This window comes from Dendrobates tinctorius, unplaced genomic scaffold, assembly GCF_039654945.1.
Source record: "Dendrobates tinctorius isolate UK_male_01 unplaced genomic scaffold, ASM3965494v1 ptg000216l, whole genome shotgun sequence".
In the NCBI taxonomy this organism is placed as follows: Eukaryota; Metazoa; Chordata; class Amphibia; order Anura; family Dendrobatidae; genus Dendrobates; species Dendrobates tinctorius.
The window spans coordinates 5302503-5585060 of record NW_027361883.1 but is presented as its reverse complement, the minus strand read 5'-3'; the positions used below and the strand labels follow the sequence as shown (position 1 = coordinate 5585060).

Below are 282558 nucleotides of genomic sequence, written 5' to 3'. Positions count from 1 at the left end.
TACTACTGTGTTATACTATACCATCTGCTATCTCCTATTGTTGTCCATAATATCCCAATAAATATGGACTTAAGCACCCATACAGTCTTGTTTCTGGGAGCGGATGAAAGGTTAAGCTGTATGCTGGAATCCACACAGTCATATGTGGAAGAAGGCAGAACAGTACAAATGGAACCGCCAGTCATAAGCGGTAGTTACCCAGGCTATACGGCACCACTACCACCCAAACTGCTCCGCAAACGTGTACTACAGCAGCCGCCACACAACCGCAGAGACAAGAGCACAGGGCTCAGTAAAAACGGACCGCTGGTCGCACGCGGTGGTTACACAGGCCGTACGGAGCCGCTATCACCCAAACTGCTCTGCATACAGGAAGTACAGCAGCCGCTATACAGCTGCCGGGAATAAGAGCCCAGGGCTCAGTAAAGGACCGCCAGTCACACGCGGTGATTGCATAGACTGTATGGGACCGCTAACACCCACGCTGCTCCACATACGGGTATCACAGCAGCCGCCATACATCCGCAGAATGCTACTGCAGCCTGCGAAGAAGTGCTACATCTTTTCCGCCAAACGGAAGTCCACTATACATAGACTGTTTCCCTCCAATATACTCTGCATTACTCTGCTAAGCGCATAATGTCTCAGAAAAGCACATCCTCACTCAAAACGAGGTCACGAACAAACTCCAGCAGATCGTCATTAGCAGAGATAGCTGCTGTTGCTCACGCCGAGGCCGAAGCAGCCAAAGCAAGATCCTCCTTCGCTGAATGAGAGATGCATTTAAAGCTGAGACAAGCAGATCAAGAAGCAGAAAACGCACGTTTGCAGGCAGTGAGAGAGATGGAAGCCGCACGTCTGTAAGCAGAGACCGCATGTCTGCAAGCAGAAAAAGAGGCCGAAACCGCACATCTGCAAGCCGAAACCGCATGTCTGCAAGCAGAGAGAGAGGCCGAAACTGCACGCCTGCAGGCAGAACTAGAAAGACTTGCGCCAGACAAAGAGACAGCAGCTGCAATAGCTAAAGCAGAGTATTTGGAAGCTAGGAAAGATCCTGATTATGAGAGACACAGAAACATTCTCGGACCAGATCTAGAGCAGCAAGATCCAGTGCAACGCGTCGCAGAATACGTCCATCAACATTCTAGCGTGGAGGACAGTCCTAGAGCATCATATCGATCAGCCTATGCTGATTACCAGCGATCCAACACCGAGCTTCATTACCATAGGCAGGAGACGTCCAGCACAGAGATGTCGACCACAGCTACCATTCCACTAAAAAGAAGGTGCAGCTCCCATCCCGCCTTAAAGAGCAACCATCTTAACAGACAAGGTACCGCACAGACTATCCGGAGTCAGAAGCATCTCACAGGTATGGTGATACATCATACACTAGACATGACTATAACACACCGGCTCATGCCAGCACTGACCGAGCCACCATGGACTTTGCAAAGTTCTTTGCCTGCTGAGAACTGGTTACAAAGGGACTTGTAAAGTTCACTGACAAACCCGAGAACTATCGGTCATGGCGAACCTCCTTACGGAACGCCATTCATGGTCTGGACCTTTCTTGAAGTGAAGAGTTAGATCTCCTGGTAAAGTGGCTCAGAAGTGAGACAATCGAGCATGCCAAAAGACTGAGAGACATTAATGTAAAGCATCCTCGCACAGCCCTACATAAAGTGTGGGAAAGACTTGATGAATGCTATGGGACAGTAGAAGTTATAGAGAATGCTTTATATAAAAGCATTGATGATTTTCCTAAGATAGGACCTAAAGGTTATCTAAAGCTTAGAGAACTGAGTGATTAATTGAATGAGTTACAGGTTGCCCAGGAGGAAGAAGACTTGCCCGGATTGGCATTTTTAGACACCGCTAAGGGTGTCAATCCGATAGTACAGAAACTTCCTTACAACCTACAAGAAAAGTGAATTACATGTGGTTTGCAATATAAACAAAATCGTAATGTATCATTCCTTCCTTTCACTGTATTTGTTGATTTTGTCACCAAATAATCTAGGATCAGAAACAACCCTCGTTTTGACTTTACTCTGTCATGTTCCACTGCCCCTGGTGTCAAACCCAGTTAGACACCCATGGCAGTCCACAAAACTAACATTGATTCCACAGGCCCTCCTCACAAGGTGAATAAACCCCCTCTAGACAAGAGCAAGCCTCAGGATGTCAGTAAATATTGTCCTCTACACGAGGAACCACATCCTCTACTAAAATGCAGAGCCTTCAGGGAGAAGACTTTGGAGGATCGCAAAGGTTTCCTCTAGGAGAACAACATCTGCTTCAAATGTTGTGCCACAACCTCTCACTTCGCCAGGAACTGTGAAGCTAGCATGAAATATGCAGAATACAGCAGCACGGATCACAATACAGCCTTGCACCCTGGATCACCTCCACGAGTGATGTCGCAAGCAGAGGAGCAAGATGGGAAGCAGGAGGACACTGACGAAGACACCACTGTGGTCAGCTCTCACTGTACGGAGATCTGTAATGGACTCACAGGAGGAGGTCCTGTTCAAAAATCTGCCTTGTCCGAGTCTATCCTGCAGGCCACAAGGACAAAGCTTTCAAGATTTATGCAATCCTGAATGACCAAAGTAACAGGTCCCTAGCCAGGTCCATCTTCTTTGACAACTTCAACATTGTAGGCCCTGGTTCTCCCTACACCCTGAGGACGTGTTCAGGTACAGTTGAGATGGCGGGGAGAAAAGAAACCAGATACAAATTGGAGTACATAGATGGCCAAACCTGCCTATCGTTTCCGACCATCCTGGAGTGCAACCAGATTCCTGACAATAGGTCAGAGATACCTTCACGGGAGGTGGCGACACATCACCCCCATCTGAAGCATATAGCCCACCTGATACCTGAGATGGATCCAGGAACCCCAATAGCTCTACTCCTGGGAAGAGATATACTACGAGTCCACAAGTCTAGAGAATGTATAAACGGCTCTGGGAATGCTCAGTATGCACAGAGGCTGGACCTTGGATGGGTCATCATAGGAGACGTCTGTCTAGGAGGAGCAGTCTCAGTCAACAGTATGCTTACAAGCACACTAGAAAATGGATGCCCATCTCCCCTCTTGGCCATATCCCAATAGTCTGCTGATAAAGGAATTGCCAAACAGCACTCTACTACCTTGCTCTTCCTCAGCACCTACCAATGAAGACCATGCCTGTGAAGGTGAACAAGACCACATGGGTTGTACGGTCTTCCACAGGACAAAGGAGGACGACAAGGTAGCGATGTCCATAGAACATAGTATGTTCCTGGACATAATGGATACGCAAATAGTCAAAGACAACCTCAACAAGGGACAACCTATTCCTGGAGACAGCGTGCTAAAGAAGCTCGATCCAATTGTTGACCAAGACAGGCTGCTGAGAGTAGGTGGCCGTCTTCAAGAAGCCGAGGTAGAAGTTTCAGAGAAACACCCGGTAATAATCCCTAGCCGTCATGACGTCACAACCCTGCTCATTCAGCATCATCATGACTTGGTGAGACACCAAGGCCGTTTGTTCAATAAGGGGATCTGCGGGCGGCTGGTCTATGGATAGTCAGCGCAAAGACAGCGTTAGCAAACTCATCTTCAACTGTGTTACGTGTCGCAAACTCCGTGGCTCGTTCCAAAATCCGAAGATGGCCATCTTCCATCCAACAGACTCAGTACCGAACCTCCTTTCACCAATGTTGGATTAGATGTATTCGGTCCTTGGTCCATGGCTACTCGACTCACTAGGAAGACCAATACTGAAGCAAAGTGTTGGGCAGTTCTATTCACTTGTCTGGCCATCAGAGCTGTTCATATCGAAGTAATCAAGTCTATGGACACTTCAAGTTTCATAAATGCATTTCAACGCTTCACCGCAATCAGAGGCCCTGTGAAGCATAGTTGCTCCGACAGAGGTACGAATTTCATTGGAGCAGCAAGAGAACTCCAAATCCCTTCCAATTTGAACATCGCTAACATTGAAAGGTACCTAGGAATCATAGATTAGAATCATAGAATCGTAGAGTTAGAAGGGACCTCCTGGGCCATCTGGTCCAACCCCCTGCTCAAAGCAGGATTCGCTAAATCATCCCAGTCAGATGTCTGTCCAGCCTCTGTTTGAAGACTTCCATTGAAGGAGAACTCACCACTTCTCGTGGCAGCCTGTTCCACTCATTGATCACTCTAACTGTCAAAAAGTTTTTTCTAATATCTAATCTGTGTCTCCTCCCATTCAGTTTCATCCCATTGCTTCTAGTCTTTCCTTGTGCAAATGAGAATAAAGTTGAGCCTTCTACAATGTGACAGCCCTTTAGATATTTGTAGACAGCAATTAAGTCTCCTCTCAGTCTTCTCTTTTGCAAACTAAACATTCCCAAATCCTGCAACCTTTCCTCATAAGACAGGGTTTGCAGACCGGTCACCATTCTGGTCGCTCTTTTCTGAACTTGCTCCAGTTTGTTGATGTCTTTTTTAAAATGTGGTGCCCAAAACTGGACACAATATTCCAGATGAGGTCTGACCAAAGAGGAGTAGAGGGAAATAATGACTTCACGTGATCTAGACTGTATGCTTCTGTTAATACATCCTAGAACTGCATTTGCCTTTTTTGCTGCTGCATCACACTGTTGACTCATATTCAGTCTGTGATCTATTAGTATACCCAAGTCTTTTTCACATGTGCTGTCACTTAGCCCTATTCCTCCCATTCTATATATGCTTTTTTCATTTTTATTGCCCAGATGTAGTACTTTGCATTTCTCCCTGTTAAAAACCATTCTGTTAGTTACTGCCCACTTCTCCAGTTTATTTAAATCTTTTTGAATCCTCTCTCTCTCTTCTCTAGTATTAGCTATCCCTCCTAGCTTTGTGTCATCAGCAAATTTAATCAGTTTACCCTCAATTCCTTCATCTAAATCGTTGATAAAGATGTTGAACAATACAGGGCCCAGGACAGAGCCCTGTGGTACCCCACTTGAGACATTCTTCCAACTGGATGTGCAGCCATTTACGACCACTCTTTGGGTCCGATCACTAAGCCAGTTATGAATCCACCTAACAGTTGCCTTGTCCATTCCATACTTAGTCATTTTTTCAATAAGGATTGTATGAGAGACTTTGTCAAATGCTTTGCTGAAGTCAAGATATACTATATCTACAGCATTTCCTTGATCCACCCAATCAGTGATACCGTCATAGAAGGAAATTAAGTTAGTCTGACATGACTTATTAGTTACAAACCCATGCTGACTTAATCACTTCATTCTTATCCAGGTACTGACATACATGATGTTTAATAATTTGTTCAAAAATCTTTCCTGGTATAGAAGTCAGACTCACCGGCCTATAGTTGCCTGGGTCCACCTTCTTCCCCTTTTTGAAGATAGGAACAACATTTGCTCTTCTCCAGTCTTCTGGCACTTCTCCTGTTCTCCAAGAATTTTCAAAGATTATGGAGAGTGGTTCAGAAATTTCTTCTGCTATCTCCTTCAGTACTCTGGGGTGTAATTCATCTGGACCTGGAGACTTGAATTCATTTAGGTTAGCTAAGTGTTTCCTCACTATCTTTCTGTTTATAGATATCCTGGATTCTTCTATTCCCTTAATAGGACAGTGAATAACAGTTGGTGTTACATTTCCTTTCTGAGAGAAAACAGATGCAAAATAGGAATTTAAAAGTTCAGCCTTCTCAACATCCTGTCTTACCATTTCATCATTTTCATCCTGTAAAAATCCTATAGCATCTTTGACTTTTCTTTTACTTTTGACATATCCCCAAAATCCTTTATTATTGCTTTTGACATCTCTTGCAAGCCTCAATTCATTTTCAGCTTTAGATAATCTGATTTGTGCCCTGCAGATTCTGCAGACAGCATTATATTCTTCTTTAGATATGCCTCCCTCTTTCCATTTTATAAACATTTTTTTCTTCCTTTTTAGCATGTGCTTAAGTTCTGTGTTCACCCATCCTGGTTTCCTTAAATGCTTCCTATTCTTCCCTCTTTTCGGAATTGTTAACAACTGTGCTTTGAGAATTTCATTTTTCAAGATTTCCCATCCTTCCTGGACATTTTTGTCTTTAAGGATATCCAGCCATTGGATTCCTCCAATTATCTTTCTGAATCCCTTAAAATCTGCCTTTCTGAAATCTAACCTTGACGTCTGAGTCTTCACAGGTCTTCCGCCTCTAGTTATCCAAAATTCTGAAATAGCATGGTCGCTACCTCCTAGGGTTCCAGCCACTTTTACCTCCTCAACCATTTCCTCCCTGTTTATAAGGATTAGATCCAAGGTAGTAGTTCCCCTTGTTTTCTCCCCTACCTTTTGGAAGATAAAGTTGTCAGCAAGAGAGGATAAGAATTTCCTTGACCTGTTAGTTTTGCCTGAGAGAGATTCCCAACAAATGTCTGGATAGTTGAAATCTCCCATGACAACTATGTCATATTTTTTGGAGAACTTGGCCATTTGATGCATAAAGAGTTCATCCATATCTTCAGCTTGCACAGGCGGCCTGTAGTAAATGCCTACAATGGTGTCCTTTCCATTGTTCTGTCCTTGTATTCTTACCCAAACAGTTTCCACAGAACTCCCAGTCTCTGAAGCTTCAATCTCTGTGCAGATATATGCGTTTCTAACATACAATGCGACACCTCCTCCTCGTTTATCAAGTCTGTTTCTTGCAAATAAGTTGTATCCTTCTAGTCTTGTATTCCAATCATGTGTATCGTCCCACCAAATTTCAGTGATTCCAATGACATCATATTTCTTTTCCTGTGTTAGTAGTTCCAATTCTCCTTGTTTGTTGCCCATGCTTTGTGCATTAGTATAGAAACATTTTAGTTTGTGATTGGTTTCTCTTTCTCCAATATTTTTATTAATTAGATTCTTTCGTCTTTGTTCTTCCTTTCCACTTCTATTAGCAGAGTTCTCAATAGCATTTGTCAGGTGTATGGCTTTTTCTGGTCTTTTGCTTCCCTTCCCATGTTGTTCTAGTTTAAAGCTCTCCTTACAAGTGTAGCAAGGCGATTTCCAAATACATGCTTTCCAGTCTTCGTAAGGTGCACCCCATCTCTAGCAAGTAGTCCATCGTATAAGTAGTTCACTCCGTGATCCACAAATCGTTGCTGACGGCACCATCGACGTAGCCAGTTGTTCACCTGCAGAATCTTATTCCACCTCCTTGTTCCATGGCCATCCACTGGGAGGATGGAAGAGAAGACCACCTGCGCTCCCAGTTCTTTCACTTTCTTGCCTAAGTCTTCAAAGTCTCTGCAGATGGTTTCCAGGTCGTTTCTTGCGGTGTCATTTGTCCCCACATGTAGTAGCAGGAATGGGTAGTCATCTGTAGGTCTGAAGAGTCCTGATATCCTGTCAGACACATCTTTAATTTTTGCACCTGGAAGACAGCACATTTCTCTTGAAGTTATATCCGGTCTGCAGATAGCGGCCTCTGTTCCTCTCAACAGGGAATCCCCCATGACCACCACTCTCCGTTTCTTCTTCACAACATTTTTCTTTCTCCATCCAGGAGGACTCTGAAGGCGTACAAGGTTGCTGTTTGTTGGCAAAGTCTTATCCTGATGTATTTCTTCATCATTTTCCTGCGTGAGAGCCTGGTACTGGTTCCTGAGCAGTATGGGTGCTGACTGCCTCCTGATCCTCCTGCTTCTCTGGGTCACATGTCTCCATTCCTCTGTTTCTTCAGGTGCACTTCGAATTTCTTCTCTTTCTGGAGAGCAAGGATGCACCTGGACTTTCAATCCACCACACTCTTCGCACATGGAAGGTGCCTGGGAGAGAATGATAGGCATAGCATGCAAGATACTAGACTCTATCTTCTTGCAAACACCAGACTCACACTGGAGAGTTTAACTAATTTCTTGGCCAAGGTATCGGCTATCATGAACGCCAGGCCACTGTCAGCACTTTCCAGCAAGTCCGGTGACCCAACAGTCCTTACTCCGGCAGTGCTATCACACAGAAAACCTCTGTCCCGAGAGCTCCACTTGGCGAATTCAACAATAAAGATCTCTTCAGACGCCAGTGGAGGCAAGTGCAAAGCATGTCAAATGTCTTCTGGGACAGATGAAACAAACAATATCTCTCCACTCTACAAACCAGGACAAAGTGGAAAAACGACTGCCCAAACATACAACCAGGCGATGTGGTACTTCAAAAACACTCAGTCACATTGCAATGAGTGGCCACTCGGCCTAGTCACCAAGCCTCTTCCCAGCAAGGAAGGACTTGGGGAGAAAAAGCTGTTCCTCAGGCCAGTTACTGAACTTATACTGTTATTATCCCCTAAAAAGCCAAATTGTGGCATCTGTTGATGCCAAGCGGGGAGTGTACTGCTCATTCTGTGCAGCTAGATATTTTAAGCGCTGTTCAAGCTATCGCCAGTAGTTGTCATAAGTTGCCCTCCTTCTTTTTTATTCATGTGTTTGGAATCTTCTGTTCCCCAAATGGTTAACTGTTCAGAACCGCCCTTCTTCCTGCCCAGGTTTTGCAGCACGTAACCATTTCTGCCAAACTCCTGAGCAGCCAACATGTGCTCAGCTCAGCTCTCTGCAAACCATTGCTTATAACAAGTGGATTCCGATAAGGTTTAATGCATTTATGAATATATGTTATGCAACTCTGTTAACTGGCCATAATGCATTCCTCATGATGTTTGCAATGCATGTTCAGCTCCTTTAATGCTAGTACACTGCATGATAGTTATGCATCCGCCGTTCAGTGAGTGTAAAGCTGGCAGTCATTAGTTGTCAGATATTTTTTTCTCCTTTGCTGCTGTGTATGTTATATTGCTTAGCTCTTATATAATGCATGACAACAGCATCCTGTATTAATGCTACTGTTGTGATGGTACTTTTTATTGCTGTGATCATCTGCCAGTATTTGTGTATTGTATATTACCTACCAGTACTGACATGCTGCATTATATCTGGCTGTAAAGGGGTCTACCCAAGCTGGGGTACCTCTTTCAGTACCACCCCATGTTTTCGGAGGTCCGCTCTGCGTTGGCTGGAGTCTGAATGAATGACGCTTGCTGGAATTCCTTGGTTACATGGACGCATATAAAAGATCACTGCTTCTCCACGTATTTCCAGTCTGACAACACTTTACTCACAGGACACAGAATATATCACACAGATACAGAGGGCAGGCCAATAGAAAAGCGGCAGGCCAGACATGCATTACAAAAGCCGCAGGTGGCCAGAGCCTGCCGATGTTTACTGTGTGAATTACAAAGGTGGGGGGAGGGCGGACAAAAGGAGAATATCGTGTCCCCTCTGCCCAGGGGTGCAGCCTGTGGGCTGATGCATTAGGGATATGCATCTCACATGGAACCTATTATACATACATATAACTGCACAACATATTCTGGGTGCTCAGTGGCTCTGTAACACGTAACACTGGCTCTTATAGTTTTTACCAGAATCATCCACATTGTGTTCATCAATCTCTGATACTATCTTCAACTTTGTACAACAACCCCTGATCTCATCTACTACTGTGTTCTACTATACCATCTGCTATCTCCTATTGTTGTCCATATCATCCCAATAAATATAGACTTAAGAACCAATACAGTCTTGTTTCTGGGAGCGGATGAAAGGTTAAACCATATGCTGGAATCCACACAGTGTCATACATGGAAGAAGGCAGAACAATTTACATGGCTGTGATTGTGCCAGGGCACATTGTGTTATAAAAAACGATGTGTGGTCTGCTCCACCTGTGCACCCAAGTAAAGCTGACAGCTGCGTGTTGCAGCCCCCAGCTGTCAGCTTTATATTATCTGGTAATCAAAATTAGAGGGATCCCTTTTCTGCTTTTTAAAATTATTTCACTAAATACTTAAAATAAGAGGTGTGAGGTCCCCCATTTTATGACAAGCAGCCAAGCTAAAGCTGACAACTGGGGGCTGGTATTCACAGACTGGAAATAGGCCATGTGTATTTGGATCACCTGCCAGGGCAGTGGGGATATTTGGTACCGGGCCACTTCTTAAAGGGGAAGTTTCACAGCAGCAGTGACCCAGTCCGTGGCCCTGGCCGTCCAATAAAAGGGATAGTGAAAAAGGATAATAAAGTTTGTAATAAACTGTTCGTGACGCCAGCCGTGGTATTTGGTCAGGGGACCGACGCTGCAATGCAGATCTTCTGGGGTGATGATAGGGCAGCAAAGATGGTTAAGCTTTGCATGGGTAGAGCTCTGTCCCAGGGAAGATGATAAAGGTGATGTTGGTGGTGAGTGTGGTGCAGGGCAGGTGACGCAGGAATGATTCAGAAGACACAGCAGGGTGCAGTTTCCTTTACCTTTTACTGAGCAGTGCAGGTACAGTCCAGGGCTCAGGTTACCAATGGTTATAGAGCCGGACAGCCTGGAAGCAATTTCTGAATCTCCTTAGTCAGGTGGGTTGTGAGGCCTACTTTCTAGTGCTATTCTCTGAGGTACATGCTGCTGTAAACTCTATTCATGTCCCTCTTTCTGTCTGATGCTTAGGCAGCTGGCGCCTGCTTATGGGGTTGCTCCTGTCTGGCATCTCTGGCTCACACAAGCTGCTGTGTCATCAAGTATTAGTAGGGGACAGAGGATCTGCTGTCTTCTGCCCTCTGGATTCTGCTGCTGGGGCTTTAGTACCTACAGAGCCTTGGGCTCCGGTGCCCGGTCACTGGCGCTCAAGCCTGGAGTGAGCTCAGATGGAGCTCCTATCCCCAGCTCCTCTCCACACATCCTCTCTCAGCCATGTTCAGGCTCTAATTCTCTCCACTAACTTTCTCCTCCTGAACTGAGAGAGCAGATCCCCTGAAGTTGGGTTTAGGGCTTCCTCTGCTGGCCTGGAGCAGGAACTGTGTTGTATGCTGGAACTACCTGGTAAGGGGATTCTTTATTTGCTTCCAGGCATGACATCACTCCCCCTGGAGAGAGGCAAGGCCATTGTGGCAACCAAACTCCTGGGGTGCCACATATTGGCCCACCTGGGCCTAAATATAGCAGCCTGAAGCCACCCAGAAAAGGTACATATATTAGATGTGCCAATTCTGGCACATTGCACATCTTTTCCCACTTGTCCTGGTGCAGTTGTAAGTGGGGTAATATTTGTGAGGTTGATATTAGCTTTGTAATGTCAGCTGACATCAAGCCAATATGTTAGTAAAGGAGAGGTATCTATAAGATGCCACCATTACAAACCACATAGTCAAATGTAAGAAAAGACACACAGAGTAAAGATCTTTAATTGAAATAAACACTTACCACCCTCTTCCACCTATTTATTACTGTAAAATAAAAAATAATAAAACCATACCCTCACCAGTCCAACGATAATCCATATGTCCCACAATGTGCTCCAGTGGCTGAGCAATATCATGATGCAAACGCTAAGCTTTAAATCCAGGAGACACAGAGCTGTGCCTGAGAGAGCAGCTTGAGCGCTGACCGCTGACATCAAAAGGTGAGTGGAGTTCATAGCCGATGAATTTCATTCACCAGTCTGATGTCAGTGCTCAGTACTGAAGCTGCCACTGCACCAGGGGAGGTAGGAAGAGAAAGGCTAAGCTCCAGAATTAGCGCATCTTTTGGATGCACCATTTCTGGTGCAACTGAGGGATGATGTTATTAGTCTGGTATATCTGTGGCCCCTTCCTAGGCTATTAATATCAACTCACAGCTGTCTGCATAACCCTTGCTGGTTAGTAAATTAAGTAAATATAGTGGGGACCCCATATTATTTTTTTGGATGGTCTACCATATGATAACCAGTAAAGATTAAGCAAACAGCTGTGAGCTGATATTAATAGCCTGTGATCCTTTGTGGCTATTGGCCCCTTCCGAGAATATTAACTTTACTCCCAGACGTCAGCATTCCATCAGCTGGTTATGAAAATCACAGGGGACCCTGCACCGTTTTTTAACTATTTATTTATTAAGTTATTTAAGAAATACAGAAAAATACACACCAAATATAACTTTAGTTCACAGCCTTCAGGTGTTGCAGCAGCTGGAAACACAAGTAAACTTAAAGCGTCCCTCAAGGTTTCCCATGAGGTTTCCAGGCCTCGCAGCTGCTGGGAGAACTGGTGGCTGAGAACTCTGAAAGACTTGAGTTGTCAACCATCGGGTTTCACGTTAGTTTGAGTGCCAGAGTGATCAATGCTGGAGTACCTGACTCGCAGTCGTTCATCAGTCGGGCACTGGCGCTACACAGTATGAGAACCAGCTGACCTTACAGTAGGGATATTTCATTTTCGGATGGTTTTTAGAGATGTCATATCAGTGATGCAACCTCTCTGTCTTATTTATTCACAACTAGCTGAAGAGCCCGGCGCTGCCCGGGCATAGTAACTAACTATGGTTAGTTATAACAAATTATTAAGATTATATCTATATGTATAAAGCTGAGTGTAGAGCCCCGCCCACTCCACGTAGCCACATTCACTATAATATCCCACATCATCCCGTCAGCCAGAGCTACCGGACTACTACCAATAATATCCCACATCATTCCATGACAGTCACCAGACTACTACCTCTAATATCCCACATCATCCTGTCAGCCAGAGCCACCGGACTACTACCCCTAATATCCCACATCGTCCCATCAGCCAGAGCCACTTGACTGCTACCCCTAATATCCTACATCATCCTGTCAAAGCCACGGGACTACTACCCCTAATATCCCACATCAACCCATCAGCCAGGGCCACCAGACAACTACCACTAGTATCCCACATCATCCCATCACAGATGCCGGACTACTACCCTTAATATCCCACATCATCCCATCAGCCAGAGCCACCGAACTACTACCACTAATATCCCACATAATCCCATCAGCCAGAGCCACCGAACTACTCCCCCTAATATCCCACATCATCCCGTCAGCCAGAGCCACCGGTCTACTACCACTAATATCCCACATCATCCCATCAGCCAGAGCCACCGGACTACTACCACTAATATCCCACATCATCCTGTCAGCCAGAGCCTCCGGATTACTCGCCCTAATATCCCACATCATCCCGTCAGCCAGAGCTACCGGACTACTACCCCTAATATCCCACATCATCCCATCAGCCAGAGTGGATTGCAGACCCCTAATCTTAACAACACAACTAGCAGTAGCCGTGGAGTGTACCTACGATGCCCTAGACGCCTCGGCACAGCTGGAGAGATAACTAAGCCTAGAGCAAGAAAGGTGAAATCTAAACTGCCCCAGAGCAAAACCCCTAAAGACTAGATAGCTTCCAACATATATTGTCGGTGAGACAAAATGAGGCACAAACACAGACAGAAAATAGAGTGAGCAAATGATGGGGCCCAAACTGTCTAGACAGGATAGGACAGGAAAGACACTGTCTGCAATCATGCAAAAACCCTAAAAAATCCAACAAGTCTGATGTACAAAAAACACTGAGGTCACACAACCTCGCCCCCACTGTATCAGTGCTCTGGTGTTAACTGGCAGCAAGCAAAAAGGCTAATACAGCAGAAGACTGAGCAAACAAACACAAGCTGTAACGTGCAGAGCAGGAGCCAGAACAGCCCCAGGGGGAGCAGGCAGACCCCTGACAGCAAGGTAAAATTAGATGCAAAGGATTAGCAAATGAAACTTAGCTGAAGAATGCAGGATCAGGCAGGAGACAGATATCCTCAAAAATGCACAGGAAGAAACCAAATCACCGGCAGTCACTCTGAGAAACTTGCTCGCTTATATCCTCCCAGTCTGCACACCCACTCCTCCAATCATCCTCTACAGCTGTTGGACTACCATCAGCCAGACCAGCTCCACTACCAGCAGTATCCACCAGAGGGAGCCGTGCCTCAAAAGTCAGATTAAGAGAGTTCACAACAGTACCCTCCCCTTGAGGAGGGGTCACCAAACCCTCATCCACGCTACAGGATGGGCCCGGTGAAAAGCACGAACCAATCTCTCGGCATGAATACCAGAAGCAGAGACCCAAGAATTATCCTCCTGGCCATAACCTTTCCACTTGACCAAGTACTGGAGTCTCCGTCTAGCCAGATGAGAATCCAATATCTTCTCTACCTCATACTCCAAATTACCCTCAACCAATACAGGGTCAGGGGGCACCACCACGGGAACTACTGGCTTCACAAACCTTTTCAACAATGATTTGTGAAAAACGTTATGAATCTTGAACGTACCTGGAAGGGCCAAACGGAAAGAAATGGGATTAAGGATTTCCAAAATCTTATAAGGTCCAATGAACCTTGGCTTGAATTTTCATCAGAATATTTTTTGAGGACAACCAAACCATATCACCCACTTTAACCGGAGACCAAAGGTCCTATATCGGTTGGAAAACCGTTGGGCCTTTTCCTGAGAGTGGGACAACTTGTCCACTACTTGGTCCCAAATCTGCTGCATTCTGTCCACTACAGAATCCACACTTGGGCAAGCAGAAACTTCCACATGCCCTGAAGGAAATCGAGGATGAAAACCAAAATTACAGAAAAAAGGAGACATCAAAGTGGCAGAACTAGCTCTATTGTTTAGAGCGAATTCGGCCAAGGGCAAAAATGAGACCCAGTCATCCTGATCAGCAGATATGAAACATCTCAAATAGGATTCCAAAGTCTGGTTTCGTCTCTCAGCTTGTCCATTGGTCTGAGGATGAAATGCAGAAGAGAAAGATAACTGAATTCCCAGTTTAGAATGAAAAGCTCTCCAAAATCTGGAAACAAACTTGACTTCTCTGTCTGACACAAAGTTCTCAGGAATCCCGTGCAAATGAACCACCTGTTGTAAAAACAGGGGCACCAACTCAGAAGAAGATGACAACTTTGGGAGTGGTACAAGATGGACCATCCTAGAAAATCTATCACAGATCTCCCCGATAACAGTCATTCTCTGAAAGACAGGGAGATCAGAAATAAAATCCATTGAACTATGGGTCCATGGCCTGCTGGGCACTGGCAGGGGCATCAACAAACAACTAGAGCGAGAACAGGACTTGGACCTGGAACAAGTCCCACAGGACTGCACAAAATTCCTGACATCACGATGACCAAATCTCTGGCACCAAAAATACCTGGATGACCAGAAAATGCGGAGCAATGAATTTCAGCCATTACGCTTTTCCTCCACTGGTCCGGGTTCATACAATTTCCCCACAGGGCATCGTTCAGGTTTATCCTCCTGAAATTCCTCAAGTCTCAAATCGAGTGAGATGGCGGAAAGAATCACACCCTCATTTAGAATGGTAGTAGGCTCGGTCACATCAAGAGAATCCACAAAGAAACTACTAGAAAGGGCGTCCACCTTAACAATCTTAGTGCCCGGAAGAAAGGTGACCACAAAATTAAAACACGTGAAGAACAAGGCCCACCTAGTCTGTCTAGGATTCAAGCGTTTGGCTGATTCAAGATAAATCAAATTCTTGTGGTCGGTGAAGACCACAACTTGATGTCTAGCTCCCTCCAACCAATGTCTCCACTCTTCAAATGCCCACTTCATGGCCAACAACTCCTGATTCCCCACGTCAAAGTTACGTTCAGATGGGGAAAATTTTTGAGAAAAGAAGGCACAGGGATTTATCTTAGAGGTTACCGAATCTCTTTGAGACAAAACGGCTCCTGCACCAATCTTAGAAGCATCTATCTCCACCTGAAATGGAAGTGAAACATCAGGTTGCCGTAGAACCGGAGCAGAAGTGAGTCTCCGGTTAAGCTCCTGAAATGCCGAGACAGCCTCTGGAGAACAATTCACCACATTAGCACCCTTTGTGGTCAAATCCGTCAGTGGTTTAACAATACCAGTAAAATCACTTATAAATTTACGATTAGAGTTGAGCGATACCGTCTGATACTTCAAAGTATCGGATCGGAATGGATCGGCCGATCTTAAAAAAAAGTATCGGTATCGCCGATTCCGATACCGGAAGTCCCATTCAAGTCTATGGGACTTCCGGTATCGGAATAAGAAAAATCCTGTTTTTCCCTTGTACAGCCTCTCTGGGGTCTGTACGGGCCTTTCGGGGGGCTGTGCCGGCCTGCCAGGGGGTCTGTGCAGGCTCCGGTGGTCTGTGCCGGCCTGCCGGGGGGGCTGTGCCGGCCTGCCAGGGGGGCTGTGCAGGCTCCGGTGGGCTGTGCCGGCCTGCCGGGGGGCTGTGCCGGCCTGCCGGGGGGCTGTGCAGGCTCTGGGGGGCTGTGCCGGCCTGCCGGGGGGCTGTGCAGGCTTCGGGGGTCTGTGCAGGCATCGTCCGATGGGACTACAAGTCCCATCGGGCGATGCCTGCTACCATGACAGTGATTGACACATTAGCCAATGATGGGACAGTAGTAGTCCCATCATCCGGCTAATGTGTTGAATGTAAAAAAAAAAAAAAAAATTACATGCTACATACATACAACATGCATACTACATACATGCTACATTCATACTACATACTACATACATGCTACATTCATACTACATATATACTACATGCAACATACATACTACATATATACTACATGCAACATACATACTACATATATACTACATGCATGCAACATGCATACTACATATATACTACATGCAACATACATACTACATATATACTACATGCAACATACATACTACATATATACTACATGCATGCAACATGCATACTACATATATACTACATGCATGCAACATGCATACTACATATATACTACATGCTACATACATACTACATATATGCTACATACATACTACATATATACTACATGCATGCTACATACATACTACATACATACTACATATATGCTACATACATACTACATATATACTACATGCATGCTACATACATACTGCATGCTACATACATACTACATATATACTACATGCATGCTACATACATACTGCATGCTACATGCATGCTACATACATACTACATACATACTACATGCTACATACATACTACATATATACTACATGCATGCTACATACATACTACATGCTACATACATACTACATATATACTACATGCATGCTACATACATACTGCATGCTACATGCATGCTACATACATACTACATACATACTACATGCTACATACATACCACATATATACTACATACATACTACATACAATACATTCATACAATACATACATAGACATACAGTACATATAACATAGAGTAACATACTTACCAATACTTGTCACATTGTTCCCCGAAGCCATTGTCTTTTACGGAATAAATATTAACATAACAAACCACAAAAATACTCACCCACGATCCGAAGCAGTCCACGAGTGTGTCCCACGACGATCTTGGGTAGAGAACTGCAGCATCAGCTGTTGCTGCCGTTCTCTACGGGCTGCAGGAATCCAATGACGGAAGGTAGGTATCCTTCCGCACTGTATTCCTCCGCCACTTAAAAAAAAAAAAGTCCCTAGTCTCACTTTATGCCATTGCTGTGTGGGAAATTCCCACGCAGCAATGGCATAAAGTGAGACTAGGGACTTTTTTTTTTTAAGTGGCGGAGGAATACAGTGCGGAAGGATACCTACCTTCCGTCATTGGATTCCTGCAGCCCGTAGAGAACGGCAGCAACAGCTGATGCTGCAGTTCTCTACCCAAGATCGTCGTGGGACACACTCGTGGACTGCTTCGGATCGTGGGTGAGTATTTTTGTGGTTTGTTATGTTAATATTTATTCCGTAAAAGACAATGGCTTCGGGGAACAATGTGACAAGTATTGGTAAGTATGTTACTCTATGTTATATGTACTGTATGTCTATGTATGTATTGTATGAATGTATTGTATGTAGTATGTATGTAGTATATATGTGGTATGTATGTAGCATGTATGTAGCATGCATGTAGCATGCAGTATGTATGTAGCATGCATGTAGTATATATGTAGTATGTATGTAGCATGTAGTATGTATGTAGCATGCATGTAGTATATATGTAGTATGTATGTAGCATGTAGTATGTATGTAGTATGTATGTAGTATGTATGTGGTATGTATGTAGCATGTAGCATGCATGTAGTATGTATGTAGTATATATGTGGTATGTATGTAGCATGTAGCATGTATGTAGCATGCAGTATGTATGTAGCATGCATGTAGTATATATGTAGTATGTATGTAGCATATATGTAGTATGTATGTAGCATGTAGTATGTATGTAGCATGCAGTATGTATGTAGCATGCATGTAGTATATATGTAGTATGTATGTAGCATATATGTAGTATGTATGTAGTATATATGTAGTATGTATGTAGCATGTAGTATGTATGTAGCATGCATGTAGTATATATGTGGTATGTATGTAGCATGTATGTAGCATGCATGTAGCATGCAGTATGTATGTAGCATGCATGTAGTATATATGTAGTATGTATGTAGCATGTAGTATGTATGTAGCATGCATGTAGTATATATGTAGTATGTATGTAGCATGTAGTATGTATGTAGTATGTATGTGGTATGTATGTAGCATGTAGCATGCATGTAGTATGTATGTAGTATATATGTGGTATGTATGTAGCATGTAGCATGTATGTAGCATGCAGTATGTATGTAGCATGCATGTAGTATATATGTAGTATGTATGTAGCATATATGTAGTATGTATGTAGCATGTAGTATGTATGTAGCATGCAGTATGTATGTAGCATGCATGTAGTATATATGTAGTATGTATGTAGCATATATGTAGTATGTATGTAGTATATATGTAGTATGTATGTAGCATGTAGTATGTATGTAGCATGCATGTAGTATATATGTAGTATGTATGTAGCATGTAGTATGTATGTAGCATGCATGTAGTATGTACTGTATGTAGTATGTATGTAGTATATATGTAGTATGTATGTAGCATGTAGTATGTATGTAGCATGCATGTAGTATATATGTAGTATGTATGTAGCATGTAGTATGTATGTAGCATGCATGTAGTATGTATGTAGTATGTATGTAGTATGTATGTAGTATATATGTAGTATGTATGTAGCATGTAATATGTATGTAGCATGCATGTAGTATATATGTAGTATGTATGTAGTATGTATGTAGTATGTATGTAGTATATATGTGTTATGTATGTAGTATGTATGTAGTATGTATGTAGTATATATGTGGTATGTATGTAGTATGTATGTAGTATGTATGTAGTATGTATGTAGCATGTAGTATGTATGTAGCATGCATGTAGTATGTATGTAGTATTTTTTTTTTTTTTTTTTTAACATTTAACACATTAGCCGGATGATGGGACTACTACTGTCCCATCATTGGCTAATGTGTCAATCACTGTCATGGTAGCAGGCATCGCCAGATGGGACTTGTAGTCCCATCGGACGATGCTTGCACAGACCCCCGGACATCAGCACAGCCCCCCGGCAGGCCGGCACAGCCCCCCGGCAGGCCGGCACAGCCCCCCACAGGGTGCACAGACCACCGGCAGGCCGGCACAGCTCCCCGGCAGGCCGGTACAGACCCCCACAGGGTGCACAGACCACCGGCAGGCCGGCACAGCCCCCCGGCAGGCCGGTACAGACCCCCACAGGGTGCACAGACCACCGGCAGTCCGGCACAGCCCCCCGGCAGGCCGGCACAGCCCCCCGGCAGGCCGGCAGAGACCCCCGGAAGGCCCGAAATGACGGCGCATCATGATGCGCACACACCGCGCATCATGATGACGTCAGGCTGTCAATCAACTTTGAACTTCCGATTCCGATGCCGACTTCCGATATTGAAAAAATATCGGAAGTCGGTATCGGAATTCCGATACAGCAAGTATCGGCCGATACCCGATACTTGCGGTATCGGAATGCTCAACACTATTTACGATAGAAAATAGAAAAACCCACAAACTTCTGGAGAGCCTTCAGAGAAGTGGACTGAACCCAATCATAGATGGCCTGTACTTTGGCTGGGTCCATTTCAATAGCAGACGGGGACAAAATGAATCCCAAAAACGAAATCCTCTGTACACCAAAGAGACATTTCGTTCCCTTAATATACAGAGTATTTTCTCTCAAAATCCGGAACACAGTCCGAATATGTTCCACATGAGAATCTCAATCACTGGGAAAAATCAAAATATCATCCAGATAAATGATCAAAAACTTCTCCACAAAGTCCCGGAAAATATTGTTCATAAAAAACTGGAAGACAGAAGGGGCATTAGTGAGCCCAAAAGGCATCACCAGGAACTCAAAATGTCCCTCCGGAGTATTAAAAGCCGTCTTCCATTCATCCTCATGCTTGATGCGAATAAGATTATACGCCCCCCTAAGGTCAAGTTTGGTAAACCGACAAGCACTTTTAACTCTGGAAAATAAATCAGAAAACAGGGGTAACGGGTACTGATATTTAACAGTGATATTGTTAAGGGAACGATAGTCAATACATGGCCTTAATGAACCATCTTTCTTGGCCACAAAAAAACCCACAACCTAAAGGTGAAGAGGATGGTCTGATATGACCCTTCTCTAAAGACTCCTTGATATAAGATCGCATAGCATCATGTTCAGGTACCGATAAGTTGAAAAGCCGACCTTTGGGAAATTTACACCCAGGCATCAACTCAATTGCACAATCATAACTCCTATGAGGAGGCAAAGACGCGGACTTACTTTCACTAAATACATCAGAAAAATCAGCCACATAGTCAGGAACATCATGAGACTGGGGAGAGGTGGAGAAAACAGGAGTGTCACCAAGAACACACTGACAACCCCAACTCACCACAGACACAGATTTCCAATCCAACACAGGATTATGGGTCTGCAACCAAGAAAAACCCAGAACAATAATATCATGTAAATTGTGCAACACCAAAAATGTACATTCTCTTGGCGGTCCGGGGCGACCCCCCGCATTACCACCTGGGTCCAAAACTGGGGTTTATTCTCCGCCAAAGGGGTAGCATCAATACACAGGGGCACCATGGGAAAACCACAATGCTTGGCGAAGTTAAAATTCATCAGATTCAAAGCTGCTCCTGAATCCACAAATGCTTTCACCAAAAATGTAGACAAGGAGAAGATCAAGGTAACCGCCAAAACGAACTTAGGCTGCACACTGCCCACTGCAAATGAGTGAGCAAAACGTTTCTCTCGTTTAGGGCAGACAGAAATAGTATGAGAGGCATCCCCACAGAAAAAACACAGCTTATTACGCCTTCTAAACTCCTGACGTTGTGCCCTAGACAAAACCCTATCACATTGTATGGGTTCAGATGGTTGTTCGAAAGGCAGCACTGCCTCTCGCGTAGTTTTACGTTCTCATAAACGTCTATCAACTTGAATAGCCAACGACATAGAGTCGTCAAGACCAGAGGAGACAGGAAATCCCACCATAATATCCTTTACGGATTCTGCCAGACCTTTCCGAAAGAGAGCTGCTAGGGCATCATCGTTCCATCTAGTAAGGACTTTCGGAATTTTTGACAATATAACTCAGCAGCATTCTGACCCTGTTTCAATGCAAATAAGGTTTTCTCAGCTTGATCAATAGCATTAGGTTCATCATACAATAACTCCAGGGTTTGAAAAAACGCATCTACATTAGTCAGAATAGGATCTCCAGGTGTCAGAGAAAAGGCCCCATCCTGGGGATCGCTGCGCAGCAGGGAGATCACAATTTTAACCTGCTGCGCAGAGCTCCCCGATGAGTTAGGCTTCAAAGCAAAAAATAGTTTACAATTATTCTTAAAGTTCAGAAATTTAGGCCGATCCCCAGAAAATACATCAGAAGTAGGGATCTTTGGTTCTACAGCAGATGATTGAGCTAGAAAGGCAGAAATTCTACGCACTTCAGCAGCGAGCTGCTCTTCTTTCTTCTTTATTTTTTTTATATAGCGCTAACATATTCCGCAGCGCTTTACAGTTTGCACACATTATCATCACTGTCCCCGATGGGGCTCACAATCTAAAAGCTGCTCAACACGATCGGACAATTGCTTAGTCTCCATTAGAGTTGAGCGAAACGGGTCGGTCATATTCAAAAGTCGCCGACTTTCGCTGAAGTCGGGTTTCATGAAATGAAACCCGACCATAGCGTGAGGTCGGCCACGAGGTCGGCGACCAGAGCGCCAAAGTCGCATTTCAAAAGATGCTTCCAGCGCCTATTTTCAGCCAATGATGGAGGACGCACACTGTGGGCAACGCGATGACATAGGCAGCGGTCACCACCATCTTTGAGAAGGGCATGCAAGTGATTGGCTGGCTTTGTGTGGTGTCACAGGGGCCATAAAAGGGCTTGAACGCCGACCGCCATCTTACTTCTGCCGTTCTTAGCATACGGAGAGCTGCTGCTGATGATGATGATTCTGTAGGGAGAGCGTTAGGCAGGGAAGAAGAACCCAAAACTGCTTCTGCTGTTAGCGATTTCCACTTACAACACAACACTTTGTGTGCAGTGACAGGGGAGGCTCTATTTTTGTGCATCATCTCTGTTGGTGATTAGGCTGCCATATAAGGCTCCCTGATAGCTGCATTGCTGTTTGCACACTGCTGTGCAAACTGATTTTTTAAAAGCAAAAATACTTTTCTTCCTCTTTTCTGCACAGTTACCAAGCGTTCATTTTTCCACCCTTTTGTGTGTGCAGCAGTCCTGCTTATTAGGCTGCCTGCGTCCATACTTGGACTGAGAGCATCATTGTCAGCGTCCTCAAATCTCTAGGGAGCTTCCAATTCTCCCCAGTGCTATATACACCCTCCACCTTGTCATACACCTGCCAACTTCAGCCTGTTACATTGAGGTGTAATCTCTCCTGGACCTGAGACAATAGTTCTGCGTCCTCAAATCTATAGTGAGATTCAAATTCTCACCAATCCTATAGACACCCTACACCTTGGCATACACCATCCAATTTCAACCTGGTACATTGAGGTTTAATGTGACGACTCCTGGAGTGGACCCTCTGGGTCGTGACACCAACCCTCACAGGGCGAGCAGACCTAGTGAAGACCACCCTCTATACAGGGAGTGTCAGGGGCAAGCCCCAGGGGGTGAGGCACCATGACTGCTGGCACCAGGCGGCCGGCTCATTGGAGACACGAGTGGGTGAGTGTGTCTGCAGGAACGTGTAAAGCGTGGACACGGGAACACGTGGTATACAGAGACTTCGTACGTCTGGGTGTGAGTGAAGCAGGATGCGTGCAAGGAGCACATCAGAGCACTGAGTCAGGCAGCAGGTGTGCCAGGAGGTGTAACAGAGTACAGGAGCAGGGTGTGTGCCAGAGGGCACAACTGAGCATAAGACAGAGTGCAGGATTGGTACGTGTGCCAGGAGGCACAACAGAGTAAGAAACTGAGTACAGGATCAGAGCTTGTGCCAGGAGGCACAACTGAGTATGAGACAAAGCACAGGGTCCGAGTGTGTGCCAGGTGGCACAACTGAGTATAAGACAGAGCACGGAATCAGAATGTGTGCCAGGAGGCACAACTGAGTATAAGACAGAGCACGGAATCAGATTGTGTGCCAAGAGGCACAACTGAGTATGAGACAGAGTACAGGATCAGAGCATGTGCCAGGAGGCACAACTGAGTATTAGACAGAGTACAAGATCAGAGCGTGTGCCAGGAGGCACAACCAAGTACAAGGCAGAGTGCAGGTTCTGAGCATGTGCCAAGAGGCACAACAGAGTGCAAGGCAGGGGACCTGAATACAGCGCATGGCCAGGCAGGGACACGGCAGACCAAGCCAGGAAGCACAACAATAATCAGGCACCTCCCCTAGGAAGAGGTAGCCTGATGTAGCACATGATCACGAGAGCTTCCTGGGTCAAGTCCTCCAGTACCATAGAGAGGACTGACCTGGAGACCGAACTGAGAAAAGCGCGCAAGCGCATACATAACATGGAGGAGACAGGGACCTAGGTACGAGAGATACGCGTGCACACCCAGCGGGACCCCCGGAGTGACCGCGGCTCCGGAAGAGATGACGTCGGGACCGAGGTCCCGCCCCCAGGTGAGCGCGGCGTGACAGTACCCCCCCTTTACGCCCCCTCTTTCTAAAACTGGAGAGGAACTTAGACAAAATCTGGGGTGCGTGGATATTCTCCCTGGGTTCCCATGACCTCTCCTCGGGGCCAAAACCCTTCCAATTGACCAAGAACATGGTTCTCCCTCTTACCTTCTTCATGGCCAAAATGTCATTCACCTCAAACTCATCGCCCAAGCCAACAGGCTGGGGTGTGTGGCCTGGAGAAGGATGAAATCGGTTTAGAACCACAGGTTTAAGTAGAGACACATGGAAGGAATTGGGAATACGGAGTGAAGGAGGCAGCTTCAATTTGTAAGCAACATCATTATCCGCCTGAGGACCTCAAAAGGACCAATGTAACGGGGACCCAGTTTGTAAGATGGTACCTTAAGGCGGACGTATTTGGTGGAGAGCCACACCTTGTCACCAGGGAGAAATGGAGGAACGTCCAGGCGCCTCTTGTCAGCGTGTAATTTCATTCTGTCCCGTGCTTTCTCGAGAGCGGTTTTGGTCTCCTGCCATACCCTGGAGAACTCCACAGACAGAGAATCGGCAGCAGGTACCCCCGAGACAGGAAGTACCAGTAGAGGCACATTGGGATGCTGTCCAAAGACGATGAAGAAAGGAGACTTGGTAGACAATTCACTGAAGTGATTATTGTAGACGAGCTCAGCCCAAGGAAGTAGACCGACCCAGTCATTCTGATGAGCATTAGAAAAATGCCGGAGGTAGGATGTAAGGATCTGGTTGGTACGTTCCACCTGCCCATTGGTTTGGGGTTGATAGGCGGAAGAGAAATCCAATGACACTTTCAAGAGTCCGCATAGAGCTCTCCAGAACCGGGAGGTGAATTGGACCCCTCTGTCTGACACGGTGTGCTGGGGGAAGCCGTGAATCCTGAAGATATGAGAAATGAAGATCTTCGCCAAATCAGGAGCAGAGGGTAGTCCGGGAAGAGGAATGAAGTGGGCCATCTTTGAAAATCGGTCTACAACCACCAAGACCACAGTACAATCGGAATAACAAGGCAGATCAGTAATGAAATCCATGGCTATATGCTGCCATGGAGCCGACGGAATGGGAAGTGGGAGCAGAAGACCGGAGGGTGGTTGTCTGGGTATCTTGTTCTGGGCACAGGACAGGCAAGATGCTACAAAGTCTTTAACATCCTGGGAGAGTGAAGGCCACCAATAATGGCGAGAGATTAAGTCCAAAGTCTTTTTGACACCAACGTGGCCGGCAATCTTGGACGAATGTCCCCAATTTAGCACTCGTTTTCGGTTATTCTCAGCCACAAAGGTTCTTCCCGGAGGTAACGTGGTTAACTTGACAGGAGCCACAGTAATTACTTTGGATATATCAGTAATATGAGAGGGTTCTTCCTCTGCATCAGACGACAGGAATGATCTTGACAACGCATCCGCTCTAACGTTTTTATCGCTGGGCCAAAAATGTAGCTCAAAGTCAAAGCGGGCAAAGAATAGGTGATCACAGGTGATCAGGTGAACACAGGTGATCACAGGTGAACAGGTGATCACCTGGCTTGGCGAGGATTGAGCCTCTGTGCGGACTGGATGTACGCCAGGTTCTTATGGTCCGTGAAGATCTTGAATGGATGTATGGCGCCTTCCAGTAAGTACCTCCACTCCTCCAAGGCCAATTTAATGGCCAATAGCTCTTTGTCGCCAATGGAGTAGTTCTGCTCAGTGGAGGAAAATACTTTAGAAAAGAAAGCACAGGTGACAAAACATCCAGAAGATGATTTCTGCACAAGGACTGCGCCAGCCCCGGTAGAGGATGCGTCCACTTCGAGAGTGAAAGGTCTACTAACCTCAGGTCGGTGAAGCGCCGGAGCAGCGGCGAAGGCTTGTTTCAACTACTGGAAGGCCTCTTCAGCCTCAGAGGGCCAAGCCTTTGGGTTAGCTCCCTTGCAGATAAGGGACGAGATGGGGCGAACCAATGAGGAGAAATGAGGAATGAACTGTTGATAGTTGTTCGCAAAACCAAGGAAGCGTTGGATTGCCTTCACCCCATGGGGCTGTGGCCAATCGAGGACAGCGGACACCTTTGCCGGATCCATGCGTAGACCTGATTCTGAGATAATGTACCCCAAGAATGACAGGGACGTTTGCTCGAAGGCACATTTCTCGAGCTTGGCATAAAGGCGGTTCTCCCTCAGGCGCTGGAGGACTTGACGCACGTTCTTTCTGTGGGCGGAGAGGTCTGGAGAAAAAACGAGGATGTCATCCAGATAGACTACCACGCAGGAGTACAGCATATCCTGGAAGACGTCATTCACGAACTCCTGGAACACCGCTGGGGCATTGCAGAGGCCGAAGGGCATGACCAAGTACTCATAGTGACCGTCTCTGGTGTTAAAGGCGGTCTTCCACTCATCCCCGGAACGAATGCGGATCAAGTTGTAGGCCCCACGAAGATCCAGTTTGGTGAAAATTCGAGCTCCTCTAAGTCGGTCAAAGATCTCCGGGATCAATGGCAATGGGTACTTGTTCTTGACCGTGATATCGTTCAGGCCTCGGTAGTCTATGCAAGGACGAAGGGAGCCGTCCTTCTTTTTGACAAAGAAAAATCCCGCTCCCGCGGGCGAGGAGGACTTACGGATAAAACCTCTCGCAAGGTTCTCCTGGATATACTCAGACATAGCTTGGGTTTCAGCAGGGGATAGAGGGTATATCCTACCACTGGGTGGCGTAGAACCAGGAATGAGGTCAATCGGACAGTCATATGGCCGATGGAGGGGCAGAGTCTCGGCCTCCTTCTTGTTGAAGACATCTGCAAAGGACCAGTAAGCCGACGGCAAACCTGTAGGTTCCGGGGATGGACCGGCAGAGTTCATCGGACGGACGGGTAACAGGCACTTCTCCTGACAGAACGGCCCCCACCGGAGTATCTCGCCCGACTGCCAGTCCAGGGTTATCTCATGAGTCTGTAGCCAAGGGAGACCTAGAGGAAGTGTGTGAGACATGGTAGACAAGACGAGGAAGGAGATCTTCTCCAGGTGCAGGGCTCCGATCTGCAGCTCGATCTCTTCGGTGGCCTGGGTAACGGTCTCCTGCATGGACGTACCGCTGACCGAAACAATCGACCGAGGAGTCTCCAGGGATCTGACAGGAATCGGGTATTTTTTAACCGCCTCGAGTGTGATAAAATTCCCCTCCGCGCCAGAATCCAGAAAAGCCTCCTCAGAATAATGCTTGGCACCGAGATTCAATAATACGGACACGAGCAGGGGAGGAGAGGAATCACGTACACCTAGGAAGGCCTCTCCTATCAACCCTAGGCGGAGAAGTTTCCCGGCTTCTTGGAGCAGGAACGGAGGAGGTGAGAGGAGCTCCTCTCTCTGGCTAATTCACGTGCACGTTCCTGAAACCGCAGGTCAATGCGTGTCACCAGAGAGATCAGATCCTCTAAAGAGGTGGGAGTATCCCGACCTGCCAGTTCGTCTTTGATCCGACCGGACAGGCCACGCCAAAAGATCCCTACGAGAGCCTCGTTGTTCCAACCGAGTTCGGAGGACAAGGTACGAAAACGGATGGCATACTGTCCCACCGGTAGCGTACCCTGATGGAGGTTGAAGAGAGACTCGGTGATAGAGGCCAGCCGACCCGGCTCATCGAACACCTTGCGGAAGGTGTCCAAAAAGGTGGAAAGCTGAGAGACGAGTGGGTCATTGCGCTCCCAGAGGGGGTTCACCCATGCTAACGCCTCCCCCTCTAAGTGTGAAACAATAAAGGCAATTTGGGCGCGCTCAGTGGGATAGTGCTGCGGCAAAAGCTCAAAATGTAACCGGCATTGGTTCAGAAATCCTCAACAAAACTTAGGGTCCCCGCTATATCGGGGTGGCTTGCCGAGGCGCGGCATCGGGTGCGGGGCCGAGGACTGGGCAGAAACGGATTGTATGGAAAGAAGCCGACTGTCTACCGATGCCATATAGTTGAGGATATGGACCTGGGTGTCGCGTTGCTGTGTGAGTTCTTGCTGGAGGCTGGCCAGCTGGGAAGCATTCCCAGGGTCAGAGGACTGCATGACCGACAAACGGGACTCCATGGATTTCAAAAAGGCCATAATCCTGGTCTGACTCTCCCGTAGGAACACCAGTTCCTTTTGGATGGAGTTGGTGGTACCAGCGGGGTCCATGGCCTGATTATACTGTGACGACTCCTGGAGTGGACCCTCTGGGTCGTGACACCAACCCTCCCAGGGCGAGCTGACCTAGTGAAGACCACCCCGTATACAGGGAGTGTCAGGGGCAAGCCCCAGGGGGTGAGGCACCACGACTGCTGGCACCAGGCGGCCGCCTCAAAGGAGACACGAGTGGGTGAGTGTGTCTGCAGGAACGTGTAAAGCGTGGACACGGGAACACGTGGTATACAGAGACTTCATACGTCCGGGTGTGAGTGAAGCAGGATGCATACAAGGAGCACGTCAGAGCACTGAGTCAGGCAACAGGTGTGCCAGGAGGTGTAACAGAGTACAGGAGCAGGGTGTGTGCCAGAGGGCACAACTGAGCATAAGACAGAGTGCAGGATTGGTACGTGTGCCAGGAGGCACAACAGAGTAAGAGACTGAGTACAGGATCAGAGCATGTGCCAGAAGGCACAACTGAATATGAGACAAAGTACTGGGTCTGAGTGTGTGCCAGGAGGCACAACTGAGTATAAGACAGAGCACAGAATCAGAGTGTGTGCCAGAGGGCACAACTGAGCATAAGACAGAGCACGGAATCAGAGTGTGTGTCAGGAGGCACAACTGAGTATGAGAAAGAGTACAGGATCAGAGCATGTGCCAGGAGGCACAACTGAGTAAGAGACAGAGTACAGGATCAGAGCGTGTGCCAGGAGGCACAACCAAGTACAAGGCAGAGTGCAGGTTCAGAGCGTGTGCCAAGAGGCACAACAGAGTGCAAGGCAGGGGACCTGAACACAGCGCACGGCCAGGCAGGGACAAGGCAGACCAAGCCAGGAAGCACAGCAATAATCAGGCACCTCCCCTAGGAAGTGGTAGCCTGATAGAGCACATGATCACGAGAGCTTCCTGGGTCAAGTCCTCCAGTACCATAGAGAAGACTGACCTGGAGACCGAACTGAGAAAAGCACGCAAGCGCAGACATTACATGAAGGAGGAAGGGACCTAGGTACGAGAGGTGCGCGTGCACACCCGGCGGGACCCCCCGGAATGACCGCGGCTCTGGAAGAGATGACGTCGGGAACAAGGTCCCGCCCCCAGGTGAGCGAGGCGTGACATGTAATCTCTACTGGGCCAGAGACAATAGTTCTGCGTCCTCAAATCTATAGTGAGATTCAAAATCTCACCAATCCTATAGACACCCTACACCTTGTCGTACACCATCCAATTTCAGCCTGTTACATTGAGGTGTAATCTCTAGTGGGCCTGAAACAATAGTTCAGCGTCCTCAAATCTATAGTGAGATTCAAATTCTCACCAATCCTATAGACACCCTACACCTTGTCGTACACCATCCAATTTCAGCCTGTTACATTGAGGTGTAATCTCTAGTGGGCCTGAAACAATAGTTCTGCGTCCTCAAATCTATAGTGAGATACAAAATCTCACCAATCCTATAGACACCCTCCACCTTGTCATACACCAACCAATTTCAGCCTGTTACATTGAGGTGTAATCTCTCCTGGGCCTGAGACAATAGTTCTGCGTCCTCAAATCTATAGTGAGATTCAAATTCTCACCAATCCTATAGACACCCTCCACCTTGTTTTCACCATCCAATTTCAGCCTGGTACATTGAGGTTTAATCTCTACTGGGCCAGAGACAATAGTTCTGCGTCCTCAAATCTATAGTGAGATTCAAATTCTCACCAATCCTATAGACACCCTACACCTTGGCATACACCATCCAATTTCAGTCTGTTACATTGAGGGGTCATCTCTCCTGGGCCTGAGACAATAGTTCAGAGTCCTCAAATCTCTAGTGATATTCAAATTCTCACCAATAGTAGAAACACCTTCTACCTTGTTTTACAGTACCATATAGCTGGTGGTATTTTGGATACATTTTCACAAAAATGAGCAAGTATGGTGGAAGACGCCATGGAAGTGGGCGGGGGTTGCCAGCTGGTCCTGATAGTGGTGGTGTTGCATCTGTTGGTAGTGGCAAAAGCACAATAGCACCTAAGGCAGGAGGTGTTGAGCCTGTGTCATCGTCTGGCTCCACAAGGCCTTGAAGGCTCTCTTTTCTCGGAGTAGGTTAACCACTTTTAAAGCCAGAGCTTCAGGAACAAGTTTTGGATTCCATTGCTGACACAGCCTTCTGAAGTTTCAAAAAATAAAAGCACTGAGTCATCATTGGAGGTTCCTGGTCAGTAACAACACCTTTCCTTGTGTCCTTCACCCCTACCAAAAGTGAAGGATGTGGCAGGCCACACTACAGATTACTCCATGGAGCTCTTTTCACATACCATGCCTGGGTTATCAAGTCAAATCATGAATTCCCCAGTCCAAGATGAATCTGACATGGAGTGCACTGATGCACAGCCACTGCTAGATTTCTCTGCTGGTACATTCACTCAGAGCACTACATTGTCCTCGCAGTGTACTGAGACAGAATCAGACCCTGATTAAACTCAGGTGCCCCTTCCCGCATACTATACCACCTTACACAGTGACTCAGAGGAAGGTGCACATGCAATTGAAGAGGAGGTGATGGATGACCCAGTTGTTGACCCAGATTGGCATCCATTGTGTGAAGAGGGTGCCGCTGCCAATAGCTCAGAAGAGGAGGAGGAGGATCCGCAGCAGGCAACGACATAGCAACAGCTGTTATCCGGCAGGACCGTAGCAGTCCAAAAACGTGTTACAAAAACCGAAAGAGCTGCAGGACAGCTTGGCCAGACGGTCAAATTAGCACAGCGTGCAAGGTCTCAAAATGTCTTCCATAGTAGGAAGAGTGCAGTGTGGCACTTTTTTGAACAAAATCCTAATGATCAGGCAAAAGTTATCTGTAAGTAGTGCGCAAAGACCTTTAGCCAAGGGAAAAATCTGAGAAATTTGAATACCAGTTGCATGCTAAGACATTTAAGCACCATTCACTTGCAAGCGTGGACGGACTACCAAACCTCACGTACCACATGTGCACCTGAAGGTAGTCAGCAACGCTACATCGCTTCCCCGACTGTAAGCCCACCGATTAGCACACCACCAGCAGCAAATGTCGAGGTGTCATCGCAAGGGCAAAGCATTCATGGAATCACAAGGTTATTGCTACGAAAGACTGAATCTAGGTCATCAGCAACACCACCAACACCATCACCATCACCAACCCTCTCTCAGTCCTCCATGTCCACCGCTAGTTCCACCATATGCAGCTCTCAAGTCCAGCTCACCCTACCAGAGACTCTGATGAGTAGGACAAGAAAGTACTCATCCTCTCATCCGCGTACACTGGCTTTGAATGCCCACATTGCCAAACTAATCTCGTTAGAGATGATGCCCTGACGGTTGGTTGGAAGCAAAGCTTTCTGCGAGCTCATGGCCTACGCAGTACCACGCTATGACCTACCCAGTGGGCACTTCTTTTCGCGAAAAACCATCCCAGCCCTCCACGTGCATGTGAAAGACCGCATTGTCCATGCACTCAAGCAATCAGTGAGTGGAAAGGTGCACCTCACAACAGATGCATGGTCCAGTAGGCATGGCCAGGGCCGTTACGTGTCCATCATTGCACACTGAGTTAATGTGGTGGATGCAGGGTCCACAGGGGACAGTGGCAGTGGGACAGTGCTGCCTAGCCCACGGTATAGGAAACAGTTGGCTGTAGGCGTTCGACCCGCCTCCTCCAGAAGCGAAAGCTCGTCCACAGAGCGCAGTCGCACGAGCACTCCATCTGCAGCTGCCAGTGTTGCACACGACGTGTCCCACTATCGAACAGCTAGTGGTAAGCGTCAGCAGGCTGTGTTGAAGATGATGTGTTTGGGAGACAACAGCCACACCGCGGAGGTACTGGCCGACTACTTGCAGCGACAAACTGAGTCATGGCTGGGCAGTCTACATCTTGAGGCAGGCAAGGTAGTTAGTGATAGCGGCGGGAATTTTGTGGCAGCCATAGCCCTTTCAAAACTCAGACACATACCTTGCCTGGCTCACACCTTGAACCTGGTGGTGCAGTGCTTCCTTAATAATTATCCGGAGTTAACACCCCTGCTCCATAAGGTGTGAAGACTGTGCTTGCACATCCGCCGGTCGCCCGTACACTCCAGTCGTATGCAGAAGCTGCAGTGATTACTCCACCTTCCCAAGCACCACCTAATTATCGACATTGCAACAAGGTGGAACTCCACCCTGCACAGAGGCAGGCTGTAATTCATTTGTGGGAGGATACACGGGCAGGCAGTTTGCAGGCAGACATGGAGTTGTCTTGTGTGCAGTGGTCGAAGCTGAAATACCTCTGTAAAGTCCTTCAGTGTTTTGAGGAATGCACACGGCTGGTAAGCGCAGACGACGCCATCATAAGCATGAGCATCCCACTTATGCGTCTGCTCATGCAAACTTTGACACACATTAAGGAGCAGGCATCTGCAGCCAAGGAGAAAGAAGAGGAGAGAAGCCTTGATGACAGTCAGCCATTGTCTGCTCAGGGAAGTCTCGTGGACGAGGTGGAGGAAGACGAGGAAGAGGAGGAGGAGGAGGATGATGGGGATGATTATTTTGGGAAGGAGGATGCTTCTCAGGGGGCAAGAAAAAATGTTGGCGTGGCAAGGTCAGGTACAGGGTTTGTGCGTGACTGGAGGGATGTGGATTTGCCAGAAAGTCCTCTTCCAGCCAGCACTCGCAGTGCATCATTGACACCTGGAACATTGGCCCACATGTCAGATTATGCCTTGCAGATCCTAAAAAGGTACCCCCGCATTGCCAAAATGATGAACGATGACAACTACTGGTTGGCCAGCATCCTGGATCCATGATATAAGGGCAAATTCCAAAACATCATGCCACAGGAGAACCTAGAGCTAATATTGGCTAACAAACAAGCAACTCTGGTAAACTGTTTGTTTGAGGCATTCCCAGCACACAGCGGCGGTGATGTTTTTCCAGCAAGCCTAGGGGGCAACATGAAAGAGGTGTTCGTGGTGCACACAGCCGAAGTGGCGTTCGACACAGGGGTTTCATGACCATGTTGTGGACTGATTTTTCAAGTACTGCTCACACGACTGGTAATACTGCATCGATCGAAAGTGACAGGAGACAGCAGTTGTCAACTATGGTAACAAACTACTTCTCCTCCCATACCGATGTTCTCCCTCACCGGGCATTCCCCTTTGACTATTGGGCCAGTAAACTTGACACCTGGCCTGAAATGGCACAATATGCCTTACAGGAGCTCGCTTGCCCAGCTGCTAGTGTGTTATCTGAAGGAGTCTTCAGTGCTGCTGGATCAATCCTGACAGAAAAAAGGACCCGTCTGTCGACCCAAAATGTTGATGTTCTAACCTTCATTAAAATGAACCATGCATGGGTTTCAAAGGATTTTGTCCCACCCTCCCCTGCTGACACGTAGGTTGCCAGAAAAATGGCTTGCTTTTGTCCTCCTCTTCCATTTGCAGCTGCTGAATGTCCAACATCAACATATGCCAATTTTTCCACCTCCCTAACTGGGCTGCCTCCCCCCACAGGGCCGGGGTCACCACCTGGCACACGCACCCGTGCGAATGCAGTTGCCCTGGACAGGTGGGTGGGCACACTGTTTGGCAACGGCACTGGCACAAGGTCCCTCATAGCACAATCAAGTGTTTCTGATGGTGGGGGTGCACAGCCGCCGTCAGACACAACGGCGTATTATGAGAAGCCCTGTGCCAGTGCCGTCGCCAACGAGTGGTCCCCCCACTTGCTCAGGATCACGGCACTTGCAAAGTTGAAATACTTACCTCTTCCTGCTCCACCGCCGTGACGTCTTCTGAGCTTCCTGACAGTGACATTCTGGTCAGAGAGCGTGATGACATCACATCTGTACGCCCTCTGCCTAGATAGTCCAAGTGCAGTGAGATGGAAGAAGGGGACAATGAGGAGTCCAGACTAGTACAGGGATTCCCTAACAAGGAGAGTTATTTAATTGTTTTCAATGTTGGGACAGCTATTTTTGGGGAGCACTGTACTCTTGAGAATGATATATGAGGCCCACCATACACTGGAGCATTCCAAAGGTGGACATCAGACACTAGAGCAGCATTTACAGGGCCCATTATGCACTGGAGCATTAGAAATGGGGCCCATTATGTTTGGAGCATTATTTGGACCCAGAACACAGTGGAGCTTCATCCATGGGGACCAACATATACTGTAGCATTATGTGGAGCTCATCATATACTGTTTCAAACATTATATGGGACCAATGATTCTGTATGGAGAAATAGATGGGCCTCATTACTCTGTATAGTGCACTATGCGGTGGCCATAATACTGTATGGAGTAATATACAGTCCGTTTTTGGAGCTATTGGAAAATTTAAAATGGATATCAGTCATGTGATGTAAGAAGTGAAGTATTTTTCATTGTACTATACCGCTATTTCTCTGCCGTATCAAAGGATCATGAATTGTGGCATGTGTTAAAGGAGCCCAGGGACACTCTTTCGCCCAGTGCCCACGAAAATTCTAAGCCAGCCCTACCCCCCCCACAACTTTAGACAAATAACCCCCAGTTTTCAATGCGTAACTATTATTATAAAGTAAATTAAGGCTGACAAGCTTAAGTAATAAGAATTGATGTTTTTGGCATTAAAATGGGCACTGTAGGTGTGTTTCCTGTCCTTCACTCACTGCCGACTTTTCTTCCCCATTGACTTGCATTGGGTTTCGTGTTTCAGTCGGCCTTTGACTTTTCATGATAATCGGCCGATTTCGTTCGACCCGACTTTTGAGAAAGTCGGGTTTCATGAAACCCGACTCGACCCGTAAAAAGGCAAAGTCGCTCATCTCTGGTCTCCATTAAAGAAAAAATACTCCTACGGCCCCAGAGAAAAAAGAGGAAAAGATATATAAAAAATTCTGACACTTTTTTTTTCTCTCTTTTTTTTTTGCAATTCTTTCCTTCTTTAGAGTACCCTAGAGTCTACAGTTAGGCCGGTGATTCTGTTATGAATAGGTCACCGAGAAGGATGGCAGCAATAGGCTAGGCCACCAGAAAACCAGAGAGGTTGGTCACTCAGCGGATTGCAGACCCCAAATCTTAACAACACAACTAGCAGTAGCCGTGGGGCATAACTACGATGCCCTAAATGCCTCGGCACAGCCGGAGCGATAACTAAGCCTAGAGCAAGAAAGGTGAAATCTAAACTGCCCCAGAGCAGAACCCCCAAAGAATAGATAGCCCCCAACATATATTGTCGGTGAGACAAGATGAGGCACAAACACAGACAGAAAATAGAGTGAGCAAATGATGGGGCCCAAACTGTCTAGACAGGATAGGACAGGAAAGACACTGTCTGCAATCACACAAAAACCCTAAAAAATCCAACACGTCTGATGTACAAAAAACACTGAGGTCACACAACCTCGCCCCCACTGTATCAGCGCTCTGGTGTTAACTGGCAGCAAGCAAAAAGGCTAATACAGCAGGAGACTGAGCAAACAAACACAAGCTGTAACGTATAGAGCAGGAGCCAGCACAGCCCCAGGGGGAACAGGCTGACCCCTGACATCAAGGCAAAATCAGATGCAAAGGATTAGCAAATGAAACTTAGCTGAAGAATGCAGGATCAGGCAGGAGACAGATATCCTCAAAAATTCACAGGAAGAAACCAAATCACCGGCAGTCACTGAGAGAAGCTTGCTCGCTTATATCCTCCCAGTCTGCACACCCACTCCTCCAATCATTCTCTACAGCTGTTGGACTACCATCAGCATGACCAGCTCCACTACCAGAAGTATCCACCAGAGGGAGTCATGCCTCAAAAGTCAGATTAAGAGAGCTCACAACACAGAGCGCTGAGTGGAATGGTCCTAACTTCAATGCCGGAGATCCCTTTACAAGAGGCCTGGTGTCAGAACCAGAGCACAGAGTGGATTTGTCCTGACTTCCATACCAATGATCTCTTTAAAAGAAGCCTGGGGGGAGAATCAGAGTGCTGAGGGATTTACTGTTATGAACAGGTCACCGAGGAGGATGGCAGGAATAGGCTAAGCAACCAGGAAGCCAGAGAGGTTGGTAACTTAGCGGATTGCAGACCCCTGATCCTAACAACACAACTAACAGTAGCCATGAAGCGTTCCTATGATGCCCTAGACGCCTCGGCACAGCCAGAGAGCTAACTAAGACTAAAGCCAGAAAAGTGAAATCTAAACTACCCCAGAGCAGATCCCCAAAGGAATAGATAGCCCCCAAACATATATTGTCGGTGAGACAAGATGAGACACAGACACAGGCAGAAAATAAGAAAACACAGAATGACAGATTTGCAAAAATACTCTGTGTTTTTAACAGGCAGAAAATAGACTGAGCAAAAGATGGGGCCTAAACTGTCTACATAGGACAAAAAAAAATACTGTCTGCAACCATGCAAAAACCCTAAAAAATCCATCACATCTGATATACAAAAACACAGGCCACACAACCTCTCCCCCGCTAGATCAGCACTCTGGTGTGAACTGGAAGCAAAGCAAAAGATACCAGTACAACAGGGGACTGAACAACTGACACAAAGTGAAACACATGGAGCGGGGCCCATCTCTGCCCCCAGCAGGGAGCACGCTGAGCCCTCGCAACAAAGCAGAAAGCAGAAAAAGGCACAGCCAGATTAGATGCAAAGGATTAGCAAAAGAATCACTTAACTGAACTATGCAGATCAGGCAGGAGACAGAAGAACTTAAAATGCACCAGGAGAAAATCACCAGCAACCACTAAGGGAAGCCTGCTCACTTATATGCTCCCAGCCAGTAATCCCAGATTCCCAATCATCATCATCAGGTAGCAAACTTCCATCAAACTGGCCAGCTCCACTACCCCCAGTAACCACCAGAGGGAGCTCCGGCTCAGAAGTGCGATCAAGGGAATTCACAACAATTTACCCTGACTTCCATACTGGAGATTCCTTTTAAAGGGAATCTGTCACCTTTTTTTGGCCTTTCACCTGCCGGCATAGACATCGGGGGCTTATCTACAGCATTCTGTAATGCTGTAGATAAGCCTCCGATGTAACCTGAAAGAGAAGAAAAGCACGTTATATTATACTCACGGAGGTGGGCGGTCCGGTCCGATGGGTGTCGCGTCCCGTCTGGCGCCTCCCTTCTTCATGCGATGACGTCCTCTTCTCCCATCCTGAAATGGCTCCGGCGCAGGCGCATTGCTCTGCCCTGTTGAGGGCAGAGCAGAATTCTGCAGTGCGCTGGCGCCAGACCTCTCCCAACGCCTGTACACTACAGGACTCTGCTCTGCCCTCAACAGGGCAGAGCAATGCACCTGCGCCGGAGCCATTGCAGGACGGGAGAAGAGGACTTCATCACATGAAGAAGGGAGGTGCCGGACGGGATGGCGACACCCATCGGACGGGACAACCCACTTCCATGAGTATAATATAACGTGTTTTTCTTCTCTTTCAGGTTACATCGGAGGCTTATCTACAGCATTACAGAATGCATTACAGAATGCTGTAGATAAGCCCCCGATGTCTATGCCGGCAGGTGAAAGACCAAAAAAAGGGTGACAGATTCCCTTTAAGAGAGGCCTGGGGTCACTACCAAAGCGCAGAGTGGATTTTCCCTCACTTGCATACCGGGGATCCCTTTAAGAGGGGCCTTGAGTCAGAACCCGAGCGCTGAGTGGATTTGCCCTCACTTCCATACCGGGGATCCCTTTAAGTGAGACGGGGATCAGAACCAGAGCGCTAAGTGGATTTGCAGTGACTTGCATACCAATGATCCCTTTAATAGAACCCTGGTGTCAGAATCAGAGTGCTGAGGGATTTGCCCTAACTTCCATACAGGAGATCCCTTTAAGAGAGCCTGGGGTCAGAACCAAAGCGCTGGATGGATTTGCCCTGTCTTCCATACCGGAGATCCCTTTAAGATAGGCCTGGGGTTAGTACAAAAGCACAGAGTGGATTTGCCCTAACTTCCATACCAGAGGTGTAGCTAGGGCTTTGGTTCAGGGTGGTGAAACTTCTGAGTGGGCCCCTAAACAGAGAACCTCAGCAGATGATCGCGCTGTTGCCAAAAATAATAACAATAATAATAATAATAATAATCTTTATTTAGGGCTAACATATTCCGCAGCACTTTACAATTTGCACACATTATCATCACTGTTCCTGATAGGGCTCACAATCTAAATTCCCTATCAGTATGTCTTTGGAATGTGGGAGGAAACCGGAGTACCCGGAGGAAACCCACGCAAACACGGGGAGAACATACAAACTCCTTGCAGATGTTGTCCTTGGTGGGATTCGATCCCAGGACTCCAGCGCTGCAAGGCTGCAGCGCTAACCACTGAGCCACCGTGCTGCCCATATATATATACTGTATATTCTATTATTGCGGTGTCAGCGTGCCCCCCCAGTGCACGCCGCAATAATGGAAGAGAGCGCGTCACATGACGCTCCCTCTCCCATCATTACCCTCTTCCTCTGACACACAGCGGGTGCGCGATGATGTCACTTCATCACGTCCCCACTGCATGCCGGTCTGAGTCTGAGTGCAGCACAGCTCCTGACATCAGAGCAGAGCCGCTGCCTAAATCAGCGAGGGAGCGAGGAGGAGAGGCGAGTATAGTTTTTTTTTCATTTATATTGTGAGTCCTGGTTGCATGACTATGATACCCCATATGGGGGGGCGGCAGCATGATACCCATATGAGGGGGCAGCATGATATACCCTGCATTTGGAAGGGGCAGCATGATACCCCATATGATGGTGGGCAGCATGATGCCCCGTATGACGGGGTACTATGATACCTCATATGAGGGGGGGCAGCATGATACCCCGTATGATGGGGGGTAGTATGATACCCTTCATGAGGGGCGGCAGCAGGATACCCCGTATAAGGGGGCAGCATGATACCCCATATAAGGGAGGGCAGCATGATACCCCATGATGGGTGCAGCACGATGCCCTATGAGGGGGGCTGCATTATATTCTGAAGGGCAACATTATATTCTTTTGGGGGCTGTATTATACCATATGAAGGGGGCTACATTATAGAGAAAGAAAAAACAGAGAGAGAAAAAACAGAGAAAAAGAACAGAGAGAGAGGAAAGAAAGAACAGAGAGAGAGGAAGAAAGAACAGAGAGAAAGAACAGAGAGAGAAAGAAATAACAGAGAGAGAGAAAGAAAGAACAAAGAGAGAGAAAGAAAGATTAGAGAGAGAAAGAAAGAAAGATTAGAGAGAAAGAAAGAACAGAGCGAAATAAAGAACAGAGAGAGAGAGAAAGGAAGAGGGGAAAGAAAGAAAGAACAGAGAGAAAGAAAGAAGAGAGAGAAAGAAAAAACAGAGAGAAAGAAAGAAAAAAAGATTAGAGAGAAGAAGAAAGAACAGAGCGAGAAAGAAAGAAAAAACAGAGAGAGAAAGAAAGAACAGAGAGAGAGAAACAGAAAGAGAAAGAAAGATTCTATAAAGATGCTAGAGCAGCCCAGCTCCCATTGTAGTGCCCACCTGAGCCTGCCGGTGCAGGACATATCATGATATGCACACATGGCCGACATCCCAGAGTTCAAGGTGATTCCGCTGTTCGCGCTGTTAGAGGAGACGGTGATGGATCTGAAGCATTCCTTGAAGTGCCTCCATGGTTCCGTCACAGTCTCCTCCTGAAATTACCTCATTTCTGGTCAGCTTCCAGCACTTCACTTCCGGTGGAAAGTCACGTGTGAATTTTAAAGTGCTCCTCGGGGCTCTGCCGTGTACTCCTGTGTCCGCAGGAAAAGTAAGCTCCCGACCGGGGCAGACTTTCTCTCAAAATCAAGACAGTTGGGAGGTATGAATGCTCCCCATCATACACCTTGTGCACGCATAGTTCTGCACACCTCTGCAGAATCCTGACCCTGGTTCAATGCCAATAGGGCTTTCTCAGCTTGATCAATAGCATTAGGTTCATCATACAACAACCCCAAGGCTTGAAAAAATGCGTTCACATCAGTCAGAATAGGATCTCCAGGTGTCAAACAAAACGCCCAATCCTGGGGATCGCCGCGCAGCAAAGAGATGACAATTTTAACCTGCTGCTCCCCGATGAATTAGGCTTCAAGGCAAGAAATAATTTACAATTATTCTTAAAATTCAAAAATTTAGACCGATCCTCCAAAAACACATCAGGAGTAGGGATCCTTGGTTCAGCAGCATGTGAATGAGCGAGATAGGTGGAAATTCCCCGCACTTCAGCAGTGAGCTGCTCCACATGATCAGACAATTGCTTAATCTCCATTTAAAAAAAAAATCCTCCTACGGCCCCAGAGAAAAAGAGGAAAAAATATACATATAACAAAAAAAATGTTTTTACAATTCTCTCCTGCTTTTGAGTACCCTAGAATCTGCAGTATGGCTGGTGATTCTGTTATGAATGGGTCACCGAGGAGAAAAAAAGCAAAACAAGCTAAGCCACAGAAAACCAGAGAAGTTGGTAACTATGCAGATTGCAGATCCCTGATCTTACCACACAACTAGCAGTAGCCGTGGAGCGTGCCTATGATGTTCCTAGATGCCTCGTCACAGCCGGAGGACTACATAAGCCTAAAGCAAGAAAAGGGAAAACTAACTGCCCCAGAGCAGACCCCAAAGGAATAGATAGCCCCCACACATGTATTGACGGTGAAACAAGATGAAGGCACAAACACAGGCAGGAAAATAGGCTGAGCAAATGATGGGGCCCAAACTAACTAGACAGGAAAGGAAAGGCAAGTCTCTGTCTGCAACCTGCAAAAAAAACCTTACAAAAATAATGTCCAACACTTCTGATAGCAAAATTAATCCTGAAGTCACTAGACTTCTCCCACTATATCAGCACTCTGGAATATTCTGAGACAGAGCAAAAAGAGACCGAACTAGTAAGGGACAAAAAGCCAATTGGCAAAATACTGATAAATAAGAGTGGAAATTCAGCTCAGCCCCCAGCCGAGGCTGGCAGACCACACAAAAAGCTGAATAGACCAACAAAATCAAGTGTGAACATTAGCAGAAAAACTTAGCTTTAGATGACTGGAACAGAGCTGAAAACCAAGAGCTGACATGCCAGAAGGAATCACCAGCAATTGAATAGGGCGTCGACTGTCTTAAATCCAATCTGAGAATCCTGAGATCCAATCGTCATCCTCATTCTCAGGTGGCAGATCTCCACTGATCAAACCAGCTGCACCACCTCCCGTCACCACCAGAGGGAGTCCAGAAGGGGAACTTACAACTGGTGAGAATGAACTCACAACAAGACCCCCTAGGAACCGAGATGACGGTCCCCTTGGTTCGGGCCCAGACACTCGGCGGGGGCCCTTCCTCCTACACTCCCCCATCCTGTATGCTCGCCAGTCCTTGGGTGAGGGCCTTAGTAGGCTCGGGTTGGCCTTTGGAGATGAAAGTTCTCGTTGCCATACGAACTGGTCCTGTTCGTAACGTTTGGGGGTTTTCCAGCTGTTGACCGCTCGGAGCGTCTCAGTTCGACTGGGGTGGAGCTTTCTGGGGTGGTGGTAGGTGGTGGGTTGGTCGATTCTGGCAGGCTGACTGGCCTACTGAGATGTCTTTCCTTGGAGGGCCCGCTGGTACTGCTGGGAAGTCTTCCTCGTCATCCTTGTCCCAGACTGTTGGCAGTGGTTCGGGGACCTGAGGAGTAGGAGTCGGTGGATGTACAGGGCCGCAACATATTACGGTTCACAGTAAGAGTGGGAAGTGCCCCGTCAGGTTGTATCTCGTACACAGGCCCGTTGGAGTTTATTCGACGCAATACTCGGTAAGGACTTTCTTCCCGCCGAGGTTCTAACTTTTCCCACCGAGGTTCTAACTTTTTCTGGGTACGCTGGTCTAGTACGAGTACTCGATCCCCAGTCTGGAGGTTGGTGGGTGGAGGCAGAGTCCCCCCTGGGTGTTCTAGGTCCTGGAGTTTTGTATGGACGATTCGGTGGAGGGTTTGTATCCGGTGTCGGTGGTTTTGGACCCATGATGACACCCCGGTCCAGGGTTGGGGTTCCTCCGGGTTCAATTCTACCTCCGTGATCCCTTTGCCTTCTCACCTGAATAGCAGTGAGTAGGGGGTATAGCTGGTAACCCGGTACACCCGGTTGTTATAGACCCACACTAGTTCAGGGACATACTCAGGCCAGCGGGCCTTCCGGTCACTCTCCAGGGTACGCAACATTTGAATTAGTGTCCTATTAAATCATTCGCAGGCCCCGTTTCCCTGCAGGTGGTATGGCGTGGTCTGGGATTTATTGATACGATAGAGACGATGTAACTCTTCCATGACTTTCCCAAGGAAGCACGCTCCCTGGTCTGAATGTATCCGCTGAGGGCAGCCATACACTTGGATAAAGATTGCATAGGCGTCCGACTCCACAGTTTGATCTCGGGTGGGGGTTACCATGGCAAATTTGGTGAAATGATCCACCATGACGAGACAATGTTCATACCCCTGGTATGCGGGACCAATGGTCAAATAGTCCACTGTCAAGAGCTCAAGGGGTGCTGATGTCACTATTGTTTGCCCGTTGTGCGGGTGGTTTAGCTAGCTCGCACTGGCGGCAGGCCCGGCAAGTTTCTTCCACTGTAGTATGCAAGCGCAGATGGTAAACTGTCTGCTGCAACCATTGCAAGGTCTTTTGAGCTCCGAAGTGGGCCTCCTTTTCATGGGCTTCCCGAGCCAGTTCATTGAGTTGGGCTCCAAGCATGATTACTTGCCAAGTTGTTGCAGATGTCGCCTGTGATACTGACTTCTGGTACAATAGTAATTTCTTGATGACTAGTTTATCCCATTGGCGTAGCATCAGCAACATATCCTGAGTCAAGGTCTGTCCCTGGGAGTCGGTGGGTAGTCTGCCGGTCGTCTCCCATCGGCGTAGGAGCCCAATTTCTTCATCTTCTTGTTGCTGTTGGATCCATCTGTCATGTGATTGTTCCATACCCCTTGGGGGTCCCAGATGGGATTCTTCTTGTGTGGCAGCCATGAGCACGACAGTGGTGAGGGCGAACAGCATCTGTTCCCCTTCCAATTTGTCGTCTCGACTTTTCCCTGGGGTTATATGCCGGATCCTGGAGAGAGCGTCAGCATGTACATTTTCTGCTCCTCTTTTACAGATGATTTTATAGTTGAACATGGCCATCCGGGCCACCCATCGCTGCTCCAGAGCCCCTAGTTTGGCATTTTCCAGGGGGGCAGCGGGTTGTTGTCGGTCCGCACCACCACTTCGGAGCCCGCCAGGTACTCTGCGAACCGCTCTGTCATGGCACACACTACTGCGAGAAGCTCGAGCTTAAAGGAGCTGTAATTGTCAGGGTTACGATCGGAGTCATGAAGTGATCGGCTACCATAAGCGATCACTCTCTCCCGGCCATCTTGAACTTGTGACAATACAGCCCCTAGCCCGTGGAGGCTCCCGTCGGTGTGCAGTATGAACGGTTGCGAAAAATCCACATAAGCTAACACCGGGGTACCCGAGAGTGCAGCCTTAAGGTCTTGAAAGGCTTTCCCTTGCGGTTGTTGCCACTGGATTTTCCGCCCATTCGCCCCAGTCGGAGCCCCCTTTAGCAGGTCCGGCTTGGGCTCGGCGTGCAAAATTCTTTACGAACCAACGGTAGTATCCGGCCAACCCCAGGAAGGCCCGCACGCCTTTTACCATCTTGGGGGTAGGCCATCCCTGGATGACGGCAACCTTTTCCTCGGATGGTCTAACGTCCTCGGCAGAGACGATATGCCCCAGGTATTCGATCTGAGTGCGAAACAGGTGGCATTTCTGGGGTTTTACCTTTAACCCGTATCTCTGCAGCCGACTGAGCACCTGCCCCACCTGCCGCAGGTGGTCCTCAAACGTGGCAGCATAGATGATGATATCGTCCAGATATATCAGCGTGGCCTCGAAGTTGAGATCTCCTAGACACCGTTCCATTAGCCGCTGAAAGGTCCCTGGGGCGTTGGCCAGCCCGGATGGCATCCCATTGAACTCAAACAGTCCCATGGGAAGAATGAACGCCATCTTGACCCTGTCTTCTTCCGACATCGGCACTTGCCAGTACCCGCTGGCCAAATCTAAAGTTGAGAAGTACGTCACCTTCCCCAAGGCGGACAAGGAATTTTCTTTGCGGGGCAGCAGGTACGAGTCTTTGATGTACAGGCGTTCAGTTTCCGATAGTCCACACAGAACCGCAGGGTACCGTCCTTTTTGTGAACCAACACGATGGGAGCCGCCCAGGGGCTCTGGCTTTCTCGTGTGACCCCCTTCCGTAGCATTTGGCCCAATAAAGTTTTCACCTCCTGGTATAGCTGTGGAGGGATTTGCCGTTCCCGGATGGGGGCCGTTCCTGCCGTGGGAATTCCATGAGTGATGGCTGTGGTGCATGCAAAATCATCCTCGTGGCTGGCGAACACCTCGTGGTACTGCCCGAGTAGTGTTTCTACCTGGAGAAGTTGGGCTGGAGTCAGGCCGGAGAGTTCGGCCGACATTCTTTCCAGGATGTTTCGGCCCTTTTACTGGGTCGAGGACTCAGCACGACAGTCTGCTGAGTTCAAATAGTCACTGCTCAAGGGTCCTTGTGTTGTACCTTTAATTGGACCGTAGGGGCTGGCAGCACCTCTTCCAAAGGCATTACCAGCTTGGCCATTTCGGCCCGGGGCTTTAAGACGATGTTGTGGTCTTCTAGGTTGACGCAGCGCACCAGGACAGTACCTTTCCGCACTGTCATGGTTAGGACATGGTTAATGTCCTGTTCACGCAGGGTTAACTTTTGCTGGCCTCTCTTTGGATCTGGGAGGGTTATTTATACTCACTCCACACTAGGATTCCCTGTCAGCTATACTGTCTGGCTGTGTGTCTGACCCCTGGTGTGTGTGTATACTGCATTGCTTGTTTGCTTCCCGTGTATGACCCGGTCTGTCCCCTCACTCTGTTCTCTCTCTCACGTTTTGGTACTATCGTCTTCTCCGGTTCTGACCTCCTTGCTTGGCTATCGTTACTCCGTTACAGTTTGTCCCTACTGTACCGTCTATTGCCCGTTCTGGTTTTCTGATCTATTGCTACGTCCTGATTATCCGCTCTGTCTAACCCTTTGATATTGTTGTGCTATCTTGTGCTTTGACCCCGGCTTGATCTGGTTTACGTCTCTGTCTATGCCCCTTGGTAACTTGTCCCGTAGTTACCTTTCTAGGAGTTTTCTTTCAGCTCCTAGCTCTGTGGATCTTAGGCCACGCCCCCCAGCAGTCACGTGCTTCAGGTCCTGTTAGTCTGAAGCACGCATCTTCACCACTGCTGCCCCGCTCCACAGGTATCTTTTGTACTCAGGACACACGCACTGGCTCAGTGAGCAAGTGCAGTGTTTCTGACATTATAGCTGAACGTTTTAGTTTTTTTTTTCTCTCTGAGGAGAAAAAAAAGGTTATCTTCATGGATTCCATGCATTTGGCTGATCAGGTCTAGCACCTGACCCAAATGTTCCATAAACTCAATGTGGAACAGCGCACGATGGCCCATGCCCAGCAGCATTTGGTGGATACTGTGCAGGGGGCTGTCGCTGCAGGGGTCCTGGTGCTGGGGATAGAGATGTGTCATTGGCATCCCCCGAATCTCCGGTCAAATTGCCAGACCCTTTCTCAGGGGATAAAACGGAGTTCAGGTCGCTCAGAGAAGGATGCAAGCTTTTTTTTTCTCTGAGGCCCCGCTCCTCCGGGGACGAGTTCCAGAGGGTGGGAGTCATCATTTTCCTACTTCGGGGGGCTTCACAGGCATGGGCTTTCTCTCTCTCTTCCTCTGCTCCTGAACATATGTCTGTGTGGCGCCCCTGAGGCTTCAGTTGCCACAGAGGTACTGCACCTTCTAAGGTGTAGTGCCCCACCATCCAGGTAAGGTGGGAACTCCTGACCACGCTCCACACCTGCATTCCACACACAGGATAGTTCAGTGGGGTCACCTAACAGCTTCAGGCTGGGGGTTAGCAGAGCACCCCTCGTGGAACCCTGCTTCGTAACACGAGAGGTGCTGGGAGGTGGGTGGAGTGAGATGATACAAAAGAGTGGGAAGAGTGAGAGTTAGTTGGTTAGTTGGAGAGAGAGAGAGAAGAGTGAAGATGGGTGTCTGAAGGACGTGCTGCAGCAGGTCCCAGTGATCTGGGCTGCTGGCACGAGAAAGACCAGAGAAAGAGACTGATAAGATTGATAACCTAACCTTCCAAAAGAGAGAGAGAACAGATCAGAACGAAGGAGAATAGAAGGACGGTGGGAAGCTGGTTGAAGAAAGATATAGAACCCTTCCAGTCCAGAGCGCAAACGCCGGGGCCCGGTCCCTGAGGTTCATTGGATCTTTATGTTCGGCAACAGAGACCGGAGGAGTAGTGAGCCATTGACGCCTTGCTCCCATCATAGACTTGGGACACAACAGCAACTGAATGGAGATCCGGGACACAGTGAGGAGTCCCCGAAGCAGGCTACAGCTGTCTGTCATACAAGTAGAGACTAGGAACACCTAGAGAGAGGCATTCCAGGGTGACTAAGTACTGGAGTGCTTCGCACCTAAAGGCGCATTGGAGGAGTCGTTCAGTGAAGGTACATACTGGCGGAGTGTGGAAGAGAGAATCCTATGTGGCCTGGTGGTTGGCTGGAGCCCTGACCTGGAGAACACAGTACGGAGGCAGGCGTGTGTGTGAACTGCAAACAGTGAGTAAAGCCTTGAAACCGCACACCCTGGTGTCCTCCAGTTATTCCAGCACCGCTACACCTGGGTAACATCTATACTATTCTGCGCCTCTCCTCATCCATTGCACCTACACTGCCCTGGGACTACAGCTTCACCTGTGGGGAGCTACACCATCTTTGCTGCACCACACCATCAGTCCCAGCGGATCTGCATGCAGCGTTGGCTCAACATCTTACTTGCCAAACACCACGGGTGTCGTCACGAACTATTCTAATAAACTTTAACACCATTAACATCACCGCCATTGATATTGGGTGCCCAGGGCCATGGACCGGGTCACTGCTGCTGTGACACATTCCCACCTTCACATCGGCCCGGTACCGAGTACCCCGCTGCCCTGGGTGTGAGAGGGCGACCCATCTGCGAATTTGTTCTTTGATGCTCTGGGGCACATTTATGATGAGCCTGATAGAGTGCGTCTGGCAGAGGATATGTGATGAGTAGAAATGAGCGACTTTGCCTTTTTTCAGGTCAAGTCGGGTTTCATGAAACCCGTGAAAAGTGGAAGGCCAACTGAAACATGAAACCCAATGCAAGTCAATGGGGAAGAAAAGTCGGCAGTGAGTGGAGGACAGGAAACACACCTACAGTGCCCATTTTAATGCCAAAAGCATCAATTCTTATTACTTAAGCTTGTCAACCTTAATTTACTTTATAATAATAGTTAGGCATTGAAAACTGGGGGTTATTTGGCTAAAGTTGTGGGGGGGGGGGTAAGGCTGGCTCCAGATTTTCGTGGGCCCAGGGCCAAAGAGTGTCACTGGACTCCTTTAACACATGCCACAATTCATGATCCTCTGATACGGCAGAGAAATAGCGGTATAGTACAATGAAAAATACTTCACTTCTTACATCACATGACTGATATCCATTTTAAATTCTCCAATAGCTTCAAAAACGGACAGTATATTACTCCATACAGTATTATGGCCACCACATAATGCGCCATACAGAGCAATGAGGCCCATATCTTTCTCCATACAGAATCATTGGTCCCATATAATGTTCGATACAGTATATGATGAGCTCCTTCATAATGCTACAGTATATGTTGGTCCCCATGGATGAAGCGCCACTGTCTTATGGGCCCAAATAATGCTCCATATATAATGGGCCCCATTTCTAATGCTCCAGTGTATAATGGGCCCTGTAAATGCTGCTCCAGTGTCTGATGTCCACCTTTGGAATGCTCCAGTGTATGGTGGGTCCCATATATCATTCTCCAGAGTATAGTGCTCCCCAAAAATTGCACCCAACCTTTAAAACAATTAAATAAGTCTCCTTGCTAGGGAATCCCTGTTCTCTGGACTCCTCGTCATCCCCATCTTCCATCTCTCTGCACTTGGACTGTTTAGGCAGAGGGCGTACAGACGTGATGTCATCGCGCTCTCTGACCAGAATGTCACTGTCAGGAAACGTGGAAGACGTTACGGCGGTGGAGCAGGGAGAGGTAAGTATTTCAACTTTGCAAGTGCTGTGATCCTGAGCAAGCAGGGGGGGCCCACTCGTTGGGGATGGCACTGGAACAGGGCCCTCTCATAGTATGGTGGTGTGCCTGACGGCGGGTGGAGGGCCCTCCCACCGGCAGAGACATTTTTGCATACTATTAGGGGCCCTGTGCCAGTGCCGTCGGCCATGAGTATGCCCCCCCACCCGCTCAAGGAACCTGCACTTTCATCTGCACCTTCCTTTGTGTCACCATGTAAGGTGGTATAGTATGCGGGAAGGGGCACCTGAGTTTCATCAGGGTCAGATTCTGGCTCAGTAGACTGCGAGGACAATGTAGTGCTCTGAGTGAATGTACCAGCAAAAAAATCTAGCAGTGGCTGTGTATCAGTGCACTCCATGTCAGATTCATCTCGGACTGGGGAATTCACAATTTGACTTGACAACTCAGGCATGGTATGTGAAAAGAGCTCCATGGAGTAATTTGTAGTGTGGCCTGCCGCATCCTTCACTTTTGGTAGGGGTGAAGGACACAAGGAAAGGTGTTGTTCCTGACCAGGAGCCTCCACTGACGATTCAGTGCTTTTATTTTTTTAAATTTCAGAAGAGAAGGCGATAGAGCTGGAGGCTGTGTCAGCAATGTAAGCCAAAACTTGTTCCTGAAGCTCCGGCTTTAAAAGCGGTGTACCTACTCCCAGAAAAGGGAGCCTTCGAGGTCTTGTGGAGCCGACGATGACGCAGGCTCAACACCTCCTGCCTTAGGTGCTATTGTGCTTTTGCCACTACCAGCAGATGCACCACCACCATCAGTACCAGCTGGCAACCCCCGCCCACGTTCATGTCCTCTTCCACCATACTTCCTCATTTTTGGGAAAATGTACCCAAAATACCACCAGCTAAATGGTACTGTAAAACAAGGTACAAGGTGTATATAGTATTGGGGACAATTTGAATCTCCCTAGAGATTTTAGGAGGCAGAACTATTATCTCAGGCCCACTATAGATTACACCTCAATTTAACAGGCTGAAATTGGCTGGTGTATGACAAAGTACAAGGTGTGTATATAGTATTGTGGAGAATTTGAATCTCCCTAGAGATTTTAGGAGGCTGACAATGATGCTTTCAGTCCAAGTATGGCAGCAGGCAGCCTAATAAGCAGGACTGCTGCACACAAAAATGAGGAAAAATGACAGCTTGGTAACTGCAGAAAAGAGGAAGAAAAGTATTTTTGCTTTTAAAAAAGCAGTTTGCACAGCAGTGTGCAAACAGCAATGCAGCTATCAGGGAGCCTTATAAGGCAGCCTAATAACCAACAGAGCTGATGCACAAAAATATAGCCTCCTCTGTCACTGCACACAAACTGTTATGTTGTACAGTGAAAATCGCTACCAGCAGAAGCAGTTTTATTTTTCTTCTTCCCTGCCTAACGCTCTCCCTTATTCAGAATCAGCAGAAGCAACCTCTCCCTATGCTAAGATCGGCAGAAGTAAGATGGCGGTCGGCGTGCACGCCCTTTTATAGCCCCTGTGATGCCACACAAAGTCAGCCAATCACTTGCATGCCCTTCTCAAAGTGGTGATCGCTGCCCAAGTCATCGCGTTGCCCACAGTGTGCATCCTCCATCATTGGCTGAAAAAAGGTGCTGGAAGCATCATTTGAAAAGTGATTTTGGCGCTCTGGTCGCCGACCTCGTGGCCGACCTCACGCTATGGTCGGGTTTTGTTTCATGAAACCCGACTTTAGCGAAAGTCGGCGACTTATGAATTTGACCGACCCATTTCGCTCAACTCTAGTGATGAGTGTAACACAGGGGAGGCACTCTGCTGAATGGTTCCACTCAGAGTTTAGACGTTAGACCGCTGAAGTATCCTGGAACGACGCCGCTCTGAGGGGGTTGTTCCGCAGGGGCCTGTCTGACCGTTTGCAGGATGCTTTGGCATTACATCCTCCTCCTGATACTCTGGAGGATGCCATGATGCAGGCGGTCCGTATGGACCAGAGACTCCGTGCTAGACGAATGATGCAACAAGAGTCTCCCTTGTACTCCAAAATGTGTGACACTACACCTGTATCTGAGCCCATGGAAGTTGGGTCAGTCTCGGTTAAGGAGAAAGAGAGAAGGCACCGTAGAGAAAATCTACTATGCTTTCACTGTGGAGCCTCTGGACATTGTAAAAGGAATTGCCCCTCCTGCCCTTCTTCAGAGAAACCATCAGAGAGACGACTGAGTCTGGGCAACAATCGAGGAGGTTGTCCAGACACCCAGGTACATTTTTTCTCACGTACAAAGATGGTGCTCCAGGTTGAATTGGAACTTGCTGGCGGTCCTGTTATGACCACCGCCTTAGTTGACTGTGGTTCCTTCATTAATCTGATTGATGCCCAAGTTGTGACTCTTAAGAAGATAGGGATAGTCAGGTTAAAAGACCCTGTTAAAATTGTGGCTATGGATTCATCCCCTCTTACCTGGGATGGAATTTGCTTTATGTCCAAAGATTTTTCTAGGAAAGTGGGTTCCACTCATGTGGAAACGTTAAGCTGTTACATTATGAATAATCTGCCTGCTGGACTGGTATTGGGGATGCCCTGGTTGCAACGCCACAATCCTCTCAATTATTGGGTGCAGGGGGAGATCACCCGATGGGGATGTAATGATAATGGTCTGTGTGGTAACCCGATTCCTTTTGTGAATCCAATAAAATCTGTATCTGTGTCGTCTGTCGGTCTGGAGGGTACTCCGGAGTACCTGAGAGACTTTGAAGACGTGTTTTCTGAAAGCGAGGCTGAGGCGCTCTCACCACATAGACCATATGATTGTGCTATCGATTTAGTACCTGGAGCCAAATTACCCAAGGCTTGTTTGTTTAATTTGTCCGGGCCTGATCGCAAAGCTATGAAAGAGTACATCAAAGAGAGCCTTCGCAAGGGGCATATTTGGCCCTCGGTCTCACCCATGGCAGCAGGGTTTTTCTTTGTAAAGAAAAAAGATGGTGGGTTGCGACCGTGCCTCGACTTTCGGGAACTGAGCAAAATTACTGTTAAAAATACGTAGCCTCTCCCGTTGATTCCTGATCTTTGCAATCAACTCACGGGGGCCAAATGGTTCTCTAAGCTCGATCTACGAGGGGCTTATAACCTTATAAGGATCCGGGAGGGGGATGAATGGAAAACAGCGTTCCTGACAACTGAGGGGCTGTTTGAAAACCTGGTTATGCCCTTCGGCCTCACTAACGCTCCTGCTGTTTTTCAGAACTTCATTAATGTTGTTTTTTCTGACTTGATCAGACGTTATGTAGTCATTTACCTGGATAACATCTTGATATACTCTGAGGACAGTCAGTCACACTTACACCATCTATGTACTGTTCTTTTGAGACTCCGGGAGAACCATTTGTATGCTAAGCTGGAGAACTGCACATTTTTTATGCAAGATCTCTCTTTTCAGGGTGTAATTGTATCCGGGGAGGGTTTTCGCATGGATCCAGGGAAGGTTCAGGCCATTACAGATTGGGTGCAGCCTCATGACCTGAAGGGGTTGCAGCGATTTCTGGGCTTCGCTAATTATTATAGGAAGTTCATTAAAGGGTTCTCGCAGGTGGTGAAACCCTTGACGGACTTCACTCTTAAAGGAGCAGAAGTAAAAAATTGGTCTGTGGCCGCAAAAATTTCTTCCTTACATTAAAGAAGTGTTTTACTACAGCCCCTGTGTTGGTACAACCCGATTCGTCAAGACCTTTTATCGTCGAGGTCGACGCTTCGGAGGTGGGGGTGGGGGCAGTATTGTCACAGGGACCCTCTACCCTGACGAACCTCAAACCCTGTGCCTTTTTCTCTAAGAAATTCTCTACGGCCGACAGGAACTATGATGTCGGTAACAGGGAATTGTTAGCGGTTAAATTGGCCTTCGAAGAATGGAAGCATTTTTTGGAGGGGGCCGCTCATCCCATTATGGTCGTCACTGATCATAAAAACCTGGCCTATATCGAGTCTGCTAAGAGGTTGACCCCCAGACAGGCTCGGTGGGCACTTTTTTTTTCTCGATTTCATTTTACCATCACGTTCCGACCAGGGTCAAAAATTGTAAAGGCGGATGCCTTATCCCAAAGTTTTGATTTTGTGTCCCCTCCAGAACCTCCTTCCTCCATTCTTCAACCGGGAGTGGTTGTAGCCGTAATCTCCCCTGAGTTACAGAGAGAGATTCTGGAAGCACAAGCACAAGCTCCCAGGAACAAACCCCCAGGTAAATTGTTTGTACCCGAACAATTCCGCCTCACACTCCTTCAAGAATTTCATGATTCTGTGTTAAGTGCACACCCTGGTATTGCAGCTACCCGGAGGCAGTAGCTAGGGGTTTTTGGTGGCCCTCTATGGGTATTGATATAAAAAGGTTTGTAAATAGTTGTGGGGTGTGCGCTCGTTCTAAAAGCTCTCAGGTCCGGCCAACTGGGGAATTGGTGCCTTTGCCAATTCCGGATAAAACCATGGACACACCTGTCCATGTACTTTATCACTAATCTTCCATCTTCCAAGGGCAACTCGGTGGTATGGGTAGTGGTTGATAGATTTTCTAAGCAAGCCCACTTTGTGCCATTACCTGCGTTACCATCTGCTGAAACCTTGGCCCGCTTGTTTATACAGCACATTGTTCGGTTGCATGGAGTGCCTGTGAATGTGGTGTCAGACAGGGGTGTGCAATTTGTGGCCAGGTTTTGGAGAGCGTTTTGTATGAAGTTGGGGGTCATGTTGTCATTCTCCTCTGCCTATCACCCGGAATCCAACGGACAGACTGAACGCACCAACCAGTCATTGGAGCAGATTCTGAGATGCCTGGCCTCCTCCAGACAGGAAGACTGGTGTGAGGCATTACCCATGATAGAATTTGCATTCAACTGTCGTATTAATCAGTCTACCGGAAAGTCTCCCTTTCAGGTCAATTATGGGTTTTTTCCGCATGGATTCAGATTGCCCTGGTGCCGAGGAGATGGTACAACAGTTAAAAACCCTCTGGAGGGAGCTGCAGGGGAACATCTCCAAAGCCCAGAAGAAGTACAAACATTTTGCGGACAGGAGGATGGGGTTGGGTCCTGCGTTAACAGTGGGGGAAAAAGTCTGGTTGTCCACCCATAACATCAAACTTAAAATACCCTCTATGAAGTTAGGCCCCAAATTTATTGGCCCATACAAGATTGTAGAGGTGATCAACCCGGTGGCATACAGATTACAGTTGCCCATCTCCTTCAAAATATCTAGCGTCTTCCACAGGTCCCTATTAAAACCTGTGTGGACAGTTAGAGACGATCCCTCATCCGTGGCTCCACCAGTGTTGGTAGAGGGTCAACTGGAGTACGAGGTAGGGCGAATCATTGATTTACGGTGGGTGCGCTGGAGACTTCAGTACCTTATTCATTGGAAGGGATATTCCTTTGAGGATCGGTCATGGGTTTCAGCCAGTTTGGTGCACGCTGATCGACTGGTGCGGGCTTTTCATGCCAGATACCCTGAGAAACCTGGGGGTCCAGTGGCCCCCCATTAAGAGGTGGTACTGCCATGGTTAGGACATGGTTAATGTCCTGTTCTCGCAGGGTTAACTTTTGCTGGCCTGTCTTTGGATCTGGGAGGGGTATTTGTACTCACTCCAGACTAGGATTCCCTGTCAGCTATACTGTTATTCTGAGTGTGTGTTTGACCCCTGGTGTGTGTGTATATTGCATTACTTGTTTGCTTCCCGTGTATGACCCGGTCTGTCCCCTCACTCTGTTCTCTGTCTCATGTTTTGGTACTGTTGTCTTCTCCGGTTCTGACCTCCTGGCTTGGCTATCATTACTCCGTTACAGTTTGCCCCTATTGTACCGTCTATTGCCCGTTCTGGTTTTCTGATCTATTGCTACGTCCTTTTTATCCGCCCTGTCTAACCCTTTGGTATTGTCGTGCTATCTCGTGCTTTGACCCCGGCTTGATCTCGTTTACGTCTATGTCTATGCCCCTTGGTAACTTGTCCCATAGTTACCTTTCTATGAGTTTTCTTTCAGCTCCTAGCTCTGTGGAGCGTAGACCACGCCCCCAGCAGTCACGTGCTTCAGGTCCTGTTAGTCTGAAGCACGCATCTTCACCACTGCTGCCCCACTCCACAGGTATCTTTTGTACTCAGGACACGCGCACTGGCTCAGTGAGCAAGTGCAGTGCGGTGTTCCTGACACGCACCGTGGTCAGGGAGCGGGCCACCAGTATGCCGGGATGCAGGCGTTCCAAGTAGCATGGCTCCACCTGCATCTCCATGCCTTCCAAAGGCACTGGAGCCCAGATAGGCAGGGCCACCACTGTTTGTCTGCCCGGGGGGCAGCATAAGCGGGGGAGCTGCTGGCGTGATGACTTTTCCCAGTGCCTCGCCCTCCTGGCAATCCTGGAGAACTCGCGCCTCCTGCACCAACTGCTGGAAAACCTGCCCTTGGGTCGTGCGGGAACCCCACTGGTTCAGGGTCTCTTGCGTGGGGTCATTGAGGAGTAAATTGCCAAACTCCCGCAGTATGTTCATACCCAGGATGACTGGATGTTTGTTATTGGTTTCTCCTTGGGTCAGGACCACTCCCCGGCAGCCGAGGGATTTTCACACAGCGTCATCTGCATCCAAACCACTCTGGCCACAGGGACCGGTAGTTGATTGGCAGCTACCCATCTTATCATGGACCCCCACTGGGGTCTCGCTGCCTCGGGAAAATGCTGCCAAAAATAAGTTGCAGGCATGGTCGTTACTTGCGACCCCGTGTCCACTAGGCACTGCATGGCCCTCGACCTCGGCCCATATCATTGGACACTGCGACGAGATTTTCAGGACTTCCACCACCCCTTGTCATGGCTGTTGGCTCTGAGCAGCGTCCCCCCAGCCTGGAGCCCTCTAGTTTAATGGCCACTGGGTGGGAATCTCCCACGCCATGGACACTCTTGTGCCAAGTGGCCCAGCTCCCCGCACTCATAGCACCGGGGCTGCGAGGGCCAGCTGCTCCAGGCATTGCGGGGCCCCCAGGGCCTGGGATTGAAACTAGGCCGACCAGTCGTGAACTCGGTCCTTCTTTTCACTTCAGCCAACTCACCCCTGATGTTCTTCAGCTCTTGTTTCATCTCTTCTATCCATTGGGGCTCCCCGACAGCATTCACAGAGGCCTCCACACTCCGGACCTTCCCCACGGGAACCGTCATTCCCTGCTCTTGCTCTCTAGCACGCGCCTGACTCCCCACCTCAGAGAAAGCCATACGTGGGTTCACTCGGACCTGCTCCTGTAATGCCTGCTTTATCAACGGGTCTCGGAGTCCAGTCACTAACAGGTCGCGTAGGGTAATGTCGATGGGTCCTACCCCTACGCCGTCCTTCCACTCGATGGCCGTGTATAACTCCTGGAGGACATTCATATACTGGGTGATGGTCTCCCCCTCTCCCTGAATTCGACTGAGCAACCGGGTCCTCAACTCCCCCACATTTGTTGTATCCCCATGGGTCTCTTCCAGAATCTGCAAAGGTGTTGCAGTGTCCCGAGGGCCTCAGCATTACTGAATCCCAGGCCTCCCCATCTAGTGCCATAAGAGCTACCTTGGCTTCCAGGTCAGGGGTCATCGGATGTATTCGGAAGAGCCCTCGCATTCGCTCTGTCCAGCTCCACAGCATGGTGCTGGAGCCGGAGAACCTAGGCAGGTTGCTTAGTATAGCCACCAAAGAAATGCTGGACCGGGGGCCCTCGTGATTTGCTGAAACCAGGGCCCCACTCTGGTTTGGGGTGCCATTGTCCGTGCTCGGAGACTGCATCCTGCCGACTACGCCAAATGTGGTAATGGCAGGTACACTGGATGCAGTGACGAGACGCAAGACGGATTGAAGTTTAGGTAATAACTTTTATAGATTGATGCCGGTAGGGCTATCCTAAGCAACCAAACAAAATAACAGTAATTGTCCTCGCAGGGACCAAATACAAGCAAACACTGGTTAGGAGAACACGACTACTCCGGCAAAGGCCGGTCAGTATAGGGCCGCGGTATGGCCGACTATGGGTCCTTAGTTATGTGTGTATCCGTCTTGACGTCCCAAGGCATCCTGGACGATGGTGCTTCGGCGTCGCAGCCACTGAGCCCAGCTGCTGAGGATCTGGCGTGGTCTTCGGGAGTTCTGACACCCAGGCAAAGCAGGGGTGTCATGATCTCAGTGCGGGTTTGACTCGCACATGTGGGGTTAATGTCTTGAACCAGTGCTGATGACTGGCATTTCTGGGGTTAAAGGTTGTAATCCCAGTGCAGGCTTACCTGCACACCTGGGGCTTATGATTGTGGCCTCTCCCTGGTTCTGGGAAAGGCTTCTTATAGCCTCAGGAAGCTTCTATCCCTGTCAGTTATACTTTCGCCCTTGGCATAGTGTGGTGACCCCTGAGTGTGTTTGTGCTGTGTTCTTGTTTATCTGATACTCTGTGTACAACTCGGTCTGTTCTCTGGATACTGCTTGTTGGATTCTGCTTGGTACCTTCTATGTCTGTTTGGCTTTGACCACTGCCTGGCCCCGACTCTCCTTTCTGTCTCATCCCTGGTACTTTACTGTTATCTCTGTGTATGACCCTTTTTGTCTGACTTTGAGAATTCCTGTATTAATGTTCTGCCTATCTCTGACAGCAGGGCGCTAAGCCCCGCCCCCTTGTGGTCACATGACCGTAGGTTTTTCACTGCTCACTGACTTTAGCTTCTCCAGGTCCTGTTTGCCTGAACTATCCAGCCGTGTCTGACCCCGGGCCCCTCTGTAGTGAGGGTGAGTCCTTGCTCAGCGATAGCTGCACGCCGACCTTAACAGGACCGTGACAAGGGGCATAACAGGCCCTAGGAGAGTCCTTTGCTGGAATTCCCCCCGACGGAGGCAGGGGGATACCGCCTGGTAGGGGTAGAGTGAAGGCTGCGGCCCCCAGACAAGGGCGGACAGCGGCGGTGCTGAGTGGCGGTTGGTAGGCCACCGGCGCAGCCAGTGGCTGCACTAGGGGAGCCGCGGCGGGCGACGGCCTGGCCCATATCACGGTCTGGAGCGGGGCGGCTGCGGGCGGCAAAGGACAAGCCACAGCCACGGTCGGGAGTGGAGCAGCAGTGGCTGCAGACAGCAGCGGGCAGGCCGCAGCTGAGAGCTGGAGTGAGGCGGCAATGACCGCGGGTGGCTGCGGGCAGGCCGCTGCCACAGGCTGGAGCGAGGCGGCAACGGCCGCGGGCTGAAGTGAAGCGGCGGTTCTACGTTGGTCGACTCGGCGCCATCTTGCGGCGGTTCACCGAGAGTCTCCCTCCTGTCGCTGTCCTCCTCTCTGGTTACTGCCCAGGGCTCTGGCTCCCAGACGCTCCCGTGGTCTCCTGCTCATTCTCTCCCGTTCTGCTGACTCACACTAACTGGCGCGCTCCGCCTCTTTTATATAGGCTCCTCCCCAACCATTCTGTCAGTCTCAGCGGTCCATCCCCTAACTCTGCTCCCCGGAAACAGACCCCTAGAAACCTAGATGACGGTCCCCTTGGTTCCGGCCCAGACACTCGGAGGGGGCCCTTCCTCCTACACTTCCATAGCAGAGATCCCTTTAAGAGAGGCCTGGGGTCAAAACCAAAGCACTGGATGGATTTGCTCTGACTTCCATACCAATGATCCCTTTAAGAGGGAAGATGTGCCTATGGGATGCAGGATGTGTGATGGGGATATGGGCAGGGAAGGAGCATTCATTTCTGTCATGTGCTCTGTGCTCCTGTCTGGGGGCAGACAATGGCAGGGAGCTTATGTTCCCGGGGATGCTAGATTTCTCCCACCATGTCAGTGTCTGCTGAGGTGTTGTCAAGTCGGAAAACTTGCTCATAGCAACCAATCACAGCTTAGCTACTTTTAACCAGCTCTGGTGAAATGAGAGATGCTTAGTGATTGGTTGCAAGGAAAACTGTTGCTCATAGCAACCAATCACAGCTCACCTTCTTTTGAACAGCTCTGGTGAAATGAAAGATGCTTCGTGATTGGTTGGTGATACACACACACATACTTGCATACATACATTCACTATAGAGATGGTTACTTTTTATTCCAGGACATTTCATTACCAGAGTGTATGAGTTTTCTACATGACTCTAGTAGGATATCCTTAAAAATGCCACGTCTACTGTATGTACTGTATGTTTGGTAACCACAGGTACCATGATATGGTCCGAGTCTACAGGATTAAGCTCTTACCTTAATTTATTATCAGCTTTCTTGAATTTCCAGGTTTTTGCATGACTCTCCTTTGATATGTTTTATTGATTATTACATTAAACTTTAACATATTATAGGTCAAAAAGATTAAGAGTTTGCACTATAATTTACCAAAAATGATTACTCTAGAACTTAGGCACTGCATTGCTCACATAGAAAATGGGATAAAAAATTGACCAAAGTGCTATATATTGTATATATGTGTGATGGTGTGATAGGGTATGTGGATATTATTTTGTGTATATTTCTATTTCACTTATTTTCATAGTGTTTTTCTTGCATGTCTATAGCCTGACTGTATCTGTCTCTTGATGACCCCCTGTAGTTCTTTAATCCCCAAGGCTCCTTTGTTCTCCTCTGGGAGGCCTGGAAACCGCCCCAACCTATTTGACTACCCCTGGACACAAGGAAGGGGGTGGGGAGAACAGGAGCTGGTCAAGTCAGTTCCTGTGTGGAGTGGATCGTGTAAAGACTGCACTTCAGAGAGAAGGACCCATTTTATCCTCTGGTGCTAGAATTTTAGAATCTCGCCTCCCTTGACATTTTATCCTGTTACTGGACTACATTCTTGTTCTAGACTATTGTATCCTCAGTGTGTTGGATTGATTATGGACCTTCTAATTTTGCCTGTAATAAAGGTCTTGGGACTGTTCACCCTTCCCTCGCTCTGTTGATTGTGTGGTATCGGAGAAGGACACCGTGACAATATGAAATATGCATCTGCAAAAATTGCTATGGTGAAAAAAGAAAAGTGCTTAGTGCATAGATTGGCCAATAGTGGAGAGTGGCTGCTTATCTAGTATTTTGCACCTGTGTTGCTGACATCTTGCTTTACAGGCTGGCTGCACCTTGTAGTGCATTTGTTTCAAGATCTGAGCAGGTAAGTGGTGCTGCCTTTTTGTGTGCTGTATAAAAATGAATTTTTGGAGACTTTGAGTCTTCTTTAGTGGCTTTGCTATTTAGTTTAGTGTAGGGACCCGTAAGCGTGAGGACCTTTGGCGCAGGCTCACATATTTTGGCCGAAATATCAACTAATACCTCACTAATTTTGTATTTTTTGCACCATTTTTTTAGGGTGCAGCCAAGCCCAGACACGTTTGGTCTCTCATGAGGGGTGTTCCCATAGCTTTGCACTGAGAGTGTGCTTGCCAGCCCACCTAATCGAAAAGTAAGGGCGTGACTAATAGGCTGTGAACCAGACACTGTTTGGTACTTTTGCGTGAACAACGCTCTATGCGGGCCTTTATTGTGCAATTGTATACTGGGCAGTCAACCCCTCCAGGAATGGGTAGGTGGAGATTGGCTGCTTATCTAGTATTTTGCACCTGTGTTGCTGACATCTTGCTTTATGGGCTGGCTGCACCCTGTAGTGCTTTTGTTTCAAGATCTGGGCAGGTAAGTGTTGCTGCCTTTTTGTCCTCAAACTCAATGTGAACAAATCTGAACTCATCATCTTTCCTCCATCTCAAAGATCTTCCTTATCTGATCTATTAGTGGTGAGCGAACGTGCTCGCCACTACTCGTTACTCGCCCGAGTATCACGGTACTCTGTGTACTCGGCGAGCACCGAGCATTTCTGGGATTACTCAGCGGGAACTCGGGTCTCCACCCAGCATTTTTGGTGGACTTTAGAGACCGAATCACGCTGCAGGGATTGTCTGCCGGGCAATGAAATGCAGCTGCCATCTTTGTTGTGGTCGTGCAGTGATTGGCTGGCCACACAGCATCATCAGGGGTATAAGAGACCAGACGCCGCCCTGCTTGCCGCATTCAGCTCCGGATTGAGATAGTGTAGGGAGAGCTGCTGCCAAGATAGGGTCAGAATTGGGGATTTATTAGTTTGTGTGGGGTCTACCATCGTAAACTACTCAAATGCAGCTAAACTAACAGTCATTCTAAGGACTAATTCCGGAGTATATAGGTTCCAGTGTTAGGCAGGCAGGGTAGTGTACGTCGCTCTATACACATCAGTGAAAGGCCTGCAGGCACTGTATGTGTGTATAAAGAGCATTGCATACATCAAGAGGGGTACATTCCCTTCCTGTGTTTTCGTGCTGCTGCTACCTGTAGGATATATTTGCCGTATATTCCGATCCCCAGGTGTAATTGGCTTTGAAAATTTTTTTGGCCAGGCTGAATAGAGCTTTTTTTATTGCAAAGCAATCCCGAGCCCTTTTTTTTTTTCTCTATTTGCTTTTTGACAGCGCACAATACAGCCGGATCCTTTTCCTAGCACAGCGTGAAAATCCAGCCATTTTAAAGGGGTCCCAAACATCCAATTAAGAGTGCACAGAGAAATTTTTAATTTTTATGTGGTTTGGTTGAGTAGATTTTTTTTTAGTGTCTTACACAATTTCTTGGCACTATTTTGCTGAACCTCCCAAAAAATACATACAGGCCACAAATTTTACAGTGTGGCATATCTGTGACACGCTGTTAGGGCTGGCGGAACGCACCAAATAAAATAAAGATGGTAGTAAGGTGCGTTTGCAGCCCGGGGTCCACCGTGCAGAGATAGAAGGTAATATTATTGATAGAACTAAGCACTTTTACTGCTCTATGAGATATATTCAAGATGTATTCAAGAGCAGTTATAGCTCAATAGCACTTTATTAGTATTTTTTGTGATTTATGAGCATATTTTTACCAATATTCCTTTTTGTGATTCCACTTTAAGATAAACTTCAAAAATATAAGTTGGATAAATATGTCACTCAAGTAGTCATCCGTGGACTTTCAATAGCTTCTGTTTTTCCAGTAACTTTTTCCTGCAACTTTTTTAACTATGTACTAATAAATGTATTAATTTTAATTGAATCTTTTTTGTCACTTCAAATTATTTTTTTGCTTTTCCTTATTTATGGGGTACATACACAAAAAAAATATGGTTAGATTTCAAGTGAAGTAAGTGCAGCCCGTGATATATGGGCATTGGTAGTTTAAGGACTTTTGTATAGACACAACATGACAATGTGGGATACGGCGGGCTGTGTCACACTCAGCAACACATATTATAATTTTTTTCAATGCGCGTTAGGTCTGCAGACAGGTTCATGTCACCACCATAAAATGACAACGTGAGATACAGCAGGCTATTTCACATTTAGCAACAGAAAATATATATATATTTTTTTTTTTAATGTGCCTTATGTCAGCAGTTTCATTTCACCACAGCACTAAATGACAAGGTGGGATACAGCAGCCTGCTTCACATTTAGCTAGTGAAAAAATATTTATTAGAATGTCATACACATGCATGGAGCCCAAAGAAGCAGAGCACAACACACTTGTAGGACATCAGTTTTATCCATTATAAATTTATTTTAAGAATCTATAACGCTGCCCTTCACCTCGCTAAACAGACCTACTTCACCACCCTGATCTCCTTACTATCAAACTACCCAAAAAACTCTTCGACACCTTTCACTTCCTCCTCAGTCTGAAAGCACTGGCCCCTATTACAGACATTTGTTCTGATGATCGGGCCTCCCACTTTACAGAGAAAATAGAAAATATCCATCAGGAAATCATCTCCTATCCGCCAAGTGCAGTGATTCCCATCCCTCCCAACCCTCCCAGCATCTCCCCTGGCTCACTCTCCACATTTGACCCCGTCACTGAAGAAGTAGTCTCCAGGCTCCAATCTTCTTGTCCTTCTACATGTACTACCGACTCCATTCCCTCACATCTCCTCCAGTCTGTCTCTCCAGTCATCACTACTCACTTATCTAAAATCTTCAATCTCTCCCTCTCCTCTGGTATCTTTCCCTCCTTTCAAACACTCTATCATCACACCATTATTAAAAAAAACATATCTGAACCCATCCTGCACAAATAACAACAGACCAGTCTCCAACCTCCCCTTCATCTGTAAACTCTTCGAGTGCCTGGTCTACTCCCGCCTTACCCATTACCTCTCCACTCACTCTCTCCTAGATCCATCACAGTCCGGCTTCTGCCCCTATATTCAACATAAACTGCACTCATCAAATTGACCAAGTACCTTTTTACAGCAAAACGTAACGGTGACCACTCTCTGCTCACTTTTCTCGACCTCTCTGCAGCTTTCGACACTGTGGACCACCATTTCCTACTCTTTATGATCCAATCAATAGTCATAAAGGACCCTGCGCTCTCCTGGTTCTCATCCTATCATTCTGACTGCTTTGTCAAGGTATTGTTCACTGGCTCCACTTTTACTTCTCTTCCTCTCACTATTGGGGTCCCTCAGGGTTCAGTCCTTGGCCCCCTTCTCTTCTCTCTCTACGCGGCCCTAATTGGACAGACCATCAGCAGATTTGGCTTTCAGGGCCATCTTTATGCTGATGACACACAACTATACACGTCATCCCCCGACCTTACCCCCTCTGTACTACAGAACGCCAGTGACTGTCTGTCCGCAGTCTCCAATATCATGTGTGCTCTCTATCTGAAACTCAACCTCTCTAAAACTGAACTTCTTCTGCTCCCGCCATCTACTAACCTCCCTAAATCTGACATTTCCCTCTCCGTGGGTGGCACCATAATAACACCCCGGCAGCAGGCGTGCTGTCTCGGTGTTATGTTTGACACCAATCTTTCCTTCACATCCCATATACAATCTCTTGCCCGATCTTGCTGCTTACACCTAAGGAACATCTCTTGAATTTGCCCTTTTCTCACCATGGAAACAGCAAAAACTCTCACTGTTGCACTGTTCCACTCCCGCCTGGATTACTGTAATGCTCTATTAATTGGCTTCCCCTCTTTCGACTTTCCTCTACCCAGTCCATCCTTAATGCAGCAGCCGGGGTCATGTATCTGGCTAATCACTATTTGGATGTGTCCGCTCTGTGACAGTCATTGCACTGGTTCTCCATACATAATAGGATGTAATTTACTTGTTCTCACCCGCCAAGCTCTCCACAATGCGGTACCCCCTTACATCTCCTCCCTCATTTCTGTTTATCCTCTTACCTACTTGTTGCGCTCCTCAAGCGACTTTCAACTAACATCCACACTAATCCATACCTCCCACTCCTGTCTCCAAGACTTCTCCTGAGTTGCACCAATCCTCTGGAATGCTCTACCTCAAGATAGTAGAACTAGCCACAGCTTTTACAGATTTAGGCGCTCCCAAAAAACACATCTCTTTAGTGAAGACTATCACGTTCCTTTTTATATATAGCCTATTATCTACTTCTCTGATCATAATCCTCCATCAAATTCCATCGCTCCCAAAAGCACTACAAATAATGGCTGGTAACTAACTCTTATTTACCCTCCATTCCCTCAAGATGGCTTGACTATGACTGTAAATAAGCCCCTGTACTTTGTATCTCCCTCCACCTCATTGTAGATTGTAAGCTCTGAAGAGCAGGGTCGTTTTATTTTGCTTTAATTATTGTATTATCTTTAACGTTGTTACTTATGACTGTTGTGTGTGATCTGTTGAAACTTAAAGTGCTGTAGAATATGTGGCACTCTATAAATAAAGAATATTATTATTACTACATAAAGCACCAACTACATCTGAGCACCCAGATACTCAAGTGATAACCGAGTAATTTTCCAATGTATTTTTGGGGTCCTGTGCACCTTGTAGATCAAGAATAACTGAGATGAATTGTTCTTTATGCATTCAGGGAAAAATTAATTGATTCTTCCCAGGCTTCCCTATCTGTTCTTCCTACATTCACTTCCCATTTCTCTTCAATCGACTCTTTTATGTTGCAAATGGCTTTAGACAATATGTTATAGAAGTTATCCCATTTGTAAATTTAGACTTGACGATTTCTCAGGCTATAGGTCGAAATCGATGAGACTTACAGTGGGGAAAATAAGTATTTGATACCCTGCCAATTTTGCAAGTTTTCCCACCTACAGAGAATGGAGAATCTGTAATTGTTATCGTAGGTACATGTCAACTTTGAGAGACAGAATCTAAAAATAAAATCCAGAAAATCACATTGTATGATTTTTACATAATGAACTTGCATTTTATTGCATGAAATACGTATTGGATACAATATAAAAACAGAACTTAGTATTTGGTCCAGAAACCTTTGCAATTACAGAGGTCAGACATTTCCTGTAGTTCTTGACCAGGTTTGCACACACTGCAGCAGGGATTTTGGTTGAATCCTCCATACAGATCTCCAGATATTTCAGGTTTTGGGGCTATCGCTGTGCGACATCGAGTTTTAGCTCCCTCAAAAGCCTTTCTATTGGGTTCAGGTCTGGAGACTGTCTGTGCCACTCCAGGACCATAAAATGCTACTTAAGGAGTCACTTCTTAGTTGCTCTGGCTGTGTGTTTCTAGTCATTGAAATGCTGGAAGTCCCAATCACCACCCATCTTTAACGCTGTTACTGAGGGAAGGAGGTTGTTGGCTAAAATTTAATGATACATGACCCCTTCCATCCTCCCTTCAATACTGTTCAGTCATTCTGTTCCCTTTGTAAAAAAGCACCCCCAAAGTACGATCTTTCACCACCATGCTTCATGGTTGGGACGTTGTTCTAGGGGCTTTACTCATCTTTCTCCTTCCTCCAAACACGGCGAGTGGAGTTCACACAAAAAAGTTCTCCTTCTCTACTTCTCCCATGCCTCCTCTGGATCATGCAGATGGTCATAGGTGAACTTCAACAGGCCTGGACATGTGCTGGCGTGAGCAGGGGAACCTTGCCTGCCCTGCAGGATTTTAAGCCATGAAGGCGTAGTGTGTTACTGACTGTAATACTTGAAACTCTCATGTAGTTCTGGGCTGATTCCTGAACTTTCTCAGAATCATCCTTACCCTATGAGGTGAAATCTTGCATAGAGCCCCAGATCAAGAAAGAATGACAGTCATCTTGTGTTTCTTCCATTTTTTAATAATTTTGCCAACAGTTGTTGCTTTCTCACCAAACTGCTTGCCTGTTGTCCTGTAGCTCACCCCAGCCTTGTGCAGGTCTACAATTTGGTCCCTGGTGTCTTTAGACAGCTCTTTGTTCTTGGCCATGGTGGAGAAATTGGAGTGTCATTGTTTCTTTTATACGGGTAACGAGTAGTGTTGAGCGATACCATCCGATACCCTAAAATATCGGATCGGATGGGACTTCCGGTATCGGAATAAGAAAAACCCTTTTCTCTCCTTGTACAGCCTCTCGGGGGGGGGGGTGTACGGACCTTCCGGAGGTCTGTACCGACTACCCGGGGGTCTGTGCGGACTGCCGGTGGTCTGTACCGACTGCCCGGGTGTCTGTGCGGACTGCCGGTGGTCTGTACTGACTGCCCGGGTGTCTGTGCGGACTGCCGGGGGGCTGTGCCGGCCTGCGGGTGCTCTGTACCGACTGCCCGGGTGTCTGTGCGGACTGCCGGGGGGCTGTGCCGGCCTGCGGGTGGTCCGTACCGACTGCCCGGGTGTCTGTGCAGGCTGCGGGGGGCTGTGCCGGCCTGCCGGTGGTCCGTACCGACTGCCCGGGTGTCTGTGCGGACTGCCGGGGGGCTGTGCCGGCCTGCGGGTGCTCTGTACCGACTGCCCGGGTGTCTGTGCGGACTGCCGGGGGGCTGTGCCGGCCTGCGGGTGGTCTGTACCGACTGTCCGGGGGTCTGTGCAGGATCGTCCGATGGGACTACAAGTCCCATCAGGCGATGCCTGCTACCTTGACGGTGATTGACACATTAGCCAATGATGGGACAGTAGTAGTCCCATCATCCGGCTAATGTGTTGAATATACAAAAAAAAAAAAAAAAATACATACTACATACATACTACATGCTACATACATACTACATACATACTACATGCTACATACATACTACATACATGCGAACATACATGCAACATATATATTACATGCATGCAAAATACATACATACTGCATATATACCACATATACCGGGGGTCTGTGCCGACTGCCCAGGGGTCTGTACCGGCCTGCCGGGGGTCTGTGCCGGCCTGCCGGTGGTCTGTACCGACTGTCCGGGGGTCTGTGCAGGCTGCGGGGGTCTGTACCGGCCTGCCGGGGGGCTGTGCCGGCCTGCCGGTGGTCTGTACCGACTGTCCGGGGGTCTGGGCGGACTGCCGGGGGTCTGTACCGGCCTGCCGGGGGGCTGTGCCGGCCTGCCGGGGGTCTGTGCGGACTGCCCGGGGGTCTGTACCGGCCTGCCGGGGGTCTGTGCCGGCCTGCCGGTGGTCTGTACCGACTGCCCGGGTGTCTGTGCAGGCTGCGGGGGGCTGTGCCGGCCTGCTGGTGGTCTGTACCAACTGCCCGGGGGTCTGTGCGGACTGCGGGGGTCTGAGCAGACTGCGGGGGTCTGTGCAGGATCGTCCGATGGGACTACAAGTCCCATCGGGCGATGCCTGCTACCTTGACGGTGATTGACACATTAGCCAATGATGGGACATTAGTAGTCCCATCATCCAGCTAATGTGTTGAATGTACAAAAAAAAAAAAAATACATACTACATACATACTACATACATACTACATACATACTACATACATGCGAACATACATGCAACATATATACTACATGCATGCAACATACATACTACATATATACCACATATATACTACATGCAAAATGCATACTACACAGTGGCGTATCCATGGGGGGGAGCCGGGGCAGTTGCCCCGGGCGCAGGCAGCAGGGGGGCGCAGTCGAGCTGCCCGGCCGCCTAATGCAGCGGTCCGCAGTATGCCAGTATCTCCCTCCCTCCCCTCCCCACGGCGGCTGCGTTCTGCTGCTACCAGTCCTGGGAGCCGACGCAGAGGAGGCCGCGCCGACTCCAAGGCAGCAATTGTACTTGGCGTCTATAGACGCCAGTACAATTGAAGCTCTGACCGCCGGGTCAGAGCGACGTCAGCAGCGTGATCAGGTCATGTGATCACGCTGCTGACGTCACTCCCGGCGCCCAGAGCGAACGCTGGTGGTAAGTGTGCTCCTCTGTGGAGCTGAAGAACCACCGAAGATGGGGATGGGGGTTAATGAGCGGAGATGGGGGTTAATGAGTGGAGAGGGGGGTTAATGTGGGGGTGGGGGTTAATGAGTAGAGATGGGGGTTAATGAGTGGAGAGGAGGGTTAATGAGTGGAGATGGGGGTTAATGAGTGGAGATGGGGATTAATGTGCGGAGGTTAATGAGTGGAGATGGGATTAATGTGGGGATGGGGGTTAATGAGTGGGGGGGTTAATGAGTGGAGATGGGGGTTAATGTGTGGGGGTTAATGAGTGGAGATGGGGGTTAATGAGTGGAGATGGGATTAATGTGGGGATGGGGGTTAATGAGTGGGGGGGTTAATGAGTGGAGATGGGGGTTAATGTGTGGGGGTTAATGAGTGGAGATGGGGGTTAATGAGTGGAGATGGGATTAATGTGGGGATGGGGGTTAATGTGTGGAGATGGGGGTTAATGTGTGGAGATGGGGGTTAATGAGTGGAGATGGGATTAATGTGGGGGGTTAATGTGGGGATTGGGGTTAATGAGTGGAGATGGGGGTTAATGAGTGGAGATGGGGGTTAATGAGTGGAGATGGGGGATTAATGAGTGGAGATGGGGGTTATTGTGTGGAGGGGTTAATGAGTGGGGATGGGGGTTAATGTGTGGGGGGGATTTGGAGTGGGGGTACATAATGTGTGGGGGGATTTGGAGTGGGGGTACATAATGTGTGGGGGGATTTGGAGTGGGGGTACATAATGTGTGGGGGGATTTGGAGTGGGGGTACATAATGTGTGGGGGGATTTGGAGTGGGGGTACATAATGTGTGGGGGGATTTGGAGTGGGGGTACATAATGTGTGGGGGGATTTGGAGTGGGGGTACATAATGTGTGGGGGGATTTGGGAGTAGGGACGAGGGGTTATTGAGTGGGGATGGGGGTACTTAATGTGTGTGGGGGATTGGGGATGGGGGGATTTGGAGTGGGGATGGTATTTAATGTATGTGGGGAGATTTGAGGACACAAAATGAAGAGTATGTATGAGGGCATGTATGAGGAAACAGTATGGGGGATGGGTGCAGACAGTAAGGGGTGCGAACGGGTGAATGCATGTGGACACAGTATGGGGAGTCGGGGATATGTGTGAGCAGACAGTATAGAGAGTGAGGGGGTAAATATATGAGGAGACAGTATGAGGAGGGAGGGGAATAGTGTGAGGAGACAGTATATTGCAGATATTTGTATTTAGGGGCATTATAATGACACTTCTATCTTTAAGGGCGTCGTGTGGAGATTTGCTGCAGAAGACCGTTAAAGATGGAAGTCTGCAGAGGCCGCTGTGGATGAGAAAACTCATCATGGGGTCTGGACAAGAAGAAGAAAAGGAGAACGACTGCAGAGACGACGTCATCTATAAGGTACCTGGATGTAAATATTATTTGTGATATTGACTAATTCTCATGTTTTTTATTTATGTCAGGAGCATTACAGGGGTTGTCCAGGTCTGTGCTGAGTCTGCAGACATTCTATGTGACTGCAGACTTCTGAATTCTCACAGTGCTCACTGAACGCTGTCAGGATTCTCTCATGCCGGTAATTTATATACATACGGTCACATGCTGACTAGACGTGTGTGGCCTCACTCAATGAAAGTGAACAGAGCGAGGCCGGGCACGTCTAGTTGGAATGTGGCCAGAAGTATATAAATCACATACTTGTGTTGACATGACTGTATATCGGCAAGGGAGAATCCTAAATGTGTGCAGTGCATTCGTTGTGAGAATTCAGAAGCTGCAATGTCAGGATTCAGCTCTGCAGGTTCCAGTGTCATCACATGGACACTTCACTCATGTGCGATTTTCATAGTTATGGTCCTGTGACAACGAGCTTCTCTTCCTGCTTCTCTCAGTTTTTTACTGAACATTGAGACCATTAGGGAGAGCAGCTCGTGGGTACATGGCTAAGTGTGCAAGTCGCATATGTACTTGGGGGGGGGGGGGGGGCGCCGAACCAAATTCTTGCCCCGGGTGCCAGAAAGCCTAGATACGCCTCTGATACTACATATATACTACATGCATGCAACATACATACAACATATATACCACATATATACTACATGCATGCAACATACATACAACATATATACCACATATATACTACATGCATGCAACATACATATATACTACATATATACTACATGCATGCAACATACATACAACATATATACCACATACATACTACATGCATGCAACATACATATATACTACATGTATACTACATGCATGCAACATACATATATACTACATATATACTACATGCATGCAACATACATACTACTCAATCACCGTCATGGTAGCAGGCATCGCCCGATGGGACTTGTAGTCCCATCGGACGATCCTGCACAGACCCCCGCAGCCTGCTCAGACCCCCGGACAGTCGGTATAGACCACCGGCAGGCCAGCACATCCCCCCGGCAGGCCGGTACAGACCCACGGCAGTCCGCTCAGACCCCCGGACAGTCGGTACAGACCACCGGCAGGCCGGTACAGCCCCCCGGCAGGCCGGTACAGACCCCCGCAGCCTGCACAGACCCCCGGACAGTCGGTACAGACCACCGGCAGGCCGGTACAGACCCCCGGGCAGTCGGCACAGACCCCCGGACAGTCGGTACACACCACCGGCAGGCCGGCACAGCCCCCCGGCAGGCCGGTACAGACCCCCGGCAGTCCACACAGACCCCCGGGCAGTCGGCACAGACCACCGGGCAGTCGGCACAGACCACCGGCAGGCCGGCACAGCCCCCCGGAGGGCCCGTACAGACCCCCGGGCAGTCGGCACAGCCCCCTGGCAGGCCGGCACAGCCCCCCGGCAGGCCGGTACAGCCCCCCGGCAGGCCGGTACAGACCCACGGCAGTCCGCACAGACCCACGGGCAGTCGGCACAAATCCCCGGGCAGTTGGCACAGACCACAAGCAGGCCGGTACAGACCCCCGCAGCCTGCACAGACCCCTGGACAGTCGGTACAGACCACCGGCAGGCCGGCACAGCCCCCCGGCAGGCCGGTACAGACCCCCGGGCAGTCGGCACAGACCCCCGGACAGTCGGCACAGCCCCCGGTATATGTGGTATATATGTAGTATGTATGTAGTATATATGTGGTATATATGTAGTATGTATGTAGTATATATGTGGTATATATGTAGTATGCATGTTGCATGCATGTGGTATATATGCAGTATGTAGGTATGTTGCATGCATGTAGTATATATGTTGCATGTATGTAGCATGCATGTATGTAGCATGTAGTATGTATGTAGTATGTATGTAGCATGTAGTATGTATGTAGTATGTATGTAGCATGTAGTATGTATTTTTTTTTTTTTTTACATTCAACACATAGGCCGGATGATGGGACTACTACTGTCCCATCATTGGCTAATGTGTCAATCACCGTCATGGTAGCAGGCATCGCCCGATGGGACTTGTAGTCCCATCGGACGATGCCTGCACAGACCCCCGCAACCTGCACAGACCCCCGGACAGTCGGCACAGCCCCCCGGCAGGCCGGTACAGACCACCAGCAGGCCGGTACAGACCCCCGGCAGGCCGCTCAGGCACACGGACAGTCGGCACAGACCCCCGGACAGTCGGCACAGCCCCCCAGCAGGCCGGTACAGACCCACGGCAGTCCGCACAGACCCCCGGGCAGTCGGCACAGACCCCCGGTATATATGTAGCATACATGTTGCATGCATGTGGTATATATGCAGTATGTATGTATGTTGCATGTATGTAGTATGTATGTAGCATGCATGTAGCATGTATGTAGTATGTATGTAGCATGTATGTAGTATGTATGTAGCATGTATGTAGCATGTAGTATGTATGTAGCATGTAGCATGTATGTAGTATGTATGTAGCATGTATGTAGTATGTATGTAGTATGTATGTAGCATGTATGTAGTATGTATGTAGCATGTATGTAGCATGTATGTAGTATATATGTAGTATGTATGTAGCATGTATGTAGTATGTATGTAGCATGTATGTAGCATGTAGTATGTATGTAGTATATATGTAGTATGTATGTAGCATGTATGTAGTATGTATGTAGCATGTATGTAGCATGTAGTATGTATGTAGCATGTAGCATGTATGTAGTATGTATGTAGCATGTAGTATGTATGTAGTATGTATGTAGCATGTATGTAGTATGTATGTAGCATGTATGTAGCATGTATGTAGTATGTATGTAGTATGTATGTAGCATGTATGTAGTATGTATGTAGCATGTATGTAGCATGTAGTATGTATGTAGCATGTAGTATGTATGTAGTATATATGTTGCATGTATGTAGCATGTATGTAGTATGTATGTAGTATGTATGTAGCATGTATGTAGTATGTATGTAGCATGTATGTAGCATGTAGTATGTATGTAGCATGTAGTATGTATGTAGTATATATGTTGCATGTATGTAGCATGTATGTAGTATGTATGTAGCATGTAGTATGTATGTAGTATGTATGCAGCATGTATGTAGTATGTATTTTTTTTTTTTTTTGTACATTCAACACATTAGCCGGATGATGGGACTACTACTGTTCCATCATTGGCTAATGTGTCAATCACCGTCATGGTAGCAGGCATCGCCCGATGGGACTTGTAGTCCCATCGGACGATGCCTGCACAGACCCCCGCAACCTGCACAGACCCCCGGACAGTCGGCACAGCCCCCCGGCAGGCCGGTACAGACCACCAGCAGGCCGGTACAGACCCCCGGCAGGCCGCTCAGGCACACGGACAGTCGGCACAGACCCCCGGACAGTCGGCACAGCCCCCCAGCAGGCCGGTACAGACCCACGGCAGTCCGCACAGACCCCCGGGCAGTCGGCACAGACCCCCGGTATATATGTAGCATACATGTTGCATGCATGTGGTATATATGCAGTATGTATGTATGTTGCATGTATGTAGTATGTATGTAGCATGTATGTAGCATGTAGTATGTATGTAGTATGTATGTAGCATGTATGTAGCATGTATGTAGCATGTAGTATGTATGTAGCATGTAGTATGTATGTAGTATATATGTTGCATGTATGTAGCATGTATGTAGTATGTATGTAGCATGTATGCAGCATGTATGTAGCATGTATGTAGCATGTAGTATGTATGTAGCATGTAGTATGTATGTAGTATATATGTTGCATGTATGTAGTATGTATTTTTTTTTTTTTTTGTACATTCAACACATTAGCCGGATGATGGGACTACTACTGTTCCATCATTGGCTAATGTGTCAATCACCGTCATGGTAGCAGGCATCGCCCGATGGGACTTGTAGTCCCATCGGACGATCCTGCACAGACCCCCGGACAGTCGGTACAGCCCCCCGGGCAGTCGGTACAGCCCCCCGGCAGGCCGGTACAGACCCACGGCAGTCCGCACAGACCCCCGGGCAGTCGGCACAGACCCCCGGGCTGTCGGCACAGACCACCGGCAGGCCGGCACAGCCCCTCGGAAGGCCGGTACAGACCCCCGGGCAGTCGGCACAGACCACCGGGAGGCCGGCACGGACCACCGGGAGGCCGGTACGGACCCCCGGAAGTCCGCACAGACCCCCGGGCAGTCGGCACAGACCACTGGCAGGCCGGTACAGAACCCCGGGCAGTCGGCATAGACCCCCCCTCCGGAAGGCCCGAACTGATGGCGCATCATGATGCGCACAGACTGCGCATCATGATGACGTCATTTCGGCAGCCAATCAGAGCCACAGCAGTGGCTCTTTGCATTATGGGAACTTCCAATTCCGATATCCGATATTGAAAAAATATCTGTACTCGGTATCGGAATTCGGATACAGCGAATATCGGCCGATACCCGATATTTGCAGTATTGGAATGCTCAACACTAGTAACGAGTTTAAACAGGTGAAATTAATACAAGTAATGAGAGCAGAATAGGAGGCTTCTTGCTGGTCGGTCGGTGATCAGCTACTTATTTCATGCAATAAAATGCAAATTAATTATGTAAAAACCATACAATGGGATTTACTGGATTTTATGTTTAGATTCTGTTTCTCACAATTGAAGTGTACCTACGCTAAAAATTACACACCTCTCCATTCTTTATAGGTGGGAAAACTTGCAAAATCGTCAGTGTATCAAATACTTATTTTCCCCACTGTGCACAACTACGATAAACCTTAAAAACTGAGACTCCTGTGTCTAAAACTCCTGCTCTAATTTGAGTCTTAAGGCCCCGATACACACAACGATATTGTCAACGATATCGTTGCAACGTCACCAGTTTGGTGACGTTGCAGCGATGTCGAAATGACATCGTTGTGTGTGACATGTAGCAACGATCAACGATCAGTTGGCTGATCATTAATCGTTGCTTAATGCTCTGGGCCATAAATCTGCCGTTGATCTCCCACTGGGTAGCACATGTCACTGCGTGTGACAGCGAGAGACCAACGATCAGCGACGCTGGAAGCTGATATCCAGGGTAAACAGCGGGTATCTAAGAGCCGCGCGGCTCTTAGTTACCACCGTTTACCTTGGATACCAGCTTGCTCGCTGGTCCTGATCGCTGTAGGGGCTGTCTATGTGACAGCTCACCGGCGATCAGCTAACTATGTCCCAACGATCCCATCCACGTCGGATCGGTGGTGGGATCGCTGGGCCCTTAGCAGCACACTGAAGTTGAAGAAACTGATAAAACCTGTTATTAGAGAACGTAAACTCCTCTTTGAGTCTTTGAAAACTCTTCAAAGCTTCTCCAGACACCAAACTTAGACTTTTAGTTCCAACTCTTCCAAACCTTCCAGATGATGAAGCTTTGTTCGTCTGATGGCGGATTATTATCACTACTGTTTTTTGCTTAAGCAATGAAAAAAATGGCAATTTGCTGTGGAATAATATAATCCGTAAAATGATGAGGACATTTTTTTTTTTTCTTCTCTCAACCATATCACTTTCTTCCTCTTTTAGGAGCAAGAGAAAAAAATTGCTGACATTACTTCAAAAAGAGGAACATATAGAAAGAGAGAATATATAAAAGCCTCGAATATCCAGCACAAGACATCAGGCCGGATGAGAGAAACTTGGATATCCCTAAAGGTAATGCAGATATCTACACTCTAATATTTCTTGATTTTTGGACTGGATGATAAAACAAACACAAATTCAGACGGAAGAAAAAGACAGAATCACCTTTAGGCCGGGGGCACACTTGCGAGAAACTCACAGGAGTCTCGCATCTCAATACCCGGCACTCGGGATCGGAATGTGCGGCTCCAAAGAAATACATGCAGCCGCACACTCCAGTCCCCGGTATTAAGGTGCGAGACTCGTGCGAGTTTCTCACAAGTGTGACCGCGGCCTTATATGTAGAAGCATTTCAGTAGTTGGGAATATTGGTGCAGCCTTAAAATTGGTCTTAAATTCAAGAGATAATAACTCTGCACAGATGTAGGTGGGTTAGAAATTACGTTCACTATTTGAGTAGCAATTAGGGAACTTTATCCACATTTCTTGTATAGGTTTTTTTTTCACTATCTGTTTGGTTTTATGCTACCTCTCCTGAGTGACTAAGTGGCAATGGTTTTTTTTTTTTGTGGATGGTAACATGCCAGCGTAAGGAGACTTATAGGCCATACAATGCTCCTTTAGGAATGAAAATATGCAAATAATCTCTAAAAAGAGGAAGTACTCAAACTCTTGCACCACCTATTGGGGGTAAAGTCCAATAAGTCAATATTGACCCTTTAGCGAGCCTCAGCTTTGCATTTTTAAATTCCCGGAAAAGCAGTGCATGGCCTGTAAGTCTCCTTTCACTGGCTTGGTATGCTTCATAAGAAGAAAAGTTACTTTTTAAACCCACAGTCAAAGTCTAATCTAGCCCAATCAGACTGTCACAGTCCAATTCTTGGATCTGTGTCAGATTCTGGATTCCCTCATTTAAACCTTTTTTTTCCCTTTCTGGCCTTTGGGGTTTAATATGGGTTTTTGCCCCCGGTGGCCACAGGGTTATTACATGTCTGTTTTGGTTTCCCTGCTGATGTGACCACTCCCTTTGCTATATAAGGTCACATGGTGTATCAGCAGGTGTTGGTGATAACAGGTCCTTTTTGGATTCCAACCACGGTGAAGTTAGCAGCTGGCTCTGAGGTGTTTAGCCACTGCTGAAACTTGAATGGTGCTGAACTCTGCTTGCCCGGTGTCTGCGGCAGAGAAAGATGGTGAAGGTAGCAGCTGGCTCAGAGGTGTCGAGCCACTGCTGAAAGCTGATCTGGTGCTGCACTCTGCGCCCAGTGACTGCAGCAGAGAAAGATAAGTGTTTTGTTGTTTTCCCCATTTGGTGTATTTTTCCTTGGTGTTTATTAGTGCAGCGGTGGGACCAGTGTCTGCACTATCCAGTTCCCTAGTAAGGGATAGGTGCAGGGATAGTAAGAGATCCAGGTATCCTGGACGGCGACAGGTGAAGAGCCTGTATAGGGAACGTTAGGAGTGTTCAGGGACACTGCCTCAGGGGAGTGCAGGAGATCTCCACGTCCCCATTCCCTATTGCAGGGCCCACCGTTGTAACTGTTTCCCCGGTGTTCCCCTTTTGTCTTGTTGTTTTAGTTACCGACCAGCGGGTCATGTCACACAGGACAGGCACACGTGACAGTTTATGACCAACCATACATTTTCTCTGGTGAGCCATGGGCCAAGTACAGACCTGTGATCAATTGCTTCTGGTCCTCACTGAGTAGAGTGAGGAGCTGCATGGTGTGTTGGAGCAGCAGCAGCAGTTATCAGGGTCTGGGGCCTCTCCTCTTGCTCAACCAGAACCCCAATTTGCGGCTTTGGTGAATATGCCCCCTGGAGTCCCTGCTGGTGAGCAGGACTTGCTCATACACGTGGATGCACCCAGGCAGGTGGGAGGAGTTGGTGTCCCCATGGTGGTGCCTGATGTTCCCCGAGGTGAGGGGGTACATCCCTGTAGTGAGCAGACTGGTGATTTGGTCCGTGGGGCTCACACCGAAACTTCTATACCATCTAAGAAGCTGCCCCCTCCTGTTCGTGTGGAGGAAGACAACCAGGGAGTGTATATTTCCACCATATCCCCGTCGCCTTCTCCTCCAGTAGTGGCAGCAGGGGTACTGCCAGGGAGTAGGGGCAAGTCGCCACCCTCACCACAAGCTACCACTCAGAGTCGGTGTCCTCGTAGGAGGAGGGGGCAGAGAGGAGTGGTTACCTCTGAGCCTTGTGGGGGTGTGAGTGTTATGTTGTTGGTTCTATTAGGAGTTCATCATCTAGTGGCAAGAGAGTGAATGACAATAAACCTGCAGGTCTGGACCTTGGTGTGTACATGTTTGTATGGGTGTCTGCCATTATCGCGCCAGCGAGTTATCAACTGGAGTTACCCTTTGTTATACCCAGGCCTATCTCATTCCCCAGGTCAACACTCTAGAGATTTGTGGTACCTCTGGAGTATACGTTGTCACTTCCAGCTGCCCTCTCTTTCCATGAACCGCAGTGTCAGATGATTGCTGTGTTGAACTATGGTGGAACATGGCGTCCTCACTGTTGGTGCTTCGGTGAAGTGTGGTGTTGATGGTCCGGAGGCCCCTCATTGAGGGTGTGGTACTGTCACATTCCAATTCTTGCATCTGTGTCAGATTCTAGATTCTCTCATTTAAATCTTTTTTTTCCCTTTCAGGCCTTTGGGGCTTAATATGGGTTTTTGCCCCGGTGGCCATAGGGGTTATTACATGCCTATTTTGGTTTCCCTGCTGATGTGACCACTCCCTTTGCTATATAAGGTCACATGGTGTATCAGCAGGTGTTGGTGATAACTGGTCCTTTTTGGATTCCAACCACGGTGAAGTTAGCAGCTGGCTCTAAGGTGTTTAGCCACTGCTGAAACTTGAATGGTGCTGAACTTTGCCTGCTCGATGTCTGCGGTAGAGAAAGATGATGAAGGTAGCAGCTGGCTCTGAGTAATCCGGTGATGAACTCTGCTGCCTGGTGACTACAGCAGAAAAAGATAGTGAAAGTAGCAGCTGGCTCTGAGGTGTCGAGCCGCTGCTGAAAGCTGATCTGGTGCTGCACTCTGCTGCTTGGTGACTGCAGCAGAGAAAGATAAGTGTTTTGTTGTTTTCCCCGTTTGGTGTATTTTTCCTTTGTGTACATTAGTGCAGCGGTGGGACCAGTGTCCGCACTATTCAGTTCCCTAGTAAGGGATAGGTGCAGGGATAGTGAGGGATCCAGGTATCCTGGTTGGCGACAGGTGAAGAGCCTGTATAGGGAATGTTAGGAGTGTTCAGGGACACTGCCTCAGGGGGGTGCAGAAGGTTTCCACGTCCCCGTTCCCTAAGGCAGGGCCCACCGTTGTAACTGTTTCCCCGGTGTTCCCTTTTTGTCTTGTTGTTTCAGTTACCGACCTGCGGGTCGTGTCACACAGGACAGGTACACGTGACACAGACCTGCTGCTTTGCACTGCCGAGAGGCAAGCACCCCAAAAGGTGTGTCTGCAAATGCCGTGTGTGGTTTGGCTTTTTAAGCTAAGTCATATAGCAAAGCTCATTAAAGGGTTGATATTGAATTTTAGGATTACTAAATCCAATAGATGGCATTGGAGATCAAGATCTTTTCCTCTCTGCAGAGGATATTGGCATATATAACCTCTCCAAAAGCCACCACTACCATTCTCTTCTATTCTAGCACTTTCTTCAGCATTATTAGCTTATGCAGTGGTCTAATTTTTTAAGAAAATGTTAAGATGTCAAACCATATGCAAATTGCCTTTCTGAAGACAGGTCTTTAGAACTCCCAAAATAAGATTACATCATCCCAAGACTTTCGGAAATCCTGTGTATGTTCTGTTGAGGTCTAATCCTCGTGGGTGGCATCTCTCTATTGAAGGCGTATCTTCAAGTCCTGCTCTTCATCAACTCTTACAACATAGCTACAGATATTAGCTAAACTCGTGTCTCCTACTGATTAGTGCTTCTCATTTTGTAGGAGACTTCAATTTAGCTAATATCCTTAGTCATGTGTGCCATGGACAGGCTACAGGTCTACCTGCCTGAAGTCACCAGCCTCCTAAGCATATATGAGGCTGTCAAGTCAATGCAATAGTACTTAGACCTGAACACAAGGATGTGTGAATACGACGACGTAAGGGTTGGACATTGACTCTTAACCTCTTAGTGACAGAGCCAATTTGGTACTTAATGACCAGGCTAATTTTTACCATTCTGACCACTGTCATTTTATGAGGCTACAGCTCTGGAACGCTTCAATGGATCCCACTGATTCTGAGACTGTTTTTAGTGACATATTGTACTTTACGTTAGTGGTAAAATTTATTCTATATAACTTTATTTATGAAAAAAAATTGGAAATTTGGCAAAAGTTTTGAAAATTTAGCAATTTTCAAACTTTTAATTTTATGCCCTTAAATCATAGAGATATGTCACACAAAATAGTTAATAAATACATTTGCCACATGTCTACCCTATATCAGCACAATTTTGGAAACATAAGTACTTTTTGTTAGGAAATTAGAAGGGTTAAAAGTTGACCAGCGATTTCTCATTTTTACCACAAAATTTGCAAATCCATTTTTTTTTAGGGACCACATCACATTTGAAGTGACTTTGAGGGGCCAGAATGACAGAAAATACCCACAAATAACACCATTCTAAAAAATGCACCCCTCAAGGTACTCAAAATCACATTCAAGAAGTTTATTAGCCCTTCAGGTGCTTCACAGGAATTTTTGGAATGTGGAAGGAAAAAAATAAACATTTACTTGTCTTTCACAAAAAATTTCCTTTAGACGTAATTTTTTTTTACATTCTCAAGGGTAACAGCAGAAAATAGATCATACGTTTTGTTGTGCAATTTCTTCTGAGCATGCAGATACCCCTTATGTAGGGGAAATCTACAATTTGGGTGCACAGTAGGGCCCGGAAGGGAAGGAGCGCCATTTCACTTTTTGAATGGAAAATATGCTGGAATAATCAGCGGACACCATGTCATGTTTGAAGAGCCCCTGATATGCCTAAACAGTGGAAACCCCCCACAAGTGACAGCATTTGGGAAACTACACCCCTTTGGGACCTTATCTAGATGTGTATTGAGCACCTTGAACACCCAGGGGCTTCACAGAAGTTTATAACGTTAAGCCGTGAAAATTACAAAAAAAATCGAATTTTTCCCACAAAAATCTTTTTTAGCTACAAGTTTTGTATTTCCACAAGGACAAAAGGAGAAAATGGACCCCAAAGTTTGCTGTGCAATTTTCCTGAGTTCACCAATACCCCATATGTGGTCAAAAACTACTTTTGAGGCACAGTGCAAAACTCAGAAGGTAAGACGCGCCATATTACAGGGCAGATTTTGTTGCACTTGTTTGAGGGTGTCATGTTACAATGACAGAGCCCCTGAGGAGCCAGAAGAGCAGAACCCCCCAATAAGTGACCCCATTTTACCTATTAAACCTATCAATGAATTCATCTAGGGGTGCAGTGATTATATTGACAGGTGTGTTTCCAGACTTTGGAAATTATAACCCTTTGGGAATTTACCTACAGATGTCGTCACAATTTTGACTCCATGAATGTTTTCCTGAAACACACAGCAATGGATGTTGCTGAGTGATAATTTCAAACTGCCATTGTAATGACCAGTACATTGTAGTGACCATTATGCTGTAGTGATCAATACGCTGTAGTGACCAGTAAGTTGTAGTGACCAGTACATTATGCCCAGTCTGTGTTTCTGGAGACACGTACCTGTAAATTAGGCGGGCTCTCATCACTTCAGAAATGCCAAACATGTGGGTGCTAATTGTTGTTTAGGCACACCGAGGCTCAGAAAGGAAGGGGGGCATTTGGATATGGGAATGGAGAACTTGCTGAATTTCTTTTGGCCGGTAAGGAGTCATTTCACTTTTCCAGAGCCTTTGTGCTCCCAGTAACATGGAAGCCTCCTATATTTCTATTAACAGATGATGGACCTGAGTGAGGACTTGCTTTTTTTTGTGAATTGAGTTGAAGCTTTTATTGGGAACATTTTACATAACGTTTGGGATCATATTTATCTGGCACTCTACACTGAGCACTTACTTTGGGGTTTCCATCTAAATCTCTGAGTGACGTGATTGAGATGAAACCCCCGAGGAATCCATTCACAATAATGAGGCAGCAGAGTTCTTCTGGACTTCATCTGGCCTTTGTTCAGCGGTGTCCTTCTTTTCAGAAGTGCACAAAACTTCTGCCAGGGGTTCTATCTGAATCACATATTTCACAGATTTATATGGAAATCCCAGTGTAAGTGCTCAGCGCAGCGTGCAGGACAAGTGTGCGCTGAGCCTTACTGCAATCTTTGGGAAGCAGAATGAAAAAATCAACAGCATGTGAAGAATTGGTTTTATTTGTTTTTTATGCCATTCCTCCTGCGGTATAAGTGATTAGGCGACTTTATTCTTCGGGTCAGTGAGATTATAGCAATGCCAGATTTATATCAGTTTTTTATGTTTGGCTGTTATCACACACTAACAGATGCTTTTTATTGCAAAAACTAGTTTTTGCGTCACCATATTTTGAGAGCTATAATTTTTTTCATATTTCGGCTGACAGAGTCATGTGAAGGCATGTTCTTTGTGGGACGAGCTGCCATTTCTATTGGTTCCATTTTCGTGCACATGATATTTTTTGATCGCTTTCTGTTCCGATTTTTGGGAGACAGAATGAACAAAGACCAGCAATTCAGGAATTGCTTTTTTTTTTATACCGTTCCACGTTTGGTAAAATTGATAAAGCAGTTTTATTCTTCGGGTCAGTACGATTACCGCAATACATCATTTATATCTTTTTTATGTTTTGGCGCTTTTACACAATACAAACTACCATATATACTCGCGTATAAGCCGAGATTTTCAGCCCATTTTTGGGGCTGAAAGCCCCCTCTCGGCTTATACGTGAGTCATATACAGGGGGTTGGAGGGGGAGCAGGGATGTCAGAGATCATACTTACCCCCCTGGCATGTCTCTGCAGCCCCCTGCTTCTCCCACGCCTTCCTTCAGTGGTCATGTGGTACTGCTCATTAAAGTCATGAATATGGGCGTATTCATGACTTTAAAGATCGGTACCACATGACCGTTGAAGGAAGGAAGAGCTGCCGGAGACGCAGGGGCTGCAGAGACCGCGCCTGAAGGGGGTAAGTATATGCAATATTCACCTGTCCCCGGTCCATCGCTGCATCCGCTCTGTCCTCCGTGTCCTCTGTCATTGATGTTCAGGCAGCAGAGGGCGCGATGACATAGCTAGTGCACGCCACGCCCTCTGCTGTCTGAACGTCACTGAAAGAGGACCCGGAAGACAGAGCGGACGCAGCGATGGACCAGGGACAGGTGAATATCGCATATACTTACCCCCTTCTGGTGCGGTCTCTGCAGCCCCTGCATCTCCGTCAGCTCTTCCTTCCTTCAACGGTCACGTGGTACCGATCTTTAAAGTCATGAATACGCGCATATTCATGACTTTAATGAGCGGTACCACATGACCACTGAAGGAAGGCGTGGGAGAAGCAGGGGGCTGCAGAGACATGCCAGGGGGGGTAAGTATGATCTCTGACCTCCCTGCTCCCCCTCCAACCCCCTGTATGTGACTCGCATATAAGCCGAGGGGGGTCTTTCAGCCCCAAAAATGGGCTGAAAATCTCGGCTTATACGAGAGTATATATGGTAGTTTGTATTGTGTAAAAGCGCCAAAACATAAAAAAGATATAAATGATGTATTGCGGTAATCGTACTGACCCGAAGAATAAAACTGCTTTATCAATTTTACCACACGTGGAATGGTATAAAAAAAAGCAATTCTTGAATTGCTGGTCTTTGTTCATTCTGTCTTATGGAGCATCTTATGGGGGCATAATCTATGGAGCATTTTATGGGGGTATAATCTATGGAGCATCTTATGGGGCATAATCTATGGAGAATCTTATGGAGCATCTTATGGGGCATAATCTATGGAGCATCTTATGGGGGCATAATCTATGGAGCATCTTATGAGGGCTTAATCTATGGAGCATCTCATGGGGGTATAATCTATGGAGCATCTCATGGGGGCATAACCTAAGGAGCATCTTATGGAGCATCTTATGGGCGCATAATCTATGGACTATCTTCTGGGGCCTAATCTATGGAGCATTCTATGGGGCCATAACCTGTATGAAGCAGCATATGGGGCATATTATTCTATGGAGCATCTTATGGAGCCATTTTTAACCTTTGTACAGCATTATATGGGGTATATTTTGTATGGAGCATCTTATGGGGCCATCATGAACTGTATGAAGCATTATATGGGGCTCCTGATTCAATATGGATATTAAAAAGTATTTAACCTACTGAAATTAAATTAAATGAGAAATCTGACTTTTTTTTTGCAGCCACAAAAAATCATGTTCTCCAGGGTCTCAGTTACCCCTAGTAGCTGAGACCCTGGAGAATTTCCAATGCTGAGGGGTGCTATAACCTTATCTCTCAGCTCTGTTAAAATGCAGCGCTGAGGAATAAGTATCCTTAACTGCTGCCATTAAAAGGCGTATCGGCGGTCATTAAGGGGTTATGGTAGCTCAGGGGCGGTACTAAACAGAATGTTTTCTTCATTCTAGTGGAAAGCTTATTGACGTAACAGTAGAGTGACCCATTTATTGATGATATTAATTTTTATCAAAAGTTAAGTAAATATTATATTAAAAAATGTTGTTCATTAATTTTTATGTCATTTTGTTACAGGCTCTAAAGGGGGAAAATGTTGCTTCTGAAGTTGCACTTTCTGATCCTTCTAAGTGTCAAAGGTATATCATCGATAAAATGAAAGTTTTCTGACAACTCAGCACTCAGTGATAATATAATGATAATCTCTCGGTTCCCTCAGGATGAGATTTGCCTTTTTCTCAGAATAAAAATTAGAAGCACTGATGTGACCGGTCCAATGGCCCCTGCTGCTACGCCGGAGTCACACTAGTGATTTATCTTTATTCTTTTTTTACTTTTTTATTTGTTTTTAAATTTAGATTAAAGCCCACACAAGTTATCTGACATAAATGAGAATTTATCTTCCTAGGCGCTGACTGCGACTGGAATGTGTTTTACCCCAATACGGTGAAGAGCGTCCCAGGATCCTGTGCCGTAATGCCATGTTCTTATGACTACCCCAGTGATATTCAGGCCCTGGATGGCATTGTCAAAATCTGGTACAAAGACTATGACGGTGCCCGAAAGCTGGTGTACCATTCCACCGACCAAGCAGATGAGGCCTTTCGAAATAGATTAGAATTTTTGGGTGAGCCGATGCCTAAAAACTGCACCATCCTAATCAAAAACCTTCAGACATCAGACTCCGGGAAATATGTTTTCAGATTTGAGGTTATTAATGACAATAAATGGATGGACAAGATTGGTGTTGATCTGAAAGTTACAGGTGAGTCTCCAGAATATAATCATGACTGATCTAGAGAGACCCTGGAGGGAACATGGTGCAGACATACGTTATAATATCGATCAAATCTTGAAGACACCATGAGGCAACTTTCATGGAGACTTTTTGAACTTAGATTTTACTTTGGTTCCACTTCTAAATCTGTGGAAAGAAAAATCAGAGTGAATATAGCCAGATATTTTCATGTGGAATTTCTCCAGGGCTTCTGAAGACGTCGGTGAAACTTGGTCCAAACGTGGACCACAAAGCACAGACGGTCCACAGGTCTCCTGACCTAAGCTCGACAGTCTCATAGGACACCTGCATTGTGGTCCTGGCTGGGACCAAGCGTCAAGGATAGAACAGCAATATGTGGGGCAATACCGGTATATGGGATAGAGTAAAGGGGGTATAGACTGCAGAGACAGAAGTGGTAATCAATCATATATGTATTCAATAGATACAATACATCACAAACATTAGTATCAAAGTGTGGTTTATTCCATGAAGAGAAACAGTGCAAAAAAAAAAAAAATAGAAAATGAAAATAAAAATTCCTGAATAAAATAATGGATTAATAAACGGTTAAATAAGCAAGCACATGTACTGTATCAGATGCTAAGGCTGCACCTGGTGGTTATGGAGAAAAGTAGCATGCCATAAAAGAGATCCTGAAATGAGCCCTAATAGATCAATATCTATTTATTTATTTATTTTGCTCATTTCATATAATCTAGATATATATAGTATGCACCACAACTAGTACAATATATTCATGGATGATGACGGGTGCTGAATGGAGTGCTCAATGAATACTGGTTGTGTATTCAATGAAAAGACACAGCAGAAAAAGCAAATATAAACTCCTATTCAAAATAATGGATAAGGGCCACGGTTACTAGAAAGGCACATATACCAGATGCTATTGTTCCACCTGGTGGATGTGGACAGAAGTAGCATGCTAATAAAGGGGATATCCCAAAATATGCTCTAGAGTTTCAATATCATCTAAATATATATATATACACACAAGACAACCTGCTCACCGTATACATGGAAGACAAGGTAAGTGGAGTAATGGTTAATGAAGGACGTATGGTGTATGGAGTATTCAATGTATTACTGTGCGACTGGTGGGGCGATAAAGAGCAAACAATTCAATTAAGTTATAAACTAAGTATAAGGGTACATACTCATTTGTGGCAGAAGTGGACGAGTGCGATCCGATAAAAGATCTGATTGCACTCTGACAAATGTTATTCAATGGGTGACATCTCATCTGCAATTTTTTTTTTCTCTGCTGAAGTCGGACTGAGAAAAAAATTGCAGCATGCCATGATTTGCTGCGTATTCCTCACAAGTCAATGGATGCGAGAAAAAAACCTCACAGCACTCGGACCATGCGAGTCCTGTCCAATTTTTATGCACCGGTGTCCTTTGAAAAGCCGGCAATTCATGTGCCACATACAGTAATATCACAGTGTGTCAGGTTAGAATAGGTATATACACATAGAATACACATATATATATACATAGTGTATATGACACACATATATATGTATATACATTACATAAATAGAAGAAAAGCCGGCAATTCGCGTGCCGTGTACTATAAAATCACTGCCCCCCCCAGGCTAAAAACATCTGCTCTCAACCGCCCCAATTCTGGCACTTTGCCTCACTTAGTCCCCCGATGCCCTCATCATCTACAATAGAGGTAAAAAAAAACCAAACAACAGTATTCCTCACCTTTCCACTGAGATGCTTTTAATCCATTTGTCCCACGACGGGTCTAACTCTGCTACATCTAGATAGCAGGCAGCAGGGTTACATGATGTGACCATCCAGCCTGTCATCATGGTGTGCTCAGTGTCTGCCTGTGAACTATCTATCTATCTAAAATTTCCCACCGTGTGAGTGCTGACGTCAGAAAGGTGAAGTGAGTTCATTGGCTGTGAACTCGTAGGACCTGTCAGACGGCACCACGAGCAGGAGAACTTTCTCATGCTCGCAGTGCCCTCAGGCAGAGAACAGCAGTTCATAGGCAGACACTGAGCACACGGTTCTCAGTGTCTGCTGGATGACAGGCTGTATGGTCGCATCATACATCCATGCAGCCTGGCATCTAGATGTAGCAGAGCTAGACCCGTTGTGGGACAAATGGATTAGCAGCATCTCTGCAGAGAGGTGAGGAATATTGTTGCTTTTTTAACTCTTTTACAGATGATGAGGTCTTCGTGGGAAAGGGCGAGGTCATAAGTATGGTTTATTTAAGATTATTAAAGGAGTCTGTGTCTTTCTTTCAAATTGACTTTTTTTCTGGATGTCTGTGTTTTCTTATAATGTGACTAGGGGGTTACTAATGGGGGCGTCTTTTTGATGCCTCTCCATTACTAACCTCGGGGCTTCATGTCAGCTGACAATACAAAGGTGACATCAACACCCCCAGCTATCACCCCACTTGCCACCGCTACAGGGCAATTGGGAAGAGCAAAGCTAAGTGCCCGAATTGCCACATCTTAGAGATGTGCCTTTTCTGGGGCAGCTGAGAGCTGATGTTTTTAGCCCAGTAGGGCAGTATCCATGGCCCCTTCCTTGGCTATTAATATCCGCCCGCAGCTGTCTGCATTGCTTTTGCTGGTTATTAATTACCCTACGTCATTTATTTATGCGGGACCTCAATTTTCATAGCAAGCAAACGCCAATAATACAGCTGCGAGCTGATATTAATAGCCTGGGAAGCTCCATGGGTATTTCCCCCTTCCCAAGCTATAAATATCAGCCCCCAGCCGTCGGATTTCCCTCCACTGGTTGCGAAAATTGTGCAGGAGTCCACGCCATTTTTTTTTTCAGAAAAATAATCTTTCATTAATTAAGTACATGTCCAGTAATTTGCACACACACTCTACTAATTGTATTTGTCACTGACATCTATATATCTATGTATTGTATGTGTATATATCTATCAGTTCTATTCTAACCTGTCACCTTGTGATTTTACTGTACATGACACATGAATTGCCGGCATTTATTCTAATATTTCCTTTGAAAACGATGTGTACATGACATATAGAATTGCTGTATGTAAAAGCTCATGTTAAAATCGCATTGCTATTGGATAGCAATTGCACTGCATTTGGATGTAAATCGGATGCTATGTGTGAAAAATCGGATTGAACTCGCATGACGCTCGAATTACACTCTTGCGACTCTCAGCATGGAGACCCGGACCGATTTTCCTTATGTTTAGTGTGACGCCGGCCTAATGCTAACACACTTAGATGCTATAGATTGGAAACAGATAGTTACCAGGATTCCCTCCATTTCGCCAAATGGCTTCTTGAATGTAGTGGTGGTCTTGCTGAGCATACGCTCTCCCGCTGCAATCTAAAGCGGGATAACGGCAATAGAAGTTCCCTGTTCTACCGATCGGTGCAGGTCCCCAACTAATCTTTATTTCACTTATACTATGGATAGATGGTAACTTTTCCTCATTGGACATGCCTTTAAGAAAAACTGCAATGCAAGTTGTCAAAAGCATAACCTAAAGAAGCACTGCTCCTCCTTCTCCTCTTTGTCCTCCTCCTCCCCCTCCTCTTCCTCCTCCCATCAATATTTGTATCCTCTATTGCACTCATCATTTTGTGTAGCACTGTGTACTTACAATTACTCAATTTGCCTTTCTACCCTGCTAGTCCTTCTGTAATTCTTTATGGGTCTGCTGGAATCAAATGATTGCTGCTTTCTACAGCCCCATCAGGAATGACTGGAGCAGTGGACGGGCATAATACGCACTGTCAATCCATTTTAATGGAGACTAAAGATTTCTGTTCTGTTGATCGATGCAGATCCCAGCGATTGGACCCACACCAATCTATAAGTTTTCACCTACCCTGCAGATAACTTATTTTCACTATACATCTCCTTTACATTAATGGATACTTCAGACCTTTCCTGATGAGAAGGCCTATGATGGACTCCCAGTTTGAGAAGCTTAATCATTGTCTTAGAATCTTATCACACTGAGTCCTTGAATTTGTCGCCTTCATTTTAACCTACTGTACATAATGTGTGATCTTTCCTCAGATGATCCGCTTGTTCCGGAGGTTGTGGCTCCACCAAACATTAGTGAAGGCTCTTCGGTAACATTTCAGTGCTCCACACCATACTTCTGTCCGGATGGTTCGGTGTCATTAGAATGGAAGGGCCACTCTTCAGAGAGATCGTACATTTCCTACTCAGTACAAATGGACACAAAAACTGTTCTTTATACCAAGAATCTGACTACAAGCCTCTCCTGGATGGACAACCAGAAAAAAATTAGCTGTGAGGTTTCTATTGGACTGAAAAACAGAAGCAAAGAAATTATTCTCAATGTGGCACGTAAGTGGGAAAGCGAGCTCTGTCAGGCTGGAAGACCTCGAAATATAATACCAAGTTTCTGGAAACTTTCAGGATTATTTTTAGGATTAAATTACTTTACTATTTGTGTTCTTTTTGGAGTCCATTAATTAGAAGAATTTGTTATCCAACTGCACATTTTTTATTTTTCCCTTAGTTATCCAGAGCTGACCATCTGGCTTCTGCCCAGTTTTTGCTTATAAGCTGCCATCACGTGAGCGGTGGCTCCAGCAGTCATGTGCAAGCTCCTGGCGTCACCACCAAGTTATGAAAGCGCCATACCGGCGTAACAGCACATGATCACTGAGGACACTGATTGCACTGACGGACACTTGTAACCAAGGACTACAGGGACCTTCAGAGCATCAGCGCTGGATCTCCAGGATCAGAGAAACCAACAATATATATTGTTACTTTACATTACAACATTTGCAGCTGATTCTAAAAATAATTCTAAAATTAGATAATCTTTTTACAGTATATACTCTATATATACTTGTTATATATCTGTAATATCTACAGTGGGTACAGAAAGTATTCAGACCTTAAAATTTTTCACTCTTTGTTTCATTGCAGCCATTTGGCAAATTCGAAAAGTTCATGTTTTTCTCATTAATGTTCACTCTGCACCCCATCTTAACTGAAAAAAAACAGAAATGTAGAAATTTTAGCAAATTTATTAAAAAAGAAAAACTGAAATCTCACATGGTCATAAGTATTCAGCCCCTTTGCTCAGTATTGAGTAGACGCACCTTCTGAGCTGGTACAGCCATGAGTCTTCTTGGGAATGATTCCACAAGTTTTTCACCCCTGGATTTGGGGATCCTCTGCCATTCTTCCTTGCAGATCCTCTCCAGTTCCGTCAGGCTGGATGGTGAACATTGGTGGACAGCCATTTCCAGGTCTCTCCGGAGATGCTCCATTGGGTTTAGATCAGGGCTCTGGCTGGGCCGGTCAAGAATGGTCACAGAGTTGTACCGAAGCCACTCCTTTTTTTAGCTGTGTGCTTAAGCTGGAGTCACACATAGCGACTCACCAGCATTCCCGACAACGATATCAACGTGTCAGGATCGCTGGTGAGTCGCAATGTGATCGCTGGTGAGCTGTCACACAGCTTCACCAGCGATCAGCACAGCGACGCTGAGCGCGCGGTGTCACTGTGTTCGTTAGTTACCAGCGCGCTGATGCAGGAGCTGGTAACTAACGTACACATCGGGTATCTAAGGGATGCACGTCCCTTGGCTACCCGATGTGTACGTTAGTTACCAGCAGATCGCTGATCTCCCGCCTGTCACACGCAGAGATGGGTGCTGGCCAGTGGGAGACCAGCGACAAAAGAAATGTCCAGCGGTTTCCTACAGTGATCAGCGATATCGGCAGGGGGGCCGGTCGCTGATCGCTGTCTCTCACACTAAACTTGTGAATCAGCAGCGATCTCGCTAGCGAGATCGCTATATTTGACGGGGCCCTTAGGGTCAATGTCTTGTTGGAAGATGAACCTTTGGCCAAGTCTGAGGTCCAGAGCACTCTGGAAGAGGTTTTCATCCAGGATTTCTCTGTACTTGGCCGCATTCATGTTTCCTTATATTGCAAACAGTCGTCCTGTCTCTGCAGCTGAAAAACACCCCCATAGCATGATGCTGCCTCCACCATGTTTCAATTTTGGGATTGTATTGAGCAGGTGATGAGCAGTGCCTGGTTTTCTCCACACATACTGCTTAGAATTATCACCAAAAAGTTCTATCTTTGTCTCATCAGACCAGAAAATCTTATTTCTCTTACTCTGGGAGTCCTTCATGTGGTTTTTAGCAAACTCTATGCAGGCTTTCATATGTCTGGCACTGATGAGAGGCTTCTATCGGGCCACTCTGCCATAAAGGCCTGACTGGTGGAGGGCTGCAGTGATAGTTGACTTTGTGGAACTTTCTCCCATCTCCCTACTGCATCTGTGGAGCTCAGCCACAGTGATCTTGGGGTTCTTCTTTACCTCTCTTCTCACCAAGGCGATTCTCCCACGATTACTTAGTTTGGCAGGACGGCTAGGTCTAGGAAGACTTCTGGTGGTCCCAAACTTCTTCCATTTAAGGATTATGGAGACCACTGTGCTCTTAGGAACCTTGAGTTCTGCAGAAATTCTTTTGTAACCTTGGCCGGATCTGTGCCTTGCCACAATTCTGTCTCTGAGCACCTTGGCCAGTTCCTTTGACCTCATGATTCTCATTTGGTCTGACATGCACTCTGAGCTGTGAGGTCTTATATAGACAGGTGTGCATCTTTACAAATCAGGTCCTATCAGTGTAATTACACACATCTGAACTCCAATGAAGGAGTAGAACCATCTCAAGGAGGATCGCAAGGAAATGGACAGAGTGTGACTTACATATGAGTGTCTGAGCAAAGGGGCTGAATACTTATGACCATGGGATATTTCAGTTTTTCTTTTTTAATAAATTTGCAAAAAATTCTACATTTCTGGGTATTTTTTAGTTAAGATGGGGTGCAGAGTGTACATTAATGAGAAAAAAATGAACTTTTTTGAATTCACCAAATGGCTGCAATGAAGAGACCTGCGTAGTCTCGAAAGCTTGCAATGTGTTACTATCTTTTCAGTTAGAGATTAAAAGGTATCAACCACTGAGTACTCTCAATTCTAAATATTCTGCAATGAAACAAAGAGTTAAAATTTAAAGGGGTCTTTATACTTTCCGCACCCACTGTATATATATACAGTATAATATATAATCTCTTGCTCATTATGTCTTCTGGAATAATATTGGTCACACTTAAAAGTGTTGGCCACTGCTTATTTATCGAATCCCTAGCCTTAGAATAGACCATCAATATCTGATCAGTGAGAGTGCGACCAGTGTCGGACTGCGGTGCCAAGGGCCCACCAGTAACCAACTCCAGGACCCCACTTTTCAGCTACATGCAAATGTGACATTATCATCATTCATAAACATATATAACAATGATCTGGACAGATTGTTAGATGAATATGGTGCTCACATAGTGATTCAGGTATATAGTCCCAAGTGCTGCTCATATATGAGGATGGTGACCCAAAGGCCTATTCTCTGCTGTCAATCTGTGTCAAAGACATTTACCGAGCGCGTGTCAGGGGGTGCACTGTTCTAACCGTCCATTGGTATGCTTGTAATGCAATCATGAGGTGCCGATGGCTTGCAATGACGTCCGGAGGTCTGCTAAAGACCCTTATGACTGTCAGGACATTACTCCTGTGAAAGCCAGCATATGACTGGAGTACATAGGAGACTGTGATTTTTGCTACGGGCAGCAATTCTGAGGATCAGTCCTCTAAAAAGACTACAAAATACAGAGAAAAGTAAACAAAAAAATCTTAAATATGAAAATTTGCAAAAAAATACAAAAAACAAATTACCCATCCTTTCCCTCATTTAAAATTAAGAATTAAAAATTTTTACAAAATTCACTATCTGGTATCTACGTCCGTAAAAGTCCGATCTTTCAAAATATAAATAAACTAATCCAATCATTAAATGCTTTTTATGAGAAGAAAAATCAAAATGCCAGAATTGCTGTTTTTTAGTCACCGCAGCGCTGCAAAAAAAAAAAACCTCTAAAAATTGAAAACACCATGGGTCTCGAGAAACAGAGACACAAGCAAAAAGGTTTTTTTTCCAAATTTTAGATTTTTTTTTTTTCACCACCTAAATAAAGCAAAAACTATTCATGTGTGGTATCACCATAATCGTAATCACCCAGAGAATCACATTGCCAGGAGATTTTCATCATCTATTGAACGCTATAAATAAAATTTAAAAAAGCTGTTTTCCCACTTTCCAGTACATCACATGATGGCTCTTGGAAGAAGGAGAGGAAAAAGCTAAAGTGGAAAAATAGAAAATTGGGAAGGGGTTAATTTTACACTTTATGTAAATGTAATGACCATTTTCTGCACTCATGGTTTTTTGGTCTTTAATGCACCTACAGATTCTCCCAAGGGAGTGAAAATGATCGTACAACCTTCTGACCGAAATCTCAAACAGGGGGATTCTGTGACCCTGTCCTGTCAGGTTAATAGCAGCAACCCCGCAATTACCAGTTACACCTGGTACAAGGACGGACTACGAGTTTCCGAAGAAAGGATGATTACGTTCCACAGCCTAACCAGGAATGACCACGGGGAATATCGATGTGAAGTGCAGAATTCTGTGGGTCATGCATCATCAAATGCAGGTCAACTATCTGTCTTCTGTAAGTAATGTCCTCCGAATACCAACGTGATCGTCCTATTAGCAACATATAATCAATTCTCAACAGGATGGGAGACAAATGTATGATCATTGTAGCTCTAAATGCAATTCGTTCTGGACAAGGGCCCCAAAGACCCAGTACTGAGCATGTGTGACCACTTCTGGTCTGTAGGATTGGTGGTCACACATGCACACAACTGCGCTTTTCACGCAAGGAACTTTGACCCTTTTATTCTCTGGGTTGGTGGAGGTATTATAAACCTAACCCCTGGCAATTGCATTCTGCATTTTTACAAGTTTTCTCCTGTGCAAGCTCTTTAATTTGCAATTGTCTCTGAGCTAGTGGGAAGAGACTGGCTGCTGCGATGTTTTCCATGCACAGCACAACACTCAGGGATGGATTCCTGCTTATAATCCCTTTTTTAGCACACAGCGGTTTGGAGGAAATTTCACAGCTGTACTGAGCCATGTAGATGTGAATACAGTTCCGGGGTTTGGTAAAGACTTAGTAAAAAGCTCAGCACCTTCTTTCTGTGTCTCCCTCTGCCTGTCGTCTCTCTCTGCTCCTCCCATCCCTTCCCTTCTCCTTCACCGTGCTGACAGTTTGTCTTGCCATCCTGTATTGAGCAGGACAGCGTTGAGCTGTTTTTTTTAGAGTGTTTGATATATTCAGGAGGCCAAGTCAGGGGGAAAGTGGCTCATAAATGTGAAGCAAAGAAGATTTCTCTGATAAGATATATTACAAAGTTTCTTATATCAACTTGTATTATTGACTTATGCAGTTTTGTTAAAAGTCCCCATTAATGATACTATTTCTATAGGGCCAACATATTCCACAGCACTTTACATTTTAGAGGGGACTTGTACAGACGATAGACATTACAACATAACAATAATCACATAGATCATAACAGATACCAGGAGGAGTGAGGGCCCTGCTCACAAGCTTACAATCTATGAGGAAAGAGGTAGACACGAAAGGTGGATGGTAACAATTGAATGGGCAACACAGGGATAGTTAGATTAATGTGTTGACGCATTAGGCCAATCTGAAGAAATGTGTTTTTAGGGCACGCTTAAAACCTTGGATATTGTGGATTAATCGAATTAACCTGGGTAGTGCATTCCAGAAAAACTGCGCAGCACCTGAGAAGTCTTAGAGATGGGAGTGGGAGGTTCTGAATATTGAGGATGTTAACCTCAGGTGATTAGCAGAATGGAGGGCACGGGTAGGGTGGTAGACTGAGATGAGGGAGGAGATGTAGGGTGGTGCTGAGCCATGGAGGGCTTTGTGGGTGAGGGTAATTAGTTTATACTGAATTTTGTAGTGGATGGGTAACCAGTGCAATGACTGGCACAAGGTAGAGGCATTGGTGTAACGGTTGGTGAGGAATATGATCCTGGCTGCAGCATTCAGGACAGATTGGAGAGGGGAGATTTTGGTAAGAGGGAAGCCAATTAGTAGAGTTACAATAGTCGAGTTGAGATTGAATAAGAGAAACAGTAAGAAAAGGTCAAATTCTAGAAATGTTTTTGAGGTGCAGATAACAAGAGCGAGCCAGTGATCGGATGTGGGGGACAAAGGAAAGCTCGGAGTCAAGTTTGACCCCAAGACAGCGGGCATATTGCTGGGGAGTTATGGTGGAACTACACACAGAAATGGCAATGTCGGGCATAGATAGGTTAGTAGAGGGAGGAAACACAAGGAGTTCATTTTTTGACAGGTTCAGTTTCAGATAGAGGGAGGACATGATGTTAAGGACAGTGGTAAGACAACCACTGATGTTTTCTAAAAAGGCAGGCGTGATAATGGGAGAAGAAGCGTATAATTGGGTGTCATCAGCATAGAGATGGTACTTGAAATCAAATCTACTGATTGTTTGACCAATAGGGGCAGTATACAAAGAGAAGAGGAGGGGGCCTAGGACTGATCCTTGAGGAACCCCAACAGTAAGGGGAAGATGAAAGAAGGAGGAGCCAGGAAAAGATACAGTAAAGGAGCGGTCGGAGAGATAGGAGGAAAGCCAGGAGAGAACGGTGTCCTTGATGCCGATGGAGCAGAGCATAGTGAGGAGGAGCTGATGATCCAGTGTCGAATGCTGCAGAGATATCCAAGAGAATTAGCATGGTCTAGTGACCATTAGATTTAGCTGTTCCTAGATCATAGAGACTTTAGTGAAGGCAGTTTCAGTAGAGTGTAAAGAGTGGAAACTGGATTTAAGAGGGTCGAGAAGAGAGTTATCTGAGAGATAGCAGATAAGAAGGGAGTGGACCAAGTGTTTGAGGAGTTTAGACATGAAGGGAAGATAAGAGACAGGTCTATGGTTAGCGGCACAGTTTTGGTGAAGGGTAATGGCTGTATGGTGGCATGCTTAAATGAGAAGGAAATGATACCGGAAGAGAGAGACAGGTTGAATATTTTTGTTAGGTGAGTGGTGACAGCAGGGGAAAAGGACTGGAGGAGATGTGATGGAATAGGGTCACTGGTGCAAGTAATAGGGTGAGAAGATGCCAGGAGCCTGATCACTTCTTCTTTCATGACTGGTTCAAAATCAGTGACTGAGCTAGATAAAACTGGAGGAGGGAGGACAGTGCATGGTATGAAGGAATTGGGAGAAAATTTCCTGTCGGATATGGTCAATTTTTTCTTTGAAGTGATTGGCCAGATCGTCAGCTTGGAGATCCGTGGTTTGGGCCTGCACTCTTGGGTTGAGTAGGGAATGAAAAGAGTCAAAAAGACATTTAGGGTTATTGGACAGTGAAGTGATGAGGGTGTTGAAATAGGTTTGTTTGGCGAGGTGAAGGGCAGAGTTGTATGTTTTAAGCATAAACTTATAATGGATGAAATCTTCGGGTAGATTGGATTTTCTCCACATACTTTCGGCGCACCTGGAGCACCGCTGCATGAAACATGTTTGCAGCTTGTGCCAGGGTTGTTGCCATCTGTGCACAGTTGTTGTATGTATAAGAGGTGCAGTTTCATCCAGGGCACTTTGAAGTGTTTCATTGTAATGCTTCAGTGCAGAGTCAGGACATGAGAGGGAGGAGATAGGGGCCAATGGTGACTGCAAGTTCTTCATAAGTTTCTGGGTGTTTCTAAGTTTCTGGGTGTTAATGGCCTGTATGTTTCTATAAGTGTGAAAAGTGGGGGTGACCTGAGCAGGATGGCAGTTCTTAACCGAGAATGAAAGAAGGTTGTGGTCAGAGAGTGGGAGAGGGGAGTTTGTAAAATCATACACTGAGCAAAGTCGGGAGAAGACCAAGTCGAGGGAGTTTCCATCTTCATGCGTAGGAGAGTTAGTAAGCTGTGAAAGGCTGAAGGAGGAGGTTAACCCCTTACAGGAAACCAACTTAAGGATGTTTTTTTTAACTCCATTGTATCAGTGAAGTTTTGGTTTGGGATTTTTTTTTGTTTTTTCTTTAATGAGATTATTCTTAATTTTCTCCAATATTTCCTAGAAAAATGAATTCACATTTTTGAAATACTATGTAGCTTTTTTTTCCCCAATTTATAGCTATCCTTAATCATTTCATGAAAAGGGGATAGATTGGTCGCTAATATTCAGACATTGTTCAGCTGAGAAATGTTTTGGCTTTACTGTATTTTTTTAATGGGGATTTAACATATTATTTTGCTAGTATCCTCAGATGGTGAAAATGAAGGGGATTCAGTACTGGTGTATCAGACCAGCTGCTAATCCACGCACAGCCGGGTGCTCGCAGTGTCGCTGCACAGGGAAAAGTTAAACAACAATGCAACGCTTTCATTTTTTGGATCTGCAGGTGTCCCTGAGGTCCGACCAATCCAAATGTCTTAGCATACCTTATACCTACTGCACCATTTTATGAGATGGGAAACTTCTGAGTATGATCTAGGCTAAATAAAAGGATTCGTAACAATCTATGATCTGGTCGCACCATTAAAGAGAAAACATTAAAAGCTTTAGCATGAAGCAAATGATTTTTTTTTGCACATATTTGTGGTTACTTTTAAGTAATTCACATTAGGATTACTTTAGCTTATAAAAAATGCCCTGTTCCAGTCCACAATCTCCATTAATTCATTTATTTACCCCCGATGTGCAAGTTGTAGTCTGATCAAAGTTTCAGATGTTTTTTTTGTGTCTATTCCAGTAACACAGGCTGGATGTGAGCTTGCTTTGCCCTTTCCAGTAATATTGTTTGGATGAGAGGTCTATGTTGTTCTCTCAGTAATATAGGCTGGATTTAAGATCCCCAGGAAGTTGGGTTGGATGAGCTCTGTCTCTCACAGGAATATAGGCTGGATGTGAATTTTATATGTCTTTCAGGGTATAGAGTCTAGATGTTATGTCTGTGTGGTTCTTCCAGTAATGTCGGCTGGATGTGAGATATTTGTGTCTCTCCCAGTAAGCAGATAAGTCAGAAGTGAGTTGCACTAATTATAAAGTTTCTGTACTTTGCATTTTGGAAGCTAATAAACAAAAAAAAAAATGTAATTAAACTCATTTTACAGAATTAATTGGTAAAATAATTTTTGGCTTTTCCCTTCCTGTTGCAAATCTTGACTTCCTATAGCACCCAGTGATGGATTACACATCGCTTCTTGCACAACAAGTGAAAGTTTCATTTTCGTGGAATATAAGACAATAACTCCATGAGTCAAAATGTTACATAGCAAGAAAAAAAATGTATGAATGATAGGTGAATTTTGAGAAATGAAACATACATTTTAAACGCTGTGCATGTGCTGACTTTATGCATTTATTCTATTTGCAGAAGTTATAAATCTAAAGTGGGAAAAAAAAAACATCTAACTTCAAGTAAACTATAAAATATTTATCTCACAAAAGTATCACAAGATAATAAAAATTCTGTAACTGAAAGTAGCTGTCAGAGGAACGAGGGGCCCACCAATATGGAGAGGGAGCTGAGAAGACTCCCACCGTCACTCATAGTGGCGGTATTATTAGTGCACACCATGGTGGTACTGTTAGAGTGCTATTTATCTGTCATGTGGCTCAATAAAGTTACATAGCTACTCAATGGTGTTCAAATGTGAATATACATTAGCGAATTATCTGTAATATAAGGATCCTGTCACATTGATCATGCATCGAGAGGCTTGCCATTTCTATACTTATGAGTCCAGTGGGCGGTCCTATTCGTTGACTGAAAGACCGATACGAAAGTGACCCATTGAACTCAAATGAAACTTTTCTCGCAACTCTACAATGTATATTAATCTTTTCTGCTTCTTCTGTGATGTCTGATGACCATGTACAGACTTGGAAGACCTCTAGTACATTTGGCGTGGCCATGTACTTAATTAAACTGTATTGTACTGTATTAAACGGGTTTACCCAAAATTGCAATTTTTCCAATAACTAACTTGTAACTTGGCGTCTGAACATGAGAAGACCTGGTGATTCCAAAATATGGGGTTCTGGAACCCGGGGAATGGGGCTCTCAAGAATGGAGGTGAACATTTTCACTCTTTGTTCCCTTCCTTGTTAATGGGAGGACTGGAAATAGCCAAGCTCTTCACCTGATTTTCTCTGGCAAGTCAACTTCCACTTATTTCAAAATAGGGTTCTGAAGAGCTTCGTTCTCGGGGTTCCAGAGCTACAGTCTGGGGGGGGTCCAGGGATGCAGCGATTGGACATCCAGAGATCAGTAAGTTATCTCCTATCCTATGGATAATGGATTATTATTATTATTTATTGTTATAGCGCCATTTATTCCATGGCGCTTTACATGTAAGGAGGGGTATACATAATAAAAACAAGTACAATAATGTTAAACAATACAAGTCATAACTGGTATAGGAGGAGAGAGGACCCTGCCCGCGAAGGCTCACAATCTACAAGGGATGGGTGAGAATACAGTAGGCGAGGGTAGAGCTGGTCATGCAGCGGTTTGGTCGGTCAGTGGTTACTGCAGGTTATAGGCTTGTCGGAAGAGGCGGGTCTTCAGGCTCTTTTTGAAGGTTTCGATGGTAGGTGAGAGTCTGATATGTTGTGGTAGAGAGTTCCAGAGTAGGGGTGATGCGCGAGAGAAATCTTGTATGCGATTGTGGGAAGAGGAGTAAGAGGGGAGTAGAGAAGGAGATCTTGTGAGGATCGGAGGTTGCGTGCAGGAAAGTACCGGGAGATGAGGTCACAGATGTATGGAGGAGACAGGTTGTGGATGGCTTTGTATGTCATGGTTAGGGTTTTGTACTGGAGTCTCTGGGCAATGGGGAGCCAGTGAAGGGATTGACAAAGGGGAGAAGCTGGGGAATAGCGGGGGGACAGTAGGATTAGTCGGGCAGCAGAGTTTAGAATAGATTGGAGGGGTGCGAGAGTGTTCGAGGGGAGGCCACAGAGCAGGAGGTTGCAGTAGTCAAGGCGAGAGATGATGAGGGCATGTACTATGGTTTTTGCAGATTTTTGGTTGAGGAATGAACGGATTCGTGAAATATTTTTGAGTTGAAGTCGGCAGGAAGTGGAAAGGGCTTGGATATGTGGTTTGAAGGAGAGATCAGCGTCAAGGATTACCCCGAGGCAGCGAGCTTGTGGGACTGAGGAGAGTGGGCAGCCATTTACTGTAATGGATAGGTTCGTTGGGAGGGTCACGTGAGATGGGGGAAAGATGATGAATTCTGTTTTGTCCATGTTAAGTTTCAGAAATCAAGCGGAGAAGAAGGATGAAATAGTGGACAGACATTGAGGGATTCTGGTTAGTAGGGAGGTGATATCTGGTCCAGAGATGTAGATCTGTGTGTCATCAGCATAGAGATGATACTGAAAGCCATGAGATTCTATGAGCTGTCCCAGGCCAAAGGTGTAAATGGAGAAGAGCAGGAGTCCTAGGACTGAACCTTGTGGGACTACGACAGATAGAGGGCGAGGTGAGGAGGTGGTGTGTGAGTGGGAGACGCTGAATGTCCGGTCTGTTAGGTATGATGAGATCCAGGATAGGGCCAAGTCTGTGATGCCAAGGGATGAGAGGGTCTGTAATAATAGGGAATGGTCCACTGCGTCAAAGGCAGCCGACATGTCCAGGAGGAGGTGGACACAGTAGTGTCACTTGCTCTTGGCGGTTAAGAGGTCATTGGTGACCTTAGTAAGGGCAGTTTCAGTGGAGTGGTGTGACCGGAAGCAAGATTGTAAGTGGTCGAAGAGGGAGCAAGAAAAGAGATGGGAGGACAGTTCAAGGTAGACGTGTTGTTCCAGGAGCTTGGAGGCATAGGGGAGAAGTGATATAGGGCGATAGCTAGATACAGAGGATGGGTCAAGAGAGGGCTTTTTGAGGATAGGTGTGATGGAGGCTTGTTTAAGGCTTGACAGGAAAACATCAGTTGTTAGTGATAGGTTGAAGAGATGGGTTAGGGTTGGGATGAAGACTGTGGTGAGGTTTGGGATGAAGTGGGAAGGGATCGGATCAAGTGCACAGGTGGTGAGATGTGATCTTGAGAGTAGAGTGGAGAGTCGATCTTCTGTAATGGTGGAGAAGTTGGTTTTGGAGGTGGAGGGCTGGGAAGTCGGGAGGAGGGGCTCTGGGGGTTGTTGACCAAAACTGTCTCTGATGTTATCAATCTTCTGCTTGAAAAATGAGGCAAAGTCTTCAGCTGAGATGAGTGGGGAGGCAGGAGGTGCTGGGGGACGGAAGAGAGAATTGAAGGTGTTGAATAACTGTTTAGGGTTGTGAGACAGGGAGGATATGAGAGATGAAAAGTAGGTTTGTTTAGCTGTGGTGAGTGCGGTCTTGAAAGTAGTGAGGGACTGTTTGAATGCAATGAAGTGCTTGTTGGAGAGGGATCATTTCCATCTGCGCTCAGCAGCCCTGGAAGCTCGCCTCAGTTCTTTGGTCAGGCTGGTGTGCCAGGGCTGTCTGTTGATTTTAAGAAGCTTTGGTATGTGTAAATGGGGCAGCAGATTCCAAAGCTACAGCTATTGTGGTGTTATATAGAGCAGCAGCATCATCCGCATTGTGTAAGGAACTTATATCTGTGAGAGGGAGGAGGGATTCAGAGAATGAGTGTAGGTCAAGGTGTTTAAGATTTCTGCGAGGGTGTGAAAGTTTGTGGGGTGGAGATGACTTGTGTGTTACAATCTATAGCCTCCTATAGCTTCAGTGTTGATGGAGGCAGTGATCACAAGGGATATGGATGATGAATGATGTTTTACTGGAGTATGAACTGTTCCCCAATAACCTAATTAGTAAATTACTGTTGTTTCATGTTCGTAGCTGCTAGAATCATTGTATCTCCTTCTCAAGACATCAAAGAAGGAGAGGCTGTGACCCTGACATGTGAGGTTCCTGGCGCCAGACCTGAAGACGTGATCTACAGCTGGTTTAAGAATAATATCTTGATCAAAGACAGTTCTGTGAAATCTCTCAACTTCCCAGCGGTATCCACCAATGTTGCCGGTTATTACTACTGCAAGGTGGAAAACGAGAAAGGAAGCGATTCCTCCCCACCTATCATAGTAAATGTCAAGTGTAAGTCACTCCTATCCTATCCTATAAAAAATAGCAAAATGTAATAGAAAAGCACAATAAGACAAAGAAATGACAAGTGATGATTAGTTAGGCTAGTTTCACATTAGCGTTTTTTTGCGCAGCGCATCGTGCGCATAAAAAACGCAAAGAAAAACGCAAAACAAACGCGCATTTTTTTAACATCATGCGCACGCTGATGCTTCAAAAAAACGCAGAGTTGCTTGCGTTTTACATGCGTTTTTGCATGCGCTTGCGTTTTTTTATGCACATGCGTTTTTAGGTGTGACATTTTTTCCATTGTCTAGAGAACATTCTAGACTTGTTTCACTCAAAAGCGCATGCGCAAAAAAACGCAACCGTGCGCAAGACCATGCACACGCATGCGTTCCCATAGACTTCAATGTGTTGTTTTTGCGCATTCCGTGCGCAAGCGTGCGCATGCGTTTTTTTGCCGAGACAGGGCGCACCAAAAAATCCAACATGTTGCGTCTGGCGTGCCTGGCGCAAAAGACAAAAAAACGCATGCGCACGAAAACGCAAGTGTGCGCAAGACCATGCGCACGTCATGTTAAACATAGGTGCGCAGTGCGCATGCGCACGGGTGCGCACGATGCGCAGCGCACAAAAGCGCAAATGTGAAACCAGCCTTATACAGTATGTAATGCAAGCCTTTATTGTCACTGCAGATCCTCCAAGAATCCCAGCACTCTCCTCGTTCCTAGAGAGTCAACATGGCACCTTGGCGATAATTCACTGCACCGTGGACAGCAATCCATTCTCTGAGCTAACGATGTTCAAGGATGGAAACCTAGTTGGAACCTCCAGTTCTCATGGAACTCCCAGCGAGAGAGTGCAGGTCGTACCAACTGTGAATTCTCTAAGTCTGAAGATCCAGGACGTGACGTTAGCCGATGAAGGGTTGTACAGCTGTATCGCTAAGAATCCGTTGGGAAACTCATCGACAAGCCTTCAGCTCGCAGTGGAAAGTTAGTATCTAAAGTTGGAAAAATATGCTCAGATGAGCTCCAAACTGGGCGAAAGGGGCTACTGAGTGTCAAGAGTTCTCAGTGCATGTGATCTAGTGTCCTATTGGGTTACATTCGGGAATCCCATCAGTTGTATTGGGGAAAGTGGTTTGTTCAGTCTTTCCCAACGTGTGGTAATTTGGCCATGGCATTTGGTAAATGTGGATATTCTTACACATCCATAGCCATCTCACTGACTGTACCCAATGGGGTACGGACCAGATCTCATTATATTATGGCCGACTGACCGATAAAACTTTTTTGGAATTTGGGAGGAAACAGAGGCAGAAACTTAAAAAGAAAATGCGAACATTGGGTTCGATACCCTAAGTTACTGTAATTCTAGCATTGCCTTTTTCAATATTTGGAATGTTATTTCTCATAAAAGTTGAATTTCCGTTGATTGACAGCACAGATTTACAGATTTCGGGGGGGTTTTTTACAGCTGCTAGGGTGGTAATCACACCATCACCTGAGACAGAAGAAGGCAAAGAGGTCACCTTGGCGTGTATAGCAACCCGGGTATCCGAGAAAGGAACCACATATTCCTGGTATAAAGACCACAAAAGGTTAAAAGAAGATATGAGAGAGAAAGAACTTGTGTTCTACAGATTGTCCAAAACGGACTCAGGTTCCTATTTCTGCAAAGCTCAAAACAGTCATGGAGGCAGCACCTCCCCCCCGGTGGCTCTGCGCGTTCTCTGTAAGTTTCATTTCTCTTACACAAAGATAGAACTTGAGAATTCACATTATTAACATCCTGAGTGTAGAAATCCCGTTATAATATTTTATTAGGGAGTTATTAAGGGGGGAGGGGTTGCTCTGTTTGGATCCTCTTTTCTTGGCCGGACGAGAGAATGGTTAGGAATGGTGAACTGTGATCTGTTGACCCGTAAATCCACATAAATCCACTGATCAGAATGGACACTGCGCAATGCTTCACTTCCCCTGTGGGGGTGCTGCTGGGAAACTGAACACTTAAGGTCAGGTTTACCCATGGATAACAACTGATTTCTAGGGTCCATTGGGCAGATGTTTTCGGATTTGCTTATTGTAAAGGTAAGAGGTGTATCTAGGTTTTCTGGCACCCGGGGCAAGAATTCAGTTTGTCCCCCCAATCACATATGTGAATTACACGTCATGTGCCAATGAGCTATTCTCCCTAATTCTCTCATTCTCAATGTGCAGTGAAAAACTGAGAGAAGGAGGAAGAGAAGCTCGTTGTCACGTGACCGTAAGTATGAAAATTGCATATGAGTGAAGCGGCCTTGTGATGACTCCTGGAACCTGCAGAGCTGAATCCTGATATTGAGGATATTACACACAAACTCAGGTCTGAGATAAAAGTCTGCAGTCACTATAGGTGACTGCAGCTTCTGAACTCTCGCAACGCCTGCACTGCATGCTTTTAGGAATCTCCTGTGCACAAGTATGTGATTTGTATACTTCTGGACGCATTCTGACTAGACTTGTCTGGCCTCACTCAATTCATTTTCATTGAGTGAGGCCATGCATGTCTAGTCAGCATGTGACCGCTTGTATGTAAATCGCCGATATGAGAGAATCCTGACAACTTCTGGGGGCTGATCCATCTGCCGTATATGTAGTAGACTCAGCTTCTGGGGCCGATCCATCTGCTGTATTTGTAGTAGACTCAGTTCCTGGAGCCGATCCATCTGCCCTTAGGTAGTAGACTCAGCTCCTGGAGCCAATTCATCTGCCATATGTGAAGTAGACTCAGCTCCTGGGGCCGATCCATCTGCCCATACGTAGTAGACTCAGCTGCTGGAGCCAATCCATCTGCCCATATGTAGTAGATTCAGCTCCTGGAGCCAATCCATCTGCCATATGAGAAGTAGACTCAGCTCCTGGGGCCGATCCATCTGCCCACAGGTAGTAGATTCAGCTCCTGGAGCCAATCCATCTGCCATATGTGACGTAGACTCAGCTCCTGGGGCCAATCCATCTGCCCATACGTAGTAGACTCAGCTCCTGGAGCCAATCCATCTGCCATATGTGAAGTAGACTCAGCTCCTGGGGCCGAGCCATCTGCTGTTACATAGTAGACTCAGTTCCTGGAGCCAATCCATCTGCCATATGTGACGTAGACTCAGCTCCTGGGGCCAATCCATCTGCCCATACGTAGTAGACTCAGCTCCTGGAGCTAATCCATCTGCCATGTGTGAAGTAGATTCAGCTCCTGGGGCCGAGCCATCTGCCGTTACATAGTAGACTCAGTTCCTGGAGCCAATCCATCTGCCATATGTGACGTAGACTCAGCTCCTGGGGCCAATCCATCTGCCCATACGTAGTAGACTCAGCTCCTGGAGCTAATCCATCTGCCATGTGTGAAGTAGATTCAGCTCCTGGGGCCGAGCCATCTGCCGTTACATAGTAGACTCAGTTCCTGGAGCCAATCCATCTGCCATATGTGACGTAGACTCAGCTCCTGGGGCCAATCCATCTGCCCATACGTAGTAGACTCAGCTGCTGGAGCCAATCCATCTGCCCTTACGTAGTAGACTCAGCTCCTGGAGCTAATCCATCTGCCATGTGTGAAGTAGATTCAGCTCCTGGGGCCGATCCATCTTCCGTATTTGTAGTAGACTCAGATTCAGGGGCCGATCCATACACCAGCACCAGACATACGATGTGCCAACACTTCCTGTTCATCAGAGTAACCTGTAGCCTCTGCTTAACAGAGTGGCAAGTGAAAGTCTGACTGTGGATGCAGGGTTGGAGCTGACGGTTTCATCACAGAACTTCTCTAACAAATCAGAATCTTACCCGGAGCAAAAAATATTAGGCAGTAGCTGAATAAAAAACATTAATCTTGACTTGATGTTTTATGCAACATGAGATTCTGTAAAAAATGTCCAAAAACAGTGTTATAATTGAAGACCGAAGACATTGTGAATGTCGTTGATGTAACATAACTTGTTTCAGTTCCACCCAGGGACCTCTCAGTGAATTCACTCATATCAGGTCAGGGTATTTTACAAGCTGTCATCCAGTGCACCGTGGAAAGCGATCCTCCATCACAGATGTTCCTCTATCATGACACGACCTTGGTGGCTTCGAGTACAAAAATCCTTTCCAACAAGAGATATGAAGTTTCTCTTTCAACAAATTCTTTACAACTAGAAATCCAGAACGTTGTGTTGGAGGATGAAGGGGAATACGTCTGTGTAGCGAACACTTCATATGGACAGATGACGGGTGCACTAGAATTTACTGCTGAGAGTGAGTATGGATGCAGCACTTAACTTTCTTCTTTGTTCATGTGGATAAGTTATGTATTTGGTACTAGATATGAGTAATCTACTTAACAATTATGGCCCAGAAGAAATATGAACCTACAAATTACTGGACCGTATAAAAGCTTGCTCTACTTTGGGTGCCAGCGATCCTGCGAATGTGTGGTAATTAGTGTTGTTTCTCCTCCATAGTTATTCCAAGCCCCTGGTTGTGCAGGAGATCACAGAATAGCTCCAGTGCTTGTATGTGAGAGTCTAAGCAGGGAAAATATACAGCCAACTTTTCTCTTGGCTAAATCAGATGTTTGCAGAAAGTCAGATCGTTTTTTAGCCCATGGTCAGTGGTCATAGATCTGGCTTCTAATGCCAGGCTAACATCCCATCTTACTCTAACGTCACTGGCTCCATCAGAGGTTACACACGAAGCTTTGGAACACAGGATGTGGACAAAGCACTGACAAGGACATTGACTATAATAATGTAGGCAGAGTCACAATGTACCTCTATTGGGCAAAATTTTTGGACGCATACCTCTGTTGTGGTGGACTCCAAGAAGCAGTTTTGGTGTCCACCTCAAACAGAAAGAGATGAAAATTATGTCTAAAAGAGAACACTGTGGATCCGTCCACATCATTACATTCAACTCATACGCCCAAATCCTGTTTTCCAGGGCTTCAGATGTAACCTCTGATGGAGCCAGTGACTTAGAATCATAGAATCATAGAATCGTAGAGTTGGAAGGGACCTCCTGGGCTATCTGGTCCAACCCCCTGCTCAAAGCAGGATTTGCTAAATCATCCCAGTCAGATTTAAGATTTTTAGCAGCCCATTTGCCCTATTTAGGTTTGTAACACAGCCCTCACCTAAAATCATTAGTAGTTATGTCCTCCTGGCTGTGATCTTCCATTTAATCTTGTATGGTTTGGTCGTACAGTAACAAAATATTTTTTTTTTCCGCAAATTTTTATTTTGTTTTTTTAAAATATAGCGGCAAAAATAATTGTGTCTCCATCTGGCAACATCCAAGAAGGAAACGGAGTGAATCTAACCTGTGTTCTCAAGACTGCGATGGAGAACGGAAACTACTCCTACAGCTGGTATAAGAACAATGTCCGGCTCACGGAAGAATCGAGCGGACGCTTGGAAATTCCACAAATCTACAGTTTAGATTCTGGGTTTTATTATTGCAAAGCTTGGAACAGCGAGAACAGCAAGAGCTCAGCGGTGGTCAGCGTGAATGTGGAGTGTGAGTACTAGATGGCTCCTTGATTTGCATGATCCTGGGTATCAATGTCATTCGTGGAAGTGTACATGTATCAGATCAAATGGCATAAATCAAATTACAATGCAAACATCAACTAGTTGAAAACATGGTCGAGTTTCCATTGCGCCAATAGAAACCACCACCAAAAATAACAAATAAATTGAAAAGAATTTATTGCATGTGTTACACAGCCAATACCAATGCTGTTCTTGACTAGGTCAACATGATGACTTTAACCTGAGCACAGATTGCATGGCCAAGGATGGTGGTGTAATACATGTGGATGGCATCGCATCCAAGATATTGTGTTCAAGGCGAACAAGTCACAATAAATTCAACTGGTTCTGACTTTTTGTGACTTGTTTGTCCTTTGTGGGTCACAATGCAGCCCCATTCACCTACTGTGATGTAGCAGTAGGACATAGCAATCTTCTGCCGCGCCATGTGGGTCGCAGCCAAGTAGCCTTGTTGCCTAAACCTAATATACCTGACAAATCCTATAATTAAGTCTTTCCAACTCGGCATCTTGGAAATCAAATTTGTATTATTTGCCATGTAGTTCAGTAGTAATGACAATGCACGGAATAATGAAAGATTATTATGAAAGAGCATGGAGTTGTAATGCACCTTCTCTCACATTGCACAGATGCACCAAGGCATCTCCGGGTGTTGTCCTTCCAGGACACGGCAGAAGGTAAATCCGCCTTCATTCGCTGTACTGTAGACAGTTACCCATCAGCTGAGATGTCTCTTCACAGAGGAGACCAAGTGGTGGCTTCCAGCAGATCCACTGTCTCCATGAATTCACAATACCGGGTTACCTCGTCCCATAATGAGTTAACGTTGAATATAAAGACTCTAAAGCTGGAAGATGAAGGACAGTACAACTGTACGGCCAGAAACAGCATCGGATCCACCACTCAGTCCACGTATTTCCATGTGCAGAGTAAGTTCTTCATTCTATAGTATTGTAAAGTCCCTCATGCGCTAATATTACATCCTCTATATGTTTCCAGTACAGCGATACACATTTCCTGGAATTGTCAATCAGTAAAATGCTTCCTTCCAGACTAGATAGCACAAACTCGGAGGGTTCACGTTGGCGCCATCCACATCTCTCATGGGCTCCTATTCTTCATTGAAAAGTTAGAAAAGATAGAAGGGAAAACTAGTTTTTTTTATATATAAGGAGTGTGGAGGAAGTTGGGTAACTCATTAGTTTCCCAGAATAAGAAGCTAGAATAGTGTGTCCCAACATCAGCAGGGGGTCCCTTTTGAAAAAAAATTACTGAAGCCTTCTGGTCTCGGAACAATTCTGGAGCCATGTTTACAGTAAATGTGACCAAGCCATCGTCCAAACACCTTTACGTGCTGTCACTCAATGGCAGATGTTGGAGTAAAGACTGATGGGGAATGTTGAGTTTCACCATACCCGATCCTTTATTCTCACAGGAGATCATTATATACCACCAGAGATGTCTAGTGGCACCAATTTAGAACACATTTACCCCTGGCCGAAAAAATAATGCATGTGTATCAGGGAGCCAATATCAGTGAGCATTTGGCCAATAGTTATTAGAGTTTTATGTTATAACAGGAGTCTATCAGCTGAAAATGAATGTTCAAACCAAACAGAGCGCCTAGTAGAGGACATCTATTAAAATTGTACCTTAGGCCCCTAATTCATCAAAGCAATTTAAATGGAATTCTGCAGTAAAAAGCTTTGAAAAGAAAAATTTGAAAGGAAAAATGTTGCAACTTTTGTTGTTTTTCACGCCAGTTTCTCCAAGCTCTACCCATTTTGGGGCACATTGGGGTTCTGATAATTCAGGATGAGCTGTGGTGTTCCTATAACAAATTATAATGATTGCTGAAGCAAAAATTTTTTTTAACACAATATTAACCCCTTAAAAGCTGCTGATACAACTTTTAATGGCGGCAGTTAAGGGGCCTTAATCCTCCTACACTTCATGCTCCTGCTTTTTACACAGCCTCCTCCTGCACCTCACTCTCCTCCTTTATACACAGCATTTTTCTGCAGCACAGAGGAGGGCAATACGTACATTTTATCAATACACAATTATACACATTTCACAGACAAGCACACATTACACATCTATACAAACACATGCAGACACACACACTATATACACACATACAGTATATGCACACATATATACATATTTATTACACACAGATATGTACAGCTCTGGCAAAAATTATGAGACCACTGCAAAATGTTCAGTTTCTCTGATTTTTCTCTTTATAGGTATGTTTTTGAGTAAGATGTAAATTGCTCTTTTATGCTATAAACTACTGACAACAGGTCTCCGAATTTCCAAGCGCTAAATTTTGAATTTATTTTCAGAAAACGAGAAATGGTCAAAATAACAAAAAAATGCGGAGTGCTTACAGACCTCACATAATGCTGAGAAAACAAGTTCATAATCATTTAGAAACAACAATACTAATGTTTTACCTCAGGAAGAGTTCAGAAATCAATATTCTGTGGAATAACCATGATTGTTAATCACAGCTTTCCTGCGTCTTGGCTGCTTTCCACCAGTCTCTCACACGGCTTTTGGGTGACCTTATGCCACTCCTGGTACAAACATTTAAGCAGTTCTTCTTAGTTTGATGGCTTGTGACTATCCATCTTCCTCTTGATGACATTCCAAAGGTTTTCAATGGGGTTCAGGTCTGGAGATTGGACTGGCCACGACAGGGATTTGATGTGGTGGTCCTTTATCCACACATCGATTGACCTAGCTGTGTGGCATGGAGCATTGTCCTGCTGGAAAAACCAGTCCACAGAGTTGGGGAACATTACCTGAGCAGAAGGAATCAACTGTTTTTCCAGGGTAACCTTGTATGTGGCTTGATTTATATGTCCTTCGCAAAGATTAACCTGCCTGTGATGGTGTGATATGCTGTGTGGATATAATTTTGTGTATATTTCTGTTTCACTGATTTTCATAGTGTTTTTCTTGTTGCCTTGTGCGTCTGTAGCCTGACTGTATTTGTCTCTTGATGACCCCCTGTGGTTCCTTAATCCCCAAGGCTCCTTTGTCTCCTCAACCTGTCTGACTACCCCTGGACATAAGGAGGGGGCTGGGGAGGACAGAAGCTGTACACAAGGAAGGGGGTGGGGAGGAGAGGAGGTAGACAAGTCAGTTCCTGTGTGCTGAGCTTCGTGAAAACTGCTGTTGTGAGCTCATCTGTTCATTCATCTTTTGTGTCCGAGGATCTCCCTCTTCTGGTGAAGGAAGGTAGTGAGGCTGATTACCAAACACCTGATCAGGTGGATGGTGACTGGGTAACGGGAACTTCTGACTGGATATAAGGCAGCCGACGCCCTTCTGAGTTGCTGGTGATTTCTCTGCTGGATTCTTGGAGACCAGTCTGATTCCAGCTTCCCAAAGATAAGTTTTTGCTCTGCTATTGAACTTATTAGTTTTGGTTTTGTTTACCTTGTTTTTTGGAGTTCAGCCATCCCCGGCCGGGGGTGTGCTGGATTCTTTTTCCTTGATCAGTGTTCTCTTTTGCTCTGCTTCCAGAATATTCTGAGTGCTGATATAGGGTTTGAAGTCTAGTGACTTCAGGGTCCTTTTTGCTTATCAGTTGTGTTGGTAATATTTTTAGCAGGGTTTTCTCGGATTGCAGACAGCAGCTTTTCTATCCTGTCCTTTTTAGTTAGCTTGGGCCCCATCGTTTGCTCATCCTATCTTTCTATCTGTGTTAGTGTTTTCATCTTGCTTCACCGTCATTATACGTTGGGGGCTGCCTATTGCTTTGGGGTCTGCTCTGGGGCAGTCAGTTTTTCCCTTTTCTCTCTTTAGGCTTATGTAGATCTCTGGCTGTGACAAGGTGTCTAGGATCACCGTAGGAACACTCCACGGCTACTGCTAGTTGTGTGATAGGATTAGGGGTCTGCAATCCGCTAGTTTCCAACCTCTCTGTTTTTCTGGGCTGAGCTTGTGTTTTGTTTTTTCCTCCTCGGTGACTCAATCATAACAGACTGTACCCCAGAGAGAAGGACCCATTTTATCCTCTGGTGCTAGAGTTTTGGAATCTCATCTCCCTGGACATTTTATCCTGTTACTGGACTGCATTCTTGTTCTGGACTATTGCATCCTCAGTGTGGTGGATTGTTTATGGACCTTCTAATTTTGCCTGTAATAAAGATTTTGGGATTGTTCACCCTTCCCTCGCTCTGTTGATTGTGTGGTATCGGAGAAGGACCCCGTGACTACTGGTGGCAGCGGTGGGATCAACAGAGCATAACCCAATGGAGAACCACCCACAGAGTGAGTACAGAAATTGGACTGTATCCAGTTTACAGGAGAGAGCCAGAGGCCTGGGCCTGAACTACCAGGGACTGACTAAAGAAGCCTTAATTGATCTACTGGTGGGCGCTAGCCCGGCCACCTCCTCCCAGATGTCTGAAGCACGAGCACTGGAGATAGGGATCCCCATCCAGAAAAGCCAGTGGTTGGTGTGGTACGAAGAAGAGATGGCGGTTCTGGGCCCCGGCATCTCAGGAGTACAAGAAGGAGACTGCCCGCCGGCCACAGCAGAGACAGGAAGCAATGGAGCTTGAAAGAGGGAGTAATGCAATGTGGAGTGTAACCCCAACGATCCGGGAGCCTATATGGATCACCCGGACAGAGTTTAAGCCATTTGATGAGGTTTCCAGAGATGTGGAGGGGTTCTTCAAGGACTTTGAGCAGCAGTGTTCTGTGATGGAGGTGCCCCACTCTAGCTGGGTGCATTTGTTAGTGGGGCTCCTGAACGGAAGCATGGTGAAGGCTTACCGAACCATTGACGCACGGCGGTATCGGGATTATAGCATTGTAAAGCGGACTATCCTGGATTACCATGCTATCACTCCAGACTCATATAGGGCCAAGTTCTGAGACCTCCCATGCACCACGGGGGGATCATTTAGGATGTATGCATATAAGATGTCCCAGGCATGTTGGAGATGACTGGAAGCAGAAAACGCCTTTACTGTGGAAGGCGTTATACAGGCATTCCTTATAGAACAATTTCTTGCCAAGTGCCCTGCAGAGGTACGGGAATGGGTCCGGGAGCGCACGCCGTGTACCGTGGAGAAAGCTGCAGTCCTGGCCGATGAAGCCCTTACTATCCGGCCGCAATGGAGGAGGCTTCTGGACAATGAACCATGGCCTGCTCCCGTGCCCCGTCCCCTTCCAATTATATCTGCCCTTCCACCTAGTCGCAAGCCGATGACAATCACGCCTCACAATCCTAGGCCCCAACAGTTCTGACCACGACCTGGGGGTATCACAGAGAGGAGGTGTTATGGGTGTGGGCAACCTGGACATTTGCAGTCTGGCTGTCCCTCCAGGATTCGGAGGGAGCCCCACACAGCCCCACCTCGTCCAGTGCATCTTGTGCACTTCACCCCACCTGAGGAAGAGCTACCACCACCCTCACCGGAGTGGACCACCGACCACGGCACCATAGATACTCCTCCTGGAGTGTAAGGACTCCGGCCTCTGTCCTTTAGCTACTCAGAGCAACGGCAACGCCACCTGCAGGATGTCTTAATTGATGGATACAAAGTGTCAGGATTTAGAGACACGGGGGCATTCTTGACTATCGCTGACCCCCATGTGGTTTGACCCGAGGCAATTTATCAGGGTCCGGGAATTCCCATTGTCCTGGCGGGGGGTACCCACAAATATATACAGTGAGCTTCTGTGCGTTTGGATTATGGTTGTGGAGAAAAACTGTGTTGGATTGGAGTTATGGGAGGACTTTCTGCAGATATCCTCCTTGGTAACGACATTGAGCAGTTACAGTGGCAATTTGTGGGAGCAGTCACCCGACTACAGGCCCTTCAAGCATTACATCATCTGGGCCTCACCAGGGACAAACCACCACGAACCGCATCAGTCAGTAAGCAATACTGTTGTGAGTTCATTCTCTGGTTCACCAGTTGTGAGTTCTCCTTCCAGACTCCCTCTGGTGGTAACAGGAGGTAGTGAGGCTGATTTGATCGGTGGAGATCTGCCACCTGAGAATGAGGATGACGATTGGACCTCAGGAGTCTCAGATTGGATTTAAGACAGCCGACGCCCTATTCAGTTGCTGGTTCTGCTAATGTTCACACTTGATTTTGTTGGTCTATTCAGTTTTTTGTGTGGTCAGCCAGCCCCGGCTGGGGGCTGTGCTGAATTTCCACTCTTATTTATCAGTATTTTGCCAATTTGCTTTTGGCCCTTACTAGTTTGGTCTCTTTTTGCTCTGTCTCAGAATATTTCAGAGTGCTAATATAGTGGGAGAAGTCTAGTGACTTTGGGGTAAATTTTGCTATCAGAAGTGTTGGACATTATTTTTGTAGGGTTTTTTGCAGGTTGCAGACAGTGTCTTTCCTTTCCTTTCTAGTTAGTTTGGGCCCCATCGTTTGATCAGCCTATTTTCCTGCCTGTGTTTGTGCCTTCATCTTGTTTCACCGTCAATACATGTGTGGGGGCTATCTATTCCTTTGGGGTCTGCTCTGGGGCAGTTAGTTTTCCCCTTTTCATGCTTCAGGCTTATTTAGTCCTCCGGCTGTGACAAAGCATCTAGGAACATCGTAGGTACGCTCCACGGCTGCTGCTAGTTGTGTGGTAAGATCAGGGATTTGCAATCTGCATAGTTACCAACCTCTCTCTCGTTTTCTGTGACTTAGCTTGTTTTGCTTTTTTCTCCTCGGTGACCCATTCATAACAGAATCACCAGCCATACCGCAGATTCTAGGGTACTCAAAAGTAGGAGAAAGTTGTCAAAAAAAAAAAGTGTCAGAATTTTTTTTTTATATATTTTTTCCTCTTTTTTTCTCTGGGGCCGTAGGAGGATTTTTTTTCTTTTTCCTAATGGAGATTAAGCAATTGTCTGATCGTGTGGAGCAGCTGGCTGCTGAAGTGCAGGGAATTTCCACCTACCTCATTCAGTCACATGCTGCTGAACCTAAGATCCCTACTCCTGATGTGTTTTCTAGGGGTCGGTCTGAATTTTAAGAATAATTGTAAATTATTTCTGACCTTGAAGCCTAACTCATCGGGGAGCTCTGTGCAGCAGGTTAAAATTGTCATCTCCTTGCTGCGCGGCGATCCCCAGGATTGGGCTTTTTCTCTAACACCTGAAAATCCTATTCTGACTAATGTGGATGCATTTTTTCAAGCCTTGGGGTTGTTGTATGATGAAACTAATGCTGTTGATCAAGCTGAGAGAATCCTGTTGGCATTAAACCAGGGTCAGGATCCTGCAGAGTTATACTGTCAAAAATTCCGAAAGTGGGAGGTCCTTACTACATGGAATGATAGTGCACTGGCAGCTCTCTTTCGGAAGGGTTTATCAGAGACCCTAAAAGATCTTATGGTGGGATTTCCTGTTCCCTCTGGTCTGGATGATTCTATGTCATTAGCCATTCAAGTTGATCGGCGTTTACGTGAATGTAAAACTACACGGGAGGCGCTGCCACCTTTTGAACAGACGTCTGAACCTATTCAATGTGATGGGGTTTTGTCTAGGGCGCAACGTCAGGAGTTTAGAAGACGTAATAAGCTGTGTTTTTTCTGTGGAGACGTCTCTCACACTATTTCTGTCTGCCCAAAACGCGAGAAACGTTTTGCACACACATTTGCTGGGGGCAGTATACAACCTAAGTTTCTTTTGGCAAATACTCTGATCTGCTCCTTATCCACGTTTTCCACGAAGGCTTTTGTGGATTCAGGAGCAGCGTTGAATCTGATGGATTTGGACTTTGCTAAACGTTGTGGTTTTTCCATGACGCCTCTGTGGATGCCTATTCCTCTGAGGGGTATTGATACTACTCCTTTGGCGGAGAATAAACCTCAGTTTTGGACCCAGGTGACAATGCGAGTTGCCCCAGACCACCAATAAAATTGTAAATTTTTCGTGCTGCATAATTTGCATGATACTATTGTTTTGGGTTTTCCTTGGTTGCAAACTCATAATCCAGTTTTGGATTGGAAATCTGGGTCTGTGGTGAGTTGGGGTTGTCAGTGTGTTCTTAGGGATGCTCCTGTTTTCTCCACCTCTCCTCAGTCTCATGATATTCCTGATTATCTAGCCGATTTTTCTGATGTATTTAGTGAGAGCAAGTCTGCGTCTTTGCCTCCTCATAGGAGTTATGACTGTGCAATTGAGTTGATGCCTGGGTGTAAATTTCCCAAGGGTCGGCTTTTCAACTTATCAGTACCCGAACATGTTGCTATGCGATCCTATATTAAGGAGTTATTGGAGAAGGGTCATATTAGACCATCCTCGTCACCTTTAGGTGCTGTTTTTTTTGTGGCCAAGAAAGAAGGTTCATTAAGACCGTGTATTGATTATCGTTCCCTTAACAAGATGACGGTTAAATATCAGTATCCGTTACCTCTGATGTCTGATTTATTCTCCAGAGTTAAGAGTGCCTGCTGGTTTACTAAGCTTGACCTCAGGGGGGCGTATAATCTTATTCGCATCAAGCATGGGGATGAATGGAAGATGGCGTTTAATACTCCGGAGGGATATTTTGAGTACCTGGTGATGCCTTTTGGGCTCACTAATGCCCCTTCTGTCTTCCAGTCCTTTATGAATGATATTTTCCGTGACTTTGTGGATAAGTTTTTGATCATCTATCTGGATGATATTTTGATCTTTTCTAGTGATTGGGATTCCCATGTGGAACATGTCTGGACTGTGTTCCGGATGTTGAGGGAGAATTCCCTGTTTGTTAAGGGATCGAAATGCCTCTTTGGTGTACAGAGGATTTCATTTTTGGGATTTATCTTGTCTCCATCGACTATTGAAATGGACCCGGCAAAGGTACAGGCCATTTATGATTGGGTTCAGCCTACTTCTTTAAAGGCCCTCCAGAAGTTTTTGGGTTTTGCTAATTTCTATCGTAAATTTATAGGTAATTTTTCTGGTATTGTCAAACCACTGACTGATCTGACCAAGAAGGGCGCTGATGTGCTAAATTGGTCTCCTGAGGCTGTCTCAGCATTTCAGGAGCTTAAGCAGAGATTTACTTCAGCTCCGGTTTTACGGCAACCTGATATCTCACTTCCATTTCAGGTGGAGCTAGATGCTTCTGAGATTGGTGCAGGAGCTGTTTTGTCCAAAAAGACCCTGTGACTTCTAAGATGAATCCCTGTGCCTTCTTTTCTCGAAAGTTCTCCCCATCTGAACGCAACTATGACGTGGGGAATCGGGAATTGTTAGCCATGAAGTGGGCATTTGAGGAGTGGAGACATTGGTTGGAGGGAGCTAGACATCAAGTTGTGGTCCTCACCGATCACAAGAATTTGATTTATCTGGAGTCGGCCAAATGCTTGAATCCTAGACAGGCTATATGGGCCTTGTTTTTCACGTGTTTTAATTTTGCCGTCTCTTTTCTTCCGGGTACTAAGAATGTTAAGGCAGACGCCCTTTCTAGGAGTTTCTTTGCCGATTCTCTTAGTGTGACCGAGCCTACTACCATCCTAGGTGAGGGGGTAGTTCTTTCTGCCATTTCGCCTGGTTTGAGACGCACCCTGGAGGAATTTCAGGAGGATAAACCTGAGCGTTGCACTATGGTAAAATTGTATGTTCCTGACCAGTGGAGAAAGAGAGTGATGTCTGAAATTCATTGCTCCGCATTGGCTGGTCATCCAGGTATATTTGGTACCAGAGATTTGGTGAGTCGGTCCTTTTGGTGGCCTGCCTTATCTCGTGACGTCAAGAATTTTGTAGAGTACTGTGGGACTTGTTCTCGGTCTAAACCCTGTTCTCGTTCTAGTGGGTTGCTGATGCCCTTGCCGGTACCCAAGAGGCCATGGACCCATATCTCAATGGATTTTATTTCTGATCTTCCTGTCTCTCAGAGAATGACTGTTATCTGGGTGATTTGTGATAGATTTTCGAAGATGGTCCATCTTGTACCACTTCCAAAGTTGCCATCTTCCGCTGAGTTGGTGCCCTTGTTTTTACAACAGGTGGTTCGGTTACATGGGGTTCCTGAGAACATTGTTTCCGACAGAGGAGTACAGTTTGTTTCCAGATTCTGGAAAGCCTTTTGTTCCAATCTGGGAATTCAGTTATCCTTCTCCTCTGTGTTTCATCCCCAGACCAATGGACAGACTGAGAGAACAAACCAGACCTTGGAGTCTTATTTCAGATGTTTTATATCTGCTGATCAGGATGATTGGGTCTCATTTTTGCCCTTGGCCGAATTCGCACTGAACAATAGAGCTAGTTGTGCCACTTTGATGTCACCCTTTTTCTGTAATTTTGGGTTTCATCCTCGATTCTCTTCAGGGCAAGTGGAATCTTCGTCCTGCACAGGTGTGGACACTGTGGTTAAGAGAATCCAGCAGATATGGGACCAAATTGTGGATAAGTTGTCACTCTCTCAGGAAAAGGCCCAGCGATTTTCCAACCGGCATAGGACCATTGGTCCCCGGTTTAAAGTGGGTGATATGGTTTGGTTGTCATCTAAGAATATTCCTATGAAGGTTGCATCTCCTAAATTTAAGCCAAGATTTATTGGTCCTTATAGGATTTTGGAAATTCTTAATCCTGTTTCGTTTTGATTGGCTCTTCCAGTTACGTTCAAGATCCATAACGTATTTCACAAATCTCTGTTGAAGAGGTTTGTTGAGCCAGTGGTTCCTATGGCAGCACCTCCTGACCCTGGGTTGGTTGAAGGCAATGTGGAATATGAGGCAGAGAAAATATTGGATTCTCGTTTGGTTAGATGGAGACTCCAGTATTTTAAGCTGTGGCCCTGTCCAGTATTATAGCAGTAAAGGTAGCAGAAGCCCTTGTTACCATCTTTACCCGGGTAGGGTATCCTAGTGAAATATTATCGGATCAAGGCACTCAGTTCATGTCAGATCTGGTCCAGTCCCTATGCCATACCTATTGTGTTCGAGCCATTCGCACCACCCCATACAACCCGCAGACCAACGGACTATGTGAACGCTTTAATGGAACCCTAAAAAATATGCTGAGGGCTTTTGTTGATGTTGAAAAAGACTGGGAAAAGTACCTGCCACATCTCCTCTTCGCCTATCGGGAGGTTCCCCAAGAGTCCACAGGGTTTTCTCCCTTCGAACTACTGTTTAGCCGGAAGGTCCGTGGGCCTCTCACTCTTCTGAAAGAACATTTGGAAGGAGACATCTCAAATACCGGAATGCCCATCATTCCCTATGTTCTAGAGTTCAGAGACCGTCTCACCCAGCTAGCTACCTAGGCTAAAGAACATCAGCGAATGGCCCAGTCCAGACAAAAAACCTGGTATGACCGTAATGCCAGGAACCGGGAATTTATGGAAGGACAACAAGTGCTCATGATTACTGCTTCCCCTGCCAACAAGCTTCAAGCAGTGTGGGAAGGCTCTTATCAGGTTGTCAAGAAAATTAATGACACTAACTATGTTATTGCCCTGGACTCTAGTGGTCGACGACAGAAAACCGTCCATATTAACATGCTGAAAGACTACCACGACCGATCTCTACCTGTTCTAGCTGTCTGCCACCCCCCTAGTGATACAGCTGACGATGAGTATCTCCCCGATCTCCTCCAGGTTGCCCAAACGGCAGGATCACTGGAACAAGTGCCCCTGGGCTCCCATTTATCGGATATACAAAAGGACGATATTGTCGCCATACTAAGGCCGAGGGCTGCTGCTTTCTCCTCAAAGCCGGGGAAGACTGCTCTCACCAGCCACCATGTGGAAACCCCCGGACAACGCCCCATCCAGCAGGCTGCCTACCGGGTTCCAGAGGCTGTTCAAGGCATGATAAAGAACGAACTGGAGGAGATGAAACGACTGGGAGTTATTCAACCATCTCACAGTTCTTGGGCCTCTCCTATCGTCCTGGTCCCCAAGAAGGATGGTACAACATGATTTTGCGTTGATTACAGATGATTAAATGATGCCACCAAGTGTGATGCTTATCCCATGCCCAGGATTGATGATCTATTGGATTGTCTGGCCAGTGCCCAATTTGTGACCACGTTAGACTTGAGCAGGGGTACTGGCAGATACCCCTAACGGAGGACGCTCGGGAGCGCTCGGCCTTCATTACTCCATTTGGGCTTTTTGAGTTCCTGGGAATGCCCTTTGGGATGAAAACTGCCCCCGCTACTTTCCAGAGACTGGTAGATCGACTGTTACAACAATGTCAGGACTTTGCCTGTGCTTACTTAGACGACATTGCCATTTTTAGCACAACCTGGGAGGAACATCTTAAACACTTGGGCATAGTGCTAGACAGTATCCTTACTGCAGGACTGACCATTCACCCTGATAAGTGCCAAATAGGGATGGCTGAGGTGCAGTACCTCGGGCATAGAGTAGGGGGTTGGACCCTAAAGCCTGAGCCTGCCAAGGTGGAAGCCATTAGCAACTGGTGTAGACCCCAGACTAAAAAGCAGGTACATGCATTTTTAAGGAACTGATGGCTACTATCGCAAATTTGTTTCTAACTTCAGCACCTTGGCCAAGCCCCTAACCAACCTCACCCGCAAGAACATGCCTAGGAATGTGACGTGGACGACTGCATGCGAGGATGCCTTTTCAGCGTTAAAGACCGCCCTCGTCACTGCTCCTGTCTTGGCTGCCCCGGATTATAAACGCAGGTTCCTCGTGCAGACAGATGCATCCACCTTTGGGATTGGGGCAGTACTTAGCCAAGTGAACGCCACCGGAGAAGAGCATCCTTTTGCTTTTGCTATTCGGAAACTACTGGATCGGGAAGTTGCCTATGCCACTATTGAAAAGGAGTGCCTTGCCATCGTATGGGCGCTAAAAAAATTGCAGCCATACTTGTATGGCAGAGACTTTACAATTGTTACAGACGACAACCCCCTCACATGGCTGAACCGCGTATCAGGGGACAATGGAAGATTGCTGTGGTGGAGCTTGTCCTTACAACCCATCCAATACAAGTGGGGAAGCCAACACCAGAACGCCAATGGACTGTCTCAACAAGAAGAACCATAGGCTCCCAAGGCCGACCTACCCCTGCCACTGTACAAGGAGCTATAAATAACAGCAATGTGGACTAAAGTGAGCAGGCCAGAGGTCTGTGTAGACTTCATGGCGTGCTCACTTATTATGGGGGGGAGAGGTTGTGATGGTGTGATATGCTGTGAGGATATCATTTTGTGTATATATCTGTTTCATTGATTTTCATAGTGTTTTTCTTGTTGCCTTGTGCGTCTGTAGCCTGACTGTGTCTGTCTCTTGATGACCCCCTGTGGTTACGTAATCCCCGTGGCTCCTTTGTCTCCTCAACTTGTCTGACTACCCCTGGTCATAAGGAGGGGTCTGGGGAGGACAGACGCTGTACACAAGGAAGGGGGTGGGGAGGAGAGGAGGTAGACAAGTCAGTTCCTGTGTGGAGAGCTTCGTGAAGACTGCACCCCATTTTATCCTCTGGTGCTAGAGTTTTGGAATCTCGTCTCCCTGGACATTTTATCCTGTTTCTGGACTGCATTCTCGTTCTGGACTATTGCATCCTCAGTGTGGTGGATTGTTTATGGACCTTCTAATTTTGCCTGTAATAAAGGTCTTGGGATTGTTCACCCTTCCCTCGCTCTGTTGATTGAGTGGTATCGGAGAAGGACCCCGTGACACTGCCCAATTCCAGCCTTGCTGAAGCATCCCCAGATCATCACCGATCCTTCAACAAATTTCACAGTGGGTGCAAGACACTGTGGCTTGTACGCCTCTCCAGGTCTCCGTCTAACCATTAGACGACCAGGTGTTGGGCAAAGCTGAAAATTAGACTCATCAGAGAAGATTACCTTACTCCTGTCCTCTATGGTCCAATCCTTATGATCTTTGGCAAACTTCAGCCTGGCTCTCCTTTGCTTCTCATTGATGAAAGGCTTTTTTCTAGCTTTACATGACTTGAGCCCTGCCTCTAGGAGCCTTTTACAAACTGTTCTTGCCATGCACTTCACTCCAGCCGCCATTTGCCATTCCTTTTGTAGGTCACTTGATGTCATCCTGCGGTTGCTGAGTGACATTTGAATAAGATGACGGTCATCCCAGTCAGTGGAGAGTCGTTTTCGACCTCTACCGGTCTGTAGCTTTGTTGTCCCCAATGTCTGCTGCTTGATCTTGTTGCAATGGCCTGCCGTCATAGAAATTTTAAGGATGGAGGCAACATGATGCTCACTGTATCCCTCTGCTAGTAAAGCCAGAATTGAGCCCTTCTTTTCCTCACTCAAGACTTTTCTTTTCAACTCCTTTGGCATGGTTAAAAGTTATTTTTTCATTCTATTACTTTTGGGATATTACTAGCACTTTTTTGCCATCAAGCTTGTCCTATTACAAGAGGATTGTTATCACCACAGCAGGGTTTTTTATACTTTCCTTCGTTAAATAAGATTTGGTTCAGGTGATCACCTGTTCAGAAGCACATTAAGTAGAATGAGGTGGACTCTGTGTGGAATTCAACTGAAACTGGAATGGAATGGCTGTCAGACATGTAGAGATGATGATTTTTATAAAACTGTGCAGTCTCTTAATTTTTGCCAGAGCTGTGTGTGTGTGTGTATATATATATATATATATATATATATATATATATACTGTATATATATATATATGTTGCTCAAAAAAATAAAGGGAACGCTCTGGCCCTGCTACATCTGCAGTGCTGCCCCATGCTCGCCGGAAGGGCGCTATACCAAGTGTATACACAGCCATGTACAGTATGTACAGCGCACACCGTTACCTGTCCGAGGCAGAAGGGGGAATCCCTCCCCGAGTCTCCCCGCAAGATCCCAGGCTGCAATCGGTCCTGGTTCCCCCATGTCCAGGCTGGAGGAATTTGTTAGATACAGTCCAGTGCCGGCAGTGCTCTTCCTGCCCGGTGCTGGAATGCTCCACCGGCTCCCAGCTGCTCCCAGTCTCCTTATGTTTGGCCACCATCAGTTCTGCTGTAAATGTCTCTGCCCCTGATGGGAGCGTCAGTGCTGGCAGCAAACCCCGTGCCGCCTTGGCTAATCCTGTGTAATCCTCCACAGCGGGAGAGGAGGCTCTGACACACTATAATTACAACGGAGGGGCTGAGCCTGCGGTCAGTGCTGCCGCCGATGCCGGTACTGGGCATCCCCCTCCTTCTCACCATTGCCTGTAGCTATCCAGTGATCCTGCAGGGTACCACTAGTGGAGCACCGTCGAACTGCGCATGCGTAAATTCCACGCAGGCGCAGTGAATTATTCTGTTGATCCCGGTGGCAGATGCACGACGTGTCTACAGACAGAGGAAGCCGGTCACATTAAAGGGGTTTTCCCATGAACAAAAGTTCATTTTAAAAATTGTCTGTGTCTGACCATGTACGGAGCATACCACATCTCCTGGGCAGGGGAGGAAGCAAAAGACAATACTGACAATACAGCAGGGGATCACAGAGGATTCATTTTGGGAGGTAAAATATTTCACTAACTGTTTTTAAACAATATTTTACCTCAAAAAATGTATCCTCTGCGATCTCCTGCTGTAATGTCAGTATCGTCTTTTGCTTCCTCCCCTGCGCAGGAGCTGTGGTATGCTGCGTACACGGTCAGACACAGGGGTGAGAGAGACAGCACAGCTCAAACGGGACAGCACATGAGGGGAGAACACAGGACAGGAAGGAGAGAGGCAGCAGACAAGGGGGATAGCACATGGGGTAGACAGGTCAAAGAAGAGAGCACAGACGGCAGAAGTCAGCACATGGGGGAGAGATTCTCAAAGCTGCAAAACCTGCCCCCATCGCAACATTACTGCCCTCCTGATGCGATAGCATTGGGCCTCCATGTAGTAGTAGATAAGTGTGGATAAAAATCCCCGCTGCTGTGGCAAAAGACGGATCCAAATATATTTGTAATACACTCTGGTGGTTTATTCAACGCGTTTCAAAGCTCACGGCTTCTTCTTCAGGAAATTACCACAGAAAGAAATGACAAACAGAGCTGCTCTATCGCTTATATACATTCAGAATTCAAATACCGGCTCCTAAAATCTTCAGACATGTGACACATAGAGTCAAAGTTCATAACGTAGTGATACATGAAAAGAGTTATTTTCAACATGTACATGAACTATTAACATCATAATTAGCATGAATTAACCAATCTGATAAAATTTCATTTACTTCTCTTTCATTTTTCAGGGTTCAGAAGAAAAAAATTTTTTTTATAAAAATTGTATATACAAGATGACAGGACAAGAACCAACATGAGGACGTAAATCACCCCCACTCTGTCTTCCATCTACCTCTACATCTCCAGTCAGAGGAGGATCAACTAAAATTGACAAGATTAGCCTACACTTTAAGATGTTTAAATAGTATGTACTTATTTATTAAAAAAATATAGTTTTATTAACCCCTTCACCCCCAAGGGTGGTTTGCACGTTCATGACCGGGCCAATTTTTAGAATTCTGACCACTGGTCCCTTTATGATGTAATAACTCTGGAGCTTCCATGGATCCCGATGCTTCTGACATTTTTTTCTCATGACATATTGTACTTCATGATAGGGGTAAAATTTCATTCATATAACTTGCGTTTATTTGTGAAAAAAAAAGCGGAAAATTGGCGAAAATTTTGCAATTTTCTCACCTTCTTCCACATGTTTGGTGTGTCTCCCAGGTGGCTTGTTGCAAACTTTAAATAACACTTTTTATGGATATCTTTGAGAAATGGCTTTCTTCTTGCCACGCTCCCATAAAGGCCAGATTTGTGCAGTGTATGACTGATTGTTGTCCTATGGACAGAGTGTCCCACATCAGCTGTAGATCTCTGCAGTTCATCCAGAGTGATCATGGGCCTCTTGGCTGCATCTCTGATCAGTCTTCTCCTTGCTTGAGATGAAAGTTTAGAGGGACGGCCGGATCTTGGTAGATTTGCAGTGGTACGATACTCCTTCCATTTCAATATGATCACTTGCACAGAAGGAATCAGCCCCGATGGCGGTGGCCACGCCTTATATGTGAAAAATGAGGTGACAGGTTCCTTTTAATTTCTATGAGAAAAGGACAAAAGGAAGACACCAATTGATAGTTTCATGATTAAAGTTTATTATTAGTTTTTATAATAAGTAATTTTATTGTCATATTTTAATAAAAAATATATTTTTTTATATTTTTTAATAAATAAGTACATACTCTTTAGTGTAGGCTAATCTTGTCAATTTTAGTTGATCCTCCTCTGACTGGAGATGTGGAGGTAGGTGGAAGACAGAGTGGGGGTGATTTACGTCCTCATGTTGGTTCTTGTCCTGTCATCTTCTATATACAATTTTTATTAAAAAAAAAATGTTTCTTCTGAACCCTGAAAAATGAACGAGAAAGAGAAATAAATGAAATTTTATCAGAATGGTTTATTCATTCTAATTATGACATTAATAGTTCATGTATATGTTTTTCATGTATCACTACGTTATGAACTTTGACTCTATGTGTCACATGTCTGAAGATTTTTGGAGCCGGTATTTGAATTCTGAATGTACAGTGGGGGAAAAAAGTATTTAGTCAGTCAGCAATAGTGCAAGTTCCACCACTTAAAAAGATGAGAGGCGTCTGTAATTTACATCATAGGTAGACCTCAACTATGGGAGACAAACTGAGAAAAAAAAATCCAGAAAATCACATTGTCTGTTTTTTTTTCATTTTATTTGCATATTATGGTGGAAAATAAGTATTTGGTCAGAAACAAGCAATCAAGATTTCTGGCTCTCACAGACCTGTAACTTCTTCTTTAAGAGTCTCCTCTTTCCTCCACTCATTACCTGTAGTAATGGCACCTGTTTAAACTTGTTATCAGTATAAAAAGACACCTGTGCACACCCTCAAACAGTCTGACTCCAAACTCCACTATGGTGAAGACCAAAGAGCTGTTAAAGGACACCAGAAACAAAATTGTAGCCCTGCACCAGGCTGGGAAGACTGAATCTGCAATAGCCAACCAGCTTGGAGTGAAGAAATCAACTGTGGGAGCAATAATTAGAAAATGGAAGACATACAAGACCACTGATAATCTCCCTCGATCTGGTGCTCCACGCAAAATCCCATCCCGTGGGGTCAGAATGATCACAAGAACGGTGAGCAAAAATCCCAGAACCATGCGGGGGGACCTAGTGAATGAACTGCAGAGAGCTGGGACCAATGTAACAAGGCCTACCATAAGTAACACACTACGCCACCATGGACTCAGATCCTGCAGTGCCAGACGTGTCCCACTGCTTAAGCCTGTACATGTCCGGGCCCGTCTGAAGTTTGCTAGAGAGCATTTGGATGATCCAGAGGAGTTTTGAGAGAATGTCCTATGGTCTGATGAAACCAAACTGGAACTGTTTGGTAGAAACACAACTTGTCGTGTTTGGAGGAAAAAGAATACTGAGTTGCATCCATCAAACACCATACCTACTGTAAAGCATGGTGGTGGAAACATCATGCTTTGGGGCTGTTTCTCTGCAAAGGGGCCAGGACGACTGATCCGGGTACATGAAAGAATGAATGGGGCCATGTATCATGAGATTTTGAGTGCAAACCTCCTTCCATCAGCAAGGGCATTGAAGATGAAACGTGGCTGGGTCTTTCAACATGACAATGATCCAAAGCACACCGCCAGGGCAACGAAGGAGTGGCTTCGTAAGAAGCATTTCAAGGTCCTGGAGTGGCCTAGCCAGTCTCCAGATCTCAACCCTATAGAAAACCTTTGGAGGGAGTTGAAAGTCCGTGTTGCCAAGCGAAAAGCCAAAAACATCACTGCTCTAGAGGAGATCTGCATGGAGGAATGGGCCAACATACCAACAACAGTGTGTGGCAACCTTGTGAAGACTTACAGAAAACGTTTGACCTCTGTCATTGCCAACAAAGGATATATCACAAAGTATTGAGATGAAATTTTGTTTCTGACCAAATACTTATTTTCCACCATAATATGCAAATAAAATGAAAAAAAAACAGACAATGTGATTTTCTGGATTTTTTTTTCTCAGTTTGTCTCCCATAGTTGAGGTCTACCTATGATGTAAATTACAGACGCCTCTCATCTTTTTAAGTGGTGGAACTTGCACTATTGCTGACTGACTAAATACTTTTTTTCCCCACTGTATATAAGCGATAGAGCAGCTCTGTTTGTCATATCTTTCTGTGGTAAATTCCTGAAGAAGAAGCCGTGAGCTTTGAAATGCGTTGAAAAAACCACCAGAGTGTATTACTATAATGATTCGTCTTTTGCCACAGCAGCGGGGATTTTTATCCACATTTATCAACACTAACTGCTTATAATTAGTTATAATTGGAAACACTTGATCCCGAGATAAATTGTTCTAATAACGTGGGCCATGTGTACAGGGCTTTTGGTGTGGAGTGGGCAGGGCTATGTGGAGTCGGTGTGGAGTTGGCGTGGCTTGATACATACACACACATTTATGCACTCAGCTTTATATATATAAATGCTAATGGGGAGCTCATTGTACCCTGTCATGGCTAAGTAGTTTAGAACATCGTCCTACCTACAGTTGTGGCCAAAAGTATTGACACCCCTGCAATTCTGTCAGATAATACTCAGTTTCTTCCTGAAAATGATTGCAAACACAAATTCTTTGGTATTATTATCTTCATTTAATTTGTCTTAAATGAAAAAACACAAAAAGAATTGTCCTACAGCCAAATTGGATATAATTCCACACCAAACATAAAAAAGAGGGTGGACAAAAGTATTGGCACTGTTCGAAAAATCCTGTGATGCTTCTCTAATTTGTGTAATTAACAGCACCTGTAACTTACCTGTGGCACCTAACAGGTGTTGGCAATAACTAAATCACACTTGCAGCCTGTTGACATGGATTAAAGTTGACTCAACCTCTGTCCTGTGTCCTTGTGTGTACCACATTGAGCATGGAGAAAAGAAAGAAGACCAAAGAACTGTCTGAGGACTTGAGAAACCAAATTGTGAGGAAGCATGAGCAATCTCAAGGCTACAAGTCCATCTCCAAAGACCTGAATGTTCCTGTGTCTACCGTGCGCTGTGTCATCAAGAAGTGTAAAGCCCATGGCACTGTGGCTAACCTCCCTAGATGTGGACAGAAAAGAAACATTGACAAGAAATTTCAACGCAAGATTGTGCTGATGTTGGATAAAGAACCTCGACTAACATCCAAGCAAGTTCAAGCTGCCCTGCAGTCCGAGGGTACAACAGTGTCAACCCGTACTATCCGTCGGCGTCTGAATGAAAAGGGACTGTATGGTAGGAGATCCAGGAAGACCCCACTTATAACCTCGAGACATAAAAAAGCCAGGCTGGAGTTTGCCAAAACTTACCTGAAAAAGCCTAAAACGTATTGGAAGAATGTTCTCTGGTCAGATGAGACAAAAGTAGAGCTTTTTTGGCAAAGGCATCAACATAGAGTTTACAGGAGAAAAAAAGAGGCATTCAAAGAAAAGACCACGGTCCCTACAGTCAAACATGGCGGAGGTTCCCTGATGTTTTGGGGTTGCTTTGCTGCCTCTGGCACTGGACTGCTTGACCGTGTGCATGGCATTATGAAGTCTGAAGACTACCAACAAATTTTGCAGCATAATGTAGGGCCCATTGTGAGAAAGCTGGGTCTCCCTCAGAGGTCATGGGTCTTCCAGCAGGACAATGACCCAAAACACACTTCAAAAAGCACTAGAAAATGGTTTGAGAGAAAGCACTGGAGACTTCTATGGTGGCCGGCAATGAGTCCAGACCTGAATCCCATAGAACACCTGTGGAGAGATCTAAAACTGGCAGTTTGGAGAAGGCACCCTTCTAATATCAGGGACCTAGAGCAGTTTGCCAGAGAAGAATGGTCTAAAATTCCAGCAGAGCATTGTAAGAAACTCATTGATGGTTACCGGAAGCGGTTGGTCGCAGTTATTTTGGCTAAAGGTTGTGCAACCAAGTATTAGGCTGAGGGTGCCAATACTTTTGTCTGGCCCATTTTTGGAGTTATGTGTGAAATGATCAATGTTTTGCTTTTTGCATCGTTCTCTTTTGTGTTTTTTCATTTAAGACAAATTAAATGAAGATAATAATACCAAAGAATTTGTGTTTGCAATCATTTTCAGGAAGAAACTGAGTATTATCTGACAGAATTGCCGGGGTGTCAATACTTTTGGCCACAACTGTACTTGTTCTACATTTATCTCCACTGTACTCTCCCTTGATTGGCAGCTCTGTCTAATCAGGGAAAGACAGAGATAGATGGATAACAAGAAGGTATGAAGGTGCATTGAGATGCTCGGCCACTGAGCACCTACTTAACAACATACTGTATATTATAGAAGGATTTTTTGAAAATTTAGCAGTAGATCTGAACACTGAAGGTCTGATTTTTACCAGGACTATGTCCATTACAAGACGTTGCACATGAATAGTTATTTTGTGCAGACAGACGTCTTTCATGCCAATTTATAGCCTGAAATTGTAACCCAACATTGGCTCTTATTTGTTATTATGGGTCTGTAAAAGATGAAGATAACTTAGAACAGATGAATAGAATATTACAAGACAAGAAGGGGACACTCGGGGACGATAGCAGATCTTGAATTAATATTTTAAGACTCACTTATTACTTCTGCTTTAGCTGCCAGAGTCCTGGTGTCTCCATCTCCGGATGTTCTGGAAGGTTCTCAGGTGACCATGACATGTGACTTCATGAAATCCCAGTTGGGGGAGACAGAAAACATCTGGTACAAGAACAGCAGATGGCTTACAAAGACCATGGACAGCTCCCTGGTGTTTGACAATGTAAAGGACAGAGACACTGGATATTATCACTGTGTTGTACAGGGAGCCGAGGGCAGCAGTGTTTCTCCATCAATCTTCCTCCACGTGTCTTGTAAGTAAGGGTTGTGCTTAAACTGTCCACAATTTTTTGTGATCCATATGTTTGAGGTAATCACGTCCGATATCTCATAGTCCAAAATGGAAGAAATTCATAAAATGATTAATGAAAGTCTTATTTATGTACCTGGGTCACAGCACTCAAGGAAATCACTCCTCCATTGTTTTTCAGATGCCCCGCGAGTACCAGTAATGTCATCTTTTTGGGAAGCACAGAGCGGGCAGATTGGCATCATTCAGTGCTCCGTAGACAGTGACCCACCATCCAGCTTGGCTTTGTACTTTAGAGCCTTGATGATATGGTCCTCTGACTCCAAGGGATCCCTGAGTGGCAGGATAAGAGTTTCCTCATCACGGAATATGATAAAGATGGAGATCAGTGATGTATGGCTGGAAGATGAAGGAACATATCTCTGTGCAGCAAACAATTCTATCGGAGAGTCGAGAGCAACGATCAATTTCACAGCACAAAGTACGACCAGCTACCAAGCTTCCCATCTCTTTCTGCTTTTTCTTCTAATATATGACCCCTTGAAGGTATCTCACAATGCAAAAATTTCTGAAACGTGCCATCACAATAATTTCACCATTGGAGACACCATCTTACACAAGGGCTCATGAACAATGGCGAAATTCAGGTGAAGCCTCCTGACGCTTTATAGGAGCCCATAACACGCCTGTGTATGCGTCTGACTGAAGAGAGCAGCAGAAGGAGGCAAAATGGTCAATGGCTCCATAGTATACTGTAGATATGTAGGAACATCTGCAGTAAGAAATTGGTATTATTAAAGGGTTATTCCTATTGAGAACATTTGAAGATAAAGAGATTTTGTGGACAACTTCCATGTTGCAAATTATTGAAGATGCATTTCAAAGTGACAGGCACTTCTTCCTCAGGAAAGAACCAGATATGTAGTTGTTTCCTGAGGAAGAGATTCATGTCACTTCAAAATGTGTTGAATAAAAATGGCATGTTTAATAAATCACTGAGAACTGACGTCTTCAATTCACAAAATCTCCATATCTTCATTTCATGGGTTTGACAACCCATGGATCTGCAGCAGATGAATAACGTTTTAAAAAAATGCATTAATTCTTGGATAAGGTTATTATTATTATTATTATTATTATTATTATTATTATTATTATTATTATCTGTTTATATTGCACCAATGGTTCTATGGTGCTGTACATGAGAAGGGGTTACATAAAAATTACAGAAATTACTAACAGTAAACAAATCACAGACTGATACAAGGGGAGAGGACATTCTACAGGATGGTGGGGAAGGAGACAGTAGGTTGGGGGGTTACAGCAGCTCTGGTGATGGTGAGGCAGTAGCTCCGGTAGTGGTGAGGAGGCAGCAGCGTCATTGCAGGCTGTAGGCTTTCCTGAAGAGATGGGTTTCCAGGTTCCGTCTGAAGGATCCGAATGTGGTTGGCGGTCGGACGTGTTGGGGCAAAGAATTCCAGAGGATGGGGGATATTCAGAAGTCTTGGAGGCAGTTGTGTTAGGAGTGAATAAGTGAGGGGGAGAGAAGGAGGTCTTGGGAGTACTGGAGATTACGTGAGGGAAGATATTGGGAGATTAGTTCATAGATATATGGAGGAGACAGGTTATAGATGGCCTTGTGGTTAATATTAGTAATTTGAACTGGATATGCTGAGGGAATGGGAGCCAGTGAAGATATTTTCAGAGTGGAGAAGCGGAGGAGTAGCGAGGAGAGAGATTAATTAGTCGGGCAGCAGAGTTAAGCATGGACTGGAGAGGTGCCAGAGTGTTAGTAGGGAGGCCACAAAAAAGGATGTTGCAGTAGTTGAGGCGGGAGATGATTAGGGCATGCATAAGCATATTAGTAGATTAAGGGTTGAGAAAAGGACCGATTCTGGAAATAGTTTTGAGCTGGAGGCGACAGGAGGAGGAAAGTGCTTGGATGTGCAGTTTGAAGGACAGGGCAGAGTCAAGGGTTACTCCAAGGCAGTGGACTTCCGGTACGGGGGAAAGCGTGAGGTCCTTAATTGTGATACTGGAATCCATGGGACTTTATGAGTTGTCTCAAGCCAAATGTATAGATTAAGAAGAGAGAAGAGAGGGTGGGATGAGGAGGTAGTGTGGGAGTGTGAGACGCCGATTGTGCGGTTGGAAAGGTATGAGGAGATCCAGGATAGGGCGAGGTCTTTTTATGTTAAAGGTGGAGAGGATCTATAGTAGGAGGCAGTGGTCAACTGTGTCGAAAGCAGAGAACAGGTCTAGAAGGAGGAGTATGGAGTATTGTCCGTTAGCTTTGGCTGTAAGTAGGTCGATGTCAGTTGAAAGAAAGTGAAGAGGCCATGTAGAGAACTGGTCAATAAAGGCAGTGGTCGGGCCCAGAGGTCGGTATATGATGGCCACTTGGAGGTTGGAGGGAAAGTAGATGCGGACAGCATGGACTTCAAAAGAGGGGAAGATTAGGGAGGGAAGAGGTGGGATTGGGTTAAAGGTGCAGTTGGAAGAAAGGAGAAGACCCATTCCTCCATCGTGTCTGTTGCCAGGGCGAGGAGTGTGGGTGAAGTGGAGGCCGCCGTAACACAGCACAGTGGGGGGGGCAATGTCCGAGGGTGTCAGCCATGTTTCTCTAAGACCATGGAAGGCAAGATTGTGAGAGAGAAAGAGGTCATGAATCACACGAAGCTTATTGCAGATGGAGCGGGCATTCTAGAGTGCTCCAGAGAGAGGGAGCAGAGGGGTGGGCATCATGGGCACGGGTTTTACGTTGGAAAGATTGCAGTAGTTTATATTAGATAGGGAGAGGTAGGAGGGGATAGTAATGGAAGGTATGAGCTGTGGGGGTCCAGGATTGGGAGATATGTTGCCAGCAGCGAGGAGAAGCAGAGGAAGAGAGAGCAGGTGGGAGAAGGAGAGTGGGAAGCTTGTTTTATGTTTTATTAGGACAGATCTGAGGTTGAGGAGCAGGTCAGCAGAGGAGGTCAGGTGGGGAGGAAAGAGGGAAAGGGAGATGATTATTAGTTTAGAGGGTGCTGGGGTTTGGGGATAGTGAAGGAGAGTGACGATTAATGGAGCAAACACTGAGGTCATATGTAAACATGGTGAAGGAGTAAGATGGGTTAATAAAAAAGCCAGGTCCAAGTAATAACAAGTGCAAACTCAGCAGACATACCCAAAACAGATCGATACATACAGTAGTGTGGAGTCCTAACTCCTGCCATGACTAACTGCCTTTGAAATAACTGCAGCTTCTCAATACTTTAGCTGCAGTGATACTTTGCTGCAGGGACACACGTACCAGACCCCACACGCGTGCCTCCCAAAGGTTGCTACTAAATTTATAGAACTGAGTAGAGGATCAGGTGCGAGGGATTGTGGGAACTGGTTTGGGATAAATTACCAATTGGCTAGCACACCGAGAGGTTAGATGACCAAAGGCACTGATGATCAAAGGTTAGCACAATCTGATAAATGTTATAATTGTTGGTTGGAGAAGACACTATTCTCGTTTTTTACACCCCTTTTTAACATGTAAAGCACCAAGGAATAAATGGCGCTATAGGAATAAATAATAACAATTTGTGCCACTTTCTCCCCAGTGAATTTACTTTGGGAACATTAATGTCGCATGTACAGGGTGGTATATCTGGGTCCCACCATTGGGAGTTGAATCTGACTTATGAATGAGGCCCCATCGTGTGCAACTTTTGGCAGAGAAGGGGTCAGAATTCCTGCACAAATAAATTGTGACTTTGGCCACTTCTCCACTGACGGATGTGCCATTCCCGGGCCATTCACAGGTCTCACTGGTGTGATCTGCATCCACTATACCACTATACATTTGTGGAAATGTAATAAATCTTTGAGATAGGAATTCCTTTTTAAGTGATGCCAATGAGCTCTTATGATATTGGGTTGTGATAGAGCAGAGACAGAGTTGCACCAATAGTTTATTTATTTTGTCACATAGAGAAAACGATCTTGGTGGTTTCACCCTCATTCACACTTCTCACCGAACATCCAATGTTGTGTGCAGGGAGTCAAACCCAAGGGAAAGATTTCGATGTCCAGTCCCACGTACTTTTAATGTCTGAAATTTGACTAGAGCGGGAATGATAACATGGTTCAACAGTCGATTCTGGCAACAAAAATAGGTGGGCTCACAAAAGGACAGAAACTCAAAAAACAGCATTACGAGGATGGGTCAATTGGGGTGTCTGCCCTTGGGTTGTGCACTTATATAGTATTGGGCATCCCGCCTGATCTAATACTATGGGTGTCATCAATAGACTATAAGCCAGACACTGTGTATTATTATTATTATTTATTGTTATAGCGCCATTTATTCCATGGCGCTTTACATGTAAGGAGGGGTGTACATAATAAAAACAAGTACAATAATGTTAAACAATACAAGTCATAACTGGTACAGGAGGAGAGAGGACCCTGCCTGCGAAGGCTCACAATCTACAAGGGATGGGTGAGAATACAGTAGGCGAGGGTAGAGCTGGTCATGCAGCGGTTTGGTGGATCGGTGGTTACTGCAGGTTATAGGCTTGTCGGAAGAGGTGGGTCTTCAGGCTCTTTATGAAGGTTTCGATGGTAGGTGAAAGTCTGATATGTTGTGGTAGAGAGTTCCAGAGTAGGGGGGATGAGCGAGAGAAATCTTGTATGCGATTGTGGGAAGAGGAGATAAGAGGGGAGTAGAGAAGGAGATCTTGTGAGGATCGGAGGTTGTATCACATGTCCCTGTGTGACTGGCATCCTATACAAGCCTCATCTGTGTGCCGCCTCCTCCTTGAATTGGTAGGATTGTGATTGGTTTCACCATCACTATTTTGCACTTGTGCTGCCCCCCCTTTATCATGGGGGTCTACTGCATCCTACTAGTGCATTGGTAATATGACCTGGTGTCGATAAGATGTTGTCTTTTTCTGGGATGTTTTTAAAAAAATAAGGTCCCAGTCTGGGGTACTGGCTACACACCCACTGAAAATTGGCTGGTGAAGTCAGTAATGCCTATCACTCTTCCCTATGGACACACAGGTGAGGATCGTCTCCTTCTTCTAGTTAGTGAGGCTTTCAAGGTGAAAACATATCAATGTCACATATAATGTTGGGCTTACTTCTTTGTAAACAGCGTAACACTGCCCTCTTAATCTTCCCAGTTGGTCTGGACTCTGTCCAGCCTTAGAGCACCATATCTAGGCATGTCTCCACCCAATCATGTCTTCGGCTTTTTTTCAGTATTATATTGATTGTGTCACACCAGAGGACCTGACCAAGTCAAAGGGGAGAATACAATCTCCCCATTTGTGGGTCATAATTTCTATACTCAAAGAATGATGGCGTGCAACATCCTTGTTCCTGAACATCATCGCAAGGTGACACACGTGACCTGGATTACCTCCCACGAAGGCAGCGATTGGTGTGTTAGACATTAGTCCCTGCCATCACTCTGCTGAGCCTTTCTCAGGCTGACAGCCCACGCAGATCCACCATCTGCCCAAAGAACACCCATCAGTGTAACAATTGACTAATTACCGTGAAGAATATTCTAGCACCAAAAATGTATAAATATTCAGTTTCATTATGTTCTCACCATAGGGGTCTCTACTCTTTATTAATGGTATAAATACTTTACGTGTCATCTGTTATGTGACTAATGCACAGTCTGTAGCTGTAATGATACAATTTCATGGGCAAGATCAACATTTCATATCTACTCAGCTTGTCTTGTTGTCTTACAGCCATCAGAGTTGTGGTCAGTCCATCATCGGTCGTAGAAGAAGGACAAGCTGTTAACGTGACCTGTGTGGTCGCCACTGATAATGAAAGTGATACAATCTACACTTGGTATAAAAATGGAGTCAAGTATTTGGAGAGTTCCAGAAACATGCTGAGTTTTGCTAATGTGGTCAGTGGAGAGAGTGGAGCATTTCACTGCCGCGTTCAGAGCCAACATGGAACCAAGATTTCCCAGGCGGTTATCCTGAAAGTCATATGTAAGTATTACAGTGGAAAACATCAAGAGTGATGTACAAACACCAATAATGCCCCCAATAATGGTGCCGAGGACAGGAGGATCTGGTAGTTGTCTTTCCATCTACACCCTTTCCATAAAGTTTGAGCCAATTTTTCATCCTCTAACAATCATTTCTTCCGCAAATAGAAATATAACAGAGATTCATTCCACCAAATGGCAAAGATGATGAAAAGATGCTTTGACTGCCTTGGCAATATGTTCTTCTTCCTTTTCGAAATTCATCTTGATTTATGGAAATAGCACTTCATGCAGCGCTGTTCTTCCAAAACCCAAGTTAAGTCAATTGCCTCCACCATTGTTGTCATATATCAGGGACTGAGTTGTGGTTTCTGATGTAACATAGTTATTGACCCTAAGAATTTCTTACATCAAAGTATCAATGAATATGAGCTATCATTGGCAATGACCAGATTCCAAGGCCTCGTGTAGAGCCTGAGACAAAGTATCAAAGACCTTCAATATTCTAGAGGCTTAGGCTGGTTTCACATTTGCGTTTTTTTCCGCGGTAATTTAGCGCTAAATAGCGCATGCGGTTTTTTTTTCCTATACTTTGCATGGGATGCGCTTATGTGCGCATACACATGCGTTTGTACGCGTTTTATCGCGCATGCGTTTTTTTGCGGTATGCGCTCGGGCGCACAAAATGCAACTTGTTGCATTTTTTGTGCGTCCGATTTGCCTCAAAAAAACGCATGCGCGCGCAATGCGTTTTTTTACAGCAAGACACCCATTATAAGTCTATGGTGAGCATATGTGCGCATTGGCATGCTTATGTATGCGTTTTTTTGCACATGCGTTTTTTTTTTTACCATTAGTTTAGACAATGGAATTTAGGGGTTTGGGTAAAGTTAGGGTTAGTTAAGGGGGTTTAGGGTTAGGGTTAGGATCAGGGTTAGGGTTAGGGTTAGGGTCAGGGTTAGGGTTAAGTATGGTTTGGTTAAGGGTTAGGGTTAGGGTTAGGGTTAGGGTCAGGGTTAGGGTTAAGTATGGTTTGGTTAAGGGTTAGGGTCAGGGTTAGGGTTAGGGTTAGGGTCAGGGTTAGGGTCAGGGTTAGGGTTAAGTATGGTTTGGTTAAGGGTTAGGGTCAGGGTTAGGGTTAGGGTTAGGGTTAGGGTTAGGGTCAGGGTTAGGGTTAGGGTTAAGGTTAAGTATGGTTTGGTTAAGGGTTAGGGTCAGGGTTAGGGTTAAGTATGGTTTGGTTTAAGGGTTAGGGTCAGGGTTAGGGTCAGGGTTAGGGTTAAGTATGGTTTGGTTAAGGGTTAGGGTCAGGGTTAGGGTTAGGGTTAGGGTTAGGGTCAGGGTTAGGGTTAGGGTTAAGGTTAGTTAGGGTTTGGGTTAGGGTTAAGTATGGTTTGGTTAAGGGTTAGGGTCAGGGTTAGGGTTAAGTATGGTTTGGTTAAGGGTTAGGGTTAGGGTTAGGGTCAGGGTTAGGGTTAGGGTTAGGGTCAGGGTTAGGGTTAGGGTTAAGGTTAGTTAGGGTTTGGGTTAGGGTTAAGTATGGTTTGGTTAAGGGTTAGGGTCAGGGTTAGGGTTAAGTATGGTTTGGTTAAGGGTTAGGGTTAGGGTTAGGGTTAGGGTCAGGGTTAGGGTTAGGGTTAGGGTTAGGGTCAGGGTTAGGGTTAGTAAAGTCATGGTTTGGGTTAGTGTGATGGGCCACCTAATGTTGGAAAAAAACGCAAACGCGGTAAAAACGCACTAAAAACGCATACAAACGCATAAAAACGCTGCGTTTTTTTCATGCATGCTCATAAAAATGCTTGAAAAAAACGCAGCAGTTGTATGCTTTTGTATGCGTTTTTCAATGCGTTTTTTTGCGGGAAAAACGCGCTGCAAAAAAAAGCAAGTGTGAAACAGGCCTTATGTCTGAAGACGTTGGCTGAGACTTCAATGAGCTTCTAATAACTATTACTCACCGGGTAAATACAGCAGCGGTTCAGTGCCGATAGTCCAGCTGGTCTTTTCTAAAGGTGATACCACACTGATCACTAGGCATGATGCCACACTGATCCCTACAATCATGCGGTCTAAAGAGTCTGTCGATCACCCAACACTTGTTCGTCAGGTGTAATGATCTTTTTATTTGCCCCAGGAAATCACCTTTCTCAGCAGCACAACATCCTGTGTAAACATGTTCTGCTGAGAACACTGACTGTCAGAAAGTAGGAGATAGGCGAGTGCCGGTACTTTTGGTTCCCATTGTTGCAGGTCAACGTAACAATCAATTTTGCAAAGAAACAAATGGATGGCACAATGAGATAATGACAAATAATGTGAAGTTTATTAAAGCTACAGGGTTTAGGAATTCTCTTTCAAGTTGGCATAAAGGGAGGATCAGAAAGCAAAATGTCGCTACTGTGATACCGGCTGTTTTCCCATCACCACTTGACCACTGCCCAATTGGGGCATCGCAGGATAGGCAACCGATAGGATGGACCATCGCAGTGGTGGCGTTGAAGGGGACTTACCAGTTGGAAACCTTATTTTGTCTTTATCCGCATTTCTTGCTAAATGACCTTGGGGGTTTCTTAAATTTTGCTTGCCATTTTAATTTTTTTGTAAGAAACTACTTCCCTCTTTCCTATCATCAAGGTTTTATAAAGTATAAGTACATTATGTAAGCAAAGCTAATATATTGTCCCATGATGTTTTTTTCTTTTTCTGTACAGATCCTCCAAAAAATGTGCACATTAAATCATTTTTGGGTACAGAGCACAGCAGAGCAGCCATAATCCTGGGCAGCGTGGACAGTAATCCACCGTCAGATCTGTTTTTATATAAAGATGGACAACTGATAGCTTCTTCTGGTGGCGGTGGACGGTCCAGCGAGAGGATGCAGGCTTACTTTTCTCCAGACATGTTGAGACTGGAAATCGCAAACATTAAGTCCTCTGATCAGGGGAACTATGTTCTAGTTGCCAAAAACCTCCTGGGAATGAACCAAGCCAACGTTAGCTTCAATGTGGAAGGTAAAATAATTGAAGGGGAAGCAAACACAAAAATATTTTCTCTCTCTGTAATGCCCACACCTACAATATATTTTGACTGGAAGTTGCCATTGGTTCCAAAATTCTGTGGGTTCTTATTTTAGAGTTCTTTTCGGAAACTTTGTGAATAATGCTGTGCCTGTGTCAGAGCATTGAAATAGGCAGCTCCCTCCTTCTATGTCCCAGGAAGAAGTGACAGCTAGAAAGTATCATAGAGCAATGGAGCAGAGGCTATTGCTCTATTCAAACATGGCACCTTGGCTCAGGATTGGAGGGGGTCTCATCCGTGGTAATCCTAGCAAATAGCAAATTATCACTTACATTATGTTTGATCCCATTAATGATATCCATGCTATCCTAACACTGCCTTCCACGTTACTAAGCTATTACATCAGATTTTTAATCGTACTTTTTAGAAGAAAACTATTTTCAGGACCTTGGTCCAACAGTCAGGCAAGTAGACCATAGTGCCGCACCAGAGTCAAGGAACCGCTTCCTACCTACTAGTATCTCCGTCATCTCTTTTGGTTAGTAGACCTGGCCTAACATCATGCATTCAGCCTACTAATCAGAAGAGGTGCCATTAGCAGGAGGTTCTCTTGACTCTGGTCTGGCAGCCAAGGACTACGGATGTGTCCTACAAATTTTAATGCTCAACTCTAGTTCTTTTTAATCATATGGTATTTTGTCCATGATTGATATACTTTTGCTCTTTTTGGCAGATGTACATGTTCTTGTCAGTCCATCCAGAGAACTGAGAGAAGGGCACATAGTCACATTAACTTGCGAAGTTTTAGACAAATCTCAAGAAATAATCAGTTACATCTGGTACAAAAACAGTAGGTGGCTTCATGATGTCAAAGTCAGTTCCTTTGGACTTGGAAAAGTGAATAGTTATGATGCTGGATCCTACACTTGCGCAGCACAGACATCAAAAGGCTCCAAGACCTCTTCACCAGTCTCTTTATCTGTGCTATGTGAGTAGTTAAGATTTTATTCAATGCTAATTGAAATTTACGTATATTGTCAAAACTGAGAGTTCTCGGTGGTTGATAAATTTTAATGGACACCTGTAAAGATGGGTAGATATATTAGGCAGAATAAGCTCCATTTTCTTTTCATTTTTCACAATAATTGCTGCACTTAAAAGATAAGAAGTGGGAAATATTTTTCTATTAATGGTCTTTGGCTCAATCTCGAACCAAGGCAACTTGATGAATGAATGCTCTGTAGGAAGATCAATCTTGTGCATGCCTAAGTAAGTCCACCAGGGTCTTCTCTGCTGTTATCTTCATAGTATCCCAATATTGGGTCTTTAGAACATGATGTCTGTCATTTTTGGATCTGTGTCAGTGTGGGCTTCTCATATATAAACTTTTTTCCTTTCAGGCCATTGGGGGTTAATGTCAGTTTTTGCCCCTGGTGGCCGCTGGTGTTTCTACATGTTTTGTGAATTTGTTATTGCTGGTGGTGACCACTCCCTCCTTCCTATATAAGGTCACCTGGTACACCATCTGACTGTTGGTAATACAGGTCCTTTGGAAACCAACCGTTCTAAAGAGAGGAGTCATCTAGAGCAGTGGTGTTAGCAGCTTACCTGGTGCAGTGGCCATACAGCTGAAAGTGGTGTTCGGGTGCCTTACTCTGCTGTCCGGTGCATGACAGCAGAGGAAGCTAAGTGTTGTTTGTTTTTCCCTGTCTGTTATTTTTCCTTGGTGTTTTATTAGTACAGCGGTGGGACCAGTGTCCGCACTTGCCAGTTTCCTAGTAAAGGATAGGGGCAGGGCAAGTGAGGGATTAAGGTATCCTGTTCGGCTACAGGTTCGAAAGAACCTGTATAGGGAACGTCAGGAGAGTTGAGGGCACTTCCTTAGGAAAATGCAGGAGGTGTCCATTTCCCCGGTCCCTATTGCATGGCAAACTGTTGTAATTGTGTCCCCGGTGTCTCCTAGTTTGTCTTTGTTGGTTTTGTGACCGACTAATCGTCGGGTCGAGTCACACAGGGCCAGTCATATCGTGACAATGTCCTTCTCTAGTGATTGCTCTCTTGATGATCCTTGCTTCCACTGCAGCCATCCGTCCAGTCCTCAGATTATGTTCCTTTATCTATGTAGTAGGCTTATTGCTGTTCGTATATTATGTAGTAACTGTCATGATCCAGGATGGGCTTTGTCTTTGGCCCGTCCTGGTCAGACAGGGGTTAATTGTTTCTGCCTCTCTCTGGCAGAGGGTGGCTATTTAATGCTCACTTGACCAAGGTCCGGTGTCAGTTATACTCCTGCCCTCGACTGAGTTAGTTGACCTCGTGCGTACGTGTGCCTTGTGCCTGATATCTTGCTTGCTTTTTTGGTTTTTACCCGGTTCTGTCCCTGTTACGAGTTCTGCCTGTCCCTCTTGTACTGCGCTACCTCTCTGTGTATGAACCTCTGCCTGTGACTTGACTATTCTTTGCTCGTTCCTCTGGTACTGCACAGCCCTCTCCGTGTACGAACCCTCGCTTGTCTGACCTGCGTTTTCCTCTCCTCTTCTACAGTTTCCCTGCAGTAGGTACATTATATCATCTGCAGCAGTAGGATGCTAAGCCCCTCCCCCTGCAGTCACATGATCTAGGTCCTGGGACTCCTTACTATTTTCAGTGCCGCAGGTCCTGTCTGCTTGAACCGTCACTACTGTATTGGACCCCGCGCTCTCCCATAGTGTGGGTAAGTCACCCTGCTCAGCGTGGCAGTTTGCCGACACCGACAGGGTCCTGACAATAGAGTCTTGACATTATAACTGACCGTTACCATTTTTTTTTCTCTGCTCCCTTTCTCCTGTGTGTGTGTTGGATCCTATGCACGCTCTTTCTGAGCAGGTAAAGCACCTGACTCATGTCTCAGAGACTCCTGGGGGAACAACTCTCCTTGGCTCAGTCTCAGCAGTTGATCGCTGACACTGTGCAGGGTGTTTTATCATCGGGGGCTCGGGATGTTACATTAATTTCCCCTGAGTCTCCAGTTGAGTTACCAGATACCTTTTCTGGAGATAAAAGGGAATTCAAGGAGAGCTGTAAGCTTTTTTTTTCATTGAGATCACACTATTCTGGGGATTAAAGTCAGAGAGTGGGGGTCATTATGTCTCTGTTAAGGGGAGCTCCCCAGGCTTGGGCTTTCTCTCTTCCAGCCACTGCCCCTGAGCATATGACTGTGGATGCATTTTTTGAGGCCCTGGGGCATATTTATGATGAGCCTGATCGGATGCGTATGGCTGAGGACAGGGTGATGAGTGTGTGCCAGGGGAAGCACACAGCCGAGTGGTTTTGCTCAGAGTTCAAACGCTGGGCTGCTGAGGTCTGCTGGAATGATGCTGCCCTCCGGGGTTTGTTCCGTAGAAGCCTGTCTGAACATCTGAAGGATGCCTTGGCTCTCCAACCTCCGCCTGATTCCCTGGAGGATGCTATGACACAAGCCGTCCGAATGGATCATAGGCTATGGGCCAGGGGAGTGATGCAGATTGAAACCCCGTTATTTTCCCAAGGAAGGGGAGCCAGTTCTACATTGGAAACCATGGAGATGGGAACCATCGACGTCAAGGAGAAAGAAAAGAGACAACGGCGCTTGGGAAAATGCTGTTTTCACTGTGGTGATTCCGGACATTGGAAAAAGGATTGCCCCTCCTGTCCACTGACCAGCAAGCGACTGAGCCCGGGTGATTGTCGTGGAGGTCACCCAGGCTCTCAGGTACCTTTTTCTCCATTTTCAAAAATGTTGTTGCAAGTGGAACTTTGTTGTGGGAGTGTCTCCACACCCACTTCTGCTTTCATGGATTGCGGATCGTCATTGAACTTTATTGACTCTGACTTGGGGTCCAGGTGTAACTTAGGGACAGTTAGGCTGGAGACTCCTATCCACGTTGTTGCCATTGACAAAACACCACTGGCTAAGAATGACATCATATTTCTTACAAAGGAGTTTCTCCTTAAAGTGAGTTCCTTGCACCAGGAACATATTTCATGCTTTGTTATGGACACCCTGCCTGCGGGACTGGTGTTGGGGTTCCCCTGGTTACAATTACATAATCCAGTGATTAATTGGGAATCTCGGGACATTGTTAAATGGGGTCCCTATTGTTCTGAAAAATGTCTTGCTACTGTGCCTGTGTCGTCCGTGGGTCTGGAAGGTATTCCGGAGTACCTAAAAGACTATACGGACGTTTTCTCCAAAAAAAAGGCTAAGGTTTTACCACCACACCGCCCATTTGATTGTGTCATTGACCTGGTTCCAGGTGCTAAATAGCCCAAGGCCCGCTTGTATAACCTTTCGGGTCCCGAACGGGCTGCTATGAAGGAATACATTTCCGAGAGTCTCCATAAGGGACACTTTCATCCTTCTGTCTCTCCCGTGGTGGCGGGGTTCTTTTTCGTAAAGAAAAAAGATGGTAATTTACGCCCATGCCTCGATTTTTGAGAGTTAAATAAGATAACTGTGAGAAATACGTATCCCCTCCCACTGATTCCTGATTTGTACAACCAGTTGTCTGGAGCTAAGTGGTTTTCGAAATTAGATCTACGGGGAGCGTATAACCTTATCCGAGTCTGGGAAGGAGATGAGTGGAAAACTGCTTTTCTCACTACTGAAGGGGTGTTTGAAAATTTGGTCATGCCTTTCGGTCTCACCAATGCTTCAGCGGTTTTCCAAAATTTCATAAATCACATGTTCTCTGATTTTATTGGACGTTTTATGGTGGTGTATTTGGATGACATACTGATCTACTCTCCTGATAAACAGGCTCACATTGGTCATATTTGAGCAGTCCTCCAAAGGCTTCGGGAGAACTGTCTCTTTTCTGGGGTTCTTTGTGTCTGCTGAGTGGTGTCGCATGGATCCTAATAAGGTGCAAGCCATTGTCGATTGGGTCCAACCTTGTGATTTAAAAGCTCTGCAGCATTTCCTAGGATTCGCCAATTATTATCGCAAAATTATAAGGGGGTTCTCACAGGTGGTTAAACCCCTCACAGACATGACTCAAAAGGGGGCCGATATCAAGAAATGGTCAGCTGCAGCAATAGCGGCGTTTCAGTTTTTAAAAAAAAATGTTTTATGTCTGCTCCGGTTCTTATTCAACCGGACCCGTCTGAACCATTTATTGTTGAGGTGGAAGCCTCAGAGGTGGGTGTGGGGGCGGTATTGTCCCTGGGACCCGCCACTTTGACTAATTTGAGACCTTGCACCTTTTTCTCGAAGAAATTCTCCCCTGCGGAGAGAAACTATGATGTTGGGAATCGAGAACTTCTGGCCGTGAAGTTGGCCTTTGAAGAATGGAGGCATTTTTTGGAGGGGGCTGTCCATCCTATAACCGTAATTACAGACCACAAGAACCTAGCTTATAATGAGTCAGCTAAAAGGTTGACTCCTAGACAGGCTAGATGGTCACTTTTTTTTCCCGATTCCACTTCTCTATCACTTTTCGGCCAGGATCCAAAAATGTCAGAGCTGATGCCTTGTCAAGCAGTCTAGATCCGATTTCCCCCCCGAACCTCCATCCTCCATTCTTCAGCCCGGGGTGGTGGTGGCAGGTATTTCTAATATGTTGGAACAGGAGATTCGGGAAGCCCAGTCTCTTGCACCTCCGGCTAAGCCGGTGGATAAACTTTTTGTACCAGCTCAGTTTTGTCTCAAGGTCCTCCGGGAGTTCCATGACTCAGTTCTGGGTGGACATCCAGGGATCTCAGCTACCCGGAAGGCCAATGCTAGAATATTCTGGTGGTCTTCTTTAGCCTCTGATGTTGGGGAATATGTGTCTGCATGTGATGTTTGTGCCCATGCGAAAACCCCTCATAACCGGCCGGCTGGGGAATTGGTACCACTGCCAATTCCTGAGAGACCATGGACTCATTTGTCCATGGATTTCATCACCAACCTTCCCCCCTCCAAGGGTAATATCGTTGTTTGGGTTGTGGTGGACAGGTTTAGTAAGCAGGCACATTTTGTACCTTTGGCAGCTCTACCTAATGCGGAAACGTTGTCCAGATTGTTTGTTGAGCATGTGGTGCGGTTGCATGGTGTACCCTTGAATGTGGTGTCTGATAGAGGAGTACAATTTGTTTCCAGATTTTGGAAGGCATTTGGTAAGAGGTTGGGTATTACCATCCAGAGACTAATGGGCAGACCGAGCAGACCAATCAGTCTCTGAAGCAAATTCTGCGTTGCTTGACCTCAGCTCGACAGGATGATTGGTGTACTGCATTACCTTTGGCCGAGTTTGCGTTTAACAACCGCATTAACCCGTCTACGGGAACATCTCCCTTTTTCTGCAACTATGGGTGTCATCCTCATTTTGGAGAGTTTTCCCGTTTGGACTCTGGGTGTCCTGGGGCTGATGAGACTATTCACGGTTGGGGGAGGTATGATCTATGTAGTAAACTCAGTTCTCTTCCCATATCTATGTACTAAGCTCTGCTCTGTTCCTGCGTCTATGTACCAGCCAACATTATTTTTACAGCTTGTTACCTCTTCTGCTTTAATGCAAAGGCCAGAGATAAGCATAGTAAAGATAGGAAGTAGAAACGTGTGGGCCAGTGCTTTGTGATTGCCCTGCAGGTTAATATTTGGCAGCCAGCCCCTTCATGTGAATATTAGAACCCTGGACTAGCCTTCGATCAATGGACAATAATATTTTCATACTCTTTATAGAGGAAATGCTCCAAGATATACTGTCACAACTGTTTCTCCCCTTCTCATATTGATCTTTCTGCTTCATATCACTTGTCTCATTACTGCCCTATTCTATGTCCTGTTGTGTATAAAAACATGACTCCTCAGATTTTGTGTTATACTTTGATTGATGAACACACTGGAGGAAATGGTATATATACCATATAAATTGTGTATATAACTAAATAAATAACTAAAAATTAACAGATGGATCCACTTAATATGCCAGACCACAAATACCACAAAAATGACTCAGATCACATATACCACCCATTACCACCACAAATCAAAGAGAAGGTCATCCATCCACACGGCTCTCTGCACTACAGCACATAGGAGACATAGATTCAAAGACTTGAATGATTGGGAGTTTCTTCACATTGGGACAAAATTGCAAACAACTTTCTGACATTTTTCTTTCCATGCTAATATGGAAAACATAAAAGAATAATTAGTATTACCTTGGTCAAACTGAAAATGTATATTTAGCCTTACTCTCCGAAAAGTCAGTAGAGAAGCAGCAATACCTGGACCAGAACTCACAAGCTCCTGTAGACCCATCTGCCCAGAGATGTCTATCACATCAAAACAGGCTTTTTAAAAATTTAATTTTAATCTTTTTTCTTTCAATAGATCCTCCAAGGAACTTATCCCTGACCTCATTTTTGGAACTTCAGGGCAGACAACAAGGAGTAATTCTGTGCACTGTGGACAGCAACCCTCCATCACGAATGCATCTGCTCAAAGGAACGAAACCATTAAACTCCTCCAGTCTACAGGACATGACCCGACACATCAAACTATCTTCAACTCATAACACGTTGAGGCTGGAAATAGAGGACATCACAGCTGATGACCAAGGAGAATACACGTGTCAGGCTGAAAATCCTTTAGGAAATTTGGAAAAATCTATGCAATTCACAACACAAAGTAAGAAAAGATGGATAATGTTCTCTATCTCTAGTAATAAAATGGCTGTTAGACAAAAACTTTTCTGTGCGTCCTTTAATAAATTTCTATAATTGTGTTCTAATTTGTGGAAAGCAAAATAACTAATATAATGCAGCTCTATGTGTACAAGAATATACCAATTATACAGCCACATATGTATAATGATAATAACATTAACCTGCCCTCACTTAGCGAGAATATATTGGAATTATCATCATACTACTCCCAATATAAAAGAAACAAACACATAGTGCCCTTTATGTAAGAAATGTAAGTACTATAATACTGCCCCCGATGTGCAAGAATATCACTACTATAATACTGCTCCTATGTACAGGAATATAACTACAATAATACTGCCCCTATGTGCAAGAATATAACTACTATAATACTGCTCCTATGTGCAAGAATATAACTACTATAATACTGCTCCTTTGTACAAGAATATAACTACTATAATACTGCCCCTATGTAAAAGAATATAACTACTATAATACTGCCCCCGATATGCAAGAATATAACTACTATAATACTGCTCCTATGTACAAGAATATAACTACTATAATACTGCCCCCTATGTACAAGAATATAACTACTATAATACTGCTCCTATGTACAAGAATATAACTACTATAATACTGCTCCCTATGTACAATAATATAACTACTATAATACTGCTCCTATGTACAAGAATATAACTACTATAATACTGCTCCTATGTACAAGAATATAACTACTATAATACTGCACCCTATGTACAAGAATATAACTACTGTAATACTGCTCCTATGTACAAGAATATAACTACTATGATACTGCTCCTATGTACAAGAATATAACTAATATAATACTGCTCCCTATGTACAATAATATAACTACTATAATACTGCTCCTATGTACAAGAATACAACTACTATAATACTGCACCCTATGTACAAGAATATAACTACTGTAATACTGCTCCTATGTACAAGAATATAACTACTATAAAACTGCTCCTATATACAAGAATATCACTACTATGTACAAGAATATAACTAATATAATACTGCTCCCTATGTACAATAATATAACTACTATAATACTGCTCCTATGTACAAGAATACAACTACTATAATACTGCACCCTATGTACAAGAATATAACTACTGTAATACTGCTCCTATGTACAAGAATATAGCTACTATAATACTGCCCCTATGTACAAGAATATAACTACTATAAAACTGCTCCTATATACAAGAATATCACTACTATAATACTGTCTCTATGTACAAGAAAATAACTACAATAATACTGCCCCCTATGTACAAGAATATAACTACTGTAATACTGCTCCTATGCACAAGAATATAACTACTATAATACTGCCCCTATGTACAAAAATATAACTACTATAATACTATCCCCTATGTACAAGAATATAATTACTATAATACTGCTCCTATGTACAAGAATATAACTACTATAATACTGCCCCTATGTAAGAAATGTAAGTACTATAATACTGCACCCTATGTACAAGAATATAACCACTATAATACTGCCCCCTATGTACAAGAATATAACTGCTATAATACTCCTCCTATGTACAAGAATATAAATACTATAATACTGCCCCCTATGTACAAGAATATAACTACTGTAATACTGCTCCTATGCCCAAGAATATAACTACTATAATACTGCCCCTAAGTACAAAAATATAACTACTATAATACTGTCCCTATGTACAAGAATATAACTACTATAATACTGCTCCTATGTACAAGAATATAACTACTATAATACTGCCCCTATGTACAAGAATATAACTACTATAATACTGCCCCTATGTACAAGAATATAACTACTATAATACTGCTCCTATATACAAGAATATAACTACTATAATACTGCTCCCTATGTACAAGAATATAACTACTATAATACTGTCCCTTATGTACAAGAATATAACTACTATAATACTGCTCCTATATACAAGACTATAACTACTATAATACTGTCCCCTATGTACAAGAATATAACCACTATAATACTGCCCCTATGTACAAGAATATAACCACTATAATACTGCTCCTATAAACAAGAATATAACTACTATAATACTGCTCCTATGTGCAAGAATATAACTACTATAATTCTGCTCCTATGTACAAGAATATAACCACTATAATACTGCTCCTATAAACAAGAATATAACCACTATAATACTGCTCCTATATACAAGAGTATAACCACTATAATACTGCTCCTATGTACAAGAATATAACTACTATATTACTGCTCCTATGTACAAGAATATAACCACTATAATACTGCTCCTATAAACAAGAATATAACCACTATAATACTGCTCCTATGTACAAGAATATAACCACTATAATACTGCTCCTATAAACAAGAATATAACCACTATAATACTGCTCCTATGTACAAGAGTATAACCACTATAATACTGCTCCTATGTACAAGAATATAACTACTATATTACTGCTCCTATGTACAAGAATATAACTACTAAAATACTGCCCCTGTGTACAAGAATATAACTACTATAATTCTGCTCCTATGTACAAGAATATAACCACTATAATACTGCTCCTATAAACAAGAATATAACCACTATAATACTGCTCCTATGTACAAGAATATAACTACTATATTACTGCTCCTATGTACAAGAATATAACTACTATAATACTGTCCCTTATGTACAAGAATATAACTACTATAATACTGCTCCTATATACAAGACTATAACTACTATATTACTGCTCCTATGTACAAGAATATAACTACTATAATACTGTCCCCTATGTACAAGAATATAACCACTATAATACTGCCCCTATGTACAAGAATATAACCACTATAATACTGCTCCTATAAACAAGAATATAACTACTATAATACTGCTCCTATGTGAAAGAATATAACTACTATAATTCTGCTCCTATGTACAAGAATATAACCACTATAATACTGCTCCTATGTACAAGAATATAACTACTATATTACTGCTCCTATAAACAAGAATATAACCACTATAATACTGCTCCTATGTACAAGAATATAACCACTATAATACTGCTCCTATGTACAAGAATATAACTACTATAATTCTGCTCCTATGTACAAGAATATAACCACTATAATACTGCTCCTATAAACAAGAATATAACCACTATAATACTGCTCCTATGTACAAGAATATAACTACTATATTACTGCTCCTATGTACAAGAATATAACTACTATAATACTGTCCCTTATGTACAAGAATATAACTACTATAATACTGCTCCTATATACAAGACTATAACTACTATATTACTGCTCCTATGTACAAGAATATAACTACTATAATACTGTCCCCTATGTACAAGAATATAACCACTATAATACTGCCCCTATGTACAAGAATATAACCACTATAATACTGCTCCTATAAACAAGAATATAACTACTATAATACTGCTCCTATGTGAAAGAATATAACTACTATAATTCTGCTCCTATGTACAAGAATATAACCACTATAATACTGCTCCTATGTACAAGAATATAACTACTATAATACTGCTCCTATAAACAAGAATATAACCACTATAATACTGCTCCTATGTACAAGAATATAACCACTATAATACTGCTCCTATGTACAAGAATATAACTACTATATTACTGCTCCTATGTACAAGAATATAACTACTATAATTCTGCTCCTATGTACAAGAATATAACTACTATAATACTGCCCACTATGTACAAGAATATAACTACTATAATACTGCTCCTATGTACAAGAATATAACTACTATAATACTGTCTCCTATGTACAAGAATATAACTACTATAATACTGCTCCTATGTACAAGAATATAACTACTATAATTCTGCTCCTATGTACAAGAATATAACTACTAAAATACTGCCCCTGTGTACAAGAATATCACTAATATAATACTGCCCCTATGTACAAGAATATACAGTCATGGCCAAAAGTATTGACACCCCTGCAATTCTGTCAGATAATACTCAGTTTCTTCCTGAAAATGATTGCAAACACAAATTCTTTGGTATTATTAGCTTCAATTAATTTGTCTTAAATGAAAAAACACAAAAAGAATTGTCCTAAAGCCAAATTGGATATAATTCCACACCAAACATAACAAAGAGGGTGGACAAAAGTATTGGCACTGTTCGAAAAATCATGTGATGCTTCTCTAATTTGTGTAATTAACAGCACCTGTAACTTACCTGTGGCACCTAACAGGTGTTGGCAATAACTAAATCACACTTGCAGCCAGTTGACATGGATTAAAGTTGACTCAACCTCTGTCCCGTGTCCTTGTGTGTACCACATTGAGCATGGAGAAAAGAAAGAAGACCAAAGAACTGTCTGAGGACTTGAGAAACCAAATTGTGAGGAAGCATGAGCAATCTCAAGGCTACAAGTCCATCTCCAAAGACCTGAATGTTCCTGTGTCTACCGTGCACAGTGTCATCAAGAAGTGTAAAGCCCATGGCACTGTGGCTAACCTCCCTAGATGTGGCCGGAAAAGAAAAATTGACAAGAGATTTCAACGCAAGATTGTGCGGATGTTGGATAAAGAACCTCGACTAACATCCAAACAAGTTCAATCTGCCCTGCAGTCCGAGGGTACAACAGTGTCAACCCGTACTATCCGTCGGCATCTGAATGAAAAGGGACTGTATGGTAGGAGACCCAGGAAGACCCCACTTCTTACCCCGAGACAATAAAAAGCCAGGCTGGAGTTTGCCAAAACTTACCTGAAAAAGCCTAAAACATTTTGGAAGAATGTTCTCTGGTCAGATGAGACAAAAGTAGAGCTTTTAGGGCAAAAGCATCAACATAGAGTTTACAGGAGAAAAAAGAGGCATTCAAAGAAAAGTACACGGTCCCTACAGTCAAACATGGCGGAGGTTCCCTGATGTTTTGGGGTTGATTTGCTGCCTCTGGCACTGGACTGCTTGACCGTGTGCATGGCATTATGAAGTCAGAAGACTGCCAACAAATTTTGCAGCATAATTTAGGGACCAGTGTGAGAAAGCTGGGTCTCCCTCAGAGGTCATGGGTCTTCCAGCAGGACAATAACCCAAAATACATTTTAAAAAGCACTAGAAAATGGTTTGAGAGAAAGCACTGGAGACTTCTAAGGTGGCCGGCAATGATTCCAGACCTGAATCCCATAGAACACCTGTGGAGAGATCTAAAAATGGCAGTTTGGAGAAGGCACCCTTCTAATATCAGGGACCTGGAGCAGTTTGCCAAAGAAGAATGGTCTAAAATTCCAGCAGAGCATTGTAAGAAACTCATTGATGGTTACCGGAAGCGGTTGGTCGCAGTTATTTTGGCTAAAGGTTGTGCAACCAAGTATTAGGCTGAGGGTGCCAATACTTTTGTCTGGCCCATTTTCGGAGTTTTGTGTAAAATGATCAATGTTTTGCTTTTTGCTTCATTCTCTTTTGTGTTTTTTCATTTAAGACAAATTAAATGAAGATAATACCAAAGAATTTGTGTTTGCAATCATTTTCAGGAAGAAACTGAATATTATCTGACAGAATTGCAGGGGTGTCAATACTTTTGGCCATGACTGTAACTGCTATATTACTGCCCATATGTACAAGAATATAACTACTATAATACTGCTCCATATGTACAAGAATATAACTACTATAATACTGCCCTATATACAAGAATATAACTACTATAATACTGCTACTATGTACAAGAATATAACTACTATAAAACTGCCCCTATGTACTAGAATACAACTACTATAATAGTGCCCCTATGTACAAAAATATAACTACTATAATACTGCCCCTAAGTACAAGAATATAACTACTATAATACTGCTACTATGTACAAGAATATAACTACTATAAAACTGCCCCTATGTACTAGAATACAACTACTATAATAGTGCCCCTATGTACAAAAATATAACTACTATAATACTGCCCCTATGAACAAGAATATAACTACTATAATACTGCTACTATGTACAAGAATATAACTACTATAAAACTGCCCCTATGTACTAGAATACAACTACTATAATAGTGCCCCTATGTACAAAAATATAACTACTATAATACTGCCCCTAAGTACAAGAATATAACTACTATAATACTGTCCCTATGTACAAGAATACAACTACTATTATACTGCCCCTATGTACAAAAATATAACTACTATAATACAGCTCTTATGTACAAGAGTATAACTACTATAATACTGCCACTATGTATAAGAATATCACTACTATAATACTGCCCCTATGTACAAGAATATGACTACTATAATACTGCCCATATATACAAGAATATAACTACTATAATACTGCCCCCTATGTACAAGAATATAACTACTGTAATACTGCTCCTATGCACAAGAATATAACTATCAGGGATAGGAAACAAAGGGTGGTTATAAATGGAGCACACTCGGACTGGGGCACGGTTAGCAGTGGGGTACCACAGGGGTCGGTTTGGGCCCGCTTCTTTTTAACATATTTATTAATGACCTTGTAGGGGGCATAGAGAGTAGAGTTTCAATATTTGCAGATGACACTAAACTCTGCAGGGTAATCAATACAGAGGAGGACAATTTTATATTACAGGAGGATTTATGTAAACTAGAAGCTTGGGCTGATAAATGGCAAATGAGCTTTAATGGGGATAAATGTAAGGTCATGCACTTGGGTAGAACGAACAAGATGTATAATTATGTGCTTAATTGTAAAACACTGGGCAAAACAGTCACTGAAAAAGACCTGGGTGTATGGGTGGACGACAAACTCACATTTAGTGGCCAGTGTCAGGCAGCTGCTGCAAAGGCAAATAAAATAATGGGATGCATTAAAAGAGGCATAGATGCTCATGAGGAGAACATAATTTTAGCTCTATATAAGTCACTAGTGCGACCACACTTAGAATACTGTGTACAGTTCTGGTCTCCGGTGTTTAAGAAAGACATAGCTGAACTGGAGCGGGTGCAGAGAAAAGCGACCAAGGTTATTAGGGAACTGGGGGGTCTGCAATACCAAGACAGGTTATTACACTTGGGGTTATTTAGTTTGGAGAATCGAAGGCTTAGGGGTGATCTTATTACAATGTATAAATATATGCGGGACAATACCAAAACCTTTCTAATGATCTTTTTACTCTTAGACCTGTGACGGGGACAAGGGGGCATCCTCTACGTCTGGAGGAAAGAAGGTTTAAGCATACTCACAGACGCGGATTCTTTACTGTAAGAGCAGTGAGACTATGGAACTCTCTGTCATATGATGTTGTAATGAGTGATTCCCTACTAAAATTTAAGAAGGGACTGGATGCCTTTCTTGAAAAGTATAATATTACAGAGTATATACACTAGTTTCCTTAATATTGCGTTGATCCAGGGAGCTAGTCTGATTGCCGTATGTGGAGTCGGGAAGGAATTTTTTTCCCCATTGTGAAGCTTACTGTTGCCACATGGGTTTTTTTTGCCTTCCTCTGGATCAACATGTTAGGGAAAGTTAGGATAGGATATGGGTAGAACTAGATGGACTTAAAGTCTCACTACAACCTTAATAACTATGTTACTATGTTACAAACAATGATGCCCTATGGGTGTTGGTACAGGCTTTTCTCGATTAGATATAGTTATTCTAAGTTTTGTAGCCAAATCATAAGTTGGAGAGAGGGAGGTTGGACCTACCTATCCAGACCGCCCATTTTGTGAGGTCACAGACCCTAGGCTATAGGTATTTCCTACCAAATTCCAGGCAGTTCAGCTGGAGTCCTCCTGTCAGAGAGATGTGCCGATGAGAGGGGACGTTTGGTTAAGCGCCCTTCCCCCAGCCACATGGTCTGTCTAATGCCAACTACGCACATGTGAGTGTTACTTTCTGTTCTTTCATCCACTTTGTTTTATATTTGTATTTGTACATATCTAATGTCTCAATTTATTACAACTTTTGTATTTGTAATCACTGCCTGACTTTGGGGAATAAATCATAAAATTATCAGTTTGACTCCATGCTCTAAGAAACGAACTATGCGCTTTTTTAGATAATCACTAATAATTTGGGGTTTGCCGCGGACCCTCTTAATTATCTCGCTGATTTAGAAAAGCGTGGCTGGTGGCAGCGTGGTGTGCACGGCTGGCTAGGCTAGCTGGCAGTACAGACAGGTCTTACATGCTGATTGAGGAGCTGCGGCCACAGCATTGATAATTCCCTTACTGCAGTAGTCTAGCGGCCTGTGCACAACAAGCAGCCTGTCCGGTGACTAATTATCCTAGGTGCCGTTCCCTGACTGACCTGAGGGTAAGGGGGCGCCAGAGAGCTGCGAGTTCCAAAGTGGAACTGAGAAATTGGGATATACATAAATCCCCGCAGTTCTTGGAAGGTTGTTAGCAGTGGTGGGGCATCCAAAATACCCCCTGCGGTAAATTGTTAGAGCAAGATTAGCTGGCTGTATTTTTGTCACGTGGTGCCGTGTGCTGGCAATGCGTCACGTCCCTGCGTCCGCTGACAAATCCGTGTCGGTGGTGGGCTCGTGACCTATTGGTGGCACAGGGTCCGCTGTCCGTCGCAATTTGGTGGCAGCGGTCTCGCCCGTTCATCACATATTGGTGGCAGCGGTGGGCTGTTCCTCACAATATCACTACTATAAAACTGCATCTATGTACAAGAATATAACTATTATAATACTGCCCCTATGTACAAGAATATAACTACTATAATACTGCCCCTATGTACAACAATATCACTACTATAATACTGCTCTTATATACAAGAATATAAGTACTATAATACTGCCCCCTATATACCAGAATATAAGTACTATAATACTGCTCCTATGTACAAGAATATAACTACTATAATACTGCCTCTATGTAGAAGAATATAACTACTATAATACTGCCCCCTATATACAAGAATATAAGTACTATAATACTGCCCCTATGTACAAGAATATAACTACTATAATACTGCCCCCTATATACCAGAATATAAGTACTATAATACTGCTCCTATGTACAAGAATATAACTACTATAATGCTGCTCCTATGTAGAAGCATATAAATACTATAATACTGCCCCTATGTACAAGAATATAACTACTATAATACTGCTCCTATGTAGAAGAATATAAATACTATAATACTGCCCCTATGTACAAGAATATAGCTACTATAATAAAGCCCCCTATGTACAAGACTATAACTACTATAATACTGCCCGCTAAGTGTAAGAGTATAACTACTATAATACTGCCCCTATGTACAACAATATCACTACTATAATACTGCCGTTATGTACAATAATATAACTACTAAAATACTGCCCCTATGTACAAGAATATAACTACTATAATACTGCCCCCTATGTACAAGAATATCAATACTATAATAATGCCCCAATGTACAAGAATGCAACTACTATAATACTGCTCCTATGTAGAAGAATATAACTACTATAATACTGCCCCTATGTACAAGAATATAACTACTATAATACTACCCCTATGTACAAGAATATAACTACTATAATACTGCTCCTATGTTCAAGAATGTAACTACTATAATACTGCCCCTATGTACAAGATTATAACTACTATAATGCTGTCCCTATGTACAAGAATATAACTACTATAATACTACTCCTATGTACAAGAATATAACTACTATAATACTGCCCCTTATGTACAAGAATATAACTACTATAATACTGCTCCAATGTTCAAGAATGTAACTACTATAATACTGCCCCTATGTACAAGATTATAACTACTATAATGCTGTCCCTATGTACAAGAATATAACTACTATAATACTACTCCTATGTACAAGAATATAACTACTATAATACTGCCCCTTATGTACAAGAATATAACTACTATAATACTGCACCTATGTACTAGAATATAACTACTATATTACTGCTCCTATGTACAAGAATATAACTACTATAATACTGCCTCTATGTACAAGAATATAACTACTATAATACTACCCCTGTGTACAAGAATATAACTACTATAATACTGCCCCTATGTACAAGAATATAACTACTATAATACTGCTCCTATGTACAAGAATATAACTGCTATAATACTGCCTCCTAGCTGTGAGGTTGTGTGTCAGTGGTCCTCCTGATGTCTGGAGCAAGCCCGGGGAGGGGCCACCCTGGGCAGGGAAGCTCCCCAGGCAAGGCCCAGGCTTCCCGGCATACACTGGGACAAGCCTCCCAGGCTTCTACTAATGGGAATGTTAATCCCAAAGCCGCTGTGAGTCCAGTGAATGCAGCGGGCCAAAGCTGCAGCAGTTCAGTGAAGGAGGAGAAAGCTGTGACTAAAGTTTTGGGAGGAAAACCTTCTCCAGTTCCAGCAAAGAAGCAAGAAGGCAATGTGTCAGTGAGTGATGGAAACCAGCGGAATGTGAAGTCTTGTAGCTCCCCAGTCAGTAAGCAGCTCCTGCCTGGTGCACAGGTGAGATCGGCCCCAGCTGTGCAGATCACCTCTCCTGCTTCCAGGCAGAGACGGACGTCTTTGGAAAGGCAGACAATGCAGGAGAACCTACAGCAACATGGCAGTATGGTGCGGTCAGGACACACACGGTCACAGTCAGGTGGCAGCGATAAACCTGCTGCGGAGCCTGCATTCAGCCAAGGGGCCACAAAACCATCCGTGGTGGACCCGCACAAGACTGTCTTCAAAACCCCTGTACCCGTGGTCAAGACTAAGCCTGTGGGGCCGGCGCGTGCACCCGAGCTGCAGCTAGCGGATGAGATACCGGGACTTGTCCGAAAACTGGGTGAATTACAGCAGCAAAAAAAAGCGCTGCAAATGGAGGTAGACTTCATCTATAGTCTAAAGACCACTAATCCTGCCAGTAATGATGCCTATGACCTGAGACTGAACACACTGGGTGTACAGCTGGCGAGTGTTGTGCAGGACACTGAATCTGTGCTGGAGAGCATGGGGCCCCTGGCAGAGACCTACAGGAACCGCGAGCGGTTCGCCTCCTATAAGCAGGACTGTGCTGTAGAGGCCAGGACCCCTGATGTTCAGGACGGGACCCCCCAGCAGCGGACACGGCCAGTGTTACAGGCTGCCCGCTTCTGCTTCCAGGAGGGAAAACAACTGCAGCAGCGGGCAGCTCAGTGTGAACAGGAGCATACACTTCAGACTGCAGCAGAGGCACCACAGGTCCCAGAATGCCCCACACAGGAGCAGGACAGTGTATGTGAGACTGTTTGTGTTGATGAGGCCGAGGCTGAGGCTGAAGCACAGACTGTGGCTGGGGATGCTGTGCCCATGGGGTCGGGGGTTGGAGGGGTTTCACATTCTGTATTGGACGTCGCACTGTCTGATGATAATGATGCTGCTCATGATAATGTGCATGATATGTGTGATTATCCACCTTTGCCATCTAGTCCACAAGGTGTGACAGCCCCCCCTGCTGCAGGCCCTCTCCCTGTCAGTCAGCCCAGTGTGACCCGGCAGGTGCCCCCCAGGAATGCCTGGAGCCGCGGCGCCCCATCCTTCACTTCCAGCGCCAGGTATACCGGCCAGACATTCAAACGCATTAATGTGGTGCGGTTTAAATACATAGGTGCCAAGGAGGATCTGCCACAACGCAGGTATGTGGTGAGAGAGCTGCGGCCAGATGGGGTTTGTGGCAAATGAGATGCTGGCAGTGTCTAATCTTCAGGACAGGCAGGGCTACGAGGTCAGCTTCAAGTTCATGTCTGACCTGGATAGATTCTGGGCCAATTACCCCAAGTTCAGAGATGCTGAGGGCTGGAATAAGTTTGTGTTGGTTCCTATCTCCAGGCCAGACACTGTCACAGTGAATATCACCTTCTGGAATGAGGCCGTTCCTCCACAGGACATCGAGGTGTGGCTCCGGAGACACTGTGACCTCGTCTCTGGACTCACCAAGGTCAGAGATGAGGATGGTATCTGGACAATGGGGTGGCGGGTCTTGGTAAAATTGTGGCAATGTGATAACATCACTGACCACTTACCCAACTCCTTCTTCATTGGGAGGGAGAAGGGAAGGTGTTATTATCCCGGGCAACCCAGAAAGTGCTTCAAATGTGGTGGGAAAGGTCATCTGGCTAACGCCTGTACTGTGGTGAAGTGCAGTCTGTGTGGGGCAATCGGCCATGTCGCTGCAGACTGCCGGGACGTCAGGTGCAACCTCTGTGGTAGGATGGGCCACCCTCACAGGGACTGTCCAGACGCCTGGCACAACATCTGCAGAGTCTTCCCTGATGAGTTAGTGATGGCAGGGGCAGAGGCTCAGGAGGATGAGGATGTGGTGGCAGGGACACATGAGGAGGAGTGTTTGTCAGGAGAGATGTTGACCAGCTCAGATGCCCACCAGGAGTCCACTCAGGCAGCACCAGAGAAGCAGGGTGCAGAGGGGAACATGGAGGTCGTCCATCAGGTCCAGCAGCCTCAGATAGCCCCCCCTTCAGCATCGCTCTCTGTATCTGATGACTGGAGCATTAATAATAATAAAAGGAAGAAAAAGAACACATCCTCCCGTAAACCTGAGGCAGAATATGACACTGGTCAGACTGCTAGTAAGAAGGTTCAGAATTCTGCAGGAGTGATGGTCGTGTCCAACAAGTATGGAGTTTTATCTGACTCCAATGGTGACGATTATGAGGAAGAGTTGAGGAAAGTTGATGCTGAGTGTGACAGGGACATAGAGGACCATCCCCCGCCAAAGCGGAAGCCCTTATCTGTGGACCCTCAGGTAGAGTCTGACATGGACACCAGTGGTGGACAGAACATCTCTGACTCATGATGATGGCTGTTACTCTGCTCCTTCTATATTGTGTTGTGATGGCGGGGTTCTCATTGACAGTGACCTCGAGCAATGTGAATAGCATTAAGCTGAGGAGAACTAGACACGCGGTGTATGAACATCTCAAATATCTGGACACAGATGTCATCTTCCTGCAGGAGACACGACTGACATCTCTGGGGCTTATGAGAGAGGCTGAGAGGGAATGGCGGTCCGGTCCTTCTTTCTGGTCACTGGCTGTGGAGCCTTAGGGCCGAGGTCGCTGTCCTGTTTAACACCAATGATGTGACTGTGCATGGGATGACGGAGGTGGTCATGGGAAGATGTCTGGTCCTAGAAGTCACTGTCCATGGGAGGCGACTCCGACTTATTAACATCTATGGGCCACAGACAGTGACTGACAGGATCCAGCTGTTTAACCCCTTCACCCCCAAGGGTGGTTTGCACGTTCATGACCGGGCCAATTTTTACAATTCTGACCACTGTCCCTTTATGAGGTCATAACTCTGGAACGCTTCCATGGATCCCGGTGATTCTGACATTGTTTTCTCGTGACATATTGTACTTCATGTTAGCGGTAAAATTTCATTCAAATAACTTGCGTTTATTTGTGAGTAAAACGGAAATTTGGCGAAAATTTTGAAAATTTTGCGATTTTCCAACTTTGAATTTTTATGCCCTTAAATCACAGAGATACGGCACACAAAAAACTTGATGTCACATTTCCCACATGTTTACTTTACATCAGCACAATTTTGGAACCAAAATTTTTTTTTGTTAGGAAGTTATAAGGGTTAAAAGTTGACCAGCGATTTCTCATTTTTACAACACCATTTTATTTTTAGGACCACATCACATTTGAAGCCACTTTGAGGGGTCTATATGATAGAAAATACCCAAAAGTGACACCATTCTAAAAACTGCACCCCTTAAGGTGCTCAAAACCACATTCAAGAAGTTTATTAACCCTTTAGGTGCATCACAGGAATTTTTTTGAATATTTAAAAAAAAATGAACATCTAACTTTTTTTCATAAAAAAAATACTTCAGGTTCAATTTTTTTTATTTTACCAAGGGTAACAGGAGAAATTGAACTGCAAAAGTTATTGTGCAATTTGTCCTGAGTACGCAGATACCTGATATGTGGGGGGGAACGACTGTTTTGGCGCATGGCAGAGCTCAGAATGGAAGGAGCGCCGTTTGACTTTTTCAATGCAAAATTGGCAGGAATTCAGATCGGACGCCATGTCACGTTTGGAGAGTCCCTGATGTACCTAAACAGTGGAAACCCCCTACAAGTGACCCCATTTTGGAAACTAGACCCCCCAAGGAACTTATCTAGATATGTGGTGAGAACTTTGAACCCACAAGGGCTTTACAGAAGTTTATAACGTACAGCGGTACAATTAAAAAATCATATTTTTTCCACAAAAATGATCTTTTCACCCCAATTTTTATTTTCCCAAGGGTAACAGGACCCTAAAAGTTATTGTGCAATTTGTCCTGAGTACGCTGATACCCCACATGTGGGGGTAAACCACTATTTGGGCGCATGGCAGAGCTCGGAAAGGAAGCAGCGCCATTTGACGTTTTTGGCTGGAATTGAGATCGGACACGATGTCGCGTTTGGAAAACCCCTGATGTACCAAAACAGTGGAAACCCCCCACAAATGACACCATTTTGGAAACTAGACCCCCTAAGGAACTTATCTAGATGTGTGGTGAGAACTTTGAACCCCCATGGGCTTCACAGAAGTTTATAACATAAAGCCATACAATTAAAAAATCATATTTTTTCCACAAAAATGATCTTTTCACCCTCAATTCTTATTTTTCCAAGGGTAACAGGACCCTAAAAGTTATTGTGCAATTTGTCCTGAGTACGCTGATACCCCACATGTGGGGGTAAACCACTATTTGGGCGCATGGCAGAGCTCGGAAGGGAAGCAGCGCCATTTGACGTTTTGGGCTGGAATTGAGATCGGACACCATGTCGCGCTTGGAAAACTCCTGATGTACCAAAACAGTGGAACCCCCCACAAATGACACCATTTTGGAAACTAGACCCCCTAAGGAACTTATCTAGATTTGTGGTGAGCACTTTGACCCCCCCAGTGCTTCACAGAAGTTTATAACACCCGGGCGTGAAAATAAAAAATTCGTATTTTTTCCACAAACATGATCTTTTAATCACCATTTTTTTATTTTCCCAAGGGTACCAGGGGAAATTGGACCCCAAAAGTTGTTGTCCAATTTGTCCTGAGTATGCTGATACCCCATATGTGGGAGAAAACTACTGTATGGGCACACGTCGGGGCTCGGAAGGGAAGTAGTGACGTTTTGGAATGCAGACTTTGATGGAATGGTCTGCGGGTGTCATGTTGCCTTTGGAGAGCCCCTAATGTACCTAAACAGTGGAAACCCCCCACAAATGACCCCATTTTGAAAACTAGACCCACTAAGGAACGTATCTAGATGTGAGGTGAGCACGTTGAACCCCCAAGGGCTTCACAGAAGTTTATAATGCCAGGGCATGAAAATAAAAAAATCGTATTTTTTCCACAAACATGATCAATTAGTCCCCAATTTTTTCATTTTCCCAAGGGTAACAGGAGAAATTGGACCCCAAAAGTTGTTGTCCAATTTGGCCTGAGTACGCTGACACCCCATATGTGAGAGAAAACTACTGTATGGACACACGTCGGGGCTCGGAAGGGAAGCAGTGATGTTTTGGAATGCAGACTTTGATGGAATGGTCTGCGGGTGTCATGTGCGTTTGGAGAGCCCCTGATGTACCTAAACTATTGAAACACCCCACAAGTGACCACATTTTGGACACTAGACCCCCCACAGAACTTATCTAGATGTGTGGTGAGCACTTTGAACCCACAAGTGCTTCACAGAAGTTTATAACACTCGGACGTGATAATAAAAAAATCATTTTTTTCCACAAAAATGATATTTTTGCCCCCAATTTTTTATTTTCCTAAGGGTAACAGGAGAAATTGGACCCCAAAAATTGTTTTGCAATTTGTCCTGAGTAGGCTGATACCCTACATGTGGGGGTAAAACACTGTTTGGGCGCATAGCAGAGCTTGGAAGGGAAGGAGCACCATTTGACTTTTTCAACTCAGAATTGGCTGGAATTGAGATCAGACGCCATGTTGCATTTGGAGAGCCCCTGATGTGCCCAAACAGTGGAAACCCCCAATTCTAACTCCAACCCGAACCCCAACACGCCCCTAACCCTAACCCTAGCCCTAACCCTAACCCTAGCCCTAGCCCTAACCCTAACCCTACCCTAACCCTAACCCTAACCCTACCCCAACACACCCCTAGCCCTAACCCTAGCCCTAACCCTAATGGAAAAATGGAAATAAATACATTTTTTTAATTTTATTATTTTTCCCTAACTAAGGGGGTGATAACGGGGGGTTTGATTTACTATTTATGGCGGTTTTTATGTTTGGCGGCTGTCGCACGCTAAAAGACGCTTTTTATTGTAAAAATAGTTTTTGCATCACCACATATTGAGAGCTATAATTTTTCCGTATTTTGACCCACCGATTCATGTGAGGTCTTATTTTTTGCGGGACAAGTTGACGTTTTTATTGGTACCATTTTCGGGCACATGAAATTTTTTGATCGCTTTTTATTCCGATTTTTGGGACGCAGAATGAACAAAAACCAGCGTTTCATGAATTTCTTTTGGGGGGGTGCGTTTACACCGTTCCGCATGCGGTAAAATTGATAAAGCGGTTTTATTCTTCCAGTCAGTACGGTACAGCGATACCTCATTTAGGTCGTTTTTTATGTTTTTGTCGGTTTTATGCAATGAAAACTACTTTATATAAAAAATAATTATTTTTGCATCGCTTTATTCAGCGAGCTATAACTTTTTCATTTTTTCGCTGATTATGCTGTGTGGTGGCTCGTTTTTTGCGGGACAAGATGATGTTTTCAGCGGTACCATGGCTATTTATATGCATCTTTTTGATCGCGCGTTATTACACTTTTTGTTTGGCGGTATGATAATAAATCATTATTTTTTGCTTCGTTTTTTATTTTTATTTTTTAAGGGGTTCGCTAAAGGGGTTAACTAATGGGACAGTTTTATAGGGCGGGTTGTTACGGACGCGACGATACCTAATATGTGTACTTTTATTGTTTTTTTTTTTTATTATTTCCAAAAAATGGATTTATTGGGGGAATATTTTTTTTTTTTTCTAATTTATTTGGCGATTTTTTTTTAATTATTTTTACACTTTTTTTTATTTTTTTTTTTACTTTATTAAATAGTCCCAGGTGGGACATCACTGTCCTGTGACAGATCGCTGATCTGTCACATCACAGATCACTGTGACAGATCAGCGATCTGACACAGGCACTGCAGAAGGCTTCCTCATGCCTGCGCTTTGCAGGCACTGAGGAAGCCAGCTTCCGCAGGCCCCCGAAGGCCCCCGTCGCCATCTTGGATTCGGGGGCCTGGAGGAAGGGAGTCCCCCGCAGCAGCGCTGCACATTGCGCTGCCGTGTGGGGCTCAGGGAAGCACGGAGGGAGCCCCCTCCCTGCCGATGCTTCCCTTTAACCCCCGGTACACCGCGATCGTGTTTGATCGCGGTGTACAAGGGGTTAACGTGTCGGGGGCGGTCCGTGACCGCCCCTGACACATTGTGCCGGGTGTCAGCTGTGTCAGCTGACACCCGGCCGCGATCAGCGGCGCTCACCACGTGGGCGCCGCTGATCGCGCCGATGTACTATCCCGTCCCCGGTCATACGGGCCCGGGTACCGTGGACGGGATAGTACGTCCGATGGCAGGAAGGGGTTAATGACGTCAAGCCTTACCTCTTCACTTCTCTTCCAGTGATGATGGCGGGGGACTTTAATGCCATAATGACATCAGGTGACAGCTCCTCAGGCAGGGCAGTGACGAGGGACGGTAAAGTCCTACATAACGTCATAATTCAGGCAGGACTGACTGACGTTTTCACACAGGGTGGGTGACAGCCAAAATTCACATATTCATGTTCCAACAGGAGCAGTAGAATAGATTTTGCTATTGTCAGTCCTACTGAGGCTGTCGGCGCCCTGAGTGAGAAGGTCGTCCCTTTCTCTGATCACCTTGCCTTGTGCTTCTCTTTGGGTTCCTCTAACCGTCCGGACATTGGTAGAGGGTTGTGGAAGCTCAATTCCAGTCTGCTGGATGATGCCTATGTTCAGAGCCATGTTCACTCCCTTATCCAGCTTCATCTAAACAGGGTTGACTTCTATGACAACATGACCGACTGGTGGGAGGACGTCAAGGAGGATATCAGATCCCTCTTAAAGAGACTGTCAGTTAATAAAGGGAGGAATAAGTACAGCCAGTACCTAAAGCTGCGCAAAGAATTGGAGTCACTGTATTCGGCGGGCGGGGATGACAAAGTGAAGATTGACCGGCTGAAATCTGAGATAAAGCAGTATCAGTATAGCAGGTATACGTCCCTGGTTCTTGAACGGGATTATGGGTCCTTAGGGGCACCTGATCCCTTTGAGAATTGCAGGGAGAGGGTGGCCAAAAAAATGGTCACGGGTCTCACCGACTCCCAGGGTGTATTGCAGGATTCACGGGAGGGTATCCTGGAGGTGGTGAGATCTTACTATGCTGACTTGTTTCAGAGGAAAGTTTTGGATAAAGATAAGATGACTCAAATCTTGGAGGCAACTCCAGTGCCTGACACTTATGATCTGGACTTTTCTCCTTTGACAGCAGAATTAATGGTGGAGGAAGTTAAGGAGGCTATTGATAAGTTATATCTGAAGAAGGCACCAGGTCCAGATGGTATAACGGCAGAATTTTATAAGAAATTCAGAGACCTCCTGGCTCCAATTCTCGTGGATATGTATAGAAATTGTCTAGAAAATCACCTGATGCCTCCAATCCATGAGTGTCCTCGTTTATTCTGCTGTCTAAAGGTAAAGAGCCGAGCGACATCAAGAACTGGAGGCCGATTGCCCTCTTGAATGTGGACAGGAAGATTCTAGCAAAGATCCTATTTTCTAGATTAGTCTGTTTGTCCCTGGCACTGTTGGCAGGTTCTCAGTTTGGCACAGTAAAAGGGCGGAACATCTCTGGAGCAGTCATCTCAATACGAGAGATGTATGAGAGATGTAAAGCTCTGCGGTGTGGGAGATATGTTGTTAGTCTGGACCAGGCTGAAGCCTTTGACAGGGTTGATCATGACTATTTGTGGGCCACTTTGTCAAAGTACGGTATTCCGGGACAATTTGTGGATTGGCTGAAGACGTTGTACAGAGAGGCGGTGAGCTTTCCTCTGATTAATGGTTGGCAGGGTGACACTTTTGGAGTGGGGGCGGGGGTGAGACAGGGCTGCCCAATGAGTCCGCTCCTGTATGTTTTTGCCCTAGACCCGTTTCTGAGGTCACTGCAGGAGTGCGATTTTAGGTCCCCCACTGCCCGCCTCTGAATGTTGTTGCCTATACGGACGATGTGACGCTGGTGATCTCCAATCTTCGTGAGGTGCAGATGTTATCTGCGTCCATCAGAAGCTACTCAGAGGCCTCCGGGTCTCTTGTCAACCTTGAAAAGAGTCAAGCTCTGTGGACATTAGATACTGAGCCCAGCTTTGATCTGCCGCAGTTTTCCAAAGCCTCCACCCATATTAAGATCCTAGGGGCTAAATTTTGGAGGGATGATAATGCTACGCTAAATTGGGAGGAGAAATTGGAAACCGGAAATGCAAAGGTTCAGCGATGGAAGAACTGGAGGCTGACCTACAGAGAAAGGGTCACAATGTTGAAGACGTACCTGGTCCGCGTTTTCTTGTATGTCTCTGTCACTTTCCCTTTGCCAGAATCTTTCTCAGCGAGGCTCTTCAGCCTGTTCTTCCAGCTCTTGTGGGGGAATAGGTTGAACCTAATAAAGAGGGGAATAACGTACCTACGGCGGAGAGAGGGTGGGCTGGATATGTTGAATCCAAGGGTTTTCTTTGACTCCTTGTTTCTAAAGGTGAATTATGGGAACATGGACTCAAACAGTAGCTCCCTGTGGGTAAATAGTATCAGGTACTGGATATTGCCTTTTGCAGAATCTTGGGTGCGAGGCGGCAGTCTCAAGAGGAGGAGATGGACAGGTGACCACCTCCCCCAGTATCTGGACTATGGTCTGAAGTGTGTTAGGAGGTGGGGACTGGAGAGGTCTTACATTGAGAGCAATACCAGAAGAGACCTGTATTCTCGTGTATGTAGGACTTTCTTCTACTCTCCACTGGCCCTGAGAGATAGTGTCACGACCACCCTGCAGGAAAGCCTTAGGTTCCTAAACGGGAAACGGCTACTTCCTAAACTGTTTGATGTCACTTGGTTTTCACTGCATAGTCGGCTCTTTGTGAGAGGGAACCTGAAACATCTGTGTGTCTCTGATCGGAATTGTCCCCTTGGTTGTCAGCAGGAGGAAACTATGGAACACTTTATATGTGATTGCTGGGGAGGGAGGAAGATCTGGGAGGAAGTGTCAGATAATCTAAAAATCCCCAGACTGCGGACCCTAAAGTATCCCGACATAATCTATGGTGTCCCCTCCACTGTTAGTAACATCAACAGAGAGACGATGTACATTATAATCAGTGTCATCAAATACTATCACTGGCACATGAGAACCCGGGTGTCACTGAACAATGAGCCGTTCGATCACACCACTGCCGCCAATCAGGTTATGTCGGAACTCCGGTGGATAAAATCACTGGAAGTTGGAAGGAGTCCAGGAAACATAACGTTATGGAGAAACGGAAAGTTCAGTTAGAAAATATGATAGTTTTTTTTTTTTTTTTCTAACTTTCTCTTTCCATCCCCAGGTGTCGACACTTTAATTTATTTATGAATATGATCTGATTATGTACTGCTGTGTATATATTACCTAAGTGGTTTGTGTTTTGTAATACTGGATGATTTTTGTTTTATTATAATTGTATTTATGTTTGGATTATAATAAAAATTGCCCCTATGTACAAGAATGAAACTACTATAATACTGCTCCTATGTACAAGAATATAACTACTATAATACTGCCCCCTATGTACAAGAATATAACTACTATAATACTGCCCCTATGTACAAGAATATAACTACTATAAAACTGCCCCTATGTACAAGAATAAAACTAGTATAATACTGCTCCTATGTACAAGAATATAACTACTATAATACTGCTCCAATGTTCAAGAATATAACTACTATAATACTGCTCCTATGTACAAGAATATAACTACTATAAAACTGCCCCAATGTACAAGAATAAAACTACTATAATACTGCTCCTATGTACAAGAATATAACTACTATAATACTGCCCCTATGTTTAAGACTATAACTACTATAATACTGTCCCTATGTACAAGAATATAACTACTATAATACTGTCCCTATTTACAGGAATATAACTACTATAGTACTGCCCCCTATATACAAGAATATAACTACTATAATACTGCCCCTATGTACAAAAATATAACTACTATAATACTGCTCCAATGTTCAAGAATATAACTACTATAATACTGCCCCTATGTACAAGAATATAACTACTATAATACTGCCCCCTATGTACAAGAATATAACTACTATAATACTGCCTCCTATGTACAAGAATATAACTACTATAATACTCCCCCTATGTACAAGAATATAACTACTATAATACTGCCCTTATGTACAAGAATATAACTACTATAATACTCCCCCTATGTACAAGAATATAACTACTATAATACTGCCCTTATGTACAAGAATATAACTACTATAATACTCCCCCTATGTACAAGAATATATCTACTATAATACTCCCCCTATGTACAAGAATATAACTACTATAATACTGCCCCATGTACAAGAATATAACTACTATAATACTGCCCCCATGTACAAGAATATAACTACTATAATACTGCTCCTATGTACAAGATTATAACTACTATAATACTGCCCCCTATATACAAGAATATAACTACTATAATACTGCCCCTATGTATAAGAATATAACTACTATAATACTGCTCCAATGTTCAAGAATATTACTATAACACTGCCCCTATGTACAAGAATATAACTACTATAATACTGCCCCTATGTACAAGAATATACCTACTATAATAAAGCCCCTATGTACAAGAATATAACTACTATAATACTGCCCCTATGTACGAGAATATAACTGCTATAATACTGCCCCTATGTACAAGAATATAAGTACTATAATACTGCTCCAATGTTCAAGAATATAACTACTATAATACTGCCCCTATGTACAAGAATATAACTACTATAATACTGCCCCTATGTACAAGAATATAACTACTATAATACTGCCCCTATGTACAAGAATATAACTACTATAATACTGCCCCTATGTACTAGAGTATAACTACTATAATACTGCCCCCTATGTACAAGAATATAACTACTATAATACTGCTCCAGTGTTCAAGAATATAACTACTATAATACTGCCCCTATGTACAAGAATATAACTGCTATAATACTGCCCATATGTACAAGAATATAACTACTATAATACTGCTACTATGTACAAGAATATAACTACTATAAAACTGCCCCTATGTACTAGAATACAACTACTATAATCGTGCCCCTATGTACAAAAATATAACTACTATAATCGTGCCCCTATGTACAAGAATATAACTACTATAATACAGCTCCTATGTACAAGAATATAACTACTATAATACTGCCCCCATGTACAAGAATATAACTACTATAATACTGCCCCTATGTACAAAAATATAACTACTATAATACTGCCCCCTATGAACAAGAATATAACTACAATAAAACTGCCCCTATGTACAAGAATACAACTACTATAATACTGCCCCTATGTACAAAAATATAACTACTATAATACTGCTCCTATGTACAAGAATATAACTACAATAAAACTTCCCCTATGTACAAGAATACAACTACTATAATACTGCCCCTATGTACAAAAATATAACTACTATAATACTGCCCCTATGTACAAGAATATAACTACTATAATACAGCTCCTATGTACAAGAATATAACTACTATAATACTGCCACTATGTATAAGAATATCACTACTATAATACTGCCCCTATGTGCAAGAATATAACTACTATAATACTGCTCCTATGTACAAGAATATAACTACTATAATACTGCTCCTATATACAAGAATATAACTACTATAATACTGCCCCTATGTACGAGAATATAACTACCATGATACTGCTCCTATGTACAAGAATATAACTACTATAATACTGTCCCTATGTACAAGAATATAACTACTATAATACTGCCACCATGTAAAAGAGTATCTGTAATGTAAAATGTCTGTAAGGTAGAACTTTCTAGAATCCTCAATTCTATCCAGAAAATCGCCTTGTCACACAGCAGCATCCCCCGTCCTTATCAGCTGTGTGCCCCCACTGGTAATAGGACACTTCCTCTATAACATTTGCCCCTCTTCACAGAAGGGAATGCTAATTAGTTAAGGGAAAGCATTTCCTTTGTTCTGAGATCTGTGGCTGAATGAAACTATGGGTGATATTAAAGAGACTGTACCACAAAAACCATATACCGTCGAGATATAATAATCATATCACTGTGTAGGCAATGAAGCCAGCTTTCTAAACCCCTAAGTTTCACGATTCTCAAACTTCCAGAAACTGAGATATGGATTGCTCTCAAATGGAGTGTCCTAAGTATGGCATGCTTGGAGTTGTTTCACTCTATTCGGTAAGTCACAAACAGTGATGCCCTATGTGTGTTGGCATGGGCTTTTCTCATTTAGATATAGTTATTCTAAGTTTTGTAGCCAAATAATAACTTGGAGAGAGGGTGGTTGGACCTCTCCAGACCGCCCATTTCATGAGGTCACAGACCCTAGGCTATAGGTATTCCCTACCAAATTCCAGGCATTTCAGCTGGAGTCCTCCTGCCAGAGAGATGTGCTGATGAGTGGGGAATAAATCGTAAAATTATCAGTTTGACTCCATGCTCTAAGAAACGAACTATGCGCCTTTTTTAGATAATCGCTACTAATTTGGGGTTTGCCGCGGACCCTCTTAATTAACTCGTTGATTAAGTAAAGCGTGGCTGGTGGCAGCGTGGTGTGCACGGCTGGCTAGGCTAGCTGGCAGTACAGACGGGTAGAGTTGAGCGATACCGTCCGATACTTCAAAGTATCGTATCGGATGGTATCGGCCGATCTTTAAAAAAAGTATCGGTATCGCCGATTCCGATACCGGAAGTCCCATTCAAGTCTATGGGACTTCCGGTATCGGAATAAGAAAAACCCTTTCCTGCCCTTGTACAGCCTCTCTGGGGTCTGTACGGGCCTTTCGGGGGGCTGTGCCGGCCTGCCAGGGGGTCTGTGCAGGCTCCGGTGGTCTGTGCCGGCCTGCCGGTGGTCTGTGCAGGCTCCGGGGGGCTGTGCCGGCCTGCCGGGGGGCTGTGCCGGCCTGCCGGGGGGCTGTGCCGGCCTGCCGGGGGGCTGTGCCGGCCTGCCGGTGGTCTGTGCAGGCTCCGGGGGTCTGTGCAGGCATCGTCCGATGGGACTACAAGTCCCATCGGGCGATGCCTGCTACCATGACAGTGATTGACACATTAGCCAATGATGGGACAGTAGTAGTCCCATCATCCGGCTAATGTGTTAAATGTAAAAAAAAAAAAAAAAATTACATGCTACATACATACAACATGCATACTACATACATGCTACATTCATACTACATACTACATACATGCTACATTCATACTACATAAATACTACATGCAACATACATACTACATATATACTACATGCATGCTACATACATACTGCATGCTACATACATACCACATATATACTACATACATACTACATGCATGCTACATGCATGCTACATGCTACATACATAACACATATATACTACATGCATGCTACATACATACTACATGCTACATACTACATGCATGCTACATACATACTACATGCTACATACTACATATATACTACATGCATGCTACATACATACTACATACATACTACATATATACTACATGCATGCTACATGCTACATACTACATGCATGCTACATACATACTACATGCTACATACTACACATATACTACATGCATGCTACATACATACTACATGCTACATACATACTACATATATACTACATGCATGCTACATACATACTACATGCTACATACATACTACATATATACTACATGCATGCTACATACTACATGCTACATACATACTACATATATACTACATTCATACTACATACTACATATATACTACATACATACTACATACATACTACATACATACTACATGCATGCTACATGCATGCTACATACATACTACATGCATGCTACATACATACTACATACATACTACATGCATACCACATATATACTACATACATACAATACATTCATACAATACATACATAGACATACAGTACATATAACATAGAGTAACATACTTACCAATACTTGTCACATTGTTCCCCGAAGCCATTGTCTATTCCGGGATAAATATTAACATAACAAACCACAAAAATACTCACCCACGATCCGAAGCAGTCCACGAGTGTGTCCCACGACGATCTTGGGTAGAGAACTGCAGCATCAGATGATGCTGCCGTTCTCTACGGGCTGCAGGAATCCAATGACGGAAGGTAGGTATCCTTCCGCACTGTATTCCTCCGCCACTTAAAAAAAAAAGTCCCTAGTCTCACTTTATGCCATTGCTGTGTGGGAATTTCCCACACAGCAATGGCATAAAGTGAGACTAGGGACTTTTTTTTTTTTAAGTGGCGGAGGAATACAGTGCGGAAGGATACCTACCTTCCGTCATTGCATTCCTGCAGCCCGTAGAGAACGGCAGCATCATCTGATGCTGCAGTTCTCTACCCAAGATCGTCGTGGGACACACTCGTGGACTGCTTCGGATCGTGGGTGAGTATTTTTGTGGTTTGTTATGTTAATATTTATCCCGGAATAGACAATGGCTTCGGGGAACAATGTGACAAGTATTGGTAAGTATGTTACTCTATGTTATATGTACTGTATGTCTATGTATGTATTGTATGAATGTATTGTATGTATGTAGTATATATGTGGTATGTATGTAGCATGTGGTATGTATGTAGCATGCATGTAGTATGTATGTAGCATGCATGTAGTATGTATGTAGCATGCATGTAGTATGTATGTAGCATGCATGTAGTATGTATGTAGCATGCAGTATGTATGTAGTATGTATGTAGTATGTATGTAGCATGCATGTAGTATGTATGTAGTATGTATGTAGCATGCAGTATGTATGTAGCATGTATGTAGTATGTATGTAGTATATATGTAGTATGTATGTAGCATGCAGTATGTATGTAGCATGTATGTAGTATGTATGTAGTATATATGTAGTATGTATGTAGCATGCATGTAGTATGTATGTAGTATGTATGTAGCATGCAGTATGTATGTAGCATGTATGTAGTATGTATGTAGTATATATGTAGTATGTATGTAGCATGCAGTATGTATGTAGCATGTATGTAGTATGTATGTAGTATATATGTAGTATGTATGTAGCATGCATGTAGTATGTATGTAGTATGTATGTAGCATGCAGTATGTATGTAGCATGTATGTAGTATATATGTAGTATGTATGTAGCATGCATGTAGTATGTATGTAGTATGTATGTAGCATGCAGTATGTATGTAGCATGTATGTAGTATATATGTAGTATGTATGTAGCATGCATGTAGTATGTATGTAGCATGCAGTATGTATGTAGTATGTATGTAGTATATATGTAGTATGTATGTAGCATGCATGTAGTATGTATGTAGTATGTATGTAGCATGCATGTAGTATGTATGTAGCATGCATGTAGTATGTATGTAGTATTTTTTTTTTTTTTTTTTTTTTTTTAACATTTGACACATTAGCCAATGATGGGACAGTAGATGGGACATGATTTAGCATCCCATCATGCTAAATCACTGTCATGGTAGCAGGCATCGCCCGATGGGACTTGTAGTCCCATCGGACGATGCTTGCACAGACCCCCGGACATCAGCACAGCCCCCCGGCAGGCCGGCACAGCCCCCCGGCAGGCCGGTACAGACCCCCACAGGGTGCACAGACCACCGGCAGGCCGGCACAGCCCCCCGGCAGGCCGGTACATACCCCGGGCAGTCCACACAGCCCCCCGGCAGGCCGGCACAGCCCCCCGGCAGGCCGGCAGAGACCCCCGGAAGGCCCGAAATGACGGCGCATCATGATGCGCACACACCGCGCATCATGATGACGTCAGGCCGTCAATCAACTGAACTTCCGATTCCGATGCCGAATTCCGATATTGAAAAAATATCGGAAGTCGGTATCGGAATTCCGATACAGCAAGTATCGGCCGATACCCGATACTTGCGGTATCGGAATGCTCAACACTACAGACGGGTCTTACATGCTGAATGAGGGGCTGCGGCCACAGCATTGATAATTCCCTTACTGCAGTAGTCTAGCAGCTCGTGCACAACAAGCAGCCCGTCCGGCGACTAATTATCCTAGGTGCAGTTCCCTGACTGACCTGAGTGTAAGGGGGCGCCAGAGAGCTGCGAGTTCCAAAGTGGAACTGAGAAATTGATATACATAAATCCCCGCAGTTCTTGGAAGGTTGTTAGCAGTGGTGGGGCATCCAAAATACCCCACTGCGGTAAATTGTTAGAGCAAGATTAGCTTGCTGTATTTTTGTCATGTGGTGCCGGTGGTGGGATAACTAAGATAAGCCCCCACTGTGCCTGTGATAGCCATGTGCCGGCAGTGCGTCACGTCCCTCCATCTGCTGACAAACCCGTGTCGGTGGTGGAATCGTGACCTATTGGTGGCACAAGGTCCACTGTCCTTCGCAATTTGGTGGTAGCGGTCTCGCCCGTTCGTCACATATTGGTGGCAGCGGTGGGCTGTTCCTCACATTTTGGTGGCAGAGCGGTGGGATAATCCTAGAGCATTAGTGATTTGGTTTGAGCAATTATTCCTCTCACTAAAAACCTGCACGGTTCCTGCGGGAATCCTGCATCATAGGTTTTGGAGAACAGACTCAGTGGTTACTAGTCCTGAGACATTTTTGTGTACTTGCAAGTATTCCCTCCCTCCTTCGTTTTTCTTTTCTATCTTTTATTTGGCAACCACGGCGGCAAAAGGAGAACACTGGTACAGACAGCAGAAAAAGGAAAACCTTGCTGCAGTATGCACGTACCGAGGCATTGACGCCACAAGCAAAACCAGAGATCAATTGATCGCGGCTCTGGTGCAGCTGGACAACATCCAGGGTCCAGCGGACGCAGAAGTTGGCCCAAGTGACTATGGGGCTGCAGCAGAGGCTCCACTCATGAACGCTGGCTCCACATTCAACCAGAGCGGGCTGGACCCCTACCTGCAAGTGGCATTGGACGCACTCCCTGCCAAAGACCGTGATGGACGTCTGATGTTGATCCAGCAAGCTCGGGAGAGAGCGGAGCATCGAGCCGAGCAGGAGAGAGCGGAGCAGCGAGCCGAAAGAGAGGCTGAGAGAGCTGAACGTGAGTGCCAAGCAGAAGCTCAGAGGGCCCATGAGCTGGAGATGCTCCAGCGGGGGTGGAATGCCCCCACAGCCCGAAGCAGTGAGCCCAGCAGCATCCAGAGTCCTAAACCCCGGCCAGAGCATTTTCCCAAGATGGAAAAGGACGGGGACTTGGACACATTTCTGCGAGCCTTTGAGAAAGCCTGCCGACAGTACTGGCTGGATAAGGTCCAATGGGCCAGGTACTTCACCCCAGAGCTAAAAGGCAAAGCTCTGGAGGCATTTGCTTCTCTTCCGTCAGAAGACGACGACGACTATGATGCCATAAAGCAGGCCCTGATCGCCAAATACCGGCTGACACCTGAAGTATACCGAAAGAAGTTCCGGAACCTCCAACGTGGCCCACACGATAGCTATAGTGATGTGGCGCAAGGACTCAGGACCCACTTTGACCAGTGGATCCATGGACTGTCCGTTGATTCCTTTGAGCAGCTATGGGACCTGATGATCAAAGACCAGTTCCTGCATCTTTGCTGAGCTGAGGTCCGACAGTTCATCCTGGACCGCGAACCAACGAACGCGGACAAAGCGGCGCAGATCGCCGACAACTACGAGGCCAATCGGAAGCCAGAGATGCGGAGGCCAGTTACCACCAGCTGGAGAGGCAGCCTGGGAAGGCCCATACTTCGTCCACCAACAGCTCAACCCGGTCACCTACGTGGTCACCCTTGACCAAGCTCGGAGTAGGCGCAAGGCCTTTCACGTCAATATGCTGAAGGCACACTACGAATGTGAAGCTTGCGTCCTACTGGTCTGCAACCTGCCCGAGGATGGGGAGGAAGATCCCCTCCTGGACATGCTGGCCCAAGCCAAGGCCAATGGGTCCATTGAGGACATGGAGATAAATGGTTTGCTAACCGTATCCCAGCAGTTGGTGGAAACCCTGGAACCCTTCCGGGCCGTGTTCACCAACCGACCTGGGAGGACGGAGTTAGCGGTTCATGACGTGGACACCGGGAATCACGCCCCACTATGGCCACCTACACATATTTTCCCCTATCCCCATTGTTCTAATTTAATGTATCGACCTTTTGTGTGGCACCGTATCAAAAGCTTTTGAAAAGTCCATGTACACCACGTCCACTGCCTTCCCTTGGTCCATTCCAGAACTTACCTCTTCATAAAAGCTTATCAGATTAGTCTGACAGGAATGGTCCCTAGTAAACCCATGTTGATAGATTTACCGAACAGAGTGAAACAACTCCAAGCATGCCATACTTAGGACACTCCATTTGGGAGCAATTCATATCTCAGTTTCTGGAAGTCTGAGAATCGTGAAACTTAGGGGTTTAGAAAGCTGGCTTCATTGTTTACACAGTGATATGATTATTATATCTCGACGGTGTATGGTTTTTGCGGTACAGTCTCTTTGATATCACCCATAGTTTCATTCAGCCACAGATCTGAGAAACAAAGGAAATGCTTTCCCTTAACTAATTAGCATTCCCTTCTGTGGAGAGGGGCCAAATGTTAAAGAGGAAGTGTCCTATTACCAGTGCGGGCACACAGCTGATAAGGAGGCGGGATGCTGCTGTGTGACAAGGCGATTTTCTGGAAAGCATTGAGGATTCTAGAAAGTTCTACCTTACAGACATTTTACATTACATCTCCCCCTTTTAGAGGGTGCTACAGAGGCATTACCTCTCGGTAATCGGCCATGCGCACCTCAACGGGTTCGCCCTGGCGGGACAACCCATTGGCATTACCATGTTCACTGCCCTTTTTGTGTTGTACTGTAAAATCATACTGTTGAAGGGCAAGGCTCCAGAGGAGCAACCTTCCATTGGTTCCGGACACTGTGTGCAACCAGCTCAGAGGGTTGTGGTCGGTTACCACTGTGAAGGTGTGCCCGTACTGGTAGGGCTGCAAACGTTGCAGTGCCTACACCATGGCCAGACACTCCTTCTCGATGGTGGAGTATGCCACTTCCCTCGGCAAAAGTTTCCGGTAGCCTCTGCTTGGTGAGGTCAGTCAAGAGTTTTGCAAGGGCGCTATAGTCTTGAACAGTCTTGATAGTCAGGCCTGCCTGGTGAAGACGCTTGAGCACCTCCTGGAGATGCTGGAGGTGTTCCTCCCAGGTAGAACTGAAGATGGCGATGTCGTCCAAGTATGCCACTGCGTACTCCTCCAGTCCCCGAAGCAGGTGGTTGACCATCCGCTGGAAAGTGGCAGGGGCATTTTTCATCCCGAAGGGACTGACTGTGGACTCGTACAGCCCAAAGGGGGTGATAAAGGCTGATTTCTCCTGCGCCTCAGGGCTCAGGGGGACCTGCCAGTATCCCCGACTCAGATCCATGATAGATATGTACCTTGCTTTTGCCAACCGCTCAAGCAGATCCTTGATGCGTGGCATCGAGTGGGCATCAGAGGTTGTGGTGACGTTGAGCCCCCTGTAGTCCATGCAGAACTGGGTGGTTCGATACTTTTTAGGCACGAGGATTACAGGTCAGGCCCACGCGCTTTTTGACTATCGAATCAACCCCAGCCTTAACATCTCATTGATCTCTTGGCGCATGATTTGTTGCACCTCCTCAGAGATCCGATAAGGTGTTTGCCTGTGATAGCCGTGTGCCGGCAATGCGTCACATCCCTGCGTCCGCTGACAAATCCGTGTCGGTGGTGGGATCGTGACCTATTGGTGGCACAGGGTCCGCTGTCCGTCGCAATTTGGTGGCAGCGGTCTCGCCCGTTCATCACATATTGGTGGCAGCGGTGGGCTGTTCCTCACAATATCACTACTATAAAACTGCATCTATGTACAAGAATATAACTATTATAATACTGCCCCTATGTACAAGAATATAACTACTATAATACTGCCCCTATGTACAACAATATCACTACTATAATACTGCTCTTATATACAAGAATATAACTACAATAATACTGCTCCTATGTAGAAGAATATAACTACTATAATACTGCTCCTATGTAGAAGAATATAACTACTATAATACTGCCCCCTATATACAAGAATATAAGTACTATAATACTGCCCCTATGTACAAGAATATAACTACTATAATACTGCCGCCTATATACAAGAATATAAGTACTATAATACTGCCCCAATGTACAAGAATATAGCTACTATAATACTGCTCCTATGTAGAAGAATATAAATACTATAATACTGCCCCTATGTACAAGAATATAACTACTATAATAAAGCCCCCTATGTACAAGACTATAACTACTATAATACTGCCCCATGTACAAGAATATAACTACTATAATACTGCCCCTATGTACAAGAATATAACTACTATAATACTGCCCCTATGTACAAGAATATAACTACTATAATACTGCCGTTATGTACAATAATATAACTACTATAATACTGCCCCTATGTACAAGAATATAACTACTATAATACTGCCCCTATGTACAAGAATATCAATACTATAATACTGCCCACTATGTACAAGAATATAACTACTTTAATACTGCCCCTATGTACAAGAATATAACTATTATAATACTGCTCCTATGTAGAAGAATATAACTACTATAATACTGCTGCTATGTACAAGAATATAACTACTATAATACTGCACCTATGTACTAGAATATAACTACTATAATACTGCTCCTATATACAAGAATATAACTACTATAATACTGCTCCTATGTACAAGAATATAACTACTATAATACTGCACCTATGTACTAGAATATAACTACTATAATACTGCTCCTATATACAAGAATATAACTACTATAATACTGCTCCTATGTACAAGAATATAACTACTATAATACTGCTCCTATGTACAAGAATATTACTACTATAATACTGCTCCCTGTGTACAAGAATGTAACTACTATAATACTGCTCCTATGTACAAGAATATAACTACTATAATACTGCCTCCTAGCTGTGAGGTTGTGTTGTGTGGATCTCCTCATGTCTGGAGCAAGCCCGGGGAGGGGCCACCCTGGGCGGGGAAGCTCCCCAGGCAAGGCCCAGGCTTCCCGGCCTACACTGGGACTAGCCTCCCAGGCTTCTACTAAGGGGAATGTTAATCCCAAAGCCACTGTGAGACCAGTGAATGCAGCGAGTCAAAGCTGCAGCAGTTCGGTGAAGGAGGAGAAAGCTGTGACTAAAGTTTTGGGAGGAAAACCTTCTCCAGTTCCAGCAAATAAGTAAGAAGGAAAAGTCTCTGTGAGTGATGGAATCCAGCTGAGTGTGAAGTCTTGTAGCTCCCCAGTCAGTAAGCAGCTCCTGCCTGGTGCACAGGTGAGATCGGCCCCAGCTGTGCAGATCACCTCTCCTGCTTCCAGGCAGAGACGGACGTCTTTGGGAAGGCAGACAATGCAGGAGAACCTACAGCAACATGGCAGTATGGCACGGTCAGGACGCACACGGTCACAGGTGGCAGCGATAAACCTGCTGCGGAGCCTGCATCCAGCCAAGGGGCCACAAAACCATCCGTGGTGGACCCGCACAAGACTGTCTTCAAAACCCCTGTACCCGTGGTCAAGACTAAGCCTGTGGAGCCGGCGCGTGCACCCGAGCTGCAGCTAGCGGATGAGATACCGGGACTTGTCCGAAAACTGGGTGAGTTACAGCAGCAAAAAAAAGCCCTGCAAATGGAGGTAGACTTCATCTATAGTCTAAAGACCACTAATCCTGCCAGTAATGACGCCTATGACCTGAGACTGAACACACTGGGTGTACAGCTGGCGAGTGTTGTGCAGGACACTGAGTCTGTGCTGGAGAGCATGGGGCCCCTGGCAGAGACCTACAGGAACCGGGAGCGGTTCGCCTCCTATAAGCAGGACTGTGCTGTAGAGGCCAGGACCCCTGATGTTCAGGACGGGACCCCCCAGCAGCTGACACGGCCAGTGTTACAGGCTGCCCGCTTCTGCTTCCAGGAGGAAAAACAGCTGCAGCAGCAGGCAGCTCAGTGTGAACAGGAGCATGCACTTCAGACTGCAGCAGAGGCACCACAGGTCCCAGAATGCCCCACACAGGAGCAGGACAGTGTATGTGAGACTGTTTGTGCTGATGAGGCTGAGGCAGCCGAGTGTGAACAGGAGCACACACTTCAGACTCCAGCAGAGGCACCACAGGTCCCAGAATGCCCCACACAGGAGCAGGACAGTGTATGTGAGACTGTTTGTGCTGATGAGGCTGAGGCAGCCGAGTGTGAACAGGAGCATACACTTCAGACTCCAGCAGAGGCACCACAGGTCCCAGAATGCCCCACACAGGAGCAGGACAGTGTATGTGAGACTGTTTGTGCTGATGAGGCTGAGGCAGCCGAGTGTGAACAGGAGCACACACTGCAGACTCCAGCAGAGGCACCACAGGTCCCAGAATGCCCCACACAGGAGCAGGACAGTGTATGTGAGACTGTTTGTGCTGATGAGGCTGAGGCAGCCGAGTGTGAACAGGAGCACACACTTCAGACTGCAGCAGAGGCACCACAGGTCCCAGAATGCCCCACACAGGAGCAGGACAGTGTATGTGAGACTGTTTGTGCTGATGAGGCCGAGGCTGAGGCTGAAGCACAGACTGTGGCTGGGGATGCTGTGCCCATGGGGTCGGGGGTTGGAGGGGTTTCACACTCTGTATTGGACGTCGCACTGTCTGATGATAATGATGCTGCTTATGATAATGTGCATGATATGTGTGACTATCCCCCTTTGCCATCCAGTCCACAAGGTGTGACAGCCCCCCCTGCTGCAGGCCCTCTCCCTGTCAGTCAGCCCAGTGTGACCCGGCAGGTGCCCCCCAGGAATGCCTGGAGCCGCGGCGCCCCATCCTTCACTTCCAGCGCCAGGTATACCGGCCAGACATTCAAACGCATTAATGTGGTGCGGTTTAAATACATAGGTGCCAAGGAGGATCTGCCACAACGCAGGTATGTGGTGAGAGAGCTGCTCTGCGGCCAGATGGGGTTTGTGGCAAATGAGATACTGGCAGTGTCTAATCTTCAGGACAGGCAGGGCTACGAGGTCAGCTTCAAGCTCATGTCTGACCTGGACAGATTCTGGGCCAATTACCCCAAGTTCAGAGATGCTGAGGGCTGGAATAAGTTTGTGTTGGTTCCTATCTCCAGGCCGGACACTGTCACAGTAAACATCACGTTCTGGAATGAGGCCGTTCCTCCACAGGACATCGAGGTGTGGCTCCGGAGACACTGTGACCTCGTCTCTGGACTCACCAAGGTCAGAGATGAGGATGGTATCTGGACAATGGGGTGGCGGGTCTTGGTAAAATTGTGGCAATGTGATAACATCACTGCCCACTTACCCAACTCCTTCTTCATTGGGAGGGAGAAGGGAAGGTGTTATTATCCAGGGCAACCCAGAAAGTGCTTCAAATGTGGTGGGAAAGGTCATCTGGCTAACGCCTGTACTGTGGTGAAGTGCAGTCTGGGGCAATCGGCCATGTCGCTGCAGACTGCCGGGACGTCAGGTGCAACCTCTGTGGTAGGATGGGCCACCCTCACAGGGACTGTCCAGACACCTGGCACAACATCTGCAGAGTCTTCCCTGATGAGTTAGTGATGGCAGGGGCAGAGGCTCAGGAGGATGAGGATGTGGTGGCAGGGACACATGAGGAGGAGTGTTTAATGTCAGGAGAGATGCTGACCAGCTCAGATGCCCACCAGGAGTCCACTCAGGCAGCACCAGAGAAGCAGGGTGCAGAGTGGAACATGGAGGTCGTCCATCAGGTCCAGCAGCCTCAGATACCCCCCTTCAGCATCGCTGTCTGTATCTGATGACTGGAGCATTAATAATAATAAAAGGAAGAAAAAGAACACATCCTCCCGTTAACCTGAGGCAGAATATGACACTGGTCAGATTGCTAGTAAGAAGGTTCAGAATTCTGCAGGAGTGATGGTAGTGTCCAACAAGTATGGAGTTTTATCTGACTCCAATGGTGACGATTATGAGGAAGAGTTGAGGAAAGTTGATGCTGAGTGTGACAGGGACATAGAGGACCATCCCCCGCCAAAGCGGAAGCCCTTATCTGTGGTCCCTCAGGTAGAGTCTGACATGGACACCAGTGGTGGACAGAACATCTCTGACTCATGATGATGGCTGTTACTCTGCTCCTTCTATATTGTGCTGTGATGGCGGGGTTCTCATTGACAGTGACCTCGAGCAATGTGAATAGCATTAAGCTGAGGAGAACTAGACACGCGGTGTATGAACATCTCAAATATCTGGACACAGATGTCATCTTCCTGCAGGAGACACGACTGATATCTCTGGGGCTTATGAGAGAGGCTGAGAGGGAATGGCGGTCCGGTCCTTCTTTCTGGTCACTGGCTGTGGAGCCTTACGCCGGGGTCGCTGTCCTGTTTAACACCAATGATGTGACTGTGCATAGGATGACGTAGGTGGTCATGGGAAGATGTCTGGTCCTGGAAGTCACTGTCCATGGGAGGCAACTCCGGCTTATTAACATCTATGGGCCACAGACAGTGACTGACAGGATCCAGCTGTTTAATGACGTCAAGCCTTACCTCTTCACTTCTCTTCCAGTGGTGATGGCGGGGGACTTTAATGCCATAATGACATCAGGTGACAGCTCCTCAGGCAGGGCAGTGACCAGGGACGGTAAGGTCCTACATAACGTCATAATGCAGGCAGGACTGACTGACGTTTTCACACAGGGTGGGCGACAGCCAAAATTCACATATTTGTGTTCCAACAGGAGCAGTAGAATAGATTTTGCTTTTGTCAGTCCTACTGAGGCTGTCGGCGCCCTGAGTGAGAAGGTCGTCCCTTACTCTGATCACCTTGCCTTGTGCTTCTCTTTGGGTTCCTCTAACCGTCCGGACATTGGTAGAGGGTTGTGGAAGCTCAATTCCAGTCTGCTGGATGATGCCTATGTTCAGAGCCGTGTTCACTCCCTTATCCAGCTTCATCTAGACAGGGTTGACTTCTATGACAACATGACCGACTGGTGGGAGGACGTCAAGGAGGATATCAGATCCCTCTTAAAGAGACTGTCAGTTAATAAAGGGAGGAATAAGTACAGCCAGTACCTAAAGCTGCGCAAAGAATTGGAGTCACTGTATTCGGCGGGCAGGGATGACAAAGTGAAGATTGACCGGCTGAAATCTGAGATAAAGCAGTATCAGTATAGCAGGTATACGTCCCTGGTTCTTGAACGGGATTATGAGTCCTTAGGGGCACCTGATTCCTTTGAGAATTGCAGGGAGAGGGTGGCCAAAAAAATGGTCACGGGTCTCACCGACTCCCAGGGTGTATTGCAGGATTCACGGGAGGGTATCCTGGAGGTGGTGAGATCTTACTATGCTGACTTGTTTCAGAGGAAAGTTTTGGATAAAGATAAGATGACTCAATTCTTGGAGGCAACTCCAGTGCCTGATACTTATGATCTGGACTTTTCTCCTTTGACAGCAGAATTAACAGTGGAGGAAGTTAAGGAGGCTATTGATAAGTTATATCTGAAGAAGGCACCAGGTCCAGATGGTATAATGGCAGAATTTTATAAGAAATTCAGAGTCCTCCTGGCTCCAATTCTCATGGATGTGTATAGAAATTGTCTAGAAAATCACCTGATGCCTCCAATCCATGAGTGTCCTCGTTAATTCTGCTGTCTAAAGGTAAAGAGCCGAGCGACATCAAGAACTGGAGGCCGATTGCCCTCTTGAATGTGGACAGGAAGATTCTAGCAAAGATCCTATTTTCTAGATTAGTCTGTTTGTCCCCGACACTGTTGGCAGGCTCTCAGTTTGGCACAGTAAAAGGGCGGAACATCTCTGGAGCAGTCATCTCAATACGAGAGATGTTTGAGAGATGTAAAGCTCTGCGGTGTGGGAGATATGTTGTTAGTCTGGACCAGGCTAAAGCCTTTGACAGGGTTGATCATGACTATTTGTGGGCCACTTTGTCAAAGTACGGTATTCCGGGACAATTTGTGGATTGGCTGAAGACGTTGTACAGAGAGGCGGTGAGCTTTCCTCTGATTAATGGTTGGCAGGGTGACACTTTTGGAGTTGGGGCGGGGGCGAGACAGGGCTGCCCAATGAGTCCGCTCCTGTATGTTTTTGCCCTAGACCCGTTTCTGAGGTCACTGCAGGAGTGCGATTTTCAGGGGGTGCCGGTCCCCCACTGCCCGCCTCTGAATGTTGTTGCCTATGCGGACGATGTGACGCTGGTGATCTCCAATCCTCGTGAGGTGCAGATGTTATCTGCGTCCATCAGAAGCTACTCAGAGGCCTCCGGGTCTCTTGTCAACCTTGAAAAGAGTCAAGCTCTGTGGACATTAGATAATGAGCCCAGCTTTGATCTGCCGCAGTTTTCCAAAGCCTCCACCCATATTAAGATCCTAGGGGTTAAATTTGGGAGGGATGATAATGCCACGCTAAATTGTGAGGAGAAATTGGAAACCGGAAATGCAAAGGTTCAGCGATGGAAGAACTGGAGGCTGACCTACAGAGAAAGGGTCACAATGTTGAAGACTTACCTGGTCCCCGTTTTCTTGTATGTCTCTGTCGCTTTCCCTTTGCCAGAATCTTTCTCAGCGAGGCTCTTCAGCCTGTTCTTCCAGCTCTTGTGGGGGAATAGGTTGAACTTAATAAAGAGGGGAATAACGTACCTATGGCGGAGAGAGGGTGGGCTGGATATGTTGAATCCAAGGGTTTTCTTTGACTCCTTGTTTCTAAAGGTGAATTTTGGGAACATGGACTCAAACAGTAGCTCCGTGTGGGTAAATAGTATCAGGTACTGGATATTGCCTTTTACAGAATCTTGGGTGCGAGGCGGCAGTCTCAAGAGGAGGAGATGGACAGGTGACCACCTCCCCCAGTATCTGGACTATGGTCTGAAGTGTGTTAGGAGGTGGGGACTGGAGAGGTCTTACATTGAGAGCAAAACCAGAAGAGACCTGTATTCTCGTGTATGTAGGACTTTCTTCTACTCTCCACTGGCCCTGAGAGATTGTCTCACCACCACCCTGCAGGACAGCCTTAGGTTCCTAAACGGGAAACGGCTACCTCCTAAACTGTTTGATGTCACTTGGCTTTCACTGCATAGTCGGCTCTTTGTCAGAGGGAACCTGAAACATCTGTGTGTCTCTGATCGGAATTGTCCCCTTGGTTGTCAGCAGGAGGAAACTATGGAACACTTTACATGTGATTGCTGGGGAAGGAGGAAGATCTGGAAGGAAGTGTCAGATAATCTAAAAATCCCCAGACTGCGGACCCTAAAGTATCCCGACATAATCTATGGTGTCCCCTCCACTGTTAGTAACATCAACAGAGAGACGATGTACATTATAATCAGTGTCATCAAATACTATCACTGGCACATGAGAACCCGGGTGTCACTGCACAATGAGCTGTTCGATCACACCACTGCCGCCAATCAGGTTATGTCGGAACTCCAGTGGATAAAATCACTGGAAGTTGGAAGGAGTCCAGGAAACATAACGTTATGGAGAAACGTAAAATTCTGTTAGAAAATATGATAGTTTTTTTTTTTTTTTCTAACTTTCTCTTTCCATCCCCAGGTGTCGACACTTTAATTTATTTATGAATATCATCTGATTATGTAGTGCTGTGTATATATTACCTAAGTGGTTTGTGTTTTGTAATACTGGATGATTTTTGTTTTATTATAATTGTATTTATGTTTGGGTTTTATAATAAAAATTGCCCCTATGTACAAGAATATAACTATCATAATACTGCCCCTATGTGCAAGAATATAACTACTATAATACTGCTCTTATGTACAAGAATATAACTACTATAATACTGCACCTATGTACAAGAATATAACTACTATAAAACTGCCCCTATGTACAAGAATAAAACTACTATAATACTGCTCCAATGTTCAAGAATACAGCTACTATAATACTGCTCCTATGTACAAGAATATAACTACGATAATACTGCCCCTATGTTTAAGAATATAACTACTATAATACTGCCCCTATGTACAAGAATATAACTACTATAATACTGCTCCAATGTTCAAGAATATAACTACTATAATTCTGCCCCTATGTACAAGAATATAACTACTGTAATTCTGCCCCTATGTACAAGAATATAACTACTATAATACTGCTCCTATGTACAAGAATATAACTACTATAATACTGCTCCCTATGTACAAGAATATAACTACTACAATACTGCCCCCTATGTACAAGAATATAACTACTATAATACTGCCCCCTATGTACAAGAATATAACTACTATAATACTGCCCCCTATGTACAAGAATATAACTACTATAATCCTGCCCCTATGTACAAGAATATAACTACTATAATACTGCCCCTATGTACAAGAATATAACTACTATAATACTGCCCCCTATGTACAAGAATATAACTACTATAATACCGCTCCAATGTTCAAGAATATAACTACTATAATACTGCCCCTATGTACAAGAATATAACTACTATAATACTGCCCCCATGTACAAGAATATAACTACTATAATCCTGCCCCTATGTACAAGAATATAACTACTATAATACTGCCCCTATGTACAGGAATATAACTACTATAATACTGCCCCCTATGTACAAGAATATAACTACTATAATACTGATCCAATGTTCAAGAATATAACTACTATAATACTGCCCCTATGTACAAGAATATAACTACTATAATACTCCCCCTATGTACAAGAATATATCTACTATAATGCTGCTCCTATGTACAAGAATATAACTACTATAATACTGCCCCATGTACAAGAATATAACTACTATAATACTGCCCCCATGTACAAGAATATAACTACTATAATACTGCTCCTATGTACAAGATTATAACTACTATAATACTGCCCCCTATGTACAAGAATATAACTACTATAATCCTGCCCCTATGTACAAGAATATAACTACTATAATACTGCTCCAATGTTCAAGAATAAAACTACTATAACACTTCCCCTATGTACAAGAATATAACTACTATAATACTGCCCCTATGTACAAGAATATATCTACTATAATACAACCCCTATGTACAAGAATATAACTACTATAATACTGCCCCTATGTATGAGAATATAACTACTATAATACTGCTCCTATGTACAAGAATATAAGTACTATAATACTGCTCCAATGTTAAAGAATATAACTACTATAATACTGCCCCTATGTACTAGAGTATAACTACTATAATACTGCCCCCTATGTACAAGAATATAACTACTACAATACTGCTCCAATGTTCAAGAATATAACTACTATAATACTGCCCCTATGTACAAGAATATATCTACTATAATACTGCCCCTATGTACAAGAATATAACTACTATAATACTGCTCCTATGTACAAGAATATAACTACTATAATACTGTCCCGATGTACAAGAATATAACTACTATAATGTTGCCCCTATGTACAAGAATATAACTACTATAATACTGCTCCAATGTTCAAGAATATAACTACTATAATACTGTCCCTATGTACAAGAATATAACTACTATAATACTGCCCCTATGTACAAGAATATATCTTCTATAATACTGCTCCTATGTACAATAATATAACTACTATAATACTGTCCCTATGTACAAGAATATAACTACTATAATACTGCCCCTATGTACAAGAATATAACTACTATAATACTGTCCCTATGTACAAGAATATAACTACTATAATACTGCCCCTATGTACAAGAATATATCTACTATAATACTGCTCCTATGTACAAGAATATAACTACTATAATACTGCTCCAATGTACAAGAATATAACTACCATAATACTGCCCCCATGTACAAGAATATAACTACTATAATACTGTCCCTATGTACAAGAATATAACTACTATAATACTGCTCCTATGTACAACAATATAACTACTATAATACTGTCCCTATGTACAAGAATATAACTACTATAATACTGCTCCAATGTTCAAGAATATAACTACTATAATACTGTCCCTATGTACAAGAATATAACTACTATAATACTGCCCCCTATGTACAAGAATATAACTACTATAATACTGCCCCTATGTACTAGAGTATAACTACTATAATACTGCCCCCTATGTACAAGAATATAACTACTACAATACTGCTCCAATGTTCAAGAATATAACTACTATAATACTGCCCCTATGTACAAGAATATATCTACTATAATACTGCCCCTATGTACAAGAATATAACTACTATAATACTGCTCCTATGTACAAGAATATAACTACTATAATACTGTCCCGATGTACAAGAATATAACTACTATAATGTTGCCCCTATGTACAAGAATATAACTACTATAATACTGCTCCAATGTTCAAGAATATAACTACCATAATACTGTCCCTATGTACAAGAATATAACTACTATAATACTGCCCCTATGTACAAGAATATATCTACTATAATACTGCTCCTATGTACAATAATATAACTACTATAATACTGTCCCTATGTACAAGAATATAACTACTATAATACTGCCCCTATGTACAAGAATATAACTACTATAATACTGTCCCTATGTATAAGAATATAACTACTATAATACTGCCCCTATGTACAAGAATATATCTACTATAATACTGCTCCTATGTATAAGAATATAACTACTATAATACTGCCCCCTATGTACAAGAATATAACTACTATAATACTGTCCCTATGTACAAGAATATAACTACTTTAATACTGCTCCTATGTACAAGAATATAACTACTATAATACTGTCCCTATGTACAAGAATATAACTACTATAATACTGTCCCTATGTACAAGAATATAACTACTATAATGATGCCCCTATGTAAAAGAATATAACTACTATAATACTGCTCCAATGTTCAAGAATATAACTACTATAATACTGTCCCTATGTACAAGAATATAACTACTATAATACTGCCCCTATGTACAAGAATATATCTACTATAATACTGGTCCTATGTACAATAATATAACTACTATAATACTGTCCCTATGTACAAGAATATAACTACTAAAATACTGCCCCTATGTACAAGAATATAACTACTATAATACTGTCCCTATGAACAAGAATATAACTACTATAATGCTGCCCCTATGTATAAGAATATAACTACTATAATACTGCTCCTATGTACAAGAATATAACTACTATAATACTGTCCCTATGTACAAGAATATAACTACTATAATGCTGCCCCTATGTACAAGAATATAACTACTATAATACTGTCCCTATGTACAAGAATATAACTACTATAATGCTGCCCCTATGTACAAGAATATAACTACTATAATACTGCTCCTATGTACAAGAATATAACTACTATAATACTGTCCCTATGTACAAGAATATAACTACTATAATACTGTCCCTATGTACAAGAATATAACTACTATAATACTGCTCCCTATGTACAAGAATATAACTACTATAATACTGCCCCTATGTACAAGAATATAACTACTATAATACTGCTCCTATGTACAAGAATATAACTACTATAATACTGTCCCTATGTACAAGAATATAACTACTATAATACTGCCCCTATGTACAAGAATATAACTACTATAATACTGCGCCTATGAACAAGAATATAACTACTATAATACTGCCCCTATGTACAAGAATATAACTACTATAATACTGCGCCTATGAACAAGAATATAACTACTATAATACTGTCCCTATGTACAAGAATATAACTACTATAATACTGCCCCTATGTACAAGAATATAACTACTATAATACTGCTCCTATGTACAAGAATATAACTACTATAATACTGTCCCTATGTACAAGAATATAACTACTATAATGCTGCCCCTATGTACAAGAATATAACTACTATAATACTGTCCCTATGTACAAGAATATAACTACTATAATGCTGCCCCTATGTACAAGAATATAACTACTATAATATTGCTCCTATGTACAAGAATATAACTACTATAATACTGTCCCTATGTACAAGAATATAACTACTATAATACTGTCCCTATGTACAAGAATATAACTACTATAATACTGCTCCCTATGTACAAGAATATAACTACTATAATACTGCCCCTATGTACAAGAATATAACTACTATAATACTGCTCCTATGTACAAGAATATAACTACTATAATACTGTCCCTATGTACAAGAATATAACTACTATAATACTGCCCCTATGTACAAGAATATAACTACTATAATACTGCGCCTATGAACAAGAATATAACTACTATAATACTGCCCCTATGTACAAGAATATATCTACTATAATACTGCTCCTATGTACAATAATATAACTACTATAATACTGTCCCTATGTACAAGAATATAACTACTATAATACTGCCCCTATGTACAAGAATATAACTACTATAATACTGTCCCTATGTACAAGAATATAACTACTATAATGCTGCCCCTATGTACAAGAATATAACTACTATAATACTGCTCCTATGTACAAGAATATAACTACTATAATACTGTCCCTATGTACAAGAATATAACTACTATAATACTGCTCTTATATACAAGAATATACCTACTATAACACTGCCCCTATGTACAAGAATATAACTACTATAATACTGTCCCTATGTACAAGAATATAACTACTATAATACTGTCCCTATGTACAAGAATATAACTACTATAATACTGCTCCCTATGTACAAGAATATAACTACTATAATACTGCCCCTATGTACAAGAATATAACTACTATAATACTGCTCCTAAGTACAAGAATATAACTACTATAATACTGTCCCTATGTACAAGAATATAACTACTATAATACTGCCCCTATGTACAAGAATATAACTACTATAATACTGCGCCTATGAACAAGAATATAACTACTATAATACTGCCCCCTATGTACAAGAATATAACTACTATAATACTGCCCCCTATGTACAATAATATAACTACTATAATACTGCCCCTATATACAAGAATATAACTACTATAATGCTGCCCCTATGTACAAGAATATAACTACTATAATACTGCTCCAATGTTCAAGAATATAACTACTATAATACTGTCCCTATGTACAAGAATATAACTACTATAATACTGCCCCTATGTACAAGAATATATCTACTATAATACTGCTCCTATGTACAATAATATAACTACTATAATACTGTCCCTATGTACAAGAATATAACTACTATAATACTGACCCTATGTACAAGAATATAACTACTATAATGCTGCCCCTATGTACAAGAATATAACTACTATAATACTGCTCCTATGTACAAGAATATAACTACTATAATACTGTCCCTATGTACAAGAATATAACTACTATAATGCTGCCCCTATGTACAAGAATATAACTACTATAATACTGCTCCTATGTACAAGAATATAACTACTATAATACTGTCCCTATGTACAAGAATATAACTACTATAATACTGTCCCTATGTACAAGAATATAACTACTATAATGCTGCCCCTATGTACAAGAATATAACTACTATAATACTGTCCCTATGTACAAGAATATAACTACTATAATGCTGCCCCTATGTACAAGAATATAACTACTATAATACTGTCCCTATGTACAAGAATATAACTACTATAATACTGCTCCAATGTTCAAGAATATAACTACTATAATACTGTCCCTATGTACAAGAATATAACTACTATAATACTGCCCCCTATGTACAAGAATATAACTACTATAATACTGCCCCTATGTACTAGAGTATAACTACTATAATACTGCCCCCTATGTACAAGAATATAACTACTACAATACTGCTCCAATGTTCAAGAATATAACTACTATAATACTGCCCCTATGTACAAGAATATATCTACTATAATACTGCCCCTATGTACAAGAATATAACTACTATAATACTGCTCCTATGTACAAGAATATAACTACTATAATACTGTCCCGATGTACAAGAATATAACTACTATAATGTTGCCCCTATGTACAAGAATATAACTACTATAATACTGCTCCAATGTTCAAGAATATAACTACCATAATACTGTCCCTATGTACAAGAATATAACTACTATAATACTGCCCCTATGTACAAGAATATATCTACTATAATACTGCTCCTATGTACAATAATATAACTACTATAATACTGTCCCTATGTACAAGAATATAACTACTATAATACTGCCCCTATGTACAAGAATATAACTACTATAATACTGTCCCTATGTATAAGAATATAACTACTATAATACTGCCCCTATGTACAAGAATATATCTACTATAATACTGCTCCTATGTATAAGAATATAACTACTATAATACTGCTCCTATGTACAAGAATATAACTACTATAATACTGCCCCCTATGTACAAGAATATAACTACTATAATACTGTCCCTATGTACAAGAATATAACTACTTTAATACTGCTCCTATGTACAAGAATATAACTACTATAATACTGTCCCTATGTACAAGAATATAACTACTATAATACTGTCCCTATGTACAAGAATATAACTACTATAATGATGCCCCTATGTAAAAGAATATAACTACTATAATACTGCTCCAATGTTCAAGAATATAATTACTATAATACTGTCCCTATGTACAAGAATATAACTACTATAATACTGCCCCTATGTACAAGAATATATCTACTATAATACTGGTCCTATGTACAATAATATAACTACTATAATACTGTCCCTATGTACAAGAATATAACTACTAAAATACTGCCCCTATGTACAAGAATATAACTACTATAATACTGTCCCTATGAACAAGAATATAACTACTATAATGCTGCCCCTATGTATAAGAATATAACTACTATAATACTGCTCCTATGTACAAGAATATAACTACTATAATACTGTCCCTATGTACAAGAATATAACTACTATAATGCTGCCCCTATGTACAAGAATATAACTACTATAATACTGTCCCTATGTACAAGAATATAACTACTATAATGCTGCCCCTATGTACAAGAATATAACTACTATAATACTGCTCCTATGTACAAGAATATAACTACTATAATACTGTCCCTATGTACAAGAATATAACTACTATAATACTGTCCCTATGTACAAGAATATAACTACTATAATACTGCTCCCTATGTACAAGAATATAACTACTATAATACTGCCCCTATGTACAAGAATATAACTACTATAATACTGCTCCTATGTACAAGAATATAACTACTATAATACTGTCCCTATGTACAAGAATATAACTACTATAATACTGCCCCTATGTACAAGAATATAACTACTATAATACTGCGCCTATGAACAAGAATATAACTACTATAATACTGCCCCTATGTACAAGAATATAACTACTATAATACTGCGCCTATGAACAAGAATATAACTACTATAATACTGTCCCTATGTACAAGAATATAACTACTATAATACTGCCCCTATGTACAAGAATATAACTACTATAATACTGCTCCTATGTACAAGAATATAACTACTATAATACTGTCCCTATGTACAAGAATATAACTACTATAATGCTGCCCCTATGTACAAGAATATAACTACTATAATACTGTCCCTATGTACAAGAATATAACTACTATAATGCTGCCCCTATGTACAAGAATATAACTACTATAATACTGCTCCTATGTACAAGAATATAACTACTATAATACTGTCCCTATGTACAAGAATATAACTACTATAATACTGTCCCTATGTACAAGAATATAACTACTATAATACTGCTCCCTATGTACAAGAATATAACTACTATAATACTGCCCCTATGTACAAGAATATAACTACTATAATACTGCTCCTATGTACAAGAATATAACTACTATAATACTGTCCCTATGTACAAGAATATAACTACTATAATACTGCCCCTATGTACAAGAATATAACTACTATAATACTGCGCCTATGAACAAGAATATAACTACTATAATACTGCCCCTATGTACAAGAATATATCTACTATAATACTGCTCCTATGTACAATAATATAACTACTATAATACTGTCCCTATGTACAAGAATATAACTACTATAATACTGCCCCTATGTACAAGAATATAACTACTATAATACTGTCCCTATGTACAAGAATATAACTACTATAATGCTGCCCCTATGTACAAGAATATAACTACTATAATACTGCTCCTATGTACAAGAATATAACTACTATAATACTGTCCCTATGTACAAGAATATAACTACTATAATACTGCTCTTATATACAAGAATATACCTACTATAACACTGCCCCTATGTACAAGAATATAACTACTATAATACTGTCCCTATGTACAAGAATATAACTACTATAATACTGTCCCTATGTACAAGAATATAACTACTATAATACTGCTCCCTATGTACAAGAATATAACTACTATAATACTGCCCCTATGTACAAGAATATAACTACTATAATACTGCTCCTAAGTACAAGAATATAACTACTATAATACTGTCCCTATGTACAAGAATATAACTACTATAATACTGCCCCTATGTACAAGAATATAACTACTATAATACTGCGCCTATGAACAAGAATATAACTACTATAATACTGCCCCCTATGTACAAGAATATAACTACTATAATACTGCCCCCTATGTACAATAATATAACTACTATAATACTGCCCCTATATACAAGAATATAACTACTATAATGCTGCCCCTATGTACAAGAATATAACTACTATAATACTGCTCCAATGTTCAAGAATATAACTACTATAATACTGTCCCTATGTACAAGAATATAACTACTATAATACTGCCCCTATGTACAAGAATATATCTACTATAATACTGCTCCTATGTACAATAATATAACTACTATAATACTGTCCCTATGTACAAGAATATAACTACTATAATACTGACCCTATGTACAAGAATATAACTACTATAATGCTGCCCCTATGTACAAGAATATAACTACTATAATACTGCTCCTATGTACAAGAATATAACTACTATAATACTGTCCCTATGTACAAGAATATAACTACTATAATGCTGCCCCTATGTACAAGAATATAACTACTATAATACTGTCCCTATGTACAAGAATATAACTACTATAATGCTGCCCCTATGTACAAGAATATAACTACTATAATACTGCTCCTATGTACAAGAATATAACTACTATAATACTGTCCCTATGTACAAGAATATAACTACTATAATACTGTCCCTATGTACAAAAATATAACTACTATAATACTGCTCCCTATGTACAAGAATATAACTACTATAATACTGCCCCTATGTACAAGAATATAACTACTATAATACTGCTCCTATGTACAAGAATATAACTACTATAATACTGTCCCTATGTACAAGAATATAACTACTATAATACTGCCCCTATGTACAAGAATATAACTACTATAATACTGCGCCTATGAACAAGAATATAACTACTATAATACTGCCCCTATGTACAAGAATATAACTACTATAATACTGCCCCTATGTACAAGAATATATCTACTATAATACTGCTCCTATGTACAATAATATAACTACTATAATACTGTCCCTATGTACAAGAATATAACTACTATAATACTGCCCCTATGTACAAGAATATAACTACTATAATACTGTCCCTATGTACAAGAATATAACTACTATAATGCTGCCCCTATGTACAAGAATATAACTACTATAATACTGCTCCTATGTACAAGAATATAACTACTATAATACTGTCCCTATGTACAAGAATATAACTACTATAATACTGCTCTTATATACAAGAATATACCTACTATAACACTGCCCCTATGTACAAGAATATAACTACTATAATACTGTCCCTATGTACAAGAATATAACTACTATAATACTGTCCCTATGTACAAGAATATAACTACTATAATACTGCTCCCTATGTACAAGAATATAACTACTATAATACTGCCCCTATGTACAAGAATATAACTACTATAATACTGCTCCTAAGTACAAGAATATAACTACTATAATACTGTCCCTATGTACAAGAATATAACTACTATAATACTGCCCCTATGTACAAGAATATAACTACTATAATACTGCGCCTATGAACAAGAATATAACTACTATAATACTGCCCCCTATGTACAAGAATATAACTACTATAATACTGCCCCCTATGTACAATAATATAACTACTATAATACTGCCCCTATATACAAGAATATAACTACTATAATGCTGCCCCTATGTACAAGAATATAACTACTATAATACTGCTCCAATGTTCAAGAATATAACTACTATAATACTGTCCCTATGTACAAGAATATAACTACTATAATACTGCCCCTATGTACAAGAATATATCTACTATAATACTGCTCCTATGTACAATAATATAACTACTATAATACTGTCCCTATGTACAAGAATATAACTACTATAATACTGACCCTATGTACAAGAATATAACTACTATAATGCTGCCCCTATGTACAAGAATATAACTACTATAATACTGCTCCTATGTACAAGAATATAACTACTATAATACTGTCCCTATGTACAAGAATATAACTACTATAATGCTGCCCCTATGTACAAGAATATAACTACTATAATACTGTCCCTATGTACAAGAATATAACTACTATAATGCTGCCCCTATGTACAAGAATATAACTACTATAATACTGCTCCTATGTACAAGAATATAACTACTATAATACTGTCCCTATGTACAAGAATATAACTACTATAATACTGTCCCTATGTACAAGAATATAGCTACTATAATACTGCTCCCTATGTACAAGAATATAACTACTATAATACTGCCCCTATGTACAAGAATATAACTACTATAATACTGCTCCTATGTACAAGAATATAACTACTATAATACTGTCCCTATGTACAAGAATATAACTACTATAATACTGCCCCTATGTACAAGAATATAACTACTATAATACTGCGCCTATGAACAAGAATATAACTACTATAATACTGCCCCTATGTACAAGAATATAACTACTATAATACTGCCCCTATGTACAAGAATATATCTACTATAATACTGCTCCTATGTACAATAATATAACTACTATAATACTGTCCCTATGTACAAGAATATAACTACTATAATACTGCCCCTATGTACAAGAATATAACTACTATAATACTGTCCCTATGTACAAGAATATAACTACTATAATGCTGCCCCTATGTACAAGAATATAACTACTATAATACTGCTCCTATGTACAAGAATATAACTACTATAATACTGTCCCTATGTACAAGAATATAACTACTATAATACTGCTCTTATATACAAGAATATACCTACTATAACACTGCCCCTATGTACAAGAATATAACTACTATAATACTGTCCCTATGTACAAGAATATAACTACTATAATACTGTCCCTATGTACAAGAATATAACTACTATAATACTGCTCCCTATGTACAAGAATATAACTACTATAATACTGCCCCTATGTACAAGAATATAACTACTATAATACTGCTCCTATGTACAAGAATATAACTACTATAATACTGTCCCTATGTACAAGAATATAACTACTATAATACTGCCCCTATGTACAAGAATATAACTACTATAATACTGCGCCTATGAACAAGAATATAACTACTATAATACTGCCCCCTATGTACAAGAATATAACTACTATAATACTGCCCCCTATGTACAATAATATAACTACTATAATACTGCCCCTATATACAAGAATATAACTACTATAATGCTGCCCCTATGTACAAGAATATAACTACTATAATACTGCTCCAATGTTCAAGAATATAACTACTATAATACTGTCCCTATGTACAAGAATATAACTACTATAATACTGCCCCTATGTACAAGAATATATCTACTATAATACTGCTCCTATGTACAATAATATAACTACTATAATACTGTCCCTATGTACAAGAATATAACTACTATAATACTGACCCTATGTACAAGAATATAACTACTATAATGCTGCCCCTATGTACAAGAATATAACTACTATAATACTGCTCCTATGTACAATAATATAACTACTATAATACTGTCCCTATGTACAAGAATATAACTACTATAATACTGCCCCCTATGTACAATAATATAACTACTATAATACTGCCCCTATATACAAGAATATAACTACTATAATGCTGCCCCTATGTACAAGAATATAACTATTATAATACTGCTCCAATGTTCAAAATATAACTACTATAATACTGCCCCTATGTACAAGAATATATCTACTATAATACTGCTCCTATGTACAATAATATAACTACTATAATACTGTCCCTATGTACAAGAATATAACTACTATAATACTGTCCCTATGTACAAGAATATAACTACTATAATACTGCCCCTATGTACAAGAATATATCTACTATAATACTGCTCCTATGTACAATAATATAACTACTATAATACTGTCCCTATGTACAAGAATATAACTACTATAATACTGCTCCTATGTACAAGAATATAACTACTATAATACTGTCCCTATGTACAAGAATATAACTACTATAATGCTGCCCCTATGTATAAGAATATAACTACTATAATACTGCCCCTATGTACAAAAATATAACTACTATAATACTGTCCCTATGTACAAGAATATAACTACTATAATGCTGCCCCTATGTACAAGAATATAACTACTGGATTTCTGGATCACGGAGTGAACTACTTATATGATGGACTACTTGCTAGATATGGGGTGCACCTTACGAAGACTGGAAAACATGTATTTGGAAGTCGCCTTGCTACACTTGTAAGGAGAGCTTTAAACTAGAACAACATGGGAAGGGAAGCAAAAGACCAGAAAAAGCCATACACCTGACAAATGCTATTGAGAACTCTGCTATTAGAAGTGGAAAGGAAGAACAAAGACAAAAGAATCTAATTAATAAAAATATTGGAGAAAGAGAAACCAATCACAAACTAAAATGTTTCTATACTAATGCACAAAGCATGGGCAACAAACAAGGAGAATTGGAACTACTAACACAGGAAAAGAAATATGATGTCATTGGAATCACTGAAACTTGGTGGGACAATACACATGATTGGAATACAAGACTAGAAGGATACAACTTATTTGCAAGAAACAGACTTGATAAACGAGGAGGAGGTGTCGCATTGTATGTTAGAAACGTGTATATCTGCACAGAGATTGAAGCTTCAGAGACTGGGAGTTCTGTGGAAACAGTTTGGGTAAGAATACAAGGACAGAACAATGGAAAGGACACCATTGTAGGCATTTACTACAGGCCGCCTGTGCAAGCTGAAGATATGGATGAACTCTTTATGCATCAAATGGCCAAGTTCTCCAAAAAATATGACATAGTTGTCATGGGAGATTTCAACTTTCCAGACATTTGTTGGGAATCTCTCTCAGGCAAAACTAACAGGTCCAGGAAATTCTTATCCCCTCTTGCTGACAACTTTATCTTCCAAAAGGTAGGGGAGAAAACAAGGGGAACTGCTACCTTGGATCTAATCCTTATAAACAGGGAGGAAATGCTTGAGGAGGTAACAGTGGCTGGGACCCTAGGAGGTAGCGACCATGCTATTTTGGAATTTTGGATAACTAGAGGCGGAAGACCTGTGAAGACTCAGACGTCAAGGTTAGATTTCAGAAAGGCAGATTTTAAGGGATTCAGAAAGAGAATTGGAGGGATCCAATGGCTGGATATCCTTAAAGACAAAAATGTCCAGGAAGGATAGGAAATCTTGAAAAATGAAATTCTCAAAGCACAGTTGTTAACAATTCCGAAAAGAGGGAAGAATAGGAAGCATTTAAGGAAACCAGGATGGATGAACACAGAACTTAAGCACATGCTAAAAAGGAAGAAAAAAATGTTTATAAAATGGAAAGAGGGAGGCATATCTAAAGAAGAATATAATGCTGTCTGCAGAACATGTAGGGCACAAATCAGATTAGCTAAAGCTGAAAATGAATTGAGGCTTGCAAGAGATGTCAAAAGCAATAATAAAGGATTTTGGGGACATGTCAAAAGTAAAAGAAAAGTCAAAGATGCTATAGGATTTTTACAGGATGAAAATGATGAAATGGTAAGACAGGATGTTGAGAAGGCTAAACTTTTAAATTCCTATTTTGCATCTGTTTTCTCTCAGAAAGGAAATGTAACATCAACTGTTATTCACTGTCCTATTAAGGAAATAGAAGAATCCAGGATATCTATAAACAGAAAGATAGTGAGGAAACATTTAGCTAACCTAAATGAATTCAAGGCTCCAGGTCCAGATAAATTACACCCCAGAGTACTGAAGGAGATAGCAGAAGAAATTTTTGAACCCCTCTCCATAATCTTTGAAAATTCTTGGAGAACAGGAGAAGTGCCAGAAGACTGGAGAAGAGCAAATGTTGTTCCTATCTTCAAAAAGGGGAAGAAGGTGGACCCAGGCAACTATAGGCCGGTGACTCTGACTTCTATACCAGGAAAGATCTTTGAACAAATTATTAAACAACATGTATGTCAATACCTGGATAAGAATGAAGTGATTAAACAGAGTCAGCATGGGTTTGTAACTAATAAGTCATGTCAGACTAACTTAATTTCCTTCTATGATGGTATCACTGATTGGGTGGATCAAGGAAATGCTGTAGATATAGTATATCTTGACTTCAGCAAAGCATTTGACAAAGTCTCTCATACAATCCTTATTGAAAAAATGACTAAGTATGGAATGGACAAGGCAACAGTTAGGTGGATTCATAACTGGCTTAGTGATCGGACCCAAAGAGTGGTCGTAAATGGCTGCACATCCAGTTGGAAGAATGTCTCAAGTGGGGTACCACAGGGCTCTGTCCTGGGCCCTGTATTGTTCAACATCTTTATCAACGATTTAGATGAAGGAATTGAGGGTAAACTGATTAAATTTGCTGATGACACAAAGCTAGGAGGGATAGCTAATACTAGAGAAGAGAGAGAGAGGATTCAAAAAGATTTAAATAAACTGGAGAAGTGGGCAGCAACTAACAGAATGGTTTTTAACAGGGAGAAATGCAAAGTACTACAACTGGGCAATAAAAATGAAAAAAGCATATATAGAATGGGAGGAATAGGGCTAAGTGACAGCACATGTGAAAAAGACTTGGGTATACTAATAGATCACAGACTGAATATGAGTCAACAGTGTGATGCAGCTGCAAAAAAGGCAAATGCAATTCTAGGATGTATTAACAGAAGCATACAGTCTAGATCACGTGAAGTCATTATTTCCCTCTACTCCTCTTTGGTCAGACCTCATCTGGAATATTGTGTCCAGTTTTGGGCACCACATTTTAAAAAAGACATCAACAAACTGGAGCAAGTTCAGAAAAGAGCGACCAGAATGGTGACCGGTCTGCAAACCCTGTCTTATGAGGAAAGGTTGAAGGATTTGGGAATGTTTAGTTTGCAAAAGAGAAGACTGAGAGGAGACTTAATAGCTGTCTACAAATATCTAAAGGGCTGTCACATTGTAGAATGTGACAGCCCTTTAGATATTTGTAGACAGCTATTAAGTCTCCTCTCAGTCTTCTCTTTTGCAAACTAAACATTCCCAAATCCTGCAACCTTTCCTCATAAGACAGGGTTTGCAGACCGGTCACCATTCTGGTCGCTCTTTTCTGAACTTGCTCCAGTGTGTTGATGTTTTTTTTAAAATGTGGTGCCCAAAACTGGACACAATATTCTAGATGAGGTCTGACCAAAGAGGAGTAGAGGGAAATAATGACTTCACGTGATCTAGACTGTATGCTTCTGTTAATACATCCTAGAATTGCATTTGCCTTTTTTGCTGCTGCATCACACTGTTGACTCATATTCAGTCTGTGATCTATTAGTATACCCAAGTCTTTTTCACATGTGCTGTCACTTAGCCCTATTCCTCCCATTCTATATATGCTTTTTTCATTTTTATTGCCCAGTTGTAGTACTTTGCATTTCTCCTTGTTAAAAACCATTCTGTTAGTTGCTGCCCACTTCTCCAGTTTATTTAAATATTTTTGAATCCTCTCTCTCTCTTCTCTAGTATTAGCTATCCCTCCTAGCTTTGTGTCATCAGCAAATTTAATCAGTTTACCCTCAATTCCTTCATCTAAATCGTTGATAAAGATGTTGAACAATACAGGGCCCAGGACAGAGCCCTGTGGTACCCCACTTGAGACATTCTTCCAACTGGATGTGCAGCCATTTACGACCACTCTTTGGGTCCGATCACTAAGCCAGTTATGAATCCACCTAACAGTTGCCTTGTCCATTCCATACTTAGTCATTTTTTCAATAAGGATTGTATGAGAGACTTTGTCAAATGCTTTGCTGAAGTCAAGATATACTATATCTACAGCATTTCCTTGATCCACCCAATCAGTGATACCGTCATAGAAGGAAATTAAGTTAGTCTGACATGACTTATTAGTTACAAACCCATGTTGACTCTGTTTAATCACTTCATTCTTATCCAGGTATTGACATACATGTTGTTTAATAATTTGTTCAAAGATCTTTCCTGGTATAGAAGTCAGACTCACCGGCCTATAGTTGCCTGGGTCCACCTTCTTCCCCTTTTTGAAGATAGGAACAACATTTGCTCTTCTCCAGTCTTCTGGCACTTCTCCTGTTCTCCAAGAATTTTCAAAGATTATGGAGAGGGGTTCAAAAATTTCTTCTGCTATCTCCTTCAGTACTCTGGGGTGTAATTCATCTGGACCTGGAGACTTGAATTCATTTAGATTAGCTAAGTGTTTCCTCACTATCTTTCTGTTTATAGATATCCTGGATTCTTCTATTCCCTTAATAGGACAGTGAATAACAGTTGATGTTACATTTCCTTTCTGAGAGAAAACAGATGCAAAATAGGAATTTAAAAGTTCAGCCTTCTCAACATCCTGTCTTACCATTTCATCATTTTCATCCTGTAAAAATCCTATAGCATCTTTGACTTTTCTTTTACTTTTGACATATCCCCAAAATCCTTTATTATTGCTTTTGACATCTCATGCAAGCCTCAATTCATTTTCAGCTTTAGCTAATCTGATTTGTGCCCTGCAGGTTCTGCAGACAGCATTATATTCTTCTTTAGATATGCCTCCCTCTTTCCATTTTATAAACATTTTTTTCTTCCTTTTTAGCATGTGCTTAAGTTCTGTGTTCATCCATCCTGGTTTCCTTAAATGCTTCCTATTCTTGCCACTTTTCGGAATTGTTAACAATTGTGCTTTGAGAATTTCATTTTTCAAGATTTCCCATCTTTCCTGGACATTTTTGTCTTTAAGGATATCCAGCCATTGGATCCCTCCAATTCTCTTTCTGAATCCCTTAAAATCTGCCTTTCTGAAATCTAACCTTGACGTCTGAGTCTTCACAGGTCTTCCGCCTCTAGTTATCCAAAATTCTAAAATAGCATGGTCGCTACCTCCTAGGGTCCCAGCCACTTTTACCTCCTCAACCATTTCCTCCCTGTTTATAAGGATTAGATCCAAGGTAGCAGTTCCCCTTGTTTTCTCCCCTACCTTTTGGAAGATAAAGTTGTCAGCAAGAGAGGATAAGAATTTCCTTGACCTGTTAGTTTTGCCTGAGAGAGATTCCCAACAAATGTCTGGATAGTTGAAATCTCCCATGACAACTATGTCATATTTTTTGGAGAACTTGGCCATTTGATGCATAAAGAGTTCATCCATATCTTCAGCTTGCACAGGCGGCCTGTAGTAAATGCCTACAATGGTGTCCTTTCCATTGTTCTGTCCTTGTATTCTTACCCAAACAGTTTCCACAGAACTCCCAGTCTCTGAAGCTTCAATCTCTGTGCAGATATACGCATTTCTAACATACAATGCGACACCTCCTCCTCGTTTATCAAGTCTGTTTCTTGCAAATAAGTTGTATCCTTCTAGTCTTGTATTCCAATCAGGTGTATTGTCCCACCAAGTTTCAGTGATTCCAATGACATCATATTTCTTTTCCTGTGTTAGTAGTTCCAATTCTCCTTGTTTGTTGCCCATGCTTTGTGCATTAGTATAGAAACATTTTAGTTTGTGATTGGTTTCTCTTTCTCCAATATTTTTATTAATTAGATTCTTTCGTCTTTGTTCTTCCTTTCCACTTCTAATAGCAGAGTTCTCACTAGCATTTGTCAGGTGTATGGCTTTTTCTGGTCTTTTGCTTCCCTTCCCATGTTGTTCTAGTTTAAAGCTCTCCTTACAAGTGTAGCAAGGCGACTTCCAAATACCTGCTTTCCAGTCTTCGTAAGGTGCACCCTATCTCTAGCAAGTAGTCCATCGTATAAGTAGTTCACTCCGTGATCCAGAAATCCAAATCATTGCTGACGGCACCATCGACGTAGCCAGTTGTTCACCTGCAGAATCTTATTCCACCTCCTTGTTCCATGGCCATCCACTGGGAGGATGGAAGAGAAGACCACCTGCGCTCCCAGTTCTTTCACTTTCTTGCCTAAGTCTTCAAAGTCTCTGCAGATGGTTTCCAGGTCGTTTCTTGCGGTGTCATTTGTCCCCACATGTAGTAGCAGGAATGGGTAGTCATCTGTAGGTCTGAAGAGTCCTGATATCCTGTCAGACACATCTTTAATTTTTGCACCTGGAAGACAGCACATTTTTCTTGAAGTTATATCCGGTCTGCAGATAGCGGCCTCTGTTCCTCTCAACAGGGAATCCCCCATGACCACCACTCTCCGTTTCTTCTTCACAACATTTTTCTTTCTCCATCCAGGAGGACTCTGAAGGCGTACAAGGTTGCTGTTTGTTGGCAAAGTCTTATCCTGATGTATTTCTTCATCATTTTCCTGCGTGAGAGCCTGGTACTGGTTCCTGAGCAGTATGGGTGCTGACTGCCTCCTGATCCTCCTGCTTCTCTGGGTCACATGTCTCCATTCCTCTGTTTCTTCAGGTGCACTTCGAATTTCTTCTCTTTCTGTAACATGAAGAGATAATTCTGCTCTGTCCAAGAACTCTTCACCTTCCTTAATGATCTTCAACGTAGCTAACCTCTCTTCGAGATTTTGCAACTTTTCCTCCAACAGGGACACAAGCTTGCATTTGTGGCATGTGAAGTTTGGCTTTTCCACTGGTAAATCTGTGAACATGTAGCAAGAAATGCAGCTCACCAAATGGCTCCTGGCCTCTTCCATCTTGAGATTTCTTAAAAACGATGAAAGATGAGCCTATCGGCGCGCGGTTTTTCCGATTTCCTCTTTTCAGCTGCAACGGCCAAAACCCAGTGATTGTTGAGCTCGCGGAGACTCTTCACTTATCCCAGAAGGCACTGGGAATATGCAAATGATCTCCTCAAGACTCTTCCCCTGGTTTTCCGATTTCCTCTTTTCAGCTGCAACGGCCAAAACCCAGTGATCGTTGAGCTCGTGGAGACTCTTCACTTATCCCAGAAGGCACTGGGAATATGCAAATGATCTCAAGACTCTTCCCCTGGTTTGTCCCTATGTACAAGAATATAACTACTATAATACTGCCCCCTATGTACAAGAATATAACTACTATAATACTGTCCCTATGTACAAGAATATAACTACTATAATACTGCCCCCTATGTACAAGAATATAACTACTATAATACTGTCCCTATGTACAAGAATATAACTACTATAATACTGCCCCTATGTACAAGAATATAACTACTATAATACTGCTCCTATGTACAAGAATATAACTACTATAATACTGCGCCTATGAACAAGAATATAACTACTATAATACTGCTCCTATGTACAAGAATATAACTACTATAATACTGCCCCTATGTACAAGAATATAACTACTATAATATTGCTCCTATGTACAAGAATATAACTACTATAATACTGCCCCTATGTACAAGAATATAACTACTATAATACTGCTCCCTATGTACAAGAATATAACTACTATAATATTGCTCCTATGTACAAGAATATAACTACTATAATACTGCCCCTATGTATAAGAATATAACTACTATAATACTGCTCCCTATGTACAAGAATATAACTACTATAATACTGCTCCCTATGTACAAGAATAGAACTACTATAATACTGCTCCTATGTACAAGAATATAACTACTGTAATATTGCGCCTATGAACAAGAATATAACTACTATAATACTGCTCCTATGTACAAGAATATAACTACTATAATACTGCCCCTATGTACAAGAATATAACTACTATAATATTGCGCCTATGAACAAGAATATAACTACTATAATACTGCCCCTATGTACAAGAATATAACTACTATAATACTGCCCCTATGTACAAGAATATAACTACTATAATATTGCGCCTATGAACAAGAATATAACTACTATAATATTGCGCCTATGAACAAGAATATAACTACTATAATACTGCCCCTATGTACAAGAATATAACTACTATAATACTGCCCCTATGTACAAGAATATAACTACTATAATATTGCGCCTATGAACAAGAATATAACTACTATAATACTGTCCCTATGTACAAGAATATAACTACTATAATACTGCCCCTATGTACAAGAATATAACTACTATAATACTGCTCCTATGTACAAGAATATAACTACTATAATACTGCGCCTATGAACAAGAATATAACTACTATAATACTGCTCCTATGTACAAGAATATAACTACTATAATACTGCCCCTATGTACAAGAATATAACTACTATAATATTGCTCCTATGTACAAGAATATAACTACTATAATACTGCCCCTATGTACAAGAATATAACTACTATAATACTGCTCCCTATGTACAAGAATATAACTACTATAATATTGCTCCTATGTACAAGAATATAACTACTATAATACTGCCCCTATGTATAAGAATATAACTACTATAATACTGCTCCCTATGTACAAGAATATAACTACTATAATACTGCTCCTATGTACAAGAATATAACTACTATAATACTGCCCCTATGTACAAGAATATAACTACTATAATATTGCTCCTATGTACAAGAATATAACTACTATAATACTGCTCCCTATGTACAAGAATATAACTACTATAATACTTCTCCCTATGTATAAGAATATAACTACTATAATACTGCCCCCTATGTACAAGAATATAACTACTATAATACTGCCCCTATGTACAAGAATATAACTACTATAATATTGCTCCTATGTACAATAATATAACTACTATAATACTGCCCACTATGTACAAGAATATAACTACTATAATACTGCCCCTATGTACAAGAATATAACTACTATAATACTGCCCCTATGTACAAGAATATAACTACTATATTACTGCTCCTATGTACAAGAATATAACTACTATAATACTGCCCTTATGTACAAGAATATAACTACTATAATACTGCCTCTATGTACAAGAATATAACTACTATAATATTGCTCCTATGTACAAGAATATAACTGCTATAATACTGCTCCTATATACAAGAATATAACTACTATAATACTGCCCCCTATGTACAATAATAAAACTACTATAATACTGCTCCTATGTACAAGGATATTTCTACTGTAATACTGCTCCCTATGTACAAGAATATAACTACTATAATACTGCATGTTGTGTTCTTCAAGCTATGATCAGGAACATTTGTGTTTGTAAATGGAATTAGTAAGGAATGTTTTTTGCCTTTATTGATTCCTGTGACTTGCTGATAGGTTTTCTGGTTTTATACTGTATGGATTTTTTCTGTCTGTATAGGTGCGCGGCTGCTGGTGGTGCCATCAGAGGAGATCTATGAAGGTCACTCTGTGAATCTTACATGTGAGGTTCCCTGGATGAAGAACATGACCTTTACCTGGTACAAGAATAATAAGTGGTTTCATGAAGGTTCAGACAAGACTTATGCACTGGTCAATGTGTCCAGCTCAGAAACTGGATCCTACCACTGCCTAGCGAATCACTGGACGGGAAATAGAGTCTCTCCGTTTGTTGGGATAAGTGTCCTATGTAAGACTTAACTCTTTATTTTTTTCTTATCAGAACGTACCATAGACACTATAGGCAGCCAACAGCCCAAAATTCAATTAGATTCTCTAATAAATTTTCTCAGAGTCAAAAAATAATCAAAGAAGTGTCCAAGGAAAACGTCAAATTCTCAAAATTGACCAACCAGCGTTGTCGAGTGATTGAGGTTGTGGTGTAGATTTCACCAGTCAATTGTCTCAATTCCTAATCCTCAGAATTGCAATATGCCGGGTTTGGCAATTTCTACTAGAAACATGTTATATATTTTCTTACTTTTCAGATGGCCCCAAGAATCTGGTGACGTCGTCCTTCTTAGAAATACATGAAAGAAGTCGAGTGATCATATTGTGCCATGTGGACAGCCACCCGCCTTCCACCATTGAGGTCTACAAGAACCATTTTCTCCTGGGCAGTTCTGCTTTAAAACAGGCTGACCAAGGCCAGAAGTACTGGACTTCAACATTGTATAACTATCTACGGCTGGAGATACGAGACGTCACAGCAGAGGATTGTGGGACTTATATCTGCACAGCCAACAACATATTGGGAACAATAAGTTCATCCATAGACATCGATAATACAGGTCGGTTCTTTTACTTTTTGCTCTTCATATCATGTGAACTATTAAAGGTTTACACCCATCATTAAAAGTTTTCACCTATGCACAGGAGAGTTAATAACTTTGTAATTGGTGGTGGTCTGAGAAATGTGACCCTCCCCGATTCCCAAAATGGGATTACGAAATGCTCCATTGTCAAAGGGACTGCTAGAAAAAGTCAAGGTCAATACTTGGCCAACCATCCACCATTCCGTTCCAGCATCACATTTCAAAGTCCCGTTCTTGGGATCAGCGGGGGTCCCAGCAGTCAGACTGTGACTGATCATGAAGAACTGCCCACCCTGTGAATATTTTGTAATATATAATTTTGAGAATAGCCCTTCAATTTGTTTACGTTTAGGCTAGGTCATCAGATTAATTGGGTTCTAAATCTTAAAAAATAAAAATCTCACGTAAGCCTAATCTTGCTTCTACAAAAGTGATATTGCTCTTTTGTCAAAAAATGGCCTCCAGAAAGTACTACACACCATGAACATGAAAAGTCGCTGCAGGCCAGGAATTTTCCACTTCCACAGTTTAGAATTGATATCAGGTTACTGAGTTTTTCATTTTCGGCAAACGAGTCTTCTATAGTCTTGTGATCAGTAATTGCATATTTTCCACTTCTACTCTCTAGTGGGTGTTCTGCCCATTTATGTGCAGCAAGTTAATTCATAGTGTAGTGCCAGTAATAACCATTAGATGTCATTAGGTACCCATTTATCCTGTTTCTGGATAAAGGAGCATTTATCTTTAAGCAGCGTGTTATGATTAGAACTGCCCCCTCAGTTTTCCGGGCAAGAAGGCTTGCATTTTCCTCCGGACCTTTGAGTCTTACACACGTGTTCCTGGCTCTCTCCCTACAAATCACTGCTCCTGAACAGTGGATTCTGGTGAGGGTCAAATGTACCTGTGTGTTTATGTAAGAATCTGTATATGCAGCTGTGGCGCCCCTGAGGGTTCAGTTGCCACAGAGGTACTGCACCTCCTCCTGAGGTGTGGTACCCCGCCATCCAGGGGCTCCTAACCACGCTCCAACACTCGAATCCCACACAACACGGTAGTTCAGCAAAGCCACATTGCGGCTCCCTGCTTGGAGTGTAGCAGAGCACCTTTGGTGGCTCCCTGCTTGGAACACGAAACATGCTGGTAGGCGGGTGGAGTTTAGAATACATAAAAGAGTGGGAAGGTTTAGAATTCCAGTCAGTCAGTCAGTTCGAAGTCAGTGAGTGGGGAGAGAAGATCCCTGGGAGAGGGATGGAGGAAGGAGGTGTTGCAGCAGATCTCAGTGACCTGGGTCTGCTGGCACAGGAAAAGAAAGAATCATAGAATCATAGAATCATAGAATCATAGAGTTGGAAGGGACCTCTTGGGCCATCTGGTCCAACCCCCTGCTCAAAGCAGGATTCGCTAAATCATCCCAGTCAGATGTCTGTCCAGCCTCTGTTTGAAGACTTCCATTGAAGGAGAACTCACCACTTCTCGTGGCAGCCTGTTCCACTCATTGATCACTCTAACTGTCAAAAAGTTTTTTCTAATATCTAATCTGTGTCTCTTCCCATTCAGTTTCATCCCATTGCTTCTAGTCTTTCCTTGTGCAAATGAGAATAAAGTTGATCCTTCTACAATGTGACAGCCCTTTAGATATTTGTAGACAGCTATTAAGTCTCCTCTCAGTCTTCTCTTTTGCAAACTAAACATTCCCAAATCCTGCAACCTTTCCTCATAAGACAGGGTTTGCAGACCGGTCACCATTCTGGTCGCTCTTTTCTGAACTTGCTCCAGTTTGTTGATGTCTTTTTTAAAATGTGGTGCCCAAAACTGGACACAATATTCCAGATGAGGTCTGACCAAAGAGGAGTAGAGGGAAATAATGACTTCACGTGATCTAGACTGTATGCTTCTGTTAATACATCCTAGAATTGCATTTGCCTTTTTTGCTGCTGCATCACACTGTTGACTCATATTCAGTCTGTGATCTATTAGTATACCCAAGTCTTTTTCACATGTGCTGTCACTTAGCCCTAGTCCTCCCATTCTATATATGCTTTTTTCATTTTTATTGCCCAGATGTAGTACTTTGCATTTCTCCCTGTTAAAAACCATTCTGTTAGTTGCTGCCCACTTCTCCAGTTTATTTAAATCTTTTTGAATCCTCTCTCTCTCTTCTCTAGTATTAGCTATCCCTCCTAGCTTTGTGTCATCAGCAAATTTAATCAGTTTACCCTCAATTCCTTCATCTAAATCGTTGATAAAGATGTTGAACAATACAGGGCCCAGGACAGAGCCCTGTGGTACCCCACTTGAGACATTCTTCCAACTGGATGTGCAGCCATTTACGACCACTCTTTGGGTCCGATCACTAAGCCAGTTATGAATCCACCTAACAGTTGCCTTGTCCATTCCATACTTAGTCATTTTTTCAATAAGGATTGTATGAGAGACTTTGTCAAATGCTTTGCTGAAGTCAAGATATACTATATCTACAGCATTTCCTTCATCCACCCAATCAGTGATACCGTCATAGAAGGAAATTAAGTTAGTCTGACATGACTTATTAGTTAGAAACCCATGCTGACTCTGTTTAATCACTTCATTCTTATCCAGGTATTGACATACATGTTGTTTAATAATTTGTTCAAAGATCTTTCCTGGTATAGAAGTCAGACTCACCGGCCTATAGTTGCCTGGGTCCACCTTCTTCCCCTTTTTGAAGATAGGAACAACATTTGCTCTTCTCCAGTCTTCTGGCACTTCTCCTGTTCTCCAAGAATTTTCAAAGATTATGGAGAGGGGTTCAAAAATTTCTTCTGCTATCTCCTTCAGTACTCTGGGGTGTAATTCATCTGGACCTGGAGACTTGAATTCATTTAGGTTAGCTAAGTGTTTCCTCACTATCTTTCTGTTTATAGATATCCTGGATTCTTCTATTCCCTTAATAGGACAGTGAATAACAGTTGATGTTGCATTTCCTTTCTGAGAGAAAACAGATGCAAAATAGGAATTTAAAAGTTCAGCCTTCTCAACATCCTGTCTTACCATTTCATCATTTTCATCCTGTAAAAATCCTATAGCATCTTTGACTTTTCTTTTACTTTTGACATATCCCCAAAATCCTTTATTATTGCTTTTGACATCTCTTGCAAGCCTCAGTTCATTTTCAGCTTTGGATAATCTGATTTGTGCCCTGCAGGTTCTGCAGACAGCATTATATTCTTCTTTAGATATGCCTCCCTCTTTCCATTTTATAAACATTTTTTTCTTCCTTTTTAGCATGTGCTTAAGTTCTGTGTTCATCCATCCTGGTTTCCTTAAATGCTTCCTATTCTTCCCTCTTTTCGGAATTGTTAACAACTGTGCTTTGAGAATTTCATTTTTCAAGATTTCCCATCCTTCCTGGACATTTTTGTCTTTAAGGATATCCAGCCATTGAAAGAGAAGGACATTGAACAGAAACCTGATCTTCCATAACAAGGAAAGACTAGTACGGAATGCAGGCGTAAAAGGGAAGAGAGGACGTTGGTTAGAGGAAGAACCCTGCCTAGAAGTTCTAAGTGCAAGGCCGGGGCCCGGTCCCCGAGGTTGTGTGGACACTAATGGTTCTGCAGCAGACACCGGTGGAGTAGTGGGCTGTAAATGCACTACTCCCATCTAAGACTTGGGGGCACAACAGCAACATTGATAGTGAGCCAGGATTAAGGAGAAGGAGTCCCCGAAGCAGGCTACAGCTGTATGCCGTACAAGTATAGTTCTTGGGAACATCTGTCAGGAGGCACGCCAGTGTAACTCAGTACTAGGAGATCTTCACACTTAAAGGCGCTATAGAGGAGACGTTCAGAAAGGTACATGTTGGCGAAGTGTTGGAAGGGAGCGTCCTATCTTACCTGGAGGTCGACTGGGTCCCTGACCCGGAGGACACAGCACGGAGGCAGGCACCTGTGTGTTCTACAGACTGTGAGTAAAGTTTTGGAACTACAAGCCCTGGTGTCCTCCATTCATTCCCGCGCCAACACACCTGGTACCGCTGCATCTGGGTACCAGCTTCTACACTGCCTGGGCCTCTCAGCTACCCCTCCATCTACACTGCCCTGGGACTCCACCTGTGGGGAGCTTCACCATCTTGGCTGCAACACACCATCAGTCCCAGTGGATCTGCATGCAGCGTCGGCTTAACATCTTCCTTGCCGAACACCACAGGTGGCGTCACGATCTATTCATCAATTCTATTTCATTGTTCTTTCACCCCCTTTTTGCCATGGAGCCCAAGGGCCACGGATCGGATCACAGCTTCCGTGACAACTGCCATTGAGATCAACGGACCCGGTGCCGAGTACCCCGATAGCCCTGGCCGGGCACTCAATTCTGGCGTCACGAACAGGATGACGAGACCCGATGCTATCGAGTTCTGTGTGCCTAAGATTTGTTGGTCTTAAAACTTTTGAGAATGTGCAGAAGACCCAATTTGATAGACTGGGAAATGAATACTAAAAATGGGCAACAGTCTGGAGAAGAAGGGCGTGATCATATGGGTGGTCCTAATAAAAGAGTGCGGACTGTCCTGGGCCTCCCCTGTCTAAACTTCTATGCGAGAGCAACTTGGCCCACCCCCGAGGGGTTCGTGTACTGGCTTGGTATGGAGAAGTTGGAAAAAGACGCCGCCCCCAGAGGGAGGAGCGGAAGCCAGTGGCGGGAAAAGAGCCGAGACAGGGAGAAGAACGCCAGATGGAAGAAGAGGGAAGGAAGCCTGTGGAGCGCGGGGAGGTTGAGCTGGATCTCCCCGGTGCCATGGCTGAAGGCTCGGACCCTGCTTCTAGGCTGAATCGACGGCAGCTGGAGGAGGAGATTGCACGGCTGACCCAATGTTTGCGACTGAGGCAGGAGGTCTTGTGGAGGCTGAACTGGCAGCATGCACGGGAGGGGCCTACACCTGCGGTAACCGCCGCTGCTGCACCAGAGCTTCCCCAGACAGATTCCACGGAGCCTGCAGCCGCCATCATACCACCGGCAGCATCCGGAGCACCTTCGCTGCCGCCACAGGAGGAATTGTATGAGGCCCCGAGAGCCGAAGTGGAGGAAGAGGAGCTCCCGCCCGGACCTGACGCGGCTGCGCAGGTCCCACCAGAGGCCCCCGTGGGCCCGGAGCCACCATTCGCTCCACCGCGGCCTGCTGCCACCGGCCAGCTCCCACCGGCACCGGAGCAGAACCCACACCGCCAGGAGGCTCCGGGTATGTTTGATGTCCCTGCACCTGGGAAGGCCTTGGGGTGTACCGCGGTCGCAGCGGCTGGCCAGGTCGTGTTAGATCTGGTCTGGGACTGGGATACCAACCCCCGGGGGGGGAACTCCAGAACCCCTGACAGTGGCGCCGCGGTAAAAAACTAGTTTGGATCGGTCTCGGGAGGAACGGGAGGACGAGGAGAACTGGGCTAGCTGCCAAGCGACTATCCGGCAACTGGCAGCCAAACACCGAGACAGAGAGCAGCGGAGGTTAGCTGTATTAGGCCCTGATTTGGACCGGAAGGAGCAGGTTCGTGCCGGTCACTACGGTCCCAGGGACGTGTCAGGTTGGGGCCACGTCCTGAATGTAAATCCTGAGAGGGGGTTCAGCTTTATCCATGACCCTAGCCGAACCTCCGATCTGGTTTTTCAACCAGAGAGATGTAGAACCTCACTTGAGAAAAGGGCACCCTGCCAGAAACCTAAGCCCGGGAGATTATGTGACCTTCACTAGACACGAAGGACTGAGGGGATGGTATGCAATGAACGTTAGACGGATCCCGGAGGATCTCATAAAGACCTACAGGCAGCGGCCACCTGCTACCTCTGCAGCAACAGTTATTGAGAAGACTGTGTTTGTACCTACCCCTATGTGCAACGTAACTTCAGTGCCAGTCCCCCAGCCAAAAGTACGGAAAGCCGCAAGTTTCACCCCACTGGAGGAAGAATACCTGAGGACTGCCAATGCGTTTCTCTCATCTGGTAGCAGTTCCAGTCCAGAATCCCCAGGAGGGGCCAATCACAAGTCAAGATGCCTCTTCACTTTAGCTCTCGTCACCCAGGAGGGTATTTGTGCAGTTGTGCTTTGTTTCCTATTTTTGTACCAGTTTTCTATTTTTTGGCTATCATGCTTTAGTTCTGTTTTTTCCAGTATTGCCCAGTTGTATTGGCAGCCTTCACATTTGAACTGTGGAGATCATGAACGCTGAATGGTCCAGAACTGTTATTGTACATAGTTTGCACCTCTTTAGGTGCTCTCTCTTGGTTTTACATAGGACTCTCTTCGTAAAAGAAGACCTACCTCGTTATAGGGATATTTCCAAACACGATGGCCAGACCAGCGTCTACTTTTGCACTTAATGATAATGCTTAATGTTATTTCCTGAATAGAAACTAGAAAGTATTAGTATATGATGAAAATCCTGATGACAGATTTTATGGAAGTATCTTGAGAAAAAGACATAGTGAATGTTTACAGAACTTTGAATAAAGATGTTGAGGATGTGAATATAGAATCGAAAAGTACAGGTGACAAACCAGGTATCCACGGTTGTCATCCTACGTCTAGAAGAGACAGTAGAAAGAGGAAAATGTGAACGATAGTGGAAAGGAGATGTGTTGCTAGCAAATGTGAATTGATATTGAGTTTGCTTATATAGCACTTTTAAATTAGGTAGCATAATTTAAAATTTAGACAGTTAATTTGTTTGTAACATTCAAGAAACCGTGCCTCCTATATGAGGAAGTTTAGTATAAGACATGTTTATTCAGCATTACAAAATTTTGTATGTTCCTGTATTGTTAACTCTGTTTAACTTGCAGCCCGCGGACGTGCTGTGTTTAACGGGGGGGGAGTGTGGCGTTCCTGAGGGTTCAGTTGCCACAGAGGTACTGCACCTCCTCCTGAGGTGTGGTACCCCACCATCCAGGTGAGTTGGAGGCTCCTAACCACGCTCCAACACTCGCATCCCACACAACACTGTAGTTCAGCAAAGCCACATTGCGGCTCCCGGCTTGGAGTGTAGCAGAGCACCTTTGGTGGCTCCCTGCTTGGAACACGAAGTGTGCTGGGAGGCGGGTGGAGTTTAGAATACATATAAGAATGGGAAGGTTTAGAATTTCAGTCAGTCAGTCAGTTCAAAGTCAGTGAGTGGGGAGAGAAGATCCCTGGGAGAGGGATGGAGGAAGGAGGTGTTGCAGCAGATCTCAGTGACCTGGGTCTGCTGGCACGGGAAAGGAAAGAAAGAGAAGGACATTGAACAGAAACCTGATCTTCCTTAAGAAGGAAAGACTAGTACGGAACGAAGGAGTAAAAGGGAACAGAGGACGTTGGTTAGAGGAAGGACCCTGCCTAGAAGTTCTAAGCGCAAGGCCTGGGCCCGGTCCCCGAGGTTGTATGGACACTAATGGTTCTGCAGCAGACATCGGTGGAGTAGTGGGCTGTAAATGCACTACTCCCATCTAAGACTTGGGGGCACAACAGCAACATTGATAGTGAGCCAGGATTCAGGAGGAGTCCCCGAAGCAGGCTACAGCTGTCTGCCGTACAAGTATAGTTCTTGGGAACATCTGTCAGGAGGAACTCCAGTGTAACTCAGTACTAGGAGATCTTCACACTTAAAGGCGCTATAGAGGAGACGTTCAGAAAGGCACATGTTGGTGGAGTGCTGGAAGGGAGCGTCCTATCTTATCTGGAGGTCGACTGGGTCCCTGACCCGGAGGACACAGCACGGAGGCAGGCACCTGTGTGTACTACAGACTGTGAGTAAAGCTTTGGAACTACAAGACCTGGTGTCCTCCATTCATTCCTGCGCCAACACACCTGGTACCGCTGCATCTGGGTACCAGCTTCTACACTGCCTGCGCCTCTCAGCTACCCCTCCACCTACACTGCCCTGGGACTACAGCTCCACCTGTGGGGAGCTTCACCATCTTGGCTGCAACACACTACCAGTCCCAGAGGATCTGCATGCAGCATCGGCTTAACATCTCCCTTGCCGAACACCACAGATGGCGTCACAAACTATTCATCAATTCTATTTCATTGTTCTTTCACCCCCTTTTTGCCATGGAGCCCCAAGGCCACGGACCGGGTCACAGCTTCCATGACAACTCCCATTGAGATCAACGGGCCCGGTGCCGAGTACCCCGATAGCCCTGGCCGGGCGCTCCACAGCCACCGTGTAATATACTGTGTAGTGAGGTATATTGCGCAATGTATCCTGCAGCTTAATTATAATGCTCTTTGCACTGCATCATTCCTGTATAAGAGTAGTACAGTGCTGGCAACATGCACTTTGCCATGATAACTGTATCTTTGTGTTGTGCTGTGTTCTGTGCTATCTCTGTAATGTCCCTGTTATTCATGTTATTGCATCCTGTATCATGCTGCTTTTTGTAATGTGCCAGTATTGATATAAGCTGATTATTTCTTTGTTGTTTTTACCCGTTATCGTCCATTATATTGCCCATATCATCACTATTGTCCACCGTCATCGTTCACTTTTACCAAGTTCACATCATCCCCTCAATAAATATAGACTTAAGAATCCATACAGTCTGTTTACTGGGAAGTGGACGAGGGTTTAGCTGTATGCTGAAATCCACACAGCACCATACGTGGAGGAAGGCAGAACAATGGGAGTGGTGGAACCACTGCGCCATGATCTGAGGAGAGCCCAGAGAGGCATGAATAGGTGAGCACCTGACTGTTCACTAGAGCCCCTATTGGTGGAGCTAGGCTTGGCTCCCGATGGACACCAGGTGCTAAACCAGGACATAACTCAGACGCACGGCAGCTGACCTCAAGGGACATATAGCTGCAATGGCCAGGTAGGAGAAAACAGCTGATACAGGCAGGCATGGCAGGAACACAGGAACCACAGATGCTGACAGGTACAGCTGGTATACACATAGGTATTGGCAGGTGCAGACTGGCACAGCTGGTTTACAGATAGGCACTGGCAGGTGCATGCCGACACAGCTAGTATTCAGGTATGTACTGGCAGGTGCAAGCTGGTACAGCTGGTATACAGATGGGCACTGGCAGGTGCAAGCTGGCACAGCTGGTATACAGATAGATACTGGCAGGTGTCGGCTGTTATACAGATAGACACTGGCAGGTGCAGGCTTGTATGGATGGTATTCAGATAGGAACTGGCAGGTACGCTGGAAGACACAAGTAATGAAAAATTGGATTGAGGCAAGTACAAGCGGGTACGGTCAGGTTTGGGCAGACAATAGCGGATACTGACAGGTACTAAGAAACTGAGGACCTGAGAACTAGCAAGTGTGCTGGGAACAAACTAACCACATTGCTCAGGCACCTTCATTCTGGTGGATGTGCCTTAAATAAAAGGTGTCCCCCTGCCATTAGCTGGGGAGCCATTAGGACAGCACAAGGGGTCCTTTTAGGAAGGAGGGAGGTCACTCCCTAAGCACATCGCCTGGGGATCTGCCCTTACAGACACTTTGGGTCCTGTTGCGCAGCGCGAGTCCTGGAGATTCTGAAGAGCAGTTACGTCAGTAACGTTTGCGAGTGCAACACATCACAGTAATGACATCGCATCAGGCTGGCTGATTAAAAAAGCAGCCAGGAGTGCAGGTAGGAAGCGGTTTATAATCTAATCCAGTGGCCATGGAATACTGAACTGGCCCCTGGCACCAGAGATTTATTTTGTTCATTTTATTGCTCGGTTCTATAACGTTTTATCTTTATAGTTTGCTTGAAAATCAAGCATTAATATTTTTAAGTAGGTTAAAAGATTAAAAAAATAACAAGGGGTTTTAGTTTTTATTTCATGCAACTGTAGGAGTTAGTTTACACAAGCAGCTAATAGTTTACACAGGATGAGAATCGTGCCTGAAACCATAGGACAGCGATCATTAAATCGTAACATGGAGCATCGTGCACAGGGTTCACACCGACAGTCGGAAGTGTAAATGACTTCCATGTTCAAGTCCCATCAGTGATACTAATTGTTTTGAATACATCAATTCGTAAAGTAGTGCACAAACATTCCTGTTGATATGGTACAAAGAAAATGTAGTCGAATTAGCAAAGCAAAATAATTTTTCAGCAATGACAAATCTATACTAGATCCAATGCTCCAACTGGTACTGAATTATTTATTGCCTTAGAACAAGCTCCACCCTATTTAGGATTTTAATTTCCCCTCCTCCTGTTTGCTGGTCTAATTGTTCAACAAGCGAACAATCTCCTCCTCCGATTACACAATTTTCAAAATTTGAGCAAAACTTTTTTCACACGGGTAAAGGATTAAATGCACGATGAACAAGTGTCTTCGGAACCATCTTTCAGCTGCTCAACCCAATCAGATTACATGATTACCGTGAGCGGGGGTTCGTAACTGCTAGAATCTTGTACACTATCGGCTGGTGGTACATACAGCTTTAGTCTTCCTCCTTCACAGACCTCCCAGTCTCAAACTAATGCTGCGCTCCACTTCTCTTCCCGCAGACAGAGAGTCTTCGACCTACAAGGTCGTTTTCTGGCTGGCCTTTATCTGTATTCTCTTCCTGGTCTTCAGTATGGTTGCACTTCACTTCAGGAAGCGGTAGGTGACCTTGTATTGTTTATTTCATTTCTATTCTTAACTTTGTTGGAACTTTGCATTATGAAATCTTCTTAAAGGGAATCTTTATGAAATTAATACTTTTAATAAGGATCACGTGACTTTAGGCAGGTCATACAGTGTCCCTCAAAAAGTTCTTACATTTCCTTTGTGTTAGCCTAGCATGAAGTGCTGAGTTTCCTTGCAGCGCTCCCACAGGGGAAATTAAGTATTACATAGTGCAAATGCAAATTGATGTGTTGCTTTTGTGATGCCGGACAGGAGAGGTCCTCTGGTCCTTCCAGTAACCACTCAGCACTTAGGTCATGAGTTGGAGATCCAAACACCTCCCACCCCTATATTAACTCTATTTTGCATTCTTTCCAAGGTTATTGATTAAATTAGCAGGAAAAGAAAGCAAGACGTCCTAAGGTCATGTATTAGACATGATGGAAGAATGTTTGTCGCTGTGTTGTGTGTTTGTATCAAGTTTGCTGTTTTTATTTTGTTTGGGTCTTCTTTTGTCTTATTTTGTTTTTCCACATTGAGCTTGCAGAGTATAGTAAAATGACAATAGAAAAAGACAGAAAAGGACTGAATGGTCGCCCAGAAAGCAAAATTTGTTGAAAATTAATAAAAAATTAAATTAGAAAAAGAATTAGATCAAAATGCTAAAAAATCATAAAGAAGATTAAAAAGACTACAGTGGGGTTGCACCTCAAGTTACTGGCACAGAACCATCTTGAGTGATGAGACCAGCATCTCCCTTTGCACCTCCTACTGCACTGGATTTTCCTAAGCTCTGCCCTTGTTGAGCCCTCACCTTTTCCCTTTACCAAGCCGACTATTCGGCCTATGAGACCTGGCCACTGTTTTACTTCAGCTATCCATGTTGGTGCACATCAAGGGAAGCAGAAACGATGTGACTTTAGAGAACAAGCATGATTTGCTATGTTCTGCAAAACTTTCACGTTTGGTCAAGCGAGCAGCAACAACTTGCCAAAAGTCTCAGAAACCTCCAGCCATAAGTGTTCAGCAAAGAAGCCAACAATTGAATGGAAGCAGTGACCATACTAGTGGCACTTGCGGGGAAAAAATGAGGCCTAGAAAAGTCTGGAGGACAATGACCATACTTGTGGCACTGATGGGGGGGGGAAATCAGACCTAGAAAAGTTTGGAGGGCATTGTGCTCATCATCTTTCCCAGTTCAAGTAGCCATTGCCACTCAGGACTGTGATGGTCCTGGCTTCAGTTCTCCTTCTGTTGTTAGTATTAGATTGCCTAGCCCTTCTTGATGACAATGGTCCTGTCTCCATCCTTAAAGGACACTCCAGCCTTACCACCTTGCCTGAATATTGGGGTTTATCCTTGTGTTGCCCCTTATTCCTCGTTGCTATTCGCCTATCACCTTGACTTCAGTATTATTTTTTTCTGGATTCTACACCTGATTCTAATCTGTGACTGTTACTGAAGAGCTGAACTTGGCAATGCAAACCTTCCAAGTGAATGTTAAAGGGTGTGTGAAAACGGGGGGGTCGGCGGGCACCCAAGTCTGCTAGCCGAAACCGCATGGACCAGGGATCGTCCCGCCTAACGCCCGCTCTCCTGATAACGTGGGCATAATGCTACTCAGACAATGCAAAATGAGGGTAAAATAGTGTAGCAATGTTTTATTCAACCACGAAAGACAGATAAACATAGAACAGTCCCAGCAAAATACCCAAGATGGTGCACATTAGAGTCTCACCCTTCCACTCACTCACCGGGATAATGGCAGATGTTATGTCAAAGCTCACAGGGTGGCTACCCCACCTGTGATACACACAGAGAGGAGGTAACGACAAGCATAGAGATGACAGTCCATAGAGTCCATACAAGGTCCAAAGCCAGTTGACATGAGAGTCACCACCTGGCTTATCCGAACATCTCCATGGAACCAGGCGACCAAACCTGGCATTCTCCAAACGTATTCATGGTTCAGCGATGGTCAATGGAGCAGATCTGTATCCTTTCAACCAGAGCCGAAAACCCCTAGGTAGTTTCCTATAGAATGATAGATCCATGTCCATTGAGATTGTGCCATGATGAACTGTTGCAGTCCTGTCTCTCGTCCGATGGGTGTTTTGTAGAATGTGTCACTCTCTCTCCTCTGAGTCGTTTTATACCCCAGACATGTAACCTATTTTTAGATTTACCCTTCAGTCCACCTTCACAGATAAGGGAAACAATGGTGATGAGATCAAGTAGCATTACTTGACCATTCAATCTATGTGCAGAGTCTTTCCCTCTGCTTTCGAAGTCAACAAACTGGCTCCATAATACAATGCTTAATTAGCATATCAGCAAACATCACTAGTCAAAGATAAGTGCACACTATGTTGTATGAAATATCAGCTTGCAAGTCAATCTTCCAGGCTTACACAAGCAAAAGTCTGTTTTCTTGACCAACCAGAAATCAACACTTAAATCTGAAAGCTAACATACAGATAAAAAGTCCTTTCTTCTTAGTTTGCTAAGCATAGTCTTCTGGGTAATTAAGATATAATCTGGTTTCTTCACAAAGGGGTTGTTTTTCTTATGATATTGATGACCTACGTTCTTAGCAGAGGTCATAATTATTGGTTAGTGCAAAGTTCGGCAGCTTTCACTCCCACCAATGACCGGAGCCAGAACGGCCGAGCTCTGTACATCATCTAGTGGCCATTCATGGTACTGCAGACTAACACCAATCTAATGTAAGAGAACTTGAGCTTCAGTACCCAGAAATGGCCAATACACAGTAGATGGAGCTGTGATGCTTAGCTCTTCTCACTTTGTACATCTTGCCGGTGCCGGAGTTGAAAGTCCCCATGACCTTATATCCGTGCCACAAAGACAATGCAGCAGTGCCCAAACATTGGGAGGATTCTAAGGAATAGACCAGATATGTCAGCTACACAGCTGCTGAATAACTCACCACTGACTGTCACAATACTGTGATTAACATGTCGTTCATCTCTATCGTCCGCCTTATATCTGACTTCAGAAGATTTTATCTCTGACACATAAGTGGGCTTTATAATCTGCAGGATTAAAGAGAAGTGCATGCGGACTCCCGACCAAGAACCGATAGAGATGGACAAAAAGGAACCGGCACAGGTCAGGAGAAGTTAAGTCTTACAATGAAATATTTGGTGTGCACAATGCTCAACATGGTTGTACCTGGTGTTGTGGATGCAGCTTTTGGAACCAAATACTGTCTACGGCAGACATAACCACAGTGCCCCATGACAAGAGTATCCACAGGTCCCCTTATCATGCTGACAGCTACACTGTCCCTATAACAATGTGCTCATAGCAGTGTCAGTGATACTATAACATGGTCCCAATAACAGTAACATCTACACTGCCCCTATGACAGTGCCCCCATGACAGTGTCAGTCAATCTGCCCCATAACATGGTCCCCATAACATACTTATCTCAGATCGACAGACCTATTCTTGTAAAAAAAAACCCACTGAGTTCTGTTAAGCTGTGTGTGATTCATGCCTCTAAAGTCGACTCTGATTTCATATCATTTGATTCTTTTTTTCTATTTCTAGAGTTAATACATTGACTTCTCTGTGTCCTCAGTGCTGACACGAGACGTGGTGAACATGATCCATCAATCCATTTATAAGAAGAAGGTCTGGAAGCTGCAGGACTGACCCCATATAAGATCCGCAATATTCTACTGCTGATTACATACCACCAGACAGATTTTATTTCGGGGGTTTAGGTCTCATCTACTGTAACACCATTCTGCCTAGTATGCTTCTCCCCAGTATACCACGCTCTACACCCTACACCTATATATATTGCACTTGTGCCAAACTCAACTCATTTGAGGAAACATTTTACAATTTTCTCCCTGATGACAAAGGTTCCATCATGCACGAACCAAGGAGGAAAAGTGATTTGTCCGGACATTTTGCAAAGCTTTGCAGTACATAAACCGGCACATGACAACACCTTGGACTCTCTCATTATTCAACAACTTTTATTATATTGCATGTTGCGATAAAGTCTGCTCCATAAGTCACTCCCATCATAATTACTATTTTTAATAAACTTTGCATAAATCTATAATTTGAGGAAATATGTTTTGTAATACATTTGATCAGAAATCTTCTTTCTCCACTGATGAGCCTCTTCTTACCCTCCGCTTTTCTCCTAAACTACTATCCATTCAGAAAACGGCTAAAATCGAGGTTGTTCAAAGCAAAATGGACCATAGTACATAGAGGTAACAAGTTACAGCTGCCAATTTAAGTATTCGGAGAGGGGAGAGATAGAGGAGGGAGGAGCAGAGTATACAAATGGCATACTTTGCTTTTTGGCTGTCTCTCTTTGTTATGACTGACTGTGTATCAGGACCAGGATACCCCAGTAAATGGTTTGATGACGCAAGAGAAGTCTTCTATGAGGCTGAATCAGTAAATATTCTCCCTGATAAATCTATTTTCTCTGGATTATTAGAGGCATATAAGGACAACATCAAATCATGGTGGGAGATGCAATCATTGGATAATTACACTAGGTAAAGTCTAGTCCCTAAGGGACTAATAATTTCAATTATTCCTGCCCCTAGATGTAAGTCTTCATCTCTTTTGTCCAAATGGGAGAAGAATCAATTGGATCCTCTATCCAATTCATGCAAATTTTGTTAGATACAGAGAATTTAGAAAACTTCCAAAAGGCTCCATGAACTCAAAAGAGGGTCACTGAAATTCAAGGCAGACCCTAATTTTGACTTTGATAATGGGGAATCTACAGTACCTTAAAAGCTGTTGTTGAACTTAATCAGTTGATCCTGAAGTATTGGAATGGATAAAAAGGTTTGTCAAGGAAATATCTGACTTCAAGGAGGGACGAGCCTTTCCATCTCTACTCGAAACTTAAGTCCCAACAGCATACGTGTCATCATCTGACCATGAGTCCTTAGATGATGAGTTCAAATCTAAGAGCACACGACCTAGGGACAACTTTAAATCTAGGGGACGAGGTTGAAGGAATTCTTATAAAATAAGGCAGGAGAGTGTGGACCGATCAGGACAAAGATACCACCAAAATACTCAGGCATCTCCCTCTGTGGGATCCTCAATTCAATACATCATCAACTTCAGGACCACACCTGACTAGGCAGCCATCTACCAAGGTAATCATGGCGAATGCCTTGGGTAGGATAGCACATGGTGAAAATCAAATTATTAACTTATCATCATACGTGATTGGAGACGGAGCTGTCAGTGTTGGGTGCTGGTCTATTCTTTGATGAGGTTTGATCCTTTCACATGGGTTGCAGATATTAACCTCTTCTTGAGTAAAGTCAAGTGGAGGAAATTATTGCTAATAACAACAAGACCAAATGCCAGGAACTAGGCATATCACTCGATGATCTTCCCGATGTCATGCTTTTGACTGAACTATCTGGGAAATGAGAGAAGGAATATGATGAGGTATGACCTTTCTCTGATTTAAAACCAAAAAGTAGAAGGCTTCCCCCTCCAAGTGATATGAATAGTACTGATGTTTAATCAAAAAATAGTTACGGAAAAAATGTAAATGATTAACCCTAAACCTGTATCTACTAAACTAAATTTGTCCCGTGTGGAAAAGAGAGCACTTGAGGGTATTAATAAGAACCAGTCTATTGTTATTATACCATCTGATAAGGGGGGGACATAGTTGTCATGGATAATGAGAAATATTTGAATATGTGTTATGATATCTTATGTGACAGTACTACATATGAGATTCTTCGAGAGGATCTAACTCTTGTATATAAGGCTGAATTGCAGAATATCCTTATGAAAACACTTAAGACTAAGGAATGAGTTTGAATTTTTATTTCCAAAATACCCCATGTGATGACACTACGGTTATCCTTAATTATAACAGATGTATTATTCAGTAGGCCCAGGGACATGTCCTATTGTTGTTTTGTTGAATAGCGACTGATTTCCTATTGTATCATCCCCTACAGCTTATTGTTCTGCTATCCTTGAGGGACAAAGGTGCTTGTTAATTGGACAATCAATACTTGTTAATTTGGTGAATGCCTGCTGACTACTTATTATATCAGTCCCTGCAGCTTGTGGTTCTGCATTGAAGGACAAAATATACAGGTTAATTGAACACTCGAACAATGAGAGATGATCTCCTCACATGTCTCCCCAAACCTGTGGATAATGGCCTGAAGATCAGCTCTGAGTATAAAATTGACCTCTCTCCTTCTATAGCGAAACTCTAGAGGACAGCAGCCAAGGCACCTTCACCTCTCCAAACAAACCTATTTCAACACCCTCATCACCTCACTGTCCAATAACCCGAAACGTCTCTTTGACACTTTTAATTCTCTACTCAATCCAAGAGTACAGGCCCCAACCACGGAGCTCCGAGCTGACGATCTGGCCAATTACTTCAAAGAAAAAATTGACCAGATTCGACAGGAAATTATCTCCCAATCACCTCATACCATGCACTGTCCTCCCTCCCCCACTGCATCTAGCTCACTCTCTGATTTTGAACCAGTCACAGAAGAAGAAGTAAGCAGGCTCCTTGCATCTTCTCGCCCAACTACTTGCACCAGTGACCCATTTCCGTCACATCTCCTCCAGTCCCTTTCCCCCTGATGTCACCCCTCACTTAACTAAAATATTTAACCTCTCTCTCTTCTGGTATTTTTCCCTCCTCATTTAAGCATGCCATCATACATCCACTACTTAAAAAACCATCCCTCGACCAAAACTGTGCCACTAACTATAGACCTGTCTCTAATCTTCCCTTCATCTCTAAACTCCTGGAACACCTGGTCCACTCCCGTCTTATCCGCTATCTCTCAGAAAACTCTGTTCTCGACCCTCTCCAATCCGGTTTCCGCTCTTTACACTCCACTGAAACTGCCCTCACTAAAGTCTCTAATGATCTGCTAACAGCTAAATCAAATGGTCATTACTCCATGCTAATTGTCTTGGATATCTCTGCAGCATTCGACTCTGTGGATCATCAGCTCCTCCTCACTATGCTCCATTCCATTGGCCTCAAGGACACCGTTCTCTCCTGGTTCTCCTCCTATCTCTCCGACCGCTCCTTTACTGTATCTTTTGCTGGTTCCTCCTCCTCTCATCTTCCCCTTACTGTTGGGGTTCCTCAAGGATCGGTTCTAGGCCCCTCCTCTTCTCCTTGTACACTGCTCCTATTGGTCAAACAATCAGTAGATTTGGTTTCCAGTACCATCTCTATGCTGATGACACCCAATTATACGCTTCTTCTCCTGACATCACGCCAGCCTTTCTAGAAAACACTGGCGATTGTCTAAACGCTGTGTCTAATATCATGTCCTCACTATATCTGAAACTGAACCTGTCAAAGACTGAACTCCTGGTGTTTCCTCCCTCTACTAATGTACCTATACCCGACATTGCCATTTCTGTGTGTGGTTCCACTATTACTCCCCAGCAACAGGCCTGCTGTCTTGGGGTCATACTTGATTCCGAGCTTTCCTTTGCCCCCCACATTCGATCACTGGCTCGCTCTTGTCATCTGCACCTCAAAAACATTTCTAGAATTTGACCTTTTCTTACTTTTGACTCTGCAAAAACTCTTACTGTTTCTCTTATTCATTCTCGTCTCGACTATTGTAACTCTCTTCTAATCGGTCTCCCTCTTACCAAACTCTCCCCTCTCCAATCTGTCTTGAATGCTGCAGCCAGGATCAAATTCCTCACCAATCGTTACACCGATGCCTCTACCTTGTGCCAGTCATTACACTGGCTACCCATCCACTCCAGAATTCAGTATAAACTTATTACCCTCACCCACAAAGCCCTCCATGGCTCAGCACCACCCTACATCTCCTCCCTTGTTTCAGTATACCACCCTACCCGCGCCTTCCGTTCTGCTGATGACCTGAGGTTAGCATCCTCAATAATCAGAACCTCCCACTCCCGTCTCCAAGACTTTACATGTGCCGCTCCAATTCTTTGTAATGCACTTCCCAGGTCATTACGATTAGTCCCCAATCCCCACAATTTTAAGCGTGCCCCGAAAATGCATTTATTCAGACTGGCCTATCGCCTCAACACATTAACCTAATCTATCCCTGTGTGACACAGCCAAAAGTTTTACCATAACAGGTTCCCCGCATAATGTTCCCACATGCTTTATGCATCCATTAGCCCTCTGTGTCTGTACTGTCACACACTTAACATTATGGCTGGTCCATACAATCAGGGTAACTGTTACCACCCACCTTTCGTGTCTCCCTCTTTCCTCATAGACTGTAAGCTTGTGAGCAGGGCCCTCATTCCTCTTGGTATCTGTTATAATCTACTATATCTGATTATTGTTATGCTGTAATGTCTATTGTCTGTACAAATCCCCTCTGAAATGTAAAGTGCTCCGGAATATGTCGGTGCTATAAAAAAGATAAAATTTATTATTATTATAAGGCACCATGACTCCAAATGGCAGAATATAGATTTGATTCACTGCCCATCACTGAGCCCATGGAGATTTTTGGAGAACTCAATTTGAAACAATTAGGTCACCTGGCCACATACTATGGACTCTTTCAGCTCACTAAGCTTGCTGCTACCTCCTCTCTGTGGGTTCCCACAAAAAGCAGGGGGCCAATGGTTGAGGTAGTTTGGCCCTGGAAGCTCTGAAGTCACAGATGTTCTAATTCCTGGTGAGTCAGCAGAAGGGTGAGACTCTTTTTATGTCCAAGAAGTATCATTTCTCCTTGCAGAGAATGACATGCTAAGCATGTCGAGGTGAGGAGACTTAAAGCCGCAATGCTCCTCTGGGAAATATGCTAATTATGCAAATTGTCTGTTCAGAGAGGAAGAGGACTAGAACTCTAGTGATCCTAAGTCATGTAACTAGGCTCGTTAAAGGGTCAACATTGACTTTTAGGATTGCTACCTCCAATAGGTGGCACTAGAGTTCTAGTCCTCTTCCTCTCTGAAGAGACAATTTGCATAATTAGCATATTTCCCAGAGGAGCTTTGCGGCTTTAAGTCTCCTCACCTCGACATGCTTAGCATCTCAATCTTCGCAAGGAGAAATGATACTTCTTGGATATCGGTCAGACGCCTCTCTCACAGCCAAACCAGATCTCACACTTTGCACTGATGAGGGGCAGTACCCCGAAGCACAGTGTCTGCAAATGGAGATTCTGGCTTGGCTTTTATCCTAAGTCATGTAACTAGGCTCGTTAAAGGGTCAACATTGACTTTTAGGATTGCTACCTCCAATAGGTGGCACTAGAGTTCTAGTCCTCTTTCTCTCTGAAGAGACAATTTGCATAATTAACTCTTTTTATGTACTTGCTGGGACTGTACTATATGTTATTGACTGTTAGTGATCCAATAAAGTATCGCCCCATTGTGTTACCCTCATCCTGTGTTGTTTGAGTAGTATTCTGCCCATGGAGTAGGAGAACAGGCGGCATTCAGTGGGAGAAGCCCTAGTCCATTTGGTGTTTCTAAAAGCAGCCAGGCTGGCGGACAAGAGCACCCAGTGACCCTCATGCCTCTACACACCATGACAACAATGTTCTATGCCCTTCCCAAGACCAATAAGGGTTATGATCCTTTGAAAGGATGTCCTATTTTGTTGGGAATTGATGCTTTATATCAAACTTCAGAACTGAGAGTCCTCAGTGGTTGATATCTTTTAATGGCTAACTGAAAAGATGGTAAATTGCAATTTACAATCTTTTCAGTTAGCCATTAAAAGGTTGATCAACCTCTGAGGACTCTCAATTCTGAATATTTATCTATCTACTGGCTAACACAGTACAAAGATATATATCTTTCCTGTATCAAACTTCAAGCATCTATCTTGACCAACTTTTAAGATCATTCGTGACAACTTTGCCCTCTAACCTAAGAGACATTAGAGATCTCCTCAAGAAATTGGACGGTATTTCGGGAGACACAGAGACTACTCTGGTGTCCATCAACGTTGAATCTCTATATAGCAGCATCCATCACACCTTTCGTCTCTTGGCAGAGGAATACTTGTAGAACACCGGAGGAACACATAATGTATATCACAATAGATTTATTATTAAATTACTTGATTTTGTATTTTTCATCTTTAGCGACAGGTATTACCACCAGCTCAGCGATGGTTAGACTTTTTGCCCCTACTTATAGAATCATAGAATCATAGAATCGTAGAGTTGGAAGGGACCTCCTGGGCCATCTGGTCCAACCCCCTGCTCAAAGCAGGATTCGCTAAATCATGCTAATTCATGCTAATTCATGCTAATTCATTCAATAAATCATGCTAAATCATGCTAATAATCATGCTAATCACGCTAAATTATGCTAATCTGCTCCTGGGCTGGTAGAAGATATAGTGGTCATTCTGGACGAGGATGTCATCTGGGGTCCCAATATTCTATTATGGAGATGATACATTGACGACATCCTCGTCCCGTAGTGAAACATCTAAACTGTAAGGAATTGGCCTCTCCTTTACTCATGAGGAAGGAATTGCTCCAATCTCACAGATTTACAAACTCAAGAAAAAATCCATCAGGAATTACTAGATTGGCTAATAAGTATGCTTTATGCAGTAGATCACCACTATTAGAACCCAAGCAGGAGTATTTTCTAGATTCAGTGACATCTTATAGGAACTTATGATGACCAAGCCAACAAGATTATTGGTGTCCTCAGAAAATACTGGGGCATTTTAAGAATTGAACCAGATATTCGGTTTCTCATCTCCCTAAAACCTAGTGTCACCTTCAGGAGGGAGCGAGCCTTATGGGATCTGCTCTTCCTAAAAAACAGGGACTATGTGGTTGGATAAAAGATCAGTGGAAACATTTACTTGTGGCCCTTGTACTTTTTGTCATCTTATCTGTCCAACAAAAACTTTCTGTGGCGCAGTAACAAATAGGGTTCATGGTTGTAGATTTTTTGCGAATTCTAAGACCTCAGGGTTGGTATGCTTCTGTACCTGCACCTGTCCCATGGACTATGTGGGTAAAAGAAAGTGCAAGCTCCGTGTTCAGATGGGTGAACATTTGGGGGATATTAGACAAAGAAGAGATACCCCTTGCCCAACACTTAAACCAAAAGCATGGTGGGTACATTGGTTGAATTTCCTTTTGTATGACAGAGGTAGTACCCCTCTCAGTAGGGTGATAAGAACGGGTGGATTGTTCAGCAAGAAGCGAGGTGGTCGGAGTCATTTAGTCCAAAGGGAATAAATAAGCAATCAAGCTTTGTTTGCTTTATTTGACTACAATAAATATTTTTCTGGTGTTTATTGATTTTGTTTCGGACTTATTTAGAAGATCCGCCATTGGTGCACAGGTTGGTTTAGATTGCACCATATAAATATCATTGTTGATGATCGGCCATTCGGACGGATTCTTGATTTTTGATGTTATCTTTATTGCATACTCTGTTATGAATGTTTTATTTGATACCTAGCGAACTCAATAAAGCCTTGATATAAGGAGGAGACACAGATTAGATATTAGAAAAAACTTTGACAGTTAGTGATCAATGAGTGGAACAGGCTGCCACGAGAAGTGGTGAGTTCTCCTTCAATGGAAGTCTTCACACAGAGGCTGGACAGACATCTAACTGGGATGATTTAGCGAACCCTGCTTTGAGCAGGGGGTTGGACCAGATGGCCCAGGAGGTCCCTTCCAACTCTACCATTCTATGATTCTAATATAATATGATGTATATAATAATATGATGTAATAGACATTAAATCATATAATCTGATGTTTCATGTCATAGTATATCTTATCTTGCCTGGGATACACAACATATTTAATTATAAATTGTTTAACATGAGATGGGGGCTACTATGGGTCACTGTAACATAACTACTAATAGATAAGGAGATGGAGTTCATGCATATCATGCTCCTGCACTGGTGGCTGGTGGTAGGAGTCGGACAGGAATGGTTTCCTCAAAAAAGAATGCATTGAGTTCTTTGCGGCTGGTGAAGCATGTGTTCATTCCACCATCGAACTGTATATGTGATTCCTGGGAGAGCAGGGAAAGTTACGTTCCCAGCCGGTGGAACACATATGCGCCGTAAGGATACTCCTACCGGCTTTAAGGGGAAGTGATCTCACTTCCTTATTGCTACATATGGATGACAGACTAGCTCCCATGCACACGCAACATACAGTATCTGTCCTGCGGCCACAGGAACCTGACCTCACACTGGTCGCACCTGCTCTATATTTTGAATTGTTTGGAGGCACCTGATGAAATTCAATAACCAGTGAAAAGAAACATGTTGGGATAGCTAAGATAGAAACAATGGATTCAGAAATCATGATTTGATAAGTACCTGTTTGGTAGTGTGACAACTCACTCAGAAAAACAGGTAACACACAAAAACTGCAACTTACCCTGCTGGATCCTGTACAGACTAGAGATCATGACCCTCCGTCTATAGTGGCTTGTACATGAGCTGAGATCGCCCTAATCACACACTACTAGATGATGGCAGCTTCGATCTATGCTGCCAGAAAAGCCATCGAGGGCAGAGAAGAGTGCAAATTACCTACAGAAGGGAAAGTGTGCTGAAATAGGAAGAGATCCAAGAGTGAGTAAAGCTAACCACGAAATATAAAATAAAGGATTAAGTATGTACAGATAGGGAATATGCCGCCTACTTCTTAAAAAGAAACAGAAGGTAGGTGCAGGGTAAAGAAAATAAACGGCAAAGAGATAAACCCTAGCTGGTCTTTCACTGACTGACTTAAACTACAGCATTATGGCTGGACATCCAAATGAGACTATCACCAGCTGGATATACCAGCAGCGGAAAAACATATACAACCGCACCCGAAAGGTGATAGGGCAGACAAGTGAGTAAATGAAAACACCTACTATCCCAAAAAGACTGATCAGAGAAGCTGACCACAAAGCTCAGAATCAAGGGTTTAAACCCATAGGCATGACAGTACCCATCTCCTATTTTGTATTTAGAGCTTGTTTAATATTGTGTATAGAGTCATGCTCCACATGTATCACCCATCATAATTACTGTTGTTAATAAATTTTGCATACATCTATAATTTGAGGAAATATAAGAAACTTTGTAATACATCTCATGAGAAATATGCTTCTTTCTCCACTTATGAGCTTATTCTTACCCTTCCCATGCCTCCTAAAATGATCATTCATTTTGAAAACAGTGAAAATACAGGTTGCTCAAATTAAAATGGACCACAGCACATGGGGACGACAGGTTGCAGCAGCCAATTTAGGTCTTCGGAGAGGGGAGAGTTAGAGGAGGGAGGCACAGAGTTCGTGAGAGGCATGGACAAAAAAAAGTCCATCAAGTTCAACTGAAAGATGGAAAACGGCAAACGAAAGAGGTGCATGAAAAACTACATTGTATTATCAAGTCCATCCCAAAAGAGATGACCTTTCCCTCCTGATCACAATTGTTGAACAACTGTGCTGGATTCACAGCTAAACTACTCAGTAGTGCTGCGCTGTATAATGTCCTCTATGCTACTATTTTCTATTAAGGTTTTATCTCACCTCATTGCTACATTCATTGCTACATTGCTCAGTACTACTGTATATCCCCCAGGCTACTACTACTAGTACGTATTATCTCACTGCAGTGGTGGATTCACAACTACACTTCTCAGTATCCCTGTATAATGATTTCTATTGAAAATGTATCTTATCCCTGTGCTCTATTCATGGCTACACTGCTCAGTACTGCCTTATAATGTCTTTTATTTTTCAGCTTTCTAGTAAGTTTTAGCTCACTCCAGTGTTGGATTTACAGCAACAATGCTGTTATACAATGTGCTCCATATTGTTGCTTTCTATGAAGTGTTTATCTCATCTTACATGACTACACTGCTCAAAACTGCCATAATATACTCCATGCTACAGCTTTCTAACAAGTCTCATCTCACCACAGTGGTGGATTCACAACTACACAGATCAGTATTCCAGTATAATGACGTTCATGCTACTGCGTTATCATAAGTTTTATCTCACTCTAGCTGTGGATTGACAACTTCAATGCTCAGTACTGCTGAACACTGTGCTTGATACTTCTCCTTTCACATGGGTGATTATCTCATCCCTATGCAGTATTCATGACTACACTGCTCAGTACTGCTGTATGATGTCCTCCATGCTATAGATTTATAGTAAGACAACTCACCAAAGCAGTGGATTCAGAACTATACTACTCAGTATTGGTGTGTAATGACCTCCATGCTAATGCTTTCTATTGAGTGTTTATCTCATCCCAGTGCTGTATTCATGGATACACAGCTCAGTACTGCAATATAATGCCCTCCATGCTGCAGCTTTCTAGTAAGTTTTATCTCAACCCCTTAGTAGATTCACAGCTACACTGCTATAAACTGCTTTATGAAGTCCAGCATGCTGCTAATGCTTCAGATCTTTTGGGTCAGGAGAGCAGGAGTCCCTTGTGTCTGTGTGTGGGAGACATGATAGCAGCTAGTTTTCACCCACCAGTTCAGAGACAACTAAACATTAGAGATAGAGGCTGCAGAGGAGAAAGTGGTGAAAATGCTGAATACGAGTCATACAATGGCCAGAAATCGAGTTACTCCTCATTTATACATAACAGCTGAGTTTGTAGATTCCTCTGAAACAAAGCTTTCAACTTAATGTAAATTTATGATGTGAAAAAAAATTCTATTGTGCCACCGGGTTACCAGAAAAATCAATGTACTGTTATGCCAAAAAGACAAAAGATCTCTAGGAATGAGAAATTGATTGGAGATCAGCCGTATAATATCTGCAGTTTCCCGCTCATGAAGGCTCATAAAGGGTCATGAAGGTGGCACCATCAGACAAGTCGGCAAGAACTTGTCATAAAAGGATTTTCCATATAACTGAATGGAATGCACAGTGAGTAGAACATCTCCGCGTCCTCCATTGGATGCATCTTATTTTCAGCTCCTAGAAGTCATTTCTTATCCTTTTCATGTGAAGGAGCAAAATCTCAAGTCCTGCAGTCGTCTCCACCTGTGTAAGGCTACGTTCCCACAGTCAGTAATCGGCAGGCAGCGATATGGAGGCAGTGCATGTCCGCTCCATCCAAAGCGCTGACGTCTACTGAGCGCAGGTGATTCCTCATGTGATCACTGAACCGTGTAAAATCACCGCGTCCTATACATTGTACGGGTGACATTTATCTTGTGCAGACTCGTATCTTGGGCGTCGGTGCACATGTAGTGGACGATAGATTTCTTGAAATCCCATCCACTATGCTGTAACATCTGGACGCTGCAGCTTGGACACTCTGGATATATGCAGCGTCGAAACTGCAGCGTCTACTGACCGTGGTACACACCCTTAGACTGTGCATCTGCCCCATACTGACAATCTCGCTTTCTCAGGTTGTCTTGGTCATAAATGAATATATACATATGTACATATAGGGCGGCACAGTGGCCAGAGCTGTCACTAGGAATTTCGGGGCCCAATACTGGCAAAATTTTCAGGGCCCCCTTAAGACTCTGCCCAGTCTCTACCCCAGCCCTGCCTCCACCCCTCAAACTGGAGTGTCCACAGTCCCACCGCCCTCTATTGGAAAACTCCACTTCTCACCTATCACACATTAACAGTTCCCATCACCAGATCACACATATAGCCAGCAGATTTTTTTTTTTTCAGCCAAAATAATTTTTTAAGCTGCCATCACAGCGCGGTAGACACTTTTGGCCGAGCTCTACTCTAAGCTAACCTATTAAATATTTGTGAAAATATGCAATACAGTTTAGCTATATTTTTATTTATTTTTAAAATGACCAATAATATCACATACAAGGGACAAATACCACCGCACCATGTCCAGACCACATATCACCACCACATAGTGACCTATAATACCACATACAAGGAACAAATACCGCCACACCATGACCAGACCACATATTACTACCATAGATACCGAATAATATCACATACAAGGAACAAATACCACCGCACCATGTCCAGACTGTTATGGTGGGCGTAACGCACCAGATATAAAATAATAAGAGGTGCATTCGCCGCCAGGGGTCCACCGTGCGGTAGTTGGTAAGACCGCTGCTGAGCAATGGCAGATGCACCAGAAGGTGAAGTAGTGCGCACGGGTTAACGTCACCCGAACGCTAGGAGCGGCTCTGTTCAGACACAGAGTCGCTTGCCAGAAATATATACAAAGGTGCTGGCCCTGTTATCGTCACAGGAGTCAGCGTGTGGCGTCGCAGCCGCGAACACCAATAGCTGCTGGTAATGCAGCGCAGCGGCAACTATAGCCGCAAGCGTCGGCGCCGAGGACCGGGCACCGACGGACGCTAGTGTAGGCGAAGGAGCACTGTGGCATAGCTTGCCTCTACCTGGTGCTGACCTAAGAACACACTCTGTCACCAATCGTATTATCCGAGGGAAGGGGTTTCATAATGAGTCAGCCACCAGTCCATGCCTCCATCACCATTCACACACATAGCAAGATAAGTCTACACTAGCGCATCACCGAGCCGCCCTGCGGGCTTTTTATAGCAATGCGCTTCCGGGACCTTCCATTAGGACCTGAGCATGTGACCCCTCCTCTCCAGTGAGAGGTCGAGTTGCGGGCATGCCCAGTAGCACGGCATGAGGACTTAGCCTCAGGAGCGGTTCCCTGCAAAGCAGGTTGCGCTGCCATTGCTGCACCAGAGGTGACAGTAACATCCAGGCTGCCAGAGCGAGTCTGAGCAGCAGGCCGTGTTTGCTGAGCAACACCGGGAGCGGTCGAGGAAGAATGGGAGACCGCAGGATGTCTGGCTCTGGATTCCCGCTGTGCAGTGCCAGGAATCCGACGCCTAACACAGACCACATATTACCACTAGAGTTGAGCGACTTTTGGTTTTTTAGGGTCGCGTTTCGTTTCGTGAAACCCGACTTTTCCAAATGTCGGGTCGAGCAAGATCGTCCGATTATAGGGAAAAGTCGGGGTCGTCCCGAAACACGAAACCCAATGTAAGTCAATGGGGAATAAAAGTCGGCAGTGACAGGAGGACAGGAAACACACCTACAGTGCCCATTTGAATGCCAAAAGCATCAATTCTTCTTACTTAAGCTTGTCAACCTTAATTAACTTCATAATACAAGTTACGCACTGAAAAATGGGGGTTATTTGGCTAAAGTTGTGGGGGGGAGGGCTGGCTGCAGGTTTTCATGTGCCCTGGGTGAAAGAGCGCCCCTTTAACACATACCACAACTCATCATGCTCCGATACGGCAGAGAAATAGCGGTATAGTACAATGAAAAATACCTCACTTTTTACATCTCATGACGAGGCCCATCTATTTCTCCATACAGAATCATTGGTCCCATATAATGTTTGAAACAGTATATGATGAGCTCCACATAATGCTACAGTATATGTTGGTCCCCATGGATGAAGCTCCACTGTCTTATGGGCCCAAATAATGCTCCAAACATAATGGGCCCCATTTCTAATGCTCTAGTGTATAATGGGCCCTGTAAATGCTGCTCCAGTGTCTGATGTCCACCTTTGGAATGTTGCAGTGTATGGTGGGCCCCATCTATCATTCTCCAGAGTATAGTGCTCCCCAAAAATTGCTGTCCCAACATTGAAAACAATCAAATAAGTCTCCTCGCTAGGGAATCCCTGTACTTGTCTGGACTCCTCGTCGTCCCCATCTTCCATCTCACTGCACAGTATTTCAAATTTGCAAGTGCTGTGATCCTGGGCAAGCAGGGGGGGCCCACTCGTTGGCGACGGCACTGGCACAGGGCCCCTGATAGTACGGTGGTGTGTCTGATGGCGGGTGGGCCGAACCTGCACTTTCATCTGCAGCTTCCTCTTTGTCACCGTGTAAGATGGAGCTGTATATGGGAAGGGTAACCTGAGTTTCATCAGGGTCAGATTCAGGTCATGTAGCGTGCGAGGGGAATGTAGTGGTCTGGGTCAATGTACCAGCAGATTCATCGAGCAGTGGCTGGGCATCAGTGCACTTGTGTCGCCCCCAGGAGTACAGTCGCCACAGTGGCATTACCTTCTTCCTAGGGAGTGTGATGTCATGCTTGGGAGCAACGAAGGATCTCTCTAGCAGGTTAACTGATTGGGCGGCGTTATTCCCACGAGTCATGACCCTCCAAACAGCGTTCATGAAGGCAAAGTGTTTGTTTTACGTGGGCAGTATGGTTGCAAAGCTGAACCTTAAAGGAATGTCCAGAAGGGCACCACCAGGAGTGGAGCCTACGGTTAAATTCGACTCCACCTGGGAAACCTCAACCATGCCAGCTACAGAACAGATGCACACATTGCAAGCTTAATTCCGTTAATGAACGAGACTCCGTCATGCCCCGCGGTCCGAGTCCGGCTTACTAGAGGGACACGTGAGGCTCTGGCACATGAGATTGGCCAATAACTGGTGTGTCATGCCCTTACATGTCCGTGGCTGCATGTGCGCTACACTGAAAAGGCCAGCGTTTGTCGCTTACAGGTGCAGATAACCCGCTGAACAACGTTAGTGATGGGGATCACTGATTACAATTATTACCCGCGAACAATGATTTCCCAGTAAGTGCAGGTCAACCGCAGTTCCGGAATTAGGCCTAACCGTCATTCCTGAAAAAATGAAAAACTTACGTGTGCAAACCACAGGTGCTGTAGCTTGCTTAACAGCTCGCCAGCCGTTCTCACGCCCAGTATGGATTACACGTGATTGCACAAAGGTGAGAAAGGGTACCGTATTCCCAGATAACATGTATGGATAGCGTACACATTCAAAATATATGTCTATACATCAGGAGGCAGGCTCAGACGGTGTTAGGCCCAGTATGGATTGCACGTGATTTCACAAAGGTGAGAAAGGGTACCGTATCCCCGGATAACATGTATGGATAGCGTACACATTCAAAATATATGTCTATACATCAGGAGGCAGGCTCAGACGGTGTTAGGCCCAGTATGGATTGCACGTGATTGCACAAAGGTTAGAAAGGGTACCGTATCCCCGGATAACATGTATGGATAGCATACACATTCAAAATATATGTCTATACATCAGGAGGCAGGCTCAGATGGTGTTAGGCCCAGTATGGATTGCACGTGATTGCACAAAGGTTAGAAAGGGTACCGTATCCCCAGATAACATGTATGGATAGCGTACACATTCAAAATATATGTCTATACATCAGGAGGCAGGCTCAGATGGTGTTAGGCCCAGTATGGATTGCACGTGATTGCACAAAGGTTAGAAAGGGTACCGTTTCCCCGGATAACATGTATGGATAGCGTACACATTCAAAATATATGTCTATACATCAGGAGGCAGGCTCAGACGGTGTCAGGCACAGTATGGATTTGACGGCCCAGATTACACAGCGGAGGAGCAGGGAGAGGTAAAGATTGCAAATGCTGGGGCCCTGCCCAAGCAAGGGGGGCCCACTCGTGGGCGTCGGTACTGGCACTGGGCCCCTCATAGTACAGCGGTGTGTCTGACGGCGGGTGTGCACCACCACCGTCAGAGACACTTGATTGCACTATGAGGGACCCTGTGCCAGTGCACGCGCCCAAGAGTCGGCCTACCCACCTGTCCAGGGCAACGGCACTCGCACGGTGTCGTGCGCTAGGTGGTGACCCCGGCCATGGGGGGGAGGCAGCACAGTTAGGGAGTTTTAGAAAGTGGCATATGTTGATGTTGGACATTCAGCTGATGCAAAAGGTGAAATAGGTCAAGTCCTAGGAAGAGGTGGACCAAAGCAAGCCATTTTTCTGTCACCCTATGTGTCATCAGGGGAAGGTGGGACAAAATCCTTGGAAACCCATGCATGGTTAATTTTAATGAAGGTTAGATCATCCACATTTTGGGTTGACAGACGGGTCCTTTTTTCTGTCAGGATTGATCCAGCTGCACTGAAGACTCTTTCCGATAGCACACTTGCAGCTGGGCAAGCGAGCTCCTGTAAGGCATATTGGGCCAATTCAGGCCAGGTATCCAGTTTAGCGGCCCAATAGTCAAAGGGGAATGACCTGTGTGGGAGAACATCGATATGGGAGGAAAAGTAGTTTGTAACCATAGTTGACAACTGCTGTCTCCTGTCACTTTCCATCGATGCAGTATTACCAGTTGTGTGAGCGGTATTTGAAAAATCAGTCCACAACATTGTCATGAAACCCCTGTCTCCAACGCCACTTCTGCTGTGTGCACCACGAACACCTCTGCCAAGCTGCCCCCGGCCCGTACAGCTCGTGTGAGAACCATCACTGCTGCTGTGTGCTGGGAATGCCTCAAGCAACCGATTTACCAGAGTTGCTTGTTTATTAGCCAATATTAGGTCAAGGTTCTCCTGTGGCATGATGTTTTGTAATTTGCCTTTATAGCGTGGATTCAGGATGCTGGCCAACCAGTAGTCATCATCGTTCATCATTTTGGCAATGCGGGGGTCCCTTTTTAGGATCTGCAAGGCATAATCTGACATGTGGGCCAATGTTCCCGGTGTCAATGATGCACTGCGAGTGCTGGGTGGAGGAGCACTTTCTGGCAAATCCACATCCCTCCAGTCACGCACAAACCCTGTACCAGACCTTGCCACGCCAACATTTTCACTTGCCCCACGAGATGCATCCTCCTCCCCTAAGTAATCATCCCCATCATCATCCTCCTCCTCCTCTTCTTCCTCCACCTCGTCCAGGAGAGGTCCCTGAGCAGACAATGGCTGAATGTCATCAAGGATTCCCTCCTCCTCTTCCTCCTCATCAACATTGGCTGCAGACGCCTGCTCCTTAAGGTGCGTCAAAGTTTGCATGAGCAGACGCATAAGTGGGATGCTCATGCTTAGGATGGCGTCGTCTGCGCTTACCAGCCGTGTGCATTCCTCAAAACACTGAAGGACTTTACAAAGGTCTTTCAGCTTCGACCACTGCACGCCTGTCAACTCCATGTCTGCTCTCAAAGTGCCTGGCCGTGTATCCTCCCACAAATGCATTATGGCCTGCCTCTGCTCGCACAGCCGCTCCACCATGTGCAGGGTGGAGTTCCACCTTGTTGCAATGTCGATAATGAGGCGGTGGTTGGGAAGGTGGAGCAATCGCTGCAGCTTCTGCATACGAACGGAGTGTACAGGCGACCGGCGGATGTGCGCGCACAGTCTTCGCACCTTCTGGAGCAGGGCTGTTAACTCCGGATAATTTTTGAGGAAGCACTGCACCACCAGGTTCAAGGTGTGAGCCAAGCAAGGTATGTGGCTGAGTTTTGAAAGGGCTATGGCTGCCACAAAATTACGGCCGTTATCACTAACTACCTTGCCTGCCTCAAGATGTACACTGCCCAGCCATGACTCAGTTTGTCGCTTCAAGTACTCGGCCAGCACCTCAGCGGTGTGTCTGTTGCCCAAACACATCATCTGCAACACAGCCTGCTGACGCTTTCCACTAGCTGCTCGATAGGGGGACACATCGTGTGCAACAGTGGCAGCTGCAGATGGAGTGCTCGTACGACTGCGCTCTGTGGACGAGCTTTCGCTTCTGGAGGAGGAGGAGGAGGGTCGAACGCCTACAGCCAACTGTTTCCTATACCGTGGGCTAGGCAGCACTGTCCCACCACCGCTGTCCCCTGTGGACCCTGCATCCACCACATTAACCCAGTGCGCAGTGATGGACACGTAACGGCCCTAGCCATGCCGACTGGACCATGCATCAGTTGTGAGGTGCACCTTTCCGCTCACTGACTGCTTGAGTGCATGGACAATGCGGTCTTTCACATGATGGTGGAGGGCTGGGATGGCTTTGCGAGAGAAGAAGTGGCGACTGGGTAGGTCATAGCGTGGTACTGCATAGGCCATGAGTTCGCGGAAAGCTGTGCTTTCCACCAACCGAAAGGGCATCATCTCAAACGAGATTAGTTTGGAAATGTGGGCGTTCAAACCCAGTGTACGCGGATGAGAGACTGAGTACTTTCTTGACCTACTCATAGTGTCTGGGAGGGTGAGTTGGACTTGAGAGCTGCATATGGTGGAAGTAGCGGTGGACAGGGCGGACTGAGAGAGGGTTGATGATGGTGATGGAGTTGGTGTTCTTTCTGATGGCCTAGAATCAGTCTTTCGTTGATATAACAGTGGGATTCCCTGACTGCTGTGGCCTTGCAACGACACCTCAACATTTGCTGCTGTGCTAACCGGTGGGCTTACAGTGGGGGAAACAATGTAGCGTTGCTGACTACCTTCGTTGTGATCAGTTGCACATGTGGCACTTGAGGTTTGGTGTTGTGTCCACGCTTGCAAGTGCATGCTGGTTAAATGTCTAAGCATGCAACTGGTATTCAAATTTTTCAGATTTTTCCCTCGGCTAAAGGTCTTTGCGCACTTCTTACAGATAACCTTGGCCTGATCATGAGGATTTTGTTCAAAAAAGTGCCACACTGCACTCTTCCTACTTTGGAAGACATTTTGTGGCCTAGCACGCTGTGATCTTTTGACCCTCTGGACAAGCTGTCCAGCAACTCTTTTGATGTTTGGAACCTGTCTTTGGAGTGCTCCGGGCCTGCCAGATAACAGCTGTTGCGATGTTGATGTCTGCTGTGGATGCTCCTCATCTGAGCTATTGGAAGCAGCACCCTCTTCCCCCAATGGATGCCAATCTGGGTCAACAACTGGGTCATCCATCACCTCCTCTTCTATGTCATGTGCACCTTCCTCTGTGTCACCGTGTATGGTGGTATAGTGTGCGGGAAGGGGCACCTGAGTCTCATCAGGGTCAGAATCTGGCTCTGTACACTGCGAGGACAATGTAGTGCTCTGAGTGAATGTACCGGCAGAATCATCCATCAGCGGCTGTGCATCAGTGCACTCCATGTCAGATTCATCTTGGCCTGGGTAATTCACCATTTCACTTGATAATCCAGGCATGGTATGTGAAAACAGCTCCATGGAGTAATCAGTAGTATGGCCTGCGTCATCCTTCAATCTTGGTTGGGGTGAAGGACACAAGGAAAGGTGTGGTTCATGAACATGAGCCTCCAATGACGACTCAGTGCTTTTACTTTTTACAACTGAAGAAGAGGAGGCGATAGAGCTGGAGGCTGAGTCAGCAATGTAAGACAAAACTTTTTCCTGATGCTCTGGCTTTAAAAGCGGTTTGCCAACTCCTAGAAAACTAAGCGTTCGAGGCCTTATGTAGCCAGACGATGACGCAGGCTCAACACCTCCTGCATTCGGTCCTATTTTGCTCTTGCCACTACCATCAGATCCACCACCAACACCATCATTACCAGCTGCCAACCCCCGCCCAATTCCACGACCTCTTCCACCAGCCTTCCTCATTTTTGGTAGAAATGTAGACAAAATCCAACAAACTATATAGTAATGTAAAACAAGGTACAAGGTGTCTATAGGACAGGGGAGATTTTGAATTTCTGCAGACACTTGTGGACACTGGACACTTTTGGATTGTGTGAGGCCCACTGATATCTGAGCACTATGTGACAGGCTCGATGGCACAGCTGTGACCAAAGTGACTAGAGGATAAGGGAGATTTTGAATCTCTGCACACACTTTTGGACACTGGACACTTTTGGATTGTGTGAGGCCCACTGATATCTGAGCGCTATGTGACAGGCTCGATGGCACAGCTGTGACCAAAGTGACTAGAGGATAAGGGAGATTTTGAATCTCTGCACACACTTTTGGACACTGGACACTTTTGGATTGTGTGAGGCCCACTGATATCTGAGCGCTATGTGACAGGCTCGATGACACAGCTGAGACCAAAGTGACTAGAGGATAAGGGAGATTTTGAATCTCTGCACACACTTTTGGACACTGGACACTTTTGGATTGTGTGAGGCCCACTGATATCTGAGCACTATGTCACAGGCTCGATGGCACAGCTGTGACCAAAGTGACTAGAGGATAAGGGAGATTTTGAATCTCTGCACACACTTTTGGACACTGGACACTTTTGGATTGTGTGAGGCCCAATGAATATCTGAGCGCTATGTGACAGGCTCGATGGCACAGCTGTGACCAAAGTGACTAGAGGATAAGGGAGATTTTGAATCTCTGCACACACTTTTGGACACTGGACACTTTTGGATTGTGTGAGGCCCAATGAATATCTGAGCGCTATGTGACAGGCTCGATGGCACAGCTGTGACCAAAGTGACTAGACGATAAGGGAGATTTTGAATCTCTGCACACACTTTTGGACACTGGACACTTTTGGATTGTGTGAGGCCCACTGATATCTGAGCGCTATGTGACAGGCTCGATGGCACAGCTGTGACCAAAGTGACTAGAGGATAAGGGAGATTTTGAATCTCTGCACACACTTTTGGACACTGGACACTTTTGGATTGTGTGAGGCCCAATGAATATCTGAGCGCTATGTGACAGGCTCGATGGCACAGCTGCTGTGACCAAAGTGACTAGAGGATAAGGGAGATTTTGAATCTCTGCACACACTTTTGGACACTGGACACTTTTGGATTGTGTGAGGCCCACTGATATCTGAGCGCTATGTCACAGGCTCGATGGCACAGCTGTGACCAAAGTGACTAGAGGATAAGGGAGATTTTGAATCTCTGCACACACTTTTGGACACTGGACACTTTTGGATTGTGTGAGGCCCAATGAATATCTGAGCGCTATGTGACAGGCTCGATGGCACAGCTGTGACCAAAGTGACTAGAGGATAAGGGAGATTTTGAATCTCTGCACACACTTTTGGACACTGGACACTTTTGGATTGTGTGAGGCCCAATGAATATCTGAGCGCTATGTGACAGGCTCGATGGCACAGCTGTGACAAAAGTGACTAGAGGATAAGGGAGATTGGATTGCTTTTAAAAAAGCAGTTTGCGGAGCAGTGGGTAAACAGCAATGCCAGCCTGTCAGGAAGCCTTAAAAGGCAGCCCAACAACCAACACCACTGATACACCACAATATAGCCTCCCCTTGCACTGCACACACAGTGACTGGTGTGTTGTGCAGGCCAAATTGCTAGCAGCAGAAGCAGTTTTTTTTTCTTCTCAGCAGGACAAAAAAAAAAATTGGGATTGCTTTTAAAAAAGCAGTTTGCGGAGCAGTGGGTAAACAGCAATGCAGGAATGTCAGGAAGCCTTAGAAGGCAGCCCAACAACCAACACCACTGATACACCACTATATAGCCTCCCCTTGCACTGCACACACAGTGACTGGTGTGTTGTGCAGGCCAAATCGCTAGCAGCAGAAGCAGTTTTTTTGTCTTCTTCCCTGCCTAACGCTCTCCCTACAGAATCAGCAGCAACCTCTCCCTATACTGAGATCGGCAGAAGTAAGATGGCGGTCAGCGTGCACGCCCTTTTATACCCCCTGTGACGCCCACCAAAGCAAGCCAATCACTTGCATGCCCTTCTGAAAGATGGTGGTGACCCCTGCCTATGTCATCACGTTGCCCACAGTGTCCGTGGATCCTGATTGGCTGAAAAAGAGCGCAAAACAAACTTTTGAAACGCGACTTTGGCGCGTAAGTCGCCGACCTCGTGGCCGACCTCATCCTAGGGTCGGGTTTCGTTTCATGAAACCCGACTTTGACAAAAGTCGGCGACTTTGGAAATTTTTCGACCCGTTTCGCTCAACTCTAATTACCACCACAAAGTGACCAAATAATAGCACATACATGGGACAAATACCACAACACCATGTCCAGACCACATATTAACACCACATAGTGACTAAATACTACAATTCTGATCAGTAATAAGAAAAAAATACTATCATCATAATTGCCATTATACACAGGGAATCTGTACTTAATATGCAGTGTCTGTGTACAGGTAATACAGTGATCAATGACATTATACACAGGGGCTCTGTATATAATGTACAGTGATCACTGGTGACATTATACACAGGACCTCTGTATATAGTGTACAATGTATAGTGTCAGTGTACAGGTAACTCACCAGTGATGTCTCTAGGTGAAGTCCTTCATCCTTGTTTTTCATCTTTCATCCAGCACAGACCGCCATCACTTCTTCCAGCCAGGGCTCGTCTCTACAGGAAATAACACAGTTATCTAGAGCTCCGCTTGCAGAACACATTATATATATTTTTCCCAACTTCTACATTACACCACATGAAGAAAAAAAGGCAACATAGTATCACTCTGCACAGTAACAGGACCACCCCCCATTTAAAACAGCACACTCAAAAATTAAAATAAACACATCACTGCAGTAATAATATCCCTTAAGTAGCCCGTATGGTAATAATATCCCCAATTCTGGCCCCCATGTGTCTCATTCCTGGCTTCAGCCATATGATCTCCCATCCCACCCTCATGAGTATCCAGTGTGCCCCCGATGATCTCCCCATCTGTCTTCATCGTATCCATCCTGCCCCATGATCCTGCCCCATCTGTCTCCAATCCTGACCCGTGTCTCCATTTTGCCCAATGTCTCCAATCACACCCCGTGTCTGCAATCATGCCCCTATACCTGCAATCCTGCCCCCTTGTCTTTCATCCTGACCCCTTTGTCTCCAATCATGCCCCCTGTACCTGCAATCCTGCCCCATGTCTTTCATCCTGCCCTGTGTCTCCAATCCTGCTCCCCGTGTCTCCAGTCCTGCCCCCCATGTCTCCAATCATGCCCCTTGTGTCTTTCATCCTGTCCCCAGTGTCTGCCATCCTGCCCCAGTGTCTCCAATCCTGCCCCCTGTATCTCCAATCATGTCCCATCTCAACCTTGCCCCCAATCCTGCCCCCAGTGTCTCCATCCTGCCCCCAATATCTCCATCCTGCCCCCATCTCCATCCTGCCCCCAATGTCTCCATCCTGTCCCCATCTCCATCCTGCCCATCTCCAATCCTGCCCCCTCTCCATCCTGCCTATCTCCAATCCTGCTTCATCTCCATCCTGCCCCGTCTCTCCTGACCCCAATGTCTCCAATCCTGGCCATCTCTATCTTGCCTCCCCTGTGTCTCCATCCTGCCAGGGAAACATATTGGCAGCTTTAAATAATTAATGTAATTTAAAAAAAAACTTTCTTCTTACCTGGCCATGCTCCTGCGGTGAAGATGCAGCTTCAGCTGAGCTGAAGGACCTGTGGTGATGTCATCATCATGTGATCAGGGGGCGGAGCTGCTCAATGGTAAAGGCCTGTGATCAGCTCCGCCCCCTGATCACATGACAATGGCGTCTGCTATGATTGAGTCACCGTAGGAGGCAAAAACAGAAATGCAAGCTAAGTCCAGAAAACCAGAGAGGTTGGCAGCTATCGGATTGCAGACCCCTGAACCTATCAACACAACTAGCAGTAGCCGTGGGGGGTTCCTACGATGCCCTAGACCCCTCGATCACAGCCGGAGGACTAGATAGCCTAAAGACAGAAAGGGAAATCTAAACTGCCCCAGAGCAGACCCCAAAGCAAAAGGCAGCCCCCCACATATAATGACGGTGAAGCAAGAAGAAAGAACACAACACAGACAAAAAGATAGACTGAGCAAAGACGGGGCCCAAGCTAAATAGATAGGAAAGGACAGGAAGGCTGCTGTCTGCAATCTGTGAAAAACCCTATGAAAATAAGAGCCAATGGACTGACAGTGAAAAAGGCCCTGAAGACGCTAGGCTTCAAAAAGACTATGTCAGTACTCTGGAATATTCTGAAGACAGAGCAACAGGCAAAAGGAGATTCAGCTCACCCCAGCAGGGAATGGCAGAATCCAGAAAAGCAACGCAAACAAAAAACAAAACACAAATGCAAAAAGGCAAAGCAGAAAACTTAGCTTTAGAGGAGCAGGAATCAGACTGGTGTCCTAGAAGTCCACCGAGAAATCACCCGCAGGGCAGAAGGGCGTCGGCAGCCTTATATCCAGTCAGTGACTCCACTCAGCCAGTCATCATCATTAGGCTCAGGTGCCTGATAATCAGGCTCATTACCTTCCTTTACCAGAATAGGGAGTTCACCAGACCTCAGTGACGAAGGGGAAAATGAACTCACAACAGTACCTCCCCCTTGAGGAGGGGTCACCGAACCCTCAACCACGCCAACAGGGCGATCAGGGTGAGCCCGATGAAAGGCACGCACCAATCTTTTGGCATGAATATCAGAGGCAGAGACCCAGGAATTATCCTCCTGACCATAACCCTTCCACTTAACCAAATACTGGAGTCTCTGTCTAGCCAGACGGGAATCCAGTATTTTCTCTACCTCATATTCCATGTTACCTTCAACCAATACAGGGTCCGGAGGTGCCACCCCAGGAACAACTGGTTCAACAAACCTCTTCAACAAGGACTTATGGAACACATTATGAATTTTAAATGTGACAGGAAGAACCAAACGAAAAGAGACCCGATTAATAATCTCCAAAATCTTGTAAGGTCCAATAAATCTAGGCTTAAACTTAGGAGAAGCCACCTTCATAGCAATATTTTTTGATGATAACCACACCATATCACCAATCTTAAACTGGGGACCAATGGTCCTATGTCGATTGGAAAACCGCTGGGCCTTTTCCTGGGAGAGAGATAACTTATCCACCACTTGGTCCCAGATCTGGTGCATTCTCTCCACCACAGTGTCAACACCTGGGCAGGCAGAAGGCTCCACCTGCCCTGAAGAAAATCGAGGATGAAACCCAAAGTTACAAAAAAAGGTGACATCAAAGTGGCAGAACTAAATCTATTATTTAAAGCAAATTCGGCCAAGGGCAAAAATGAAACCCAATCATCCTGATCAGCGGAAATAAAACATCTCAAATACGACTCCAAGGTCTGGTTTGTTCTCTCCGTCTGCCCATTGGTCTGAGGGTGAAAAGCAGAGGAGAAGGACAACTGAACTCCCAGCCTGGAACAGAAAGTCCTCCAAAATCTAGACACAAACTGAACTCCTCTGTCAGATACAATGTTCTCAGGAATCCCGTGCAAGCGAACCACCTGTTGCAAAAACAGGGGCACCAACTCAGAGGAAGACGGCAACTTAGGGAGTGGTACAAGATGAACCATCTTAGAGAACCTATCACAAATTACCCAAATAACAGTCATTCTTTGAGACACCGGCATATCAGAGATGAAATCCATTGAAATATGGGTCCATGGCCTCCTGGGGACCGGCAAAGGCATTAACAACCCACTAGAGTGAGAACAAGATTTAGACCGGGAGCAAGTCCCACAGGACTGCACAAAATTCCTGACATCATGAGACAAGGTGGGCCACCAAAAAGACCGACTCACCAGATCTCTAGTACCAAAAATACCTGGATGACCAGCCAATGCAGAGCAATGAACTTCAGACATCACTCTCTTCTTCCACTGGTCAGGAACATACAACTTCCCACTGGGACAACGCTCAGGTTTGTCCTCCTGGAACTCTTGCAGAGCAAGTCTCAAATCGGGCGAGATGGCAGAAAGAACTACCCCTTCGCCTAAGATGGTAGCAGGCTTGGTCACAACAGGAGAATCAGCAAAGAAGCTCCTAGAGAGGGCGTCTGCCTTGACATTCTTAGTTCCAGGAAGAAAAGAGACCACAAAATCAAAACGTGCAAAAAACAAGGCCCACCTAGCCTGTCTAGGGTTCAAGCGTTTAGCCGTCTCTAGATAAATCAAATTCTTGTGGTCAGTGAGGACCACAACTTGATGTTTAGCTCCCTCCAACCAATGTCTCCACTCCTCAAATGCCCATTTCATGGCCAACAGTTCCCGATTCCCCACATCATAGTTACGTTCAGATGGAGAGAACTTTCGGGAAAAGAAAGCACAGGGATTCATTTTAGATGTTACAGGATCCTTTTGGGACAAAAAAGCTCCTGCACCAATCTCAGAAGCATCCACCTCTACCTGGAACGGGAGTGAGACATCAGGTTGCCGCAAAACCGGGGCGAAGGTAAATCTTCGCTTCAGCTCCTGAAAGGAAGCAACAGCCTCCGGAGACCAATTCAACACATCAGCACCCTTCTTAGTCAGATCAGTCAATGGCTTGGCAATACTAGAAAATTTTGCTATAAATTTCCGATAAAAATTAGCAAAACCCAAAAACTTCTGGAGGGCCTTCAAAGAAGTGGGCTGAACCCAATCATAAATGGCCTGTACCTTGGCCGGATCCATTTCAATAGTTGACAGAGACAAAATAAATCCCAAAAATGAAATCCTCTGTACTCCAAAAAGGCATTTTGATCCTTTGACATACAGGGAATTCTCCCTCAAGATCCGGAACACAGTCCGAATATGTTCCACATGAGAATCCCAATCCTTGGAGAAGATCAAAATATCATCCAGATAGATAATCAAAAATTTATCGACAAAGTCTCGGAAAATATCGTTCATGAAGCACTGGAAGACAGAAGGGGCATTAGTGAGCCCAAAAGGCATCACCAGGTACTCAAAATGTCCCTCCGGAGTATTAAACGCCGTCTTCCATTCATCCCCCTGCTTAATGCGGATAAGATTATACGCCCCCCTGAGGTCAAGCTTGGTAAACCAGCAAGCACCTTTAACTCTGGAGAATAGATCAGAAATCAGGGGTAACGGATACTGATATTTAACAGTAATTTTGTTGAGGGCACGATAATCAATACAAGGTCTTAATGATCCATCCTTTTTGGCTCCAAAAAAAAAAAACGGCACCTAAGGGTGAAGAGGATGGTCTAATATGACCCTTCTCCAACGCCTCCTTAATATAGGACCGCATAGCCTCGTGCTCGGGTACAGATAAATTGAAGAGCCGACCCTTGGGAAATTTACACCCCGGGCTTAGTTCAATTGCACAGTCATAACTCCTATGAGGAGGCAAGGACGCAGACTCATTCTCACTAAATACATCATAAAAGTCCGCCAAATAGTCAGGAACATCATGCAACTGAGGAGAGGTGGAAAAAAACGGAGCCTCACTAAAGGCACACCGACAACCCCAACTCACCACAGACACAGATTTCCAATCCAAAACTGGATTATGAATTTGCAACCAGGGAAACCGCAGAACAACGGCATCATGCAGACCATGCAACACCAAAAATCTGCAATTTTCTTGATGGTCTGGGGTGACCCGCATGATCACCTGGGTCCAAAACTGAGGTTTATTTTTCGCCAAAGGAGTAGCATCAATCCCCCTCAAAGGGATAGGCATCTGCAGAGGTGTCATCGGAAATCCACAACGTTTAGCAAAATCCAAGGCCATTAGGTTTAGCGCTGCACCCGAATCCACAAAAGCCTTGGCGGAAAATGTGGACAGGGAGCAGATCAGAGTAATTGCCAGAAGAAACTTAGGTTGAACACCACCAACAGAAAACGTGTGTGCAAAGCGTTTCTCTCGTTTAGGACAAACAGAAATAATATGCGAGGCATCTCCACAGAAAAAGCACAGCTTATTACGCCTTCTGAACTCCTGACGTTGCGCCTTAGACAAAACTCTATCACATTGCATAGGTTCAGACGTCTGTTCAACCGGTGGCAACACCTCTCGTGCAATCCTGCGTTCACGTAAACGCCGATCAACCTGAATGGCTAATGACATAGAATCGTCAAGACCAGAGGGAACAGGAAATCCCACCATAGTATCTTTTATGGCTTCTGACAAACCCTTCCGAAAGAGAGCAGCCAAGGCATTATCATTCCAGGTAGTAAGGACCGCCCACTTTCGGAACTTTTGACAGTACAACTCTGCAGATTCTCGACCCTGGTTCAATGCCAACAGGGTCTTTTCAGCCTGATCAACAGCATTAGGTTCGTCATACAACAACCCCAAGGCTTGAAAAAATGCGTTCACATTAGTCAGAATAGGATCATCTGGTTTCAAAGAAAATGCCCAATCCTGGGGATCGCCACGCAGCAAAGAGATGACAATTTTAACCTGCTGCGCGGAGTTCCCTGACGAGTTAGGCTTCAAGGCAAAAAATAATTTACAATTATTTTTGAAACTCAAAAATTTAGATCGATCCCCAAAAAATACATCAGGTATAGGGATCTTTGGTTCAGCATTCACAGCATGTGAATGAGCAAGGTAGGCGGAAATTCCCCGCACTTCCGCAGCGAGCTGCTCCACACGATCAGACAATTGTTTTATCTCCATTGAGAGAAAAAAAAATTCCCCCTACGGCCTCAGAGATATAGAGGAAAGAATATACACACACCTTTTTTTTTTTTTTTTTAAACACAATTCTTTCCTGCTATTGAGTACCCTAGGATCTGCGGTATGGCGGGTGATTCTGTTATGATTGAGTCACCGTGGGAGGCAAAAACAGAAATGCTAGCTAAGTCCAGAAAACCAGAGAAAACCAGAGAAGTTGGCATCGGATTGCAGACCCCTGAACCTATCAACACAACTAGCAGTAGCCGTGGGGGGTTCCTACGATGCCCTAGACCCCTCGATCACAGCCGGAGGACTAGATAGCCTAAAGACAGAAAGGGAAATCTAAACTGCCCCAGAGCAGACCCCAAAGCAAAAGGCAGTCCCCCACATATAATGACGGTGAAGCAAGAAGAAAGAACACAACACAGACAGAAAGATAGACTGAGCAAAGACGGGGCCCAAGCTAACTAGATAGGAAAGGACAGGAAGGCTGCTGTCTGCAATCCGTGAAAAACCCTATGAAAATAAGAGCCAACGGACTGACAGTGAAAAAGGCCCTGAAGACGCTAGGCTTCAAAAAGACTATGTCAGTACTCTGGAATATTCTGAAGACAGAGCAACAGGCAAAAGGAGATTCAGCTCACCCCAGCAGGGAATGGCAGAATCCAGAAAAGCAACGCAAACAAAAAACAAAACACAAATGCAAAAAGGCAAAGCAGAAAACTTAGCTTTAGAGGAGCAGGAATCAGACTGGTGTCCTAGAAGTCCACCGAGAAATCACCCGCAGGGCAGAAGGGCGTCGGCAGCCTTATATCCAGTCAGTGACTCCACTCAGCCAGTCATCATCATTAGGCTCAGGTGCCTGATAATCAGGCTCATTACCTTCCTTTACCAGAATAGGGAGTTCACCAGACCTCAGTGACGAAGGGGAAAATGAACTCACAACAGGCGTCACCACAGGTCCTTCAACGCTTCGGCCGCAGCGCTCAGCACTTGGGGCCCGATAACTAGGAGCACAGGAGCGGGGCCCCCTTCTGTACTGCTGTTCACCAGGCCCCATACAGCACTAAGGGCTGTCATGCCCTGATGGCGGCCCTGACGGTGGTTCAGTGGTTAGCATTGCAGCACTGCGGTCCTGGGTTCAAATCCCACCAAGGACAACATCTGCAAGGAGTTTGTATGTTCTCCCGTGAGTTTTCCGTGTTTCTTACGGGTTCTCTGGTTTCCTCTCACATTCCAAAGACATACTGATAGGGAATTTAGATTGTGAGCCCCATCGGGGACAGCGATGATAATGTATGTAAAGTGCTGTGGAATTAATGGCGCTATATAAATGAGTAAAATAGATAAAAATAAAATAAATATACTGTATATACATATACTGTATTATGTATTATTTTTTTATTTGTTCTGCAGTTTGTCATTTTTCCACCGGGTGGCAGCAAAGTCCAGAGTATGATTCGATGACTTTTAACATGTTTATATGAGGAATAATAAGTACAAACAGCAGAGAATGAGCCATCATTTACACGCTGAGCTCTGCTGCATCTACATACATTAGGTCCTGTAACCTTTTCCGAAGGTTACTTTTTTGTTTCTATACTAAAAAATATTGCTAAAGAATAAACATCTGATATTCTGTTATATCCATTTCTCATTACTTTCAAGATCTCTCCTTGCCATCAGTGAATGCAACAATCCTTATTTTTGCCCACAAGCTCCTAGAAGCTCCCAGAACAGACGTCTCATGGCTGTAGTAAGTCTGCACTGGAGACTGGAAGTCATTGTAGCAAATCCTCAGCTGTGCCAAGGATAAGGTCTTTACATGGATTTTCAGCTGCAAACAAGGAACGGTAGATAGAAAGGCCAGAAGGTGTCAGTCAATCCTGCCAACATGCAGCAGGCAGAGTAGAGACAGACATTGTTAACCACGCATTTTTAGAATGTCATATTGACCGTGTACATATCACCTTAGTCTGGGTTACTACAAACATGGACACCACAGTTACATGCTGTCTCCCTGGCCCCGACGCGCGTTTCGCACCGTGCTTTTTCCTGGGGGGCCCCAGAATATGTACACAGTCAATATGACATTCTAAATCTAAATGTTTATGTATTACTGCTGCTGCTCCTCCATGTGTGTGTTTTTTATGGTTTGAGGCACCCCTATTTTTACAATAGTTTGTTTTGTCTATTTTAATCTATTTTGAAATAAAACCTTTTGTATTTTTTCTCATTTATCTCATTTTTGATCCATTTGCAACTTAATTGCTTCATGATCTATATCTTCCTATGTGTTATGGAGTGTTGCCTGCTTCTCGGTTGAGAAAAATGGGTTTGGGTAGTATGTTTATCATCATTAAAATATTAGCAGTATACAGCCATGAAGTAATTTAACAGTCCCATATATGGTGCATAAAAATACCGCATTTTACTGAAACTTATAAATTTCATTCCTAACATTTGGTCCAAATTAAAAAATTAGATAAAAAAAAAATCAAAAAGGCACATGCAAGTACAAAGATAACCACCAGATGGCCGCAAAAGACCTAGAAACCGTCCACATCCTTCCGCTGTGTGTCCTGTGCTGCACCGCGTCATTGACAGCGTCAGACTCTCCACACAGTGTGCGGCAAAAAAAGTGATGCTAATAATCCGATGACTGCATGATGTGACGGAATCAGGTTCTCATTGTCAAATATGTTGTTTTTATTTATAAAAAGCTCTTCGGAGTGATGAAAAAGCAATAATTATTCCTAAAAGGGAGTATGAGAAAGGGCTTTAACAAATCCACCACGCCTTTAAGGCTGTAATTTACAGTCATTTGCACTTTAAATATGTTAAGGAAAAACTAATCAACTTCCCCTTTAAGGATAAAGTTGTTCCGTAAAGGTTGCAGAGAACTGTTCGGCCGGTTGTCTACACTGATGTGATGCATCGGATCACATTCAGGGCAGAGCAAGGTCACGGCAGGAAGATGTCAGCTCCGGTACAGAAGAAGCATCGTGCCGGCGACCGCAGAGATGCTAAACACAGGGACGGTGGGAGACGTGACTTTCAGGAGATGATGGTGGTGACCCCGCTATTAATAACGCGGCAGCTTCATCACTCAATAAAGAGGAAGGGACAGGTGGGGCAGCGGCTCTGGGAAGCTCTGTGTGGTCAGCGCCATTAGATGAGGCCCCGACACTCAGAGACTCGTGGATGTTCAGCCTTTGTGCTCCTGGTTGCACCCTGTATACTGATGTGAACCCCTCAATTAGCTTCTTACCCCACCGGAGCAAAGAGAAACTCAACTGATGGCAAAACCCAGCAGATACCGGCCCCAATAACCTCCACAGATGGTGACCAAGTCACCATCATTGACCATGCATGAGATCAGACTCTTCAAGATCTTCGAGATCAGACCCTTCAAGCACCTACCTCCGTGCCCGGTGAGCATATTACTCGTAAAGAGTCCAGACTGAAGGCAATTTGGGGGCTAATGTGACAAGCACTTTTGTGGGCACCTTGAGCACCAATACTGCGATTGGGGAATCAGTAGTCGGTACACCGCCACGGGAGCATCAGTGGCAACAGACGGTTATGGAGGCATCTCAGTTCAAGACCCATGATAGTTGAGGGCCCTGTTGGAAAATTTGCCAGCTTCAAGTGACACCAATGGTCATGGTTGTGTTAAAAAATAATAAAACCAGCTACCACCATCCCCTGGTCCAGCTCTCTAGCTCTGGTACTGCTCCTATGATTGTGTATGGGCTGCTGTCCTGCTGGAACCTCTGATGCTGGTTTACAAAGCATTACCTCTCACTATTGTCCAACACACAAGACTTCCTATGGACACTTTCCCATCCCCGAGTGTCTGCACAAATAGACCCTCATGGATCCTGTTGTGAGTAAAGATTTTCACTATTTATTTTTGTTCTCGGCCTGTCATCATCTGTAACCTACCCTGACCTTTACCATGTCAATGGGTTTGATGGTCCTCCACCTGCTTTGACCTTCACCATGTCTATCATTGTGACAGAATTCTGCCTTCCCATGCCTTTTGTCATGGTTTACTTGGTGTTCCACGCCAACCAGGAGTCCTATTCGGCGGCTTGTCCTTCCCTGCGCGCGCAACCTGTGCATGGACAGAGCAGAGTATATTGCAGACTCCTGAACCCAAGAGCCCTGACCGGTCGGCACCACTCACGGTGACTGACAAGCTTCACAGTACTCACCTAATGTTACACGCTGATTCGGGAGGCTCTGCTGTGGCCTCCACCTCAAAACTTTGTGTCGCACTTGCTGTGCCACCTACAACCTCTTGTTAAACACCGTGTTTCAGGATTGGGAGACCACGTCTGGAAAGGCCAAGAAACGCCGCTTCGGTAAAGAGACAGTGCTTCAATTTCATTCGGGACCGCATCAGAGACGTTTCGCGCCACCTGTGCTGCCATCACGGGATCTTTCAACCTCTTCCATCCAGGAGCAACAGACTGATAAGTTAATTTGCTTTAACTGTCTGTTGTTAACGTTGCACCCCCTACCGTTTTACCCCCTCCTGCATTTGTATACTTCCATATCTTTGAACTCCCTGTGTGGAGTAGTTACAGTTAAGATCTCTTTGCTCTGCCTCCTGCTCGTCACTGCATTCCGCGTTCCTGCAGTCCAACAGCACGGAGGCTGCAGATCAAGCAGTTGGGGATATCCCAAGTTCCAGTATGTCGCTGGGGGCAATGTTGAATAATTTGCCAAAATTTACAGTTAACAAAACCATGCTGTGGACCTGGATTGAACATATACGGGGTATGATGAGGATGCACCCATTGACTCCTGCCTTAGAAGCGGAGGTGGCCATTATAGCATTAGACGGAGAAGCGAGAGACTCAGTTATGTTATGGGCCCCCAGGGAGCGAGACACCTTCAACAAGGTACTCCCAGTCCCAGATTTTGGAAGAGACCCATGGAGACCCCACTGACGTAGGGGAACTGAGGACGCGTCTCTTTAGCAGCATGCAGAGGGAAGGGGAAACTGTAAAGCAGTACATGAACGCATTGCAGGAGTTACATACTGCGATTGTCAGAAAAGATGGCATAGTCATAGGGCCTACGGACATAATGCTGCAAGACCTTTTCGTGATGGGCTTGCGAGACACTCTGACAAAGCAGGCCCTGCGAGAGTGCTTGCGGGTGAACTCTGGCTTGAGTTTTTCTGAGACATTAAGTGAAGCGCGCACGCGTGAACAAGAGCAGGGGGTGACAGTCCCGGTGGGGAAGGTCTGGCGTGCAGAAGTGTCCATAAATGCAAACACTGAACCTCAATGAGTAGAATAATTCCAGAAAGAACTTCTGAACCTGAAAGGAGAGTTGGGTGACATTAAAAAGAAGACCGAGGCCGTTGCAAATTCTTCAGGGGCCAGTGGAGGCCCGGAGTCTCGCCGGGATTCCAGAGTGTACCGTCAACAAAGAACTCTCACTTGCTTTAACTGTGGCGTAAACGGACATATGGTGTGGGAATGTACACGCCGGGGAAGACTTCAGCCCCGACGTCTGTTAAACTAGAGGGCTCTGAGGCGCGGGGACCTTTCAGCGTCTCATGAAAAAAGTGTCCTGGTGATATGAATTTTGAAGGTATGCTAATTTATTTAGACGATATCATAGTCTACGCTGCTTCGTTTGAGGAACACCTACAACATCTGGAACAAGTGTTGAGTTGCTTGCAGAAACCCAGATTGAAGGTGAAACCTCAAAAATGTCATCTGTTCCGCATTCAGATTGAGTACCTGGGTCATGATGTGTCTGCTGAAGGAGTGAAGCCTTCTGGGGAGAAGATCATTGCAATACAGGATTGGCCCACTCCAGAGACAGTGAAGGATGTTCGAGCGTTTCTAGGACTGACTAGGTATTACCGCCGCATTGTGAAGAACTGTGCTCGCCGGGCCAGACCCTGCAGGAGCTATTGAAGGGAGCGCCCTAAGGCACAAAGAACTGGAATATTTGCAGGAAAGAACATCAGGAAGAAGCTTTTCAAGACCTGAAGAGGGCATTAACGGAAGCTCCTGTGTTGGCTTATGTGGACTTTTCTCAACCGTTTATTCTCCACACTGATGGGAGTTTGCATGGACTTGGGGCTGAGTTGTCGCAGATACAGGGCAGGAGAGAGAGGGTGATCGCTGATGCAAGTCGGTCCCTTCACGATTCCCAAAGTAATCCGGACAATTACAGTTCCTTCAAGTTGGAGCTGCTCGCATTGGTGTGGGCCATGACGGAGGGGTTCGCAGAATATTTGTCCGGGTCTGAAGTTCTAGTACGCACCGATAACAATCCCTTGGCTCATCTGGAAAATGCAAAGCTAGGGGCCCTGGAGCAACGATGGGTGGCCCGAATGGCTAAGTTTCGATATAACATCGCGTACAAAAGGGGAGCAGAGAACCTTCATGCCGACGCCCTGTCGAGGGCAGGATATAGGGAACCGGGATGGAATAGAGAGGAGGAAATGGAAAGTGAGGGGATTCCCAGGTTTCTAGAGCCCGCCAGGACCAGGGCTGTGGAGTCGGAGTCGTGGAGTCGGAGTCGGAGTTAGTTTTGGTTGGAGTCGGAGTCGGAGTCGGTAGAAATGTACCGACTCCGACTCCAGCTTTAAAAAAAATGTATTAATATTTCATAATTGAACTTTCATATGAATTTAATAAATGTTACTCAAATACAGTCATATGTAAAAGTTTGGGCACCCCTATTACTGTTAACCTTTTTTCTTTATAACAATTTTGGTTTTTGCAACAGCTATTTCAGCTTCATATATCTAATAACTGATGGACTCAGTTATATTTCTGGATTCAAATGAGGTTTATTGTACTAACAGAAAATGTGCAATCTGCATTTAAACAAAATTTGACCTGTGCAAAAGTATGGGCACCCTTATCATTTTCTTGATTTGAACACTCCTAACTACTTTTTACTGACTTCCTGAAGCACTAAATTGGTTTTGTAACCTCATTGAGCTTTGAACTTCATAGCCAGGTGTATCAAATCATGAGAAAAGGTATTTAAGGTGGCCACTTGCAAGTAGTTCTCCTATTTGATTCTCCTATGAAGAGTGGCATCATGGGCTCCTCAAAACAACTCTCAAATGATCTGAAAACAAAGATTATTCAACATAGCTTTTCAGGGGAAGGATACAAAAAGTTGTCTCAGAGATTTAACCTGTCAGTTTCCACTGTGAGAAACATAGTAAGGAAATGGAAGAACACAGGTACAGTTCTTGTTAAGCCCAGAAGTGGCAGGCCAAGAAAACTATCAGAAAGGCAGAGAAGAAGAATGGTGAGAACAGTCAAGGACAATCCACAGACCACCTCCAAAGACCTGCAGCATCATCTTGCTGCAGATGGTGTCACTGTGCATCGGTCAACAATACAGCGCACTTTGCACAAGGAGAAGCTGTATGGGAGAGTGATGCGAAAGAAGCCGTTTCTGCAAGCACGCCACAAACAGAGTCGCCTGAGGTATGCAAAAGCACATTTGGACAAGCTAGTTACATTTTGGAAGAAGGTCCTGTGGACTGATGAAACAAAGATTGAGTTGTTTGGTCATACAAAAAGGCGTTATGCATGGAGGCTAAAAAACACACCATTCCAAGAAAAACACTTGCTACCCACAGTAAAATTTGGTGGAGGTTCCATCATGCTTTGGGGCTGTGTGGCCAATGCTGGCACCAGGAATCTTGTTAAAGTTGAGAGTCGCATGGATTCAACTCAGTATCAGCAGATTCTTGACAATAATGTACAAGAATCAGTGACGAAGTTGAAGTTACGCAGGGGATGGATATTTCAGCAAGACAATGATCCAAAACACCGCTCCAAATCTACTCAGGCATTCATGCAGAGGAACAATTACAATGTTCTGGAAAGGCCATCCCAGTCCCCAGACCTGAATATCATTGAACATCTGTGGGATGATTTGAAGCGGGCTGTCCATGCTCGGCGACCATCAAACTTAACTGAACTGGAATTGTTTTGTAAACAGGAATGGTCACAAATACCTTCATCCAGGATCCAGGAACTCATTAATAGCTACAGGAAGCGACTAGAGACTGTTATTTTTGCAAAAGGAGGATCTACGAAATATTAATGTCACTTTTATGTTGAGGTGCCCATACTTTTGCACCGGTCAAATTTTATTAAAATGCAGATTGCACATTTTCTGTTAGTACAATAAACCTCATTTGAATCCATAAATATAACTGAGTCCATCAGTTATTAGATATATGAAACTGAAATAGCTGTTGAAAAAAACAAAATTGTTATAAAGAAAAAAGGTTAACATTAATAGGGGTGCCCAAACTTTTACATATGACTGTATATATGTTCTATCAAACTATGAACAACAGTGATAAGCAGTTCTGCTGGAGATAGAGACATTTCTTACTTCTTGTGTGTCACTGTTCTCCACTGCCCTTATCTAATCTTATACTTGGTTAACCTCATGCTGCCCCAACCCCCCTACTTACAATGTATGAAACTGAAGGTGAAAATGTGTTGCAAATTCTTAGTATTAAAGCTCCTCCTCTAGACTAGATCATACTAGGTGTGCGTCTTCCAAGCATCTCACAGCTGCCTGCTACTCAGAAGAGGAAGACTGTAAGAAGTATTATCCTTTCAACAAACTTTGCATCAGTTAACTGTGAGTACATGAGGAATAATAACAGTATTACTGACCACTATATCAGTTGTACGACCTGGCAATAATTTTGTACAATTGTTTTTAAGAAAAACAATTGTCATTTGGATTGTGAATGCAGAATTAAAAACCTGAGAATGTCAAAGAAGCATCACATTAAATCAACTGTATTTGAACATTTCACCATCACTCAAGATAGAAAACATTATGTCTGTCAGTGTATGACAAATGATCCAGACGAAAACAAATGCTGTGAAGCCAAGATGAGTGCATATTCAGGCAAAGAGAAAAATGCTCCTACCAGAGCTTCTAATCTAAAGAGACATTTACAGCGCTTTCATCCAGAAGTACTGAAAGCAGTGGATGAGAAAGACTGCATCCAAACCAATGAACCAGTGCCCAGCTCTTCCAGCCAAACAAAGGAGCAGAGAACTTTGCAGCCATCAGTTGCAAGATATTTTGTCAGTGACAAAGTTACTGTGACAATGACAGTAGATACATTTAAAAAACAGATCATAGAGCTTGTTGTAAAGGATAGTGTGCCTATTTCATTATTTTCACGACCAGCTTTTATGTGTCTGAATGGGGAAATGGCCCGCAAGCTTGGTGTTTCTCTGGAGAGAGAGAGTATTAGAAAATTAGTAATCGAAGAAGCTTTTAAACAAAAGGAAGAACTTAAAAAAACTCTCAAGGGACGCTTTGTTTCTTAAAATGGATGCCTGCACACGTCACAGAGTGAACTATTTTGCCATCAATGTCCGATTTGTTTGTGACAAAAATGAAATAGTTACCAAGACATTGGCAGTAAAAGACGCCAAAGCTCATCACACCAGTGAGTTTCTCCAGGTCTTGGGGGAAAAGGTTCTGCAAGACTATGAACTTAAAAAAGAGCAAGTTCTTTCTGTCGTAACTGACAATGCTTCAAATATGATAAGTACTATTAAGCTAATGAATGAGAGTAATGATGGTGACCAGCAGCTAGAAGAACATTATGGGTCCACAGACACAGAACTGTTTGAAATAGAGGAACACAGTATTGTAACTGAGGAGCAAACTGAAGTTGCTTCAGATGAACAGCAACATGATAGTTTAGAAGATCTTGTTGAAACTGTGTCAATATGTTCTTTCATCACATGCGCTGTGTTGTGCATACGCTACAGCTGGCTATAAGAGACAGTCTGCAAGAAGGACATGCTGCTGCACTGATTGGCAAGGTGAGAAAATTGGCTACTGTTGCCAGAACCCCTAAAGTTGACTCAATTTTGAAGAGACGTGCTGGAAAAGGGGCAATTATTGATCAAGCCACACGATGGGGCAGTACTTACTTAATGATTCAGCGCTTGGTTGAACTGAAAACCTTTCTTGTAGACATGGCTAACCCTCAACTGACGCTAAATGAAAGTCAGTGGAATCAGGTGACTGAGCTGGAAATATTGCTAGAGCACCCATTTACAGTGACTAAAAAATTACAAGCAGAGGACTTAACTCCAGGTATTTTCTTAAAGGAGTGGAAGAACCTGATGTTTCGCCTGTCCCAAAGAGGAGGGTTAATTGCAAGTGGCATTGCTACATCAATGAAACGGAGAGAGGAGCTACTATTACAAAATAACATTCTTTTGGCAGCTGTTTATGTAGACCCAATGCATCGGATTCTTCTAGATGATCAACAGCTAAGTAAAGGAAAAGAAGCTCTGTTTGAAATAGCAGTAAGGATGAAAGGGTTGCAGAACAGTCAGGAGGAACAAGAAGAATTTGGTCGTCCTGCCACATCTTCACCCTCATCATCAACTGATGAAGAATTTAATTTCGAAAAATATTTGGATCACAAGGACCGTGCAAAGCGTTCCCACATAGAAGAAGAGTCATCCCCATCAAGGAAAACAGCCAGTACATTTCAGCAGAATTTTTCATGTGCACTAAAAGAAATTGAGAAATTTGACCGTTCATCAAAAATAACAGTGCAACAAGCAATTCCTCTGTATCCTGACATTGTCAGAGATGTTGCCCGAGTCGTTACTGCTTTGCCACCAACACAAGTTAGTGTAGAGAGGTTGTTCTCTGCTCTCAAAATAATTAGATCAGATTTGAGGGCATCCATGAAGGAGGATCTGACAGAGGCAATACTTTTTCTGAGGACAAATTTATAGATTTCTTCTTATTAACGGCATAAAAGTGTTTATTGCATATTTACTTACAGTTTAGAAAAGTTTATAAAAGTTATTTGCTATATTCTAATTGTATTCTAATAAATGTAGTTGTTGCTCTAAGTGGTCTGATTACTTATATGATGGTGAGAAACTGAATAAGCACGATGTTTAATATTTTACAACAGTAAATTTGTTGTTATGAATTGGCCATTTATGAAGGAGTCAGAGTCGGAGTCGGAGTCGGAGCCGGAGTCGGAGTCGGAGCCTGATAAAATCCAGGAGTTGGAGTCGGAGTCGCAACTGTGGCTTACCGACTCCACAGCCCTGGCCAGGACAGTGGTGGCGACGCAAGTCCAGGTTCAAACACAAAATATAATGACACGTCACTCCTCAAATTATGGTGGTGCCCGGATAAGGGTAACCAATCCTTAATCAATGTAAAAAATTAATCTGACACTCAAAAGATCAATGCTAATACTGAATATTTTATTTTATGTCAGAGGGCATAATCCAAAAAACATGACGTTTCGGTCTATTCATTGACCTTCATCAGACTAGGATAAATAAAATACAATAATATAAATCAATATAAAGTATATATCATTGTCTTTTAAAGAAATCAGATACATCAGGGAATTATCATCAAGATAATTAAGATAAAGATCTTTTCATTTATTACATGTAATTTTCATTGTAAACAAATTATTACATATGGTTTTCATAGTAAACTCATTATATTATTTCTTTTAGCATCAGATTTGCTGTAAAAACCTCCATTACTGTAATATAGCACAATGTTTCCCTATGACACACTATTTATGTGCCAGGAATTTATATAGGATTTTTTCAATATATGTCTTATGACATCGATCATGATTTTCATATTACTGTATTTTTTCAGCTACATTGTGTGCATACACTCACTGGCCACTTTATTAGGTACACCATGCTAGTAAGGGGTTGGACCCCCTTTTGCCTTCAGAACTGCCTCAATTCTTCGTGGCAGAGATTCAACAAGGTGCTGGAAGCATTCCTCAGAGATTTTGGACCATATTGACATGATGGCATCACACAGTTGGCGCAGATTTGTCGGCTGCACATCCCTGATGCGAATCTCCCGTTCCACCACATCCCAAAGATGCTCTATTGGATTGAGATCTGGTGACTGAGGAGGCCATTTGAGTACAGTAAACTCATTGTCATGTTCAAGAAACCAATCTGAGATGATTCGAGCTTTATGACATGGCGCATTATCCTGCTGAAAGTAGCCATCAGATGTTGGGTACATTGTGGTCATAAAGGGATGGACATGGTCAGCAACAATACTCAGGTAGGCTGTGGCGTTGCAACGATGCTCAATTGGTACCAAGGGGCCCAAAGAGTGCCCAGAAAAAATTCCCCACACCATGACACCACCACCACCAGCCTGAACCGTTGATACAAGGCAGGATGGATCCATGCTTTCATGTTGTTTACGCCAAATTCTGACCCTACCATCCGAATGTCGCAGCAGAAATCGAGACTCATCAGACCAGGCAACATTTTTCCAATCTTCTACTGTCCAATTTCGATGAGCTTGTGCAAATTGTAGCCTCAGTTTCCTGTTCTTAGCTGAGAGGAGTGGTACCCAGTGTGGTCTTCTGCTGCTGTAGCCCATCTGCCTCAAAGTTCGACGCACTGTGCGTTCAGAGATGCTCTTCTGCCTACCTTGGTTGTAACGGGTGGCAATTTGAGTCACTGTTGCCTTTCTATCAGCTCGAACCAGTCTGCCCATTCTCCTCTGACCTCTGGCATCAACATGGCATTTCCGGCCACAGAACTGCCGCTCACTGGATTTTTTTTCTTTTTCGGACCATTCTCTGTAAACCCTAGAGATGGTTGTGCGTGAAAATCCCAGTAGATCAGCAGTTTCTGAAATTCTCAGACCAGCCCTTCTGGCACCAACAATCATGCCACGTTCAAAGGCACTCAAATCACCTTTCTTCCCCATACTGATGCTCGGTTTGAACTGCAGGAGATTGTCTTGACCATGTCTACATGCCTAAATGCACTGAGTTGCCGCCATGTGATTGGCTGATTAGAAATTAAGTCTTAACACACAGTTGGACAGGTGTACCTAATAAAGTGGCCAGTGAGTGTATATGCATGTGTGTGTATACAGCACAATGGAGGCTCCAGCAGGACTGGAGCAAAGCAGAACCACGAGGTCTGTGGAAAGAAGCTGCAGCAAGAGGTTCTGCAGCGGCAGCAGGAGCCGTGCAGACAGAGCGGCTAGAGTGCAGATGCACAGATAAAGCTGCGAGAGTGCAGATGCACAGATAAAGCTGCGAGAGTGCAGATGCACAGATAAAGCTGCGAGAGTGCAGATGCACAAATAAAGCTGCGAGAGTGCAGATGCACAGATAAAGCTGCGAGTGCAGATGCACAGACAGGGAGGACACAAGGAAAGACACAGCAAGGAACGGAGCCACGGACAAGGAGAAAGGGAGACTGATAGACAAAGGTAAGACTGAGTTCAGACAGAGAGACAGGGACAAAGACACAAGGACCAGGATATTCAGCCTCCTGGCAGGCGGGCAGAGAACAGACAAGGCACTGGGAACAAGACTCAAGGACCAGGATATTCTGCCTCCTGGCAGGCGGACAGAGAAATGCTAGGCAAGGTACCGAGACACAGGAATACAGACTAAGAGCCTTCAGAGAAGGCAAGACATAGGACAGGGCCTGGCTAGCTCAGCAGCAAGGAGCTAACTGAGTTTAGACATTGCACAGGCAATGTTTCAGTGGGAGTGGCAAAACTAAATAGTCAAGGGCTCCAGGTGATTGGTCAGGGACAGATTACACAGGTGCACCCAGACTGCATAAGAGCCAGAGAGTTCAGGCGCCGCCCCCCTATACACACAGTCTGGAAACATGGAGAGCAGAGGCACAGAGCTGGCAACAGACAGAATTCACAGCATGGCTTGAAGCAGAAAGTAAGTTGGTGTGCGGGGGATGGGAAACCATGCAGTGATGCCAGGGTTGTTACAGTACCCCCCCTTTACGGCCCCTCTTCCTCAAGCCTGCCAGAATGACCAGAAGAAGGAGTACGGGACCACACACAGTCCAGGTTGACACGACATCCTTCAGGTAGGGTGGAGTATGTGTGCCATCAGGAATCCCAGATTGCCCGGTTTCTTGGTGCCTAAGGGAGTCAGTTTCCAACACAGAGGGTACAAAGACTTCATCCTCCTGATTGGCAGAGAGCAGGGACCTGGAAGCTTCAGACTTGACCCCTACATCAGCCGGCCAGCTAGAAACAGAAGACACCATCACCGAGTCCGACTTCCAACCGGATGTGCTAGAAAAATTTGACCTCCCCTTCCCGGTTGGTGAGAAATGGAGATAGGTAGGTCACTGCACCCACCTGCCAAATGGAAGCTGGAGGCATACATACAGAGAGCCACTTCAGCCTGTTACCCTGAAAAAACTGGACCACATCTTCCTGGTTAGAGGATGGGTGAGGCTCTGTCTTGGGACCTTCACCCCTGGGCCACAGGGGAGCTGAAGGCATACACTCAGGATCCATCTTCAGCCCTTTATCCTGGGGAAGACAATTAAGAGGCAGGGGTGCTCTTGGGAGCAGGACACTGGTATAGTCGCTGGGGACGTGTGAGGAGACTGAGACCGCCTCCCCCTCTTCAGAGGCATCCTCACACCTTGACTCGGCGACTAGCAAACCAGACGAAGAAGACGACCTTGCTGACTGAATGTGACACAAGGGAACCAGACACCTCTTGTCACTTGGTTGTTTCAAGTGTGGTGCCTTGCTGGGTCTCCAAACATAAATGGGCACCAGGATCTCTGGTTCAGAATGACCCATGAGCATACCAGTCAACACGTGGAAGATGAACTTCTTCATGTATAAAGCTCCAACCTGGAGCTGTAGTTGTCCTTGTAGGACTAGACTGTTTTCCAACAGGGCTCGGCCACCTCGAGACAACGCCCACGTCGGCTTCGGGAGCTGTATGACAGAGACGACACACTGACTCCGTATGGCTGGCGGTTTATACACACCAAAGCTCCCAGAAGGCAGAGAAACAGTCATTGGCTTCAAAGGACAGAGACGGTCGGGATGTTCTTTCACGAGACCAGATTGCGGCTGTAAACTTGCCAGCCGCTTTTTCTTAGACCTCTTGGACCTTACACGGGAGGCCGCCTTAGCAGGCTGAGGAACAGGAGTGTCAGGGACGGTCACAGACGGATGAGAGGATTCACCCATAGGTTCCTCTTGTCTGGTCTGTATCTGGAAGCTTGAAGGGGAAGACATCTCAAGAGCAGCTGGACGAGGCATGTCGAAAACTTTACGGAAGGCCACCAGGAAGGCCCCCAGGCTCATGACGACAGGATCCCCTGCTTCCCAAAGGGGACAGATCCAATTCAAGGCATCACCAGCTAGGTAGGACATGATATATGCCACCTTGACCCGGTCAGAGGGGAAACAAACTGCATTCTGCAGGATGTAGTGCAGGCACTTTTTCAGGAACCCTTGGCACTCTTTGGGGTCCCCATAAAACCTAGGCGGATCTGCTGGGTCGTGCTCTTCGTAGGCCAGGAGCTGCTCATAGATGGCCTTGGAGACTATGAGTGGTTCAGAAGTCTCCACAATTGGAACCACACAAGGCGGAACCAGTGGCGTAGCAACTGTTTGTGGCGCCCGGGGCGGTTGAAAAATTTGCCGCCCCTTTGGTCGTTGCTATAGCTGACTCCCAAGTGTGTATACGGGTATATAGCTTTTGTAGACTACTGCCAGGTGTGTATATAGCTTCTATAGGTGGCTCCCAGGTGAGTATATAGGGGTATATAGCATATATAGGTGTTCCCAGGGGTGTATACTTGTATATAGTTTCGATAGGTGGCTTCCAGGTGTATACAGGTGTATATAGCTTCTATATAAGGCTCACTGGTGCCCTCCATGACTTGCGTACATGACTGGCTTACAAGACTGACATAAATGATTTGTATACATGACTGGCATACATGTCTGTCTTTCATGACTGTCTTTCATGATGGGCCCACATGACTGGCGTACTTCTGGCATACATGATTGTTGTACATGACTGGCTTACATGACTGGCGTACATGACATGACTGGCGTACATGACATGACTGGCTTACATTACATGACTGGCTTACATTACATGACATGACTGGCTTACATGACTGGCTTACATGACATGACTGGCTTACATGACATGACTGGCTTACATTACATGACATGACTGGCTTACATGACATGACTGGCTTACATGACATGACTGGCTTACATGACATGACTGGCTTACATGACTGGCTTACATGACATGACTGGCTTACATGACATGACTGGCTTACATGACATGACTGGCTTACATGACTGGCTTACATTACATGACTGGCTTACATTACATGACTGGCTTACATGACATGACTGGCTTACATGACATGACTGGCTTACATGACATGACTGGCTTACATTACATGACTGGCTTACATGACATGACTGGCTTACATGACATGACATGACTGGCTTACATTACATGACATGACTGGCTTACATGACATGACTGGCTTACATGACATGACTGGCTTACATGACTGGCTTACATTACATGACATGACTGGCTTACATTACATGACTGGCTTACATGACATGACTGGCATATATGATGGCTTACATGACTGGCGAGCCGCCGCCACGTACGTGACTGGTGGAGGCCAGAGCAGTTGAAAAGTTGTGGCATTTTTTTAGGACGCTAATATCTGCTCTTGATGGAGGCGTTTGTATCCAGCACTGACTACAGTCTACATTACAGCTGGAGTAGTAGAAGACGCCAATCTCCAACGATGCTGAAGTTGGTTTCTTATTCGTTCAGTTTCTTATTCGGCTATTTTTTATTTTCTGTTTTTTTCAGGTTTTTCAATAAAAATAAAACATTCTAAGTATATAATAATATGCAATCATGTGTCCTTTTGTGAATACACTTAAAAACAGATAAAAAAATTAGAAGGCTGGCACAAAAATGGGCATCAAAGTGGGCACTGAGGTATGGTATTGAAGGGGTTAAATGGCTTTGTGCCACTGATCTGACACCTGATTTACATACCTTGTGATGCCACACATCATGTTCATGTTAATCCAGCCTGGCACAAATGGGTTATGGGCATCAAAACTGCCATCAAAGTGGGCAGAGAACCAATTTTCACACATGTGAATAAGTAACAGCTAAATTTAAGGGGTTAAACGGCTTTGGGCCACTGATCGTAACCTGATATACATACCTAGTGATGCCCCACATGAAATTCATGTCACTCTAGCCTGGCACAAATGGGTTCTGGGCATCAGAACTTTGATGCCAGTTCAGGTGTTAGATCAGTGGCCCAAAGCCATTTAACCCCTTCAAAATAGCTGTTACTTATTCAAATCTGTGAAAATGGGCAATTTGCCCACTTTGATGCCAGGTCTGATGCCCATAGCCCATTTGTGCCAGGCTGGATTAACATGAACGTGATGTGGGGCATCAGTAGGTATGTAAATCAGGTGTCAGATCAGTGGCACAAAGCCATTTAACCCCTTCAATACCATACCTCAGTGCCCACTTTGATGCCTATTTTTGTGCCAGTCTTCTAATTTTTTTTATCTGTTTTTAAGTGTATTCACAAAAGGACACATGATTGCATATTTATTATATACTTTTATTTTTATTGAAAAACCTGAAAAAAATAAAAAATAGCCGAATAAGAAACTGCCGAATAAGAAACCAACTTCAGCATTGTCAGACTCCAGGACTCAAGGCCTGAGGCTGTCAGGGTTGACCGGGCGGTGTGTGTGGCAGACCGCAGGCAGATCACGTGTCTTCCCTCGTCCTCCCCTCACAGATATCAAGGGCAACCCGGCAGCCCTTCCCGCCGTCCCCCGGGCCTCACTCACCGGCTCCTGTGTCCCGGGATCCGCTCTGAGTCCTGCTGCGTCACTGGCTCAGCGCGAACACCTCCTCCAGGAGCGGACGGGTCTCTGAGTGCGCCCGCCGCCCAGCAACGGCTCAGGAGTGGACAGCAGCCGAGGCTCCAGTCCAGCAAGCCAGGTAGTAGAAGAATTTGAAAGCGCCTGCACTGTGCGCCTCCGCGGAGTCCGCGCTGTTCTCCCACAGGCCACAGAGGAGAGGACTTGCTGTTGCTGCCATGCCGCCCCCACACACGTGCCGCCTGGGGCGGACCGCCCCCCCCGTCCCCCCCCACGCTACGCCACTGGGCGGAACAAACTCTTCCGGTGGCTCACACTGACAGGGAGAGAGTTCATGACGCTCTGTGAGCGAAAGGACATGGGACTCAGCGGGGACCATGGCCTGTGCAAACTGTCACGCTCGCGCCTTGGCTGAATGGCGCGAGCCGGGGGTTGTGGCCCCACTATGCCACAGACCAGACTACCCTGGAAGGGGCGTGACTGCGACAGCTACCTTGGTCTTCACTGGAGCCTCTGATGGTGAGGTCAGGCTTGTGCGGCAGATAGCTGTCGGGTGCCACTCCAGGGTGGTGTCTGGCTGTGGCTGCTGATCCCACTTGGAGACAAGTCACTTGGACAGATGTGACTGACAGGCAGACTGAGACACAGGGCAAGAAGGTAAGACAGATACAGGGCAAGCAGGCGTGGCTTGGAGACACAGGACAGGCGGGCACGGCTTGAGACACAGGACAGGCGGGCACGGCTTGAGACACAGGACAGGCGGGCACGGCTTGAGACACAGGACAGGCGGGCACGGCTTGAGACACAGGACAGGCGGGCACAGCTTGAGACACAGGACAGGCGGGCACGGCTTGAGACACAGGACAGGCGGGCACGGCTTGAGACACAGGACAGGCGGGCATGGCTTGAGACACAGGACAGGCAGGCACGGCTTGAGACACAGGACAGGCAGACACGGCTTGAGACACAGGACAGGTGGGCACGGCTTGAGAAGGAACAGGTAGGGACCTGTTCACACAGCAGGTGCAGGTATGGATGCAGGCAGGCAGGAATGGAATATGAAGGAACAGGTTTGGACCTGTTCACACAGGAGGTGCAGGTGAAGGCAGGAGTGGAGAGAGAAGCTGCAGAAAGAGGTTCTGCAGCGGCAGCAGGAGTGGAGCAAAGCTGAACCACAAGGTCTGTGGAGAGAAGCTGCATCAAGAGGTTCCGCAGCGGCAGCAGGAATGGAGCAAAACAGAACCACACGGTCTGTGGAGAGAAGCTGCAGCAAGAGGTTCTGCAGCGGCAGCAGGAGCCGTGCAGACAGAGCGGCTAGAGTGCAGATGCACAGATAAAGCTGCGAGAGTGCAGATGCACAGAGCTGCGAGAGTGCAGATGCACAAATAAAGCTGCGAGAGTGCAGATGCACAGATAAAGCTGCGAGAGTGCAGATGCACAGACAGGGAGGACACAAGGAAAGACTCAGCAAGGAAGGGAGCCACGGACAAGGAGAAAGGGAGACTTATAGACAAAGGTAAGACTGAGTTCAGACAGAGAGACAGGGACAAAGACACAAGGACCAGGATATTCAGCCTCCTGGCAGGCGGGCAGAGAACAGACAAGGCACTGGGAACAAGACTCAAGGACCAGGATATTCTGCCTCCTGGCAGGCGGACAGAGAAATGCTAGGCAAGGTACTGAGACACAGGAATACAGACTAAGAGCCTTCAGAGAAGGCAAGACATAGGACAGGGCCTGGCTAGCTCAGCAGCAAGGAGCTAACTGAGTTTAGACATTGCACAGGCAATGTTTCAGTGGGAGTGGCGAAACTAAATAGTCAAGGGCTCCAGGTGATTGGTCAGGGACAGAATACACAGGTGCACCCAGACTGCATAAGAACCAGAGAGTTCAGGCGCCACCCCCCTATACACACAGTCTGGAAACATGGAGAGCAGAGGCACAGAGCTGGCAACAGACAGAATTCTCAGCATGGCTTGAAGCAGAAAGTAAGTTGGTGTGCGGGGGATGGGAAACCATGCAGTGATGCCAGCAGGGTTGTTACAGTACCCCCCCCTTACGGCCCCTCTTCCTCAAGCCTGCCAGAATGACCAGAAGAAGGAGTACGGGACCACACACAGTCCAGGTTGACACGACATCCTTCAGGTAGGGTGGAGTATGTGTGCCATCAGGAATCCCAGATTGCCCGGTTTCTTGGTGCCTAAGGGAGTCAGATTCCAACACAGAGGGTACAAAGACTTCATCCCCCTGATTGGCAGAGAGCAGGGACCTGGAAGCTTCAGACTTGACCCCTACATCAGCCGGCCAGCTAGAAACAGAAGACACCATCACCGAGTCCGACTTCCACCCGATGTGCCAGAAAACTTTGACCTCCTCCTCCCGTTGGTGAGAAATGGAGATAGGTAGGTCACTGCTCCAACATCTTCACCCACCTGCCAAATGGAAGCTGGAGGCATACATACAGAGAGCCACTTCAGCCTGTTACCCTGAAAAAACTGGACCACATCTTCCTGGTTAGAGGATGGGTGAGGCTCTGTCTTGGGACCTTCACCCCTGGGCCACAGGGGAGCTGAAGGCATACACTCAGGATCCATCTTCAGCCCTTTATCCTGGGGAAGACAATTAAGAGGCAGGGGTGCTCTTGGGAGCAGGACACTGGTATAGTCGCTGGGGACGTGTGAGGAGACTGAGACCGCCTCCCCCTCTTCAGAGGCATCCTCACACCTTGACTCAGCGACTAGCAAACCAGACGAAGAAGACGACCTTGCTGACTGAATGCGACACAAGGGAACCAGACACCTCTTGTCACTTGGTTGTTTCAAGTGTGGTGCCTTGCTGGGTCTCCAAACATAAATGGGCACCAGGATCTCTGGTTCAGAATGACCCATGGGCATACCAGTCAACACGTGGAAGATGAACTTCTTCATGTATAAAGCTCCAACCTGGAGCTGTAGTTGTCCTTGTAGGACTAGACTGTTTTCCAACAGGGCTCGGCCACCTCGAGACAACGCCCACGTCGGCTTCGGGAGCTGTATGACAGAGACGACACACTGACTCCGTATGGCTGGCGGTTTATACACACCAAAGCTCCCAGAAGGCAGAGAAACAGTCATTGGCTTCAAAGGACAGAGACGGTCGGGATGTTCTTTCACGAGACCAGATTGCGGCTGTAAGCTTGCCAGCTGCTTTTTCTTAGACCTCTTGGACCTTACACGGGAGGCCGCCTTAGCAGGCTGAGGAACAGGAGTGTCAGGGACGGTCACAGACGGATGAGAGGATTCACCCATAGGTTCCTCTTGTCTGGTCTGTATCTGGAAGCTTGAAGGGGAAGACATCTCAAGAGCAGCTGGACGAGGCATGTCGAAAACTTTACGGAAGGCCACCAGGAAGGCCCCCAGGCTCATGACGACAGGATCCCCTGCTTCCCAAAGGGGACAGATCCAATTCAAGGCATCACCAGCTAGGTAGGACATGATATATGCCACCTTGACCCGGTCAGAGGGGAAACAAACTGCATTCTGCAGGATGTAGTGCAGGCACTTTTTCAGGAACCCTTGGCACTCTTTGGGGTCCCCATAGAACCTAGGCGGATCTGCTGGGTCATGCTCTTTGTAGGCCAGGAGCTGCTCATAGATGGCCTTGGAGACTATGAGTGGTTCAGAAGTCTCCACAAATGGAACCACACAAGGAGGAACAAACTCTTCCGGTGGCTCACACTGACAGGGAGAGAGTTCATGACGCTCTGTGAGCGGAAGGACATGGGACTCAGCGGGGACCATGGCCTGTGCAAACTGTCACGCTCGCGCCTTGGCTGAATGGCGCGAGCCGGGGGTTGTGGCCCCACTGTGCCACAGACCAGACTACCCTGGAAGGGGCGTGACTGCGACAGCTACCTTGGTCTTCACTGGAGCCTCTGATGGTGAGGTCAGGCTTGTGCGGCAGATAGCTGTCGGGTGCCACTCCAGGGTGGTGTCTGGCTGTGGCTGCTGATCCCACTTGGAGACAAGTCACTTGGACAGATGTGACTGACAGGCAGACTGAGACACAGGGCAAGAAGGTACGACAGATACAGGGCAAGCAGGCGTGGCTTGGAGACACAGGACAGGCGGGCACGGCTTGAGACACAGGACAGGCGGGCACGGCTTGAGACACAGGACAGGCGGGCACGACTTGAGACACAGGACAGGCGGGCACGGCTTGAGACACAGGACAGGCGGGCACGGCTTGAGACACAGGACAGGCAGGCACGGCTTGAGACACAGGACAGGCGGGCACGGCTTAAGACACAGGACAGGCGGGCACGGCTTGAGACACAGGACAGGCGGGCACGGCTTGAGACACAGGACAGGCGGGCACGGCTTGAGACACAGGACAGGCAGGCACGGCTTGAGACACAGGACAGGCAGGCACAGCTTGAGACACAGGACAGGCGGGCACGGCTTGAGAAGGAACAGGTAGGGACCTGTTCACACAGCAGGTGCTGGTATAGATGCAGGCAGGCAGGAGTGGAATATGAAGGAACGCGTTTGGACCTGTTCACACAGGAGGTGCAGGTATGGATGCAGGCAGGCGTGGAATATGAAGGAATAGGTCTGGACCTGTTCACACAGGAGGTGCAGGTATGGATGCAGGCAGGCAGGAATGGAATATGAAGGAACAGGTTTGGACCTGTTCACACAGGAGGTGCAGGTGAAGGCAGGAGTGGAGAGAGAAGCTGCAGAAAGAGGTTCTGCAGCGGCAGCAGGAGTGGAGCAAAGCAGAACCACAAGGTCTGTGGAGAGAAGCTGCATCAAGAGGTTCCACAGCGGCAGCAGGAATGGAGCAAAACAGAACCACACGGTCTGTGGAGAGAAGCTGCAGCAAGAGGTTCTGCAGCGGCAGCAGGAGCCGTGCAGACAGAGCGGCTAGAGTGCAGATGCACAGATAAAGCTGCGAGAGTGCAGATGCACAGATAAAGCTGCGAGAGTGCAGATGCACAGATAAAGCTGCGAGAGTGCAGATGCACAGACAGGGAGGACACAAGGAAAGACACAGCAAGGAAGGGAGCCACGGACAAGGAGAAAGGGAGACTGAGAGACAAAGGTAAGACTGAGTTCAGACAGAGAGACAGGGACAAAGACACAAGGACCAGGATATTCTGCCTCCTGGCAGGCGGACAGAGAAATGCTAGGCAAGGTACCGAGACACAGGAATACAGACTAAGAGCCTTCAGAGAAGGCAAGACATAGGACAGGGCCTGGCTAGCTCAGCAGCAAGGAGCTAACTGAGTTTAGACATTGCACAGGCAATGTTTCAGTGGGAGTGGCAAAACTAAATAGTCAAGGGCTCCAGGTGATTGGTCAGGGACAGATTACACAGGTGCACCCAGACTGCATAAGAACCAGAGAGTTCAGGCGCCGCCCCCCTATGCACACAGTCTGGAAACATGGAGAGCAGAGGCACAGAGCTGGCAACAGACAGAATTCACAGCATGGCTTGAAGCAGAAAGTAAGTTGGTGTGCGGGGGAGACCATGCAGTGATGCCAGCAGGGTTGTTACAGTACGTAACTGATGAAAGTCCTCGGGTCCAAAACATTTGTTAAGTGCTACAATTAAAATCAGCATTTCACTAGCATTAAGTTGAGTGCCAGGTACTTTTTATACTTATCACATGGTGTGGGAACCTACCTCGGCACCCTCAGCAGTAGTGCGCACAATATTTCTTTCTACAAGTAATGGCTATACAGGCAGGAGTCTGTTGCTCAGTGCTATTAATGGCCGCACAGGCAGGAGACTGCTCCTCAGTGCTATTAATGGCCACACAGGCAGGAGACTGCTCCTCAGTGCTAGTAATGGCCACACAGAAAAAAGGTTGATAGAAAAAAGGTACTGAACACAGCAGCAGATGTAATGTAAGATATGATTTTGCAGAACTTTCTAGAATCTCCCCTTGCTACACACTGAGAAGACCAGCCTGTCATGTAGCTGCAACCCCCCTCTTCCCCCACAACACACACACCAGTGTCTTCCTGCTTGCAGCTCTGTGAAATCTGAGATCACAATGAGGATTCTCTCTTCCCCCTCCCTGCACAGCCAGGAAAGGAAGTCTTTTGCTCTCTAGACATGTGCTGGGATCAAGATGAGTAGTATTAAAACAAGTCATATCGCAAAAACCATACATCACAGAGATATAATAATCACATTTCTGCGAAAGGCACGAAACCAGCTTTTCTACCCCTAGTTTTCACGGTTCTAGCACCCCCAGAAACTGAGATATTGATTCCGTCTAAACGGTGTGTCAGAACTACTGCATATTTGGTTTTGAATTATTGTAATCAACAAACTACAAAGAATGATACCATGTGTGTGTCTGTGCGAACTTCCTCCTATGAGATACAGTTATATTAAGTTTTGTAGACTGCCCTTCCGTGATGTCACACAGCAGAGGCTATAAGGCATTCCCTTGGAAAAACAGTCAGTTGAAGCTGGAGTTTGATGCTGACAAGACATGCGGATGTCTTGGGATGTATGGTTGGCCGCCCCTCCCCCTACCACATGGTCTGCCTAATACCAACTAAGCACATGTAAGTGTTAATCTCTGTTTTAATCCTTTTGTTTTATACTGCATTGTACATATTTACTGTCTCAACTTTGTAACAACTTTTATCTATGTAATCACTGCCCAGCTTTTTGGGAATAAATGATAAAAATTATCAGTTTGCCTCCTTGCTCTAAGAAACGAACTATGCGCTTTTTTTAGATAATCGCTACTAATTTGGGGGTTTGCCACAAACTCTCTTAATTAACTCTTTGATTATGTGAATCGTGGCTGGTGGCAGCGTGGTGTGTCCGGTTGGTTGGGCTAGTTGGCAGTCCGGAAGGGTCTTATATTGCTGAATGAGGGGCTGAGGCCTAAAGCATTGATAATTCCCTTACTGCCAGAGTCTAATTGCCCATGCACAACAAGCAGCCCATCCGGCAACTAATTATCCTAGATGTAGTTCCCTGACTGACCTGAGGGTAAGGGGGGCGCCGGAGAGCTGCGGGTTCCAAAGTGGAACTGAGAAGGTGGGATATACATAAATCCCCGCAGTTCTTGGAAGGTTGTTACCAGTGGTGGGGAATCCAAAATAACCCCCTGCGGTAAATTGATAGAGCGAGATTAGCTTGCTGTATATTTTTGTCACATGGTGCCAGTGGTGGGATAACTAAGATAACCCCCCACTGTGCCTGTGATAGCCGTGTGCCGGCAGTGTGTCGCATCCCTCCGTCCGCTGACATACTGGTGCCAGTGGTGGGATCGTGACATATTGGTGGCACAGGGTGCTGTCTTTTGTCACAATTTGGTGGCAGCGGTGTGATGTCATCACAGCAGATATATAGCCAACTATGCATATCAATGTATATAATCTAATATATAAAGCTCAATGTGTGTATATCTATTGGGATATGTATAATGTATTGCAATGTGCCCATAAAAAAATAAATATATATATATATATACTGTATATCACACTATGTATATATGCAGTGTATACGGAAAGTATTCAGACCTCTTTACATTTTTCACTCTTTGCTTCATTGCAGCCATTTGCAGTGATAGTTGACTTTGTGACACTTTTGTAAGAGGATGAGCCGAGGCAGAGTCAGTGGTTTCCGGTGCCCTTTAAGGTCGGAACTATCGGGACTGTCACCACTGTTGCCGGGGAGGGTTCTTCTGGGAAGGAAGGACCTTCACGCTGGACAGCAGAGGGCGCGGGGAGTATAAAGAGGACTGAGCGCGGGAACAAGAGAGACTTGGAGGGAAAGCAACAGGAGAAGGTCGACTCCCTCTCCACTGCTCCAGCTGAAAACTCCACGCCACCCTTCCCACATGGTGCTAACTGATTGATAAGCTAACTTGCTGCATTCCTGTAGACTATCCCAGAGGACCGCCCACTACTGCGGTCTGTGAACGAGCACACGGCTCGCGTTCGGTGCCAACACTGAGGAATCTACACAAAGGACTGTTTACACAACCCAGTGTACTCAAGCCAGCCAGGACTGGATCCATCTGAAACATTGGAAGACAGTGCTTCTCATTCCTCCTTAATAAAGCCAGAGACTTTGTTCATAATTTGCGACAAGGATTGCAAGCGATAATTTACCCCATTTTTGCATATCTTTCTATTGTGCATTGTGGTTGTGCTTAATAACCGTAGTTCATGTAATTAATTTTGTCTTCCTGCGTGGAGTATTCCTTGTCTAACTTCTTGTTCAGTAAACTTTTGTTAACCCCTTCTCTGGCTCTCTACTGTATTCAACTAACTCTTTTTTACATTTTGGCGTAGTCGGCAGGCTGCAGACTGATAGCACGCAGGCAGCAGAACAGGCGGCTGGGCTCAGAACCAGTATCTCTCTGGGGACCATGCTGAGTAACTTTCCGAAATTTACGGGATCTAATACTATGTTGTAGAGTTGGACAGAACATATGAGGGTTATGATGAGAATGCACCCTATGAGCCCCGCATTAGAGGCCAAGGTGGCCATTATGGCTTTGGACAGGGAGGCTCGAGACTCAGCAATGCTGCGTACCCCCCCGGGACCGTGATAGGTTTACTAAAGTGCTCCTAATCCTGGAGGCGACTCATGGGGACCCCACTGACATAGGGAACTTAGGACTCACCTGTTTAGCCATATGCAAAGAGAGGGGGAGACGGTTGCGCAATATATGAATGCCCTACAAGAACTACACACCGCCATTGTCAAAAAAGACGGGACGGGGATAGGACCGACAGATTTTGTGCTGCATGACTTGTTGGTGACTGGCATGCATGACCAAGCAGACCCTGACAGAGTGGGTGTGGACAGACCCTCCCATCACTTTTGCTGACATAAGGAGAGAGGCCCGCTCACGTGAACAGGAGCAGGGGGTGACAGTCCTTGTAGGGAAGGTCCAGAGTGGTGAAGCAGCAGTACAGTCGATAGCTGAACCCCAATGGGTTGAAGAGATGAGGAAAGCACTGCTGAATATTCAAGGGGAGCTGGCTCAGATGAAAGAGAGTTGAGGCTGGCCAGTGCGCTGCCGGAAGCCAAGGCGAAGCCAATGTCCAGAACGACCAACAACAGAGGTACTTTGCTTGTTATAACTGTGGAGATGTACGACACATGGCTAGGGAATGTCAGCAATGGGCCGGCTCCTGCCCAAGCCGCCCATTAAACTAAAAGGCTCCGAGCATGGCGGACGTCGCTTGGAGCCAGAATGTAAAGGAAGAAGTAGTGAAAGTCCCACGAATCTGGTGTCTACATGCCCGCTTGTCTGGGCTGAGTTTGATGACAGGGTCGTGCGCTGCCTTGTGGATACCGGGTCTCAAGTGACCACGATGCCGGAAGCGTATTTCTGTCGGTTCTTCCCAGAGATGCTCCGGCATGAGTGGTGCCCGGCATTAAAACTGACGGCGGCAAATCACCTGCCTATCCCAGTTGCAGGGGTGGTGTGGATGCAGGTCTCCTTGTGCGGGATGGATCTTGGGTGGAGGGGTATCGTGCTGACCCAGGGAGAGGCTGGCCATGGTCATATTGTGAATATCTTGAAAGAGTTCGGAAAGCTGTTGACCCATCCCACTTGTCTTTAAACCAGTGGAGTCCGCACGCCCCCCCAGCGGCGGGTGTTCCAATAGTTAATCCGCACAGTCCGGATGCAGGAAGTCTCTAGTCAAGGGGAAACGTTAGGAAAAGTGGTAGTACCAGCCTACACACAACTCATCCTACCACCAGGACAAACCATACTAATCCTGAACGTTGGCCATGGTCCTAGAAGGTACGTTGCTTGTACGCTGCGTGAATTTAACAGACCCGGAGATCATCGTCCCATGCAGAGTTGAAGTCGCGCGGATAGAGGACATGCCCAAAGAAGTCATTCCGCCTCAGGTCATACAGCTGGCGGTAAATCCAGAGGACCCATGGTTGGTAAAAGTCACTATTTCCCCGACATCCGAACCTCAATACATCCAAGAGGGTCGGCACATTCTGGAACAGATGCGCGCTGAACTGTCTGAGCTCACGTCCACCCAAGTGCACCAAGTAGAAGCCTTACTGGGGTGATATCAGTCCTTTTCACAAATCATGAAGACGACTTCAGCTGCACCACAGCAATCACTCACGAGATACCAAAGGGAGATACAGCACCCATTCGAGAACGATATCGGCTGATACCACCCCCCCCATTTATATCAGGAAGTGAGAGAAATGCTCGGTCAGATGTTACAAGCAGGTGTTATTAGGGAGGGCCAAAGTCCGTGGGCAGCTCCCATCATGCTGGTGCGAAAGAAGGATGGGTCACTGCGGTTCTGTGTGGACTATTGCAAGCTTAATGCCTATACCATGCGGGATTCATACCCTCTGCCCCAGATTGAGGAATCTCTGTCCGCATTGGAAAAGGCCAAATTCTTCTCGACGCTGGATCTCGCCAATGGCTACTGGCAAGTTCCCATCTTGGAAAAGGATCAGGCGAAAATGGCCTTCATACTTTCCATGGGCCTTTTTGAATTTAACAGGAAGCCATTCGGCCTGGCCAATGCCCCTGGTACATTCGAATGATTGATGGAGAGGTGTCTAGGTGATTTGAACTTTGAGGCCACGCTTATCTATTTGGATGACATCATCGCATATGCGACATCGTTTGATGATCATCTACGGAGGCTAGAGAAAGTGTTGAGCCATCTGCAGAAGTACGGGTTAAAAGTGAAACCCCAAAAAGTCACTTGTTCCGGACTCAGATCAAGTACCTTGGCCATGTCATTTCCGTCGAGGGAGTGAAACCATCACAGGAGAAAATTGCAGTGATTCGGGATTGGCCAACCCCGGAGAACGTAAGGGATGTTCGGGCGTTCCTGGGATTGACGGGGTACTACCGTTGCTTCGTGAAGAACTTTGCCCGGGTGGTGCAACCGTTAATCGAACTCTTGAAAGGGGTACCCCCAAATGCCAAGGGTCAATCCATCTCTTGGGAAAAGAGGCAAGAGAAGGCGTTTTGTGCCTTGAAGAAGGCGCTGACCGAAGCTCTGATACTGGCTTATGCGCACTTCTCTATACCATTCATTCTCCACACTGACGGCAGCTTGCACAGACTTGGGGCTGTGTTGTCACAGGTGCAGAATGGAAGAGAGAGGGTGATCGCTTACGCAAGCCGGTCCCTTCACGATTCCGAATGCAAACCCGGATAACTACTGTTCCTTCAAGCTGGAGTTGCTGGCGTTGGTGTGGGCCATGAAGGAGAGATTCGCAGAATACCTGTCCAGCTCGGAGGTGCTGGTGCGCACTGATAACAACACGTTAGCGCATCTGGAAAATGCCAAGTTAGGGGCCTTGGAGCAACGCTGGGTGGCCCAGATGGCGAAGTTCCGATACAGAATCGTGAGACATGCACCACCAGGAAAGAATAAGGATGAGATGTTAGAGGAAGAGGAGGTTCCCCAGTTCCGAAAAACCGCTGGGATGGTGACGGCTATGCTGGATCAAGTACAAGCCCTCCATCATAAAGGAATGTTGGAAAAATCTCGGGACGAGAGGGTTCAGTTGCAGCAGGAGGATCGTGAACTTGCTCTGTTCAGTCAGTGGGTGACACTGAAGAAGCTGCCTAATCAAAAAAAGCAGAGTGCTCTGACTCCAGAAGCATTGAAGATGCTCCGGCAGTGGGAACGTCTCCAGATGAGAAACTGGCTGTTATATTGGAAGGTCCAACTACAGCGGGAACTTGGGGCTTCCTGGCAAGCAGTGATTCCAGAGATGGTGCTGTCTGCCATGGCCAACGAAGCTCACGAAAAAGTGGCCTACTTCGGTCTTGAAAAAAACGTTCCTGTGGTTACAGCTGTTTGTTTACCACCCTCGGCTAAGAGCAGCAGTTAAGGAAACTTGTAGACTCTCTCGGGCTTGAGAATTGGCCAAATTCCCAGAACAACAAGCTCCGCTGGAACTGTTGACCATTGACTACTTGACCATCGGGCCGGCCCATCTCCCATCTTCCTACTGCATCTGTGGGGCTCAGCCACAGTGATCTTGTGGTTCTTCTTTACCTCTCTCACCAAGGCTCTCTCCCACAATTGCTCAGTATGGCTAGACAGCCAGGTCTAGGAAGATTTCTGGTGGTCCCAAACTTCTTCCATTTAAGGATTATGGAGGCCACTGCGCTCTTAGGAACCTTGAGTACGGCAGAAATTCTTTTGTAAACTCGGCCAGATCTGTGCCTTGTCACAATTCTGTCTCTGAGCTCCTTGGCCAGTTCCTTTGATCTCATGATTCTCATTTGTTCTGACATGTACTGTAAGCTGTGAGGTCTTATATAGACAGGTGTGCGCCTTTAAAAATCAAGTCCTATCCAATGAAGGAGTATAACCATCTCAAGAGGATCACAAGGAAATTGACATCATGTGACTTAAATATGAGTGTCTGAGCAAAGGGTCTGAATACTTATGATTATGACCATGTTATATTTCAGTTTTTCTTTTTTAATACATTTGCAAAAATTTCTACATCTCTGTTTTTTTCAGTCAAGATGGGGTGCAGAGTGTACATTAACCCCTTTACCCCCGAGGGAGGTTTGCACGTTATTGACCGGACCAATTTTTACAATTCTGACCACTGTCCATTTATGAGGTAATAACTCTGGAACGCTTCCATGTATCCTGGTGATTCTGAGATTGTATTTTTCAAGATATATTGTACTTCATGACAGTGGTAAAAATTATTTGATATGACTTGCGTTTATGTGTGAAAAAAAGCGGAAATTTGGTGAAAATTTTGAAATATAATTTTCCAACTTTGAATTTCCATGCCCTTAAATCACAGAGATATGTCTCACAAAATGCTTAATAATTAATATTTCCCACATGTTTTCTTTACATCAGCACAATTTTGGAACCAAATTTTTTTTGTTAGGAAATTAAAAGTTAAACAGCAGTTTATCATTTTTTTTAGGGACCACGTCACATTTGAAGTCACTTTGAGGGGTCTATATGATAGAAAATACCAAAAAGTGACATCATTCTAAAAACTGCACCCCTGAAGGTGCTCAAAACCACATTCAAGAAGTTTATTTACCCTTCAGGTGCTTCACAGGAATTTTTGGAATGTTTAAAAAATAATGAACATTTAACTTTTTTTCACAAAAAAATTACTTCAGATCCAATTTTTTTTTATTTTCCCAAAGGTAACAGGAGAAATTGGACTGCAAAAGTTATTGTGCAATTTGTCCTGAGTATGCTGATACATCATGTAATTGTAATGTAAAATATCATGTATGATTTCTACGGAACATTCCAGAATCTTCCGTTCTCTACACTTTTTCTAGAACTTTCAGTTACACAGAGGCAAGCGACCCCCCTTCTTCCCCATCACACAATGCAGCCTCTGTCTGTGCCTGCAGCTTCACAGCTTGTAACACTACACTCCCTCATTCCTGCTTCCCCCCTCCCTTCCGAAAGAAATGTTAATTAGCCAGGAGAAGATTTTCCTTTGTCCTCAACATGTGGTGGATATATCTCAGACCCCGTCCTTGACAGGAGTATGAATCTGACATTTCTGTGATGTGCTCCAATCAGGCTCCACCACAGTGGTTCTTGCTAATTTCTAGCACCCACAGAATCGGAGAAATGGATTTCTCCTGAACCGTGTAAAATAACTCATTCAAGTCTGGTTTTGAATTATTGCCTGCAACAGGCTGGAAAAGATGATACTATGTGCGTGTTTATACGAGGTACCCTCTGCGAGATATGGTTATTATAAGTTTTGTAGCCAGATTGCAACTGAAAGCAAAGGGGAGGACCGTCACAAGCCAGCTCCTTTGGTGAGGTCACCAGCCCCAAGGTATAAGGTATTCCCCTACCCCCTCCCTCATTCTAGCCTGGGATGCCGTGCGAATAGGATCTCAAAAGCATTGGGACAACTGGCTCCTCCCCCCAGCATGGTTCTGCCTGATTTGCCTGAAATGATCTAAGTACCATGTGAGTGTTTTCTTCTTTAACCCGGTTTTATTTTTAATTGTATTGTACATATATTATTGTCTAATTTTGTAAAGCCTTTTTTATCGCCTCTAAACACTGCCCATCTTTTGGGATTAAACTATAAAATTTTATTAGCTCTGCCTCCATGCTCTGTGACGAATTCATGCACCTATAAACTAATTACGCTACTGATTCAGGTTTGCTTCGAACCCCTCTAATAATTTAAATATTAATCAGAGAAATCTGAAGCTGGTGGCAACAAAGTGTGTTTTGGCTAGGTAGGCTAGCTAGCAGTGATGGAAGGGGTTTTATAAGCTGATTCGTCTGGCTGCGGCCAGGACTAGTTATAATTCCCTCACTGCAGCGGCCTAATCGCCCATGCACAACAAGCAAGCCCATCCGGTGACTAATTATCCTAGGTGTAGTTCCCTGACTGAGGGTAAGGGGGGCATCGGAGAGCTGCAACTTCCAAAGTGGAACTGAAAAGCGGGATATACATAAATCCCGGCAGCTTGTAACATATTATGGCAGTGGTGGGATAACCAAAATAACCCCCCTGCGGTAAATTGATAGGGCAAGACTAGCTTGCTGGGTTTTTTATCACATGGTGCCAGCGGTGGTATAACTAAGATATGCCCTCCTGTGCCTGTGATAGCTGTGTGCGGCCAAGGGTCACATCCCCATGTCCGTGACATACCGGTGTCAGCGGGTCGGATCATGACACCTCATATGTGGGGGTAAACCACTATTTGGCTGCATTGCAGCGCTCGTAAGGGAAGGAGCACTATTTTACTTTTTCTACACAAAATTGGCTGGAATTGAGATCGGAGGCCATGTCGCATTTGGACAGCCCCTGATGTGCCTAAACAGTGGAAAACCTCCACAAGTGACACTACTTTGGAAACTAGACCCCCAAAGGAACTTATCTAGATGTGTGGTGAAAACTTAGAACCCCCAAGTGCTTCACAGAAGTT

General features: G+C 44.7%; 1 protein-coding gene across 2 annotated transcripts; it reads left to right on the top strand.

Annotated features, from left to right (window-relative positions):
- The first annotated feature begins 74481 nt into the window (after positions 1-74481).
- SIGLEC1 (sialic acid binding Ig like lectin 1) lies at positions 74482-221887 on the top strand. 2 transcript variants are annotated; one of them, XM_073555089.1, is made up of 22 exons: positions 74482-74531; positions 83210-83271; positions 83541-83897; positions 87981-88277; positions 92271-92534; positions 100745-100999; positions 101686-101985; positions 102470-102727; positions 104971-105267; positions 106270-106527; positions 107192-107491; positions 128166-128420; positions 128598-128897; positions 134161-134415; positions 137123-137422; positions 138163-138417; positions 144766-145062; positions 206344-206592; positions 206891-207193; positions 217686-217782; positions 220848-220917; positions 221393-221887. In XM_073555089.1, exons 2-22 carry the CDS (start codon positions 83226-83228, stop codon positions 221396-221398), a joined length of 5019 nt encoding a protein of 1672 aa, XP_073411190.1. In that variant the 5' UTR covers positions 74482-74531; positions 83210-83225; the 3' UTR covers positions 221399-221887. The 2 variants fall into 2 exon arrangements, with proteins under 2 accessions (XP_073411190.1, XP_073411189.1); XM_073555088.1 differs by having other exon boundaries at positions 221362-221887.
- The last annotated feature ends 60671 nt before the right edge of the window (positions 221888-282558 follow it).

What these genes read in the sequence shown, in the direction of transcription:
- SIGLEC1 (XM_073555089.1), top strand. Translation starts at nt 83,226, where the DNA reads ATGTTGCTTCTGAAGTTGCACTTTCTGATCCTTCTAAGTGTCAAAG. An exon ending in GGTTATCCTGAAAGTCATAT is followed by an intron (nt 134,416 to 137,122) that starts GTAAGTATTACA and finishes TTTTCTGTACAG; the next exon opens with ATCCTCCAAAAAATGTGCAC. An exon ending in GCACTTCACTTCAGGAAGCG is followed by an intron (nt 217,783 to 220,847) that starts GTAGGTGACCTT and finishes TATAATCTGCAG; the next exon opens with GATTAAAGAGAAGTGCATGC.